The 288,358-nt window shown below is 38.7% G+C and overlaps 1 protein-coding gene and 1 non-coding gene across 2 annotated transcripts; both read left to right on the forward strand.

Annotated features, from left to right (window-relative positions):
• Nucleotides 1–30,747: 30,747 nt before the first annotated feature.
• Nucleotides 30,748–188,834, forward strand: LOC146003742 (uncharacterized). The gene is made up of 4 exons (XM_083142137.1): nt 30,748–31,179; nt 76,802–76,909; nt 132,197–132,284; nt 184,677–188,834. The coding sequence occupies exons 1-4, from the start codon at nt 31,117–31,119 to the stop codon at nt 184,946–184,948; spliced, it is 531 nt and encodes a 176-aa protein (XP_082998263.1). The 5' UTR covers nt 30,748–31,116; the 3' UTR covers nt 184,949–188,834.
• On the forward strand, nt 38,935–39,006 carry TRNAG-UCC (transfer RNA glycine (anticodon UCC)). Its single transcript has one exon. It is a non-coding gene; the product is annotated as a tRNA-Gly (tRNA).
• Nucleotides 188,835–288,358: the final 99,524 nt, after the last annotated feature.

The raw sequence follows: 288,358 nt of genomic DNA on the forward strand, positions 1-288,358 counted from the left end.
TCGACTCTTCCTTTAGAGGGATTTCCAAGGAATTCCTCAAATAATTCCATCTTAATGTTCCCCTTTTCATCAAAGAATATATGTGTAATATCGTAGACCTTTACTGAATCCCCATTTGGAACGAAAGAATATGTTTATTCACTTGTTCCCACCTCATTCTACCATACGTTGACTCAACTAGCATTGTCCGCGGTATAGCAGGTAAAGTGATCCAATGGATTTCTTTAGTTCTGGCCTTAAGTAAATTTAACGTCTCAGTAAGATCACGTTTAATTTTATCCACAGACATAAACTTCATGACATCGTTAGTGCCTATCATTACCACGACAGAGTCAGCTAACTTCGTACATGTTTTAAGTCGTTCATTTAGTTGCTCGCTCGTCTGTCCACTCACTGACAACCCTATCCTCCTCACACCACCATTTTCAAAATTCACATGATAGCCCCCAAATTTTTCTGCTAACCTGACCATCAAACTGTCCCCTAGTAACTGTTTACCTTCCAGAACCGGTCTAAAGGATTTTTCACTCTCACCGAGACTAGCCTTATCCGTCACAGAGACCTGGTTAACAGGAGGATCATTCCTAAACCAACTCATGTCACCCCCTACGGCATGAGTTGATCGCCATTTCCCGAACTTGTACCATCCGAAGAACGCCCTTTATTTCGCGATCGTCTGAAGCTTTTTGGACTAAAGCGTAACCTGTTATTGCTATCGTTTTTGTTCGATGTCCCCTTCGAGTCACTATTCTCGCTTGGAGGCGACTTCTCCAAACCTGGGACAGACACCGATACCTTATTTATCCCTCCTTTGAAGGTTTTTGGTTTTTGACCAAGAGTGAGCTCCCTCTTTGACCCTACTTCCTTCAATGATTCAAAATTTTCAATCACGTGGATTGCATCAGAAAACGTGCTCACATCTTGCATGACAAAATGCTCTCGCAATCGGTATGGTAACAAGGTACCCACTTGAGCAATAATATGGGATTCCTCAGCTTTTGGCTGTATTGATCTCAATAACTTAAAGTTTTTAGAGAAAAAATGCAGCACTGTATCATCCGAAGACCTAACATACGGCGAGTTCAATATTTTGGCTAGGCACGAACTCCGCCAACGAGAGCTCTCATAATGAGCTATGAACTCCGCTTTGAATGAGACGTAAGTGTCTAATTCTAACTTTCTATTATTATACCATAATTTAGCACTTTCCGTTAATAGTTTAGGTACATATTGGAGGTAAGCAGGTTCATCTATCCCATACAGTTCCAGAAGCTCTTCAACCTTCTCTATGAACTCGGTAGGTGTCACATCAGTGATTAACCCATCAAATTTAGGAAATTTCAAAAGATCCTGTGGCTTAACCGTTAACACCTTTGAATGGTGAGAGCTGACCTTTTGGTCCTCTTTCAAACCCACCTTATCTCCCTGACCTAGACTCTCCTTAGAATCTTGCTCTTTTGTATACCTACATTTATTTCTCTTGTGTCTTGTTTTAAGATAGCCCTTCTTTTTGCAACCCTCATCCCTTAAGGATATCTTTCCAATCTCGTCTGAAGAACCTGCACTAGATGTTCTAGAACGTACATTTTTTACTCTCTTATGTGAGCCCAGAAAACCATCCGACCATGAGCTTTCGGTAGAAGTGGCTTTATCTGCCCTACCCCTCTTATGACCCACAACATTTTCCTGAAACGATTCCCTATTATCACCAACTATTATTTCCTTCTTCTGACTACTGTTACCACCCACATTCGGCTTAACTTCCCATTTAGACATTGTATTTACTAAGGTAGACATTGTTGTCTCCAACGCTTTCAATGTTGACAAGATACTTGACGAGACTACTTCCCCCTCCAAATGAGATTGGCCCTCAAAATCAACAAAGCCAAGAGAAGAGTCTTCCTTTTTTATGGAATTCACCTCCCTAACACGAACATCTAGTGGTATCTGTCGATCCGAACCTTCTCGTACCAACCCACTCTTCTTCACATCTGTACACTCCTGCACTTTTATCTCCAATCGCTCCCCCCAATTCCTAATCTGTTCCACCTGATCTACTTTCAACTGTTCCACCACCTTATACACCCCTTGCACTTCAGATTCTAGCTTGTCCGACAAAACATCACATTTTCTCTCCACGGCTTCAGCTCTCATCATACATTCAACCCTATACTGAGACAGACTTAATCGTAGATCTTCCCCCCTTTGCCTAAGTTCTGCAACATTCTCATTTGTGCTTCTCTGAAGCTCAGCTATGTCCGCTTTTAATTCTCCATTGAGAATATTAAGCTCGGCCCTAACCGTCTCCGCAGTTTTGGTAAACCTGCTTGTCAACTCAGTTTTCAGCTGGTCATTATTTTCCTTTGACCTCTGCTCACTAAGTTTCATGAACGCCAAAAGTGACTCTAAAGTCACCGGACCTTCTTCCGTACCCATTTTAACAATGGAAGCAAGAATTTGTAGAATTCAAAATTCCCTCAAATTCCACCCTGAAATTAACTATCCCTCCAGCAAGCAAGACTATGAGAACTCAGCAAATTGAGTCTCATAATCTTATGATACGGTCCGCTTGAGCGGGGTTGCCTAAGCCTATCTATTCTGTGAGATTACTTATCACATCCACATCTACCACATCCAGGATTCTAACCACTTAACTTTCTCACTATCAATTCCCTCTCACATCATAGAATTACCGTACGGTCGCGCCGGCGACAATTGCTTGGTCTCAATAAGTCAATCCTTGCTAGAAAGAAATAGTACAACCAAGTTTCAAATTGACTCTGATTTAAAATGAAAAATAAGAAATTCAGAAATTAGCCAATCTGATGGAAAACATCCTGTATTAAGCAGTAACGCAAAGTAGTTACTAAAAATCCCTTACTTGGCACTCGCGCCCTTTCCCTGTGTTATGCTTGACAAATCTGAGAAATCAATTTGTGGCAAGACGTGAATATGTCAATTCACCAACACACCTTTGGTTTACGAATTATAACAAGTTCCATATCACGCTGGATACATGTCCCTAATGCCAAACAAACATTCTGACATCTCTCTCACCTGAAAGAGGTTTCATAGTTAGTAAACATTCATTACTTACAAACTAGACATCATTCATGTGTATCTGGGTGAAATCTAACTCACAGGAACGTTCAATACTTTATTCAAATTAGTGACGAATGCGAGTTTACACCAAATGTTGCAATTATTTTAAGTGACAAACTTTCGATACCGAATAAACAATTTGCGTGTAATTAATTCTCGACTTAACAACTATGACGTTAATTTTAACGTACTAATGACATCAAAAGAAAGAACACCTGAGGTACCTCTTTTTCATAAATAGACTGAAGTTATATTTAAATGTCAAACATATTTTTATGTTCTGACCGACCAGCTGGTGCACCAAGCTTAACTACACAATACACGCACAAACTGAAAATTACAAATGACCTCATATCACGTGAAAGTGGGTTTCAATATGTATCCAAAGTCAATTGTTCCTTTTAATAGCTATTTATATCTGAACTGTCCGTGCACTAGACATTACCCTAACCCAACAGCTTTGGTGCCAATTGTTCGTGCTCGAACAACGCGAAGAAATGCATGCGTGACGTCACTTTAACGTACGAACAAAATGATACTGATTTCTGTTCCGATTCTTCAGTTACTCGCTGCGGAACATTTTATACGTAGTTTAATTTCGATCTACTTGAAGTGAATTTCCTCAACGAAGGATATCCTTTCTCTGGTCAATATGGCGGCTTCCGTTGAGCCACATGCACGTCTGGATTTGAACTTAATAATGCATACCAGTATCGTGAATGACACGATTGACAGTTAGTACTATAATTAGTAATAGTACGTGGCGTTTATTTTATATTCTTTCGTCGCGACAAACATGAAAGTAATTTCACCCGACGTCGATTCCTCTTTTCGATCGTCGTTGCACTTGGAAAAACAAAGGCCTTACCTCGTGGGCGGACTCTCCTCTGTCACCTTTCACAGTCCTTGCAGTCGTTACTCACTGCTTAAATCACCACAATCCATCTGGATTCCCATTTTGATGGTCACGAGTACTTTTTCGATCTCCTTTTTCGATCATTACCGTGCCAAACCACTCAAGTCTGTTGCGCCGTTTTCTTGTCGACCAACAACTTTTACCTCCATTTTTTTGAGTGCGTTCATTGTTTCCTCCACGCCTGACGCAGTTTCCGAACACCTGATGACCAAACACTATCACACGTTCACACTTAAATCACTTTAACATCCACAGGTTTCTAACTACGACAGGAGTGCGTGCGTGTGTGTTAAGGCATAATTAACAAATACTTATATCCAATCTTTAAAACCTTATTATTAGAATATTAGATATTTGATGTCCCCTTTCCCTTTTTTTTTTATCACTTCCGCCTCCGAGTTTCCGAACACTACTGTTTCTAACTGATTAGTCAAAATGTCCCTCATCGAGCGACAATTAGATTAAAAAATATTCACGCGAATTTAATAATAAATATTTGATGGTAGTTAAGTTTCTAATGAATAAACTGAAATTTCTACACAAAGTTTAATAATGTTTAATACTAATTCAACTAGTATTTGTTCCCTTTTTAAATTAACACAAAGAGCGATCTCTAGCGGTTAAATTTGTAACTTTGGCTTCCAGCTCAATTTATCCCCGTAAGCAGCTGCCCTCTCTCGGGAATTTCTCCGAGTTACGTATGCAATCACAGCACGGACAAGCAATCTTTACAGGTTAGGTTAGTTTTCCAACCATCAGAATTTTACTGCAGCTGGCTCACGTTTCATCACCAAGGAAATTATGACTACAAACCGTCATAAATGGCGCTCAACATGGGCCAAACCCATGGCATACCTAATTTTATTTTCAAAGCAAACAAAGATGTTTTTGTACCATTGTTAACTAAAATTTACAACATGTCACTTACTTATGGAATATTTCCAGATATCTGGAAAAATGTGTTTATTGTACCTGTAACTAAAAACAAAGATGGAAAAGCCAATGATCTTAATAATTATTGACCAATTACTATATTAAATTCCATGGCAAAGGTTTTTGTACACATAATTGCTGACTATTTGTCTTTTTCGTTTAAACAATACATTGATGGAAATCAGCATGGATTTTTTAGAAAAAGGTCTACTATTACAAATTTATTGGTTTTAATAGACTGTCTTAAATCTAACATTAGGAAGCAATCCCAGACCGATATTTTATTTATTGACTTGGCTTAAGCCTTTGATAGTGTCAGCCATCAGCTATTAATTTACAAACTCGACCAAATGGGATTATCAGCACGATTTCTGAAATGGTTTTCCAACTTTTTAGTAAATAGAAGTTTATCTGTTAAGATTGGTGAAACAACTTCTTCTAAAAAGGAAATACTTTGTGGAGTACCTCAAGGGTCGCCACTTGGTCCAATTCTGTTCGCTGCTTTTATCAATGATGTTATATTATGTTTTAAATCTAGCACATGTTTACTATATGCAGATGATGTAAATTTTTTTAAGAGTATTTTAACAAATAATGATGTCGCTCAACTTCAGGCTGATCTCGATACCCAGTCAACAAGGTAATGTGACCACAACGTTGTGGCAACGTTAGCCCCTAACATACCTAACGTTGTTACAACGTTGAATGTATGTTGATAAAACGTTGCGAAAACGTTGTGTCAACGTTTAAGGGTCATTTATTTCAACGTTGCTGCAACGTTGGTTGACAACGTTGTCGCAACATATACTGAACATTATGTAGCAACGTTAGGTATGTAAGGGGTTAACGTTGCCACAATTTTTTTGCAATACCTTGCTGCCTGTGTAATTTACGAATATAACAATGCACATTTAAAATATGGTTATTTCACATGGTAAGCTATTAGCAATCTTGCCAAATTTTTGTATATACTACATATGTGTAACAGGAAAAACTCATATTATAGAAACTTTTCCTGCTCCACAAAATAGACAATTGTTAGTCTGGAGATTTTCATGAATTAACAAATTTCTAACTACACCTGGTAATAGGTTTCTTTTTGCAGCTTTTTTTCCCCCCGTTCATCCGTGTAGTGGGTTATGTCCCTCTCTTCGGTACGTGCTAGATACTTATTAAATATATAACAATAATAATGGATAGGCTAAGTGCACTTTATCTATTTTTGGGATTATGAAATGAGTCTAACCTAGTCTTGAAATGACCTTGGATTTTCATTGCTATATTATATAACACCCTACTTTCATTCTTATATTAGTAAATAAATATCCTTTCTTGTAGTTTGATTATTAGTTGCAATATGAAGGGTATAAATGTGGTCGTAATTGTGGTGGATGATGAATGGTGTATAGTTCATAATCAGGATGTCTGGGCCCGATGGTCAGAGTGTACAGAGTTAAGAGATATTGTAATGGAGTATACAATCTGTACGGGTAACAGTCGTGTATTGCATCTTCACGGATTGTGTGAACCAACGGTGGGTGTTCTTTGTTCATCCTGTTATTTATATATTCTTTTCGCAATGCCTCTAGGTGAAGTGTTATATGTGGAAAACTTATTCGTGTGTATAAGAGTCGAGTTGGACTTGGTAGTTTGATTCTGTATGCCAGTCGACATGCATGTCTCTCTATGATTTGTAGTCGTTCATAGAACGAGTCCTCTGCTGAAAGCCATGCTGTATGTCCATACGTAAGTACGGGCCGAAGAAAGGCCAGATAGGTATTTAGGAGGATGTTTGCTCGAAGTCCCCAATTCGTGCCGACAAGTCTCTTCATCAGCTGTAGTCTGTTTTTGGCTTTCTTTTTGATGTTCTGCAGGTGTGGTGTCCATGTTAGTTTTGTGTCAAATATGACACCAAGATATTTAACGCTGTTGGTAGGAATTATGCGTGTGCCACGGATCTTAAGATCTAACATACTTGGATTTCTTTGTATCCGTGAGCGACATCCGGTAGGAAGAAATATTATGGCTTGAGTTTTTGCGCTATTGATGGTGAGTCTCCAAGTGTCGCACCATCGTTGAAATACATTAATAGCTGGTTGCATAATGCGATTTATTGCTTGAATTGTAGAACCACAAGCCAGTAGAGCTGTATCATCAGCGTATTGGTATGTTGACACCTGAGAGAATGTTGGCATATCTGCGACATAAAGTAAGTAGAGCAATGGAGATAATACCGATCCTTGCGGTACTCCGGCGTTCAAGAAGATAGGGTGAGACAGATTGTTATTTATTGTTACATATGCCATTCGGTTGGTAAGAAATTTGAAAATTAATCGAATGTAACAGAAAGGAAGGCGAAACTTATGCAGTTTATATATGAGGCCGGTGTGCCACACTTTATCGAATGCCTTTTCAAGATCGAATAGTATTAAACAAGAGGGTTTAGATGTATTGTACTGGTTGTAGATTCGATTTGAGAGTCTTAGTAGGTTATCCAAGACGCTAAAGTGTGGCCTAAATCCGGCTTGGTGTATCGGGAGAAAATTATTTGACAATAAGTGAGAGTGTAATCGGCGGACTAAAATTTTTTCAAGGATTTTACTTAGTGTTGATGTTAGTTGTATAGGTCTATAGCATTTTAGATCTGTACGATCTTTATCAGGTTTCGGAAACATGAGTACCTTCGACACTTTCCATTCGACAGGGTAATATCCAGTGCGAAGGATTAAGTTGTATATCAAGGCGAGAAATGACAACATTGCTAGTGGAGCTTTCTTTATCAAAACATATGTGATGGAATCAAACCCTGGGGCGGTGTTTCTTTTGTTGCGGACTGCGTTTGTTATATCATCTGTGGTAATTAAAGTAGTAAGAGGGTGATTTGCGTTGATAGCATGATGAGAACTGGGTTGCTGTTGTCTATTTTCAGGATGTACCTTCCTTGTTATTTGAGCTTCTAATCTGCTATTAGGAGCAAGCGGAAGCGGAGGAGTAAATGTGTCTTGGAGAATCTGTGCAAATTCATTTGCCTTTTCGTAATCATTTGTAAGAGCTTGTTGTTGTGAGAGAAGAGGATACGTAGTACTTGTATGTTTTCCTGTAAGCATATGAAATCGTTTCCAGAATTTGCTAGGATGGCTTTCAGCATCAAGGTGATTGCAAGTGTCGATCCACTGACGTTGTTTGTGTGCCTTTATGTAGTTATGGACAGTTCTTATCCATTGACGGTGAACTCGCAAACATTCACGATTCCTTGTTTGTACGTATTCCCGATAGGCACGACGTGATGCAGTTACTAGATGAAGGTATTTAGGTGGTAGTTTAGGTTTAAAACTGTTCACAGTTATCTGTGGTATATGTGTACTTGCTGCTTGTTTGACTTCTGACGTGATGTTTTCTACAGCCTTATCTAATTCGTTAGAGTTCGTTGGAGGGGTGAGATTTTGAAAGACAGTGGAGAGATCTTCTTGATAACCTTCCCAATTTGCTCTGTTATAATCGTAGATCCGCTTTGGAGGAACCTGTTTGTGTTGAGTATAGTGATGCACTGGTAGAATTATTTTAATTGGTGCATGATCACTTCCTATCGGTGCAAGGACTTCTATATTAATTTTGTCAGCTAAGGAAGGTGACACAAAAACTACATCGGGGGTTGTGTTACTCTCTGGACGAGTTGCAGATGGTAAATCTTGAAATATACCTGTAGTATTATTATCGATGGTAGTGTGGAAAGCTGTTCGTTCTGCATTTGTTCGACTATGTATATTAATATCAGCTAGTATGAAGTAGTGACGGTATGTAGAAGCGATATAAAGAAAGAAGTCCGTAGGTAGAGGGCTAGTGGGTCGTATATATACAGTAGCCAATGTCACATTTATATTTTTGAGATAAAGTGTGGCAATAGAATATTCTTGGTATGGAAATTGAGGTGGTAATATATTTGTTCTATAGGGAAATTTTGGTTTGATCCCTAGGGCTACTCCACCACATAATCGTTGCGCCGTTGTAGGACCAGGTGTATGTAGCAAGGAATACCTGGGTATGTAAAGGGGTGTGGCTTTGGGGATACGGGTTTCATTCAGTGCAAAGAAATGAATGTCTTCTTCCAGGAGAAGTTCCTGGAATATAGCTTTATGTTTCGGTAGAGAACGGATGTTCATAAATAGGAAATTATATTGTATATAGCCCGCCATAATTATATAAATAACAGTTAGGTTTCTAAACTTCAGTTTCCAGTGGTACAATTTGAAAATGTACATGTGGACCAGAATATGTAGCGAACAGGTGGACACGAAAAAGAGTCTTAGCTGTCTGTACTATCTGTTCTAATATATGTTGGCGTAGAAGTGGGTGGATATTTTGCAGCTTTTTTTTTCTTTTCCTCGTTTTCCATTTAGAAGGCTACACCTTCTCTTTGGTAAGTGAATTGTTTTCATAAATGTTTTCCCTTCCAAGGTGATGGTCTAAGTGTTTTCAGTAATGAAGTGGTACATATTTACTTATTCTGAGGGTAGTTCACTTAGATGTTATTTATTCAGTAGTGGGAAAATTACTTGTTAGGAAAGTAATAATTGCTATGGTGCGGCATGTGTTGGATATATCACGTGCCGTAGTTCCGGAGGATGATGGATTATATACAGCTGATAAGCAGGATGCTGTGGATCTATCAGGAAGGTATACATGGTTAAGAGATGCTGTAATGGTGTGCAGTGGTAAGTGGGAAGGCAGTCGTGTAGAGCATCTTCGTACATTGTGCTGAGAAGTTGTGGATGGTGCGAGTTCATTCGACCAGTTATATATTTGTGACGGATGGCTTCGATGTGGGTTGTGATTTCCGGGAAGCTTATTCGCTCGTACAGTAGTCGTGTAGGACTTGGTAGGACTACTCTGAAGGCCAAACGAAGAGCATGTCTTTCCAGAACTTGTAGTTTGTGATAGAATGAGTCTGGCGCTGATATCCATGCAGTGTGGCCGTAAATTATTGCTGGTCGAAGGAAAGCCTTGTAGGTATGTAGGACAACCTGGGAGTTGAGTCCCCAGGATGTTCCAATTAGCCGTTTGAGCAAGCTCAGACGATTTGTAGCTTCTTGGACGATGTTGAGCAACTGTGGTTTCCATGTTAGCTTGGAGTCAAATATGACTCCTAGGTATTTTGCAGTGGTGGCAGGCAGAATTGGCGTTCCCCGTATTTTGATGTTTAATAATGTTGGGTTCCTTTGGATCTTCGAGCGACAGCCTGTCTGTAGAAACACCAATGCTTGTGTTTTGAGAGCGTTTATTGTGAGACGCCATGTGTCACACCATCTTTGGAAGGAGTTTATAGCTGGTTGGAGAGTTTTGTTTATAGCTTGATGGTTGAACAACAGGCGAGAAATGCGGTGTCGTCAGCGAATTGGTAGATAGAAACTTGTGGGGGTTTTGGCATATCGGCAACGTATAGTATGTAGAGTAATGGTGATAAAGCAGCACCCTGTGGAACGCCAGAGTAAGGGAAAATGGGGTATGACATCGCTCCATTTACAGTGACATAAGCGACCCTATTTGTTAGAAAGCTGTGTACTAATCTGACATAGCAAAGCGGTAGTTGGAGTTTATGAAGCTTGTAAATGAGTCCAGTATGCCATACTTTGTCAAATGCTTTCTCCAGGTCGAATAGTACTAGACAGGATGGTTTGGAAGTGTTGAAGTGATTTGTGATGCGAGTCGTTAATTTTAACAAATTATCAAGGACACTGTGTTGAGGTCTAAAGCCTGCTTGGTGCGACGGAAGTAAACTGTGTGCTTGTAAGTGCATGTGTATGCGTCGAACAATGATGCGTTCGAATATTTTGCTAAATGTTGATGTGAGCTGAATAGGTCGATAGTTTGTGGGGTTGGTACTATCTTTGTGTGGCTTTGGAAACATTAGAACTTTCGAAATCTTCCAGTCTGTCGGGTAGTGTCCTGTGCGGAGAATAAAATTGTAGATAATAGCCAGAAAGGACAGCAATGCAAGCGGGGCCTGTTTGATCAATACATATGTGATATTGTCCAAGCCGGGAGCGGTGTTTCTCTTCCTACGCACAGTATTGATAATATCGTCTGTTGTAATAGGAACAGATAGAGCATTATTAGGATCAATATCGTGCGTATTGCTGGGTTGCAGTTGCCTGTTATTGGGGTTGGTGACTCTGTCAATTTTGGTCTGGAGGCGGAGATTTGGAGCTAATTGTGGTGTTGGAGTGAAAGTGTCTTGCAAGACATTTGCGAAGGCATAAGCTTTTTCAGTGTCGGTGTTTAGGGCTGCTTCCTTGATTGTTATTGGATAAGGAGTACTACTGGATTGTCCAGTGAGCACCTTGAAACGTATTTGGTGGGATGGCTTTCATCACTCAATTGGTTGCACGTTTCAATCCATCGACGTTGTTTATAAGCTTTTATATAGTTTTGTACGGTACGCAGCCATAGACGGTGTAAGTTAAGGGATTCAGGATTTCTGGTCTGGAGGTAGTCTCTGTATGCTCGTCGTGATGCTGTGATTAGGTGAAGATATTGCGGAGGTAGCTTTGGTTTGTAACTATTCAGAGTGGTCGTAGGTATGTTAGTGGTTGCCGCACTGGTAATCTGAGCAGTAAGATGTTCCACCGCCGTATCGAGTTCCTCTGAATTGTTTGGTTCTGGATGCGGGTGAGAAAAAGCATTCTGTAGCTTTTCACTATATGCCTGCCAGTTCGCATTGTTGTAACACCAGATTTTTCGAGGTTGTATTGTACTGTTCGTATTGCGGTTTCCAAGATTTAAGGTAATTTTCACTGGGTCATGGTCACTGCCGATGGAATCCAGCACAGATATGTTCAAGCAGGCACTTAGAGATGTTGATGTTATAACAACGTCAGGGGTAGTGTTACTTATGGGACGTGTGGCTCTGGGCAGTACATGGAATTCTGCTGTAGTGTTTTGGTCCAGAAATTGTAAAAAGTTTGTTTTGTCTTGCATGCTACGACTATGATAATTGATGTCCGCTGCTATGATATAATGTTTGCTAAGGGTTTGGATATGTTGAAAGAATTGGTATGGAATAGACTCCCCTTGTCTTACATAGATGGTAGCAAAAGTAACGACCCGGGATGGAAAATAGATGGTACTAGCAGTATGTTCTGGCAAGTGGAAGTTTGGTGGGAAGGTAACTGTTCGATATGGTAATTTTCTATCTACTCCAATTGCTGTGCCGCCGTTTACTCTTAATCCCGGCGGACCATCGTGGCGTAAGATGTTGTATGGTGGAATATGACAGATCATTTTTGGAGCAAGATAGGTTTCGTTTAGCGCAAAGCAGTGAACAGATTCTTCCAAAAGCAGGTGTTGCAATAAAGCTTTTCGTTTAGAAACGGATCGGATATTTAAAAATAGAAAATTATACATATTCCGTACTGCCATATTCAAAACCTTAAACCGCAGTTTCCAAGTGGGATATGTGGAAATGCACATGAGGACCAGAGTATGTTGCATGGAGTTGCAAGTTGAAAATTGTTTTTGCAGATGCTGTTACTTGGGTTAATATGTGCGTTCTTAAAAATGGGTGCACATTTTGGAGAGTCAGGGTGAAGAAACGTATTAGATCTTCCACTGTTACTGGATGTCGTAGTGAATTGTCAGGTTCTGTAGCAGTGTCATTGGTGCGCAGGGGAACTGTTAGATCAGGGTGTTCAGGTATTGCATCTGGCTTGGCTTTGCATTTGTAACTGTATGTAGGATGGTTTTCCGTACATGTGACACATTTTGGTGCAGCAGTTTGGTTTTGACATTCTCTGGTTGAATGGGGTCCTGAACAGTATCCGCATTTATCTCGGTTTGGACATGCAGCAGTAGTGTGCTTGTTATACTGTTGGCATTTTTCGCACCGCAATGGAAGAGGTTGTTGAGAACGGGATGGTTCAACTTTGTACCTGCGTCTGTATATGTATGCTCCACTGTGTAGTAGGGTGTCTACAGCATTTTGTGAGTCTGTTAGGACCCGCACCATGTATGTGGGTCCGTTGTTATTGCGAATACGGATACATTTGCGGATTTGTACACCTTCGCATTCCAGTTCCTCAAAAATCTCTTCGTCTGTTAGACTAGGTTCTACACCCCTGATGACAACTGATAGTAGTGGGGATTTATGTGGTGGTGGTGGTTGTTTTTGAATGGAAGCATTTAGTGTTTGGATGTTTGCTTTGGCTCCATAGATTTCAAAAGAAGCTTTGTTTCTAATTAGTTTTGCAAAGTCTGGATCTGGTGATTTCAATATGATGCCATTACGGGTGAACAGCATTTGTGCAATTTGTGCCCTTGGTACATACTTAGATGTTTGTTGGAACACATGTTTTGCTGTATTGAATTTGGTGTCGTAATTGTTAAGCAGGAAGTTGTATAAGCTGTTATCCTGTTGTTTGGATTTTAGTTGGGTTGCATGAGCTGTATTTCCTGTATCTCGTTTAATTGGTGATCTAGATCGTTGACGTTGAGGTAGAGGTAATCCTTCGTAGGAATTGCGACGTCGGTGTTTTGTGGAATAGCTGGACGTTTGCATTGGATCATTGGTACTTCGTGAATCGAGCATCGTCTCGGAGTTTGGACCGTCCGTCCGTTTAGTACCTCCGGTGAAGGTTTTCACCCCTTCTCGCTGTCGTAGCAGCGTTGCAGGAAGACCATGATGCATATCAGAAGACCACAACCGTGAGTTGTTTATATGATCCAATAGAACAAACGCAAATCCTATGGGAAAAGAGGCACAAACTCAAACCAACTGACAACTCAATCCAAAGAAGCGAATCCAAATTCCAAACTAAGTGTAGAGCCCAAGACAAAAGAAGAGGAAGGATGAAGGTAGTAAGGGAAAACAGTTTCAAAAAATAGTGCAAGTCGTATGTCTGCTCCACTCAACGTGTTCAACCAAAAAGGTTCCTCGCAATCACCTAACCACCGTATAGGCACAATTGGTACCGTTTGTCCGTTCCAGACTTACGGCTTCCACCTGGAATAATTGGCCCACGATGCGTGACACAAGAGAGACCGACTTACGATTACCTATACCTGATGTTTTGCAGCTTTTTTTTTTTTTTTTTTTTTTTTTTGCCAGTGTTAACCCGTTGAGAGGGTTATGCCCTCACTTCGGTAAGTGATTTCATTGTAAGTTATGTGTCTTTCATCATTTTGGATGGTCTAAGTGCTTTTTTATATTGCAGAATATTTTTCTTATTAAGATTGGTGATTCGTATGTGTTATCTTACTTTTGGGCATGGTTGAGAAGATTGTAAATATGGATTTCGATATTTGGAGTCGGAGTATTGTTGGTACTGCTTAGGCTGTAGTGGTGGGATAAATATGGCATGATAACTGCGATGGATGATATATATCGTATTCGTGGTTCTGTGGGTCTAGATCATCTAGATAACATGAATACATGGTGAGCAGGTGTTGTAATGGCGTATAAATATGTGTAGGTGCTGCATCATGTCGGATATCAAGATGAATGGTATTCCAGAATACTGGGTTTTCGGATATCATGACTTTGTTTATGTATCGTTGGCGAAGGCTCTCGACGTGATACAGAATAGTCGGGAAGGAAATTCTGTCATACAGTAGTGCTGTGGGATAAGGTAATTTAATCCGGAAAGCCAATCTAAATGCGTGCCGTTCAAAGATTTCCAGTTGGTCGTAGAAGGAGGCAGAAGCGTCAATCCAAGCAATATGCCCGTGAGTGATGGCTGGGCGCAAGAACATTTTGTAGGTGGTTAGGACTGTTGTCGGGTGTAATCCCCAAGATGTACCCACCAGTTTCCATAATAGGTTTAGGCGGTTCTTTACCTTCTTCTTTATCCTTTCTAAGTGTGGGCGCCAGGTCAGTTTTTCATCTATGGTAACCCCAAGGTATCTTACGTGATTTGAAGGTAAGATGCGTCTCCCCTCTATTTTAATCTCCAAGAGTTTGGGGTTTCGGTGTACTTTAGAGCGACAGTGGGGAGGTAGGAAAACTACTGCCTGAGTTTTTGAAGAGTTTATTGATAGTTTCCATTGGTTGCACCAGCGAATAAAGGAGTCTACGGCCTTTTGGAGTGTTTTATTAATGGATTGAACTGTTTTCCCAAGAGTTAGGAAAGCAGTGTCATCTGCAAATTGGAATACGTGTGTGCTGGTATCCATGGTCGGCATATCTGTTACATACATTAAATATAACAGGGGTGACAAAACAGACCCCTGTGGGACTCCTGTGTGCAAGAAGATGGGATAGGATGTTGCCGAGTTCAGAGAGATGTATGCCATGCGGCCTGCCAGGAACGAATGGATAAGGCGAATGTAGCATTGAGGAAGTTGGAATTTGTGGAGTTTATATATTAATCCCGAATGCCATACTTTGTCAAACGCCTTTTCGAGATCGAATAAAAGAAGACACGATGGCAAGGACTTGTTATATTGGTTTGTTATAGTTGTTATCAGTCTCAGAAGTTGGTCGTTGAGGCTGATGGATGGTCGGAAGCCTGCTTGATGTGCAGGTAGGAGCTTCTTGGATGAAAGGTGTTGGTGCAATCTGCGTACAAGTACTTTTTCAAAGATTTTGCTGAGGGTCGATGTGAGCTGTATTGGTCTGTAAGAGGATACTTCGCAAACAGGTTTCCCGGGTTTGGCGAACAGCAGCATTTTGGAAACTTTCCATTCTGTCGGGAAGTAGCCTGTTCGTAGTATATGGGTATATATGGTGGCTAGGATGAGCAGAAAGGTTCTTGGAGCCTCTCTGACGAGTCGGTAGGTTACCGAGTCGAAGCCTGGAGCAGTGTTTCTTTTCCGAGATATGGCGCATGCTATGTCTTCTGGTGTTATAGGTGAGGTTAGAGGTTCATTTTCATCCATACTATGGTCATTGTTAGGTTTGAGAGCTCGGTTATGTGGGTTTGAGACACGTTGTACTGTACGTGATAGGGTTGTTTTGTGTAATGGTTCAGTTTGTGGTGTGAAGATACCTTGAAAGTGGTGTGCAAAGGCGTTTGCTTTCTCTTGGTCGTCGTCTACGGATTTCCCATCGACTATAATGGGATATGTAGTTCTTGACCTTTTCCCTGTGAGTTTGTTAAATTGCTGCCAGTATTTGGATGGATGTGATGTATCAGCCAGTGTGTTGCACGTTTTTATCCAATTCCTTCTTTTATATGCAATAATATAGTTTTGTACCGTGCGGAGGAGTTGTCTATGATGCCGTAACGCTTCAGGATTTCTTGTTACAACATACTCTCGGAAGGCAAACCTGGAGGCTGAAATCAGTTTTAGATAGTTCAGCGGTAATTTTGGTTTATATAGATTGATGGTTTGAAGTGGGATGGTACTTTTCGCAGCTTCAGTTAAGGCGGAAGTGAGTAATGGGACTACATCATCCAGATCCCTATCGTTTGTTGGCGTATCTGCGTTTTGCACGGCGTTTTCGATTGCATTACGATATTGTTCCCAGTCTGCTTGATCGTAGGAGTACCTTGTTATGAGAAAGGGTTTGTGAGGAGTTGGTGCAGGTGCGTCAACTGTAAAGATTATAGGTGCGTGATCGCTACCAATGGGTTCAAGTACATCCACGTTGCTATTTGTAAGGAGGGAAGTCGATGTAAGTACAACATCTGGAGAAGTACTGCTGATTGGTCTAGATGGTTTCGGAAGTTGGTGGAAATAGCAATTTTGGCAGCTGTCTATAGTTTGGTGAAATTGTCGCTTTTCGGCTTGAGGTCGACTATGGAGATTTATGTCGGCCATGATTATGTAATGCTTGTAGCTGTTTTCAATATAATTGATAAAGTTGTATGGTATAGGATGTCCAGGCCGGACATAGATGGTTGCTAGGGTAATGCTTCTGTGCCTCAGATATATTGTTGCTATGCTGTATTCCGGCAAGTTGAAATGCGGTGGTAATGTGTGTTCTCTATGCGGATATGATTTTCGAAAGCCAATTGCAGTCCCTCCTTTTGCACGTTGAGCTTCCGTTGGCCCATCATGTCGAATCATAGTATATCCGATGATCTTGGGTTTGAGTTTTGGCGTTAGGAATGTTTCGTTCAGGGCGAAAGCTGATATATTCTTTTCCTGCAAGACAGTCTCAAATAAGCTTTTGTGTTTTGTTAAAGAGCGAATATTTAAGAAGAGAAAATAATAGCCCATGATTGTTATGAAGAGTCTGAAAACTGTTTTAGGATGTACTTGTGTTTTCAAGAGGGTTGATATTGAAATGGACATGTGGTCCCGTATACGTAGCGTGTAACTGCAGTTTGAAAAGGGTTTTTGCAGCGAGTATGACTTGGTCCAGAATATGTGTGCGTAGAAATGGCTGGATGTTTTGAGTTGTAATAGTAAAGAATCGTAGCAGATCTTCCACAGTGATTGGGTCCATTAGTGAATTTGCCGGTTTGGTTGAGCTATCTATAGTTCGGATGGGAACAACAAGCTCAGGGTGATTTGGTTCTGGGTTAGGTTTGGCTTGGCATTTATAGCTGTAAGTAGGATGTCCTTCAGAGCATGTGTTGCACTTAGGCGGGTTCTGGATGTTTGTACAAGTGTTGGTAGAATGTGGCCCAGAACAGTATCCACAGATTGCTGAATTTGGACAGTTGGTTGTAGTGTGCTGATTGTATGTTTGACAACGTTCACAACGCACTGGTAGTGGTGTTGACGTCCTGGAAGGTTCGACTCTGTGCTTTCGACAATATATATAGGCTCCATTGTGCAATAGTTCGTCCACGGTATCTTTATCTACTGTCAGTATTCGAACCATATAGGTTGGTCCGTTGTCATTTCGGATTCTCATGCACTTGTGGATGGTGTGACCTTCTGCCTGTATTTCTTCAGCGATTTCTGTGTCGGTGTATTCAGGGGGAACACCCCGAATCACCACTGATAGCATTGGTGCTCGTTTAGGCGGAGAAGGTTGCTTTGGACGTGTAGAGGTTAGTGGCTTCATATTGGCATTTGTACCAAAAATTTGGTAGGAGGCCTTGTCTCTGATAATGGTGGAGAAATGTGGGTCAGTAGATTTTATAAGTATTCCGTTCCTGGTGAAGACTATTTCATTAACTGAAGCTCTTGGCACATATTTTAGGATTTGATTTAGGATATGTTTTGGCGTCTTGTATTTGGTGTCGTAGTTCGAAAGAAGGAAATTGTACAGCACTGGTGTCTGTGTCTTTACTTCGGTCTTGTTCTGTCTGGAGTCTGTTCCCTCTGGAAGTTTCTGCTTTTTGTTGGCAAGTGGTGACCTAGATCGATCGCGGGAATCCATGGAAGAGCTTCGGGAATTTGGGTTTTCTAGCTTGTCCGGCCTCTGGCTCTGACATCTCTAGGGACAGTACCCCCAACTTGTTGGGGGAGCCCTTTATGCATCGCTTCCCTTGCACTACTTTGCAATCTGCGAGTGAGTGTGGAAGCTGCACTTTGCACGTGATGGAGAGAGTCAGAGTCAAAGTCTCGGAACAGACACTTACCAAACAAGATTTTTAGAACCAAACAGCCAATGAGAAACGAGGACAGAAACCAGAGCCAACGAAAGAAAGAAAGGCCTGGTACTGTGACCAGAGCTCCACAGGTGAATGTTTGGGGCTACAACCTAGTTGCGGCCACCTGAAAAGTGTCGTTCGAGTCAGATATCCCTTCGCAGCAAGGCGTTCAACAAAGTACCTCGGGAACACCAAACCACTGTGTAGACTAAATTACCTCCAGTCGTCCGTTCCAAACGTACTGAAATTGCAGTCACAGAGAATGTTCCAAGGGGGTTTTCTCTCGACGCACTGACGTGTTTTGCAGCTTTCTTTTTTTTTCCTCGTTTTCCATTTAGAAGGGTACACCTTCTCTTTGGTAAGTGAATTGTTTTCATAAATGTTTTCCCTTCCAAGGTGATGGTCTAAGTGTTTTCAGTAATGAAGTGGTACATATTTACTTATTCTGAGGGTAGTTCACTTAGATCTTATTTATTCAGTAGTGGGAATATTACTTCAGTTAGGAAAGTAATAATTTGCTATGGTGCGGCATGTGTTGGATATATCACGTGCCGTAGTTCCGGAGGATGATGGATATTATACAGCTGGTAGTCAGGATGCTGTGGATCTATCAGGAAGGTGTACATGGTTAAGAGATGCTGTAATGGTGTGCAGTGGTATGTGGGAAGGCAGTCGTGTAGAGCATCTTCGTACATTGTGCTAAGAAGTTGTGGATGGTGCGAGTTCATTCGACCAGTTATATATTTGTAACGGATGGCTTCGATGTGGGTTGTGATTTCGGGAAAGGTTATTCGCTCGTACAGTAGTCGTGTAGGACTTGGTAGGACTACTCTGAAGGCCAAAACGAAGAGCATGTCTTTCCAGAACTTGTAGTTTGTGATAGAATGAGTCTGGCGCTGATATCCATGCAGTGTGGCCGTAAATTATTGCTGGTCGAAGGAAAGCCTTGTAGGTATGTAGGACAACCTGGGAGTTGAGTCCCCAGGATGTTTCAATTAGCCGTTTGAGCAAGCTCAGACGATTTGTAGCTTTTTGGACGATGTTGAGCAATTGAGGTTTCCAGGTTAGCTTGGAGTCAAATATGACTCCCAGGTATTTTGCAGTGGTGGCAGGCAGAATTGGAGTTCCCCGTATTTTGATATTTAATAATGTTGGGTTCCTTTGGATCTTCGAGCGACAGCCTGTCTGTAGAAACACCAATGCTTGTGTTTTGAGAGCATTAATTGTGAGACGCCATGTGTCACACCATCTTTGGAAGGAGTTTATAGCTGGTTGGAGAGTTTTGTTTATGGCTTGGATGGTTGAACAACAGGCGAGAAATGCGGTGTCGTCAGCAAATTGGTAGATAGAAACTTGTGGGGGTTTTGGCATATCGGCAACGTATAGTATGTAGAGTAATGGTGATAAAGCAGCACCCTGTGGAACGCCAGAGTAAGGGAAAATGGGGTATGACATTGCTCCATTTACAGTGACATAAGCGACCCTATTTGTTAGGAAGCTGTGTACTAATCTGACATAGGAAAGCGGTAGGTGGAATTTATGGAGCTTGTAGATGAGCCCAGTATGCCATACTTTGTCAAATGCTTTCTCCAGGTCGAATAGTACTAGACAGGATGGTTTGGATGTGTTGAAGTGATTTGTGATGCGAGTCGTTAGTTTCAGTAAATTGTCAAGGACACTGTGTTGAGGTCTAAAGCCTGCTTGGTGCGACGGAAGTAAACTGTGTGCTTGTAAGTGCATGTGTATGCGTCGAACAATGATGCGTTCGAATATTTTGCTAAATGTTGATGTGAGCTGAATAGGTCGATAGTTTGTTGGGTTGGTACTATCTTTGTTTGGCTTTGGGAACATTAGAACCTTTGAAATCTTCCAGTCTGTCGGGTAGTGTCCTGTGCGGAGGATAAAATTGTAGATAATGGCCAGAAAGGACAGCAATGCAAGCGGGGCCTGTTTAATCAATACGTATGTGATATTGTCCAATCCGGGAGCAGTGTTTCTCTTCCTACGCACAGTATTGATAATATCATCTGTTGTGATAGGAACAGTTAGAGCATTTGTAGGATCAATAGTGTGCGTATTACTGGGTTGCAGTTGCCTGTTATTGGGGTTGGTGACTCTGTCAATTTTGGTCTGGAGGCGGAGATTTGGAGCTAGTTGTGGTGTTGGAGTGAAAGTGTCTTGGAAGACATTTGCGAAGGCATAAGCTTTTTCAGTGTCGGTGTTTAGGGCTGCGTCCTTGATTGTTATTGGATAAGGAGTACTACTGGATTGTCCAGTGAGCACCTTGAAACGTTTCCAGTATTTGGAGGGATGGCTTTCATCACTCAATTGGTTGCACGTTTCAATCCATCGACGTTGCTTATAAGCTTTTATATAGTTTTGTACTGTACGCAGCCATTGACGGTGTAAGTTAAGGGATTCAGGATTTCTGGTCTGGAGGTACTCCCTGTATGCTCGTCGTGATGCTGTGATTAGGTGAAGATATTGCGGAGGTAGCTTTGGTTTGTAACTATTCAGAGTGGTCGTAGGTATGTTAGTGGTTGCCGCACTGGTAATCTGAGCAGTAAGATGTTCCACCGCCGTATCGAGTTCCTCTGAATTGTTTGGTTCTGGATGCGGGTGAGAAAAAGCATTCTGTAGCTTTTCACTATATGCCTGCCAGTTCGCATTGTTGTAACACCAGATTTTTCGAGGTTGTATTGTACTGTTCGTATTGCGGTTTCCAAGATTTAAGGTAATTTTCACTGGGTCATGGTCACTGCCGATGGAATCCAGCACAGATATGTTCAAGCAGGCACTTAGAGATGTTGATGTTATAACAACGTCAGGGGTAGTGTTACTTATGGGACGTGTGGCTCTGGGCAGTACATGGAATTCTGCTGTAGTGTTTTGGTCCAGAAATTGTAAAAAGTTTGTTTTGTCTTGCATGCTACGACTATGATAATTGATGTCCGCTGCTATGATATAATGTTTGCTAAGGGTTTGGATATGTTGAAAGAATTGGTATGGAATAGACTCCCCTTGTCTTACATAGATGGTAGCAAAAGTAACGACCCGGGATGGAAAATAGATGGTACTAGCAGTATGTTCTGGCAAGTGGAAGTTTGGTGGGAAGGTAACTGTTCGATATGGTAATTTTCTATCTACTCCAATTGCTGTGCCGCCGTTTACTCTTAATCCCGGCGGACCATCGTGGCGTAAGATGTTGTATGGTGGAATATGACAGATCATTTTTGGAGCAAGATAGGTTTCGTTTAGCGCAAAGCAGTGAACAGATTCTTCCAAAAGCAGGTGTTGCAATAAAGCTTTTCGTTTAGAAACGGATCGGATATTTAAAAATAGAAAATTATACATATTCCGTACTGCCATATTCAAAACCTTAAACCGCAGTTTCCAAGTGGGATATGTGGAAATGCACATGAGGACCAGAGTATGTTGCATGGAGTTGCAAGTTGAAAATTGTTTTTGCAGATGCTGTTACTTGGGTTAATATGTGCGTTCTTAAAAATGGGTGCACATTTTGGAGAGTCAGGGTGAAGAAACGTATTAGATCTTCCACTGTTACTGGATGTCGTAGTGAATTGTCAGGTTCTGTAGCAGTGTCATTGGTGCGCAGGGGAACTGTTAGATCAGGGTGTTCAGGTATTGCATCTGGCTTGGCTTTGCATTTGTAACTGTATGTAGGATGGTTTTCCGTACATGTGACACATTTTGGTGCAGCAGTTTGGTTTTGACATTCTCTGGTTGAATGGGGTCCTGAACAGTATCCGCATTTATCTCGGTTTGGACATGCAGCAGTAGTGTGCTTGTTATACTGTTGGCATTTTTCGCACCGCAATGGAAGAGGTTGTTGAGAACGGGATGGTTCAACTTTGTACCTGCGTCTGTATATGTATGCTCCACTGTGTAGTAGGGTGTCTACAGCATTTTGTGAGTCTGTTAGGACCCGCACCATGTATGTGGGTCCGTTGTTATTGCGAATACGGATACATTTGCGGATTTGTACACCTTCGCATTCCAGTTCCTCAAAAATCTCTTCGTCTGTTAGACTAGGTTCTACACCCCTGATGACAACTGATAGTAGTGGGGATTTATGTGGTGGTGGTGGTTGTTTTTGAATGGAAGCATTTAGTGTTTGGATGTTTGCTTTGGCTCCATAGATTTCAAAAGAAGCTTTGTTTCTAATTAGTTTTGCAAAGTCTGGATCTGGTGATTTCAATATGATGCCATTACGGGTGAACAGCATTTGTGCAATTTGTGCCCTTGGTACATACTTAGATGTTTGTTGGAACACATGTTTTGCTGTATTGAATTTGGTGTCGTAATTGTTAAGCAGGAAGTTGTATAAGCTGTTATCCTGTTGTTTGGATTTTAGTTGGGTTGCATGAGCTGTATTTCCTGTATCTCGTTTAATTGGTGATCTAGATCGTTGACGTTGAGGTAGAGGTAATCCTTCGTAGGAATTGCGACGTCGGTGTTTTGTGGAATAGCTGGACGTTTGCATTGGATCATTGGTACTTCGTGAATCGAGCATCGTCTCGGAGTTTGGACCGTCCGTCCGTTTAGTACCTCCGGTGAAGGTTTTCACCCCTTCTCGCTGTCGTAGCAGCGTTGCAGGAAGACCATGATGCATATCAGAAGACCACAACCGTGAGTTGTTTATATGATCCAATAGAACAAACGCAAATCCTATGGGAAAAGAGGCACAAACTCAAACCAACTGACAACTCAATCCAAAGAAGCGAATCCAAATTCCAAACTAAGTGTAGAGCCCAAGACAAAAGAAGAGGAAGGATGAAGGTAGTAAGGGAAAACAGTTTCAAAAAATAGTGCAAGTCGTATGTCTGCTCCACTCAACGCGTTCAACCAAAAAGGTTCCTCGCAATCACCTAACCACCGTATAGGCACAATTGGTAACGTTTGTCCGTTCCAGACTTACGGCTTCCACCTGGAATAATTGGCCCACGATGCGTGACACAAGAGAGACCGACTTACGATTACCTATACCTGATGTATTTTGCAGCTTTTTTTTTTTTTTTTGTCCTCGTTTTCCATTTAGAAGGGTACACCTTCTCTTTGGTAAGTGAATTGGTTCCATAAATGTTTTCCCTTGCAAGGTGATGGTCTAAGTGTTTTCAGTAATGAAGTGGTACATATTTACTTATTCTGAGGGTAGTTCACTTAGATCTTATTTATGCAGTAGTGGGAAAATTACTTCAGTTAGGAAAGTAATAATTTGCTATGGTGCGGCATGTGTTGGATATATCACGTGCCGTAGTACCGGAGGATGATGGATATTATACAGCTGGTAGTCAGGATGCTGTGGATCTATCAGGAAGGTGTACATGGTTAAGAGATGCTGTAATGGTGTGCAGTGGTATGTGGGAAGGCAGTCGTGTAGAGCATCTTCGTACATTGTGCTAAGAAGTTGTGGATGGTGCGAGTTCATTCGACCAGTTATATATTTGTGACGGATGGCTTCGATGTTGGTTGTGATTTCGGGAAAGGTTATTCGCTCGTACAGTAGTCGTGTAGGACTTGGTAGGACTACTCTGAAGGCCAAACGAAGAGCATGTCTTTCCAGAACTTGTAGTTTGTGATAGAATGAGTCTGGGGCTGATATCTATGCAGTGTGGCCGTAAGTAATTGCTGGTCGAAGGAAAGCCTTGTAGGTATGTAGGACAACCTGGGAGTTGAGTCCCCAGGATGTTCCAATTAGCCGTTTGAGCAAGCTCAGACGATTTGTAGCTTTTTGGACGATGTTGAGCAATTGAGGTTTCCAGGTTAGCTTGGAGTCAAATATGACTCCCAGGTATTTTGCAGTGGTGGCAGGCAGAATTGGAGTTCCCCGTATTTTGATATTTAATAATGTTGGGTTCCTTTGGATCTTCGAGCGACAGCCTGTCTGTAGAAACACCAATGCTTGTGTTTTGAGAGCATTAATTGTGAGACGCCATGTGTCACACCATCTTTGGAAGGAGTTTATAGCTGGTTGGAGAGTTTTGTTTATGGCTTGGATGGTTGAACAACAGGCGAGAAATGCGGTGTCGTCAGCAAATTGGTAGATAGAAACTTGTGGGGGTTTTGGCATATCGGCAACGTATAGTATGTAGAGTAATGGTGAGTAATGTTGATACTCACCATTACTCTACATACTATATTTTGCAGCACTTAGCTCCTGATTATATAGTCTGGGATAAAAATATTTATCATGGGAGTTTCACTTGTATTCAACATATTTCATTTTCTGATCTTTCTTACAACTTCAGTATTCACACATCTTTCGAAGGATAATAAAACACATATTTTCACTAATTACAATTGAAGATATCGTTATTTGTATTACTAAAAGTTATGTTTGTTTTGCATTTGAGTCGCACTGCCATCTAGTGTACGCTGTAGGAAACATAAGGTTTGGTGGTGAGTGCACATACAAATTCAGATTAAACAAAACACTCCGATCTGACGCTTATGGCGCTCATGGTGGTGACCATCCAAACTAAAGCGTATTCAGTGGAATGTTTTTTTTTCTAACGTTGATGCAACGTTATCACAACGTTGTTCCCCTACATACAACATTCATCTTAAATACAACATACAAAGAACGTTGTGGCAACGTTATCACAACGTTGTTCCCCTACATACAACATTCATCATAAATACAACATACATACAACGTTGTGGCAACGTTAGTGTGTTGACTGGGTAGAATGACATATTGGTGCAAGATTATTGAAATGGAAATTAACTTGAAAAAGTGTAAAGTTTTAAGATGTACTAAGAAAGTTCATTATATAGTCTCCAACTATTTTATTTATGAAAATAAAATCCAAGTGTGCGACAGTCATAAAGACTTAGGAATAGTAATAGACTCCTCTCTCATATTTGATGAGCACATTTCAGAAATTTGCAAAAGAGCAAAGAGAATGCTTGGTTATATATTTTTCTGATGGAAAGTTTTTAAAAAGGAAGATACTTTAATATTCCTGTATAAAACGATAGTTCGTCCTATTCTTGAATATGCAAATGAATTATGGTTTCTGACTGCAACCAGTCACCTTCAAAAAGTTGAATCAGTTCAAAAACTTTTTATCAGGTTATTATGCATAAAGTTTAAAAAAAAATTACTATGACCAACATTACTCTGAATGGTTATCACAGTTGAATGTTTTCCTTAGAAGAAAGAAGAAAAATGAAAAGGATAAATTTTGTAGAGAAGATATTAAATTTCCAAGTTGACAGTGAATACTTTTTGAATAATATAGCTTATAAAATTCCCAGATATTCCCATAGGTATATCTCAATTCTCACATGCCTAAACAAGGCAAGAGGTTTAGTAGCTGATCTTGTTGAAACCTACAATTTGAATTTATGTTGATGTATAAGATTGTAGGATCCACTGTTTTATTTTATAATAATGTATTCAATTTTTTAATTTTGTATAACATAGTGGTTGTTTAATCGTTATCACCACTTCAATAAATATGATTATTATTATTATTAGAACAATACACAGTTAATTGCACAATATTATATAACAATAAACAATTAGTAGTATCAGAGATATAATAGATCTCGTTGAAAACTTTAACTTGAAGTGTAAATATGCTAACTTGTTATGTTATGTTATGTTATTCTACAGCTTACGTATTTTATTCGTGTAACTTTGTACTTTTGTATTTGACTTAGTGCTGTATTAGGTTTCATACTGTGCTCAACACTTAAAAAATAAACTATTATTATTATTATTTTACAGTACCCTTCGGCAGGTAGAAACATGAAGCAGAGGTACCATGAAGGACAGTAGATTAAGTGGCCTCTGACTCTGATTGATATCTCTGCATTGTGAAAAAGTAAAAAAAGAAAAGAGAACTGTTCATCAACAAAGTGATAGGCTAGATGTTTATTGAAAGGAAGAAAGGCGAATCCAGTTTCTATCTAAATAGTAGACTTAAGTCTGAACTTGTATACAACGCCAAAGTATTTTCAATTCAATTTGAATTCTATGATTTGTAAAGTAGTAGTAACCAATAATAATAATAATAATAATAAACACGTTCTGAAATAATAATAGTAACACATACACGCACATCGTTCATGAAACTTATGACCGAAAGCTTCGTAAAGTAACACAACTATTAGTGTTAGTAAGTGAATGCAGAGTATTTTTAGCCCGGAAAATGATTCACGTTTCCGAAGGAATTTCTCATTACAGCTAAATTGGAAGCTTGTCGATGTCAGAACCTATCGATTGAGCCTCCACACGAGTGTCCTAGGGACCACTCGGGCTCACCACGCGTTGTTTTCTTATCATTAGAACATGGAAAGCCTTTCCGCTGTGCTCCCTCGAATCATGGAGTCCGAACCTTCGGCTCGTAAATCTCCTTCTTGCCGACAGAGGGTAGCACTGTCGACTTTGATTACTTTTGAGGTATCTGGCTTAATTTCCATTTTATTCAATGCTTAATTGAATTCCTAATGTAATCTCATAATCGCATTAGTGAAGGCAATTAATTCCGTAACTGAAATAGAATGAAGTTCGCTTTGATAATGTGCACACATTGAGAAACAACCGTGAGTTTATTGTTAGAGAGCTTTTTGGCCTTCCAGTACATGCGCAGCTTGGATGTAACAATTCTTTTTCTGTAGGTATAAATTGGTATAAATATCATCCTCATCTTCGCGATTAACCATAAGTTGAAGAAAAGCGAAGCAAAATTAACCAAATAAATAAAACGACTAAAATAGTAGACAAAACAAAAGAAAGCAGTGGTAAGATTAAGAAGGAGCTCAGTTGCATTTTGGACCGTAAAGAACCTTTTTATCTGTAAAGTATTTCAATTCGGTTCAGCAACCGATCAATTAAGATACGGTCCAGGAACCTTTTCTCAATGAAACAGTACGCCACTTGGACCGAATTTAAAATGTGCAAGAAAAAAAGTTCTGGACCTGAACGGACCGGTCCTTGCTCCGTGTTTCATGTCCAGACACTCTGAGGGGAAGTTCGTAGAGTGGGATGCTACAGCTTAACTTTCCATTATTCATCTTGTATGGTAATTTCATATCTTCAATGTATCTACGAGATAGTTTAATAGTCTTACGTAGCCATGAAACTATTGCTAATATCTAGACAGCACGTGCTAATGTCGTCAATGTTCTAGCGTCTAGAATGAATTCTAAGCATGTGTAATTTTTCATATTTTGGAATAAATAAGTTTTCCCAATAGAGGAAAATTCGAAAAAAGGCATGTCTGACAGAGGTCAAAGGTCTAGCTGAACCATAGGGGGCCCTTGCCCCCCACCCGCATTTTTTTTAGGTTACTAAATTTATAAATTAAGGATACTTTTCTTAACCTCCTAGGACCTGAGTAGCAAAGTATTGAAGAATATATTTTATGATTGCGCAAATGTAAGTTATTTATCAAAATAGTACTGGACTTTTTACGGGATGGAAAACTTGTCGATCCTACCTTCCAAAGTCCCAAGTTTGATTCTGCCCCCAAAAGTAAAGCCCCAAGTTTGATTCTGCCCCTAAAAGTTGTCCCAAGTTTGATTCTGCCCCCAAAAGTCAAGTCCCAAGTTTGACTGTCCCCAAAAGTCAAGTCCCATTTTTGATTCTGCCCCCAAAAGTCAAGTCCAAAGTTTGATTCTGCCCCCAAAAGTCAAGTCCAAAGTTTGACTCTGCCCCCAAAAGTCGTCACAAGTTTGATTTTGCCCCAAAAATTAAGTCCCAAGTTTGATTCTGCACCCAAAAGTTAAGTCCCAAGTTTGATTCCGCCTCCACTGCCCCCCACCAAATTATGTCCCAAGTTTGATCCCCCCCCCCCGAGTTGTCCCAATTTCGATTTTGCCTCTTCAAAGTAGGGCTCCAAGTTACGCCCATGAGCTGAGCAGTGGCGTGTCCAGGCAGAATCATAATCTCCCTTTGACCCAGTATTCCTAAAAAAAAAAAGAGAACGTCAAATGCAGGAAAAAATTACAAAATGCTGCCTACTAAAGTGGAGTCGGCGTTTTAGCCGGCGCGGGGACCGCCTTTATGGCAGGGACCCTCTGTTGCCGCGTTCTCCTACGAAGGAACTTGCGGTCAAACAACAAATTAGGCCTATTGCTTGGCAAAGAAGCGGCAACATTAAAATCCCTCCTCCCCAAAGCAGCCAGCAGGGAAATAGGATTTTGTCAAAATAACCGTTCTGCGCTGTGAATGGACACTGGTTCTAACGCCGACTCCACTGTAAAAAGGTGGAAAACCCTGAGCACGTCACTTCTAGAGGTGGAAAAGCGACATAAAATTACCAAAACCAAAAGGTTTCTGCCCACCCTTCTTTTGCTGTCTCTTGCACATCCAGAACAACCTCGGAGCATTCGGCGAAAAGTTTTTTGAACCTTGTGACGTCGCCAGTCGAGTGCGCTCGCCGGTCTGCTGCTTTCTTTGAACCTCCGCAGCTGCGCCCTGAAGGGGGCGTCCCTTGCAGGAAGCGTGTGCTTCGATTGCCACAAAAGGTGCGCTGCCCAACTCGTATCAGTTGGCACCCCTGGACGTTGCTTGGCGCTCGCGAGCGTGAAGAATTAATAGTTTGCATAAGGATTACGTAGCTTTCGACCTGTCAGCTACATCTTGCGGGCGGAGGGGAGGGGGAAGGGTTGCTAAATGATGGCACGCTTGGAAGACACTTGCAGGAAGTGGGGAAGATATCACGTGGCAGTGGCGTGCCCAACGGGGGTTTGGGTGAGGGTCGTAGCCCACGTTGAAAAAATGAAATTCAAGAAAAGATGGCAAAATATAGGACTGACTGGCCAAAACAGAAGGCATAGCCGTCTCCTTGCGGTCAAGCCTTCATCCCTTTCGAAAACCCTGGGCACGTCACTGATTACGTGGCTAATAGAGGCATGCTCATGATTTTCATAAACGGGGTGGAGGGGCATAACTTTTTCTTTAGAATGTCAGTGCTATATTTCCCATATCGCACATTTAAAGGGCTAACGTCGTTGCCTGATAATCAAGGGGTGCCGGGTTCGATACCCGGTGGAGACACATAGTAGGTTGGATCTTACTTTAAACTGTATGTCCAGTCTCGATTAGCTTATCTGTGGACTTAAAAATAAAAACCTCAAACCTTAAACATTTAAAGGGCCGTTAACACAAGAAAACGTATAAGAAGTATCCAGGCTACCTCGCGAACTGAAGTGGACAGTCATTTGTTTTGTCCTATCACTTCCCCTTCGCTGGGGCCCCTATTTTACCCTATTTTTATATTCTCTCCTTTGCCTCAAAGGTCAAAAACTTCAACAACGTATAATTCTACGTCTCTGCTTTCGCTGAGTATGAGTGATGATATGATGAAATTGATGAAGGGGCATTCATAAAGAACACCCATTCCCATGCCCTAATTCGAACCCGGGACCCCTCCCTGACACACTCATAAATGAAAACTCACTCCCAGGCCAGATCTTGTGGCGTAGCCTGTCTTTATTACTTTACATAACGTTTGTACCTCTGCTGTAGATTAATCGCAGCGCTGAAGATGAATTGATGAAAGCGATTAAAGAACAAGCGCAACTAACCGTCCAGGCTTTGTCCAGTTTTCGAACCTATGACCTCGCGATGTCACTGAGCCACAGGGTATGGCATGAACGCCATACACAGAAAAAATCCATGTGTTTGAATTGACAAATCACGCTTGGTTAATCTTTTTGGTAGCCTTAATCAAAGATTTTATAGATTTTGTTTAATTGGGTGACCTTGATCAGTCTTTGTTAACTCGCAACAAGTATGCACGATTACTGAAAGCAATTGTTACTGATTAACATTTATTTCATTGTCGCCTTTTTAAAGAAAGGTTTCGTTACCAGAAACTATGATTGGATAAACTTATTACAAACTGTCGGTTAATTTAGACACACATAGGTTATTCTTGGAATAAAGATCATTACACTACAGTAACAAACATTCAAACATAACTTGCACAGTAATTTCAAGACTTGCGAAGTTCCATTTTCTTGTGTAAACAACTTTTCAAACAATTGATTGTTGATTACGTAACACAATTCAAAACATTTTCCGCAATTAACACACAATTTCTGTCTCTGCGTTTTAAATAATAAACATATAAATATTTTTATTAATCATTTTCCCGTGCATTCGCTCTCGAGATTACTATGGGTATTTCTTTGAGTGTCTTTTAGCAATTGACTAACGTCGGTAATTTTTTAAAAAAAACTGAACTCCAGAAATCAGATATGTTGGTAGCCCTGCTCGTGGCGCACGACAGACACGCTTCACGTCTGTTCTGTTCCGGTTACGCGGTTCTTTCAAGCAAAGCTGCTCGTAGCCCACCATCTGTTCGAGTGTGCCTCCCCCTCCACACCCCTCCATTCTATATCCCCCCTTCCCCCATGGATTCTGCCGTGGCAGCCGGTATGATGTGTTTAAAACGATAAATGAATGCTTCTTTCGAGGTGAGGTAGTTCTCGGAACACAAACATTGCTGAAATTTGCCCGGTTCGAATGTTCCAGACTTGTTGGCGACGGTGCTTGGCTTATAAAATGGGATATGAAGTTGTTGTGGAATTAGCGAGTGTCTTCTGTGCTTCTGTGTCTTGGTAATTATTGTTCGAGTGGCAGTTCACGTGGTGTCGTGGTGTGAAAAGTTATATTTGACGTGAATTTTGTTGGTTAAAAGTATGGAAACTTCAGGCAGACCATGTTTCGAGCGAGATGTCAACAGATGGAAGCGATCCTTATCTGTAAGTACCTGCATTGTTTTGACATATCATATACTTTAGAAGTGAATTCAAAACATAATAACATTTATAACAAAGTGTACTATATAACGTAATCTGTAGACCATTTTTATTGTTTAGAGAAATACAATTTTGTATCGCATAACGTCCAGTTACGGAAACGTCTAGAAATTGCAAAATAAGTGAAAATAAGGTGTTAGTTTTCGGAATGTAAACCGTCGATTTTCGCGAAATTTTTTGTTTCACAAGGAAATATATGTATTCCTGATACTACCACGACACCAAATTTTAACTATGTTTGCCTAACCTAACCACACGTCAATGCATCGCAATTATTTTGCAATTTCTAGACGTTTCCGACAAATTTTAACTTCAGATTCGTGATTAGCAGGCCTCAGTGATTATGCCAAATATGAAGAAAATCGGAGAAGGGTCCGGTCATCTTCAGTCGTTCCTTGATTTCTTCCATACTTTTGTGAATTTTCGTCATATTCGAAGTATAAGTTGTTTTATTAAATGTTAAGTATTCCCGAAACGTCTAATATTCCTTTTTTTCACATTGGTACTTACGAATTCTGCATTCCTAAGGATTCTTGAAGGTGCCATTTCGTTTCTTTCACGGAAATAATCTATATTTTCGACGTATGATGTAAGTTTTGTTCGTTCCTTTTTCCCTTCAGTAACACGCTAAATGGCGGTCACAGTTTCACTACCGTACTCGGCATGCAGTGTTTCCACCCCACTCCACCCAAAAATACCTACGTAGCCCCACAAACCATTGACGCATAGCCCCACGAACCATTGACACATAGCCCCACAAACTATTTCCGGTAAGGTTAGTTTAGGTAGGGTCACGTATAGGTTACAATAGTTAAAAATTGGTTTCGAAAAAAAAATATGTGTAGCCTCACACACCATTCTCGCATAGCCCCACGAACCATTGACACATAGCCCCACAAACCATTTGCGGAAACGTACCTTCTTCAGTTTCAAAAACACGTGTTTGGAAACACAGACCGGGATTGACTGGGATTACGTCATCACACACAGGCTACATCCACCTGGAAGTAAATGGATGCAAGAGCTTTCGTGCATCGGTCACACATTTATATCGAAAAATAGATTATTTACCGGCAAAATTGAATGAACGATGCGAGAAAACACTTCCCCGAACTTCCACAATTCTAAAGAAACTGCATTCGGTAAGTAATTTCTCCTGTAAATTTGAAGAAATGCGTTTCGGGGATACTTGAATTTTACCTTTCCTGGAAATAAAGTAGACAAATAGCAACAGCCCCTCAGTGGCGTGCCCAAAAATGGGGGGGAGCAGTACCCCAAAACGAGAACGTCAAAGGCAGGAAAATATAGCAAAATAATAGCAGGCTACTAAAAAAAAAGTATACGCACCCCCTCTCTCTTTTTCGGAAATCCTGGGCTAAGCCCCTACTCCGATTTTTCAAGTCTTTTCACGTAACACTTTTTCTCTGGCTGGCTGTGAATCAAAACCAGGAGACATTTGCTATCAGTATACTTGAATTGTTTCAGGGGAAGTAGAGAGGAGTGGGAAAAGCCAATGCAATTTGTGATTTCAATAAATAAAATTAATCTTTGTAAATTCAATTTAAATTGCACATATTTACCAGTCCTGCAAGGAGTGTGTTTCTCACAGGAGGCATTTACCCCTTCCTGTGAGAGTTATAGCAAATTTAAACATTTTGTATAGTCATCTGTTTAATTGCTATCTAAAAATTAATCTTGCCTGTTAAACTAATATTCTTTCAAGTTAATGGTAATTTTTTAAAATCTCGGGTCCTTTTTTACTATTTTAGGGCATAAATGCAATTATTATCTGCTAATTTCTTTAGCAATTTTTAGATCATTAATATTCCTTGCCCTAATTATCAACTTTGCAAGTTTTTAAAATCAAGTTCGAAAACTGGCAATTATTCATGCATAAAGCTAGTGTAAAAAGTAATCCGTACACCCCGAATAATATTTTTGTTACTTTTCTCGTAGTAATTTCGCCCACTTTGCTAGTGAACTTCATAGAAACGATAGATGTCACTGCTGTGCTGTCTTCCTGTTAAATAAGTATTTCCTCTAATGGGAAACACATAGTATACGTATGTTAGAAACACAAAATTTGTATAAATTAGACACAAGAAATATTCACACAGCCTTTGGGTACTTATGAAGTGGAATATTTGCACCATTACTTAATTTGATACAATTGGCAATGGTAATAATTCTGGGACTTCTTAGTAAAGCGTATATATATAATATTTTTCTTGGAGTAGCTAAGTTGTTTCAAAAAAAATTTGTTATTGATCTACGTCACGGGTTATTATTATTCGATTTAACATCATACGTAGATGTCGTGTGTTGCGATAATTGCCGTTGACATCGAGATATGTGAAGAATTACAATTTCATAGTAGTTATCATGGCGATTTTCTTCTTCAGAGTATCAAAATACGGAAACGTTATTCCGCAGATGGGAAAATAATTTAGAAGCGTGCATCCTTAGAAAATCCAGAAAGTGTAATTCCTGCCCGCTCCCTCCCCTCTCCTCTCCAATGCTCCTCATCTTGAGTATGTCTAATCCTTCTCACCCAGGATTCGAGAGTATCCAGGATACATTTTTTAGCAATGTCTTTCCAAACTTTATAGGCCCACAAGTTCAGTTCCTGGGCATAATTCACATTAAGGGAGAATTCACACCGAAGAAACACGCGACATGAAACACGAAACACGTGTCGCTTGGAAGCCAACACTCAGTAACCAATGCAACCTTTCGATCCGAAGAGACCCGTCGCTTACGTGTCTCTCGGACTATGCCGTTTTCTCAATACCGTGCATGGTGTTGCTTCAGTTTGTTATTCGCGCATGCGCAGCGAATGCTTCATTCTAACGAGCTGTAATTAGACTCTAGAAGAGAGCCCAACCTGCAATATGTTTGATCCTCTAATTTGTTGATATAGTAAAGTATTGATGTGTACAATGTTTTAAGATTTAAACACAACGTTCACTTCGCTTTATCAAGTTTTTTGATGCAGTTATCTATCGGCTGTAATTTGCCTTCAACATCGTGAAAAGAGGCCGTGTTTTGGCCATTTACCTGACTGCTTTTATTTGAAAAAGTCAGCTTATGGAGGCACTTTAGTCCAAACTATATTAGTCAACATGGTAAAGTGCATTGTTTTTCAACCACCGGGCCGCGACCCGATACCGTGCCCTCGTATCAACTATACTGAGCTGTGAAATGTTCTGCTGAAACTGGTTGACAACTATCATAATCCCAGTATCATATTTGTGTTGTGAGTTTTCGTTTTCTAAGTCCATTTTATGCACAAATAGACTAATCAGAACTGGATCTGCCCGGTGCCTCCCCGGTTATCGAACCCGGGATCACTTAATTACAAGGAGACGACGTTACCACTTTGTCTTCCATATTTTTATATTTGTCAACAAATATACACACTTAATCAAACTATTACTCTTATGATTATGCTAGAATTTATTTATCAATATTTGATTTCATAGGTACATGTTAATTCATGATATAATCTTGAATACTGTAAAGATTTACGAGGAAAATTCTTCGGCTAAGGGCATTGACTTAAAAAGAATACCGTGACATGGTTTCAAGAAGGTTGAGAACCATTTCTCTAGTGTTTAAGTATTCGCTTTATTCAGGCTGAAAAGTCTAGCGTATACAGTTTGATTTCAGTGCGTATTATTTCTCAATTTTCTCGTGCACAACATGCCTCTCCCAAGTTTCAATAACTTGCAAACGCAGTTTACATTGTTACGTTATTTTCGGGTGACTAATAAACTTATTAATGCAATTATATCGGTACCATCATGCAAACTGAGCAAAGAAACCAGTGTCACTTGCCGCGTGCATCTTGTCTCTTCGGTGTGAAACACTCGTGTCGCGTGTTGCATGTTGCGTGTCGCGTGTTTCTTCGGTGTGAATTCTCCCTAAGAGACCAAACAAGTTAAGTCTCTTGTTCGATTTCCGGTTCAATCCCACTTTAAGCTATTGCCTATCAGAATATGAAGTAAAAGCTAAAAGGTTTTTTTTTTATTTAAAATCATACAGTACATCGAGAATGTTTCATTTTCACTGGAAGAATTATTAGTTTCATTAAAACACTCAAACATTTTCATAATAGATTCATATCTGCAATATCAGAAACAGAAAAATTAACTGCATTTACATATAAGTTATATTTGCTTTAATCACTGTTCAAATATTTTCCAGGCCCAGTTTACTAGAAAAGGCCTTTCTATAAAAATATATATATCTATATGTACAGTGGGATCCATGAGTATTACCGTGCAAATTGTCCATCACCATGTTCGTGCACTTTATTTGACCCAATAAGAGCTTCAAGATTTAAAACAAAACTCAAAACAAGCTGTTGACAACTTCTGCACCAGCATACATAAAAATCCATCGCTTAAAAACACATAGGATGTGAGAGAAAAATTAATGAAAATAGTCATGGACAATTTGCACGGTAATACTCATGGATCCCACTGTACCGTGCCAAGAGACATAGCCTACAAGCAATTTTAAAAGTGTTTTTTTAAAATTAGAAATCGCTTTAAATAAAAAAATCCGATTAGAAAAAAATATCAAAATTATTTTAGAAACCCCCTTTTTTAGATTAGGTAAGGATTTATACAAAGGTAAGGATTCATATACATTCAAGCGTACTAAATGGTCATATGTGCCGACGCATCTAAAAAAAAAATAATCATAATATCTGGGGTAATGGAGTGATTTTCCCTTCCTTTTTAAATTTCGTATACAGCCGTGTGTGGGTGGGAAGGGGTTTGTATCTGCTCGCGTTTCTAAAAAGAAACTGACGTCAAATCTCCTCTGCCAATGCTCCTTCACTACAAGTGATTACCTCACCTGTATGTAACCGCCTTGTTCAATCATCTAGACGTGGACAATTATCCTAATGTCGCGTTAATTGACTCTTGATGGCTGTTGCCTTCACGGGACGGCTGTTCGTCAGCTGACTGTTGATAGAGACGCTGCGGACTTGAAGCAATTGAAATGGAAAGAATTGACAAAGTTTCAACCACACCCTCTTGAGTATTATGCAAATGCAGTGGCGTGATCAGATAAACAATCGGTGGTTGAAGTGGTTGCACTCCGTCACGGTTTCTTGGTACGCGCTAAACCCTAACAGATACGCTTCGGTTCATGTCCTTTACTTCAAGTAGGTTTGGTCCCTTTAAACCCTTCTGTCTCGGGTTGAAAGCGTTGTGTGAAGGTAGCCATTAGTGCCAATAAGGTTCAGCCTGGCTTTGTAGTAAATATTAGGCCCGATTTAGACGGAAGCATTTCCTTTTAACATTTTTGTTAGCATAAATGCTTCCAAAAATCTCATATGTGATAGTTCTTTACACTGAAGCATTTCATGTAACTTTTCGATTAGCTTTTGCGATTACAATGGATAATATACACAGCCGAAAGGCACATCGAGTTACACCATCTATTGTGAGTGCACGGTGTTTACAATTGAAACAACTAAAATATTATTCCGTGCGTGTACTGTAAACGTTATAAAGTATGTATTTAAGCAGCGCCATTGCCTTGTACCTAAAAACTTGTTATAGGAAACATTATTCCTGTCAGTTGTATAGTTATCGGCTTTTAAAAATGTGAAGTGATACGTTGTTTACTTCTAACTCAGCCGCCATTACAACTACACCCGTGACCTAGAGGTTGCTTCTGATTGGTTATGCTTCGGATCGGTCCTATCCTTGAGATAGGCTATGCCATAGCTTCTGAAAGCCATATGATTTATCAATTTACACGGTAGCATTTTGGTCATGGCATAAATATTAAGAAAACTTCTTTCGTCCAGAGCGGGCGTTAAACTTTTTGCCATTATCCATCTTGGGAGATGATGACATTGTTTTAAGAAATGTTTTTAGCGTTTGGGAAGAGCAGGCCTCATACATTGCTTCTGAGGAAGTTTTAAGGGTTTTCTTGCCTGTTTAATGTGTTTTATTTTTCGCGTGTTCCTTTATAACCATGCACTTTTAACTTTTCTCAGGGGGCTCTTTACACACCTTACTGTAAGGCAAGGGATTTTGCTAAGAGTACTTTTCCTTGTGTACTTTCAATGGTGGGCCGACATCCGTGGCGGAGTGGTTAGCACATCGCGCTACAACAGCATGGGGTCCCGGGTTCGAATCCTGGCCTAGGCATGGATGTTTGTGAGTGTCCCTTCATTAGTTTCATATGATCACTCATCAATTTTGAAGAAAAGCGACACTAAACGGTAAAAACTAAATAAGTCGGTCCCTCTTCCTTTCTTAAGATCTTAAAGTGAATCTAGGACAATTGCGATTAAGCCAAAATTACAGCCAATTGGGATGATTTTGACGGTGAAGGTCATATTACAAATTAATGGTAGGACAATGGCGACGATCAGGAACTAACCAAAGGCGCCACAGAACTAAAAGTGCTGTAGAAGGTTGGAACAACAAAATAAATAGGTGGCTTGGAAAACCGCATCCAAAAATTCATGGTGTTCTGGCCTGTCTCAAGAGCCAAGCAGAAGGCACGAACATCAAGTACACGGGGATGGAACTTAATCTAGAAGGTCAGAAAAGGAAGAAGCGGAAATTAAATCGACGAGGGAGTTGGAAAGTGTATTCGCACATATGAGGAAACTTGTGACTTCAAAAAGTGTCTATTAGCTCTTGATTGAACCAAATTCTCAGCCGAAAATATCAATATTTCACATAATTCTGTTGTAAGAGGTATTGTAGGGGGTGTTAAGTCACCCTTCAATTTGATAGAATGTCATCGCAATTGTCCAGCCGACCTTTCACTTCTGTGTTCATCGCAATTGTCCGGCCACCCTTACAGTGTGGGTGTGTCCGCGCGCGTTTTGGATATTCTCACTGTAAACAATTAATAGTCATTACTTCAGAATAAATTATAAATAGACGCTTAAGAATCTCTTGAGAAGACAAAGATAGCGTGTAGCTCTAATTGCAAGTTACTTTTATCCTTGTAAATTGTGCAATTGCAACTTCAATAACAAAAAAAAAAACAAATGAAGCAACTTTTCCCTCCAGTCAATAGTTGATCGTTTCTCGATAGCTTTATCGCAATACGCTAGTGTGCAATAGGTATTGCTTTCTGTAGTTCATAAAGTAATCGATAAGTGTCGATTCTTTCGATCTTCCGACTCGAACAGGCGAATTGAGAGGCCGATTTGAAATATGGACTTCACATTAAGTTGGTGTTTTACAGAGTAACACATTTGTGAATTGCTCAAAGATAAATAAAGCGTTTATTGATGATTTTGTTCAAAGTTGTGAGAACTCTTCTATAGCTTTTTTATCGTAGTATTTCTGTAATTGAATTTTTTAAAGCGCTCAGGTCAAGGACGTAGACTTGAGGTCAGGGCAGAATCCCCTGAAGGATGTATCGAATAGACAATGAAATTAAATCAGCAAAATACCTGCTTTCCAGTTGTTGTATAAGCAAGTATCATTTATATCCGCCGAAGTTACATCAAGACAGGAGCATAGCTTGGGATTATACAGCTTCGTGTGAACAGCAATGAAAAACCAGATTTAGTGCTAGAACTGCTAAATTGGCAACACTGATAAGGAACATCATTCGTCCCGCTTCACACGAATGGAGCCGAAAGCAGGTATTTCTGAACCTTTCTCTTGGGCTCTTGTGATGCGATGGCACCAATTAAGGTACCCAGCGATGGTGGTGTAATGGTCAGCATAGTTGCCTTCCAAGCAGTTGATCCGGGTTCGATTCCCGGCCATCGCATCATTTTTTTTTTCTCTAAGCAGTCAGACAAATTGTGATTTTTGTAAGGTTTTTAATGTTTACGTATTTCCTTATACGACGACGGGAGCTGTAAAAGAAAACAATTGAAAGTAAATATGTACATGATTGATCCAAGTATAGGGAAACATGAATTTTTTGGTGTTCTATATTATTAAAGATCAGTGGCGGCGATTGGGTTCCAAAAGTGAGGGGGCCAAAGACCGTACATTTCCCTTCGTAGAGAAGATTTAGCATAGTGCGGGGGCAAAAGTGGCGAAAACTGGGGGGGGGGGGGGCAACTGCCCTCCTAATAATCATCTTCGATTGTTTGTAGACTAGTTGTAAAACAGAAAATTAGGATTACGTTAGTTGTCAACCACTGGATGTAATGAAATCTTGTTGTTTTCTAAGGCCAACATCTTTAAATTAATTTTCTACGTGCTGATTTTCAATATCATGTACAGTGGGATGCATGAGTATCACTGTGCAAATTGTCCATCACCATGTTCGTGCACTTTATATGATCCAATAAGAGCTTCAAGAATTAACAGCTTATTCTGAGTTTTCTTTTAACTACTTCTGCACCAGTATACATAAAAATGCATCGCTTAAAAGCACACAGGATGTAAAAGAAAAATATGGACAATTTGCACAGTACTATTCATGGATCCCACTGTACCTGCATAATTCCAAATAATCACCACAAAATATTTGTTAATGAAAATTGCTGTGCATAATGATATGATAAATTTCAGAACTCGTAGCCAGTATAATTGTTGCCACAGCTCGGTGGTTGAGAAATGCTCTAGTCTTTTCTCCGTACAAAATTGGGTCTCACTTATCGGACACCATATTGAACACCGTCGTCTACTGACGTCACGATAAATATTAGGTTAGGCACGTTAGGTTTAGAGCTCTTGGTATAAATAATATCATTAAATTACGATGCTTGCCCCTCCCTGGAAAAAATCCTGCGGACGTTCATGAACCTAACATTCCTTACCTAACAACGAAGGCATTCCGGGCTGACGTCAGCAGACGACGGTGTTCGATACGGCGTGCGATAAGTGGGACCCTCTAAAATTCGTCTCATTTTGAACTTTCCGTCAGATGGCAGGTTAGTAGATTACACGCGCGATTGGTAATATCAGTTTCTACAATGTGTTACAAAGTGTACTGTAGCTAACTTTTACACGAAATAGCATGGTTAAATAGAATAGGTAGCTTATCAACGAGGTTAAAAGCTGACTGGCGAGCGCAATAACAAATACATATGAGAATAGAGAACTTTGGAACGTTTCGGTAGATGGCTCTTCAAGTCAGAAATGTACTCGCAGGGTTCATGTACTGGATAGTGTGTGATATCCTTGTTTATTTGGGAACTCCACTTCTGTAGAAAAAGCATGGGAAGTGGAATTAGGACAAGCGCGTTCCTCTTCATCCTCTGCCCTACATTGCACTTGGTTTGGTAAAGAAATGAAAATCGAAAGTGGAGTAACAGATGGGGGAAGAAAGGAACACATATGGGGCAGTGGAACAGGGAACATTTGGCAAGCTGAGGGTCCTACAGGTAGATAAAAAGATCGTCCTCTATAGATGGGGATGGAATGAGGTCAAGCATCCCTTCCCATATGGCCAGATGCTGCTTCTAAGGGGGAGTTGCCACAGGGTGGAGGTGGCATGAAGTGTTCTCAACAGTAAGAAATGCTCTGACGTGTATAAGAGATCTTTCAGGTTTTTGTATTTTTCATTGTAAATACGGTAACAGTGTAAAAATTGAAGGATGTTAATCCCCTTGCTCATTTTACGTGTGCCGGCTTATCGATTGGGTTGTATTAACGCTAACGCTGTGTGCCGTGTGATGCATAAATATTACCAGGCAGGCGGCAGAGTATCCACGTGAATTTAGTAGCAACTTTGGCGACTCATGATTGTCAAATGATTAGTGGCCATTGACAGTCCAGTCAGATCAGTCGACCTCCCCCTACGATTTTAGAATACATAGTAAGAAAGCAATCTTGCGATCTTATTAAGTAGGAAATGTACCTGATTCTAATGGCCTTGCCCCAATGAAAGTTTCATAATAGAAAATATTATGTAAGAGGATTTCTAGGGTTTTTTTTTCATATTTTCGGTCGAAATGCGTCTACTTTATTATAAAAATCTTGGTGGACTACGGAGGGGGAGGGGGCTTCATCCTTCCCTGCTGGGAGGTCGAGTACGTCGAGAATTCGACTCTCCGAATCTCAGCATTGACGAATGCGTGTTAGAGTTCCAGTCTGGCCATGCTTGTTCTTTCCTGCCCGCGCTGGTCTTTTTTCCTCCACAAAGTTGTTTTCAAAAATTCCTCTCCTATCGAACAATCTCTACAATACTCCCAAGTTCTGAAAAATTATATTTGTTGGAATTCCTTGTAGTGCATTCAAGTGAATGTTTTACTTTCAGAAAGTAGGCTTACATGGTCACGAAAATAGGCTTACATCGCTGAAGAAAGTGGTTTTACAGGATTACGGAGTGTGGTTTTACAGGATTACAGGAAGTGGGCTTTACAGGGTTTCAGGAAGTGGCTTTACAGGGTTGCACAAAGTGGCTTTACAGGGATAAGGAAAGTGGGCTCACACAATTGGCTACGACAATTGGGCTCACACACATGGCTACGACAATTGGGCTCACACACAGAGCTACGAAAATTGGGCTCACACACAGAGCTACGGAAATTGGGCTCACACACAGAGCTACGGAAATTGGGCTCACACACAGAGCTACGGAAATTGGGCTCACAGGGCTACGAAAAGTGGGCCCATAGGACTATGGAAAGTGGCCTAACATGGTTACGGAAAGTGGGCACATGGGATTACAGAAAGTAGGCTCACAAGGTTACGGAAAGTGGACTAAGATGGTTACGGAAAGTGGGATCACAGGTTTACGGATAGTGGGCTCACAGGTTTACTAAAAGTGGACTCAGGTTTACTAAAAGTGGGCTCACATGGTTACGGAAAGTGGGCTCACATGGTTACGGAAAGTGGGCTCACATGGTTACGGAAAGTGGGCTCAAAGGACTACGGAAAGTGAGCTCACAGGTTTACAGATAGTGGGCTCACAGGTTTACGGAAAGTAGGCTCACAGGGTAACGGAAAGTGGGCTCACAGGGCTACAGAAAGTGGGCTCACAGTGTAACAGAAAGTGGGCTCACAGGGTAACTGAAAGTGGACTCACATGGTCGCAAAGAGTGGGTTTACAAAACTACAGAAAGAAGACTTACAGTGCTACGGATTATTAGAGATATGTAGACAACCGCGAAATCAAACGAGACAAATATTCACTTGAAATCTCTGGAAAGGATTCCAAACATGTACCATTGATCAAAATTTGGAATATCGTAGAGGTTTTTCGAAGAATGCTTTGCCTGCGGAAAGATCCAGCTCATTCCTTACCATCGTCACCATTAGCCCAAATAGAAAAAAAAAACTTGCAATAACAAAAGAAAGAAAGAAAATACATATCGAACTCCGAACTAGTTTCTGGAGGCGCGCACAGAGAAACAGATGGGTGCAGAGAGGAACTAGGTCCACAGCTGCAGAGACAAGAAACCAGACCACTCTCGCCGCGGTCAAAAATCAACATCCGAAATTTCTATTGAAGAGCGGAAACTGATTCAGCCGTGAACAGAAGCACGTGGTTTCAGCCGCACCACTTGGCTTCTTATTTCATCCCCTCCACACTTATTCTCCTTTCTTAATATGCTTCTCCCCTTCCCGCCCATCCTTTCATCGTGACATGATGGTCTTAAGACATTGCAGGCTGATTTCCGCTCTATTTCTAGGCCAAGTGAAGCGTGTGCGCGTTAGTAATAATTACCCCTCCCCGCGCACCAATTTTCTTCCCGTCATAAGCTCTCCAAACACCTGCCGTCTTCGCTGCCTGGTCTTGGCGCTAAAACAGTAGGTCGAGGGTTCGAATCATAGAAAGTAAATATTGCGAATATTTTCCTCATGACCAGGGCGGGATTCAAACCCGGGACCCTTAATCTTTGGTTTTGATGTTCTAACTGTATGTTCAGTACAAATTACCCGCTTAAGAACTACTGTTAGTTAACTTCCTTTCAGAAACAATATATTTTAAAGCAAATTATTGATTGATTTTACTTCGCTTTTCTGCCAATTTTTTCTAATCGCAAGGATAACGATGAGTGATGATAAGATTAAATTAATGAAGACACGCCCACAAATAAAAGCCATGACCAGGCCGGGATCCGAACCCGGGACCCCTGACGTCGTATGGCTGCTATTACTTATGAAATTATTCATATTATCCTTTGTTATTAATATATCGTTCCCTCGTTTCGCATTCAATATTATTCATTTTCTATTTATGGTTTTATTAACACGGCCCCCGTGGCGCTCCGACGCCAGGGGTACTGGGTTCGAATCCCAACTTGGGCATGGATGTTTGTGAGTGTCCATTCATCATATCAGGATAACACACAATTTATATTTTTGTTTTACGTCGCATTTTCCCCACCTTTGGCTAATCGCGACGATGAATGAACACGCCATGCTCGGGCGAGTTTCGAACACGGGAACTTCGGTGGTGAGTCCGAAAGTCGAACGGGTCTCCCCGATGGAGTAGTGGTAACGTCATCAACTTGTAATCAAGGGGTCCTGGGTTCGATACTGTTGCTGTTAGTTTTGTATTAGCAACTAAAACAAATATATTATTTGTTTTAAGAAAGAAAAATACTGAAATCTACTTACGAATTGGTATATTACACTATATCCCATTATACATAGTTAGAACAGTAACAGTGATAATGAAATGTCTTTCTTCTTATCAAAGATTTTTATATTACTTAATTGTGAATGTTATAAAAAGATGACAGTCACAATAACCTCCCCTCCTGGGGTGAAGAAAATATAGACATCATACTTTGGTGGCTTACAAAGATACAAGATCTTAAATATACACATCGAACAGTTACATAACTTTAAGATATTCAACATTCAAAACAACATTTAATACTATAACAAATCTTTCAAAGAATGACAATCAATTCGAAACTTGCGAACCTATTTGTTAACATTCAACAACAGCTCGTGTTTCTTCTCCAATGAACAGTGGAAGGGTTTGATATTTTGTAAATTGTGTCTACACTTTATCTGTTGTCCATCTAAAGACACCAAGTTCACGAAATTGTTCTTCACTTCCTCCACCAAAAATGGCCCCACATATAAGTCATAAAATTTATGGATAGTTTTGTTCAAGGCAGAACTTCTTGCATGATTCCTAACCATAACCAAATCACCTTGAACAATTGTAGGGGTTTCTGCGTTTGAATGAGTCTTCTTTCTTTTGGAACGTTTAGTTGTTTCAATTAACTGAATATATTTAGCTGTCCAAGACAATTCGTTCATCTCTTCTGGCCAGTCAATAACAGAAGTTATTTTATCTCGAACTTCCTCGTGTAGAAAAATTTCAGCCGGAGTGAAACCAACAACCTCGTTATATGAGTAATTTAATAATTTTATAACATTTGTTAAAACTTTGGACCAAGATCTGTGGTTGGTTTTACAAAAGAGTCTAAGCAAACGAATGATCTCTTTATTATATCTCTCAATTGGATTCGCATGAGGCGAATATGGTGAAGTGAGAATATGCTTTACACCAATTGACTTCAAAAATTTTCCCATTCACCGGATTTAAATTGTGATCCATTATCCGTTAATATAACTGTACACATAGGATAATGATGGAAATAACCTAAGTTAATTCTGTTGATAATTTCTCGAGTTGTTGCCTTCCTGAGAGGATAAGCCATAACATATTTGCTGGTTAATTCTACAATAGTCAGAATATGTTGATATCCTTGAGATAATGGCAATGGACCAATCAAGTCTAAAGATAAGAACTGATGAAATTTGTAAGAAATCACGTGAAGCTCCTCTTTGGTAATATGTTGTGTTTTCTGTTTCGTCCTTGCACATTCTACACAATCACTTAAATATGACTTGACACTTCCTCTCATCTTAGGCCAGAAATAGAATTTAGAACACTTCTTATAAAGCTTAGAAAACCCAAAATGGCCAGCCAAATCATGTTGTTCATACAAAACTTTCTTGACAGCTGCTTCAGGTACAAAAACTCTCCAATGGTTCGAGTTGATAGATCTATAAAACAGTATATTTTTATGTAGTTTAAATATTCCCTTAATTTCGAAATGGTCATCACCCTTGCCTAACATAGAAATTATACGTTGACATAATTCATCGTTTTGTTGCACTTTCATCCAATACAAAAAGTATTCTTCTTCAAGTAAACCAATATCTGTGCAGTTTACATGTAAAGTGGAAGGAAACAAATTGTTTTGTGACTTAATTGGATATCTACTTAACGCGTCCGCGGCCGTATTTGCAGAACCACTAACATGCTGAATTGTATAATCATAATTTTGCAATTTCAAAGCCCATCTGTTAAGTCTTGGATTTAACGATCTTGCTGAATTTAACCAAGAAAGTGATTGATGGTCACAGTGTATTACAAATGGTCTGCCCAATAGATATATTGAAAATTTTTCCACGGAAAAAAGGATGGCAAGACATTCTATTTCATGCACAGAATATGTTAATTCTGAACCTCGTAAAACTCTGCTCGCATACTGGATAATCAAAGTTTCACCATCGTCAGAATATTGCCATAAGACTCCACCGATTACTATTTTACTGCCATCAGTATTTACATGGAAAGTGTTGTTCAAGTTAGGTTGAGCTAACATCTCCGGAGACAAAGCCAATTCCTTCAGACGTTTAAATGCCTGGAGATGTGCTTCATTCCATTCCCATTTCTTATTCGTTCTAAGTAAATCGTATAAAGGAGCCGCAATCATTGCAAACTTATCCACAAATTTTCTCCTCCAATTTACCATTCCTAAAAATTTTCTTAAGGCTTTTCTATTTGTTGGAGTAGGATATTCAGTTATTGCTAGATTTCTTTCTGGATCTACAGCGATGGTTTCACCTGATACTATGTGACCAAGAAACTTCACTTCAGTTTTACAAAATGTGCACTTCGATAATTTGATGGACATATTTACTTCTCTCAAAGTTTTCAACACGTAGTCCAAATGTTTTAAATGACTTTCCAGTGATGATGAAAATATAAGAATATCATCCACATACACTATAAGAAATGAACTGGTATCATTGCCAAACACTTTATGCATTCTGTCGACAAAAACACTAACAGCACTCTTAATACCAAAGGGCAAAAAATGAAATTCCATTAAAATACCACGATATGAGAAAGATGTGAACTTATAAGATCTAGGTGTCAGTGGTATTTGAAAATATCCACAAGTTAGGTCAATCGTCGAAAAGAATTTTGCGCCTTTCAACCTAGGCAAAAGTTCAGATATAGGTTCAACCTGTGTCATGGGTGAAATTACATGTTCATTCAGCTTCCTAAAATCAACAACAGGACGGCACAATCCACCTGCCTTTGGAACTATGTGGAGAGGGTTCCGGTATGGAGAAGTACTTTCATGAATTACTCCCCACGTTTTCCATTTCTTTAATTCTTTCTCCATATCATCTCGCCTAGCGAATGGAATAGGATACGTAGATGCCACTATAGGTTCATTCGTATCTAGCTCTATGTCATAAGATTCCACCTTGGCTGCCTTTGGTTTGTCCGAAAACACATCTTGATACTTCAGTAATAAATTATATAAATTATCAGCAACTCCAGCTTCACAATATTCGTTGCCATAAACTTTCTTATGGATATCTTCTTCAGAAGCTAGATAAGCAGAATCATTAACATGAGAAGATTCAAATGTCAAAGTTTTACAAGATTCAATTACGGAATTTTGCGAGCAAGTATTATTTGTAGAACTCGGAACAAAAGGAGCTGATACTTCCTTACCACTTGAATGAATTAGTTCAACAGTAGACATACGATAATTAATTATAGCCTTGTACTGCCACAAAAATGGTGCTCCCAAGATCAAATCGGCATGTAATTGTTTAACTACATATAAACCCACATGGAAAAATTCATCTCCCAACTGCATAATGACATATTTAAAACCTACAACTTTTATACGTTGCTCACCAGCGAAACAAGCCAACTGAATTCCTTCTATTGGTTCCAGCTTTATACTTGGCAATAAAGAACTTAGAGTGATCCAAACCTTGTAATCCAACAAATTACATTGACTACCAGTGTCAATTAAACAATTAAGAAACAAGTCACAAATTCTTCCCTGTATTTCTGGTGCTTCAAGTAAAGGTGTAGGAGTTCCTTTATCTGTAACAGTCCACTCAGGCTCTGAATCAAACCACTCCAGCAAAAATGCAACAGGTAAAACATCTTCTTTATCAACGCCTAAATATTTAACTCTATTAAAGTCACCGAGACAAGACTTAACATGCAAAAGGTAAGGATCATAATTACAAGTAAGCTCCATGTGGTCATCCTTTGGCAGGGCGAATTGGAGCGCATTTCCCCGCCTTAGTTGTTTAATGTTTTCTGAGGGCTCCCACTAGTAGCATTAGTTACTGAGGAACATTCTTGATTTAAACTAATGTCATTGCAATTCATTCCATTTCGGAAATTTCCATTGTTCCTTGCTGAAATCTCTGAGTTAGTGTTAATGGAGCCACCTCGCAATTCTGTATTGGTCGGACTTTGAAATCTTCTATTCCTGTTGTATCTAGGTGCATCTGTATTATTGCCATTACTAGCGTTCCCTTGAGTGTTTGTTCTTCGATTGTTATTATGAAAGTACAAACTTCGATCGTTACCTTGTCGCCTATAGCTCTCTTGGTTAGCTCCAGATTGCCTATAGTTGTTTCTGGGATTCCTAGCAGCTGGTTGGCCCGTAAGTCTCTCTGAAGCTACTGTTTGGGTAGATGAATCACTGCATGACTTATTTTCCATAGACACTTGCCTTACAAAATGCCTAGATTTTTCGAACCTATTCGAGTTGTACTCCCCACTTATATAATCACCAGGTAGTGACAAAGATTTGGTTTTATCACTAGAATATAAGTCTATTGTCCTGAGTTTTTGTGTTAATTGTTTAAGGTTGGAAATTTCGTGACAACCCACATTCTTAGAAACTGTTTCTGGCAATTGCTTCAGAATTACTCTTATTATCTCAGCTTGTTTAGGCTTTTCTACAAGATTGCAATATGATGAATATACCTTCAATGCGTACGCTTCTAATGATAAACCAGAAGATGTGTTGTATTTACGAGAACGCAAAACTGCCAGTTGGCTTTCTAACAAATCATTCGAAGCAAATTGTTCAAGAAACTTGCACACAAAATCATCATATGATGAGAAATTCCGTCTTTCACTATTGAACCAATACGCTGCAGTATTGTAGAAACATTTGTAAATAACTTGCAGGCGATATTGAGAAGATACACCAATCAAATTTAACATTGTTGTCAGCTGGTCTATAAACTCCCTAGCTGATTGTTTCGAGACGTCACCTCCAAAACGTGGTAACTGGCTTAGCTCATTTACACGAATAACTTTACCCGGGCATTCTCCAAATGGGTTTCTTGCAGAAATATTTGTATTACATTCTGCACGCGCAGGTTTACAAAACTGGTTTGATTCAAAATTTGGAGACTCAGAATTCTTAGAAGCAATGTTAATTGGATTATTCAAAATGTCATTTCTGGGAATGTAATTTTGATTACAAAACATCGGACTCATTGAAGTTGTAGTATTTGTATTACCAGCTACAGTATATAATGGCTTCTCACATGAAGGTATATGCTGAAAATACATTTGTGAAATTGGATTATTTGAATAAGCTTTCGTTGTACAACACTGAGTTTCATTATGAAAACTGGCATTCGGAGGACTTCCATAACCATAATGGTTAGTAGAACAAGGTTCATTGTAATGCACTCTATATGCATTCTCCGAAAGTGCGAGGTCCCTATTGGCCAACGGATGTGTAGTGAAATGAGCAGGTGATTCGTTACGTGATGGAGGATCCCACAAATAAGATGTATTGGAAAGCCTATAGGTAAAATCAGTTCCAAAAGAAGTACCGTTCTGACCTGATTTACGTTTAGTAATTACAGGTACATCAATATCAGATGAATCATAACCCGAAGAACCAACACCACGTTTGTCACTAGCCCGAAATTTAACATTTCGTGATCTTCGATTTGAATTTGCATTATTTGTTTGACAAGCCACATGCTCAGTTTGTTTACTATTTCCATCCTCTTCGCTCAGTTCTCGTCCTCCATTGAAAGTTTCGTTAGCAACACTGTTGCTGATGGCATTGCCTTGCTCCAAAGAAATAACCCTATCTCTAAGGTCATTTACCAAGGTTTCAGAGCTACATGTAGCAGTCTGAACTACCTTCATTCTATCTAATTCCGCATTTAATGTTTCAAACCTAACCTCATGTTGAGTAAATTTCTCCATAATTTCATCATTGCAGACTTCCAACCTTGCCAACTTTCCGTCATGACTCTTCATTTGTTCTTGAATAACTGAAACTTCGACATGCATTGTACTAATACCTTCATCCAATTTACACCTCAACTCACTGCTAACATTTTGACAAGTTTGGGCAACATCTTGTAACGAATGTTCAATATGATCAAGCCGGCCGTTAAACCTAACATTATGCTGCTGTAATTCATTTCGAATGGCTTGAAACTTCTCTTCCAGATTTTTATTATTTTGTTGCAATTCACTTTGTAATAATTCATTATTTTGTTGCATATCCTTTTGCAACTCCTTTTGTAACATTTCATTATTTTGTTGCATATCCCTTTGCAACATTTCATTATTTTGTTGCAATTCCCTTTGTAATATTTCATTATTTTGTTGCAATTCACAGCGAATGTTCTGTTGCAACTTTTCTTGAAGATTTTCATTATTTTGCTGCAAACTTTGGGTAACCGTAACTTGAAATGCAGCAATAATCTTGTCCAAGTTGGGATTCACTGTACTTGTATAAGATTTTAACAAAAATGGATCAAAATCTGGTTTACAAGATTTACAAAAATAGCTTTCATTAGAAGAGCTAAATATTACCCAGTGCATTACAGTCAAACCTCTGCACTCCAAATGTTCCCATTTATTGCAGCTATTGCACTTCACAAGACGGGAATCTGCTTCAATGTTACTGCAACAAATAATATTCTTCATTGGGTCAGCATTTTCTTCAATAGTTTCATTTTCCCTGAAACTATCGACGACATCGGATCTTAAGAAAACTCCCGTTCTTAAGTTGTAAGAATGTTGCTTCCGATCCATTATTTAAAGTAATCAGAAGATAACTTCCATACTACATATTCACGAATCCTGGCTGAAGGTCGCCATAATTGTTGCTGTTAGTTTTGTATTAGCAACTAAAACAAATATATTATTTGTTTTAAGAAAGAAAAATACTGAAATCTACTTACGAATTGGTATATTACACTATATCCCATTATACATAGTTAGAACAGTAACAGTGATAATGAAATGTCTTTCTTCTTATCAAAGATTTTTATATTACTTAATTGTGAATGTTATAAAAAGATGACAGTCACAATACTCGGTGGAGGCACGTAGTGATTTTGATCCCACTTTAAACTGTAGGTCCAGTCCCGATTTTCCTTTCTGTGCATGGATTGGAGTTAAAAGAATTCAAGCAAACTCCGAAAGTCGAGCACTTAACGTTCGAATCGAGAAACCACAGGAATTTGTAACTCGAAACAAGATGGAGTACGAGAGTATTCCATGTTCACCAAACGAAACTGTGGCCAGGTTGGTTTCTATCTCTGAATATTTTAATTGTTTTAGTACGAAGGGACCAAATGTTTATATTATATATAATACAATGATTAATAGCTTAATGTTGTTATTATTAGGAATAGTATTTTTAATAAAGATATTACAATTTTATTGAATGGAGTACGCGTATTGTTAACATAAATAGTTCTCTTGTAAATCACCAACGAATTAATAATTCTAAAAACATCAATGGTCAGGTATACTTTTCTTTAGTAGCCGGTCCTCATTTTTCCATCTTTTTTAAAAAAATCTGACCGTAAGAAAAGGTTATAGTTCCCACCAACCCCGATTGGGCACTCCACTGTCCCTATATTCAAGCCTTCAGGAACAATAACCTCGTACATCATTGTATGATTGGGTTGTGTTCGGATATAATGGAGGTAGATGGAGAAAGTACCTTCGAGCAGCAAACACTCGTATGGAAACTACCACAGCGAGGTAACATGGAAGCCAAGGTGTCTGTGGCATTGGAGAGTGTCAACAGAGTACATCTGCCCTCGACGGCAGATGCAGGCCCTCATCTGCACCCGCACCCTGGAGCCCTTGCGGTGCACCTGATCCTCCGGGCAGCTGCTGTTGATACCGCCGGAAGGGGAGAGCGGTTGGATACGAATCTAGGACATGGAGTTATCTTCTTGTCACATATTTTATATATTATGATGATACCACAATGCATCCAATTTATCATTAGTTTTCGTTGATTGAAGTCGCACAAGTACATCTATCTAGTCATATTTTGTCGTATTTTGGGGCCCCAGGCAGGATTGTGTGTCCGCACTAGCAAGCACGAACATTTTATGTGTGTCCTTGGATATTTTCTTCTGATATTTACATCCTACAAATTTTGAAATGAGGAAACGAAGAGCAGCTCCTTAAAAATTAAAATAGCTTATACTTAAAGATTTGTAGTTTGCATTTCTGATTTTTAAAAAAAGTAGAATATTAAGAATATGTATTATTGTCTGAAGAACATCTTTGAAAACATACTTGTTAAGTGTGCATAATATCTGAATCGATATTCAATTGTTTGTAAAGTTATTGATTGATGAAATTATGTGTTCAGCCATCTTAGAAATGGTCTTGTAAGTTTAGTATTAAATCGTTGTTATTTTGTATCCTCGTGTTAATCTTTATATTATGAAGTACCTACGTGTGTGAATCATTTAACCTCTGCGTACATACACGACAGAGATTTATACATGGCGATGAGAATTTAGTTAGAAATCGAGAATAAGTACGGTGAGTCACATAATTATTCGGACAGATAAGATTTCTGAATATTTACTGACGTAGTCGTGATATAATACGATGATAAATGTTTAATATTTATTTATTTATTTATTTATTTATTTATTGAAATTTCCAGTACAGCAGAAGCCATTTTAAACCAGAAAGAAACAACAATAAAAACAATAGACTAAGATTAAAAACAAAAGAACGGATAACACAAAATAAACAAAAATAAAACAAGCCAAAAATGTACCAAGGTAAAAAGATCAGTTTCACAAAAGCATTACTTATGTACAATTTTTTCTATGTTGCTGATAAAAAATGAATATGAAGTGAATATATCTATTTGGTTTGAGATTATATTGAACTGATTCGGTAGCCTATGGAATAGTGATCGTTGTATGAGTGAGAGCCTGGGAGTTGTAGTGTGGAAAGTTTCCTTGCTCCGTGTTTTATGTCTAGGCACTCTGAGTGAGAGTTCGTGGAGTGGGATGCTGCATCTTAAGTTTCCATTTATAATCTTATATAGCAATTTCATATCTGCAATGTATCTACGAGTTTCTGGAGTATTAATATGCAGATTTACAAGAAGATCTCTCTTAGGCAGGTGTCTTAGGGCAGGCACTCTATATCGAACGATGGAGAGGAAAAAGCTGAGAACACTGTCGATCTTGGAGGTATGAGAATGGGCAGCCATGTTCCAGATTGGTGAACAATATTCTAGAATGGGGGACACAAATATCTTGAAGTAAATGGCAAGTGCTTTCGGGTTATTGATTTCGGTGAATCTGTAAAGTAGGCCTAGCATACGCATTGCCTTTTTTGTGATGGTTGATATGTGATTATCGAAATTTAGTTTTGAATCTATGAGGATACCTAGATCTCGGTGTTGTGCTTCTTTTGTTAGAGGGAGGTCGGTGAGTGTATAATTACCTTCAAGAATGTTTTGCTTCAATGAAATTGTTATGTATGAGCATTTAGAAGGGTTTGTGGACAATTTCCATCGCTTACACCATTCAGAGAATATGTTAATGTCATTTTGGAGAATTTGCATGTCTGATGGCTGTTTTATTTCTCTCATAATCTTACAATCATCGGCAAACATTAGAATTGTGCTTGAGATGGGGGAATTAAAGAGGTCTGTGAGATCATCCAGATATAATACAAATAATAGAGGGCCAAGAACGCTTCCTTGCGGCACACCAGATATAACAGGAAGCCAGTTAGAATGAGTTCCAGAAAGTAAAACGCGTTGTTGTCTATTTCTTAGATAGTCTTTCACTAATTTTCACAAACAAAACTCAATATGAGCACACTGTTAATTATCTTCAATTATATTTAATATAATATATTAGTAGAATATTTTCATTAAACAAAACAAACATTTTTTGTGGGTTAAACAAAATTATTCGGACACATGGAAGGAGAAACAGGAAAACACGCTTCAAAATCAACGAACAGAAATGTCAGTATCTGGTAGGCATCCCTTACATTTTTAACACCTCGGATAAACGATTTGGCATACTTTCTACTAATTTTCTGGTGTACACTGGCGATATGTTGGCCCATTCATGTTGAAGTCTCTCCTTGAGGTCTGCCTTCGAGGTTATAGGTGTTTTCCTCACTTCTTTTTCCAACTTACACCAGAGGTGCTCAATGACGTTCAAGTCTGGAGGCTGCGGTGGAGGATGGAGCACTTTTGGGCAGTTGTACAATAACCATTCTTGTACTACGCTGGAAGTGTGCTTCGGGTCATTATCTTGATAAAACATAAAGTTACAGAGAATGCCCATCATTTCAGCACTAGTCTTTAGATTCGACTTCAGAATGTCAAGGTAACGGTACCTGTCCATTGTCTGTTCGATGAAAGCCAATTTACCAACGCCTTGGGCCGACATGCAGCCCCAAACCATTACGTGACCACCCCCGTGCTTCACTGTTGCTTCCAAATTTTTCTCTCGGAGCTCCTCATTTGGTTTACGCCACACCGTTACCCTCCCATCTGACTCACAAATATTGAATTTACTCTCGTCAGTGAAAATTACCCGATTCCACCATGTCTGATCCTTTCCTAAGTGTTCCTTTGCGAACACCAGTCTTTTTGTCCTGTTTGGCTTACTTACAAATGGCTTTCTCCTAGCTACACGGCCATGATAGTTTGCCCTTCTGATCACTCTTCGTATAGTTTCAGGATGACTATGCTTTCCACACTCCTCAACTACCTCAGCACACACCATTGGAGCACTCATCTTTGTTTTTTTTTTAATTTTCCTCGCGATTACTGTCTCTTCTCTGGGGGAAAAAATTCTTGGTCTCCCTGTATGACCGTGGGACTCGATCCTGTCTTCATCTTTAAATCGTTTAATAATATCTGCAACTGTACTTTTTTTCATTTTCAACATTGAGGCAATTGCACGGTAAGTTTTACCCTTAGCGTGGTGCCATATCACTAACTGACGTTGTTCAAATGAACTTTCCTTTCCTCTTCGCCCCATTTCTACATAGAAAATGTTCTTATATCACAACTTTGTTAAACAAAACGCGATCGTAATTGCTATAGAAACCTACAGGAAACCAGAGTTAATATATATGAACAGAGTATCAATCAATCCGTAAATCGAAATTGTCACTGTATCGCAAACTTACGTTAACATTTACTATGTGTCCGAATAATTTTGTGGCACTATTTTTGCAACGGTAGGGATTAATCCTTCGTTATATTGTTGCAGATGTTCGTTTTTTAGCTTTTTATCGTCCAATTTTGTGCTAAACATGACATTTTTTAAACGAAAATGAACTTCAACGCTGTATACAGATTTCACTCCCTTCCCGCTCTTAAACGTTAGAAATTTACTGTGTGTCCGAATAATTATGTGACTCACTGTATGATCCCCAAGATGGATCGATAGTAGCGTATTTGGAGCGCTTTGATAATTATTGTCAAACACAAGCTATTCCAGAGGACAAGAAAGTTCCTAGATTAATATCTGTCATTGGAAACAAGCCATATGAAGTTCTGCGTGAATTATTTGCACCTACATTGCCTCATGATAAATCCTATCATGAAATTGCACAAAGATTAAAATCTTATTATAGTCCATCAAGCAACTATATTGTGCAAAGATTAAAGCTTAGAAAATGTGTACAAGAAGAAAATGTGTACAAGAAGAAGACGAACAAATAGAATATTTTGTAAGGAGATTAAGAAAGATCGGAGAGCAGTGTGGTTATGGTGAGTTTCTTTCCATTGCTTTATTTGATTCACTAATTAGCGGAATCAGATCTAACACTATTCGTAAGAAACTCATTGCTGACAATGTAATGGAATTTCACAAAGCTTTTGAGGTAGCTAAGCAGATGGAAGAATTAGAAGCAGATATGAAGGAGTATTACGTCCAGTCCAATGTAAATTTTGTGAACACTAACTGCGCAAAGGTAAATAAGTACATGGGCAAAACGCGTTTGAACTCCGGTGCCAATTCTAATCCAAAACAGGATAGCTGGAAATTCCAAAATTTGTGTGACAATATTGTTATTACTATTTTGGGAAAATGAATGAGTGTTTTACAACCCTACAACCAGGGTTGTTTAAAGCTCCAGGAATTTTAAATAAATACAATACCAGTCCAGGAGAGAAAATCAGGAAGCGTAAATGGGTTCTGGACCGTAAAGAACCTTTTTATCTGGAAAGTATTTCAATTCGGTCCAGGAACCTTTTTTCAGGATCAATTTAAATACGGGCCAGGAACCTTTTTCTGATCAATTTAAGTTCGGTCCAGGAACCTTTTTTCAATGAAACAATACACAATTTGGACCGAATTTAAATTGTGCGAGAAAAAAGGTTCCGGCCCTGTAGCGAAACTCAATTGAACCCATTAGAATTTATTGGTTCCTGGATCTTTAACAACCCTGCCTACAAGTAAACAAGAAAAAATTAAGAATAAAAACTAAAATAAAAAAAAGTAATTTAAAATTGTTCAACTCTGCTCGAAAAAATACATCGTTATTAACTATGTATTTATTACACATTATTCTAGGTGAAATTTACAAAATATTTATAAAAACCCCTAGTCTACACCTTGCTATGGGCCTGGCGATTGAAGTCCGGGTTGGCAAATTACGATACTGCAATGTTGAGTTTTATCATGTAGGGCCTATGTATGGCAGCTCCTCCTCATCAATTTCACCATATCGACAGTCATCCCCATCTTCACGATTAGCCAAGTGGCAGAAAGGCGAAGTAAGATGAACTAAATCAATCAATGAGCATATCTTTGCTCGCTTGTGGTACTTGTTGGTATCAAATTGCCCTGGAAACATTTTCATTGTTGCTAGCTTCATCTTAACAATTAAAAAGGGCAGGTGTCGGGGTAAGAGGTTAGCTTGATTGACGCAACAATGGAAAGCTTTAGACGCCAAAGGGTCAACAATGAAACGGACATATTTACGAAGCATTTCAGAGGTCAAGATGGTTAACAATCGAAACCCGAAGTAGCGGTCTTTGGTCGAAGTAATGCAGCAGGAACTCGAGAGGCCATTGACGTCGAACTTTGATCGTTACCACTGCTTTACACGAGGCAAGAATGTCTCGAGATAGCAGAAGACAAGGGAAAAGGCTTGAATTACCTTACACCTTCTCTGATAGAGCCTGCCATTGACTTATCGGAACCGTTCGAGTATCGATTTCACCGTTTTGGAGCCAACGGAAGGTCATCGAGATGTCGGTAGCAAGTCGTAAAGACATCACAAGGTTTCCTGTTAACTGCTTGCACAGGGATCCTCCGTTTCGCTTGGGAGGGCAAAATGTCCACATAAACATCACTGCGAAGACATTTTTACATGCGGTCAAGGTAAGAAGGGTCGGCGAAAAACGATCAGGTTGACGATGATGCTATCATGCCGTGCGCAAGCTTAACTATGGGAGATTCTCTTTCTACAGCAAGTTGGTCCCAGATTCCGAAGTTGGAAATCGAGGAATCAGGTTTCTAAATCCTCGGAACCAAAGTTGAACCTTCAAACACTGAAACACACGGTTATGTGGAAAAAGAGAGAGAATTAAATTATATTAATGTAATCTATGGTTTTGCTCGTCTGTACAAAATAGGATAACCGAGCTTCTAACTTCGTTTCGTTCATATCTATATTAAAAGCTTTTCCCCTTGCATCCGAACCAACGAGTTGGAATATGAATAGAGAGGCTGAAAGGCTAACATCAGCGCCGCTTGTGGAGAAAATTGGATTGCGAAGGCGTCGTCATATTAGGACCGTTATGCTCAAGTTGTTGTAAAAGCAAAAATATAACAAATCAGGACATGTAGGCATGTATATATAAAGTCTATACTAATGCTAAAGTTCCAGGTTCAACTAGCTATTCTTTACTGTGACATAAGACATAATAATGTTAATATGGGATTCCTTCAGCTGTTTCGTTGTTGGTGAAGTAATATAATTATTTATTATTCACTATTACGAAAGTAAATACCATTACTTAGTCCAAAATTCAAGCAATACAAGTAAATAAATTAAAAATGTATTTTAGTTGGATATCGTAAAATGATATATTTGCTGAAAGATACTAAACTTCGGAAATTATTTTAGCAAAGAGACGATATTTTCACCTAATAGTGCGGGTTTTTTTCACTCTGAATGTATGTTTCTCAGTCTTACGGTGTTGGTTTATTTTTATTATTTATTATTCTTTGCACTTCTACAGAGGATTGAAATCTCCATAGGCTGCGTGTTGTCAATACGATACAAATTATATGTTACTATACAAATACACACGGCGGTGATTACGGGGTGCGTAAGAGAGTGTGCAGTTGCCCTCCAACTTTTTGCCCCTGCATTATGGCCTCTTTAATGCTAATCCTTCTCTACCAAGAGAAAGTAAACTGTCCTTGCTCCCCAGTTTTGGCCCTTAATGGCCGACACACACAAAATCACATATAACACATGAGAGCATGCAGTTTATGATGTTCATACATTCAGGCAACAAGTTTGTAATTCATTCACATTATTGCACATTGTAAATGTATCATAAGAACACGTGTACTGACATTAATATTTAACAATCCACATATTCTATTAGTACTTGTATTATGTATTTGTGTATAGAGTATCGAGTCTATTATACTTTTTTTATCTGTCAATTGAAAAACCTAAAGATTGGGGTCAGATATTATAACTGTCACAGGTTCTGTTTATTGATGAGTTTTTGAAATGTTAGAACATTTCTGTTGCGCAGATTATTTTTCTTGCATCTTCAAATTGAATGTTTTTAAAGTCGAAGGGTGATTGATATTTTCAATTGATAAGTGAAATTCCTCTGTGGTAGAGGGAATTTTTAAAATTGCCGCCAGGAGAATTTCAGAGGGGAGCAACACTGATTTAAGAAGCTCTTTACGACAGAATCCATCAGACATATATTGTTAACAGCGTTGATCTGTAGAAAGGCAAGTCCAGCTGCTTATGGGAGAATCTTAAATTATTTCGATAACGACCCTCTTTATCGTATAAGTCCAGCAGTGGTATCAGAAGGATAAAATTAAGGGTTTTATGTCAAGAACTCGGATAATCTTTCAGGGATTTTTCACGTTATGTCTGGGTGGTCTGGACCTCTTTAAATGAAGGTTGGACGGTAATTGCGAGCGAAACTTCCGTTTTCGTTGAATTTCGTGTAATTTCGCTGTCGGAAGCGGGAGTTATTTTCACTTTTCGGGAGTCGCAAACGCCAGTTCTGTCCGGACCTCCCGTGAGCAGTTTGGGTCCTTCCTAACGAGTCTGGGAAGGCTGGAACTACTTTCGAAGGGGGAAGTGGTGTTTAGCAGCGGGTGATTTCGATGATCAACCTTGAGGTAATGAATGTTAACAAATACGGGAACGGACCTCTTGATGGCGTAATCACATTCTAATCAAGGAGCTGCGGGTTTGATCCACGGTGAAGGCACATTTAGTGTTGCCCACGTGACGAGACGGGACAGGCTTTTGAAAATTCGAGACGAGACGAGATTGATCATGTGTCCCGAGACAAACGAATAATTTCGAGACGAGACAGCATTTCACAGCATTTCCACGAGACGAGACAGGCCAAAGTCTCGTCTCGTGGGCAACACTAGGCACATTGCAACTATATACTGTAGCCCCAGTCCCGTATGGCCTGTACGAGCATAGATTGGACTTTAAAAACAATGTTTTCGATCATTAGATCTTATATTTGAGTTAGCATGAGCAGTTTTCTTTCCAGCAGTTTCAATGAAAATGTATTATAATACATATTTTAGAATACTTCTACATTGTGTATGCATTCTGAGAGTAACTATAATATTGATATTGTCTTCACATGGAAGGTTCCTGGTTAGAGTTTCAGCCTGGACATGGGTAGTCTTTGTATTTCCTCGTTAAATTCACCAAATCACTCATTCTCATTGTCGCGATTACCACTAAGTGGCAGAAAAGTGAAGTAGGCTACAAAAATACAAAAGATTGATTAATTTGGTTTATTTCCGCTTTTCTTCCCCTCCTGGCTAATCGCGAAGATGAGGATGAGTGATGATATAATGAAATTGTGAAGGGGCACTCACAAAAAACATGCCCATTTAGGGATTCGAACGAACCCCGGACACCTGGCGTCGTCGCGTAAAAATACAAATGAACCGTAAAACATCATTCTCGATTTCGTCTCAAGTTACAAATAACTTATCATCACAAGTCTCGAAACTTATTATTTAGAGATAGTACAAAAGCGAAACAAATGTTGTTCTCTTCTCGAAATCCGACACCAGACTGAGACTGAGTGTGGTATGGCATTTCCAAAATCCGAGAAGAAAACGAAATCAGTCCCTTTGAAAGTCGATGAGACTCAGTGTCCAATAGGAGGGCCTCCCCGATGGCACAGTGGTAGTGTCATCGCATTGTAATCAAGGGATCCCGGGTTCGATACCGGGTGGAGGCACATAGTGATTCGGATCCCACCTAAACTGTAGGTTCAGTTCCGATTAGCCTTACTGTGCATAAAGTGAACTTAAAACACCAACTCAATCAATCAGTGTCCAATACTTTTTTTACACTACTGTTTCTTTATTTAATTTTTTTCTCGACCAAATTGACTTTACTATGTGACTTATTTAGACATCCCAAGCAGACATCTACCTGCTCGCTTATATACTTATGGTAAATGTTTATCATAATTGCAAGGTCAAACCATTAGTGACAACTGAGAATTTATACATCTTGGTTTCATATACGATTCAGGATAAAATGCCCTTTCTCAAGTGTTCGTAGCATCGAAATGAAGCGCCAAACAGAAAGAGGAAAGTTGATCAAAATGGATTGCCTTAATAACGTCTACATGCTGTTAAAATTTGTTCGGTGACACGGCTCGTCTCTATACCAGCTAAGATGTACGACAAATTATCGAAAATAACTGTGGACAATTTGCACTGTAATCCCACTGTCCAAATCGGAAATGATGGGTTCATGTTTGAATAATAGTCAATCATTTCGTTTTGTGCATGAGGAGCGAAACCAAAATATATCAGTTTGATCATTCAATGTCTGTGTTTAAATCAAACAGCCGAACGAATGGCATGATGAAACGTTATTTTGCGATAGTAAAGAATTGTTGAACTGAAAATGTTCTTTTAAATATTAATGTAGGAAAATGTTGAGTATAATATAGACTTTTATACGTATATATGTCTTGATTTGTTATATTTTTTGCTCTTGCAATAACTTGAGCATAGATAACGGTCCCAATAATGGCAGTACTTCGTAATCAAATTTCTTCCACAGGCGGCGCTGATGTTACCCTTTCCGCCTTTCTCTCCATATTCTAACTCGTTATTTGCGGGTGCAAGGGGGAAAAGGTTACAATGTAGGTATGAAGGTAGAAGCACGTCGTGCATATACAAAAAAAAGTGGGTGTGCGGTATCCTAATTTGTACAGATGAGGAAAAGCATTTTGATCCCTTAATTGCTCCATTAAACTTCAGTTTTAGAAATATAACAAAATGGTTTGATTGTGGTAAAGGAGAATGGACAAAAAATGGGAACGTTGGAAAGGGTTGCCAGTGCTAAATTCTTTTCGGTCCCTTTCGTTTCTTCAGTTAATGGATCCAAAGGCATCTGGAAAAGAGTGCAAGGAAAGCGTAAATCAGTTTTTGACCCAGTAACCATTCCTAGTTATTTACTGTGAAATACTATTAGGCATATCGCTAACTTTAAAAAATCTTAAATCTTGATTTTCAGTTTTAAAATAACGGATTGGTCTTTCAGAGTTCTTTTAGAAACTCCATCCAATCAAGGGTTCCCGGGTTCGAGTCCAGGTTTAGACACACTGCATAGTGTGGTGCAATACATAAATCAGATCCAGTGGCGCAGGAACGTCTTTCTTTTGGGGGGTACAAAAATTCAGCCTCCCATATATATATATATATATATATATATATATATATATATATATATATATATACAGGGTGTTTCTAAAGGTCGTTTACAACGCTTGGGAGGTGATTCCTCACACGAAAACAAGCAAAAAGTCTAAGTTCCATTTTTACGACTGAGGCTTCGTTTCCGAGATAGGAGCCTCGCAAAAGGTGACAAAGTGAACGTCACACCTAACTGGGACGAATACTATCACAGATAGAGAGGCGGTTCCAAGGGAATCATAAAGGAATCGTATGTGCTCAGTCCGGAAGTCACTATGAAAAGTTCACTGCACGCATGCGCAATGGAGTCCTCAAAGGAATTGGGGATTTCCAGCAACAACAATGCATGGAAAAGGTATGTAACGCAGCAAGAAGGACCGTGACAATGAGAAATGCGTTCAAGACAACACATCCCGACCTCAAACATCAAAACATGACCACCGAACACAAAATCCGAAAAGTTGAGCACGGTTGCATACCCCAGTTACACGCGAGGAATGAACGAATCATGTCATGTGGCATACGAGAGACAGGAGGAGGGAAAGAAAAACACAATATCAGATGATTGCGACAACGTGTATTTTTACACGCGACAACTACGTAATATCCCCCCCCCCACACACACACACAACAAACAACAAATGCTACAATATCTTACGCACAGACAGTCCGTGTCACTGTACACCAACTGAAGATGTCACTTTCACCACACAAAGGGGGTGGGGAGCAATACCAAAAGTGTTCGCACGCGATCATTGTGACGTAAAAGAGACCAGTTTTGGAAGCGCTGCACAGGCAAGTCTGGCTCTCGTAGTCTACGTTTGACCTTCATGACTGCTGTTCCCGCGAGAGGAGCTCGAAGGGTTGGTTCTCTCCGGCAGTCGTCCCAATCGTGTTGCAGGTGCTGGGATATGATCAGCAGTTTGCTCTAGGTTGTCATACGCATTGAAGAGTACTAGTATGTTGCATTGAAAGAAGTTGACGTGGTGGAGTGGGCAAGTCAAGTATCGCAACAATTGGTCTGTGGTGTTCGTACGGTGATACGGCCAATTTGTGCAGTGTGCCAGTGTTAAACAAAAACAATACTTTGCAGTGCCAGCTCCCTATTACACAGATGGCTGCGTATACGACCCAGCAGCTAGCAGACATGCATCTCATGTATGGGGAGGCACGTGGTAATAGCCGTGAGGCAAGGCGTCTTTATGGAGAACGCTTTCCACATAGACGTTTACCGTCTCACACCTTCTTTCAGGTAGTGGACAGTCGACTGCGTGAAACAGGGTCAGTGTTACCACCGCGACAAGAAGTTGGAAGACCCCGAAGTGTACGCACACATCAGTTCGCAGAAGATGTGTTAACAGCGGTCGCAGAACATCCTGGCACCAGTACGCGAGTGCTCGCTCGGGCACGAAACACGTCTCATGTGAATGTTTGGCGAGTGTTGTCAGATGAAGGAATGCACCCTTTTAAACTGCAGAAAGTACAAGAACTGTTACCTCGTGACTTTCGCCCTCGTATGGAGTTTTGCCAATGGTTGTTGCATCAGCTGGACACAAACCCTCACTTCGGGGCAAACGTGTTGTGGACAGATGAAGCCATTTTCACCAGGATGGATGTCTTCAATAGTAGAAACAGTCATGTATGGGACTTTGACAACCCACATGCACTTTTTGTGGCCCATCACCAGCACAGGTTTTCAGTGAATGTGTGGTGCGGGATAGTACATGATCATTTAATTGGACCATACATTCTCCCTGTTCGCCTGAATGGTCGCACGTATCATGCATTTCTTAGTGAGGTTCTGCCTGAACTGTTGGAGACCGTACCTTTGGCACTGCGGCAAGAAATGTGGTACCAACACGATGGTGCACCAGCTCATTTCGATCGTAATGTACGACATTTCCTGCATGACGTGTTTCGCAATAGGTTCATTGGTAGGGATGAGCCTGTGCCTTGGCCACCGAGGTCGCCAGATCTCAACCCTCTCGATTTTTTCTTCTGGGGAGAAATTAAAACCCTCGTATACGACACACCTGTCACATCAGCTGAGGACCTCGTTGCTCGCATCAACGTCGCCGCCGCGACGGTAGCAGATACACCTGGCTTGTTTGCTCGTACTCGACAATCCTTGATTCGTCGCTGTCATCTCTGCGTAGAAGTAAACGGCAGACATTTTGAAAACCGTCTGTGATTATTGCCCTCGGCAAATACCAGTGAGAACACTTTTGGTATTGCTCCCCACCCCCTTTGTGTGGTGAAAGTGACATCTTCAGTTGGTGTACAGTGACACGGACTGTCTGTGCGTAAGATATTGTAGCATTTGTTGTTTGTTGTGTGTGTGTGTGGGGGGGGGGGGATATTACGCAGTTGTCGCGTGTAAAAATACACGTTGTCGCAATCATCTGATATTGTGTTTTTCTTTCCCTCCTCCTGTCTCTCGTATGCCACATGACATGATTCGTTCATTCCTCGCGTGTAACTGGGGTATGCAACCGTGCTCAACTTTTCGGATTTTGTGTTCGGTGGTCATGTTTTGATGTTTGAGGTCGGGATGTGTTGTCTTGAACGCATTTCTCATTGTCACGGTCCTTCTTGCTGCGTTACATACCTTTTCCATGCATTGTTGTTGCTGGAAATCCCCAATTCCTTTGAGGACTCCATTGCGCATGCGTGCAGTGAACTTTTCATAGTGACTTCCGGACTGAGCACATACGATTCCTTTATGATTCCCTTGGAACCGCCTCTCTATCTGTGATAGTATTCGTCCCAGTTAGGTGTGACGTTCACTTTGTCACCTTTTGCGAGGCTCCTATCTCGGAAACGAAGCCTCAGTCGTAAAAATGGAACTTAGACTTTTTGCTTGTTTTCGTGTGAGGAATCACCTCCCAAGCGTTGTAAACGACCTTTAGAAACACCCTGTATATACAGGGTTAGTCAAAAGTATCGGGACAGGCCAATAATAACGAGACCCGTGGAAGTAGGAAAATCACATGTTGCAAATGGGTATTGGTGAGGAAACTGCATTGAATGGGGGTGTGGCCATCATGGCAGCCATCTTGGATTTCGCCATATTGGATATCACACATTTTTTTCAAATGGAAAGGAATATGTATGACACATCAATTTAGGCTAGAATCGTCCCATAAATGACAATCCGAACTCATTTTGGATCTATCGCCATTCGTGGAAGAGATATAGTGTACTACGTTAGACTGCAAAAAATGAGATTTGTCTGAAATAATTGTTTACTGTATTCTTGTGGGTAACTGTACACTGCAAGTAAACAGGAAAACATGGCATTGACTTACAGAGAGCCTCAAAGCAAGTGCTCGCACTGCTTCCTGTCGACTGTCTGACAATACTATGTCAACCGATCGTAAAAACTGCAAAGTGCACGTTGTAGCATATCCCAAGAAAGTCCTCTTGTTTCGTCCACAATGCAATTCCGTAGATCATTCAGGAGTGTGGTTTGGTGCGATACACTTTGTCCTTTATGTGCCCCCATAAAGTAATCCAGGGGTGATAGATCAGGAGATCGGTTTTCCTCAGTTTCCTCAGGCGAATGCCGGGATGGTACCTTACACCGAGGCTGTGACTTCTACTTCTCTTCGTTTCTTCCTTTCCTGCCTCTAGTCCTTTCCCCGAGTTGCTTTGATAGTTTGTTGAAAACAACATAATATCTCTAATTACCGAATTAAAGAATGTCAGTCTAAAAAATCCTTCCTTACAACAGAGTAACATACTCTTTGTAGCTAACAATCCTATTCGACGAATTAAGAGCATCAGGTACGTATTTGTTTTACTTTCTCTTCCACGGACAGCAATAACAGTATTCGTCTGGATATATACTCTACCTGTACACATCCCTTGTAGATTGTGGTCAACTACCTCGAAGGTCAGTTGCATTTGTTATCGTTCTTGCGAACGTTCTGCATGTCGCTCATGTTGGTGAGTGTTGTGCCAAAGGAAGAAGATTTGTGTCCGTGTCAGTGGTCAAAATGGAGCTCAGTGAACGAGAACGTATTAAGTTAATAATAATGCGTGGATATGGATATCGCAAGCGATCGTATACCAAGGTGCGACAGTTATTTAATGCTACATTCCATGAACGTAACCTAATTTCGAAGTCAACCGTCGAAAGAAACATTCGACGTTTTGCAGCAAGTGGAAGTTTTAAAGACGGTGTGCGATCAGGAAGGCCGAAATCGTGTAGCGACCAGGCAGTTTCTTTGGATGTGTTACAACGATGGATTGGAAGACGACGTATGGTCGAATAGCCTGTAAGATCTCCCGATCTATCACCCTTGGATTACTTCCTATTGGGGCACATGAAGGACAAAGTGTATCGCACCAATCCACACTCCCTGAATGATCTACAGAATCAAATTGTGGACGAAACAAGAGGACTTTCTCGGGATATGCTACAACGTGCACTTTGCAGTTTTTACGATCGGTTGACATAGTATTGTCAGACAGTCGACGGGAAGCAGTGTGAGCACTTGCTTTGAGGCACTCTGTAAGTCAATGTCAAGTTTTCCTGTTCATGCTCTCTGTAATTTGCAGTGTACAGTTACCCACAAGAATACAGTAAACAATTCTTTCAGACAAATCTTATTTTTTGCAGTCTATCGTAGTACACCCTATCCCTTCCAAGAATGGCGATAGATCCAAAATGAGTTCGGATTGTCATTTGTGGGACGATTCTAGCCTAAATTGATGTGTCATACATACCCCTTTCCATTTGAAAATATTGTGTGATATCCAATATGGCGGAATGCAAGATGACTGCCATGATGGCCACACCCCCATTCAATGCAGTTTCCTCACCAATACCCATTTGCAACATGAGATTTTCCTCCGTCCACGGGTCTCGTTGTTACTGGCCTGTCCCGATACTTTTGACTAACCCTGTATATATACAGGGTGGTGCAAAATTCCTTTTACAACGTGGAGGAGGTGAATCGCCAAGTGAAATGAAGACGAAAATGTAAATGGAATTTTGTCGAATGACGCACCGTGTCAGAGCTAGAGGATGCCGAAATCGTGTGAAAATGGACTTCACACCTCCATATGCCGACAAATAGTACTCATAAAGAAGATGCGGCACGATATACCCAAAGAAAACACACCTGGGCTAGCGAATGATGCACAAATCGCGTGTCGAAAATGAATGCGGCAGGGGTTCCCCAAAAGAAGTGAGGGATTCCCGGGAATATGTCCGACATGGAACGCAGGTATCGAATAGGGGTACAAAGGGAAATGACGGAGGTCACAGCACATGAAGAACATTTCGCCCGGAAGTGTCCGAAAAGCAGGCTGCATAAGGGGATTCCCCATAGAAGAGGGGACACAGACAACATGTGAAAGAGGTGTACTATGATAACACACAAGTACACAAGTAGTATCCGAGGCTGTACGTAGAAATGAAATACGTACGTACACGTGAGAGAACGACCAGCACGCACTGATATCGGCTCCAAATACTACGACGGAAGACGTAGTAGTTCATAAAGCTCCGTTAGAGGCGCTCAGCGGGATGCTACCTGTCACGGCCCGCTATCGCTGGTATACGTACGTACGTACAAACAACGCGTCAGTGTAGAGTGCCACACACGTAAATTTGCCGTTGCGTAGAAACGAATTTTCGTTTCGTCTCCCTCTCTCTTAGCATCACGTGTTCTACCCTGCTCGAAAACCTTCGCTATTGTTGCCATATTGTCATTCCATTCCTGGACACACTCGCGCAAACTTCATTGAAAACAATTGAACAGCGCTCCAGCTCGCGGTTCCCACCGGTCAGCAGGGACGGCAATGTGGCAATATAGCACGGCGTAGTCGTTGCTTCTTTTATGCAGTGCATGTTCATTGGCTAGCTAGTAACTAGTGTTGCCAACTGTAATAATGAAGCACTATTTCTGTCACGGAAGGGGAAAGCAGGTAAAGTGGCGGTGAGTTTTGTTGGATTGGAAGCACCATATTTTTATTTTATACTAAGTATTTGACCGGTTTGACGTTGTGTGCGTGTATTGCGTGTGTGTATGTAAAAGTGTGTGTTTTGCTAATGAACGTTAAATTCCATAATGCCTCCAGTTCTGTCGAAGTTGAAATCAAAAACCTTGCATAGCCAAGCTCGGGAAATTCTAAGCAATTCAACTCTGGCTCCGGCAGGTGTTCTTGTAGAAATTGCATAGAGGAGGCTGTCATTTTTGCTGCTTAATGCGATACATATTGTTTTCTGTGTTAAAATTGCCATGCTTTGATGGGTGACCAAGTTCATAGCAGGGCCGGCGGAAGGGGAGGGCGAACCGAGCGGCAAAATTTGAAGAGAAGAAAAAAATAAGCCTATTGAAAACTGTGATCGAGCGAGATATTCTTTTGCGCTGAATAGTATTGAAATAGCATAAGAAGTCTCATTATTTATTTTATATTTGATGTTTTAGTTAGGAATATATTGATTTTCAATTTTCCGTTGCTGCGTAATGACCGGGGGGGGGGGTCGAAATAGAGCGGCATCTACTGCCACCTCCCAGGGAGGCAAAATGACTAGCGCCGGCCCTGGTTCATAACAAAAGAAAAAGCCGCGCAGCTTATCATCTAGTGGCAGTATATGTACTTGTTATTGTTGTCGAAGCCGGCATCCTTTGTAAATGTACAACAAAGGCAACCGACTGTCACAGATCTCAGAGAGGAAATAATAATACTGTTTGAGGAGGAGTGTTATGGTGCAATTGTAGCGGTTTAACACGTTGGCATGTTATTATCTGCCGTTGCAGTTCCATACCAGTGTATACAGGTTTTGGGAGTGAAAAGTTAGAACGCCACCAGTGCATTAATGCAATGAAAAATAATATATACGTATATATTTTTTTTATTTTGTTTGAAATCACTCAAATAAGGAATCGTATGAAGAAGTCTTCTTTGCAGAATTTTTGGTAATTGTACTTATGTGTTAGTTCATATTTTGCGAATTTTTAGTCCATATGTATGTAGCTACATACAAAGCCACTTGTTAGTACATATTAATCCTAGTCCTGGTATAATGCATGACGTTTAAAACTCAACGTTAGATAGACCTGAATTCTCTAATTTTATTGTTGTACGTAACAGCTGTGCATCGGCGCACCGCAGCGATTTTTCTATCTGCTCCATTAGCAACACTGCTTCTTTAGTTCTGTCGCGCATTGCACGGCAGAATTATCTGCGCTGGACTCTACGCGTCTAGCGATCTGCCTGACAGTTACGCGTGTTGTTGCAAGGTGTTCATCCTGAGGCGTGTGGTGAAATTGAGCACATTGCTAAAGTGACCGTTAGGAAGTACGTAGTGCGTACCATCTGTGTTGTCTGTACGGGGTGGACACTTGTGTGGAGTGTTCAGTGCTGTAGTCGTGAACGGTACATCACAAGTTAGTTTCGTACGTATTCGTGTGCTCCTTTGTGAGCCTGACAATGGCGACATACACCACCAACGAGCTTGCCGATATGCATCTCGTTTACGGAGAGACACGCCAAAACAGCCATCAGGCAAGGCGTGTGTATCGCGAACGATTTCAAAATCGGCGCCTACCATCACATGTCCTGTTTCAACAGGTGGATGCTCGTTTACGTGAAACTGGAACTGTACGACCTAGGGTGTGGGATCGTGGCAGACGGCGCAGTGTGCGCAGTGTCCAATTTGAGGAGGAAGTGTTGGACAGGATACGGGGGACGCCAGGCACGAGCACCCGTGCCATTGCCTATGTGCGACACACGCACCATACCGATGTGTTACGCGTGCTGCACGATGAGGGTATGCACTCATACAAAGTGTAGAGGGTGCAACACCTGCAGCCGACGGACTTTCCCCTACGCCTTGATTTTTGTCAGTGGTATTTGCAACAAACCCTTGCAAACCCCAATTTTCCAAATGCAGTGTTGTGGACCGACGAGGCACTATTCACCAGAGAAGGCGTCTTCAATACCCATAATAGTCACGTGTGGGATGTGCAAAACCCGCATGCAATCATTGAGCGTCATTTTCAGCGACGGTTCTCAGTGAATGTGTGGTGTGGCATTGTCGGGGACAACCTGATAGGTCCGTACGTGTTGCCCAATACTTTGTCCGGTGGGAACTATTGTGTGTTCCTACGGGAAGTTCTACTTCTGTTGAAAATGAACTGTTGGAAAATGTCCCCCTTGCAATTAGACAAGATGCATGGTATCAACATGACGGTGCGCCTGCACATTTTGACCGCCGAGCCAGAGCTGTACTCAACAATACATACGGTGATAGATGGATTGGTAGGCGTGGATCTGTTCTCTGGCCACCTCGGTCACCCGACCTCACAATGCTAGATTTCTTCTTGTGGGCGAATGAAGAGGCTGGTCTACGAAACCCCGGTGGAAAGTGTGGAGGACCTCGTTGCTCGAGTTACCGTCGCTGCTGGGATGATCACTGGCATGCCCAACGTATTTGAGAATACCAGAGCGTCCCTGCTACGCCGATGCCGTCTGTGTGTAGATGTGGCTGGCGGACATTATCAACAACGTCTGTGACATGTATCGTATGTCATTTCCGCAGCCAATAAAGAATACTACTTGTGTACGTGTGTGTCATCATACACCTCTTGCACATGTCTGTCTCCCTCTTCTCTGGGGGAACCCCTTCTGCAACCTGCTTTTCGGACACTTCCTGGCGAAATGTTCTTCATGTGCTGTGACCTCCGTCATTTCCCTATGTACCCCTATTCGATACCTGCGTTCCATGTCGGACATATTCCCGGGAATCCCTCACTTCTTTTGGGGAATCCCTGCCGCATTCATTTTCGACACGCGATTTGTGCATCATTCGCTAGCCCAGGTGTGTTTTCTTTGGGTATATCGTGCCGCATCTTCTTTATGAGTACTATTTGTCGGCATATGGAGGTGTGAAGTCCATTTTCACACGATTTCGGCATCCTCTAGCTCTGACACGGTGCGTCATTCGACAAAATTCCATTTACATTTTCGTCTTCATTTCACTTGGCGATTCACCTCCTCCGCGTTGTAAACGGAATTTTGCACCACCCTGTATACGCATATATATACTACGCATATACTACTTCAAAGGTAGTACCTAGGTATAATGTGAAGGCATGGGAAATAGTCCATTTTAGAACAGCACACAAATTTCCTGTTTTTTTAATTAAAAAATTTCATAAATAATTTTTTATTTCTTTGTTTTTCTTAGTATTTATAGTAATTTTAAAAACAGATTTTAACCAGATAACAATTCCGAAAAATATAAATCTCTGGACCTTGTTCTGGGCTCATTTTGAATTTAACGAAGCTGAATATCAGGAGTTCGAAATGTGAAAATTGCGAACAAAGATACATCTATTGATTTTTTAATGCAGGATGAGATTTAAGGGGGTGAAGCGGATTCCCCCTCTCCTCTATTTTCAGTCATCCCAACCAGGAATAATCATCTCTCCCCAACTCTCACCAATATAGACTCCACATCAGTTCAGTTCATTTTAATTTTAAAGTCCCATAGCTAAGCATAAAAGTATCTTTAAAAAAATTGTGGCAGATGTGTACCACATCCAATGTCTTTTAGAAGCCATGTATTCGGTATTTCCTCAGACATCTATAAGGTGTTGTATTTTTAAAAAAATACTGAGTTGAGATGGTTCCCGATCAACTCGTAAGAGGTCTAAGTTTGGAATATTTGTAAAACATTTGACAAAGCATTTATTTGTAACATGATTAGTTGTACCTAATGACGCTCTTCAAGCACTGAAAGTACTATCATTACTAGGAATAGGATTTTTATGACTTAGCATATTTTTTTGGTAAGGATGATGTAGTCCCTAAATATATAAAAATTCATATTGTGAAGAGACTAATTGAATTAAGCTGCTTCTTAAGGGCATATTTTGGCATATTTGGCCATTTCTACGTGATAAAGCATATTTTGATGGATTTTCGGTCATATTCAGCATATTTTTGCTTTTTCAAGAAATATACAATCATTTTCCAAGTGTATTCGCTCTTACTCCAATGTTCACTCCAGGGTTTTTTTTTTACTGCAGCAAAATCTTTATCATTTTTAATTGAAAATTTACAGAAAGTATTCATTGTGCATTTCAACTCATCAGGGCCCATAAAGTTAAAAATAGTATGTACGTATATGAAAATATTACAGCATAAGTTAGATATTGATGTTTGAAACAGTCTAGTTATAAGGGCATATTTTTTAAATTATAGTGCATATTTTGTAAAATTTTAGGTCATAAGAGCATATTTTATTTTGCATATTTTAGTGATTTTTAGGTCAGAGCAAACAAGGAAAGCCAAACGCTCGAAAGTTGTTTTATTTTTATTCTCAAGCTTCGGTGGACAATATGAAGAGCCGGTCAAGGTTTATTTTTGTATTTAGTGATGTTAAATGCATGTACATGCGTGCTTTAAGGTGACTGACTTGCCAATTCCTCGTTTACGTGAAAGGGTGGACTTTAATGTAAGCAAAAGCATGTGCGCGTTACAGTTAAAGATTTTCGCATCTACAAAGAAAATCCAAAACATATTCTCACTAGGGATGGCCCGATTAGCCTTACTGTGCATAAAGTGGACTTAAAACAGCAACTCAAACCAAACCAAACCAATTACAAAGTGTAAGACTAACAAGGGAAGTTATCTACGTATCCCCCTCCGATTTCCATGAAACTTGGCAGGTGTGTAGTGGGACCCAATGGAAGAAATACGTATTTGTTTTGTTTCAGCTAAAAAACCGTTTTACGGGGCAAAACCAACTCAAATGTCAAGATAAGAACTAATTGAAGTTTGAAGTGGGGATCTGACCCCTGTGTCCCCCTCCGATTTCCATGAAACTTGGCAGGTGTGTGAATAAACGGGCACAAATGAAGAAATACGTGTTTTTTTTTTGTTTCGGCTAAAAAACTGTTTCAGGGGGCAACCCCCTTCAAATGTCAAGATGAGGACAAATTTAAGTGGGCATTTGACCCCTGTGTCCCTCTCCGATGTCCCCCTCCGATTTCCATGAAACTTGGCAGATTTATAGAGGGGCCCAAAGGAAGAAATACGTGATTTTTTTTTTGTTTCGGCTAAAAATCTGTTCTAGGGGGCAACCTCCCCTCAAATGTCAAGATGAGGACATACACGATCCTCTATACACCTGCCAAGTTTCATGGAAATCGGAGGGGGAGACGTAGACCTCCCTTGTAAGTGTATTAATTAATTACAAATCGCGCACGCGCGCACACACACTATATATATATGTGTGTGTATGTATGTATATTATATATATATATATATATATATATATATATATATTATAGCAGGTAACAATATGTTATAAACACATTCTTACTTTCCAAAGAAGCGCGAGTGGGATGGGAAAACTGATCCGGATCCGAAAGTACCGGATCTGAAAATTCCGGATCCGGATCTGGCCATCCCTAATTCTCACCTCGCCAGCCCCCATGGCGGAGTGATTAGCATAGCGTTCTACGACGCAAGAGGTCCCCGGTTCGAATCCCGGCCTGGGCATGGGTGTTATTTGTGAGTGTCTCTTCATCAATTTCATCATATCATCACTCATCGTCATCTTCGCGATTAGCCAGAAGTGACAGAAATGCCAAGTAAAATAAACCAAATCACTCAATCAAACATTCCCATCTCGCTCAAACACCTTGTGAATTCAATCCAATATCTACCAGCCGAATGTGAAATGTCATAAACGTAACCTTAACTGATTAGAAAAATCATTTAGAAGTTTTAAACATACTTTTCCTTTCCTTATACCCCCAGTGCATTGCTTTCATGCAGAAAAATTTGCAAGAAATTGAATGAAGTCTAGATAACACAGTGCCCTTGACAAGCCAACTGGCAAACCATAGGACCTGCAGTGAGTCTTATTTATCTCGTGCATTCATTTGACTAATGTAATTTTTTTCTAGTTTGTCTTTAGGGTTTAACTTCCAATGACGTTGTGTTTGTGTTGCATTCGATATCAAAATTAGATTTTAAGCGATTAATGTCCAATTCTAAGTACTATATCAAATACTTAGGTAAAGTAAGTTGTCGTCCTCTGATAAAATCACAAATTGCACCCTGTTCTGTCTATGAAAGGGAAACCCTTCATTTCACCTAGGAATGATATTGAGATGAGACGAGTCGAGAATTGTCACAGCCTCATCTCGTCTCCTGTGTGGTCAGGACCTTCTCGTTCTTTTTTTTCTTCTTTTTTTTATGTCCACTCAGAAGTTGTTAAAACTTATTCTATGTATATTCACTTCATGGGCTAATCGGGACTGAATCTGCAGTTTAAAATGAATGGACCCTTCAATTACAAGGCGAGATATCTCGTCCTGACCCACGAAATGTTTAGTATAAGCGACACGTACATTGTGTCACCACTCAGTTTCACAACGTATATGTCATTAAAGCAAAACTTTTCTTAACGTTTTTCTGCTTTATATCTTGTTTCGATGCTGTGAACCGTCGAAATACGGAATTATATCCTAAATATATTAAACCGAACAGCACAGGCTCGCAATTGTCACTAATGGATTAACTTTGCAATTACAGTAAACAAAATACACGACATTTTGAAAAAAAAAGTCAATAAATTATACGCTTGGTATGTCTCGATAAGACACACAGTAATTTAAATTTAGTTTTACCAATTTCTTCAAATATGATACCAGAGTTTCGAACGAGATCGTCTCGGACATCAAGTATCGCCTCGCTTTGATTTTGCAGTGATTTATTTCAGTCTCGTTTCAAAATTTGAGAGGAAACACAGACTTTTCTTGTCTCAGTATCATCTCTATGTTCAAAAATCTCTTAATATATAGGTTTAAGTATTTTCCCTCTTACAAAGTTATGAAAATTATGGGTGAAGCACACGAGTACATTGTACCCTCAAGTTGGTCTATCGTGTCTCGTCTCGTTTGTGTAGGTATTTCGTTTCGGAAAATTTCATTTGAAAAATTCAAAAGAAAATGTCAGTCATATACTCTTCTGATGAAGATTTATACATTATCGTTGAATCGATGCGACCACTTCTTTAGAAAATTGTACCCCCTTACGCAAAGGAGCATTCATCTGGAGCACGATTTTCTGAGAGTAAACTTTATCTGATTCCATCGTTTCACAGAAATGTTACACAATTTTCATCTCCTTAAAGAGGTTTCCAAGAACAAAGGTCAGTGAACTAACTAGTGTTGTAGAATAAGTTTACAATGGTTTGAATTTCTGTGGTAAGTAAGATAATGCTTGTAAGTTATAAACAATATACCTAAACCTTTTTTATTGAGTGAATTGAAAATATGTTCTTTTAACAGTAGCACCTTGCGTCTGTCAAATTATCTAAGGGAGTACAACGGGATTTACAGATTTAGGGGGTACAGTACCCCCTTCAAAAATGTGAGGGGGTACAATGTACCCCTGTACCCCCCGTTCCTGCGCCACTGATCAGATCAGTAATTCATGCTTTTATATTTTACCACTTAATCCAACGAATGAATGGTTTTATGAGTTTTGAAAGTCCCAAAAATGAGATTTTTATTTGAGAGGTCCCATTACGTATATTTTAAGTTTTCCCTTGACTTGCAAAGATTTTTCTTGAACGAGGTACGTAAAGTTAATAAGAAAATTAAATAATTTAGTTAGTAGTCTACGATAGTATTAGTTTTAGTAATTAATTTACGAAGTTTTTAGTAGATATATATATATTTTTTTAAATTTAAGAGCCCTGTCTTCCATTTTCTTTTTAGTTAAGAAGATTTTATCCCCGTATTGCGTAACGGGATTAGATTTATCAGTTTTCTATTTTTATTATTTTCAATTTTATATTTACTAACCACAGATGCTTCTTGCGGTTCGGACCAGAGCTTAAACCATTTCCCATTAGTCTTTCTGTAGACTTAAAACAAACTTGACTTTTTTTTACCGTCCGTAAAGAAAATATCGTACACTGGCAACCCTGATCTATTAACAAAATTTTTGAAGATAACGTAAAAGCTACGTGGCCAAGGTCAGTTAAAACAGACAGCCCTGTTTCACCCCTTTTTGTGTAATTTTCCCTCTGATGGACTCGGAGGGGAGCATTTAAAGGAGAAAGGGCCCCGTTTGGATGCCTAATTAACGTCACACCGCTGTAATGGCGGCATAAAATAGCTGTGGCTTTTTTCCAGAAGCCTCCAAGTAGCGCGGTCCCTGAGATACGCATATATCTACGCAGATAATATTATTAGGCTGCCCGCAAGGGAGCAGGGATTCTATTTTATCTAATGGCGTTCCGCTTAAACGAGCCGAAAGAGGAAATTTATTTTCAAGGATTTTCAGGCTTTCTCTGGAATTTTAGGGGTTGAATAAATCTTGAGAGCAGTGTCTCTCTACAACGTTGGCCTCTTTTTAGTTTAGCTGAGTGAGATTACTACAAAAGACGTTGGAAGCTCGACCAATACCTTCTTATAACAAGGCCTGTGTGCTCTCTCTGTGTTTACATACGTCATCATTGGTAGGCCGTGGCTCGGAACACGATTTCAGCATCATTACGATTTTTACACTTTATCCACGCACACATTAGTAATACTACGTTAAAGCAATGCCAATGGCCTACCAGTGATGACGTTAACAAAGAGTGCCTGCGCCGGTGCTTTTATGAAAAAGGCATTGGCTCGACTCGCGAGATATCGCCACCGAAAGTTTTGGATTCGTTTTCCAACGTGTAAGTCATGCGTTAGTGTTTATTATTTAATCTATTCATCATCATCGCCGCGATAAATCTACAAAAAGCAGGCAGCAAAAGCACGTTAAACAACGAAATAGAAATACAAAATATGTTTCCAGAAGCTTGAATGTATTTTTCTTCTTGTTGTTGTTTGCATTTTGGATATTTTACGTTGCTTCTCTGGTTTTGTAGATTAAACACATGAATCAAGATGAATAGATAAATTGGAAAGAGGTGAAACTACAAAAGTAATGAAATATAGATGTAGATTAGAAGAATTCGAACGTTTACCTTTTTCTTTGTATCAGGTTACATTAACCACTCAACCACGCAGACCAGTTTTACTTTGACATTATTACTTAATGACTGCATTAATAGTAATAGCAGGCCTCCGCGATGGCCTAGTGTTAACGTCCCAGTCTTGTAATCAAGAAGTCTCGAGTTCGATACCCGGTTTAGTTACAAAGTGTTCGGATCTTTAAACTATAGGTTCAGTGTGTACTGATGGGGTGAAGCTCATAGGAAAGGAAATGTAATTAATATTAATGTGATCGCTTGCGTATAGAGTATGATCATGAGATTACTAATGAGTGTAATTATCAAATTTCAGGACACATGTCTCAACGAATCAGATGGTAAGAGACGCCATTTTGAGGACAGGACAAGCCGAAGTTTCGAAGATGTTAGGAAGTGCCTCGTTCCTTGTCGGTTGCCCATGGTGAGTACTGTAGTCTGATTTTTATATTATAAAATTTCTACAACACAGTGAGAATAACTGAAGTCCAGCAGTTTTGATTTGAACTATAAAAGTACGAATACAACGTAACATTTTACTCACAATTTCAATGATTATGAACTCGCCAATTCTTCAGACGAACATTTGGTTTAATATACTGCAATTAACTATTAATTTCGTTAATAGTTACTTAATAGAAATAAGCTGAATGACTGTTACCAATTTCAAAATAACTATCAAGTTACAGTTAGTAAATCGTTGTTTCCAAACGCTGGTTTTCACTTGCTATGAATTTTGTTCTAATGAAACTTTTGGTGTAAAAGTTGTGCACATGTTACTGTTCGTTAAGTAAATGATCAGTTAGCTTAGTGAGCAAAAACCTCGCTTGGTAAGCATCTCTCGAATACTTGCGCTTTTAGGCAAGTCAAGCCAAGCCAAGCATCACTAAATGTATGACCAAAATGAACAGGCAAATTGTCCATCAGTATATTTTCATTAATTTTCTCTTGCATACATGTTTCTAAGGAATAAATGTTTACGTATGCAGGTGCAGAGGTTGTCAGAAGATTGTTTGGCGTTTTGTTTCAATTTTTAAGGTCTCATTGCGTAAAACGAACCGAATAGAACATGGTGATGGACAATTTGTTTGACAATAGCCTATACGGACCTCCCTCAACTCGTGCACCTTTAATTTCAAAGGAACGCCCGAGAATTGAGTATGAACACTTACGGCAATTGACAAGTCAGCATTCTAATATAGATCTTCTTGAAAACATTTAAATATTGTTTTTTTTTTGTTTTTTTTCTTACTCCAAGATGGCTTCAGTTAATTTGAAACGAGGTAGAAGAAAGTGCACACGAGTATATTCACTTAACATCACATGCTTGATAAAAAGGACAAGGTGAGTTCGTGGTCATTCGCGCGTGTTTGAGACAAGATTTTTATTGCATTGAGTTCAGTGCTGTACAAGAGAAGGGGTCAATCGACACTCAGGGTTGCCAACTGTAGATGGAAGTTACCGAGAACCCCACTAATTATGTAATTAAGTCAATACCACGAGGTTAACAAACTTGTGGGCGGACATCTCGATGTCGTATTGGTGACGTCGATGTCTTGTAATCACAGGGTCCTAGGTTCGATATGCGATGCAGTGATTCCGATCCCACTTTAGTAGATTAATTAAATTGGGGAAATTCTTGCTACTTACTTTGAAAAGTCTATTGTAAAAATAGTACCACATAACTATGGTGTAGACATTTTATGAATGCAAAAATTCACTTTGACAAAATAATTTCCTAGAATTAGTACACATCAAAATATAAGAGAAGACAATGTCATCCTTTTGTTATTTTACGTCGCTCTTCTACCTTTGTAGGTAATCGCAACGATGAAGATGGGTGGTGATTTGATAAAATAGATGAAGACGTACTGTACACAGTGCATTAGAATTAGATTGGATCCATGGGACCTAACTTTGGAGGGGCATAATCGAACTTGTGGCTTAATTTTTGGGGGACAGAATCTATCCCATAATAATAGCGTCCAGGATTATTTGCTAAATAACTGTTACATTTGCAATATCACAAATATTACTATTTATTAGTTTGCTCCTCAGGACTCAATATTTTTATAAAGTCCTCTTGTACATTTTAATAAATCTTACATTTTGGGTAGGGGCAAGCCCCCCCCCCACCCCACCCATGAACCTAGCATGCCGCGCTAGGCTAACCACCCCTTCATGAACTCTCTGGCAGTTTTATAACGTCTGTCAGATATTTGCAGTTGTGAAAATTACATTATGTACGACTCTCAATAATCTTTACAAAAAATTACAAATATAAGTTGTGAAATGTTGATAAATCATAGGGAAGTTGTGAGAAATGGACATTTTTCATATTTTTCTCACTGTTTCTCTCTTATCCTGTTTGTTTCTACATCGTCATATCTTTTTATGGCCTCTTCCTCTCTCCCTTTCTCTCGGTTTGGACCTTTCCGATGGCGTGTCGTCTTGTCTTGCCCAGGGTTCAATCATCGGTGGCATCATATTGTACTGTGGCTCGGATCCCACTTTAAATTGTAGGTCCAATCCCGATTAGCCTATATGAGTATAACGTGTACTTCGAAACAAACATTTCACTGCCTCTTATTTCTCCTTTCTCTAATTCACATTTTTTCTTATTTTAGCACAAAAAAGTGAGAGTTGTAAAATTTAGAACCCTTCCTAAAATGCTTAACCAATGAATAACATATCCACACCCCTTTTTATGAAAGACTTGACAATTCTCGTATTGTAGCACACAGAGTTGCTGAATCGTGACGGTAGAACTTCTCGTGGCAGCAGAAGAGCACGGGCTGGCAACAGTGACTAGAGGTGATCGAAACTCGACCCAAAGACATTCCGAAGCACCATTTTCACACTCTGCTCCAATTTACATCACCTCGCGAGGCAACGAAAGCAAAAAGACTTATCGATAGCCATCTTGCAGTGGAGGGCCTAACCCCCGGAGGGGGAGGGGGCTTTTGCTTCCACCACCAGTCTCTGAATGTTTGATTTTTGGTCTTAGCCAATACTAATGGCGGGAGCTCTGATGTTAAGGGTTCCTGTACCATTAATTACAACCATACGCGTGTCTATTGGAAGGTCGGAGCAACCTGTAATCCTGTGGTGGACCGTCATGAAATATACATACAGAGGGAATACTTATGTTCACGCAGTGTTGCAACCTTTGGTTGTAAAATTCACTAAATATGTATGAAAATACATTTTCGCTTAAGAGTATATTTTCATCATAAGAATTTCATTCTCAAGCAGTGATGCTTCGTAACTATAATTTGTAACTTCGTTTTCAAGTTGTTCAAATACAAGAATTGTATTCGGGGGTCATTTAAGGCGAGTTTCCATTTACCATTTTGGATTTGAGTTTTTGAAGTCCACTTTATACACACTAACCGGGACTCACCCAACAGTTAAAAGTTGGATCAAGACTACGATGTGCCTCCACTAGATACCGAATCAGGAATCCTTTGATTACAGGGCGACATCGTCACTTTCGGCATCGGGGAAGCCGTATTTACCACTTTGGTTTTCACAAGTTATTTTCTACTTTCATTTGAAAATTTTCATTTTTGCTCAAAAATTCGAGAGGGAGGGTGAGCCCCATTAGCTTCCTCTGCGTACGCCAGAGGCCTCACACACTTATTCTCTTGTTTCTGCATCTCTCTCTCTCTCCCTTGGCGTTAGTTTTTTTACATTTCTTCCTCTCTGTTCCTCTTTGTTATACTCTTGTCCCTTGTCTATCTCCACACCTCTGTTTCCTTCCCTTTCTCTGTCTTCGTGTGTGCGTGTGGCCTACGTCTAGAGAAATTTTCCTCCTTTAGCAACACTGAGTACGCTACCGCGCAGGTGGATGTATTCGGGCAGGTCCGATCTACGATAACATGCTCAGTTTGGGTGCTTCCGTTGACAAGATTTCCCTCCGGCTACTTTCAGGATTCGCCGCCAGGAGGCGAAAGTTACAGATTGGGCGCCATCTATCAAGAGAGGGGTCTAGCTGCGTGCCTATTAAGAGAAATTTGTGGCGTATTTTAAATTAGCCTAATGCTTGCAGACCCTTATACATCATTGATGATAATACTTGCATGATATTCGTGATAAAACATTTGTTTTCTGCGCTGAGTGTGGAGATGGATGAGTTATGGGCCTGAATTCAGTCGGTTAGGTTGGCATTAGGTTGACCACACACTTCAGTGACTTTAACGATGAGGAACTGTTTATGAAAGTTGGCATGTGCTACCTTTCTAGCGAATTACAAATGTCATAGAGTGTCTGCCAGTCAAGAATGTCACGAAAAAGTAAAGAAATTATCCTTGTGGTGAAGAATTTTTGCTATTTTTTAGCGAATTTACATTGCATTTGATAAAATTAAATGTTTGGAATCTAAAACTGTATTGAGTTGTTAACATTTTTTCAACTTTGTTTCTTATGAATTACATTCTTGTATGCTTGAAGTTATGTAAATGTATTAAAGTAATGTGGCCATTCCCCATCGAGGATGAAGTCTGAATCATTAATTTTTACATGCAATTAATAATTAAAGCAAGACAAAATCTCTTCTTAAAGTACAGCTCCAGGCTCTATCTTAACAGGCCTTGAGGTAGGGTTTTTCCATTAAATAAAAATATCTATTTTCTTAATTTCCAAATAGGGGGCAATTAAATACATGTTAAGAAAAAGGGAAAACAAACCTCAAGAAAAAAGAAAAGGTAATGAAAAAGTCAAGAATCTTGGATTTGTTATTTTGGTAGACACCCTGCATAGGTACACCGTTCCCCCATATTACTCCATTTTAGTGATACCTTTTGCACCTTTTTTGAAGATATTTACCCATTTTCATAGTTTATCAATCGCTTTAGATTCTTATTAGTGATTATTCCCTCTTTTAGCTTCAGATTCTCGTCTCACTACAAATTTATTTGAGCCTGTGTCTATTTTTTTCCTTTGTTTTGAGGTCGTATACCATTGTCAGCATCTGTTTTCCAACATTTTCTACTTGTTTATCTCTCTCAGTGCCTATTTTATCTATATTCTTTTTCTGTTGATTACTATTTCTATCGGATCATATTTTTCTATCTATTTCTACATATCCACATATTTTATTGCCGGTTTCATTTTCTAATGCCAATTTCCCCTCATTTCGATGTTCTGCTTATTTAAAAGATTTGTTCGTTTTAACCAATTCTCTCGTTAAACATTCAAGTAAGTACTACTTAAGTTACAGCTGTATATCCCGGAAACAACTACAAAACACATAACGAAGCATCACATTGACAATGCCGTTCACATTGGCAAGGAGCGTACTTCTCGAAAAACAGCTTGAATTTGATATTCTGTCATTTCTCTAACAAGCCGTAACCTTCTTATCAGTGTCTTATAATTACTGCAATGTATTGTTACTGAAATGAAATTACTTCTAAGAAATATTTCACTTAGGCCTAACATTCGTTCTTGAGTGAGAGGGCATGGCCCCTTTGCCCCCTCTTCCTCACGCCCATGATTATGAAGTCGATAAGAAAGCAAGATTAATGGGAACATGTAATATGAGCCCTCTGCGAGCTTTGCACGTCTAAGAAACGTGAAAAATTGACGATATTTCTCCTTTCGGATGAAAATATTTGTCATTGCCTCTAACAGCGGTTGGAGGCTTGACAACTGCCCATTATGTTGGACTCGGCGTTGACGTTTCATAAGAATGGCGGTCGGGTTAAAAGGATTGACACCAAGAAACAACTTCCATTGAAGACGGAACGAATTCGTTCCAGAGCACATGATCCGAACCTGCATCTAGAGACACCATCTCTATGGCCAGAGAATAATCAACGTTTAGGACTAAAGGGAAGATACAAAGACGAAGAAGCTTTGCTAGACTCACTACAAGATTAACCTTTATTTCTGTTTAAAAAATGGTGTCTTCTGTTGGTAAGAAGTTGCAGTTAAAGGAATTCAGTCTACGTTTTTCCAAAGTAGCTGAAAGAAGTGGGCGTGATTTTTACCACAAAAGGGGACCTGGAGAAGAATGTTATTATGTATGTTTGTCGGGGGTTTTCGCAATGGGAAGAGAACGGCGGTAAAGCAGTGTTGCCACCCTCTATATATTTACTCCGTCAGAACAATTTTAGCCGAGCTTCCTCTAAGTTTACTTTATGCACCGAGAGGGCAATCAAGAAATCACTTAAAACCGAACACAGTACACCTTCATTGTAAGACTTGTTAACTACTATGCTATCGTGGATTCCCTTTCATATTCCAGCACATACATTTGTGAAGTTGTGGGTTGGAAATTTCAATGGGTGTGCCAGCTGTTAGATAGCACTCCTTACTTAGAATAAAAAACAAGTTTTAAAACAACTAGATTTTACACTTGTTTAATAAAACCTCTAGTGACTTACACACATCACCCGAAAATTTCCTGTTGCTTCTCAACTTTTACACAAAGGCCTAATTTAAAAAATCGTTGTTTAAATTTATCGCTACAAAAACTAAAAATGTTTTTCCCCTCCAAGAGTAAAAATTAAGGCTAAATGTCTATCTTGTGGAAAGCATGAAAATGTTAAGAATAGAAATAGCAACAAAACGTTTCAGTAGGCAAAATATAAGTTGATGAAAAATAGCAAACTATATTTAAAACTGAAAAAGTACGAGATAATTCCTGTGTGTGAATAAACGATGTTATTCAAACAAATTAGTAAACATTTTTATGTAAACTTAATTGCAGTCTTTGCTCCACTCAGAAATTTTAAAAGTTCTGAACGTGCGATTTATAAATTCATAATTGTGCGTTTAACGTGTGTTCGATATTCTACATTCTCCTAATAAGTGAATGGAAGTCTTCTTGTCGTGTCTACTTCGCATTGGCATTCAAATCACGTATTATTTTCTTCTCGCACTTTCTCCTTACCACCTATCTTCGTTGACAATGTGTGAATCGCTCTAAAAGCTCTACCAGATCAAGGTTAGGTCATACGGTTCGGAATAAGAACGGATCACATGCGATAAAACTCGCTCGTTGGACGAAACTAACGCTTGCAATGCCCTCTGGCGGTTGGCTCGAACGTGAGCTTGTTTTAAACACGGTTAAATTGAGCGTACAGTCGTATGCAGTGAACACGATAGTAGTCGTGGGGATAGCAAAAGATTAAAAGTTTCTTCACTACGACTTACTACTATTGCCTTCAGTGATTTTTCGCACGAGATTGTATTGATAACATTGGATTTCACACCAGTAACTTGCTTAAAGCATAATCTGGATAAAACCAAGAGCTTTAACACTGGAGTGGTCCTAATGCAGCATTCACGGTGCCTCTAGTGCCACCAAGCGGCGACTCTTTCAAACACAAGCAGTCGAAATTATAAAAGTATGGCTCCTTTACATGATATCCAAGGCGAATTAGAGCAGATATGTACACAAACAGGAATGATAAAGACAAAAGAACATCGTACTTTTGCAGCGTTGTACACATAAACGCTTTTCAAACTAAAGTTCGAAATAATTAATTAAGGTTTAATAAAATATTTAAATTCAACTACAAGGCTCTCCCTTTTACAGCGGTCTCTTTTCTGCAGACTTCCTCTCTCATGTACCTAACTAGACCTTGGATTTTAGGTTTTTAACCTATTTTTTCCTTTACAGGTATGTAAGAAATAATTAAGTTATGTCAGCGTTTCGTTAAAAAACGCAACTCGTGAAGGTTTATAGTGCCTAAAAAACCTATTTTGCTTGTTAGAACCTATTTTACGTTTTATTTTTAAAAAAATCATGCCTCCTTTTAGGTTTTTATATATATTTAAAGGTTTTACAGGATTTTTTATTTCACACAGAGGCATTTGCTTTGTTAGTCACGAAAAAAATTCAACGACGAACATGTTTGAAACGTAGTACTCTCTGTCGATTTCACTTCTTACAAGTCCCTGGAGACTTTTCAAAGTTCTAAAGATAATGTCTGCTACAGCGTTGGGCGACAGAACACTGCCCTCCACGCTTATCAGGGTGTGTTCTGCGTTTATGTGATACGTATGCATGGGCGTCGGGAGGAGGGGGCCGACTCCCCCCCCCCTTCCGCACAATGCATTCTTCTTTATTGACCTTTCTCGCAAGGAAGCTCCATTCATTCCAAGTTACAAAGAAGCAGAAAACTTATTTTTTATTGTTAATAACATAAATAGAATTCATTTATTTAGTATTCTAACAAAATAACCCAAGTGAAAACTGCATTAGATCGTAAGAATTAAGTGTAAAATACAGGAACCAGGATATATTTTCTCCTCCTACCATGGAATCCAAATTGAATGGTTCCACACTTCACAAAATTCCAAAAATTATGTGAGCGATCACCCAATATAAACTTTATGAATAAAATTCCCCATAATTTTTAGAGGCTTTTCTTGAATGAATTGTGTAAAATTTAATACAATACAATAACTATACTGCACGAAATGTAAAAAATAATGGAAACAGTTGTGATAGATATTCACTCATGTGGCGGATCGAGTAGCAGTCTCCCCATTTATAAAATAATAAAAATTTAGCATAAAATTAGTTTATAATAGTTATTGTAAAATAACAATTATAACCGCCCTAATAGTAATATGTATTATTATTTCTGCGAATTAAGTTTTATCAATGGCATGACCCCCTCCCCCCGCAATGATTTCTGGCGACGCCCACGGATGTAAATGGGGAATGTCACAGCTCACGATTAACCTAGATCGGTTCAGAAGTGGTGTATAATAACTTAAATAAGACAAGGTCTAGAGCAGAGGTTGGAAACGATGTCGGAAAACGTTCCGGCAAAGATTCCTTGGCGAGTGAATAAGTAAAAGGAAGGGGGAAGAAAGTACTTGGAAAAATAATTTTGTCCGCCCGACTGGTTCCTGAAGAGGGCTTCCTTACAATAATGCAAAGAAAGTAGGCGGGAGGCAGCGAACGAATAGGCCTTTAAATGTCGCCCTTTCAATGCTTCCTGACTCCCAGCCTCCGGAGAGCCCCAAAAGACAAGACCCGAGTCTTTTGGTTCCGTCTTTTCGGATCCAGCCTCGATCACGCCTGGCTGGCTCTGCATTCTGGCGAAAATGGCGTCACAAATGTCGCCGCAGAGGCAGCCCGAGTCGCAGCTCCCGGGACTTTGTTCCGTCGCGACAGGGGTCGCCCGTGTCACGCTGTTTTTACCTGAATGCTGGTGCGAGTGAAATATCAACCGTGCCGTGAACTTGCGGACGTGCCAAGGTCAGGGTTTCGTGCCAACCTACCTTGCTAGTGTATTTCTTAAACAAAAAAGAACGTCAAATGCAGGAAAAGATGTTCAGAACTATATTTCAGGAGGGGCTTGATATCTAAGTGTCTCCCATATATTAACAGCATCACTGATAAGGGGCGAATCTCCGTGGCTAAGTGGTTAGCACATCGAGCTACGACGCCAGGGTCCCGGGTTCGAATCTCGGCCTGGACATGGATGTTTGTGAGTGTCCATCAATTTCATCATATCATCACTCATCCGCATCTTCGCAATTAGCCAAACGTGGCACAAAAGCGAAGTAAAATAAAGCAAGTCAACCAGTCAGCATTTATAATGAATACGTTAATAAGATCAATGTGCCTATTATTATTAATGTTAGTCAATTAATAATTATTACATGAACAGATAAAAAGATTATACAAAGATCATCAACATTTGGGGGCCGTTTACCCACTGTACCCCCTCGAGAATTACGTCGATTTTTTTTAATCGACAGATTTGAATTTTTTACGTAATGTAAAAGTGATTTAGTACATGAACAGATAAAAAGATTATACAAAGATCATTAAAATTTTGGGGGCCGTTTACCCACTGTACCCCCTCGAGAATTACGTCGTTTTTTTTTAATCAACAGATTTGAAATTTTTACGTAATGTAAAAGTGATTTCAGCGTTAGGAAAGCACAAATAACTGAGATAATTGATGCAAAATAATGGCCGACGTAAGTTAAAACCTGCAATTTCGGAGTACTTTCGCCGCTTTTTGTTAGTAAAACTGTTTGTATGTACACTAATATAGCGAAAGAACACGCCGAAAATAACTATCAGTACTAAACCTAACAATACTAACCTACGTAAAATTATAGCTGCTGTTGTGGAAAGTAATTTTGGGTGCTATATTCACTTCTGTGAAGCCTACGGGCCGTTCTGCTGCTAAGGTAACAGACGTACTTTACTTCCAAATAACACATTTCCGAGAGGTAAAATGAACTGAAAACGTTCAGAAATAACAAAATCTTCATAAATCATGAAAAATATTTCACTTTCTCTAGGGGGGTAGGTACAGCGGATCAAGGGTACCACAATTTGTACGAAAATATATTACCTACTAAAGCTGCTAAAAAGTAAAGTCACTGGTCATAATTACTAGTGGTAAATGGTACGCATGAATTTTTCAACGCCATGCATATAATCGCAATCTACTCCTACTCTTTATGTTAGTTCTGCGGAAATGAACCATCTTCATATTATTTTGTTGATTTAATTTTGAATTTGGTTAGTCCTTCTGTGGAGAGGGGGGGGGGGGGGTCTGGATCTCCCGGACTACATTAAATATGTCCTTGAGCTCAATGCTATTATGATAGTCACATTCCTTAAGTAATATTTCAAGGCAACTGTTAATAACAATATGCACCGACTTTCCTTCTTTACGCTTAAATCCAGGAATGGGTGGACATTTTAATTTGCACGGTGCATGCGATGTCTTCCATCCGTTTGGCGGCGCTAGTGAGCCCTGCATTCCCATTTCAGATGGAAGAGTCGTATCCTTTCTGCTGTGGATCATTCTTGGTATAGCAGTGGCAAAGAATTACCCCACGAATTGCCCCGTATTAATGAAGCCAAACGAACCTGATGGAGAGAAGATATGGCTGCTATTGTCGGTGGACTCCTAATAAACCTGCTTCCCTCCAAGCTAAGTTTTTACACGTGGGCAGGTAGCTAATTCGGTAGCTGAGCCCGTGACAATTACCGGCTTAGAGAAGAGCAAATTTAATTCGTCTTCTCACAATGCTTCCATTTCAAGAAAGGTTCGGTCATTTTTAACATTGTTACATCCCCTGATCAAAAACTTGCATTATTTTGTTATTAGTCTTATGCACGTGATGTTTTTGTTTAGCTAATGACAAAGCGCTGAGTGATTATATGTTGCTATATCGTACAAAATATTACTAATTGGTTATTTGGCGTCATTTTGTATAGACAGAATTTCTGCGGTACACCCAGTTTTAGCTTCATTTTTATGCTCTTTGTTGAGTACCATATTCTAGAAAATCGATATATTTACTGAAATTATTGATTTACGAAATGTGTTACTGTAAATGTACACTAAACACTTAATAATACGTAATCAAATCAAGGTTGACACACTCCGTTAAACGTGTAATTTTGATTTATTTAATATGATCGTGCATTTCAGTAAATCACGCGGAGCAGTAGCTGATAATATTGTCCTTTAATGCACTTCTGCGTGTGTTTTGAAGCACTCTGGTGCATCATCATGAACGTCCGCAGGAATTTTACCAGGGAGGGTCAAGAAAGGTATTTTTTTCAGGGGGTGGGGGCAAATGAGTTGTATGTAGGGAACGGAAGTTGATGAAATGTCGTCTTTTTTCTGACATCTCTGACACGATGCCCATTAAATATACACAATATTACACTTCGTCTCTCTAAAACCCCAAAAATTAATTTTAAAGTGCAATTTTTTTTGCTTTTTTTTGCCAATTTTCAGGTTTTAGGTAATTTTCCCCGATTTTCGGCATTTTCGCAATATTTGGTGTATTGTTTATCATATTTTGTCACTTCTTTCATTTTGGTAATATTCTTCAGTCTTTTCACCAAGATGAACATAGTCTTATATACGTATATCTCGCAGGATTTATTTATCTTTACAGTGCCACAGAAACACACCACACTACATCACCAAGCAAGGATGCGGGACATTAATGCACTTTACACCAATTCATTCAGTGTATACGACTTTTTCATTAAATTGTTTTAAAATTATCCGGTTGTTTACATTGGAAATCCTCGTTGCATATTTTAGCTGAATGTGCATGTGGTATCATTTGGTGCCTTTTTTTAAAAGCAAGATTGCATTTTGTTTAATTTCCTTTTCATTTCAATTTTTAGCCTGAAACTAAAGGTCATTTTTTGCATATTTTACGTCATTTTCTCCCATTTTTTAGGACATTCTATAGGTCATATACCTATATTTTTTAGGTCATCAACTTCCGCTCCCTAGTCATATGTTTCTCCATAATAGTGATGCCTCCTCAAAAAACACTATTTCAGTCCGAAATTATCATGTTCTTAAACGCATTTATAATAATTAACATAAATTACTGTGACTGAAATGAAATTGTGTGAAATATATAATTTTAGGTGGACATTCATTTTCCAGTGGGGGGGGGGGTGGTGCGTTGCCTCTTCTTGCACACCTTCCGGACGTCCATGTGCATCATTAGCAGCGTATGCACTTTAATGTGTTAGTAGAGTCAACATGTATGTGTCAATGTATGATATTCAACTTGACTTCAACAAAGGAACGGATTTTGATATCCATGCTATGTTTTTTTGCTACGACATAGACGCATTCTATTTCGAGATATTTGCGTTTCATGTGCACAGCACCCCTCTACTGAAATTCTAAATGACTGAATGAACTATAAATTCCTTCCTATAAATGCCTAAAAACCCTATTTTGATCTACACTTACATGTGTGTGTATAGTCTGTTTTAATAATGTCGAAAACTCTGCGTCCAGTGTTGCATCTTATTATTTACTTACAGCATATTTTGCACACCCCATCTCGCAACATTTTTGATCTGCCCTGGCTGAGAGTGCGACAACTCTTGATGATGTTACAATAGTCACCACTAACCTGTGCATTTGGCAGACGTAGTTTCGATTTACCTCAGCAGATGGCAGCATGCATATTTTACACAAATGTGATTGAAATTGAGCAACTTGTCTTCAAGTTATTTTTCTTAGAGGAAATTTTAATCGTATAAAATATATTTTCCATTAGAATTTTATATTTTTATGTTTCGAAACAGTTTCTCTCATATTTTACATCTTGCAGACATATCTCTCTTTCATATCAGGTTGATAGGCTAATTCTATATTAATAACATATTCATGTGAATATTCACTTTGTAGTTCAGTAATTTTACATCAATTTTGGAGAGAGCTGAAAATGGTTATATATAAGCTGTAGGTCCAGTCCTGATTAGCCTTACTGTGCATAAAGTGGACTTAAAACACCAAATCAATCAAACTATAACATGCAGACGAACTACCCGACACTCTGGTATTCCTAAACCCTCTCGGAATCGAACTCTGTCTCTCGGAATGATAAGTTATTTTTATTTTCTAAAACTTTTATTTTTGTATGCATTTGCCTAGCGAAGAAATTTATTATTGCAAACTAAAGGATTAAACTTCACAATATTGTTTTGAAGATCACGAAAAATGAGGCATTGTTTAAGTGAATGGAAGGAGGAAGAGATTATGCAGTAGCCTACATTGTTGTAGTAAAGCGTCTAGACAAGGGCTGCAGTAAACGAAACCAAAGGCATTGTTGCGTCAAAGTCTCGAGACTTATTTCCATTAACCCAGTTTTGCTTCATTTGATAGAATTAGTTCGTAGTATGTTAGTGTGATTATGTGCATTTCAGTGTGTTCAGTGTGTTTTGAATCCAAATTTTTAGACTTAGAATTAGAATTTTTTGGTATAAATGAGGGCGAAATTGGAAGGCGCCAGAAATCCACCTCATCCGGGCGATAATTTTATCTTGAGCCACCTTTGCATATAGGTACAGTCACAATTAGCCCATCCATTCAAACTGTGAACTCAAACTTTGGATATTAAAAGTGTTCTGCCGAAATCCAAAAAGAGTTACGTTTAGAGTTTTACCACAGGTTGCGAATGAATTTCACGAGTTTAATATTTCAGAAATAATCAGGAAGAAAAGTAGATATTTAAGGTATCTGAACGCAATATGGCCTACCTATGGTTTGCGATTGTTCTAATGGAGTACAAAGCCAGAAAGGTAAAACTAATGGTAAGATTCAAAAGAGGGAACATTTCTGGACGTTTACTGAAAATTGAAGTCAGTTCCAAATAATGGGTGCAGAGAAGATCTTATTAAAAAGTAACATTTAGGCCATATTTGGTAGTCTACATATGTACCAGAAGACCATGGATCACACATCACAGTCTGGGCAAAGGAAAGATCCTTCATCATCCTTAGTGACTCTTACACATACACTCCGTGAATATAAGAGTAACAAATGTATCATTTACACATGTTCTTTACGACATATTCCAATGTAGGCCATATTGAGTCTACCTTACATAGTGTTATTTTTTCCTTCGTTATAAACAGGACTTTAGATTATGTCCATTCAATATCCAAAGTATGTACCAAAAACATCCTTTTTACATCCCAATTACATCCAGAAAATGTTTAAAACTGGTCCAAAAAATGTTCTTTTCACATCTAAATTACATCCATATAAGATCCAAATGTAGTCCAAAATATGTCCATACAATATCCAAAGTATGTACAAAAAATGTCTAAATCAAAAGCATAATGTCCAGATTACGTCCCACTTGATATCCAAAACATGTCCAAAAGTGATCCGAAAATGTCCAAAACATATCCATTTCTGGATATCCACTGGATCACACATGCGGACAAATGGATATCCAATGGATGTCTATTGGATACCTATTGGATATCCAGAACTTCTGACACAAATATCCAAAAGTGTGCTGTGTGGGATACATTGATGTAAAGTACAAATCATGAGTTATGTACTAGAGATATAAACACGTATCACTTAGAAGATGTAGTAAGTAATAACTTAACTATGCAATATCAGATTATGTCAAACACAATCACGAGGCAGCTATTTTGCTTCCATGTCCTCAAGTTACTGTGCTATTGGTACAGCCAACAGGTTCAATCATGTCATTTGGACAGGCTAAATGACATACTAAAGTCATGTGTTGAAGTAACCATGTAGCTGCTTGGAAACAGCAAATAGGCCATATTGGGTTCAGGTACTAGGTATAATATGAATCTGCCCGACATAGACTTTTAATATAAGAGGCACGGCTATCCTCAGACAGAAATCTGGGACAACTGGAAGAAACACTTATGTACACCTCAGAAACTTCAAGAGGGAGGAAGAACCTCGACCAACCCGAAAAGGCAACTATCGGTAAATGACTCCCGCCACCAGGTGGCTCTGCACACACAAAAAGAGGGCATTCTTCATAACAGACCACTAAAAGGCGTGAAACAACACCACTCCAATATGCAACCAAGCAGAAAAATATCTCAAATGGGACATTTCTGGTATTCGCCCGTGATTGTAACTCCACAATACGAGGGCAGGGACCTCGTTTCTGTACCCATACGCATGTTCTGTGCTCATTGTGTGCTCCTGGTCTTTCAGAGCAAAAGAGTTTCAGCGGCTTTTGTGCAAGTTGTTACTGTTCTTCCCCCCCTCTTTTCCTTTAGGTTCGCCGCAGATTGTCACAATTTTGGCAGCCGCCACCCAGAAAGAACACGAACCCCCAACGTAGGGAGGTGTCACTTTAGACTAAACTGTCTCTTCTGCAGAATCTACGCCCTCTGTAAGCGTTCGAGATAATGACTCGCTCCCCCTTCTGAAGTTTCAAATGAATCGTCGGTTAGCAATTGTGCTGGAAGTGGCAGGATTAGATTTGTGGCTTGGAAAAAGAGTGCGAATGTTCTGTGTGTGTGTGTGGTCATGGTATGCTGATCGCCTTTCCATTGTGCCATTTAAGGTTTAGTGTTGGTTCCGAAATTTTCAGGAACACCACTATCCAGTTTTCTGTTTTGGAATCCCGAAATAGTTATCCGGGATCGATGGATATCCCAGTTGGCAATGAAAATTGATAAATGTTAAGAAAACACAAATTGAGAAGGTGATAAATTTGATAAGTTGCAAAACGTTTAGATGGTTGCACTTTCATTTTAAGAGGGGGAATTATTTTTAGGTCATTTTATAGTAATTTTAAGATGATTCTGTATGTCATTTTTAAAGAATTTTTGGGTTATCTTCCGAACGTTATTTATAAGACTTCTCATACGCTTTCCTTAACACACACGAATCTGTTTGCCCGATTTTTTCCACTGCATGATGACGTCAGGTTGAATACCGTCCATTAAAATTAATTGTCATCAAATTGTAACAAACCTCGTGTATTTAAATAGGCGAATTTACAAATCAGAAAATACAACGTAACCGCTTATACTTGAAATTATAGAAATAATTCTGTGCCTTAAAACAGTTTCAATTGTCGTTGCATACAACTGCATTTCTTACAAACACCATTTTCTACATCATGAACTCTAAAAACGAACCACTTCTAGTGTGCTTCCCAGGTGCCAATGCAGTGACGTTCTTGTTAGGAGCGTTAGAACTGGTATAACGAGAATAAGTGGTTCCCTTGCACAAAAATCTTCACGTGCTAACTAGATTGCACCTGCTGAGTAGGACCAGCATCGGAAGGAGTTTTACTCAAGGCATCCCTTTCGCTGCACACGCAGTGATGAATTGCCCTTGCACTGCAATTTCTGCCTCACCCCAGAGCGACGACACGCCCTCATGTCAAACTGGTTTTGGATTTTTAGGAAAAAAGGTTTATGTGGATCCTTTCGAATTGAATATGCTAATTGTCGTGTCCTTAGATTCTTAAAAGCTTCTGCGACCACCACTGAAGATCTTAAAAGTATAATACTGTGCAAGGGCAGAGTTAACGCATTTAAGCAAGACTTTGCTTTCATTTGTTGCTGTTACTCCCTTGACCATTCGTTGTCCAAAGAACATTAATGAATCTCTATCATCGTCTTCAAGCTATCTTATTCGATATTGTTACTCCAAAGCAGAGGCGTCTCGTGATCGCATGCTGCGCATGCGTCAATTGTTGGAAAAAGGACAGCTTGCTCTGCGACGATATTAATGAGCATTTCTACATTCTAATTTCTTCATATAGGAGAAGTATTTATTTTACACGAGAGCGCTCAACTAAGCTTATATTACATTTCTTGGGTCTGAAGTGACGCATGCGTTAATTGTGGGAAAATAATTATTACTTTCTTTCACTTCAGATCCAATAAATGTAATATAAGATTAATTGAGCGCTCTCGTGTAAAATAAATACTTCTCCTATATGAAGAAATTAGAATGCAGAAATGCTCATTAATGTCGTCGCAGAGCAAGCTGTCCTTTTTCCCACAATTGACGCATGCGCAGCATGCACCGCATGCATTCACGACACGTCTCTGCTCCAAAGTGATTTTAAGTTGATCAAATACAAATAAATATCTCGAATATTGTAAATTTGTAGCTACGTATTCTTCAAGTCATCTTATTTTTGTTTAGGCAAAATTTTGTAATTGTACATTATTATTCTTTTACTATTTGGAGTATCTCTTTAGATTTAATTTGTTTAGCGTAGTTTTTCTACAACTTTTGGCTAATCCCGACGATGAGGATGCGTGATGATATGATGAAATTTATGAAGGGACACTCGCAAAGTTCATCCATGCCCAGACCGGGATTCGAACCCGGAACACGTGGCGTCGTAGCGCACTGTGCTAACCACTTCGCCACGGAGGTTGGCTAAATGTCTCTTTAGAGCACATGGCGTTGTTTAAAGTACTTCAAGTTGTCTTCCTCATTAATTGCTTCATTTCTCTTATTCAAGATTATTATATTTTCTATCTTTCAGTTCATGGTTTAATAAAAACAAAAATGCTTGTGAAGTAGCAAAACAAAGTAAAGCTATTTTATAAAAAACTTATAAACTGTGAAATTCCTCTTCCTCAGTGTTTGGAATCTTCGATATGTGAACCTTACCTTACAGTTGGATATATATTGTTATCTTTTTTTAGAAAATGTGGCTTAACTATTTAATAGAAAAAAAATTATTGATAGTGTCTTTTAATAATAATGTACTAAAAAATGTAAGCTAATGTACAGTACATATATATATATGGGAAAAACTGCTTAGCGGTAATCCCAAGTAAAATGTAAATAAATAAATAAATACATTTATTGATGTCTGTCTTTCTTGTGTGTATCTATTACACTAAAATATGATATGGTGTATATCTTCCTTGTTGCCACATGTAAAGTTTGGGTTTTGTACAATCCGGATCATTTGTAAATGACTTTAGTAGTTGTATGTCCTGACCTAATACGATTTAGTAATACTATCACATTCCATGTACCTTGAACTATTGTAAACCAAGCCTGATTCTATTTAAATTATCGATCCTCTGATAAGAGCTGCCTGCATTTTGAAATTTACCTTTGCACCATTCCTTCCAGTAGAAGGTCTCTGTACCAGGTTCTCAGCTCCAGTACAGGTTGAATTACTCTAGCGTCTTTTGCATACAAATCTGCCATATAATTTCCTAAATTTTGACAATGTGCTTTAACCCAGGATAAATGAATTATATTTCGACTGCTCCTTAAATTTTGTAAAGTTTTTACACAGTCTATAATGTATGGGGAGCATTTAAATAATAAATCGTAATTTGACTGAATTTAATGTAATACACTTTTGGAATCCGTTAATATTAATATATTTTTTCTTGCAATATATACGTATGAATTAGTGCTTGGTAAATTGCATAAGCTTCAGCTGTAAAAATGGAAAAATCTTCCGGTAAATGTATCATCATTGATTTCCTTCTTTTGTACATCATAAACAGCATACATTTTGACAACTTTTTGAACCGTCTGTGTATATATAAAGTAATAATCTTCCCATCTTTCCATGTAATCATATTTTGTATATTGCTCAGGAAAATAAATATATCTATATTCAAAAACAGGAAAATCTAGAGTATAAATGGACTTACTCCTTACTTTCAATAATTTTTGATGATCCTCATAGTACTAATTATATAATTGCACCCATCCTATATCTTCGCAGTTGTTAATTTTGCCTGTATCATATAATTCAACCAAGTCGAATAGAATGTCGTTAAACGGATGATTAACTTCTGACATTGTTTTTAACATATATTTAATAGACATTTCTCTTTTCCTGTAACTTAAGTTCCATTCGCATGCTTCCATGTATACTGCAACATTGGGAGTACTCTTCATCAGTCCTAGACACTTTCGAAGAACTTTCCTCTGCATTACTTCCAAAGGTCGAAATGCACGTTCCGTAACTATTAAAGACTATAATCCCGTATTCTATTATTGGTTTGTAATAGTTTTTGTAAAAATTCATCATGGTACTTGGATGACTTCCCCATTTTGTTGTAGCCAAAGAACGAAATACATTGTAAATTACTTCTGCCTTTTCCACTAACATTTTTACATGAGGTTTCCATGTTAATTTATTATCAAATATAACGCCTAAATACTTTACTGTATTTTCTATGGGAATGTGTACCTTTTTGTGTATTGATTCACATTTTCTGGCGCTCCTTTTGTACTAAATACAATCAGCTTTGATTTTTCTGACCTATTTCATAGACCTATTCTCAAGAAATTTCTTCATCTCTAATATTTTTGCTTCCATGTTAGCGACTCCTTTATCTACTTCCTTGACACTCTCATATATACATAAACCATCTGCATATTGTATAAATCCAAATGGCTCAGGACATATTCTTTGAACATAACTAACTAACTAACTCTCTAGCCTTCTTAAACCCGAAGGTTCATGGCTGCAACAATACAGCCCTTCCATCTGTCCCTATCTTGAGCAAAATCTATATACTCTTTTCCATCCCTACCGATTTCCTTTAGGTCCATCTCAACGTTATCCCTCCATCTTCCTCTTGGCTTTCTTACAGGTCTCTTACCATCAGGTTTCCCAACAAGAACCCTGTAAAATCTTCTTTCTTTTCCCATTCGTGCCATATGGCCTGCCACCTAAGTCTTCTTGATTTAGTTATTCTAATAATATCTGGACATGAATACAAATTATGTAGTTCTAAATTTTGTAACCTTCTCCACTCACCTGTCTCCTCATCCCTTTTAGGTCCAAAGATTTTCCTAAGGATCTTATTTTCAAATACTCTCAATTTATGTTCATCTTTCAAGTTTCACACTCATATAATACTAGAGGCAAAATTACTGTTTTGTATATTTTAACTTTTAGTTTCTTAGATATTAAACGAGAAGACAAACGTTTATGAAGAGAGAAGTAACATGCATTTCCTGAATTAAGCCTACTTTTTATTTCCTCTTTAATATAATTTTCACTTGTTAATATTACTCAAAAGTATTTGAATTTGGAAACTGGTTCAAACGAGTTGTTATCAATAATTAAATTTTGATTATTACTTAACACTTGGTTTCGGGGCTGTAACCATATATTTAGTTTTCTCTTGTTAACTTCCAAACCTATCTCTCTACCAGTTTTGAAAAATATTTTAGCATTATTCTTAATTGTATTTATATCATCCCCTAATAAGTCTACATCATCTGCATATGCTAACAACTGAGTCACACAGTTTAATTTTAGTTCTTCTTTAGTTTCTTTTACCTTCCTAACAGCATATTCTAAGGCAAAATCAAAGAGCAATGGAGATAATGCATGTAATGAATTGTAAATTTGTCAGACACATTAATACCCACACGAATTTTACTTTATTTTCTGTTTCACTGGTGCATACTTTTATCATACTAACAAGCTTCTTAGGTATTCCAAACTCGACTAATATACAAGTTATATAATTTATCTCTTTTGACCGAATCATATGCTTTTTTTAAAATCAATTAATAGCTGATGGACATTTTGATTATATTCCCACTTTTTTTTCAAGTGTCTGTTTGATGTGAAAAATTTGATCTGTAGTTGATCTGTTACGTTTAAATCCACACTGATAATCACCTATAATTTCATTAGCATATGGGGTTAGTATTGTTAAAAGAATGTTAGACAATATTTTGTATGTTGTTGAGAGTAGAGAAATTCCACGGTAATTACTGCAGTTCATTTTATCACCTTTTTTAAACACAGGAACAATTATGGGTTCTTTCCACTGTTGAGGGATTTCTTCTTTATTCCATATTAAACAAATTAATTTATGAATTTGACATATTAACGAATTTCCACCATATTTAATTAACTCAGCTGGTATTAAATCAATGCCAGGTGCTTTGTTATTATTTAGCCTTTTAATAGCATATTTAACTTCAATCAAGTTAGGTTCTGGAACTAAAGGTTCTGCTGTGTGTACTTCATTTACTTCTGATTTATCTCATACATGAACATTTAAAAGGTCATTAAAGTAGTTCTTCCATCTATTTAGAATATAGCTTGGGTCAGCTAGAAAATCACCGTCTTTATCTTTTATCAAGTTTACTTTAGGTTGCCACCCCTTTCTAAATTCATTTACACCTTTATATAAATCTCTGATATTTTTGTTTTTGCTGTTTGTTTCAATTTCGTTAAATTTGCTTTTCAAGTAATCTCTTTTTTTTTACTTCTAAACGTGCGGTTAACTTCTTGCTTTATTCTATTATAATTGCTTAGATTTGTATCATCAGAGTTATTTAACCATCTAAGTCTAGCCTGATTTCTTATTTCTATTAGATTATGACATTCATTATCAAACCATGGCTTACTTTTTCTCGGTTTATGGTATCCTATACTTTCTTTAACTGCTGATTCTATTGCATTACGTATGTGCTCCCAATTCTTATTTACGTCTGTTTCATTTATATTTTCATCATCATTTAAATCCTGCAAAACATCAAATCTATTTGTCAGTTTAATTTGGTAATCTTTCTTAATTCTTTGAACATCCAATAAATATATATTAAAAAGTAAAGGGCTTAAAGGACTTTTCTGTGGAAGTCCCCTTGTTATCCGTCTAGAACCCTCAACTTTATTGTGAAAGTAAAAATATAAACAACTATTTTTTAATAGATTCCAAATTATTTTTAGATGCATATAAGGTATTTTCAGATTTTGTAGAATGTTTAATAATTTATTTATATTTACATTATCATATGCCCCTTTAATATCTAAGAAAGCAGCAATAAGACAACTTTTCCTTTTATTGTATCTTAAATTTTTGATGATAACATTGCTGACTCATCTGTACACACCATGCCCTTCCTAAATCCAACTTGAAGCCTTAAAAATATACCCTGTCCATCTATATGCCAACTTATTCTCTTTAGAATTAATTTTTCAAAAATTTTCCCCTATCTGTCTATAAGATTCTCCTTTATGTGGCCTTTTGCCAGGTTTCAATATTGGTAAAATCATTTCAGTGTACCACGATTGCGGTACATTTCCTGAATTCATTATATAGTTGTAGATGTTACAAAGATATATTATACCACATTCCGGCAAATTTTGAATCATCGAGTATGATATTCCATATTTTCCTGGAGTTGTGTCCTTTGCTCTAATTATTATGTCTCTTATTTCATCGATCATGATATTGGTGTATAATCCTTGTGAACACAATACTACATAAATTTAATACAAATATACTTTATAATGTACATCCCTTGAATTTATACGATCTTTTTATGAGTTAGCCTCTGATCATGGACTAATGGCACCATCAGTTTAGGGCTGTAATTTTCGTCCAAGCGGTTAGATGACTCTAGCAACTCCCGTCTCCAACGGAAATGTCGTATAGCAACTTCCGTATCCTCTAAGTGATCTCCGCGTTCCCCATGTCTTATGGAGCTGGGTTATCCTCATATACATCTGTGTCAGGGTTGATTTTTACGCCTCCATAAACAAATCAACTCCCAATATTTAACAAATATTCTCAAAATGTAAAATTGTTCGCGAAGCAAGAAAGTTTCGTTCAAGAGTATAATCTCTGAAAACACATCTAGGTATTGTGAAACTGATGATATATACAACTTACCATCAATAACTTCTCAACACTGATGCGACAAGAACAACGAGTTAGAAGTCTCTATAGAGTGGCATAACACCTGAAATCGATCGTCTTTTGTTAAGTTGCATTAATATACGATGCAGATATCGAGATGATGCAAATAAAGTGTGTTCAATCAAATAGACACTATCGGTGTTCTAGTCCAGAAGATTTCATGAAATGCATGTCTGCTGCTTGCAACGTTCGTTTGATAGTTAGCATGTACACCAAACAGTAAAATAAACAGTAGACGAATTGTCCATCATCATTTTCATTCGGTCTATGTTACACAAAGTGATGATAATAAATTAAAATAATGACATCAATAAGCAGAGGACAATGGTCGCTTCAAGGTAACGTAGTTTCATTCCTTAAAACAACACAGGATATACTGTAGAATAAAAAAGTAATGCAAATAGCGATGGGTAATTTGCCGACCATTATCTTTGCCGTTGACTGTACGTGATCATTAGACCTCGGATTTCAGGTTTTTAACCTATTTTTTTCCTTTACAGGTATGTAAGAAATAAGTCATGTCAGCTTAGCGTTAAAAAACGCAACAACTGATGAAGATTTATAGTGCCTAAAATAACCTATTTTGCTTGTTAGAACCTATTTTAGGTTTATGAGCCTAAACAAAGCTTTTTTTTTAGGTTTTTATATACTTTAAAGGCTTTACAGGATTTTTATGTCACACAGAGGCATTTGCTTTGATTGGTCACGAAAAAATTCAATGACGAACGTGATTGAAACATACTCTCTGTCGATTTCCCTTCCTCCAAGTCCATTGTGATTTTTCAAAGCTCTAAACAAAGCGAAATGCCTGGTACCACTGTTACCTGTACAATCCAAAGTGGTCTGATTGATCTGTGTGGTCTTGCTCAGTGGCGAACTGACATTTCAGCACTGAAGTTTACACCACTGACTATGTTTTTGTTGAAAGATTATTTTTAGCATATAATATGATCCACACAGACACAATTGCGGAGTTTGACTGCGTATAACATGAAAACAGATTGTTGTCTAACTAAATATGTATACGGCGAAGAGTCGATATTAGCTAATAGCAAATTTCCAGTGATAAGTTCTGCCATCGCCGTAGGGTTAGGTAACACACATAACGTTATGCAAGATAGTGCGTATTTCAGGATATAGGAGTCCCATTTTCATTGCCGGTGACTATACCTAATAAGCATTTTTCAGGAATTTTGAACTATTTTAAGTTTTTTTAACCTATTTCAGGATTTTTCGAGCCTAAATTAAGATTTTTAGGACCTATTTTAGGATTTTTAGAACCTATTTTAGGGTTTTTCGTACCTATTTTAGGATATTTAGAGCCTATTTTAGCAACCTAATAGCACACTTTTTAGAACCTAAAAATCCGAAGTCTGGTGATCATACACCACACTGGACGCCCTTCGAAACGTAGTGCAGACACCAAATACAGATCAACCAAGTACACGACGCAGTGTTGCATTTTGTAAGTGCAAACAGAGTTTACGAAGTGCAGCGAACTAGAATAGCTAATGTATTCGAGGACCACACAGAAGCCCGGAAAAAAATATAATTATATGTCCTTTCATTTGTGCATGATTAGCAGAAATGACCGACCTTATTAATAAGCGAAATTGACGATTCTAAAAAGTAGCATTGTTGCGCAACACTTAAAGGATGGCCATTATTTTCTCATCACGCTAAAAAAAAACCTCACACGGAGCTACAATCGAATGTAACACGGCGATTACGAATTAAGACCTAATGGAAAATTGCTTCTTTGTGGGGTTTCTGAAATGCTTTTCTTTTTTGCACTGGTCTAGGTATAATTGGCGTCATTCCTTTGGGTTTTTTGTGGTTGTTGGATCTGCAACTCTGATTTCAATCCTGCCGTGTCTAATCGGATTTCGTACGCATTCTGTCGGACAAACAACGCTGGAAACATGCAACGAAATAGCAATGATGCGGCAAGAACGAAGAGTTAGAAGTCTCTACAGAGTGGCATAACACCAGAAATCGATCGTCTTTTGTTAAATCAAATTGAACTGGAAGTTTCGCCCCAACCAGCAAGAGATGGGGCTAATGAGTTTCGTGAAGCAGCACTAGCGTCATCTACTCAAGTTTGGTAGCCAATGAGAAAGGCAACTTGCAGTTGTGTACGCAAAACAAATAGTTAGGCAAAGCTTGGCATTCAATTTGCTTCACCCGGGAGAACGCTTCAGCCACTCTAATTCTTTTACTCTCAGTGGACAGAAAGGTACTTCAAATGGCCTTTTTGTCCCAGCGAATAAATCTTCAAGGCTGTTCTTCTGTCTTGTTATAAAAAGAGAAATAAAGTAGTTTTTATTAGAGCTAAATTAACTGCTACAAATAGTGAATTGTAATCTGTGTTTCGAGACTGTGTGGGATACTATCCTTACCAAATGAGCAAATATAATGATTTAAGGTTAACAGAGGCAAATTATTGTGGTTGATGAGATTAAAATATACATAATGAAATATACATAAGCTAGATTAATAGATGTTTAGAAAATATTTTCGAAGGTTACAGGATTTCAACCACCCTTTGTGTACAAGAAAGTGACAAAGAGAGTAACGAAAATACATGAAGAATGATAATACATAGAAAATCACATAATTAATAAAAGAGTGATAATGATATAAACACAAAGAAAGTTGCATATAGCATAATACTAATAGTGACATTATTTAATGACCAAATATAAATACAATGTGAATTAGTAGGTAACATAATAATTATAATAATAATGATAATAGTAAAGAGAGAAAAATAATAAAAATCACCGATAGAAATAAAAGTTTTGCTTGAGTGGTTCCTTGACTATACTTTTGATCCCGTTGCTGCTCAAACTGGTATTGCTTGAGTTTTCTTTTGAACGTGGTGTGGAGTAAGATAATAAATACATAGGTAGTGTAATACCAAGAAAGAAAATTGTTTGTGGAATAATGAAAAAGTAGGTACAAGAGAGCAAATATTTGTTTAAATAAACAATAAACAAACGATTGTTCACTAACATAAACTTTTTATTAATAATAATGGCCAAATCTGTATCATTTGCTTAGAATTATCAAATAACTGTCAGACTGATTACATTTAGTAAGGACTCCATGTGTTTTTGTTCACAGCAAAAAGACCAACCAACTGCTTTTATATAATTTAAATAACTTAGATTTTCTGTGTAGTAGAGATATTTCATTCGTTTTTGTATTTTTGGTAGCTATTATATTATTTTAAATTCCGTAATCAGTTAAATATCAAAAATGAGATATGTGAATTACATACGCATTTCATTGGAAGAAACCGATAAAAAAAATACAAAATGGGTTAACGAAGAGTGGCTTAAATAAATATTTTAACTGTACAAATTATACTTCTATTTAGGACAACTTGTGGATTTTACGACAACTGACGATTGTGCAAACGAAATAAGAATAGACATAGGTATTTTCTTAACGTTTTAGATGAATCGATATAAAAAGGAAACAAAGCATCCGATGAAAACTCTTGTCAGAGAGAGAGGAAAAGGGTAGACACCTTTCCAAACTTAACTTCATTCGAAATCTCAAAACCGACAAAAAAGAGAACTAAAGAAAAAGTTCAACCCTCATTCTTGGAGCACTTTTGACAGAAATTGGATAATCATTAACTTTTTTTTAGTCGGAGGGTCGACAAGCGGATAAAAGCGGGAAAGTAAAGAAAAAGGAAAGAAGGAAGAAGCTGTATTTGTTTTACAAATTGGGTTTCTCGGCGAGATAAGGCAAATTCCAATACTTTCTGTCAGAAATCTTCCGACACATCGTGTCTAATGGAGCGTGATTGCTGCGACGCCTAGCGGCTAAAGCAAGAAGCTCAGCACATCCCTCTCTTGATCTCCAACAACCCTTTTCCTTTATTTTTTTACTTATTTTGGAGGGTGATTGGTTGGGTCACGTAGTGCCGTTGAGAAAATTTAAGAAATAGCAAAGGTGGGTGCATAACAGGTTAGGCAATCAACCATTTCACGTGAACTGAATTCATCGTTGATATAAATTATTACAGGCACCTTACTAATTATCAAGAGGTTTCTGCAGTACTTACTTGTAAAATTAATATTTCGAAATATATTGAGTGTAAAATTAGTGCATATTTTTAGTAGCAAAATAAACAATAGGCAAATTACTTCACAAGGACATGTATTGATTTTTATACTTCCTTATTAAATACATTTACAAGAATTGGCCGGATTTGTTTGTCTATTTACAATTTTTTCTTTAGTTTATTAGTTCCTTGATATAGTAAAATAATGTAAAACTTCCTCCATTCAATCAGCGAACCAGAAAATTATATTTTCCAGAAAGTTAAAGAGAGAGTAGTACTTAGTGGCGGCGATTAGAGGGGGGCGAGGGGGGCACTTGCCCCCCCTTTCGCCACATTTGTTCCCGCACTATGCTAAATCTATCTACAAAGGGAAATATGCTGTCTTTGCCTCCCCCCAGTTTTGGCACCTTGCTTCCTCCGGTTTTGGAGCCCAATCGCCGCCACCTACTACAAAATACATTTTAAGAAAAAGTCATTGAATCACTCATACAAAAAAATTAAGCCACAACAAGACAGCCTGTCAGAGAAGAGCTACGAGGGTCACTATTTATATTTTGAGCCTTGGCAACACTGATTGAAGTTAGGCGCGATTTGACGTTTGCACGGAATCGTCTGGCATTATTGACCATAACGTACTTCAAATGTTTTGTCAATAGCTTCATTTGTGTTGTTTATGTTGCCTTGGAGATTGCGCGACAACAATAAAATGGAATTAACTCGTGAACATTTTCGTGCGATGATTTTTTACGATTTTCGACGTGGATTATCAAGACAAGAGTGCATCGATCACCTTACTTCCACATTTGGCGATGAAGCCCCATCCTTTGCCACTGTGAAACGCTGATATAACGAATTTAATCGTGGCCGCCATTCGCTCACCGACGAGATTCGCGAAGGTCGTCCAAAATCAGTTGTTGTTCAAGAAAATATTGATGCTGTGCAAAACCTAATACTGCAAGATCGTCATGTGACATACTGTGAGATTGAGGCAACCATAGGCATTAGTTCCACCAGCATATATAAAATATTACATGATCATTTAGCTGTGAGAAAGGTATGTTCTCGTTGGATCTCACACAATTTGTCAAAAACTCCAAAAGACGCTCGCGTCAATTGGTGCAAACAAATGCTCAATAAATACAATCATGGTGCTTCAAAAGACGTTATATAAGATTGTAACAGGTGATGAATCATGGATATATGCATATGAGCCGGAACGTAAACAGCAGTCGACTGTATGGGTGTTTCAAGATGAACCCAATACAACAAAAGTTGTTCGCGCTCCAAGCACATAGAAACAAATGGTCGCCTGTTTTTTCGGGAAAACTGGTCATGTGGCAACTGTGCCTTTAGAGGAACGTAGAACGGTCAACTCTGAATGGTACACAACAATTTGTTTGCAGAGGTCTTCGGTCAAATACGGAAAACAAACAAACACCGTCGGATCATTCTTCATCAAGACAATGCCAGCTGTCACACATCTCGTCTAACAACCGACTTTATGAACAGTCAAAAAATCGAATTGATGGGTCATCCGCCGTACAATCCTGATTTGGCAACCAATGACTTCTTCTTGTTCCCGAATGTCAAGAATAAATTGCGTGGACAACGATTTTCGTCGGCGGAAGACGCCGTTGATGCGTTCAAATTTTATTTATTATTATTATTATTATTAAAGTAGGGTTACAATTAAGCTTACATTTTTTTTACATTGATTCCGAACAACAAAAACAGCTTTTTGCCCTACATGGATTAATATACAGTTATGCTATTTGTTTATAAGTATACATACAATGGAATATTATAAATTTATATAATTGAAAAATATAAGAAATATACTAAAATAAACATTTTTTGCAGCTACGTTTTATGAAGGAAGAAATGAGGTAGAATAGGCACAGTGTCAGTATTCATAAATTAATGTCCTAATCTGTTGTTTAAATGTGGCCAAATTTCTCTCCTTTCTGCAATTTACAGGCAGTTGATTCCACGCTTTACTTGCCAGTGATCACAGGGATTTTGATCCGTATCTTGCCTTGTTACATTTTGGTACTCGGATACTGTTGGTGTTGTTGGATCGCAGATTGGGATAATTTCTATTACTAGATATCATTACTTTGTCCTTTAATAAGTGGTGGTGCTTGTTAATTGCCTGGTGAATTTTTAGTAGAAATGCATATTTTCGTCTGGATTCCAGCGTGGGTAATTGGAGTTCTTCTCTGCTTGCACGTGAGGTCGTGTGCGCTGTATTTCTTATGCTACGAATAGCCCAAATTTGCATTTTCTCTAGTTTCGTGGTGTTATTTCTATTAATCCCATAAAGTACAGAGGAACAGTATTCAAGTAACGGCCTAATAAATGCTTTGTAGAACGCTAATTTGTGGGCAAGGTGTACATATTTGCAGACAAATTGAAACTGCTTGATTTTAGGTGCTGCGCGTGAACACATTCTTTTTACATGTTGTGAAAAGGATAAACTTTTATCTAGGTGCATACCGAGATATTTTAGAGATTCACATGGTTTTATATTGAAATTTCCTATTTTAATGTTGTCAATTAGCGTATTGTTATTATTTTCACTGGATAGTATTAATACTTGCGTCTTAGACTCGTTCACTTTCAACATGTTAGATTGATACCACTCAAGAACTTCGGGCATATTTTCCTCAATATTTGCAATTACTTTTTCTAATTTGCTTGACGCGCAGTACAGGAGGCAGTCATCTGCGTACAAATATAATTCAAACCCAAATTCCCTGTCTGCGATGTCATTCACAAACATGTTAAACAGTTTAGGACCTAGAATAGATCCCTGTGGTACACCGAAAGATACATTTACACGGTTTGAAATCGAGTTGCCTACTTTTGTGTCGATACTCCTATTCCATAAATAACTTTCGATCCAGTTGCATGCAAGGGCAGAGAAATTAAATTGCTGATGTAATTTCTGTATTAATAAATTTGGTTGAACACTGTCGAATGCTTTACTGATATCTAGAGAAATAATGCCAATGTATTGCTTCCCTTTACGATCTAATATATTTCTCCAGTTATGTATCAGTTCGTGCACGAGTAATTCTGTCGAGCGATTTTTTCTAAAAGCAAACTGTCTATCTGTCAGTAGATTGTTAGAATGTAAGTATTGTTCTAATTGATTGTCTATTACCTTTTCAAGAATCCTGCTTAATGAGGAAGTAATTGATATGGGGCGATAATTATTAACTTGCGTCGGGGATCCCCCTTTAAATATAGGTGTGACCCTTGCGTGTTTCCAAGTGTTAGGAAAGATTCCGCTTTTTAAGGATGAATTAATTATATCTGTGAGAGGTTCGACAATCCATGGGGCGAGTAGATATATTATGCGATTATTTATTTCATTGAAATCTGGACCTTTTCTGACGTTAAGTTTTTGAAGAATTTTCATAACGTCATCACTTGAGACGGGCTTAAAACTGAAGCTGGTTTCTTGATATTTAGCGTCTTTTTCATTTTGTTTGCTACTTTCATTTTTCTTCGCCCTTAAATTGTTAGTGAATGTGTTGGATATTGACTTACCGACGTTAGCAAAGTGGTCATTGAGGACGTTCGACACCCTCGCATCTTCCGTAATTGTTTCATTGTTATGTTCAATAGATGCGATGGATTGGCTTTTGCTATCATTTCCAGTTAAGAACCTGAAAATCTTGAATTTGTTATTGCCTGAATATTTATCGGAATAGATCTGCGTAAGGATATAATTTATTTTCGCATCTTTTACTGTTTTTGTTACGTAGTTCCTTATGGTCTTATATTGTTCCCACGTGTAATTATTATTATTTGGACTACGTGCGCGCTTAAACATCCGGTTCTTGAGTGATATCAATCTAAGAAGACCGCCAGTGATCCAGGGACGCTTGTTGCCCCTAACACGAAACGTTTTTATTGGCGCATAGACATCCAGAGCTTCGGTTATTAATGACTGCAAATATGTCACCTTATCGTTTATACCCGACATCATTGTTGTTTTGTGAAAGGGTAGATAAGAACAATGATCAACGAACTGTTGTTCAGGGAAATTTTTAAAAGAACGCTTAGTTACGAGTATTCTTGGAGATCTTTGTGGCCTTAGGTTAATTGAGGTGTATATCAGAAAATGATCGCTTAAATCATGCATTACTACGGCGGATTTATCATGCAATTCTTTCTTGTTGGTAAAAATGTGATCTATGAGACTCTCACTCGTCTCGGTGACGCGTGTCGGCAGGCGAACGAGCTGCTTGTACTAGGGATGGCCAGATCCGGATCCTAGCGGATCCGAAATCCGGATCCGGTTGGTTCCGGATCCTAAGGATCCGGATCCTAAAATTTTTCGGATCCGGAATTTTCAGATCCGGATCCGGTACTTTCGGATCCGGATCCAGAACTTTCGGATCGGGATCCAGAATTTTCGGATCCGGATCCGTTTTGCCATCCCACATGCGCTTCTTTGGAAAGTAAGAATGTGCTTATAACATATTCTTACCTGCTAATATACATATATATATATAATATACATACATAATTTGTAATTAATTAATTCACTTACAAGGGAGGTCTAAGTCTCCCCCTCTGATTTCCATGAAACTTGCAGGGCCCAAATGAAGAAATACGTGTTTTCTTGTTTCGACAAAAAAATTGTTCTAGGGGGCAACCACCTCTCAAATGTCAAGATGAGGACAAATTGAAGTGGAGATCTGACCGCTGTGTTCCCCTCCGATTTCCATGAAACGTGGCAGGTGTATAGTAGGGATGGCCAGATCCGGATCCTAGCCGATCCGAAATCCAGATCCAGAACTCTTTTATTTTAATTTGTAGAACTGTAACTGTAGAACAATTGTATATTTTTTGTATAACATTTCTATCTCGTTATATGTGTTAAAGGTTTCATCCTGGAATGGAATGTCTCACATTTATGTGTGTTTTCATTCCACCCCCCCCCCTCAAATGTCAAGGTGGGGAGAAATTGAAGTGGGAATCTGACACCGAAACCACGTAAATATGGCATAGAAAGAAACAGGGGACATACGGCCTCTCTATACACCTATCAAATTTCATGAGAATCGGAGGGGGACACAGGGGTCAGATGATCCTCACGTCAATTTGTCCTCATCGTGACATTTGAGGCGGGTTTTGCCCCCTAAAACAGTTTTTTTAGCCGAAACAAAAAAACACGTATTTCTTGCTTTGGGCCCCTCTATACACCTGCCAAGTTTCATGAAAATCGGAGGGGGACACAGGGGTCAGATCCTCGCTTCAATTTGTCCTCATCTTGACATTTGAGGGAATTTTGCCCCCTAAAACAGTTTTTAGCTGAAACAAAAAAACACGTAATTCTTCCTTTGGGCCCCTCTATACACCTGCCACGTTTCATGGAAATCGGAGGGGAACACAGGGGTCAGATCCCCACTTCAATTTGTCCTCATCCTGACAATTGAGTGGGTTTCGCCCGGTAAAACCGTTTTTAGCTGAAACAAAAAAAACACGTATGGCTTCCTTTGGGCCCCACTATACACCTACCAAGTTTAATGTAAATCGGAGGGGGACACAGGGGTCCGATCCTCACTTCAATTTGTCCTCATCTTGACATTTGAGGGGGGTTTTGCCCCCTAAACCCGTTTTTTAGCTGAAACAAAAAAACACGTATTTCTTTCATTGGGCCCTACTATACACCTGTCAAGTTTTATGGAAATCGGAGGGACACAGGGGTCAGATCCTCACTTCAATTTGTCCTCATCTTGACATTTGAGGGAGTTTTGCCCCCTAAAACAGTTTTTTTAGTTGAAACATAAAAAACACGTATTTCTTCATTTGGGCCCGTTTATACACACACCTGCCAAGTATCATGGAAATCGGAGGTGGACACAGGGGTCAGATCCTTACTTCAATTTGTCCTCATCTTGACATTTGAGGGGGTTTTGCCCCCTAAAACTGTTTTTTAGCTGAAACAAAAAAACACGTATTTCTTCCATTGGGCCCCACTATACACCTGCCAAGTATCATGGAAATCGGAGGGGGACACAGGGGTCAGATCCTCACTTCAATTTGTCTTCATCTTGACATTTGAGGGGGTTTTGCCCCCTAAAACTGTTTTTTAGCTGAAACAAAAAAACACGCAATTCTTCCTTTGGGCCCCACTATACTGCCATGTTTCATGGAAATCGGAGGGGGATACTTAGATAACCTCCCTTGTTAGTCTTACACTTCGTAATTATTTAACACTGCATATATTAAAATGTTTTATTTTAATTTGTAGAACTGCAACTGTAGAACAATTGTATAATTTTTGTATAACAATTCTCTCTTGTTATATGTGTTAAAGGTTTCATCCTGGAATGGAATGTCTCACATTTATGTGTCTTTTCATTTCCAATACATTCGAATGATAATGAATACATATTCGTTTCAAAGGCATTTACAAAACCACCTCTTCTAACATTTTATGTTAAACAAGTAAGATTATTTTTGTGCACGAGTATGTTAGCCGATGCGTAGCAAAGTATTTTAGGAACAACACTTGAAAAAAAATTCTTGTAGGACTAACGAAAAATTTCTTTGTAATCGAAGATCATAATACCTTTTAAGGTGTGGTAATATTATAATGGGATTGAGATACGAAACTCTCGGATCCGGATCCAGATCCGAAACTTTCAGACCCAGATCCGGAACTCTCGGATCCGGAACTTTCGGATCCGGATCCAGATCCGAAACTTTCAGACCCGGATCCGGATCCGAATGGATCCGGATTTTTCGAATCCGGATCCGTTTGGCCATCCCTAGCTTGTACCCCGCTGACTCCATCGTATCGAAAAATGCATTGTCCGCTGCAGTTGGTTTCATGACGTCATGATTTGTATCCCCAACGAGAACCGAAGCGTGGCAAGCCGGAAATGACTGCAAAATATTTTCTAGTTTTTCATTAAAAGTGACGGGGGCCTTGGGATGTCTATATACGCATCCTAGAATTAAAGGTTTGTCATTCTGTTTGAGTTTTAAAGACACCCACAATCCTTCAATGTCTACATCTGACACAGAATATATAAGTTCCGATATTACAGCTGTTTTTACGTAAACAATAATACAAAACCATATTATGGAGGTGTCTCAAGAAGATTGGAAAAACTGCTTTGACAAATGGTTCGAACGAATGCAAAAGTGTATTGACCATAAAGGAGAATACTTCGAAAAACAATAAAGCAGTTTTCAATGCCAAATTCCTGTTTTTTCATTGTTAGGCTCAAAATATAAATAGTGACCCTCGTATAAATGAAATCGGTGGGAGAGAGAGAGAGAGAGAGAGAGAGAGAGAGAGAGAGATATGCTTAGGTATGGTAGCCTTATCTGAATGCAACCTAGTACAGAAAATTGATTATCAAGGGTATGGTGTAGGATACTAAAATCTCCAAGCAGTGGAAAGTATTTCCCCAAGTCAATTTTTACAGTCACGGACATTTCTGGCTGAGTTGTAACGATCTCATTCAAAGTCAAGGGCGCCGTTACAACCCAGATGTGTCTGTGACTGTACATTATTTTGTGCCACACGAATAATAGAAAATAACTTTTCCCAGAAGCCAGAAAACGTTATTAGCCTTCAATAAAATATCAAAAAGGAACGAAATCGAAGATGATTTTGGGATTCAAATTTGAAGTTTGAATTTCTGGGTTGTGGACTTTTGGAATATACGCCTTATCCAAGAATACCGATTTCTTATTTCCCCCTTTAAAAAGTATAAAAGTCAAAATTTTCAGAAACTGTCAAACGGGGATTTGTATTGGCGCAAATAAATAATTTTACCAAATTCTGCAAATGAGTAAGGGCAAACAGCATCTACGATTTGACGTGCAGTGGCCCATATTTATTGGTACAGGAACGGCCCAAATTTATTCGTGAATCAACGATCTTTCTGGTGAAGATTTTGACTCCATTTAGTCCATTTCTTGATCATTCTTATCGCACTTACTACATCGCAATTGCTTTCCCGTGCTGAATTTTTTCTTTGCAATTATTATTTTCATGCTTTTTCAGCAATATAGTGGTAATTCTGTTCGCTGTTTTTCCGTTTTACTATTTTTCATATGTGCTCATTACTGTTTGGTTTTAAGACTTAACTGAAATTCAGAGATGACAAACGGTGCATTGTCTTGATTGATTACTGGTATATATCGAAGTACTGAAATTACACAGACGTTGTAAGTATTTCCAGTTTTACAAAGGCAATTAAGCTCGTAATTTCACAATAAATGTACAAATGTGCAGTCGTTACATTTTCCTAGCCTACCGGGACGGCAAAATTAACCCAACCTTCTTCAGGCTATAGACAGATCTCTATCACATTTTCTTAGTGCCATTTCGTTTATTAACAAAAGACGAGCGATCGAAGCGCCACTGCGGACATAGCTTTTGTGGCCTTCAAGCGCAACGTAATCATCGTCTTTGTCCGATGCGGCAGAATGGTGTGGGCACAATTATAAAAGAATCTGGACCCGCAAAATTACAGAAGAGACCGGAGGGCACATCGGGAACTAAGAGGTTAGAAAGAAGAAGAGGGGTATTTAAGTAGCATCCTAGGCCATCTTGTATTATTACGTGACCCTTGCTGTGGCGATAAGAACTTCTTGCAATGGCATCTCTTATATTCGTGTCATCTTCAAACCTCTTTTGTCGTCCTGAGAGGAATGCCTAAAGGGAAGTTCTGTCGTAAGTAGTGAAAAAAATCTCATTCGAGACTTAATGATAATGAAATGCTTTGTTCCATCCAGATTTAAATCTTGAACTGCAAATCCAATTCTCGTTGATTGCTCTGGTATTAATTCTCTGCATATTCTATTGTACAGTCAGCCTCAAAGATATACGTAGACAATTTGTTTATCTCAATCTTATTCGTTGTTACTCATTGTTGAAAAATTGAAGCAAAAAGCAGCAATGATCATTACACCGCAACATTAGTAAACTATCAATGTTCAAGAAACATTGTTCCACTTAATATATTCATACATTTAAACATATTATTTTCATATTTCAAAACTCTTAGTATTCTTAACCCTTTCTTTTAAATCTCTACTTGAGCGTATGTTCATAAATTGTCGAGTTCGCAAGCGTGCAAGTAACCAAAGAACAAAGAAATTCAAGACTCCCAGAAATATTAATTTGAATAGTGAATATTAATGAGTAGAGCCCGGAAGTTCAGGCATTTATTTTCGTTAAAATAGGCAGGCAAAAAGGCATTTATAATGTGGAAAATAGGCACTAAAAATGAAAAAAAGGCAAAATAAACCGAAAAAAGGCACATTTGGAAGTCGCTTACTTTTATCTATAATTTCTGGCAACATGTTAAAATCTACATTGTGAAGAGCATTTCAATTTTCTCTGTCTTGATTGCACATAACTACAAGGTGTTTTTTTAATTACTCAACATTCATTGATAGTAGTCTGTCAGAGAGAATGTTTTTCATAATAGAAAATGATATTTCTACTTCGACAGAAGTTATTGGAGCATACATAAAACAAGCTAATGTAGCTGGACGCATTTCGGTAACAGCATTTTCACCTTTTAGAATATCACAAATTGTTTTCAATTGTTTCAAGTCCTCATTTGCACTCACTACCCGCTTGCACTTTTCCGCAACAGCTGACCCCTTTTCTCCTGGCACTTCCATCATTTGCTGCATAGATTCCCCGTACATTTTCATGGATGTTACAAGGTGTTTTTTTTAAGTTCTGTAATTGTAATTGTCTCTGGCAATGCACCATAATGTGCAAAAATAAACTTGAAAAGCACAGGAGTTTTTTCACTTCACGAATTGAAGCCGCTTCATTTTCTGGAAGAGCATCTATCACCTCACTGATTTTTTCAAGGTTGTTAGCATAATATATAGCTGCTGATATCCAGGTTCCCCATCTGGTCAAGACTGGTTGCGGAGGTAAACTAAGCTCAGATTCAACTTCCTTAAATTTTCGGGTTCGAGAGGGAGATTTCAGAAATATCTTCTTTGTGTTCGAAATCAACCTGTCCACTTCAGCAGTCAATCATGCACAAGGAAATGTTAACCGAATGGCAATATCCTAACTGAGCATGAAATACATTTTTCTCACACTTTTCTCCTTCAGCAATGTTGAAACATGCATGAGTTCAATATTACTTAAATAAGGCGAAAATTATTCACATAATAAACGAAAGAAAAATAAATGCCAACAACGTTTTTTGGGAGAAAAATAATTTATATACACATTTTTTTAAAAAAATTGTCAAATTTAATTGAAAAAGGCAAAAAAAAGGCATTATAATTAAAAATAGGCAGTGAGGCCCCAAATAGGCAAAATAGGCAAAATGAAAAGGCTTCTAAAACATTCGGAACAACATGAGAAACGTATATCCGGAAAAATTTTATCAATATATGAAGTAGATAAAAAGAGGCATTTTGTCAAACTTCCGGGCTCTGTTAATGAGCCAGTATAACTTATTTTTACTTAAGTGGTCGACTTTCGCTCTCGCCATTGAAGTTCCTGGATTCGAGTCCCGGCTAAGCATGGATGCTCTTTGTGATTGTCCCTTCATCAATATCATGAAATCATCACTCATCCTCGTCGTCGCGATTAGCCAAAATGTGACAGAAGAGCGACGCTAAATAACAAAACTACAAATACAACTGTATTTATACAGAAGGACCTTTAATGCATGACAAAACAATTTGAAAAAGAAATGGAACTGTTTTGTTCCCAACGTATGATGCATTCTCTGACTTTGTTGGTAAAGGCTAGATTATGCCATTTTAGACCTGTGAACTTAATCTCTGCTAGCAGGAATTATGAAGCAAATTAGCCACTACCAGTGGCGTCTCGTCCCTTGGGGCTTCCGGGGCTTAGCCCCTAAAGAAAAACGGACGTATTGACGTAATTTTCAATCACCATAATACATAACTATCACACAATCTTTTAAAAGGCGATTTTTACCCACGTAAGTTCATCGTCTGCTGCAGGATACGAGCGCTCCTAGCGGCATTGATGTCAGTTATCGGTCTCGGGGCTCGTCGCAGAGGAAGGCTTGGTCTACGCTACACGCTACAGTGAAGGTCACGTGCTAGCAGAGAGAGCGAAGGGGGAGTGCAATGGTTTTGGGTGTTGATTCGGAGCTAGTTCCGTCGCGTCGCGTTTCTTCGATCCCGCGTGTTGTAGTGTAGCGTTGTGGTGGCTTTTATTCGCTATGAACAAAGTGGATTTCTTGTTGGCAACACCATTTCAGACATTGAGTGACCAAGAAAAACTTGTTAAACAATTAGGTCCTGACCATCCGAGTGTTACATTAATACAAAAACACAAATCACAATCACGCTCTTTCAATCCAGACTGGTACAACAGAAAACTGTGGTTGACAGCTAGCGAGATCAAGATCAAAAGATCAAGATCTTTTGTTTTAATTGCCTTTTGTTTGGTTGTGATGCTTCATGGACAGTTCATGGTATAAGTGATCTCAAACATCTTTCTGAAAGAATTAAGTCACATGAAACTAGTTCTTCGCACATTGGAAACTCGTTAAAATTGAGTTTGTTTGGAAAGGTTGATGTTCGAACACAAATCGATGAAGGATATAGACTGTCAATTACAAGGCACAATGAATTAGTCCTGAAAAATAGGCATATGTTAAATAGAATTATCGATTGCTTAAAATTCTGTGGTCGACATGAACTTGCTCTACGAGGACATAACGAAAGAGAACAACCTTTAAACAGAGGCATCTTCCTAGATTTAGTAAATGAGATTGCTAAGCTAAATTCTTTAAATAAAATAAGTCCAATTTTGTAGTTCAGAGAAAGATAAATACCTGTTTCTTTGTAATTCATATGAATTGTTATTACCTTTTAAATACTTTTTTTAAAAAATAAGTCCAGTTTTGTAGTCTAGAAGAAGAAAAATACCTATTTTTTTGTAATTCATGTAAATTGTCATTATATTTTAAATTCTTTAAAAAATAAGCCCCGGCCAAATTTGAGGCCACGAGACGCCACTGTCCACTACCGTGTTTATTCTCTCTATTTTACGCAATGAGAGCTTCAAGAATTCAAATTAAACTCCAAACAAGCTGCTGATATCTTCTACACTCTACACTGTTATACTAAAAAAAATATACTTTCAAAACATATCGGATACAAAAAAAGAAAAAAATAGTGAAAGTCACGTACAATTTGTTGAGCAATACATCTGCATCCCACTGTGCTTCCTGTTCCGTGAATCAGGTTACAAGATAGATTTTATGCTCACTTCCCACGAAATCAATCCAAAAATTCCACGCTACTGTAAACAAGCAAATTAGCACATTTATCGTTAAGTCTTCGCATGCTAATACAAATAGCCATTATCGGATGCCTTACACGATAGTCTAGATCTTGAGCAACAGCTCTATGGCGTTGTTAGCGGCTACGTAATAATTAAAATTTCAGCACACTTTACGATCCCAACTACTAGTAGCACAGCAATCGAGCTACCGAGAAACGTGCCTTTAGCTTCCACACTTGATGATCTTCGGATCACGATTTTTCGACAATTCAGTGCGGCACCCTGTGATTATTTCCCCCGTTCAGGTCCGTTTTATAGCTAACGACTAGCATGCGAAGACTGGTTTTAGGAGAATGGAAGCATCCAGGTTGCGCTATTTAGTATCTGGGCTGGTGCGAGGCTTCCTGACGTAAATGCAGCTACTGATACAGACATTTCCTTTGCAGCAACGGTTGTTTTTTTTTGCGCTTGCACACTTTTCTTCTCGCGAGCACGGATGTTTGAGCTTAGTGTTACCAACTTACTGGAAACCGAATTACCTTATTCATCGCTAGAATGTTTTACTAACGCTCAAGAATTGTAGCCGTTCATGTTTTATACTAGTTGTATTATCTATTCTCCTTCGAGATTATGCAGAACCGTACTACCGTAAATAGAGGAGGTGGGCCTGCGGTTGATATAAATCTAGAGTTTATTAATTGTAATATTGTTAATGACTTGAGATTTCGGATTTTCTAAATGTCTTAAATAGGGATGGAACCGAGAGAGGAGACCGAGTTCGTGTCGAGACTTCGATATTTAAACAATTTATCTACATGAAATTTACTATATTAAGCTGCTTCTACGGACTTGCTAAGCGGAAACCTATTTGTTTATTTATACATGTAACATAGTTTGTTTGTATTACAATGTCAATCCATGTCAGGGGCGAGTATGTGCCGTGAGGTTTCATATGCTATATTCAGGATTATATTAAATTCTTCGACGATTCGTGGCGTCGAAACGAAGCTTCAAGCAGAAAAAACTTATGAAGAAAAGTTGTTTGCGTTAATAGCATCTATGCGCTGTGAAAGTTTGCGGGACGACAAGCTGTATCTTGCGAGAATATCGGACTTTAAACCTGAAAGTTTGAATGTTGAACCTTGAGTCAATTTGAGAAGAGTTTGTGGAAGAAAGTTCAGGACAATATTTTATCTGCCCATGAGTGATCTCCAGTCAAAAATCTAATTGAACTTTTCTACGACAACGTGAATGTGGCTAGAAAATCAGCGGGTGCATGATTAAATCATGAAACTAAACCTTTGGGAGTTTTTGGCGTGGATAACTCGACTCTCTTCTCTCTTGGGAGTTTGGTCTTGCAGACCTTGTGCAGTTGTGTGACTTTTTCACAGTATTGTCAAAATTTATACGTTGCCATTGGCGTGCTCCCCTTCTCATATGTTAAAAATAGATAATATTTTCTATGTGTAAACCCGAAATCGTAATGTGGTTCGTAATCTTATGACTATTCGCCACTTGAACCCTTCCCAATCAGGATGACGTTCGTGTATACCGGTATATATATTATAGTGTGTATGAACGCGTCCCATCAACTCCTCCCTGGAAAGTAATCCCTATGGAACATGTTTGTAGTACATGACATGCTTATGTTATATCTTTGTTGGCTCCAAGATAGACTGATAGTAACTTAATTTGGTGATTTATCTCATATTCATAAATAGGGTAAGCTTCAGAATGAACAGCTATTTCTACATAGGAACAGTTTCCTGCGGTTGGTTTCACTGCTATGGTGTCCACTTAACTTCTAACCTCTGATCTTAACGAGTATTTAACTAGCGCTTAAGGATTCTCGAGAATTCGGAATTAACCGAAGGTTTATATTTCGTCTCATCCTTTTTCTCTGTACAGGCCGCTTCTTGTTTTCTGTTGGCGAAATTTTGCTTTCAGTACATAACGGCAGAAAGAAGGAAAGATTTTTTTTTCCGTTTTATGTGTTGCCAAAAACTAGGCACCGAGAGTAACTAACACAGATTATTTCCAACAAGGATACAGGTACTGATTTCTTTAACGCAGATAAATTGTGTCAAATCCTGCGATCCTTACCTTGTAAAGCGTCTATTTAGATAGACACCAAAGCAATTTGGACATATGATTGAGAGAGCGCAGAATAACACGTCTACTTAACGCAGCAGACTTCCAAAGACTGACGTAGGGTACATGAAAGTGACAGTTTGTATAACAATATGACTGACAAATTAAATTTCACTGGAGTCTGTCGGACCCCAAGTTATCTTTTAAGGGTTAAGTTTTGGAGTTTTAAGAGCTTAAAATAGGTGTTGAAGCACTCTGGCGTATACTCCTACCCCCAAAAAATGGTTATATACCGGGTGGCCAGAATTAAAGTTAACCCAACTCAGTGCCCTCTGTAGCCTGTTTGAGGCATCGTAGAACTCTGAAATTTGGTGAATCCGCTATGCAGACCATGGGGAAGAGGATGGCGATTAAAAAAGCTCAATTTTCCGCCACCAGGTTAAAATGTGGCGCTGTACTTCCATGATGGGTTGTAATAATGACGTAAACTGCTCCAATTGGTTATGGATTTGCCGAGTTGGGTAACTATTTCTGGCCACCCGGTACATCAAAGCACTTTAGTTAATATTAGAATATTTATTGATAAAAATAACTGCAAGAACCATGTCAAATTATGTTACTGTTTTGTTCGGTTTTGCTCATTCATAAAAATGGCTGCTTTCTGATGTTGAAATTTTTGATAGTGCATAATCTTAATTACCAACTCTGCATCTAGTGCTGCCTTCACTTGTGACGTCACTTTTGATATGCTGGTACAGCGGGATGGATAAAGTATAACTCGGGGAAATTGTCCATGACTATTTCCATTAATTTTTCTCTTGCATCCTACGCGATCTTAAGGACTGGATTTTTAAGTACGCTGGTGTAGAGATCGTCAGCTCAATTGTTGAAACTCCCGTTGCGTAAAACAAACAGAATAAGCATGGTGATGGACTATTTGCTTCGTAATACTTACACATCGCACTGTACTGCTTTATTCGGTTTTGCTCATTCAAGTAAAATTACTATTATAACGTTTCCTGACGTTGATTTTTTTTTATGATAAGTTTACTTGATCAAACCAGGGAGTCGTAACGTAACGAAATGGAACGGTATTTTCAATTACGGTTTCCGTTACGTTACAACCAGAAACTGAATAACTTTTTTCGTGAACAGAAACGTTACCTCAGGTATATGAACATTACGTTACAGGTGTGCATAACGGTACCGAACCATAACTGATCTGTAAATCAGTAGGTCGTTAGGTGACGCTTTAACGTTCCATCCATTGCCGGCAACCAGTAACGTTACAGGGTAAGAAACAAGTTCGTCACGATTGACTAGTAACTTTAGTGTGTGTGGAAAGTGATAGTAACGTTACAATTAACCAGTAACTTAATTGAGGTCACGACTGTAAAAACGTTACACTCTTTGCTTCAAAGCAACAACGTTATTTATAGCTGGTATCATACAGACGTTCCGATGTGCAATAACGTGTCCGATGCCGTGTTCCGGAGAGAATAACATAGGTCTCTCGTATAATTGTGCTCGTTACTTTTGTAACGTTACAGTTCTTTCCCTTCACAAAAGTCTGTTTCAAAAAAGTGATACACATATCCGTTACGAATAGTAAATACCGTTATCGAAGGCGTTTTCGAAGAAGCCTCACAATTATGATCGGCAGCATACTAACATTACAGCATTTGACATTTTGAAAGTCATTAAATTATAATACGTATTTTCGTTTTGGATGTCAGTGAAAAAATGAAATTGTAAAACAAAACGTTTGAAAACATCCGTAAACAAGATTCAGCGTGACAGAAGTTCTGGTTATTGGAATTTACTGATTAACTATGTATTTATCACAAATATATTTATTTTCTGCATACTAAATCACTTTACGTGGATTTGTTCTAATTTGATTATGTATGCAAGATGAATTTTAACATGTGCGTTCACTTTATACGATAGAAAACAAACGTTTGTTGTAAGAAAACGTTTATGTATATCTTTCTCTCTCTCTCTCTCTCTCTCTCTCTCTCTCTGTCTCTCTCTTTCAGTTTACATGTGTTACATCAATTAAAAAATACAGTATGTTTGGCGATGAGAATGATTCATGCTTAGATTAAATTGCTGAAGGACGAAACATAAAGGACCAACCAAGGAATCATCTGTGCTACGCGTTCATCCACGTAAGCGAGAGGCAAGCTTTTTCCTATCGGAAGACGAAAAATAATTATTTGCTGCACGACCTTGATAAGACGAACTGAACCACAAGGAAAGAAACCTGTGCAGACCCGCAACTCCTGTGCACTGTACTACCACGTGGAGGGGAGGGGGAGAGTTGACCGTTCTTCCTTATGGGCCGAGCTGAAGAGTAGAAGAGCTGTGCGCGGACTTTTCGTCCAAGGTTTTTTCACTTGTGTTCGCTCGTAGCAGCAGCAGCACCACGCAAAATCGGAAAATGTGAATCCTCAAACTTTGTACACGTGACCTTCGGTCACGAAGCAGCCGAGTAGACAACGCCCTGGGGCGATATGAAAGGCACTTTTAGCAAGTAGAAACTACGTAGAAACGAAACGTTAGATGGAATTGTTGTACGAAACAAACGAAACCGCGTTTGTGCAACTGGTTTGTGGCTAGACAGGGCCATTGGACTCTCAAGAAGGCAAGAATTGTATGGGAAGTGATTCTCAAAACTAAGCGAATAAAAGGACAGTATATTTTATCATTTACAAGGGCCCTCATCCGCTTACAATTTTGAAAATTACTTTCAGTAATTCTTGTCTTCTTGGACAGGAGGTTCATTAAACTTTTTTGGTGTAGAAACAGACAGAGCGCCCACCTACCACGTTTGAAAGAAGAGCATAGGCAGACATGAAAGTAATTTTCAAGTACGTAAGGACGACAGTCGACGTGAACATTGAGCAACGTGTGACTGAGAAATACAATCGTAACAAAGGACAGGATTCTTCAAGAAACAGTAATTTCATAAAACTTCCTATCATTAACTCAGTTCATCCTTTTATCCTCTTTTGTTTGTTATACTTTTGTATTATTCTTGTTTTATATCGCTTTTCTGCCACTTGTAGATAATCGCGACGATGAAGATGAATGATGATCATATTAAATCTATGAAGGGATGCTTACAAAAAAAAAACAGCCATGCCCAGGTGTCTACTCGAACTTGGAATGTTTGGTACCGAGTGTATGAGTGGACCACTCAACGACTTCGGTCTTCGAGGCTACGGTTTCAGTTGCAACATGCAGTATAATTAAGTTTCTACTACTACTACTTATAAAGCCCCCTTGACACATGAGATACTACAAATAATTTCAGGCATACCCTCGAATTTTGATTGCCTGGCACTTTTTTAAACTAAGTAATGAAGTCACGTTTATATTCATATTAGGCCTACGACTAGCTCGAACTAAAAACGCTTGTGAAATACTGTGTATATGTTATCCATCTGAAGTGAGAAACTTCATATTCTGCTAAGAAAATATGCATGAAAAATTATATTTGTAGCTACTACTTGAAGAATTCAAATTATTATGATGGAATTTCAACTTACGTATACTCTGCATATAATGTGTTATCGGAGAGGAGTTTTTGTCTCGCAGTCAATTTATTTTTAGTTGAGGAACTCGAGAGTAAGTTGGAAATATTTAATGACCCACGTTGTGGTGTGCTGTTCGATTAATCAGAATTGGAGTGAGAGAAATCTGTAGTTAAGGTCATTCAACACGTCAATTTGTAACTGTGAATGCAAGTTTTCTTTGATTTAGCGGGAAATCAGTTTGCTATTGTTGTAAGTAATAAATTGAAACATATATATTTTCTGCTCGAGTAGGAATCCACAGCCCTTATCCAATCAATCACTTTCTGTGTTTGAAACTTCTGTCTAGGAAAGCTACACACAATTTGCTTTTAATAACAGAAGCTTCAAAATAACCTATCCATTCTTGTCTTGCAAGTAATGTTTGATTTGATTTGTTATATTTAACTTTGGTTTTCTGCCACTTTTGGCTAATCGCGAAGACGAGGATGGGTGATGCAATGACAAAATTGATGAAAGGACATCACGAAGAAAATAATGAAAACAATACACAGGCTGGGATCTGAACTCGGGACCTGTGGTGTCGCATTGTTCATGAAATAAAAACATAACATGTATAGTGGCTCAAATTAGTAATCGAATATGTAGCATTTTGCTGCATTTCTTCACAATATTTCGAAATTAACAACATGTACATAAATATAAACGATAGTGAAATATTTATAGGCATTTATTAAAGCTATATTCCCTGTTACATTTTTTTCTTTTTTAATTTTGGGTGCGTCAGCACTTAGGCTATTTTGCAACCGCCACGTTATACGGGGTCCAGCCCCTTACCATAACAAATAACGTAACTGTAATATCGAATAACTGAAATATTAAAATATTCTGACTTAGGTAAAAAGCTGAGGCTCTAAAGGGGCACTCAGCACACATGACAAAAAACAGAACACACAGAATTATACTGGCCATAGGGTCAGTCGCCAGAGCCTCGTTAGTCTGCAAAGAGCAGTCCAGGGTGTACTACGTGGAATGAAGTTGACGATTGGGTGTAATACGTGGAAGGTCACCCCTTACACCCCTGTTACGTTTTCAAATCTGAGAATAGTTATTTATGTTTTGGTGTGAAAGAAGAGATCACTTTAATATTCAGACAAATCGTGAAAGCCTTCTGTTTCTGTTAAGCTACGTTTCCATTCAGACAAGTTCCAGACTCATGACGTGCAACATGTGCCGGCGCATGTTGCGCGTCATTTAGTGTACTCGTACTGCTTCCAATTCAAAACTACTTCTTCAAAATACGTCCGCAACAACACTGGAGTGCAGGATCGCAGTGTAGCGTTGTGCAGTGCTTTAGAGTAGTCAGTGTTCCTTCTCTTGTATTGTAATAATTTGGTGGTGATTTAACTTGGGTAAAGATGAACAATAAAGCGGGGTGTAAGGGGTGCTGCTTCCACGTAGTGCACCCAAAAGTCCACCTCACTTCCACGTAGTGCACCCTGGACAAGAGACTAACGAGGCTCTGGCGACTGGCGCTATGGCCAGTATAATTTTGTGTGTGTTGTCCTGTTTTATGTCCATGTGTGTGCTGAGTGCGCGTGTACAGCCTCAGCTTTTAACAAGTCAGAACATTTTAAGGTTTTAAAGTTTTTAGTTATGCAACGTTTGAGTTGTAATTTGTAATGGTAAGGGGCTGGACCCCGTATAATGTGACGGGAGCAAATTAGCCTAAGTGCTGACGCTCCCAAAATTTTATATTCAAATTCAAATTCAAATTCAATGAACAATAAAGCTATGGCGGGTTTTGTGGTTATGGCAGGCGCGTATCATGAATTTCTAAAAAAAGAGGCGAAAACAACCTAGATGGTGGATTAGAAGTTTTCTAGCAAAAAATTAACTCGTTGATGAGAGACTTACGTCTTCAAAGTGGATACGAAAACTTTGTAAGAATGACTGCAAGTGATTTTGCATTGTTATTAAATTTTGTTGGACCACAGATTGTAGTCGCGTCGTCTGTTCCTACTCTAGTTCGTATGCCCCAGGAACTTGCTGCAGGCTGTTTCCATTGTCCGCCGCGCACGTTGTGCGTCTTAATCGTTTGGGGCAATTTTGTCCCCGGCACTTGCGCCGCGGCATGTTGCAGACAGTTTCCATTTCAACAAATGCTTGGCACATGCAGCGTCGCATGCCGCGTGTCATGTTGCGCGGTAAAATTTGTGGTAATAGAAACGAGACTTTACATAGTTCTTTTATCGGTCAACTACAGTGCGGGGAAGAAACAATTCATGCTATTTCCTAACTACGTCTGTTACCAGTAGCTCCATTGCCCCTGACTGAAGTACGAGAAAAATGGGTAACAAAAACAAAAATACAACATTTGACGAACTGCAGCTATTTATTTTTACCTAACCAAAGGGTGCAGGTACAGGGAAATTAAAAATGTTAAGTACATGTAAGAGTACCGTGGGTGACGCAATAAAACAAAATGAAAAGGAAAATGAGGTAGATTCCGTATCTCAGAAAATTCAACCAAGAGAAATAGGAGAACGAAATGAACGAGCTTCAGTATGAAAAATAAAGACCCTTTCCTCACCCCCATCCCCTTCCAAAACCAAGGGCTCCGAAAGCAGCTGTGCAACTTGGAGCAGGCACTGGGACTGCTGTACGTTCAGTAGCGTTTGGTCCGAAAGCGAAATTCCTAGAAAAATGCCACAGTTCGTCCGCGACGGTTTAATGAGTTGCATTTCGCCCGAGCCTGGCTGATGATGAGTCATACCTTGACTAACCGGTGGCAGCGGTGGAATTAGTGACTAGGATACCTCAGTTAACAACTTTTAAAACTACATTGCATAGACAGCGGAGTGTAGCGCAGGAGTGCAGACTCAGTCAAATCGTCGAGAGAGGGGTCCCGGGTTCGATACCCGGTGGAGGCACAAGTGGTTCGGATCCCACTTTAAATTGTAGGTCCAGTCCCGATTAGCCTTACTGTGCATAAAGGGGACTTAAAACAACAAATAAAATCGTTGAGAGGAAGTGAACTTGGATCCAGAAATTTTAGTCATGGCAGTCAACACTACTACTTCTAAGCAGCTCCCATAAGTGACTGAGGTTAGAATGAAAGTTTGTCTTGTTTTAAGTTCACTTGTATGCACAGATAGGCTAATTGGGAGTGGGCCTACAGTTTAAAGTGGAATTCGAATCACAGGAATCGAACCCGGCTAGAATGCAAGTGTTTTCTCATACTCACATGGGAAGTTGTTTATGTTATTGTTTCACATAATTTGTAGGTAGTCACACGTGGTCTGAGAAACAGAAAAGTCACACATAGCCTACGCATAATTCTCTCGAGGCAGTTTGTTGCAAGAACTTTGCTTGCAGGCCACGGACAATAACTTTCATGGGTAAAAAAGTGTCCCATCATAAGGTAGAGAGCATCCTGCTTAGAGCAATGTATGCGCTCCAAACGTTGGACGCTGACGCCGATATAACCTGGCTCGCAAGCCGAGAACACTGTTCGAATCTCCACAGGCATATAACAAAAATGCATCATACCCAATGACACATCTGGCGTAATACCTAACGTGCCAAATTTTGGAAAATAGGGGCTGATAGCGTGTGTGAGAACCAGAGCGACTTAACTCTAATTTATCAAATTAATAGGAGAGGAAATAATGTATTCTTAGGAATATGACTCTTAAACGTGACTCCGCCTTACAGATAAGAATTAGAAGTGGAAAATGTCGATTTTCTCCAAATACTCTTCAGAGGATTTTTTTTTTAACGAAACTGAAGACAGAATTTTTGTAGTTACGTTCCTCTGATTCCCGTAGGACGATAGGTGAAATACATTTCATGAGCGATGTTTCAAAGAAGTTGTGTTAAGATGTCAAACATGTAGCCGACAGCCATGTTGTATGAAGAGAGCATATAGGATAAGCTCCAATCACACTTAATCTAGGCTCACAACAAAGATAGCGGCTGAGTGACCTAGCGTAATGAAAGGCAAAGAAAACAGTCAATCATTGGAAAAAACAATTAGTTTCATGTTTAAGATCATTCTATCAATTAATGCAGTTGCTTATAAAAATAAAAAATGGTCCAAAATGCTTCAAAGTAATTGAAAATATGAGGCATTGCGGATACGAAGGGCGAACTCAACAAAGTGCATTGTGATGGAAATGCGTTTCAAGTTGCCAGGCACAGTGCAAACTCCATAAAATCTTTGAAAATCACGCATGAAACATTCCGATCTACAGTTACCAAGTTTTTGTGGAGCTCGAATTGTGCCTGACAACTTGAAACGCATTTCCCTCACAATGCACTTTGTTGAGTTCGCCCTTCGTATCCGCAGTGCTTCATATCGTCTCTAGGAAAAACCCAGAAAATTAATACGCCCATTCAAATTTAAAACCTTTATTTGCATACTAAATAGAAAGAATTTTCACCAGATACTTGAAATTAGTTTGAGAAAATCTAAAATAAGAGGAATTCCTATCCCTGTTCTCGTGTTGATATTTCCTGGCAAATACTCTGTAAGAGGCTGTCGCGGTATATTGCCGCTCTATACATTGAAGAATCAATGCTTTATAGTCCGAAGTCGATACTAAAGGTTCATGAACGTCTGCAGGATTTTTTCCAAAGAGGCGCAAGCAAGGTAGTTTTTCCGGGGGGAGGGAGGCAAACAAGGTGCATAACAGTGTTGTCTCCTCAAAAAACATTGCTTTAATTTGAAGTTATCATATTCATCTTATTTGAAAATAAGATCCTTAGGAAAATATTTGGACCTAAAAGGGATGAGGAGATAATTAGAATAATTAAATCAAGAAGACTTAGGTGGGTAGGCCATGTGGCACGAATGGGAGAGGAAAGAGGAGTTTATAGGATTCTTGTTGGGAAACCTGATGGTAAGAGACCTTTAGGAAGGTTAAGACGAAGATGGAGGGACAACGTTGAGATAGACCTAAAGGAAATCGGTAGGGATGGAAAAGAGTATATAGATCTTGCTCAGGATAGGGACAGATGGAAGGCCTGTGTTCTGCAGCCATGAACCTTCGGGTTTAAGAAGGCTAGAGAGTTAGTTAGTTAGCTAGTTATGTTCATGCAATAATTAACATATATTATTGCAGCTGAAATGGAATTGTGTGAGATATATATATAATTTTTGGTTGACTTTCATTTTCCAGGTGGGTCGTGCACCCCCCCCCCCCTTGCCTCTCTTTCGGACTTCCATGCAAAGGTTCTATTTTTATTTCGCGTCTACCACTTTCGGTTAATCGCGATGATAAAGGATGTGATAGGTGATGAAAGTGGTATAAAGACAATGACCCAACCCATCCATATTTTCTAGTCCAGGCTCTAATCCGACATCTCCCGGGTTCGAATCCCGGTCGGGCTTGGTTGTTTGTGAATGTCCATTCATCAATTTCATCATTTCATCACTCATCCCCATCTTCGCAAATTAGCCTAGAGGCACAAAACGCGAAGTAAAATAAACTAAATCAATCAATCTAATCCGACATTAGACTTCGCAGTTTATTACGCTAACCAATTTGCCACGGGATCGGCTTCTTCGTGTTTGTCTGCTTATGAAATGATTAATTAGTTATTCAAACTATATAGGTAGGAAAGCTATATAAAATAACGAAACAGAAAAATAAATCCACTTGACGTCTTGTAGTACTATCATTAACCTACAATTTCATGCTCACAAATCCACACAGAAAACTTCTTGTGGCATTAGTTTTACAGAATGGCCTTGGGGAATAAACATCGCCCATTTCCTGGTTCAGCTCGAAACAATTCAGGTGCCTTATCGAAGCTGCTCTTGAGCACGCAGGGTTTCTAACCTACTTCGCCGTAATTCAGTTGTTGTATCTTGATTAATATGCTGTATTGTAGAGTCAACCGCAGATTAAATAGGAGAAAAAAGATTTTCCCGACGGAAAATAAGTTGGTAATGCTGCAAACACCGAGGCATTCTTGATAAGACGCTTGAGGAGCGTCGAGCAAACTTTCCTGAAAAAGCACAACCCCAGTATCGAAGGTCATGCCACACGTGGATTGGCAACTTTCGGGAGCATGCTGTCTGTCTACACAATTCTACCCAAATACCTGTTTGAAAATGAATCTTCTGTCCGCATTTTATTTTTCAAACGTACTTCTGACATTGTAATCATTTTGCAATTATTTTTATTTGTTCTTATTTTGCTTCGCTTTTATGTGACTTTTATAATTAATCGAAACTATGAAGATGGATGATAATTAGATTAAATTAATGAAGAGACACCTAAAAAAGATATTTACAGACCAGGACTCGAACCCGGAACCTAAAGCGGATAGGTTGTGGGGAAAACCGTCAATAACTCCCGCCACGAACTTACTTATAATTTTTGTAATTTCTCACGAGTATATTTTGTTCTGTCCATGCATAATACCTGCTTTCGGAAACTTAATTTATAAGTGACACACTTATAGGGACAAGCCACGTATTGTTTGAATGGAGGGACACATCTCGTTCATATACTACTAGATACAATCATGGACTATACTTGAAATGGCCTCCCCGATGGCGCAAGGTAGCGTCATCGCCTTGTAATGAAGGGGTCCCGGGTTCGATACCCGGTGGAGGCACAAGTGATTGGGATTTCACTTTAAACTGTAGGTCCAGTCCTGATTAGCCTAACTGTGCATAAAGTGGACTCAAATCAATCAATCATATATGATGGAAGTTAAGAAAAAGATAAAAATTTTAGAAGAGATACTGTGAACAAGTCGAATTGGAGAGAGATTGTATTTTGTCTTTTGTCTTTGTTAAATGTATTTCATGTAGTTTATATAACATGAAGTTATAAGTTAAATAAATGTTGTTTTGTTCGTTAACGTTTGGCCTAATTGAAGATTATTACAATATACTTGAAATGTGACGTGCTAAACACTACTTTCGGAGATCAGTTGGACATGGCAATTTTGATATACAAGTTGCATTTTCTCTACTTAGATTCATTATGTCCAAATTTTATCCTAATAGATAATCTCCCAACAACGCAAAATGTTTTAATTGACTCGAATTCACAATGACTCATATACAGTGTGTTTATAAATGAACGGTGGGGTTTCAAAAATTAATAATACATCTATATATTACCTTGCACGGGCAAAACGTACACCGTAAGCAGCAGCAACTGTCCAAGTTTATATAACTTTATTTATATGTGTATAAAGATAGAAATCAAGAGGGGGCCAATTGCTCCTCTGTGCCTCCTTGCAGGTGCTCTTGACCGTCTGGAAGAAATAGTGCACGACAGACGTGAAAACTAAATCCATCTTCAGTATCCTTTTGTCTTGCTACTCTTAGATTCTGCAACCTTTCTTTCTATAGTTCAATGTTTGCCCCCTAACCCCCTAGAATTGATTTCCATACAAGTTTGAGAGCTAATCTCCCCTGCACCCTGTGGTTGCGCCACTGCACCTTCTTCCGCCGTTGTTGCTTTGTGAACTTTCATCTGCTTGAAAATACTTAATTTTCTTCAAGAGCATAATATCGTTTAATAACCGGCGATAAGATTCCTCAACCCTAAATTTCTGGATTAAAGTATAATAATATAGGAGCATGGAAATCTGAAAGGGGGCGAGGATGGCCACATCTCCCCTTTAGAAAACGAATGTCAGCTAAAAGTATATATTTCACGCGTATAATTTGATCCCAGTCATAGTAATGTACATTAATTATTATAATGGGAATGCAGGAATGCGATAATTTCGAATTCAAGTGGTGTTTCTTGAGGGGGCAACACTATTATCTGGTTAATATGCCCCATGGAAAAATACCTTGCTTGTCCCTGCGTCGAAAATATCGGCAGACGTCAATGATTAGGGGGTGGGGCATGTGCCCCCCCCCCCTTTGCACCCCGTGCGCACGTCTATGACTACTCATTTCTACACTAGTTGGAAGCTGTATTCAATTTCGAGCCAAAAATGTAATTTTCAAATCAGGATTGTTAAACGTCCACGAACCCAGTGGCGTGCCCAAGGGGGGGTTGGTGGGGGTTATAACCCCCCCCTTTAACCCAGCATTCCTAAAAAAAATAACATCAAAGGTAGGAAAAGATGGTAAAATGAGAGCAGACTACCAGGAAAAGTGTACATAACCCCTTCCTTTCAAAAATCCTGGGCACGCCACTGCACGAACCCATAAATTCTAATGGGTTCTATTGGGTCCCGCAACAAGACCGGAACCTTCTTTATCGCACAGTTTTAATTCGGTCCAAGTTGCGTATTCTTTCATTTCAATATGGAACTTAGACAGTCTTTAAATTGATCCGGAAAGAAGGTTCCTGTGCAGTATTTCAATTGATCCGGAGAAAAGGTTCCTGGAACGAATTGAAATATTTTAAACATAAAAAGGCTCTTTACGGTCCAGATCCATTTATGCTTGCTAATATTCCCTGCTGAACCGGAATTGAATTGATTTAAAATTCCTGACCCTTTATCAACCCTGGTTGAAATTCATTTTTTTACAAACAACCATATTTTTAACGGCTATTACACATTAATCCCATACGATATACTGAAAAGTAAGAGACTTGGGCTATTCCTTTTTCTTCCTTGATGTTAAATAGATTATATTCGTCACGCGCCTATAACGTTACTACCTAACATTTGTGAATTGTTCTTTCCTTGTAACGTTAACATCTACCATACTGAATTTATTTACGTTCCTTATGCAGATGGTATGTACCCAACTGCATTTTGTTCCGTTCCGCTACAGTGGTTTACATTTTGTTACATTCCTATGTAACGTTAATTAACCATATTGCCTTTCACTTCGTTCCGTTACGGAGGATTGCATTCATTACGTTCCTATGTACCGTTATTTACTACCATGTTGCATTTCGTTACGTTTTTTTGTAACGCTAGTATATACCACAATGCATTTCGTTACTACGTTCCTTGTATCCTTGTAACGGTAGTATATACCATATTGCATATTACGTTATGTTCCAATGTGCTCATTTCGTTCCGTTCCTTTATAACGTTAATATCTACCATAATACATTTTGTTACGTTCCTTGTAACGTCACTCTATAAGATATTGCATTTCGTTACGTTACATGGGTACCAGCAGTTGAACCATACTCTTCCTCCTACAAAATGGAACGTACCGTGTAACGCAAATTGGGTACGTTACGACTCCCTGGATCAAACTATGTAGAGTGAAAGGAATATCCCGTAAGACTGTCTGCATTGTCGAATTCAGAGTTGGCAAGTATACTTCCAATGCTGGCTTCAGTTGTGACGTCACTCTTGATAGGCTGGTACCCGCAATCTTTTAATATCTCCCGCCAACTCAGTGATCTATGCAACTGGTCAAGTGCATAAATCAGAATGCAGACAGTGTCATGAAAGATAATTGCGAAAGATTGAGAATGCTTCGTGGAAAATCCGTTTCCCCCAGTCAGAATATAGGATAATCAGATAGCCTTTCCTACCCTTCTTCATTTTACGCTTTTTTACGAAAGTGAAAAGGAGTTAATTATAAAGAGGCCTACCTCTCTGTTGCAAGGATAGTATTTCCAAACCAGTTTTTTTTTTTTTTTTACCCCAGTGTCCGTCTCACCCATTTTTCTCCTTTTTCCATTTTTCTTTAGGTAGTTTCCACGAAGTGCACCTGCCACATTGTTTTTAAATCATGATGATATCACACGTTTCGACATTTTCGATCTGGTTCGGAATTTTATCGATATGGTAGTGACATTGGGATACTGAAATTAAGCGATGGATTTGTATTTATGCTAGTGAAGAAGTTGTCAACAGCTTGTTTTGAGTTTTCTTTTAATTCTTGAAGCTCTTATTGGGTCACTAAAGTGCACGGACGTGGTGATGGACAATTTGCACGGTAATACTCATGGATAACACTGTACTTAAACAAGTTTCGGAGTGAATTGTAACGTTTAGTTAAATTTGTCAATTATGTTTCATGATGCAGTAACATATTTTAAAGCGCAAGTTTGATTCCTTCGTTTAAAGATCCGATGTAGAATTTAAAAGTTGAGCATTATTATGAATTGTGAAATTTTATATTTGGTATATTTTTTATTGTTAAACCAAAGGATTGTGTACAGTGGGATGCACAATTATTGCTTAGCAATTTGTCGATTAGTCTCGTTAATTTTTTCCTTGCATCTTGCTTGTTTTATGGACTCTTAAGTCGTCTGTAGATGTCAGCTGTTGTTTGGCTTTTTGTTCCAATTCTTGAAGCTCTCATTGGCTAAAACAAAGAGAAAGAATATGGTGATGGACAATTTGCTTGAGAGAGAATATGGTGATGGACAATTTGCTTGATCGGTGCAACATCTTTCTTCAACTCTTGGAACAGCTCACTTCAGGTGCAGATAGGTTACGTGATACAAGCAACTCTAAAACGTTTAGGAAACTAGAATCACAGGTTGCTGTTACATTTTTCCTCTTTGAAGCCAAGTCTGTGTGTAATAATTTCGCTCCAGGGCAACAGGTGGCTCTGACGATCGAACAAAATAATAGACCCACCCTTGTGCCCGGTCTTTTTCTTGTTGTGCGTGCAAATTCTAATCCCTTGCTATTCGTTGGAATTTTATTAGATAGATTTATTGACTAGGCGGGTCCTAGTTCTTATGATCACCATATTGTTAACCCAACCCTGAAATTGCATCATTATAAATCTATTTTATGGTACGTTAAGAAGAATTGGGTGGAAAAGAAGAGGTTAAATGATTTTTCTTTTGTCATTTCAGATCGAACCAGATGATCAGACTCTATTGCAGATTGCGTTGGACAAAATTTCGGACTTACAAAGGCAATTGGGAGCCAGCGATTCGGAAGGTAAGTGTTACTAACTTTGAAATGTAGCCTACACTCCTTTTCAGGTAAAGAGACACACATTTCAACTGTCCAACCTTATAAAATGTACCACATTTTGTGAACAGGAGTGTACAATTGTGACATGCACGATTACTTTCTTTTACCACAAGCCTTTCTGGAAAGAAAAATGGGTTAGATTATGCAAACGGCTATATAAGCTGGCAAATATATACTACATGTTCTTAAAAATTCAAAACAGAACTTTTCAGAAGCGACACGTTCTAATTGAAGTAAAAAAGAAAATAAATAATAGTTTAGTGATATAGTGGTGTTATCGTTTTTTCTGATTTAGGGATCGAATCTGGTCACAAAAACACTGTCGTTTCTTTGATATCATCATCCTGCTAGAAAAGCGACATTTGTTTAGTTGCAACATTCATTTTCGCAAGTCACTTGAAGGAAAATTACACTTTTAGATAGGTATGCGACGATTTTCTCCAACAATGGTAAATTTTAGTAGTGTTTAATAATCGTGCACAGTCGTACACACTTTCCCACGAGGAATACTAAAGAATAATTGCAGGCTGTCTGGTTTTGTAAACATAATTAGTTCACAACAAAGAAAAATGGCAAACCTAGCACGATTCGTGAATTCAGACAGCTTCGGCTACTGTCGTATATACAGGGTGAGGCAAAAGTCCAGCACCACCCTTTTAATTTAAAAACGACTTGACGGAGAGCGATGAAATTTCGGATATGGGTAATTGGGAGTGGGGGCGCACCAGATGGGGCTAGTGTGTATCATGGCGGCCATCTTGAAAGCCGCCATCTTGGAATTACTTGGACTCTTGCTCCACCCTGTATTTTTATATTAACTTCACTTTCAATGTCCCTTGTTTATAATCTTTTCGCTTTCCTAAAAAGTAATTTTTTAAATTTTCACTTTTGCATGTGACGTGCGTGATATTTCATTAAACTTGTATTTGTTACTCCTCGATTTATCATTCTAGTAGTTGTTTGAGAGATACTTGATGCTAAATGATAACATGTATCTTAATATGGAAAGCTGGTGCTTGTTTGATATATAGTAGCTGCAGATGTCTCAATCAGTGATATACAGAAGTCATATTTATTATTTCCAAAATGGCACCTGTGAAGATATATTTCTATTTTTTTTCCCCTCGAAGATAATTCATAGGATTTTTTTCTTCATTGCCCATACGTGATATGGAAAGCAAGTGAAAGTCTTGTCCTGTTAAGAAGAACACAACGTTTGTAAATTCTGACATTCCATGAAGTATTCAAGTATGGCCAACGTGAGAGTATCAAGTCTCATTGCTTGTAATAAATACACGACAAAAAATAATAGCATGGTTCAATGAAACTGCAGGTGTTAACATCTGTACGTGCTTAAGATTTTTTAAACGTCGACTGCCGTCAAAATAAACCCTTCAAACGAAACTTGCTGAGCGACTTCTGGTTTAGAAATGCAATAATAAAGACGCCGGTTTTGTTTTGCGTGTTTTGAATAATTTTTCAATTCACGACACGTTCTGCACCAATCGTAAAAGAAGCTGATGTGCAAATGCGAAACTGGATGAAGGGATATTAAATTGATCTGCGTACGTATGTATACGTGAGATTCCCCTGCTTTGTACATTGGAGGATTCACCGTTAATGTTTAAATAATATGAATAGTTTAGTCCGGTCACGTATCTGAGCTATGTGGTTGAGTTATAGTATGCTTTCGTTGCTTGCTTGTCGCATTCAATTCGATCTTAGATTCTGAAAATAAAGAGATGCATTTGTTTTGTCCAAGTAGCAGGCAAAACCATGACAAAATTTATTCTTATTGTTATTATTATGTTCGCTGCATGTAATTGAATGGTAGCTATATCGCGTAATTGTATCGAATTGTCTGATGATAAGTTTTTTGTTATGGTGCTTGATGTTTTTATTTGGTAGTATTTGCAGACATTGCCGCTAGATTAGCTGGCTACACAAGTAACAGGTTCACCAAGATAAGAAAATCCGTGTGGCGCTGTCGTTGAATTTTGAACCGTAAGCCAGCGGAGGTAGCGTGAGCAATGCAATCAGATGCTTCCATTGTTCCGTGTTCCTGCGTTGCCAAATTGTGCAGCACTGTCAAAAAGTATGAGAGAAAATGAAGCTAGTGGAGAAAACAAATTATTTTCCATTTTAGTTCGCGAGTTTCCATGGGTTCTTCTCATTTTGGTTGATTGATTGAATTGGTGTCTTAAGTCCTCTTTACGCACAGTAAGGCTACTCGGGACTGGACCTACAGTTTCAAGTTGGATCCGAACCACTATGTGCCTCCAGCGGGAATCAAACCCGGGACCCCCTTGATTACAAGGTGACGATGCTACAACTGCGCCATCGGGGAGGCCCCCTCATTTTGGTTGACCTGTACGAACACCAAAGTTGCTGACAAAACAGTTCTCTCTGTGTGGTTTAAATGATAGAAACCTAAAGGGTGGAACACCCTAATGGTTCGGTTGGTACGCTGTCTGTCAGCAGTCCCTGATGCGAAATGTGGGTTGAGAGATTCCAGATGGGAATTTTTCCGTTAAAGAGCTCATATGCTCACTCAGCCTCTGGATATCTGAGGCTACCGGAGCGTGTTGCTGATCATATCACTTCCACTATGACTGGATTGAGAATGAGTTGAGATCTACCATCACACCTCCATGCACCTTCATGGACACGGTGCAATACCCAGTGACCGAATTCATATAGTGTTCGACTCATGGTCTTACATCGAACGCTCGAGTCCATACATGACCATGAATGTTCCTTTATAAGTATACATTCATCAATTTCATGTAATTACCAGTCCTCATCGCCACTCACTTACCACAATAACTTCATACACATTTAAATTGATGCTGATACAAAGTTTTTCTACGTACCTACGGTTGTGTTTTGTTAAGAATTGCTTAAAATCTTAATTTCAAGGTGTTAGGAATCCTACTAAAGTGTGTTGAATGATTCAGTGAAAAGTTCAAGTTTGGACTACAACCAGATTTCGAAAACGAATAAGCAGATGTTCAGAGATTCCTGAAGATAGACTTTTACGCATAACAACGGTAAATCTTTTTCACCTCTTGAATTGATTCTCCCCATTTTTTACCACAACAAGGAGGTTCATTATAGATTCACGACCCTTCCTTTTAAGGTTATGCGGCCATATTTTGTTTGCTGTTGTGTCTACATTCGGATTTACTCTTATGAAGAACATCATAATCTAAAAAGGAAGAGGAAGAAATTTGGGCTCTATTCTGTGAATGGAGAACCAAGGAAATTCTTTCCATATTATGCAGGGAAAGATTGGACCCTGCACATAAAATAACAATTTTATTTTCCCGCTATTTGCATTCTCTGATATTTTATCCGATCATGCTACCCCCTGTTATAAGCTATTTGTTTTCACTTGTCATATTTTGTCTGTGGAAGTTCCGACTAGAAGGAACCGCTTATGAAGTGAATAGGTCTTTTGTCGTTTTGTGTTGAAAACATCAGGTATCCTCTGAAGAAGCTAAAATACTATAGAAATCTTTTTAAAACGAAATATAGTATGCTCTTTTTCACTCAAAATTAATCAAACCACAGGCAACCGTCACTTAAGATGTGGAAGATAAACCTTGAAAAGGGTGCTTCAAGAGTGTTTCAAAAAATTCCCGTCAGGTGTCTGTAGTGTGCCCGTATCTCGATCATCGCGATAGCTTGTGTTTATGCTTTCTGACGGAACGTTCATAATGGAAAGTGGCAGTATTTTTTCATAACACGGTTATTTTGGACCTGCTGAGTTCATTCCTTATCTACGGAAGGATCTGATATGTCTATTAGGCAGACTAGTCCACACGGCATAATAGTTTTCTGGGAGAGAAACTTGTAACAACAATATAACTTTCAACCCATAAATTTTAGGTTTAACAAAGCAAAGTAACACCTATTTTAAATAGGGAAGAAGATCCAAACCATTCCACGGTTTCGTAATAAAAGAAATGTCACGTTATTACAAACGCTTCACAATACAATATCTTTGGCTATCAGAATCTTTAGAAATTAATAAAATATCGCAATTGTTGTAAGTCAAACCTTGATTTTCTTTAAAGTCAAATACTGCTTGCCGCCTCAGTGGCCTAGTACGGTGAGTGCCCTAGCCACAATTCCGCTCTGACCTACCGAGTTCGAGTCCCGAAAGAACATGGACGTTTCTTCGCTTCGATTCATTTTCATCTAATCTCCATTCATCTTCACGGTTGCGATTAACCAAAAGTGTCAGAAAAAACTTGGATACGATCACTAGTCCCATGCACAGGCATATAGTATAGCAGAACGGATGATGCTATCTGTTCGCCATTGTTTCACAGGCGATGAAGTTAGGCAATACCTGTATTTTTCTTCTACAGTGTCGTTTTGGGAAAACAGTTGTATTACGGAATTCAAAACTGTAACTTTATTCCCTGGCATTTGGTACGTACAGTGATATCCATGAGTATTACCGTGCAAATTGTCCATCACCATGTTCGTGCACTTTATTTGACCCAATAAGAGCTTCAAGAATTAAAAGAAAACTCAAAACAAGCTGTTGACAACTTCTGCACCAGCATACATAAAATCCATCGCTTAAAAACACATAGGATATAAGCGAGATATCAATGACAATAGTCATGGACAATTTGCCGAGCAATACTAGTGGATCCCATTGTACAACTTATTCTAATTTACTGCAAGCAGACTAAAATAAGTTTAACAGAATACTGCTACTGACGAGTATGTAAAGTTCACCTGGTCAAGTACTTGTATGGTTTCCTTTTTTTTCATACGTTCGTTTCTGGATTCTTTCGTAATGTATTTCAAATTGATTACTGATTAGTTCTAATGTGTGGTTTTATTCGTTCTCAATATCCCTTCTAAAAAAATTTAACAATGTAGGGCTGAAATACCTTGTCAGGGGAAGGAGAGTAAACGCAATTTAGAACAGTGACAGCAGTGTGAATTTCTGCTGCAATGAGAATTGAGTAATGTTTCTAAAGAGCTCAGAAGTTTTTGATGTTTTTGATTTCTTAATCGTGTCGCTTTCCTGTTTTATTGTCAACTGATCTAGACATTCAGCTTTAGTTATATTCTGAATTACTCCTCTATTTTTTTCTTGAAGGTTTCAACATACTACCTAGATACCTTACTTGTTACAGTAAAAGCTCGTGAATCCGGACCCCGATAAGCCGGACTTTGCTTCATCCGGACAGGCAACCCCCCCCCCAAAAAAAAAGCAGAATGCAAGGTTTTAAATGTGGCTAGAAGTCAACAAGAGAACTTCCCAAAGAAAAAGCTGTCAACCACTGATGAAATTATGTTTCCCGCAGACTTTGTACTGTACTGTACGGTATAGTGTATTTAGGCTTATGCCCTATAAATACACCATAATAAACGTGTTTGGTTGCTGTAAACGGAGTTTCAATACACTTTCTACTGTTCTTTTAGGTTATTTCAGTTAATCCGGACTTTCGTTAAACCGGTTAACTTATACTCCCCCATTAACGAGGTTTTACTGTACTTCAAAGTTTAGAGGGAAATTAAGTCACTCGAATATTTGTTGATTTTTAAAAACTATATTATTAATATATTAAAAACTTTTAAAGTATTTATAAGTCCGCAGTTGTAATGAAATGACTATTTTTTTATGTTTAATGGATTAGCTTTTCACATTATTTTCAAAAGTTTCAACCACACTAGAATAATTTTTTACACAATTTAATTTTGTTTATTACAACATTAAACTTTGTAATATTATTGTTGTAAAATTGCACGTGCAGATTTGTGTTGGTTTAAACATTGTGTTTGCCAACTTCCGTATCGGAGTGGTTAGCACAGCGCGCTACGTTGTCAGTGGTCCCGGGTTCGAATCCAGGCATGGGTATTGGTGTTCTGTGTAAGTGTCCCTTCATCAATTTCATCCCAGCATCGCTCATTCTCATTGTCACGATTAGGCAAAAGAGACGGGAACGTGACGCTAAATAAAAATATATCGAAACACGGTAGTTTCTATTTTTAATCTTGTGTTCGTAGAGAAGTTTTGTGGCAGATTGTTCCTGTCCCGTTTATCACAATGCAACTAACTGTAGCATGTTGAAGGCTGGACTATTTCTTCTCTCTTGCTCTATCAATCGTCTGTTTTTTACCTGACTAACTTCAAAGATCGTCAACAAATGTAACACCTGCCCCGTTCATTGAACTCCTTCCGTCGTCCAGGAACTAGCAGCAGCAGAAGTCTCAGTTGATTTCACAGCACCTGCATCTGCTGGATAATAGGTCAACCGCAGAGGGTTGTGTCTCTGGATGGCGTCTGTTTCGAACGTCACCTTTCGTTGCATCCGAACATTGTAACGACGTGCGAAAAGAAAGAACATTTATCTCGCTTTGAACAGAGGAATATGTATTGTTTTCTAAAGAATCCCTAAATAAATTGAGCGTTGAGTTGTTCTTTCTTATTTGTGCACTGGAATGCATAAGTATTTCTCGGTAAATTGTTCATTACTATTTAAATTTATTTTTTCTTTCATCCTATTTGTTTTTTATGGAATGGATCTGTACGTATGTTAATGTAGAGGTTGTCGGCAGTTTGTTTGGCGTTTTGATGTTCGTTTGCGTAAAGATGCGAAAAAGGGGACGAAAAATAAGAATATATAAATAACAAATTAAGTACAAAGATAGCAACTGCATAAATCTTGTAACCACTACATTTGGTGTAGTGATGCCCTACTTTCGAACAGTCCTAATTGCGAACACTAGAAGCTGAACAGGAATATCACTACATTACATCGTAGAGATGTGTCCTAATTTGGTTTGGGAAACAGAAAATTGTGCAGAATTTTTAACTGGAAAGAACTTCGTCAATTAATAATGCAATTATTAACTTTATGTAAATTCAAATTTCAAAACGAATGAAACTGTTCTTTAAAATTTAAGAATAACCAGTCTCCTTATACTTGGTGATGACGGTCTCTGTGGCGGAGTTGTTAGCACAGAGGTTTCAGGGTTCGAATCCCGAACTGGCATGGGATTCTTTTCTTGAATAGGTATTCTTTGTGTATCCCTTCATCCATTTTTAATCACTCTCCCTCATTTTCGTTAGCCAAAAGTGAAAGAATGCGAAGACAACGAATGAACGTCAGATTACGTCGACAGACTGAAAGTGTCAAATGACGTTGGGACAGATCTACAGAGCAGAAGACCGTGATTAGTCAATCAGTTTGACTGTTGCTGCTAGTCAAGTCAGATGTCTCTCTGAATCACTGCCCTCATTGTTTTTTTGAAAGCAGGTTTTTCATTTGCATGTGTTCACAATTAGGACAATTTTGGTATTGTTCGCAATTATGACACAACCGGCCCAGTATCCCTACGAATGTTAATTAAGAGACACATGTCTTTTAGTATGAAATGTACTATAGATTAAATATTTGCTCTTATACTCCGATCGACAAAAGGAAACTGCAAGGCAACTCCTTGCAAATTCCCTCCAAAATTAATGGACATAAAACCTTACATTATATTTCGATCAGGACAAATGTTGATAACGTATTTTGGGTACAAATCAATGGGTCGAGTCTATGGGCTGGATCTACCGGTGTATTATTTTCTCATTACTGGGAAGAACAAATGAATGGCTTTTGGGCAGTGTCATTGAGAGGCAGTACCCCGAAAAAGTTTTTCCAGACTTAAGTTCCGAGAAGTTAACTTCAACTAGGCTAAGCTTCAGATACCACAAAGATTATAAGTTTTGCAACCATTATTTTTTCAACGCTGCTATTGAGCAAAGCAGTGCACATTTTTCTTGCCCCTTTTAATCATCACATAACAAAACACTGCACTGAAGGTCAACGTAGTAATGTCTTTGTGATGAAAAATGGCCTGGTTGAAAGACACGAACTGGCAGCGAAGGGGGAGAGAATTCTATAATTTACCTGGTTTCTTCTTTCCCTGGCATGTAATCCTGTGCTTTAGAATCTTAGATCTTTTTATTCTTACTGTGCGAATGCCATTTAGACCAGCCGCACACCAGATCCAACACGACACGTCATTCTTGTCGCAAACCGTCTCAGGAAAAGTTTAACACGAGGCTCTTATGGGAGGCCGCACACCGGACGAAACATTTGACTCGAGTCACCTTGCGACAGGTTGCGACGGTTTGCGACAAAACGATTTTGCGCATGCGCCAATCCATTCTCAGGCACAGATAATGTTATCACAGACCCGAAACGGACCCAACTTGAAGTCATCAATTAAATGTAGTCATTGAATCAATTAAAAATGGTTAATATCGTATTTTGTAACCAATAAATTCCTAGAAATATATTCAATTCGCATCATATAAACTGATACAGCAATTCTACATACACATTGATTCATTGATTCTACTGTAAACTGTAATACTAAAGCCGTTTTTACACCGAATGTTACCAACATATGCTATCAACATTTTGTTAGCAACAACTGGGCTTCAGTCTCAAAAGTTTCAATTTTAATTCACTGCAGTTTAGAAAGTGAATAACTTCTATCCCTGATTTTTACTGTTTATTTTATTTCCATATTTTATGTAATTTATAATGTATTATATTAGTATCTCCTTATATATTGTTTTTTGTACATGGTGGTAAAGATCTGAAATACTAAGTATAAAGATAAATACGTTGTGCATAGTAATAATTGAAATATTGTATAGCTAGCCTACATGTAGGCTATTTTTGTACATAATAGTCAGATATTTTATTCCACTATCTTCAATTAACATGTATTGTCATTATAATTTGCTTTGTTAACTATTGTATACACATTTAATTTAGCGTTGACATGTTTTATGTTTATTTACATTTCTGAACAATAATATTTCTTATCAAGCTGTAAATTTACAAACTTAAAGCAGAAAATGTAGAACACTGTAATTGGGCATTCGCCTGTTGTGTTTAATAAATAAATAAACACAGTTAACAACAGATGTTGTCAACAAATGTTGGGAACCAGAACACTTGTTTGACTTAATTTTTGTTAATAACTTTTGTTATCATTTTGGCTGCATAACCTCAGTTGGTTGCAAGATGCCGACTATGGAGGATGTTGTCCTCTCTGTGGCAGCATGTGTCATTTCGGCGCACAAGAAGATTCTGGGTGACACCTTCACTGCGGCCAAGAGCTAATTATAGCGGAAGTGACCTGTTGGTTTTTGTCTTTTAAATTGTGGATAAGTTTGGTCCCAAAGGACAGGCTTCTCGCGGAACAATTCAACTGAGTTCAGCACTTGATCATTTTAACCACTCCATCTCACTCAAAAGATTTTCTATGATAAATAAATTACAAAACAAAACACACCTCGCACTCGCTGGCTGACTGTCACTGACGTGATGGGGGGCGGGAAGGGAAGCGCGGAGGAAATGTTGCTAGCATCGAAAAGGCTCTGTTGATATGTGTTGGTAACAAATGTTGCTAATGTTACCGACTTCTTGCGGATAACAAAATTTCTGATGCCAACAAGAGGAAATCTGTTGCTAACATGAGATGTTGATAACAAATTCACAAGCGTTTTTATGTGTTAGCAACCCCGGTGTAATTGCGGCTTTATAATTCATCGTTACCTGCTTCGAAAATTACGAAAACTGCTTTCAGATTTTAGCCAATAAATTGACTCCTCTTGCCGCGTTGCGTTGTGACTCGTCGTGTCACGTTTGCAGCTGGCCTTGGGAAATCATAATTCCAATTTCCCTGCATTTCTCTTTAATCCAAGATTTAGCAGTAAGGTTGAGTCACAACATGCAGAAGCGTATACATTGGTCACCACAAAGACGTCATTGTGTTGATTCATTTCTTGCAACCAGACGGCAAATATGTCTAGCTGTGTCACCTAAATTCACATACTTAAACTGAATTTCCAGTAAGTTTTAATTTAATGTTGAATCATAGTCTAAGTGTTATTACACAAAATGTTTTTGAAATATAAGAATATTGAAAAGGGCAGCGTTATACTCTTCGCGCAGAAGTGTCAATTTTGAATTTTGTGCAATCGTTAATGTGATATCGGTACTTCTAGCAACGATATCTAGGTATTTTAATTTAGTTAATTTCAAATTGTTATTAATAATTTATTTATGGAGAATTCGTATTCGAAACAGATCATGGAGCAATTTAATTTCTTCACTCGAAAATCTTAATCAATGACCAGAATGTATCGTGGTGTTGAAGGAGTTGAATAAGAACAAATCAACGCTAATAAGCATCATGAAGATATTGCTTCAAGGACAAGCATATTATGACCAACACTACCATTAAAAAGTAGCAACTAAAGAAAAAAGTACTTAGGACTAACTGCCGAACAGATTACAAACTCAACCAGGCGATTTTTCACAACGCAATATAGCTCAGAGCAGTGCAGCTTGTATATCATCACAAAACTCCAATTTAATTCCTGCACATGTCTCGTGTTATGGTACGTGAACTAATTTTGCAAAATGAGCCCGGCTTTCCATGCAGTCATTTTTTTTATTTTTTTTGTATGATCTAATCACTCTTTTATTAAGTCTAGCTGTTCCAGAGGCGTCTCGAACAAATAAATGTGTTGTTTTATTGCCAGATATCTTTATTTGCAACTGAATCCCATTCAACACGCACAGCAAGTTAAATGGAGAGTCACGTAGTCGAGGAAAACATGCCTGCGATTCGTCTTTGAGATATACATTTCATAATTACTTTAAATATTAAGATTGTTGTGTCCATTCTTATTGCAGCGACTCAATATTAAGAAAATAAAAGTATCAATAACGTTCTTTATTCCGGCAAATTTAAATCTAAGTATACACTACTTTCGTATTACCTTCATCTTACAACTTCTGTAATGAACAGTTTCGATAACAAAGCACAATCTGTAACATCACAGTTTATATTCACATTTACTTCTTCTTTCTTTCAATACTTCTGTCACTTTCCTGTACATTAATGAGGTTACGGTACTCAATGTCTTGAATGTATTATCACAGTGAACTATGACGTTTTCTGTGAATATACACACCAGGAAAGTGAAATGTGAAGTGATTTGCAGTCAATATAACTACAGAGAATTCAGAAGCATATTAGAAAACATGCTTCTACAGGGTGTCTCAAAAGTAATAGCGCAAACTGACAGGTGAAAAAGCACGATAATAGAAGCAAAAAAGTCTCAGTAAACATGGGTCTACAAACGAGCCGTTTTCGAGATAATCGCGAATGTGTTATTACAAGCCACCACTGACTTCATTGTCTGTAAACGTTGTCCCAGTTGGTAAAATGCTAATTACTTGTGCGAATGTGTGGTTAGAAGCCGCCACTGACTTCATTGTCTGTAAACGTTGTCCCAGTTGGTAAAATGCTAATAACGTGTGCGAATGTGTGTTTAGAAGCCGTCACTGATTGCATTTTGTAAACACAGAGTGCTTTACTCCTTGCGCGTTCCGAGGTTTGCTCTTTGTTTACAAAACAGAACATTTCCGAGAGGTGGCGTTGGAATCAAATAGGATGGATACAATCAGTACACCGTCTAGCAATGAGATCTCCAATGACTTTTCTTACTGTATTATTAGCATTTTACCAACTAGGACGACGTTTGCAAACAATGAAGTCAGTGGCGGCTTATAACCACACATTCGCGATTATCTCGAAAACGGCTCGTTTGCGGACCAATGTTTACTGAGACTTTTGCTTCTGCAGAGCATTCCCTGGCATTCGTTACGAGACTCGGCGGCAAGCGGCCCGGCGTCAGCGCTTGTCTTTCCCGGTAAACAGGGTCCACAACAGTCGCTACAGTCGGCTATTAAAATTACAGTTTTCATATTGTGTACTAACCTTGACTACAGAAGGTGTTGAAAATGATGTCCCTCTGCTGCAACACAATTTCGAAGGAAATTGGCATTTATACGTGCAACTTCGTATACTGTAATTCTCCCGATTTCTCGTATAATACTCTCTTTTTAACTCACGGATGGTGTGCGGATTGTCTTTGTATACTTGGTTTTTCTTTCCACTTTTATTCAGAACTGACCCTGTTACTCTAAACTTTTTTACGCGGTTTAATATAGTGGTCCTATGTGAGACGCGAACACCAGGAAATTTCTTTGCAAAACGTCGTCGCACTTCTCCACAATTCCTCTTTCCGAAGTAACACTCGACAAGATAAATCTTTTTTTTGTAATTTAAACTTTCTTCAACACACGGACACGACACAGCACAACTTCCGAGGGAGGATTATACTGGCGTCAGTCTGCAACGTCAACAGAAAGGGAAAGAGAGAGAAGGCAGAAAGAGCGAAGAAGAGAGACTGTAGTGTGTTACTGTCGCCGTTCACCGGGAAAGACAAGCCCTGACGCCGGGGCGCGTTGCCGCCGAGTCTCGTAGCGAATATCAGGGAATGCTCTGTGTTATCGTGTACTTTCACCTGTGTCAGTTTGCGCTATTACTTATGAGACACCCTGTATATGTGTTTGTTGTATCTGCATCTACCTTTACATACTCTCGCTGCTGAAAAACATAATTCCTGTGATTATCTTAACAGACCTAGTTGCACTAATTAGTAAATATATTGAAGGAAATCCCGTGGAAGTGTAGCCAGTTCGTGTAAACTTTGGTTATCAGAGGATATACTAGAAATAGAAATTATTTTAACCTCACGAATATTATGCAAGATCAATACAATATGTCGATTTTGCTGAATTGCATTAATATTGGCACCACGACCATCTAACTGTATCATAATTATAATAGCTACAGAGCTCTATGGTAATGTGTTTGAGATATATCTATGTAATGGCCTTTAGATATGTCAAGACCCATAACAATTAAGCGCTAAGATGCGTATGAAAATTCTGACTAGTAGCTCCAATTTGTACATCACGTTCGTCAATAATAACTTGCCAGATAAGTAATACTATGGCTACCTAGTCCACGATTACACTAATCTCTCGCTTCCCTTGTACCTTTGTAATCTTCCAGCTGACCTATTACAACATTAATTTATGGAAGAAGTGGGTCACGAGATGTGCCGATATATGTATGTATGATCATAGGTGCTTCGGTAGACAGTAACACAAGACGATTCTTTCAACATGAACATTTGTCGCAACTGGAAAGCAACTTGTTTACTGCATTGAATTTGGTACTGAACACAGTGTATACGATTATCTTGAATGTAGTATTGTAATGTAGCCAGGTGCTTCTCTCCAGAAAGCATATTTTTCCTTTTTAATATTCCTAACATTTCCGGTCTGTGCAGCCACCTTTCATGACGTGTGAAGGGGAATTATTATAATTAGACGAGATTCGGTTATCATCATTGCTAACGAAGAACAACCACAGAATAATAAAAAGAAAAAAGAACATATGCTAAGCAGCAGAGTACGGCCCAATCAGAAGTTTCGGCGCGAAGGACAGAGGTCGCTAGTTGTTGTTTCAAGCCAACAGGCAACATTTTATGCGTTGGTAAAGGAGGGATTAAGGAAGAAGAGGAAGATAGCCACAAAAGCGAGAGATAGAAGAAAAAGAAGAGCATTTGAGAAAGATCTGATAGCTGTCCGGTTTAAAGAATTAAGGCTGGAAGAAATGTGAAGGCGGTATATAAAAAAGAAGCGCTGCTGTAACAACAGAAGACACGTCAGGTTTTCTTGCTTCTTTTCGGAAGCTGAACTTTGACCGTGCGGAATAAATAAATAAAAATGCAATTATAATGGAAAGAAAGGACCGAGGTGCAAGAAAAAAAAGAGCGTATGCATAGTGTGCTTTAAGGTATCAAGACAGGATAATGTGGTCTTTGTTTTCATCGTACATGCTTTAGCAAGATGCCTGGGGTACCTGCAGGGGGTGCTCCTTAACGCTGTTGTTGCATGAGTTTCAGTTACACGGGTAGTGATTGTCAGGCTTCTTCTAACAAGAGTAAAAAAGAACGCATATTAAGCCTCATTGTAATGCGAATGTTAGTTTTTCGTTGAACTGAGGCGGCAGGTTTATTAGACTGTGACGCGGGGCTAGAATATATTTGTGGACATTGTTGCTTCTAGCCACTCCATTCAGTCTTTCTGAATTTGATAAGTTACACTTAACAGTTACAGTGAGCGTAAGTGCAGTGAACGTCAACATTTCATAACAAGTGCACTGCATTAAACACTGTTCACGATTGAGTTTCTTCCAGGCTGAATATTTCATGAATACGCGAATATGAACTTCTGTGGGTTAATTTTATTCCTCAATTAAATTATATTTATAATGAGGAATCATTAAGGATGACAATACAATACAACACATCAAGTCTTGATAAATCCACTTTATCAGCCATAACCATAACTGTTATACGTATATATTTTTTTATCATATCTACGTCAATATTGCCAAATACATAAGTGCCATAAACTTACTATAGATAAAAAAAAAACATTTTCGAAAATTGTAGTGTACACGATTTGTAAGATAATTTGTGGATGATACACATTAAGTTTGAAAGGAAATAACAATAAAATATTTATATTAATTTGTTCTATCGCGGAGAAAAGTTACAACAGACATTGCGAAATTTTATGATTCCTGAGATATTATTAAATCACGTGATGGACAAAGAGAGATGAAAAAAGTGCAGGGTAAATTCACCAACTATATCCCAGGAAAAGTTGTCATAATTTGTAAAAGTAAATGTACACTTCTGCTTGCATATTTCTGAACGAGAGGTATGTAGAAAAATATCGAAGTCTGGTACAATGACGATTGATTCCTGATAAGCAATTACTAAATATAGTTTGTTCTGCTACAATAAAATGTGCTTGTTAAGCCGGATATATACAGGTAGGTTCTTCTATGATATTGGTTGACGAGACGTCAACGGTAGATTTTTGAGAAACTTGAGTAGGCTATATAAATAAACTTTTGATTATCTTTTTTCTACACATGGAGTAATTTATCACTAGCCAATGCTCATTCACCACTTTGATTGACTAACCTGCTAACCGAGAACTTGATAGAATAAACAAGGAGTGAGATAATGAATTATGAAGTAGTATCTAGCTAGTCTCGTAATCTTTTAAAAATGTTTTAGGGATAGTCAGATTTTAGCAGCTTGTCTTGAACGATTCTAGTGATTGAATTTTGGTATTCAAGAACGGCCCATCTGTTTCAGCTTGAGACTTGAAAACGCCGAGAGGAATTTTTTGTGTATTTCACCGTTTCTGTGAAGCTTAGCTCTCTTCAGAGCGCAAAGGAAGGGGAAGACGATATTTGTCAAATCTTTCAGTTCCATAAATAGATTCCACCGAGTGGGCGCTTTAACACGAAGGGTAGAGGGCGGGGTGCATCCAGAGAATCCAAAGGGGTCGATTTCGACCTTGTTTACACTTCAACACCTTTCCTTCACAGAAGGATGGAAATTTTCAAGGCAGAAAAGAAGAAAAGAGATCAAGAATTTTTGACAAATACGTTTCATTCTGGTTCTCTTGCTCTCTCTTTCACGTGCAAAGCCTCTTTGGAAGGAGTTCACAAAGGATGGAATCCATTTTCCTTTCTGAGCAGTTTACATTCGATCGAGTCCCAAGTCAAGCGTAGAGTATCGCGAAGCGGGAGTTCAAAGTGAAATGCTTCACTTTCCGCCGAAATGCTGGCTGTAAATTTTAAGTCGTCAATGCCTGTCAAGTCTCATAACTCAAGGCGTATCTATTTCACTGTCTGATGAAGTATGGAGGTGGTACAGTCTTGAGCATTGTGACAAAAGGGATTTTAGTAGAGAATGCTAGAATGTTTTAATTCTAAATAACTTTTTTTAATTGTAGAGATGTTACCGAGGCGAGAGTCTTGTCTCATCTCGTTTGCAGGCTTCTTCTCGAGTTGAAAATATGTCTTGTGTCCCGCCTCGATATATTGATTTCAGTCTCGAAATAATAAATAATAATACACACCATTTATGTAGTATTATCACATTTATTGACTCCTAAGATGAGTTTAATATGTCATCGAGTGATTATTTAAATTATTATTTATGTTATCTGCATAAGATTCTTCTTTTCGGTTAATGAAATGCCTCTTAATTTGTGAAACATTGAAACATTCGAACACGGATAGTGATTTACCATTAAGGTGCATATGGGTACAGTGGGATACATGAGTAGGGGAGACCGGGGCACATTGTCACAAGGGGCACGTTGTCACAGTAGTAATTCTGAGAAAAGTCTAAACGTCAGCCAGCTGATGCTGCTTTCTCTTTTACCTACTAGATATCACTTCCAACTGTACTCGTTTAGAGGTGTGCGGGAAACACGTGGTTGAGTCAGTTGAGCTTTGTCTGTTTTCAGTGCTTCAGTGTAAATTTTTTGAGTCCTGGAATTGTAGTGTGTTCGTGAAAGTGTGAGCGAAAAGTATTTTCGTGTGTGCTATGTAGGTTAGAAATAGAGCTTCATAATGTAGTACTCTGAATGCGCTTAATCTTATTGCTTGGTATAGATATTTTTAAAAAGAAACTAAAGAAGGACTAAAATTAAATGGTGTGACTCAGTTGTTAGCATATGCAGATGATGTAGACTTACTGGGGGATGATGTGAATACAATTAAGAATAATGCTAAAATATTTTTCAAAACTGCTAAAGAGATAGGTTTGGAAGTTAACAAAGAGAAAACTAAATATATGCTTACAGGCCGAAACCAAGTGTTAGGTAATAATCAAAATCTAATTATTGATAACAACTCGTTTGAACCAGTTTCCAAATTCAAATACTTAGGAGTAATATTAACAAATGAAAATTATATTAAAGAGGAAATAAAAAGTAGGCTTAATTCAGGAAATGCATGTTACTTCTCTCTTCATAAACTTTTGTCTTCTCGTTTAATATCTAAGAAACTGAAAGTTAAAATATACAAAACAGTAATTTTGCCTGTAGTATTATATGCATGTGAAACTTGGTCCCTTACATTGAAAGAGGAACATAAATTGAGAGTATTTGAAAATAAGATCCTTAGGAAAATATTTGGACCTAAAAGGGATGAGGAGACAGGTGAGTGGAGAAGGTTACATAATTTAGAACTACATAATTTGTATTCATGTCCAGATATTATTAGAATAATTAAATCAAGAAGACTTAGGTGGGCAGGCCATGTGGCACGAATGGGAGAGGAACGAGGAGTTTACAGGATTCTTGTTGGGAAACCTGATGGTAAGAGACCTGTAGGAAGGCCAAGACGAAGATGGAGGGACAACGTTGAGATGGACCTAAGGGAAATCGGTAGGGATGGAAAAGAGTATATAGAACTTGCTCAAAATAGGGAAACATGGAAGGCCTGTGTTGCTGCAGCCATGAATCTTCGGGTTTAAGAAGGCTAGAGAGTTAGTTAGTTAGTTAGTTTAGGAACTACGACGCGTGGGGCAAGTTGTCACAAATAAGACGGGGCATGTTGTCACTGTATCAATACGTAAAGCTGCCAAAGAATTTCATGTCCACTACAGAACATTGGCGAGATTTTGTGCACGTGTTACAGATAGTGAACTACAGTCCGGACAATGCTCATTCACATTGGGTTCCTCAACATGTAACAGAGTATTTGCGGAACATGAGGAAGATTTACTAGTATCATACCTAAAACAAGCTTTGGACATATATATAGGAATATTTTTGCAATTTATTAACTCTAAAATCACAAGAAAGTTGAATGCCACTGGCAAATTTCGTGTGTTGGAAGTGTAGGCCCTATCTTTTGCAAATGTTCTTACTGAAACAGCTTTCTGTAACCTTTAAGTTTGTAGTTTTGATTCATTAGCTACTCTGTAAGCTAGTGTTGTTTTCATGAAAGTTCTGGTTTACCTACAAAGATTGATGTAACAATATATGTATCTTTTGGGATGAAGAAAATATACAGGCCCACCTACTTTATTTCCTGTTTAACTAGCATAATTTACCTTTTAATTTAATTAGCTTTTAAGTCTCTTTTACATGCTAAGTATTTAGTGCTAGTAACATTGCCAGTCTTTTTCTAGGAGTTGCATTAATAATATATACCTATTTAATGAAACTGCCACTAAAATAGCATGTGACAACTTGCCCCAGATATTGTGTCAACTTACCCCGCATATGGGGTAAATTGTCACAACTGTATTGATCATAAAGAAGAGTTAATAAGTCCAGTTCAGGATGAGTTACATTGTACAGAGGAACATATGTTGTGCACAAGATAACTAAGTATTTGCATGTAAAAAATTATAATTTTCGGCCTTACGTGAGAGCCACAAAAAAATAAAGTGTGAAAATTGTGACAAAGTGCCCCGGTCTCCCCTATTACCGTGCAAATTGTCCATGAATATTTTTATGTATGCTGGTGCAGAAGTTGTCAACAGCTCGTTTTGAGTTTTCTTTTAATTCTTGAAGCTCTTATTTGGTTAAATAAAGTGCACGAACATGGTGATGGACAATTTGCACGGTAATACTCATGGATCCCACTGTAAACCAGATTGCGCATAAATAGTGTGATTGAGGACCTCTCAAATATTAATTTCATTTCTTTGGTTTAATTATGACTTATATTTTAGTACAAATGCTTGCAGCTGTGAAATATTAATTACCTCATGATTACTCGAGTCAAGAAATCTGAAAACTGTTATGTACTGTAATTGATCAATCATCAAAGATAATTCTTAGTGAGCAACTTGCACCTATACACCCATTATAGATTTATTTTATTGATAATCTTGCTAAGATCCATTGTTAGAATCTTTGTTAGCCATTATCAGATGGGCGGGCCTTCCACAATTTAGTGTTTAACGCCTCACCTTTATAGCTGCCGAGTATTTTGTGGGCAAAGGCACTGATGTACAAACACATAATTTATTCACACATTATTTCTTGTGTGGGCCTTCCTTGGTCTCCCACATGCACTGTGGAGCCTACCTGAGGGGATACAACCAAGGTGGAGGAAACGCTGTGTCAAGCAGGTTGCCCGAGAGAGATATGGGGCAACCAGGGTGGCGGGAGAGCGGCTATAATACAGATTCTATGCAGATTGGCAATTATGGCACAGCTTTCGAAGATCTGGTACATGGAAAAGCCATGATAACATCTTTTGCTTGAGGCCGTTTGAAGGTGTCCCTCAAGACACTGGGAAGGGTGGATCCTGTGTCATTCCCAACCTGCGAGAGAAGAGAGAGAACTTGATCAATTTTATTGCGGCTAAGATAATAGGATAACTTAGCTTCCTCGTTGAACAAGGTGAATACATACAGGTGGATCAATTACTGACAGTTAATGGGCATTGGCTGTCGAGGTATGATGTCAATTTTACTTGTTTCAGATGAAAATACATGCGCCGTGCTTCCAGAAATCGCGTAACACGATACATTAATGGAGATTTCATACTGAAGTGGCACGTGACAAGTGTCGCTTTGAAGCGAACCCTCGGTAATCAATACAACCTTTCGAACCGAAGAGAGACAACAAGCTGCACGTGTCGCTTGTCGCTCGGACTGGGCCGTTTTCTCAATACCATGCCTGCATCGTATCACTTCGGTCTGTTATTCGGGAATGTTATCCTTCGGACTGAATGGGCTCGTGTCACTTGTCTCTTCGGTGTGAATAATCTGGGAGATTTCAGACCGAAGCGACACATGCCGCTCGGAATGAGCCAATCAACATCAACGTTTCACACCGTAGTGGCATGGCAGGCCGCGGAAGCCTGGGTTCGATTGGGGTTATCCTCAAGCGACACGTGTCGCCTGTCGCTTCGATGTGAAAGCTCGCTAAGAGGATGACATCCATTTTCTAACACTTGACGAATTAAGTGTAACATATAACACACTGCAGTCGTGCTCATTACATAACTTTATACTTTGAAATGAGTCAAAATTATGATCTTAATACTCTTATAAAACTACCATACTTTCTATTATTCCATGAAACTGGTAATTGAAGATACTCTAGTACTTTTGTTTCACTAAATCGAAAAAATACCTTTACGTCTACGTCAAAAAGACAAATTGAAAGTTGCCACCTACATGGTTCCAGTCGGCTTGGACGTCAGCAATTCTAATTTCTGTAAAGTGGGGGCTTGGTAAATTACTTAACTGTTACTATTCGATTAAGCACATTTTCTATGCATCCGGAGAGGCCCGTACTTGCAATTTTTTTGCTAGTGTATATCGGCAGCTGAAAGTGAAAACAATGTTAGCCACAGATAACACGACGCTATTAATTTAATTTCAGCACTCGTCGCCAGGAGGCGTGCATGAATGCGCATTGGGTGAAGTGAATGGGAAGAGCCGAGTGCCTCATCTTCGCAGCGAGAACAAAAAACTGCCACACCGAAGTACGTTCATGAAATCACCAGCTAAATTGCAAGAAGCGCTTTTCGCAGCGGGGTAACAGCTACCAATCAGAAAGCTATCAGAAATGCGCTCGGGTGTCATTGCTGGCCGACAATGTGCAAGAAATAGAGACATACACATAACACGCAGCAGTACGAATGTCGAGACAAGCATTTCCTGGAAGATGAGTTCTTACGGCGTCGTAACAAAAGAACCATTGTCGTTGAAGAAATTGCATTCAACGACAGAGGTGGGTTGGAAACTTACAATTGTTGAGGCTACCATTGCCTTTGAGCAAGAGATCATAGGAATCTTCTAGTTGTTATTACCTCGGTTGGCCTCGAGGAAAAACACTTTTCATAACAGGTATATTAACTCATTCTGTGACTCGCAGAGAGCAAAAACGAAATAGTGGACTGAACAATTATTCTCTCTGGCGGAGGGAATGAAACACAGCAGCATTCTTACCATAATATTCTCTTCTTGTTTCTTCTTTGCTCTTCAGGAACGCAATGAAAGATTTATTTGTAGTCATCATCACGCAACTGCAATCTCTTTGTAAATCTCTCATTGCAACCAAATTGTCCGTTTGCTTAAGCAAAGTTGAACCAAATTCCAATGGTCTATTTTACAAGATGCATAAACCGAAACAACTATCGTGTGTGAAGAGGGTAAGCGATTTCTCATATGATTTGTTAGATAACTGACTTTTGAGTCTTTTTATACTGCACGAACTAAGCGAATTACAAGTATTAACACTATTTTTTTTAAAAAAATAAGAATAATAGCAACGCTGGAGATAATTAGAAGAAATCATAGACGTGCGCAAATAGGCCTAACTTTGGGAGGAAGGGGGGCAGAATCGAACTTCTTATAAATCTCCCATTACAATCGAATTATCCAAAATTACTCTTTATTCCTATTATTTGTAAATTTTAATAGGTAAACCTGAAAATTTTGGAGTTAATTGCCCCCCTTTGGCCCCCGCCAAGTTTTCCCAATGCGAATACGCTCTGATTAGGGACAAAAGTCTCGATGAAAGTTCAGTTGGGGAAAGAAAAATACATTCCATCTCACTGTTATGCAAACTTGGTATTGATGCGCACAAAACAGGGGCGGATCTAGAATTGCTCCTGGCCCTCGAAAATCCATTCTTGTGTACATTTAGTGTAATTTTAGACGTAGTTATATATAATATGTCATACCTATGATTCAGAAATGGAACACGTTTACTCCATGTAAATGAAAGCCGAATCGAAACAAAATCCACGGCTCGCATTTGCCTGATAATATGCACATCCGGGAGGGAGACAAGAGAGGGGGGCGACCTCCGGAAAGTGATTGTCAGCCTTGTCACGTGCCAGTTTCGATGACACAATGAAGGTTGCAAGGAGGAATGGTTTCTCGGAATCGACGAGAGATGGCAGCACGCTATATAAAGAGGAGCAAAGGAAATTATAAAAACTTAGAGCGGAGAAGAGGGATTATATATATTATAGTAAATTGAGAAATATATAAAAGAAGAGTTCAAATACTATAAAAGAAATAAATAGAATGTTGTATATAGTAAATTAAAATAATTAAGAATATAGCCGCATATGAAACGTTTAGGAAAGTTATTAAGTAAGCGAACGAATTCAGAAATGTATCTCAATCTCTTTTTATTTTCCTGACGAGGAGAACATCGTCAGTGTTTTGGTTGTTTGTCCCCGGTGGCGCTGTGTCAAATTAGACGCCCCGAAGCACTTTTCGGTTGCGCTCTTTATTAGTCGCACTGGGCCATTGGTAGCGCTTGTTATTAGCGATCCTGGTTATTACGACCCTACTCTTTCTACAAGTATAGCTTGTATTGTTTGACAAAGAAGCGGGGGGAAAGCGAGCACATAAATAAGATTACGCTTTAAAGGAAGATAATAAATTAAACGAAGAAAAGAAGAAGAAGCCTTTTCGATTATCAAAGAAGAAGAAGCCTTTTCCATATTAAAAGAAGAAGAAGCCTTTTCCATATTAAAAGAAGAAGAAGCCGTTTCCATATTAAAAGAAGAAGAAGCCGTTTCCATAATAAAAGAAGAAGAAGCCGTTTCCATAATAAAAGAAGAAGAAGCTTTTCCATATTAAAAGAAGAAGCCTTTTAGAAGAAGAAGAAGCCGTTTCCATAATAAAAGAAGAAGCTTTTTCCATATTAAAAGAAGAAGAAGCCTTTTAAAAGAAGAAGCCATTTAAAAGAAGAAGAAGCCTTTTTTATAATAAAAGAAGAAGAAGCCTTTTTGATTATACATATATATATATATTTTCTATGTATTTTGTCAAGTTCTCAGAATATAGATCCGCATTTTACTATATCCTCTTTGCTATAAAACGCTTTCGTATTTGGAATTCTCAAACAAAGAACCTATCCCCCTGAGATTAAGATATCTGTAGCCGTGGTAAATAACATGTAAGTACGTACCCACAAGGGGCGTAGCAGCCTAAAATTATATATTTCACACATACGATTCATTTAAGTCTTGGTAATTTGTTTTCAGAAGGGTTTTGCAGGAACAAAATATCTTCAAACTGAAACAGTGTTTTCTGAGGGGCCTAAGCGATTATGGGGCAAAATATAGGATACCTCCTTTGACACCCTCCCTGGAATAACCCTGGCACGTCCATGCCTGATAATATTTATGAAAGGTCTGTCCGGAAAGTTTGCGAACTTTGCAGATATCGGTCAGAATCTCATGACGGTTTTTGAGATGTTAAGCTATTGAGTTACTTGAACTGTCAGGCGACGGTTGGAACGTATCACTTCATTAATTTTCTCCAAGTGAATAAGTTTTTTGACTTTGATGGACGTTCCTGAACGGGCATCATCTTCAACGGAAGTATGGCCTTCTTTAAAACTTTTCCATCATTTGTGCGTTGCACTCTTCCCTAAAAGTTAATCCCCAAATACTGTTTTTAACATATGACGTGCCTCCGTAAAATATTTTTTCAGTTTCACACAGAATTTCACCCAAATCCGATGCTCCTCATTTCGGTCTAAAAATTAATCGCAAAACGCAATCAACACGTTTTTACACAAACGAAGGTAATACAACAAATGAAGGTAGATCAAACTGTTTTCACCCGATAGTACACAAAACTTTGCATTATAGAGTTGTCCAGAATACATTCAGATTTATTTATAGGTTGTTGCGTAATTTTAAAGTTCGCGAACTTTCCGGACAGGCCTCGTACATCCCATCCCACTCTGCACCGGTTCGGATCCAACGATCCCACTTCAGTCTATCTTAGCACAAATGGGGACTGGGACCTTTTTGCTGAAGAATCCCGTTTCTTTTTGTCCCAGCAACCTGCCGCTATAGAGCGTTGCAGTCGGGAAGTCGTAACTCACTGTGGATTGTCAAACTCATCTTGACACAGCGGAAAGAAAATCGGGAGGCGGTTTAATTGCGAACACTAAATCAACGTGTTAAAAGTTGTCTGTCAAGATTGAGCTGGTTCCAGAACCACATTAAATCCGCATCCAGATACTAGTTTTGGAATTTCCCCTAATATTACACTCAATATCACCGACAAGTCTTCAGCTTATTACCCGGATTTCTCGACACCCCGTAATTTGCAAATCAGTCACTCTTAATTAACTTTCGAACTGAGGTTCACTAAACTCTGAAAGTCTTGAAACTGAATAGGTGCATTTGTTCGCTTAATTACCTCAAATCTTTTTCATAATATAACACGAAAAATAGCGGAAATAGTGAAACTAAATTTGTAATAACTGGCTTACTAATCTCTCAGTTTCACATAATCATTACGCATGTTTTTAATTTCTCAGTGTTTCCACTTTACATTGCAGGTAGATACGTAAAACTACACAGCCTAAAGCATATGTGTAAAATGCGAATGTGACTGAAATCATTTGTGCATTCCCTCTCCCCAACACATGTGCATTCTTAAAGTGAAGCCAAACATTTAATATTGCCTTTCATTTTTAAGATACGGTATATATTAATTATTTATTTCGCTTTCCGACTTCTCTCATTTAGCTTTACTCATAATAATCGTTACTTTTGAACAATTTTGGGTGGCATGCTGTAAAGTACGCCACTATCTTACATAATACGTTGACATTTTCCCAGATTATTGAAGGGAATGCGTCCCTCATGTCCCCCTGTTCATGACGCCCGTGACTTGAACGATGAGAATGGGCATTGATTTGATCGAGTGATTTGGTTTATTATTTCACTCAGCATTTCTGCCACTTGTGGCTAATCGCGAGTGAGTGATGATAGGATGAAATTGATGAAGGGACACTAACAGAGAATGCCCATGCCATTGCCAGGATTCGTAAGAGACCATACGAAAAGTGTAGATACACAAGTTCTTAGTGAATTTGACTCCTTAATCCTGGAATCGCAGATTCTATTCTTCCTGGTGATTCGCCGACAGTATTTTAACGTGTTTTCTATGTGCCGTATGTTACAATAAGATTTGCATTTTACCACTGGTTTCGGTAAAGGCTGTTTCACCTTTTCTTCGCACTAAATTGTGGGGAAAAGATGAACATGATACCTACCTCCTGTCTAAGCGAGGAAATTAAAATGTATCCACGTGTAAATAATTATGAGACTTCTGCCAGAATGGCTTTTAAACACCCGCTGTGCGAGTTTAAAAAAACATCAAAGATTAATATTTATTTTTTTCGTTCTTGAATTATTACAAATACTAAGAAATGAATTCATCTTTTCTACCCTAAGGTAACGAAATATCTTCATGTCACTTTTGTGTAAGATTCCGTTCCGACTTGTTTGGAATAGCTTTCCAAGAATCGTAATACAAGACTCGCTGTGTGAAATCGCCACCTACTGGGATTGTGGTTAAACAAGCTGTGTATTTCCCCCACACCAATGCACTGATGAGAGGAGGGTGTGATTAGCTGAGGCCGCTACCACTTTAATTTACTATTCCGTTATTTTTGGTCGTCTTGTCTACTTCCATCAGCCACGGATCCACTTCTCAATTTATTTCCCTCCCCTCCCCTTAACACACGAAATACGTATTACGAATGAAACTTTTTGAACTTGATTTGTAAACCTCAGATTTATGGTTGGATATTGGTAATGGAAATCCATAGAAGTACGCAACTGAATTTCCAATATGGTTTAGAGGACCGGTTTAATTGACCATTGCAATGTGCCGCTTACGAGATCAGTGAATTTAGCCGGCTACTTGTGCACAAAATTAACAACAATTTTTCCATCTGCAGTGCTGCTTTTCTTGCTGAGTATAATATTTGAAGCCACTGTTTCTTCTAATGCTTATTTTTCGTGTCAAACTCTTCTTGGACATTAGATCTCAATTCTTGAGCATTGTATTGTGTAAAAACAAAGTGAATGAAAGTTGCAATGGACAATTTGCATGATGTAGCCTATTTATGAACCTTACTTGCAAAGATTGGTAGTTGAAATAGGAAGACAGAACGATTTGAAATAATGCCAACTAGACTTTAGGCAATGCCAGTTTATACCATCCGGTTGAACGGTACGTATAATCACATTTGTCTGTGGTATAATATAGATAATTTAATAATCCAGTGGTGCCAGCTCGTTGATCGAGCCGTCTTTCGATCTTGCCACCAAAGTTCCCAAGGTCGGGTCCTGACCTGGCCTTGAGTTTCTCGTGAGTGTCCTTTCATCAATTCCATCCAATTATCACTCATTTTAATCGTCAAAATTAGCCAAAAAGTTGCGGAAGAGCGACGCTAAATAACAAAAATACTATGCAAAACATTAATCCAGTGGTGCGTCTCAATGATATTAACTGATTTCGTGCCAACGCGACGTCACCATGAATCGCAGAAATGAATAACAAGATCGGTAAATTATATTTTTTAATGGTCATCTTGAAGCTTCAAATTACAGATAAGATGACCTTCGTAAGGTGGTGAGTTTACCATTCTAGATAATAATGTAATAAGTAGGCTCCGGAAGTTGATGACCTTATAATTATTAAAAAATGACCTAAATAATTTCAGACTTTAAAATGAAAGCTTGATCTTTTTCTTAAATTACAAGAGACTAGTTGAATAATTTGATGAAATCTCTTCTTTGCTGGTTTAAACTATCGAAGCAAAGGGAAAGAAGCAATTAAGTGCTAATCTAGATTTCTTTATTTTTACTTCAACGTTTTTCTGTGTATGTAATTCACCTACTTTCAGAGAGCCTTGCACAATACGGCAGTCAGTCAGCATCTGATAATACATTTGTTTCGTGTGCATCAGATGATATATTTTTAATGTTGTGACTAATTTTACTTTAGAATCACAGATTAAAGCGATGGTAGTTGCCAACAAGGGAAACTCAAAGTAGACTTCACACAAAGTATTTTAAGTTTGCGTTGCTGGAATAAAAGTAAATTTACGACAACTAATTTCACAAAATCCCTTGCCAAAGATTTAAGTTCAAAATAATATTGTGCTTTTCCGTTGATCATATTGCTTCTGGGAATTTAAATATGTAAGTTATGCTAGCAAGTGCATTTAAAATTTATGAATTAACTGGGAAGGAGAAAAAAGAAACTTCAAAAATGATTTTAATAATGCAATAAAAACGACAAACAATACTGAAAAATTACCTAAAAACAAAAGGTCGGAAAATGAAAAGAAATGCAAAGTACAGTAAAAACAATGTTTTCTTAACTGAGGTGAATCATCTTTTAACTGGTTCAACGTAGGCATTGCTAACTAGTACAGAAATCCTGAACACCCTCCTCAGTTTGAAGAAATGTAATTTTTTTGGGCCATTTTTACCATTTTTTTATTTTTCGGTCATTTTTTAAAATTGTGCGTCATTTTAGGTCATTTTTTTTAAAAAAAATTGTGTCATTGTATGCTGAAACATAAGAAGTTGAACAATTTCTGTTTTGTCTGAATGTTATCTTGCGGTACTTGCTCTGTGTTTAACTACCAGCGCAACAAAGCCTGTCTGAAAATCGCGAAATGCAACATTGTCGAGTTTATTATTCACAGTCTGTACAACACACCAAGGTGAAGAAGCAATTGTTAAATTGTTTGTCTTGGAATATACATATATACTATTTTCAATAAGCAGATTTGGTTTTGTACGAATTTTTGGGTCATTTTTCAAAGATTTTAGGTCATTTTACAGGATTTTTGTTGTCATTTTAAGATCATTTTTCAAATATTTTTAGGTCATCAAAATCCGGGCCCTGCTGATTACTGTCAGGTTTAGCATTGTTTTCAAAGCCCATCAACTACCTAGCACTGGTAATAAGCGTTTCAGTACCTCCTCTAATTAAATAAATATGCTCGTTTCCGGGTTGCCAATACAGCTAATGAAAGTCCCACCACGTTCTTGAGAAATGCATAAAAAATGAGCCACCTGTTTGAACAACTTTTCCCCTTGCACATTTAGCTCGTATCGTAAACGAAGTAGATGTCGCCCCGCTGATAAGATGGAAATTTACCAAGCATACATTTGAATAGATTTCACTCCTTTGGTGTCTGTGGTTAAGATGCACCCTTCCCCACAGATTAGTTGGTAGCCCAAGCATTTAGCGTGCATTGGTATTTTTGACAAAACGCGACCGGAATAAAACATCACGGGGCAGGTGGTGATCTGTTGAGAGGCCCATAGGGCTGTTGGCCGCCGCTTGATGTATTGCCGTGGTGATATTAAGCCGGCTGGGAGGGGATGTTTAGGATGTCAGCGGGTTCTTGTCTCCCACGCAGTGATTTGTGGGACTCTTTTAGCCTTGCCAAGCCGTGAATTTTCCTTGGATGATTTCTTGTGCGAGGATTATCATGAGCTGTGTCTCGGTTGTCTGTCTTTGTGAACTGAAACTTCCACATTTTTTTCAAGACGTTACATGGGAAACTAAGGTTTATACAGGTGAATCCGTCTGGCATATTTAACGAGCATGAATATGTGACGTCACGTGGAGGACCTCGATTTCTTGAAGGAAAACAATATGACTATAATGTTAACTGATTTATCCAATTAACACCTTAACATACTTTGAATTAACTTTGGAAAGGCTAATTGGAATAAAGGCACTCCAGAAGCAGAACTCTCCTTTTGTGCAAATTTCAATCCTACGTCAGACGAAAATTCCAGAACACAATAGAAGTAGACCCTCTCTGATAGGCTTTCCTGCGTGTACTACTCTTGTGAAAAACTTCCAGCTTTTTTCTACCAATATTCTACCAATGTATTGGCCTATGGCATAATTATTACCGTATATAATATTGTGTATTGACTTCTGAGAATTTTGTGTATTCCCATCTAACAATTCTGCCCAATTATTTCTTTTCTGGAATCGATACTGCAACCATGAGATATATTTTGTTGATTGGTGACTTAAACGTGAACGTAAAGCAGGTTTGGCAACGGAGCGCTCTTTTTTTCGTTTACGCATTTCGCATAGTGATGAGGTATGCCTCAACGTCTTCATCAAGAGAGCTAAATAACGAAGCCAAGAGACAGGGAGTGCCAGTTTGACGACAATTACGTTGCGAGGCAGCACCTCTCGCTATAAAACCACTCGCAGACCTTAGAGCGTTCGTTCATTTGGTGGTTGCGTGAGAGTCCGCCAGGCATACAAGTGCGTCAGTCGTTAATGCCCAAAGTGGAAGAGGCATACATTTTTGTCCCTTTGGTAAGGGTGTTATCATGTCCCCAAACGAGCATCTACCCTGAAGCGATAAATGATTTCGAACCTTGGCGGATTCTTGTACCGAGCGTACTGGATTTAGAATGCGGGTAGCGAGTTCTAGTTTGGGAATAGACATTTCACTAAATTTTACCTATAACAATTTGTAAAACTACACCCTATAGAAAAATTACCCCTGCAAGTTCTCTCGTTTCTCTGCGTTCAATTTAAGGCAAAAACGAGACTTACAAAGTTGCAAGTCAAGCTTTACGCTCAAAACACGATCCACCATGTTGATACGTCATCTATTCGTAGCTGGTTTGTCGTCTGCTCTTCGAGCGTTCAGTTTGCTGTGTGGCGTACTGAGAGAGAACGTGTGCGGCAGTCTGACGATCAGTACAGATTAAATAATGAGCAATAGTGGATCTGCTACCCACGTGCAAGATAAATGAATGAGGTCTGCCAAGTCATGCGAGAAATATTGCTTCTAAAATTGGTTAAAATAGTTTTTAAACTTATATTATTCTTCACTTTAAGCATAAGCATATTTTACTTTGTTTTCCCTTTCTTTGTGCGCAATCATTATAATTAGTGATAAAATATTTTTTGTGCAGATAAAAAATACAATGTAGAAGATTACATCAGTTGCACAGAAAATTTCAATACTTAGTTTATGTATAATGATTACAAGGAGATAATGTGTGTAACGTTACATCACATACTGAAATGGTACGATATATTTTCAATTTGATCTGCGAAATAGCTGCCCCATCCCAGCTGTTCGTTGGTCAGCTCACAACTTCTCCAGTAGGTGAGGTATCGAGACAAGACGAGACATAGCAGTCTCGTTCTCGTTGATGTTTTAAGTCCACGCTGTGCACAGTAAGGCTAATCGGGACGGGACCTACAGTTTAAAGTGGGATCCGAACCACTATGTGCGGGTATCGAACCCGGGACTCCTTGATTACAAGGCGACGACGCTACCACTACGCCATCGGGGAGGCCTTCGTTGAGAGTTGTAAATGCCTGTCTCGTTCTTGGTCTCGCGTTCATTTGTAAATGTCTCATTGACGATGTGGTCTCGACTTCGAAGGGCAATTCTCGTTCTCGTCTCAAGTCTCGAAACATACAGAGTAAACAACATATGCAAAGGTTCACCGTACAAACTTTCACAGTGCATAGAGTTTATTTATTCCAGGATTTGGGAATCGAGTGGTTGGATTGACAGATCTGGTAGATACTCCTTGAAAGAGATGTAGTAATTACTCCTGGACAGAAAGGTGTTGTTCCCTTCGCAGAGATGCCTAGCGGCTCCCACCCCCCTTTAACAGTGAGGGATAACTGCTGCTGCTTAATGGATAATTGCAATGGCCATAGGATGGATAATCCGTACACTAATTCGAGCCTGAAGAATTTGGTTCAGTGACATTTCTTGAAATGTGCCATCGATCACATTCAGTATGTATGATGAGCACCTAAATTCCAACCCCCTCCCCCCTGCTTTCATCGTATAAATCTTGGATCTATAGTATATGGTTCTTTTGTTATCTCCCATTAGTGCTTTGGTGCAGTAGTGAAATTTAGGCACCAAATCGTGAACTGCTGGCACCAGTTTGGTTCAAATAGCTTCATTATTGCCCTTCGGTGATGAACGTTCCCGAATTAGAAAACTTGATCGTGAAACAGGTATTTATTCAAGGAAAAACATTTTTTCCCTCTTAGCATCTAGCCCAATTGAGACAGCCCGCCTACCACATACGTGGCGATGTTATCTTGTCCAGATGCAAATTAACACAGGAGTAATTTTCGTACCCACTATCTCGCTTTTTGTGCCACAAGTCGTGCCAGAAAAAAAAGAATAACGCGTTAGGGCACCATTCGAAATTTTTCTATAGGTAAAAGGCGCGATATCACTGTTCGATTTCAGGGTTGCAAACTAGGGTTTCTTGCTGTCATTGGGTACAAAAAATCTCTTCGGTGATTTTCTGTAGACAAAATAACCATGGATTATAATGTAGTTGGAAAGGAAATGAAATTTGCCTACAGAGTCTTTCATTTAGAACTCTCCACCAGGTGCCAGGACAATCGATTAAACGAATCGTGAAAATGACGCAACTGTGATATTGAGTAGACGTATCGAATTTGAAAGCTACACGGCTTTCCGATATGAATTATCAATTAGACTGAACGTGATTCGCTGGAGGATTCACATTAGAACGTAATGTAAGAACATAGTAGTTTTGAATAATCCGGTAGATGGCTCTAATAAAAATCTCATACCCTGGGTAGGCAGTTTTGAATTCTAGTAGTTTATTCTTTGAATAACTAACTGCCTGTGCTAACTTATTCTGTTCACATTTTTAGAAATGAAGCACATCTGTTATCTTGTAATAAGTGTGTAGTAGCAGATTTTCTCTGTTCAGACTTTACTTTGTCACAATCATTTTTATCAAATGAATATTTTCTAGCTGGTTAGGTCTATCATAAATGTGCAACGTGTAGCAAGAGTTCTGTATTGAATGAAACAACGTACCTACATTTTACGTCTTGAAAATCATGCCTCAAAATAACAAAATATATTATCGAAACGCAGTTTTCTTTCAAGTAATAGTTGGATACCATGCTCGCTTTTCTCAACTCTTTGTCCTGAGAACTAGTTTTGCATAGATTATAATGTACAAAATTTGAATTGGCCTCGAAAGAACAGATACGCAAGGGTTATTACAAATACTGAGTTATATTTCACTGTCACTGGAAGTGTATTTCATCGTTTTTCTTCCACTTGACAACTAGCTCAAGTCCCCAAGCATTTTTTTTTACCTCGAAATTATTGTTATTTGCATTGATTATTCGACTGGCTCCTTGAGTACGTGCCTACCGTTTAGTCACGGTCATAATAATTGCAAGCATCTGAAACATTTTGATTTAGTTGTTTCTTGCCCAGGGCGGATGGGGTTATTACTGTCAAGAGTTAGTGGCTTATTTTATAATGATTTCCTCACCTCGGGTCAAAACAATGTTAAAATCCCTTCTTTTCTTGTCTTGGGAGATTGTCAGTGGAGCATAAATTGTTTCAAATTATGGTTCGTTGAAGGATGGTGTTCATTTTGTATACACGTGCGATCGTTTCAATCAGGCTTCCTTTCTTTTCATATTTTCAGTTAGTGGTTTTTGTGAATGCATCCAAACGTTGTAGCCTGTTGATAAGAAGCAGCATGTGTTACGTCAAGAGGCATGCATATTTCGATTTTAACGAAAGCATGATATATGAAATAGCACACTGTTAATTTGACACGTTCTTTTAGTCAAAAGAACATGATTTTACTAAAATACCAAATAATAAGTTCACTTGAAAGACTCGAAAACATTCACGTGATGCCTCTCAGGGTATTGGGTAATATCTCTCTGTTAGTTCGTCAAATAAAAATCAAAGTTGAGTTATCACTATGAAAAGAAAGTATATTTTACTTTCTTTGCAAACTAGAAATCCATTTCACTCCAAGATATTAAACTTCTTATAATTCAACTTGATCACTCTATTCAAACTCCAAGCACCAACTTCGAAAACAAGACAAAACACAATCGTAATTTCCGTGGTAACAGCACAGATTAATAAGATCGCTTACTTCCTATCTCTCCTTTGTAATCTGTGCGTATACCAAACCGGACATGTGGAGCCACCCTACGGCTGTTTCGAAACGTAAAGCGTTGTCATAGCAACCTCTCCGCCAATCATATCTTACTCTTGGCAGTGACAGTTGAATGCGTCTCAGCGCAATGATCCGCTCACCCCTCCCATCCATTCCTGCTTTTATTTTCTGCTAATAATTCGGGACATATCTCGTAAGGTCGAATTAATTATTTTATATAAGTGCATACTACGACCTTACGAAATATGTCCGAATTATTAGCAGAAAATAAAAGCAGGAATGGATGGGTGGGGTGAGCGGATCATTGCGCTACCCAAAGTGTTCTAAAGGGCGCTCGAGCCATGTTGCAACATTTCCCAAATTGTCTCTTTCTCTTCATAACAATTGCTGCACAGTTTAACGTGGGTGGCAATGTGCAGGATACAGCATACTTAATACCAGCAACTGTTTCTGGTGCCGTCACTGTAATTTTCTCCCTTGTGTAGGCCTACCATATTCAATCGCAAGATGTAGACACTTCTGATTTACCAACGTAGAAAATTCCATTCATCTGTCTATGGCCTCATAAAACGAAAGACAAATGCATCCACTTTCTCTGCAATTGATATCAGTGGAGTACCCTGAGAGGGGGGGGGGGGAAATTCGATGCTGAAAATGCCAGGGAAACAAAAGACAGGATTCGAAGGTTTTGTCTCAGGAAATTAGAATAAATCATAAAACGTATATTAAAAACTACTGATGGAACATTAACGCTATTCATCTAACGAAATCATTACAAATCGGCTGGCGGCTTGTAGGTATGAAATATACTGGAATAAAAGATATATACATATAGTCAGTCAGTACTTGTTTTCCAAACTTAACCACCATCCTAAGAAAATTGGGGACCTACAAGTGAGTAGCGTAACCCAGTCTGGGAAATCTCCTATAACAGCTGAGGGTTCGATGTGCTGACCCTACGTCACCCCATTACTGGTTGAAGATCTCCACACCTCTAGGTAGGGTTGTGGGAGGCAGACTGGCAGTCAGTTGATAGGCCAAGGACCTTCCAGGGCTGTAGAGCAGTGGATCTCAACCTTTTTCAGTCGGGGACCCACCTTGAAGGATATTACACTTCATGGGACCCATAAGATGGGAACAAGCGAAATTACTTTGTAGGGGTGTGCACCTAGTCTATAATCATATATTTACTCTTTTACAACAACACGGCCTGAATTTAAATTGTTAAAACAATATATCTAAGTAATTTAAGGTAATAGGTTTTTAAGACCCAGTTAACAAAGTTTCGAACCCAACTTCCCGACCCATCAAATGTCCCCTCAGGACCCAGGAGTTGGTCGCACCCTATAGGTTGAGAAACTATTCTGTAGAACCATGGGTTATGTTATGCTGTAGATGAAAGTAAATATTTTACACTACAGTTATTTTCTATCACAACTTACATTCAGTGTTCTGTAGATGAAATAGTATTTTGGACAATACGACATAGAAACTAGTTCAGTGCCATCTGCCATGAGAGAATAGAATAAAATAATAGTTATGAGTGACACAGCTCATTGGGGAAGTTATCAAACAGAATAATTTCTGGAATAAAATTGTAATTGTTTTAATTCTATCAGTCTATTTCTCTGTAAAAATTACTATGATGGTGATAATGAATAGTTATAGGAAAATAGAGTAAGAAAAGGTCACACCTTACACAAGTTAACCTAGAATGCCTATATAGCAACCACCTCATCTAGAAGTTGTACCTATATGGAGACGCATAGTGGTTCGGATCCCACTTTAAACTGTAGGTCCAGTCCCGATTGGCCTTACTGTGAATAAAGTTGACTTAAAACACCAAATCAATCAATCAATCGAAGTTGTATGAAATTTCACTTTTCTGGTTTGCATGAGAGTAATTTCAACCATTTCTAAAAACGTGTGAATGTTTGTAAGATATATTATTAACTAATCACTGCATGCTTATTCATTTTAGTATTTGTCAAAAATCCCTAATTTTTAATCTAGCATGGGGGTAGGAGTATGTCATACAAGCGAGTTTTGTTCGAAGTTACTTACTGGAACCACTCTACATATTGACTACAATTTCATCATATGGCATTACATATTTCATAGTTACACAAAAATCTGGACTCGAAATATGAATGTCTTAGAATAAAAAACAAAGCAGTCATTGAGTATGTAGGATCCAGCTAGATAAGCACACTCCCAGCCCCCCACTCGTAAACACACACACACAATAGAATTAAAAATACACCACTGAAAGATCTTATCCTGCACAGATATGTATTTTATATATTCATATACTTAATACAGTACTGAAGATGATACAATCCATGCATTCAGAATAAATATTGCACATGAATTTTTTAAAGCTAATTAAAAAACAAAAGAAATGTGCAAACTTCCAGCTGATGACAAAGAAACCAACAGTATTTTTTGCAATTTAGAGAGATTTCACACCAAAGTGACATGTGACATATGCCACTTGGAAATGAACCAATGAACAGCAACATTTCACTCATAGTGGATGCCATATTGACAAAATCCCTACTACTTTTAAATAATGTCTCACATATTTCTAGTCAGTCTAAAAGAAAGTGAACATAAAGAGTTAATAAATAATCATTCTTTCAAGCTTCACACTATCAGGTCGATCATTGGTGCATGTTTCTCATATCATCCCTTCCATCAAGAAGTAAATTTAACTTGGCCTCGTATTGAACATAGGTGTCTCACTCATGATGATTTGCTGCAAGGGCTAGACCATCCAATGTGTCATGTCTAAATGTTAAGTGATTGGCTTATTCCTACCTAATGTGTAGATTATACTTTCCTCAAACTTTTGATTTTACCAATTATTGACCAGGTTGGGAGATAATGAAAGCACTTTAAGAAATGTCATTACCTTTTTGAGAAGAGCTGGGCTCTTATACTGTCTCTGAGGAAGTTCGTAGTTTTGTGTATATCCTTTGCAAGTCTCTATAACATTTCACTTTCAACCTTTCTCAAGGGGCTCTTCACACCCATTTTTTAACTCAGGTATGGGTTCGATACCCGGTGGAGACCCATAGTGTTTCGGATCCCACTTAAAACGGTAGGTTCAACCCAATTAGCCTTTCTGTGCATAAAGTAGATCTAAAAGAACAGTTCAAACTCAAGTAAGGATATTAGATAAGAGGATTCCTCCTCACATACATTGAATGGCCCAATATGGTCATTATGCCTACAAGTCACAAAATTTATTTCAAGCATCTTACTTCCAATTATACATATAAATTATATTGTTAGCATTAAACATATGGAATATAAAGTAAAATACTATAAGAAATCCTTAAAACCCTACATCAAATAATTTCCACTGTATTGAATATTATCATAATATTGTTAATGAAATTCCATTAGACAAACCATTGTGTCATACTGATAGGTTTCTTGGTCGGACACTCACTATGGTGACATGTTATACTTCACCAAGAATGAATTTACATGTTGAAATACTCCAGAAGAAGAGAACAGTTTCAGAGTAAGTGCATTACTCTTAATGATTTAATACTCATACTGTGGAAATGTAAAACATTATATTCTATTGCTAATAACAAATGTAAGGGAAAATAAACAAACACGTTGTTATTCAGGTATATATATATTTATTGAATCACTAGTAATTAATATATTTTGCATAAGGTATGATAATCTCTTTGAGGTCCTACAGACTTTCACTGGAATAAAAGTTACTGAAATTATTAAAGCATCATTAACACACTCAACAAACATTTCCATAGTAGGTTCACATATGTACATCTCAAACAGAAAAATATGTGCATTTTATTTCCTTTAATCAAACTTTTCAAATATTTTACAGGACTGTTTAGCTGAAAATCATATCTTTTTCATCCATCCTGCTTGGAATATTTAGTGAAACATTAAATACATTTGTTTCTAACATCCTCAAGCAATGTATCATGTTGTTAGGTGTTATGTACTTTAAGCAAAATTTATCTCTAAAGCATATATTTTTTTAATGCAGAAAAGGGAAAATACAATTTCTTATGCATGAGCCACATAACTGATGACAATGTTATTCCATAAGAAATGCAATATACTTACTTGGTTCTACATCTGGGTATGCATGATGCACTAACTTATTTCTATTAGAACTCATAAACATTTTCTCTGAAAAATTGTCTCCACAAACTCTGTAACTTTTGTATGTTTTGTGGCTCAAGTCCTTTCGCCATATTTTCTCCAACTATATCTCAGCTCTACGAGAAAAATAAAAGACGAAAAAATATTTTAGAAACATATAACTATGCAAGACAAAGCATTCTGCATTTTATGTCACTCAAAAAAGATAAATTCCAAGATGCAAGAGTTGTTAGTGAGCTAAGGTCAAAGCGTGTCAACACAAAGAAAAGTTACTGAAAATGAATATGCATTAGATCACTATCTGTATCTGTTGAATAAAGTAGTGTCAAATGTATAAGGGTCCATTCTATGATAGCTCCTTCAACAATTGCGCAAAATCTTATGAGCTTGTCACCATTCAATTGATTTATTTTTACTCAATTTTCACATTATTTCTCATCGTAACTACTTCTTATGGCACCATACAGTGTGTGGTAATGCAAATAAAAAATATTATAGATATTGCACTAAACTTCCTAACATATGAAGCAAAGTTTTACCACATTATCTTTTAGAAAGAGTCCCTGAAGCTTACTGCCTAACCTACAACTGGCTCACAATGCAATTTTTGTCATTAAATGGATCATGGAATCTATTCCCGGGAGTGCTTTCAAGAAAAATGTTATGACACAACATATTTCTGAAGAAGATACCAGGACAGGAAATATGTCAACAAATCAAAATCACCCATACCATCTAGTAGATCAAAGCCCATGACCAACAACAAGAGCTATTACAGCAATAATATTAACTACAGGTATAATTAGATGATTCCATCAACAAAATATATTATTAATAATAATAGGAATAACATCCATAATTCTGTAGGGTTGGATTAAAGCACATAGATTAAAATGCGATTTGAAACACAAAATCTTCCTCCCGTGGCACCAGCGAGAAAGGATTGTTTTTACAGTAACACATGTGTAAATGTTTGTAAAATATTTTGCATATATTGCACATGTAGGTTAGTTACTCATTTCGTTTCCAAAACTAGTGATTACTTATGATTTGGTTCAATGTATGCTTTCGTAGTTAGGTTAGGCAGGCCAGGTTTGGTTCTCTTAGCATTATAAATAAATTCCCTAAATTCATTTTACTAAGGTTCCGATTTACTTCTACATTAATTCCCACTAGTCTACGATACTTACAGTCCCTTGTCAATGGAAAACACATTGTCCTTGGGAAGCGTGCAAGCTTGCGTAAGGTAATTTTTAAGTTGTTTTTTCAACATAAATATTTTTAAAAAAATCCAAAGAGTGCTAATTACTTTAAGAAAGGTTCAAATTTCGTGTGACAATGATTGCTAAAATTCTACGATAATTAGTGTTCCTGCTAAGAGAATTTTTAAAAAAATCATAGAACGATAGGAACCGTTACCTTAGGTTTCATTGCTTTAATATTTACACGCTTTTTTCCATCTCCTGTACATGTTGACAAAGTTTTAAATGCTAGAAGAAATAAACTTCATGCAGAAGCGAATAGGAGCGCGATAACTTGCAACTTTCTGCATTATAACATGCACAAATGAGCTTTTCTGAACCTCAAACAAACTTCAAGTCATTCCTACTATTCTCGTTGGATTCCTATCCTCCCGTGTAACTTATAAATAACATTAAGTTTGAAAATCGAACCTTTAATCTTTCAGACTTTTTTTTAACACATGTCCTTTTACTTAAATGAAGCAAAATACAGAATACGAAGGCATGCTAGGAATTATTCTCCGTGGAAACTAACTTTATGGAAATTATTTTTACATAAAGAGCGAACAGAATTCATAAATAACTAACCTTTCAGGATATGACAGAACACGAACACAGCTCTGGATTCCTCTTCTGACAGTTTTTACAATAAAAATCTGCACAATAAGCCATTGTTTTTATTTTTTGTTCTTCTACATCCTTATTAAAATAGTTAGTGTACGTCCATGACAGATCATATGGAACGATGTTACGTCATGTAGAAGTATTGACTTTAAAAATACGATGTTTCTTATACATGTTTAAGAAGGGAAAGGCATTTAATAAAATACAAAATCACGTTCAAGTGATCATCATTGATTAATAGATACACAAACTAAATTTTTAATGAGAAAATTAGGATTTAGCATCGATGGTGGTGCCGACTGGTAGCTGGTTAATTCATGCACGAACAAATGAATTCCGAAATTAACCTTATTCGGATTTTTGCACCAGTGCGGGAGGCCTGGTAACAGCTCTTAACAAGATAAGTATATACAGGTCAGTCACTATCCTGACATTATCAGTGATAGGTAAATTACAGAAATTAAGATTAAAGAACAATAAACATTTGTACAAGAGAAAAGGTAATTAATAACAATAAATATGAGTGCAATGGGAAAGGACGTGTCAATTTTTTTTTTTTTTTTAAAGGTGAGAGGTACATTTTTATAATATGTGTTGTTACGAAATGATGCGAAATAAACTTTTAAACATGGAATTTAGAGTTTATTAAACTTTGCTATACTTGCTGAAGTCTGACATATCCTGTGAGATGCAAATCGTGGAAAAGTTGATTAATTCTGCTGTAAATATTTGAGGAGCATAAATTGATTCCTTTACACAGGAATAAACTTATTACTGTGTTAACTGCATAAATGCACTATAGAAGATAAATGTTTATTTCGTGTAATAACTAATAAGTGTAGCTTTTAAATCAAATTAGGGTTTTATTCACCATTTTAACACCGGAATGCTATTTATTAAATTCCAATTGTGATCCCGAAATGTTCCCAGTTTTTGTACCGAAATCTGGATGTTATATTCACCATAAATACGTCCCTCAAACTTGTGCATGCGAAATTTGTAGCTTACATTAGGACTTCTATTAAGAACGTAAGTCCCGTTTTGAAATTCTAGACGAGAACGAGACGATCTTTTAAAAATAGACCAGAACGAGACTTGTCTAGGCGAGACAGACCTCTGTTAAATCTGGACGAGACTTCCTGTCCGAAACGGTCATTTCATTCGAGACTTTGATGAGCAATTCAAAAATTTCGCATAACCGACCTCCGTCGCGGAGTAGTTATCACAGGTGTCCCGGGTTCGAATCCCGGCCTGAGCATGGGTGGTGTTTGTGATGTTTCATCTTCGCGATTAGCCAAAAGAAGCAGAAAAGTGAAGTAAAACAAGCCAAATCATTCTCCTTCCTATTACACTCAGGAAGTACTTAATTTATATATATTTATTGGTTGTGGACAAAATCCATGCACCAGTTAACAATTTATCAATTGGTAATATATACATGTATGCACATAATATTTACTCACAATTATTCCTTATGTAATAAATAGTTACCACATTTCATTACACTTTTACAGATTTATATTCGACTTATTAAGATATTTTGTAAGAATATAGATTACCGAGGATGAAGGTGAAGTCAGTAAACAAGGTAGTGTCAGTGGCGCTTGATGTCCACTCCTGTACAATTCCTGTAAAAATGGTTCTCTCTGTAAGTTTCATAAAGTTTGCATTGAAATATAATGTGGTTCGGAGTTGCAGTATATTCATTGCATAAACAAACTGGGTAAAGTCACTAAATTCTTCTTGTAAAGGTGAGCTGCGGCGATAGTGTGATTTAACCTGCAGCGCATTATAGTTGTGAGGGAACTCCGGGAGAGTTGAATCTGTTTAAACCAACATTCCTTTGGAATTCTTTCTTGTATAGAATAGTAGGCCTTACCGCATTGAGTGCCAGTATTTGTCCACAAGCTTTGCCAGTCAGTAAATAGTATTTTCTTTGTGTGTGATTTCAAAACTACGGACGAAAACTTCATTGAAAGCGGCCGTTGGATTGTTTGATTCGCTACATATTTTGCCAAAGTATCTGCTATATTGTTCCCTTCTATTAAAGAATGTCCAGGTGTCCAAAGAAAGTTGATGTCATATCCCAATCTCGTTAATTTCAGTGTGAGTATTCTTATGTTAACAATGTACCATTCCGTATGACATGACCATGATGCAAACTGTAAAGAATTTAGCACAGAGGCTGAATCGGTTGCAATTATAATTGCTTAAAATTCACTCTACCTACTAACGAAAATGTGATATATTTATACCTGAGGTTTCACTCTCCACCTCCTCTTGGTTACATAATTTCCATATCATAATAAAGTTACATTCATTGAGGTTTTTTATACATACGTTCATTAATCATTATAAATTTTAAAGTTGAGTTATTATAGATTTCTTTCTTTTATCTTGTTTATCAGAAAAATACATTTTAATTTACAAATTGCAGCTACTAATTAATTAAATCAGATTATATTCAGGTTAGTCGCTTTTCTATTTAAAGTGCTGATTTGCGGAACAATACGTAATATACCAAAGCTACTCGTACATTTCTCAACTTCTTATTTAAAAATAAAGCCGTAACATGGTCTCCTCCTGGGAAACAAGGCCTAAATCTAGCCCTGAACATTATGCATTTTAGTAGGCCATTAAAAAGTATCACTTTTCAGTTTAAATATATATATATATATATATATATATATATATATATATATATATATATATATATAACCCGCAATCTCAAATTAATTCTTCCGACAGTATCTTGTGACTTGGGTCCAAGTCTTTAAAAGATAGCCAAGGTCACTCTTAGAGCGTGAAATTGTTAGCCATCGAGGGAGCGTGACAGAATCACGGAGTTGAACAAAATTTGTGAACGCAAAGAAGAAAGCAAAAACACTTCCACCGAATTCCAGCTGCATTGTTCTGCTCGACTTGCTGAAGCAAAGGATCAGTGTTTCTCAATTGGGGAAAATAGATGGCGTTGCGGTAGACTGGAGCGCTAAGAGAGTCTTACGTTACCAAATCAGTCCAGTCTGTTTGGCTTCGAAGTATTTGGCCATATATTGTTTTTTGCCTTCGTGTTTAGCTTACAAGGCGTTCTTTTTCTGCTTAGTTTTGATAATGGGCGACGTTGATAATGATGATTGCATGAAAAAGATGAATTGAAGAACGCAATAAAATAAACACTCACGGCTTGTGCAACGATCACTCCATAACATTGTGCGAGTTGACGAGGGGGAGGGGTGCCAGGGATTCACCCCCTCACACTTTTTTTCTTATCCCTGGCAGAAGAAATACAGTGATAAGTAAAATTTATTGAGAACGGAAAAATTATGTGGTTGGCAACATTGTAATATCTAACAATCTGTTGTTACTCCGAATTCGGTCTATATTTCTACAGCTTAGTCCAGAAAGATGATAGTGTGTTGTCAATCTTCTTTACGAATCGCGTTGGAAGCTTAATGGTCCCTGTGCTTTGTAGTACCAGAAGGAAACGGCCTACCGTTGCACATAGTCCATAAATCCTCATGTCCCCCATGGAGTAGACCTGTGAATGACGAAAACCAGATTTGGGTCATAAAGAAACAGTCCTGTGGTGTGTCTCGTTGGATTATTGCCTACTACATTCTACTTGGGAAACGGTAATAAAAATGTCCTTAGCGCCATTATCGATTGTGTTCTGTGAATTATATTCCTGTGCCTAAACAAGTAATGCTTTTAAGCAGGACTTATCTGTAATCTCATACTTTTTCTTGTGGTGTGAAAATGTTTACTTCCCATCTCATCGTATGTCTTGTCTTTTTCAATTTTCTGGTCCTGATTTATTTCACGATATATTTCAATGTTTCATGTGAGCAAAGTTCATGTGCTTTGAAATTTATGCGCACAATAGAAGCTACAAATTGAATTCAGGTAGAATTCCCTAGTATTGAAGTGAGTTGAAGCTAAAATGGGATGTTGAATGCTTCCTAAAACATTGAAAGCTTTTGCGATCACGCCTTTTCTTCTTTCTTTTCTTTCCTCGTGAATCAAGATAAAGGAAACATCCACGTGAAACCTGCTTTCTTTTCTAATTAAGAGAGCAACCTCTTCACCGTTTCGTGTTACCGTAATCTTTCTCACTTCTGTTTTTTTCTTGTCTGAAGAAGAAATCTTTCATTTTGTAATTGCAAATCAAGAAGATTTCCAGCAGCGGGCCTGGCGTTACAGTGAGTTTGAATTTCAGTTTATGTTTATCACATGGAAGAACTCGTTTCTAAGCCCAAATTCGACCGTGGACATCGAAAAGGGTTGTGCATAAACTTAAGAAGGGTTACAAGCATTGTTGCAAACTCTCAGTATAAATCTCTGTCACCGAATTTGTCTTCTTATGTTCGAATTCTCAGCTTATACATATTTTTCTTGTTTAAAATAATACAGAAAAAGAAAGTTATGTGATTGTACTCCAGTCGATGGAACAGTTTCATTCGTATTTATTATTTTTAATATAAAATTATTTATTTTTTAATCGGTTCAAAGTTTAAAATGGCCTTTGTACAGTGTAGAAGAAAATTACTAAAAGTAGCTCGAAATTCCTATAATCTATATACCTTCTTGGCAGATAAGCCAGTTGATGGTAAAAATGTTTCAGGATAGAGCGTAAGATGTTGCAATTTCATAGTACAAGTATTTTTAAATAAGTACCTACGAACGGTAATTTTATCCTGACCGTATTTAAATAATTTTTTCAACCCACATAAAACTAGTGTCATACGTAATGATGGGTTATAGTTAATCAAAGATCGCACATAAGATTTAGAAATACGTATTGGCAATGGAAAGATGAAGCAATAACTAAGACATAATTAAAAACGTGGAATAATCTCATTGAATAAAAAATATCAATGCTCTGCTTCAGAGTTTCTCCACAGTGTCGCCACTTAGAGTACCTACTCATAACTTGGAAAAAAAATGTCATGCCAAGACCAACTAGCTTCATATATTTAAAGTATTATTGATACAAATGTCACCGAAAGATAAGGCTAACTGAAATGCACTTTTATTCTATACAAGACATAAATCTTGCTTCCATGCAAAGCGTAGAAAGTATTTCGTCAATCTTTACATAAGTGAGAAATTCATTACTGAAAAGGAAGAGAAGAATTTACATATGTACTCGTACATTCGATTTGCAAAACAAAAACACATTTGTTTTGTCTGTAATGAGTTGATAAAATGGTATGTTTCTAGATAACTAACATTTCAGAAAATGAGACTGCAACACTGAATATAATTCGAAGACCTTCCGTTTTCCTGGCGATAGGTGCTAACTTAACAGAAGCGGATGTACGAAACCCATTTTCGCTTCTAATGAATGTAGGTCTATGGCTGAGTCTAAATGCAAATGAGGTTTTAAAAAAGAAACAATAAAAAACAAAGAAGAATCAAGCTGGAGGGTGCGTCAGGGTTGTGATTGATGCCAGGGAAGGTTGTGTGACGATTTACCTCTGAAAAAGGGGAGTCGGGATGTATAAGACGTGCGCCCCTGCATTGTAATTAAAGTATAATTAAATTAGAAAGGAGAATGCCTGCATTCACGTTTGCGTGCTTGTTGAGGGGGTTCGTGGAAAGGGGGTGGGTTAGAACGAGGGGATGATTGTTGCTGATAAACAGGTAGGATAAGCTTCGTTTGGAATCTTGTCTGATGCATGTTGAGGAAAATAATCCGAGTGCCAGAACAAAGCATTCAATCTAATTAACACGACAGAAGACGATAGTCATGTATCGGGGCATGGCTGTAGCCTTATCGTTTTCTCTCGATCTGTCCACAGCGACAAGACATCACGTCTATGGACATGAGCATAAATTGACCTCTCATTTTGGGAGGGTTCTTCTGAGACTGATTACTGCATTTCTATGCCCATGGCTTTATATGTACAACAATAATGGATGCAGTCCTAGGATAGTCCAATTTTAACAGTTATAATTTAATTGTTAGGTTACTATTTATAATTTCAATAAATAATTTAAATTATAACAATGACACTTTCTCACGAAACAATTTCGATGTAAATATTAGCATGATATACATTAATTTTCATTGACCACAACAATATTGTCTTTACATTTAACGTTTTTTAGAGTTACGCGTTCATTTTAAAAAAGAAGTACATTTGTGTGTATATGTGTGATATTAATATAAGTTTCAAAACCTTTTCAACCATTACAGTGTTACGATCAATATTGAAATGTTGTTTATTTGATGATTACACAATTAGTGCAAATTTACTGAATCAATGGGGGAAGGGTTAGGGAGAATTCACACCAAAGAAACACGCGACACGCAACACGAAACACGTGTCGCTTCGAAGCCAACACTCAGTAATCAATGCAACCTTTCGAACCGAAGACACACGGCAAGATGCACGTGTCGCGTGTCGCTTACGTGCCTCTCGGACTGTGCCGTTTTCTCAATACCGTGCATCGTGTTGCTTCAGTTTCTTGTTCGCGCATGCGCAGCGAATGCTTCATTCCAACGAGCTGTAATTAGACTCTAGAAGAGAGCCCAACCGGCATTATGTTTGAACCTCTAATTTGTTGATACTATAATAAAGTATCGATATGTACAATGTTTTAAGTTTTAAACACAACGTTCATTTTGCTTTATCAAGTTTGTTGATGCAGTTATCGGCTGTAATTTGCCTTCAACATCGTGAAAAGAGACCGTGGTTTGGCCATTTACCTGACTGCTTTTATTTGAAAAAGTCAGCTTATGGAGGCACTTTAGTCCAAACTATATTAGTCAACGTGGTAAAGTACTCTAGTGCATTGTTTTTCAACCACCGGGCCGCGACCCGATACCGTGCCCTCGTATCAACTATACTGAGCTGTGAAATGTTCTATTGAAACTGGTTGACAACTATCATAATCCCAAAATCATATTTGAGTTGTGAGTTTTCGTTTTCTAAGTCCATTTTATGCACAAATAGACTAATCAGAACTGGATCTGCCCGGTGCCTCCCCGGTTATCGAACCCGGGATCACTTAATTACAAGGAGACGACGTTACCACTTTGTCTTCCATATTTTTATATTTGTCAACAATCCTACACACGTAATCAAACTATTATTACTCTTATGATTATGCTAGAATTTATTTATCAATATTTAATTTCATAGGTACATGTTAATTCATGCATAAAATCTTAAATACTGTAAAGATTTAAGAGGAAAATTCTTCGGCTAAGGGCATTGACTTAAAAAGAATACCGTGACATGGTTTCAAGAAGGTTGAGAACCATTTCTCTAGTGTTTAGGTATTCGCTTTATTCAGGCTAAAAAGTCTAGCGTATACAGTTTGATTTCAGTGCATATTATTTCTCAGTTTTCTCGTGCACAACATGCCTCTGCCAAGTTTCAATAACTTGCACAAATTTTACAACGCAGTTAACATGTAACAGTGTATCTTGTTACGTTATTTTCGGGTGACTAATAAACTCATTAATGTAATTATATCGGTACCATCATGCAAACTGAAACCAAGTGTCGCTTGCCGCGTGCATCTTGTCTCTTCGGTGTGAAACACTCGTGTCGCGTGTTGCATGTTGCGTGTTTCTTCGGTGTGAATTCTCCCTTAGACGTTAAGTGTTTTTCCAAATTAAGAGGCAAGACGGCAATCTATTTAGTTGAAGAAATTGTACAATGGGATGTATAAGCAAATTGGCCATTACCGTCTATATTCTTTTTGTACCACACAATGAGGGCTTCTAGAATTTAAACAGAAACCATAGAAACTGCTGTCTACATCCGCACAAACATAACGTAAACGTGTATTTCTTAAAAACACATAGGATGCTGGAGAAAAATTAATGAAAATACTCATGGGCAATTTGCCGAGCAATACTTGTGCATCATACTGTCTCAGTATAGTTGCTTAATGATGTGCGGAAAAAGTTTGTAGTACAGATTACATTTGTCAGTTAATCAAACTTAATATTCGATGATACCGAGACGAGACTTCCCAAACAGAATACTATGACTTCTAAAGAGCAATCCACGACAGAAAAAGCACTACATATTATGCTGACCAAAGAAGCCTATATTTTAATAAAGTAAAGGTGCATTTTAGTTTGGTTGCAAGTTTGAGGAAGACCCTAATAGACGGTTGAAACACAACGTTTTTAAGTGTATTTTTATTGAAATATAGACTGCCTTGGTCAACAGTGGCGGCGATTAGGGGCAGTTACCCCCACTTTTTGCCACTTTTGCCCCCATACTATGCTAAACCTTACGTATGTACCAAAGGAAAGTAAACTGTCCTTGCCCCCCTCCCCCCGGTTTTGGCACCTTGCCCCCTCCCCCCGTTTTGAAACCCAAACGTCGCCACTGTTGGTCAGCATATGTAGTGTTTTTTTCTCAGAGGCGTAGTAATGTTGCATCTTGCAGTATTAATAAATATTTCCGAAAGTAATGTAGTTTGTAAACAGAATTTGTGTGAAATATAGAGGAAATAGGTAAATGATTATAAATCTAAACCCAATCGCACAACACTGTCCGGTGCTGGTCTCCATAATACAATTGATTCTATTCGAAGTTTCATATTGTACAATTTATCAGTGATGCCTTGGATTGCTTCGCTTTACGTTGCACACAATGCAACAACAGTTTGTGCGTGGAATGTCTGTTAAATGACAGGTCAAATCATGCTCATTGTACTTCATAAAGGAATAAGAAGCTGTCTTGTTGACATGTATTCTCTTCCCCGCTGGGCGAGTCAAGTGGTCGGTCACTGTAGCAGTTATAGTACCGGCTTTTCTTATTGAGAATGTTTTCTTCTTTCGTGTTCCTGGCTGGACAGTAACAAGCTCATAACAAGAAGGTTATGGTCTTCAATTAACTCCCCCTTCACTAAACCTGACATAAAAGTTGCGGGGAGATTAGTCTCAAATGGAAGAACTGCTGCTGATCAAGTAAGTCTTTCACAGCAAGCTCCAAGTGGCACGTATCTGCTGCAATGTGATTGCTGAACGTAGAATCTCGCGAATCAGACACGGTGAATTGATTCGCTAATTGGAACCGGTCAGAGATTGGTTCAACTCCTGATTCAGTGCTGGGAAGAAATATCTGGCGGGAACATCATTAGTTCATGTCCACTTAAACATCTTTGTTTGTTTCCTTATTACGTTTCTTGTATGTTTTTCTCCCCCCACGCAAATTACTTTGGTTTCTTTCGAAACACTTGCAAGGCTTTGGTTATTTTCCAGAAACCACAATAAAAGAGTGTAATTGGTTGTGAGTGTTCCTTCATCAATTTAATCTAATCCCAATTCATCTTCCTCGTCGCATTACCCTAGAGAGACAGAAAAGGAGGCGTAAAATACAAAGTAACGAATTCTGTAACTTCTCGTTCAGGGAGTTCAGGTTGATCACTAACCAATTACTATAAACTATGCACCTTGTGTTGTACAGAAATATACAAAAATCGACTCCGTGTCCTTCTTCTGGTAACAAATGAATAAATTATACCAGGGTATTTATTACCGTGCTCTGAAAAGTTTCACTTTCTGGAGCTAACTTCACTCTTGTCTTCGTGGACTGTAGTGTTGCTAAAAGCGCGGACTGCACAGAAGCTTCCGCAAGCGCCTGGCCCGCCATCTACACTCGGCTTTCGTCTGTTGAATTTAGTCTTGAAAATGGATGACGTAATCTCTCGAAACCTTGCAAACTTTTCCAGAACTCATCTTGTCGATATCCCGAAAGAATTCGTTGATCAGGTTGGAGAGATTTCAATAAATTTATTGCACTTGGCTGCTTCAAGATAAAATCTACATTTCTTAATTGTACGAACGCTTATTTTCGTAAAGGGTCATAAATTACATCCATCCGAATATTTACTCAATCAATTTCATTCTTGAGAGAGTTAAGACCTGACAGCACACGCTACATATGCTAGAACTCCATATTTGTTCTCCTTTCTGTTAAAAATACTCCAGAGAAACAATATCTAATCGGTTGATAAAGATCTGGCTCTGAGGCAAATGTCATAATATCTCTACAAAGCCTCAAGTTCATGACGTAATCAACGGGCCACCATATTTAGTCCCAAGGCTGTACCGGTAGAACAGCAAGCCATTTCGGATATAGGCCTAGGTCTAACGCAGTGATTAAGTCATTTGCTGTATTGTGGTTGGGTCTCATGCGTATTCAGAAGCGCGTATATATCATATTCTCTGACAAACGTAATCACAGACATTTGAAACCCCTTTAGCGAAACGGCAATTAGGTCTTCCTGGCTTGAGCCGTTGTTCTTGTAGTCTCAGTAGAGTTTTCTGACAGTTTAGAATATCATGCATACATACCAAATTCGAATTTGTATTTTATACGTTGCTTTTGTGCCACTTCAGCTTAGGTTAATCGCAACGGTGAGGATGGAAGGAAAATTAAGGGAATGGCTGAAGGAATTAACACTGTGAGAAACTGTTCATACCTTACGAAGACTATGAACCTAGGTACTCTAATTTTGTAACGTCTTATGTTAATCACTACATGCTAGAATAATTGTTTGTGTAGTTTGATAACTGGTTTAAATAAAATTGTTGGAGTGGAAGAATGCATTAATGAGGCAAGTTTTGGAGATAGTATTGTGTATTTTAGATACATTATTTGGGGGAACATAAATATATGATTTCTTTACTGTGCTTTTTATTACTTTAGTATTTACTAATTCGTTGTGTAAAATTTAAAATTTTAACAAGAAACAAAAACTCGATACAAATTAGCATATATATTTATTTTATATTTTATGTTAATAAATTCATTTTAAATCTTACTATGCTCTTCTGCCAGTTTAGGCTAATCGCGAAAATGAGGATGAGTGATTACGTATATGATAAAATTGATGGTGGGACTCACAAAGAATACCCATGGCCAGGCCTGAATTCGAACCCGGGATCCCTAGCGTCGTAGAGCGCTATGCTAACTTCTCTGTCACAGATGTCTGCTTTATTTCGCTGTGCACATCACATTTTCACTATTCATTTTTTTCATCTGGTAAGAATTCTACGATATGTAGCACCATTGAAATTCAATCTACTTCTCGAATCGTGGGTGAAGAATAGTTGTTTCCTCTATGTCTTTGTTTGTTAGTTACCTGCAACTATACTCTATATCTTTGTGGATGATATAACTGTAGAAAGAGAAAAGAAAGCTACATTTAAAAAGTAAATACAATCCAACTGAGAAAAATTACCCACTTTAAAAAGGCTTGTACGTAAGCACATAATACATATAATGAATGAATACATAGTTTATGCAGTTATTACAATAAATTGTAAATTTATATGTCATATCTTCGATAGAATATTTCTAAAACATTATCTTAAATGTAGTATAATGGGTAATTTATAAGTTTATTGGAAATGTACATCGTGTGCCAAAAGGTACTTTACATCTTTGATGTCATACAGCACAACTTGTGATTGACATAGAGGAATATACTTTGTTGTAGGTGATTCGCCAACGCCTGAAGTTGTTCTCTTTTGTCAGGAATTGAATAGCATGGTGCACCACCACACTGGGCCTGAGTTGTCCTGGACAGGACATTTCCAGCACATTGGATTGAAAGATATGGTCAATTGCCTGGCCTTCTAGACCCCCCGACATTACACCCCGGGCTTCTTTTGTTGAATTGGACTAATACACAATAAAACTTCATGCGTTGGTAAATCAAATGGGGCATGGTATGTTTCTTTGTCAATTGTAAGTTGTGCTGTGTGACATCAAAGTTGTTAAGTACCTTTATGGACACCCTGTATCATAAACCATTTCCTTATGTTATTCTTACCGCTATTCATGCTGTGAAGCACTAGCTCTAATGTTTTTTTTTTGTTTTTTTAATTCTTTAACATATATTATTCATGCAGTTAACGATTAACATTTTATCAACAGTGGCCATTGTTATAAATGACTCCCTCTTCTTTCTAGAAAGATTAGAATAGATACACACAAACAAGTATCTGCTATCAGTTACCCAGGAATGAAAGATAACTTGTCGCTTTCCTTTAAACAAGCTTAACGCTGCATTCATTACCTTCATTCCAATGCAAAATGGCATTCGGAGACTTCTTCTTCTTTCTACAATACCTTATTTTCTTAGCTGAGTAGCCTGCGACAGCGCGCTGGAAAATAACGCAGGCAAAGAAAGGAAGGAGAGATGCCTTAGATCGTGAAGTTAGCCCTTGCACAAAAATGTCAGGTATGAATTCTTTAAAAAGTTCCGCACAAGCTTCACAGAAAGGGATTCCAACTTTAACAAGGAATTCTTGGTCCCTTTTTTTTTTTACCTAATAGTGAGCGTTCTTTAACTAAGTGCATAAGAATGCTACTCTTTTTTTACGTGCATTCTGGATGCTGATAGTACCTCACAAGCAGGGCACAAAACATCTGTCAGTTTGTGTGCATAGTCATAAATCTTGCTACTTTTGTTCATTTCTTTTGTGGCATGTTGAGTTCCCTTTGCTCTTTTATTGAGTTTACTCTTAAGTTTCCTACACGTTCAAATTTTCATTGATAATGCCGGAACCTCGTAAATACGGCATAAATTCGACGAATAAATGTCCCGGGCTGAAAATAATACGAAGACAAATTAAGAACATGAAAAATTTAACTTTAAAGGTCAAAGTGACAAGGTAATCAATTTGAAGTGTTCAGTGCAATTCACTTTCTAAAACGAAGAAGATACATTGCCCAAAATGAATTCAGTTTCCGATATTTTGTGGGGAAAAAGAATGTGGACGTGTCGAGTTAGACTATTTCTCTCTCTCTCTCTCTCTATTTCTATATTTCTATTAATTCTTATCGTCCCTATATCTATTCTTAATGTATCTCAATTTCTGTTTCTCTCCCAATTCTATCTCTGTATTTTTATCTCGCTCGTATGTTTGCCTCTCCAGGTGAATCGCGACGATGAGGATGAAATAGCTGAAGGAACCCATTGAAACTACCACGATCTTACCAGGATTCGAATGCAAAGCCTCCGAGTCAATATTGTATCTTTCTATTTGTTCTGCCCCTTCCCTTTGTTCTTCTTTTATGGAGTCAACGTAACTGTTGAATGTTTCATTTCACTCTTAAATTCATTGGGTAGTGATTGCTGCTACAACCTTTTCAAGCATTCCCATTGCCTGGTAGTATGTTGGGGTGGTAAATAATCTGTGGTGGTTAGGTTAAGCTAGTTGGGTTTCGTTCCATTAGAAGAAGACGAAAATGGTTATAGCAGCAATACCGACCAATTCATTGTAAGCGAGGCAGAATCCAATACCGCTAGGGACATATTATGGTAATATGTAACGAATCCTGGACTTCAGACCTATCCAGTTGATCCTGGACTTGAAATTGCAATTCGTACAGTGGGATCCGCAAGTATTGCTCAGAAAATTGTACATGACTACTTTCATTAATTTCTCTCTTTTATCCTGTTAGTTTTGAAGGAATGAATTTTTACTTATGCTGATAAAGAGGTTTCCAGCAGCCTATTTGGCATTTTGTTCGAATTCTTGAAGCTCTCATCTCGTAAAGAGAGTTATCTTGGTGATAGACAATTTGCTTGGTAATACTCATGAATCCCACTGTACGTAATGCAGACAGTTTCGTTCTGTTTCTTGACTGTCATTTCCTTAGTATGTATGCATTATATGTGTGTGTGTGTGTGTTTTAAATTGTATTCGTTTTATATGTCAATCTAACAATAATTCCTGTTGTTTTCTTTGTAGATGAAGAAGACGATAGTGGACTGGCACTCTCACCAGACACATCAACTGAAGATGCTGAGGTGGTAATGGCTGGCTATGATTACTGCTCCAAGGAGGCCCTGAAGTTCCTCGTTCAAGAAGAGAAGCTTCCAGTAGATCATCCGGTCGTCAGAGAACTCAGTCGCCATCTTGCGAGGCAGAAGATGACTCTAGACTGCTCCAGAGTTCTTGCAACGTACAATGCTGACGACGAATCATATCTCGGGTCTGATGACCTGGATCACGACTTGTGAGGTTCTTCTCATGTTCAGCACACCAGCCCTCAGCTTCGTAAGCCGCTGAAGAAATAAGTCGCTTCTCTTCCTGTTCATGTCTTCAAAACACGGAAGCACTAATGGTAACACTTTTACCACTAGAAAAATTAACCAATTCTTGTAAAACTAACAATAGTTCTCTTTACTGTCACAATAATCTCATAGTTTGCTCGGTCACTCTAATTCCGTATGTATACAGCCTAACTATTCTGACATTACAGCACCTAAAACCTCCCCTACCCTGAACAAAAAGTTCTAAAGGTCTTATGAATTTGTGAAAATGTACGTTTAGAGAGAGATTAGTAAGTAAATGATTCATAGTGATTTCTCGTCACTAGTTCAATGCCATCACTGTACATTTAAATGGATAATTCATGAAAATCCTCTTGTTTCAATCTGATATCTCATGTCAGTCTTCATGTTCGCTTGACGTTCGGTATACTTAAATCTCATCTTCAATAGCAATGAATACAGAATATTTCACTCGTCACAAGACTTAAACAAGATTTCAACTTTAGCAAAATTTAGTTTTATCGAAAAAAGATTGAACTGTGTTCTACGGATTGTGCTCTGATATTACTATCCCACTACCCAAGGAAACCTAGCTTTAATATATACAGGTTATACACAAATGAATGATGCGGTTATAAATGTCAATAAAAATTTATTCTTCAATTTACGTGGTTGCATCAAACACTGTTAGAGGCGGAAACTGTCCTAGTTTTTTATATGTTAGTAAAAATTACAATCCTTCGATGTGGGCTCCCCTGGTCACACGACACACATCAAAGCGGTAATCAAATTCGTTCCAGACACGGTGTAAGATGTCCACTGTAATGTCCTGCACTGCATACATTATCCGATCACGAAGTTGTTGGATGGAAGTTGGCATTGGTTGTGCATAAACCTTGTCTTTAATAAACCCCCATAGAAAGAAATCGCACGGCGTAAGATCCGGGAAACGAGGGGGCCAAGGGAGAATGTGGTTTCTTTGTGGAAAATCCTTACGTGATGGAGGCCATATTTGGAATCAGCGTTTCAAAAAGATTGTAATTTTAACTCACATATCAAAAACTGGGATAGTTTCCGCCTCTAACAGTTTTTGCTGCAACCACGTAAGTTGAAAAATGTAATTTTTATTGATAGGCTATTTATAACCACACCATTCATTTGTGTATACCCTAAACGCTTGAATAATCTTTCAAAACAGCTTAAAGTTAGTTTTTCAGGAAACGGAATATATGTTAGGCTTTCACAAAACAAAATTGGCTTAACTCTTCAAAAGTTAGTCTTTCCTTATTAGTTATTATTTGGTTCAGAAAGCGAATTTTCAGTCTTGCTTTTTCGCAATTGCCTTTGTAAAATGGACTTCAATACAAGTATTCTTGCATCTAATGTGTACATTCATCATGGTCTATATCTTTGAAAAAATAGTAGACCAGTTTATACTCTTCACATCTCATCTTCTGCAGACAATGTGGCTGTGTTTTGTTTAATAGTTTCATTTTCGATTTCTTTTCTGTTCGTTTCAAAGTTGCTTGTGGACACATTACAAATCTCGTAGAACAACTTTTGATTATTTATTCCTGAAAATGAACGACTTGTCATCCTCTGATCAGGCCAGAATCAACAGAAACCAAGTCTTCATTGTACATTTATCTTCCTTGACATAAACAGCACATTCATTGTCTGTGAATCAATTCTCTCGTTCCATTCGTTACATATCTTTGATATGGTTGTTTCTTTGCTTCAAGACGAAAGCAAGTTTTAAATGAACCTTTGATGTCTCTTTTTTTATTCGTCCTTGGAAAGAGTTATTACTCACCAAATCAAGTGCTATATTTATTAAAAGAGTTGGGGATTTTAAGAATGTGTTCCGTTTTTGTTGCTCTTTTATACACACACGAACTATATTTCATTTAGTAACTATAATAGCGATTGTAATTAGCTTCTGTTACGCAATATTTGGATTTTTTGTGGCACCCAGTGCTACTGTTCTAGTAATTTGTGTGATGAATGAACTACGCAACATTATAAATCACGATGTTCTTTTTCATCCTGTTCGATTTCCGATCAGTGGGTAAGTTATTATAGGGAATTACATTCGCTCATTAATCGTAAATACTTGGCACGAACTGGCATCACTGGTTACATTTGCTTCCGAAAAGAAATGAGAACTTCCTATCACTAAAAAGATTTCAATTGGGAAAAAAAGGAAAGTTTCTCTTCTTGCTTTGTCAGTCTTGTAATTCGAATATGAAGGGAGGAATGCAAAACAGTAGGCCATAATATAATTGCGTTAATTAGCAGTTAGTTTCGGCTCGAGTCATTTCGTACGTTAAGCGCTAAATGGGATATAAATAGTGGGCACGCAGATACCCTTGGTCAAACCATCTTGCTGGCAGTTATTACGTTCATTAACATTAATTACGGTTAACAAACGTCGACTTAGAGTTATCACCACTCTTTTTTCATTGTAAAAGAACACGTAGGGTATACCTTCTTTCTTTAGAGACAGCAATTTCGTGATAATTAGCTTCATTTCTTAGCTTTGCATGCATGTTTTAATTAGGAAAGCCCGATTCCTGCTAATTAATGTAGGTGTATAAAAATCTGAACTACGTCTGCAGTTGATAGAATAATTATGGAGGTTTCAGAAAGAAGCTACCAAGAAAGAAACTCGATAGGATATTGCCCTCTTAGCAACTGAAGCGAGAAACAAATTTGTAAATCGCACATTGAAAAAAACATGTTAGGGGTCCTTCCATGATATTTTTGGGTATAAGCAGGATATTTCTTTACACTAACAGTGTGCTTTTCCAAGTTGCCTTTGTGATTACAGCGTTTCAGACATTAAGTAGTAAATGGTTCAGTTAGTGGTCCTCCTGATGGTACTTGTATTACTTACACAGGTTGGTATTTTGGCACTGGATTTCTTTATGGAAAATTTGTTGCCTTACTTCGGCAATTTGTTTTCTCAGCAATTCTATTCCCGCTTTTTATTTCTGTAGTCTTGCCTTCTCATCCTTCAGTTGCTTCTGTTTGATTTTATCATGAAACAAGTGTTTGGTTACCAGAAACTATTCCCTAGATATTCCAAACTAACATTTTTCTCTGTTTATGTCAAGGAGAGAAGTAGATAATCCTAGAAAAGTGTCTTATCAAGATAAGGGTAACTTCAGGGTGTAACAACTGACTCAGAACAATGTTTTCTATTTTTATTCTAAATGTAATGGATATTGATGCAGAAAATTGATTCCTTTTCGATAGACTGAAAAATGTTATTTCATAAAATTTATCGTCTACTACATGGTCATGTAATTTTTAATTAGTAAGTAAAATTTAAGAGGTTAACTCAAAACAAATAAGATTAGAGTTTATAAACATTTGTTTCGTGATATCTAGGGAGTGCATAAAGTAGAAATTATGGGATATCTGGAAGATAATTTACTTATATATTTCACTGGTATTCAGTATTCAATTCAGTGACTGTGACATGACAAACATTTCAGCAAGTGGTATGGCAACTGCCTCAAACATGTATACATACATTTATTTATTGTATGTAAAATAAATAACCTTTCCAAAGTGCCTTACGTAGGGTAGGATTTTCAAATACATTGTAATCCAATATTGTATGATTGGAGTGGCGCTCTTATGACTGAGAAAAAGTATTATTATTTTTAAGGTACAGTTACCAAGAAATATTGATTTTATGGATGGAGATTTACATATAATTATAATATAGGTTTAAACCCTATATGCTTTGAATCTAGTCATTTTTTTTCTAAATATTACCAATTATTTTAGCACAGTTTATGTAGTATTTTAGTACACACAAATTTATAGAAATTAGTATTTTATATAGATGATAGAATTATGAAATAAATATATGTGATGAAATACCAGTTGTTGTCATTATCATGTCCTCTTTTTTTGCATGTCACTTGTCATTAAGATTAATTGTAACATTTATCTGCTGACATACTTTAACGACAAAAAATTTGTCAATATACTGAAAAATTACTATCTGAAGGTTGGTAGCATATGTGAATGTGCAATCACTTTGTAATAACGTAATATATGTACACAATGTAACAGTGTATTTAAAATCATGTTTTAACATGAACATTTATATTAGGGAGGCTGCATAAAACAAGTATACGAATTAAAAGAGAGAATTTCTGAGTAAGAATGAAGAGATAATAATGTCGGCAAGTAGAAGCACAGAAAGGTAGTAGATAGATTAAGGATGAGAGGGTGATTTGCATATTTAGGTGTGAAAGTAAACGTGTAGACAGACTCCAGTGACAAAGGATAGACTGACAGAACGGGGGACTGCCAAGAAAGTTGTTTTAAAAATGTTTACCCACAAGTAACGACTGTTAAAAATGCTTACCCACAAGTAACGACAACAATGATGTAACATAAGGAACCATAATTTTAAAGTTTATATGAGTGTGTAAATGAAGTTTAGACATTCGACGTACACTAGAACATTTATATTTACAATAGCATTTTCTGTTGGATACCTGTTTTCTACTTTGTAACCAGACCCAAACTCCCACGCATTTATAAAGTAGAATATGTTTTGAGAAAACTGTATACAGAGAAAAATAACAATAACAAACATTGAATTAAATAACTATATTTGTAGAAATGTACATATATATAAATAATCAAGTATAAATATGAATGACATAAGTGCATATAAATTAATAATTATAATTTTCTCAGTAACATTAAAAGACTAGAGTGATTACACAACTTTATATATGTAGCATCATAGTAGTGCTCTTCAATTCATTGGATAACTTGCAATACCAAAAATAACGGAAATAACATTCGTCGATGTGATTAGTATAGAGCTACTAAGACCTGCACTACAAGAAACAGTTCATGATAATTTATGTAACATAGCTTTGTTATTATGCATTCCCTTGTCATTTCACCATGTTATATCTTTATAAAATCATGTTATTAAAAGTAATAAAGAAGTATGTGCCAGAAGCATGATAAACTACAATCTGAAGATATTGGAACTTCGTATGAAGAATTCATAGCAAGCAGTAAACGATTTCATCCTGACTGATACACTGTAATAAATTATTTCATCCTACACTTAATTGGTCTGATGTTCATTTATTGAAATGTATGCAGCAAAATACATTCAATACAGAACACATTAATCTTCCAAAGTAGGAAATAACCAATAAAGATGGAAATACCATTCGTACCATCACAGTTCAGTCTTGGTGATGTCAAATATACTACTCAGTGGATTTCTATCATGACTAGAGAAATATGCATTACTTTGATACATTAATAAGAATAAATAAACATAAAATTTCTGATTCGCACCTTAAATACCAAACTTGTTGATCAACTGAAACTTGTTGATTTGTCCCATGCATTCACGCTCATATGTAGTTAGTTCTTCTATTATTCATACTTTCAATAAATACATTCATAATTTCACAATCTATAGATAATATCTTGTATAAATAATATACGTATATAAAGATCAATTCTTACATAATGAAACTTCAAAACTGTATTTTGGTCTTTAAAAAGAATATATATTTCTTGCACATTAATTGTAGATTAAGCAAAGATTGCGTGTGCATTGTCAAGACACGGTAGGCCTAATCTTATAATCCTTATTGCAATAAAAAAAGATTTGATATTATAAGTTGATAGTTCTAATAAGAGTCTGCAAAGAATGAACCATTGCAATCTTGGTGGTGAGTGAATGCTCACTCAAAAGAACTTTCCTTTATTTTCAGGTTAAATTCTGGTCTTTCACCTATACCACCATTTAGTATCTTCTAGTCCTCTTATCATCTTGGCCTTGCGCTTCTCTCAACTTGATACCTTCTTCTTTCTTTCTGTGAATACTGGTTTCTTCCCAGGTAAGCTTTCATGACAAATATCTTGATTCATTCTTAGTAAGTTAAGGGAGAAATTAATACTTGAATCTTTGCAAGATTTAATTATAATTAAACTATATACTTCCTAGATTTTCAATATTGATACAGAGCATTTACTCAAATGATTGTTCAAGGAAAATCTTTAAATAGGTATTGACATACATAAATGTTGTTATAACACCACCTTATAATTCTCCTTTCTATCTAAACAAAGAATTACTGAAACTTAGGATTTCACGGCAATAAAATGTCAAATATAATCAGGAACATTAAGTAAATTTTGAATTCTGGTGCCCTGTAGCTTACACTTCAAATATTCGTGTGAAAATTATCAAAATGTAATTAAAACTTGAAACAATTCCCATTTTAAATTAAGAAGAAGAAAGTATTAATTCCAAGTACTAATGTAACAAAACTAGGAGCACTCATCTTTTATCTATTTGTTAGTCAATGAGATGATTTTCTGCGATTATAAAATTAATAGATCAGTTTACTTACAAGTAGGCCTACTGTACCAAACCAGGTACTTTCTATTGACTTTCCTGCATCACTGAACCAATGCAAGAAACTTTCCATCCATACTTTTACGTCTTGGCATTTGCTACTACAAGAATCTATAGTGGATTTTATACTTTGTCTTCTCAAGATTAACATTGCATAACTATTCACTTATAAAATTTATTCAATGATAAAACATATTGATAACATTATATCCAACACCATAATAATTCAACGGTCATGTTTCAAACATGACTTCAATTATGAATGCAAAATACCTCAAACGGAAAATTGACGTTAATTTGTAGCAATAATAATGTTACTGAATTCAGAGCAACTTCTGTAGAACTATTATACGCAAAAAAATGTTTAAATTATTGATATTTATTTACTAAGAATAGTTCAACACGTAATTCTTCATAAACATAAAACTGATGCAAGTCTTTTCTTGAATTCAATACTTCTTGATTACAACTAAGTAGGTGAAGTGTATAAATATGCTATAAATTAACTATAAAAATAGGTCATGTAAGTGCATATTAACATATAACTTCTTCGTATTCAAATGGGATTCACAAGTACAATATTTCAAGAAACCACAATGTCTTTATATTAAAATGTAACAATTTTGTAAAAAGTGTTTGACTAAATCAAGACATAGCCTTTTGCAGTTTCCAACTTAGAAGATTTCGTGCTTGTGGATCGTGGTTTGAATACGAAGTAACTATAGATTATAAAAATGGCGCATTATACGCATCTGCAAATGTGACTGGCGATGCTATCAAATCACAACCTCTGTAGCTCGCGACGAGTAAATTCCTTTTCGCTGCTTCCACTTCGTGTTTGCTAATCTTCTCTGCTTTGTGGTGTTTTGCAAAGTCGTGCATCGCTCTGTCGAATTCGATGTAGGCTTGACGTTTTGTGAGGTGTGCAAGGAGCCCTTGCACCAACGGATGAGACATTGATAATCCTTCGACGTCTAGAAGATACCTCACGGCTTCTCTTGTACATTCTCTGTACCCAGCCAACACTACATCGTCCTCCATTGTCGCTTGTGCTTGTTGTGTGATCATCGTTCTCGAATCTTCTAACATTGGAATTGATGAATTCTATTTTTAGAAAAGAAGAAGATGAGAGCTTTTAGTGTGCAATTGTGATTTCACATTATAAAAGCAACAAAGCGCTGCATAATAAGGCTATTGTAGTATAATTTAAGCAACTAAAAACATAGGCCTACCCATAAGTTCATTGTAGGGGCATTCCAGCGTTACGTGTGTGACAACCGATATTCATATATAAAATGTAAAGTTCTAGACATGCGATTGAATGGATTAAAACATTCATAATGAACTGATTCTGCCAACAACAAAAAAGAAGAAAAAACTTGAATATGTTGGCATAGTCTGAATGTATGAAAAGCATTAACATAAACATATTATGTGTGTGACGCTTTAAAACTAGCAAAGTTTGATGTCGTTTGTCTGTGAAGAATATAGGCTCCAGATGCTAATATTTATGTTGGTGAAAAGTGCCAATTATATGGATTTACAAGCATTTAAACCATTAATGCAATTAAAAGCAATAATCATTTAGAGATTGGTTCATTTGGCATTTACATGGAGTAGGACCACTTTTCGTGAAATGCCCCTATTGTATGTGCTGGAATGTAGGCCTACTTTATATTTTGAAATTAACTTCGGTCAGCCAGATTCATATTAAAAGTGCCAACCCCATACATAAATAATCATAAATGCTTTTTAAGTTGCAATAATCATTGGATTGAGATTTGATACATTTCATGTTTAGTAATTCTCTGAGTGTTAGTGCCAATGTTTCTGCATTAGCATGAATTGATAATTGGATATTATCCATTGTCTAGTGCTTTAAACAATACTTATTCTAACACTATGTTTCGAGAGAGAACCTCTTCTATCGTCTTCAGGCGAAAAAAAAATATTTTGATGGCAGTGAAATCGAACCCACGACAGACCTCTGATTTTACTACAATTCCGGTGAGGTAACCACCGTGGAGTAGTTGGTTAGCGCACCGGATTTTTAGTAAAATCACAGCAAAAAGAAGGAGGGAAAAGGTGCTCTCTCGAAACATGTTGTTAGGATAAGTGTAGTTAAAAGTATTTGGCAATGCAAAATATCCAATTAACATTGCTTGCAAATTTCGTGAATAGACTTAAAATATATCTATTGTGTAATCAGTTACGTAGTCAGAGTGTTGTTGATAAGGATTAGTATATTCTCTCTGCTGACCTAACTCTTCAAAAACTAAAATAAAGCATGTTTGATAGTGAAAATGTGGTAAAATAGACAATCAACTACTAAGAACTGAACGTACTGAACTGAAATATTCGAACACAATAAGACTATACCCGATTTAATTATCCCTGCATGCCGGCCCCCGTGGCGGAGTGGTTAGCACATCGCGCCACGACGCCAGGTGTACCGGGTTCCAATCCTGGCCTGGGCATGGATGTTTATGAGTGTTCCTTTATCAATTTCATCATATCATCACTCATCTTCTTCGCAAATTAGCCAAAAGTGGCACAAAAGGCGAAGTAAAATAAATCCAATCAATCATGCAGGGATAATTTCTATTTCTGCTATTTTTGGCTAATTGCGAAGATGAGGATGATAAGATCAGATGGGTGAAGGGACAATCACAAACACAGGAACGCCACAACACGATCCCCACCAGAGGATTATACTGGCCGTGAGTCTACACGCCAGAGCCTCGCTAGTCTCACTTCTATCGCCAATATCAATTATTTGTGAAAAAATCATCAAAAACAGGTTACTTCAGTTTACGTCACCATATATAAACGCAGCACAACATGGTTTTCTTCCAGGCAGCTCTTGCCTAACAAATCTTTCCGTCTTACTTTCGCATGCTGCCAGAGCTATTGATAATAACTCCCAACTTGGCACTATATATTTGGACATTTCGAAAGCCTTTGACAAAATTAATCATAAATTTCTTCTTCATAAATTATCATCCAGATTTAACATCCATGGCAAATTTATCTCTTTACTCCAGGACTACCTCCATGAGCGTGAACAACGTGTTGTTCTTTCAAGTACCTCTTCTAACTTTTTTCCCGTTTTCTCTGGAGTTCCCCAGGGGGGTGTCTTAGGGCCGCTCCTATTCCTTCTGTACGTGGATGACCTCCCTGAAAAACTGTCCTCCCTCCCTATCAATATACTTTTGTTTGCGGATGATTGTAAACTCTTTAAGGAGATCTCATCGCATCATGACATGATGATTCTTCAAAATGCTCTCACAGAACTTGTTAAGTGGTGTTGTCAGTGGAATTTAGAACTAAACCCTCAGAAATGCTCTTTCCTTACTTATTCCCTAAAAAAGAACAAAGTGGTGTCTACTTATACTATTGAAAACAAACCAATCCAAAACGTTTCCACCCAAAAGGACCTAGGTATTATCATGGATGAAAAACTCACTTTTAATTATCATATTATAGCTACCACTAAAAAAGCCATGCGCCTTCTCGGTCTTCTATACAGATTTAGCGAAATTCGAAACCCATCATCTCTTGCTTTATTCTTTAAATCTTTCATCTCGCCCATCCTTGAATACTGTTCCCCAATTTGGGCAATGGACTCAAAAACCAATCTCACCAGAATAGATTCTGTTCTCAGTTTCTTCCTTGCAATTGTTCGCCACCTTCCTTTCGACATGTATCCAAATCAGACACCATGGCTGCTCTGAATATTCACACTCCATCCTTTCGTCGTGATCTAGCTGACATGAAATTTTTATACAAGATAATAAATGGCAAAATCAGAACAGATCTCCTAATCAGTGAATTCACACTTAGGGTACCCCAAAAGCAAACGCGCAACCTGCAACTCTTCCACAACCCAACCACTAGGCTATCCCTTCTACAACTCTCCTTGTTTTACAGGGTCCCAGAAATCTACAACAAACTTCCCCTGAATGTAGATATTTTCCTTCCAGAAAAGAGATTTTTGTATCTTACTGACCAACAACATGTAAATCTATCCCATCTTGTTATTGTTTTTATCTTTTGTTATTTTTTGTTACTACTTTATGTTGTTTCAGTATAAAATGGCCAAATAGACTGTATCTGAAACTCTTGAGTAAATAAATAAATAAAAATGCAGTCCAGGGTGTACTACGTGGAAGGGACATTTGGCTGTCTTCGGAAAGGGTCACCCCTATCAATGGATGATATGTGAACAACAATGAGAGGATTAATCTGTTATAAATTTTTAAAAAATAAATAATTGTAAACACAAGCTAAAACTGAGTGAAGAATGGAGGCGAAGAAAGCAGGTATTTGATTCCCAGGAAGAGTTTCTCATAGCGACGAAGTTCGGAAAGAGGCCCCTGATAAATTATCACCCGATCATTGATAGTTCAAGGTGTTAACGAGGCAGAAGAGAGGCCGGGAAAGGTCAGATCCAAAATATTCCTCTTGACTCTTGTCGTGTATTCACACGCAGAGGTTGATTGATTCGCACACGTAGGTACTTCACATTATAAAGATAAAAACGAGGATACAAAATAACGATTTAATATTGAACTTACAATAACCATTTCTAAGATGGCTGAACTCTCTATTTTTATCAATAACAACTTTACAAACAATTGAATATCGATTCAGATATTATGCACACTTAACATTCCCCCTCTTCCTTATTTGAATCAGTTATATTTCAGTCTATCAGGCGGTTTTCTCTGTCGAGAGGACCTCCTACACTGATGCTGCTGTTGTCGCTGATGTTGGCTGCAGGAATCATCCAAGTACGATGTAGATGGTTTGTCATTTGGTGTAGAAGGTTCCGGCGCCACAGAACCACTGCCATTACTTTCACTTTTGCCTGTAATGAATAAGTCTTCATCGCAGAAAACTGATTCGCCGTCTTGGCCTGTATCTGGTCCATGAATTCGTTCATCATTATCCTCCTCCTTCTTCTGACTTCCAAAATGATATCTATCTTTCTTGTCTTGCATCCATTTTAACTGATCTTCATGCACGACCCGGTTTCTACCTTCAACATTCACCAGCCATGTAACTTTGCTTTTCCGTGCTATAATTTTTCCCTTGACATACCTCATAGCATTCCTCTTGTCTTTAAATGGTAACATAACCCATACAAAATCGCCTCTTTGGTTCACCTTTTCATCTGCTTCTGCTTTATCCCTTTCGCAGTTTTGACCTATTATTTCTTCCATTTGGGCATCAAATTTATTCCTGAGAATGTAGGAAAATATCATTTGCTGTGGTGTTTTGTCACCTGATGCGTTATATTCGCTTCTCAAAGCTACCAATACTCTCTGCAACAATTCTTCAACGTTGACATGCGTATTCTTGTTCAATTGCTCCCGTACAGCACAGTCTAGCTTTGTCTTCACTGTCTGCACGTAGCGCTCGACCTGACCATTGCTTTCAGGATGGTACGCAGGAGAATGGTACAAATTGACGTGACGTTCATCACAGAATGTTTTAAATTCTGAAGATGAGAATGGGGGACCATTATCTACCACAATACACTTTGGTAGCCCAAAAATAGCAAAATGTTTAATTAGATAACGCTTTACTTCTTTAAATGAAGTAGACGAAACTCTATCACAATCTACCCATTTGCTGTAGGCATCTACTATTATAATATAAGTAATACTTCTATACACAAAAAAATCCATATGCATCCTTTCCCATGGATGTCTGCATTCAGTCCATGCACTATAGTTCTTAGCACTTGTATTTGGTTTGACTGCTGCACAAACTTCACATTTATTTACATATTCTTCAATAGCCTTATCTATTCCTGGCCACCAATATCTCTCTCTGAGCATTACTTTCATTTTTACAATACCACAATGATCTTCATGGGCTCGCTGAATAATGTAATTTCGCACTCCTTTGGGAACAACCAGTCTCCGACCCCAATACAGTAACTCATCCGTAATGCTTAATTCTGCCTGCCTTCTCTTGTACGCCAACAGTTCCTTCAATTCATCTCCTTTGAACCCTTTCACATCTTGTGGCCATCCATTCTTGCAATAAGATTTCGTTAACTTAAGAATTTCATCTCGTTTCAAATACGTCAAAATCGCCTGCTTTGCATTCGGTGTAAGCGTAACCTGGTACACAAATTCTTCTTGCCTAGGATCATTATCATGTACGTCAGGAAGTGGCAACCTTGATAACATGTCTGCAAGTTCAACCTTTTTAGTACATATTAGTTTGTATGTGAAAGAAGCCAAAAATAAGCACCACCTTTGAATGCGTGGCGACGCCATAATAGGAATTGGTTTTTCCATAGCTAACAATTGCTTAGCTGGCATTGAATCTGTCCATATTTCAAACGATCTACCTTGTACGTATTTTTGGAATTTCCTCACTGCATATACGATACATAAAGCTTCCTTTTCATGCATAGGGTACTTAACCTCATGCTTATTTAACGTACACGAAATACATTCAATCGTACGCAATTCCCCTTGTACTTTATGGCATAATTGCGAACCTAATCCATTTTGAGATGCATCACACTGTATAATAACTTCTTTATTCTGGTCGTATGGAACAAGGACCTTGGTATTTTGCAAAGCCAGTTTAGCTGCCTCAAATTGCCGCTGACAATCATTTGTCCATTGCCACCGCACATTTTTCTTCAATAAATTGTAAAGATCCGACAAGATAACTGACAGATTAGGCACACATCTTCTGTAAAAATTAATACCTCCAAGGAAAGCCTTTAGTTGTTTGGTGTTGCAAGGCTTTGGACATTGTATCAATGCATGCAGCTTCTTTTCAGAAGGATGTATTCCTTCTTTACTTAAAGTATATCCTAAATAATCAATTTTGTTTTTGAAGAATGAACACTTGCTCCAATTAACCTTAACATTGTACTCATTCAAACGGTTTAAAACTTCAAGTGTTCTGGATACTGCTTGTTCTAATCCCTTGCTAACAATGAGTAAGTCATCTTGGTATGGAATGACAAAATCTAATCCCTGTAGTATGCCTTCAATAGTTCTTTGAAATATTTGTGATGCAATCCGTACACCAAATGGCAATCTAGTATGTTGTACCAACCCCCATGGGGTATTCATTACTAGTAACTGTTTAGCTTGATCATCAAGTTTTATTTGAAGGTAAGCACTTCTGAGATCCAAGGTAACAAATACATCACATCCATTAACTTTGGGAAACACTTCGTCTATCCTGGGCAATGGATAAGTTACGTTTTCTACATATTTATTCACGGTGTTCTTGAAATCGCAGCAAAGCCTCAAATTGCCATCATTCTTACACACAACGACCATAGGACTCGCCCAGTCACTTGAGTCAATCTTTTCTATAATGTATTGCTCAATCAATTTGTCTAATTCAGACTTAACTTTGTCACGTAAACCATACGGAACATTATAAAATTTCTTAAAAATTGGTGTAATGCCTTGTTTCATTGGAATCGTGGCGGTAAAATGTTTAATTGGCTGCGACAAATCATTATCGAATAACTCTTTATATTCGTGCCTAATAAATTTTATTAATCCTTGCACATCACAAGATGCAATCAGATTTTCACACTTAACCATCTGTGATTTAATCAATGCTTGCCCATGTACAATTTTCAACTTGTCAGCTGTTAACACAGACGAAGCATTAGTCGTATCCTTCGACTTAACCAAAGTTTGCCCTTGAACAAATTTCAACTTGTCAGATGTTAACATAGACGAAACACGAGTCTTGTCTTCATACACTTCCAACGATGGCCTAAGTTGAGATAGATTAATGTGACAATCAGGCAATAAATGCTTAATCCATTGTCTTCCCATGAGTGGATATTTTAAATCACATGCGACTACATACAAGTCTAGTGTTTTATCTACATGTTCATAACGAACTCTTACAGCAACCTTTCCTACTAACGGCAAAGTCATATTGTTAGCACATCGTAAAACACAGTCAGCTTCCAGATATTGCAAACCATGCAGTTGACTGTCACAAAATGTTTTACTTGCAATCGAAACTTGTGAACCTGTATCTATTTCAAAGTTCAACATAGAATCATTAATATTGAGAGCAATTATATATTCGGACGAAGAAACAAACTTACTAGTAGCTTTATCACAATGAGCTATTTTCATAGGCAATGAAGAATGGTCAGATTTAAGATATGGTTGCGACGAAACTGAACTTTCATTACAGTGGGACAAACTATACTCAATCGATCTTTCTTGCATAAATTTACTTTCTCCATTTACTTCCATAGTAATCATTCCAACCCTTAATTCATTTACATCTAACACTTCACTGTCCATATCATCCGAAGAAACAGGTTCAACAGCCTGTACAGCGTTAGCCTTGTACTTGCTATAAGGTTTAGTACTATTAGTTTCTTTATTGCGCTGTAACTTGAAACACTGGGAAACATCGTGACCGAATTTCTTACAGTATCTGCAACGCTTGAAATATTGTTGCTTTCTTTCCCGTTCATTTTCACTTCCCTCATTATCCGATTGATTTTGTCTGAACCTAAGATTGGATCCACTTGACACAGTATTTTGGAATTTCCAGCTATCCTGTTTTGGATTAGAATTGGCACCTGAGTTCAAACGCGTATCGCCCTTGTACTTATTTACCTTTGCGCGGTTAGTGTTCACAAAATTTACATTGGACTGGACGTAATACTCCTTCATATCTGCTTCTAATTTTTCCATCTGCTTAGCTACCTCAAAAGCTTTCTGAAATTCCATTACATTGTCAGCAATGAGTTTCTTACGAATAGTGTTAGATCTGATTCCGCTAATTAGTGAATCAAATAAAGCAATGGAAAGAAACTCACCATAACCACACTGCTCTCCGATCTTTCGTAATCTCCTTACAAAATCTTCTATTTGTTCGTCTTCTTCTTGTACACATTTTCTAAGCTTTAACCTTTGCACAATATAGTTGCTTGATGGACTATAATAAGATTTTAATCTTTGTGCAATTTCCTGATAGGATTTATCATGAGGCAATGTAGGTGCAAATAATTCACGCAGAACTTCATATGGCTTGTTTCCAATGACAGATATTAATCTAGGAACTTTCTTGTCCTCTGGAATAGCTTGTGTTTGACAATAATTATCAAAGCGCTCCAAATACGCTACTATCGATCCATCTTGGGGATCATATTTATCAAAACCAGCTACTAAAGCCATTATACATTTACGCTATAACACAAAGCTTAGAAGTGAAATATACTTATCCTCGATTTCTAACTAAATTCTCGTCGCCATGTATAAATCTCTGTCGTGTATTCACACGCAGAGGTTGATTGATTCGCACACGTAGGTACTTCACATTATAAAGATAAAAACGAGGATACAAAATAACGATTTAATATTGAACTTACAATAACCATTTCTAAGATGGCTGAACTCTCTATTTTTATCAATAACAACTTTACAAACAATTGAATATCGATTCAGATATTATGCACACTTAACAACTCTCTACACCCTTTGTAATCAATCTTGTGATTTCCGTTCACTTTCTTTTTTCAATCTTTTCTTCATCCCTTGTCTTTCCAGCCATCTTATTCTCTCTCTATCGCTCTTTCGGTGTCCTCGCCGAAACCTTTGATTATGATTTATTGGCGGGGGATCAAAGGAAAACAATTAACCTAAATTCCCACATCATCCCCTCTCACAGGCTTCTTTTGTTTTTTCAGCTTTCTGTTGCATTCTCTTAAAACCAATCGTTTTTTGATGCGAACTAATAATAGATATGTGGGCGGTGGTGCAGCACTGTTCCTCATTGGAAGGTACACTCCTGTTCACATAAAGTGACACATTTTATATGGTTGGGCAGTTGAAATATGTGCCACTATCTGTAAACAAGAATGTACAAAGTTAATATCTCTATGGTTAGCCCATCGCGCTACGACGCCAGGGGTCCCGGGCTCGAATTCTGGCCTGGGCATGGATGTTTATGAGTGCCCCTTCATCAATTTCATCATATCATCACTCATCCCAATCTTCGCAAATTAGTCAAAAGTGGCACAAGGAGCGAATTAAAATAAAGCAAATCAATCAATTTTTCTCACAATCTTTGTATTTCTCTCAAAACGCCACAAATGTTTTTTTTTTTTCAAATTTTATAGGCATTTCGTAAGTCTTTGGATAAGAAGTTTAAAATAGAAATTTGATAAAATTTCGAAACTGGTAAAGCTGGAGACTACATTCATGTCCCATTTAACATCAAATCAAACAGTACAATTAAAGTTCACCCCAAACTTATAATTGTTCATTTTAATGTTGAAATTTGTACATCTACATTCCTGATCCCTCCCAACGAAATCTCCACACGTGGGCAGTACATTTCTAGAAAAGTAAACTCTATTTTGTTAATGAACTTGGAGGCTCACTGACACATTATGAATCTTAGTGAAGAGGGTAACATGCTGAGGCTCTCAACCGATATTTTCATTATTCGAAGTTAAGAATAGAATTGGTTGTGTAGGAGAGTAGAAATTATATGACACTACCAATAAACTTATGGATGACGAAAATATGCTGAATTCTGCTCATAATAGGAGAACAGGAAAACTTGTAATTTGGAAATGGGAGATTTAAAATGCAGACCTAGAGTGACTTGAAAAGTGAATTATAAAGTAAAGTAAAAAGTGTTCCCCTGTGCATAGCACCACGCCATGAAGGCGTATAGGGGGTGTGGGGGTAACGCCCCACACTTTCTTGATCCGGTCGTGAGTGGGGGTGATGTGATCAGCATCACGCCCCTAACCACCTTTACCCCCCAGGTACCCATGTTATTCGACGCTGGGTGGGCGCCGGGGCCGCTTCCACCGTTAGAAAAGTTCCCGGATTTGAACCGTAGCTTCATTAATTTGCTAGTTCTTGCCATTTTATTGAGAATATGTCCTCTCTTAGCACAGGATGCTACGACGCAAGGAATTCAGTTTTTTAATAGTAGCCTGGGCATGGGTGTTCTTTGTGAATGTCCCTTCATCACATCATGACTCATCCTAATCGACGTGATTAACCAAAAGTGGAAGAAAAGCGACGCTAAATAACAAGAATCAAATGTCGTCTCCAGTGTCGGCGATTGGGTTCCAAAACTGGAAGGGGGGCTAGATACGGTTTAGCATAGCGCGGGGACAAAAGTGGCAAGAACTTGGGCTAGTTTGGGAGCAACTGCCCCAGGCCCCCTAATCGCCGACACTGGTCTTCTCGTAGCCGTTCTTGGTGTTTGTGATGTGTCACGTAATCTTGGAATACGAGACGTGACAATCAGTGATCACTGCACCTATACATATGTTGGCCATAGCCGTATTGAAAGGGGGGATTGGCATGTTGGAATAATGCAAGTTCAGAAACAAAAGGGCCTCTCCGATGGCGCAGTAGTATAGTCTGGCTGCCTTAGCCGAGACCATGGACACAAGTGCGCATGCGCCAACCGGACGCGTTCAATGACTAAATAGGGGTGACGGAGCTTTGGACAGGAAGCGGGTTCCTTGAAAATAGTCTGCTGTAGAAACAGCAATGAAGTTTCAACGTAGTAACATCGCCGCCAAAATACATACAGAGATGTTTACGAATTATGTAAGGGTTAGGTAAGCGAGTCATATACTATATCAGCAAACAGAACATATCACGAAAGTATTCATATCGTCACATTAGTAGATAAACTTGTTCGTAAACCAGTAGCTTTATTTTAGATCATTCAATTAAATTGATCTTCTTAGTAAATATTATGATTAGCACAAATGTACACAACATTAATCAGGATAGTATACAATAATAATAATATTGTTGTATATAGTATTATAAATATAAATGTAGTAACTGAAAGGCTTGTGACATTTTCTGGCATAACGAGGGTGTTTTGTAGAATGTGCAACACGGGCCAATACGTCCCAATTTTCCTCATTCCACTTCGAAACGGTTTGTTGCGAATTGTAAGAGCCATCACAAACACAACACAGAAAGCGGTAATAAACACAACAAGCGAACCCACGCAAGCGAAATGCCACAGGGTAGTTTGGCGAGTGCTTCTCCCTGCTTCCCCTCTCGCGTTTGGAATCGTCCTTTCCAGGTAGTTTCGTCTTCCTTCGCCGGACTGTAGCGTCGTTGCCTTGTAATCAAGGGGTCCATGGTTCGATACCCGGTGGAGGCACATAGTGGTTCGGATCCCACTTTAAACTGTAGGTCCAGTCCCGATTAGACTTACTGTGCATAAAGTGAACATAAAACACAAAAGCAATCAATCAGAAACAAAAATCAGCTGCTCATTTTCAAATATTTATTCAAAGCTTTACAAAAATACAACTGAGTGACAGTGCTTAGAGAACTTTTTCTTTAGGCAATCGAAACAGAATTTTAAAACGTTTGGAAATCCTGAAACTTGCGAGAAATAGGTTTAATTCTTGAAATGACAGCTCGCCTGCAACCCCTACATTTACACTTCCAATGTTGCTCCTGGTTCAGATTGAAAATTCCCTTCTGATCGCCTTAAAATTCCGTGCGTTGTTGAATCAAGGTTTAAATCTTCCTTGACAATAGTTCAAATCTGGCACGTTACGCTCATTCCCCCCTCTTATTGTGGATAAAGTTCATTAATTTAAAACGCAAGCATTTCCTATTTACGTACAGTTGAATCTTTGCTTTCAAGCCGTATTAGAAATTCGTGTTTTGGCGACTGTTCTTTTAACTGGTTTTCAGCTACAGCACAGTTTTTCAATCTACTTTAAAAAAATTTAAAAACCGCGATAACAGGCTTTATCATGCACCCACACACACACGAATTAGCGGCATAATAGAAAGGCCTGTCTCTCCCACGGCGCCATAGCACGCTTTAATCGCGAACAATAGGCATCGATTATCATGCAAGGACTACTATAGCTGTCCCTAAATGGTTTTATCTCTCCCCACAGCATTCAGCTGTTGCATGCTTTTATTTTCCTCCTTTGTTGCTAACAAACCTCGACCAGTGTTTACATAAGCCTTAGAAATTAATCAGAATCCCTTCTTTTTTTTCTTCATAGGCCCAAGTCGAGCAACTTTTTCGATCTGTTTTTTGTGCATTTTATTTATCGATCATTTCTTATTCGGCTCTCTGCTTCGATTGTCCCCATCAAAACTTCATTAATTTATAATGCTGAGGTTTATAAGCGTGGAATAACACATCCACGTACAGATATAGGCCTACATCCTCGCAACGTTCTGCATTAGTTTCGGATTGGTTACACCGTCGTTCGAGGACACTTTCTTCTTCTTCTTTTCTGATCGTGACCGTGCTGAATGAGTAGCCTGTGCCTGTGTCAAAGTCTCATTTCGATTCAAGAGATGTATCCTGCGTAATCGCGTACGTATATACATTTAAGTTTTCAATCTAAAGCCAAATGGCTTGTCACATTCAATAACCAATTTGATTATGTTTCTTATTTTCTGTTCCAATCAAGCAGAAAACCACCTGACATAATCGGATTGTGAAAAAAGGACCTCCAGTGGAGCTCATGTACATTTTTTCGAGGCTTAAGCATTATGATACCAAAGGTTATTGGGGAGGGGGAAAAACTTCCATCGTTTGTAACTTATTTTCCTCTGTTGCTATTTGTGTAACACTCCTTCATTTTAATGATAGCCACCAGAATATTGCATTTAATTTTAAGTATGATGACGTCAGAGATTGTAGGTTTGTTTTGTATAAGATTTACATATGTTCTTTATTCATTTCGTGATCTATTTCTTAAAGTCGTCACTTACCTATATACTTTAGTTGCGAGTAAGTTATGAAATAAATCGACATGAAATAATCGAAATAAAAATATAGAAGTTTGATCAATTCCGTGGAAAATAAACAAAATATATGTTGCTAATAATATAACAATCTCAAACTGTACAGTGGTAACAAACTGTCCTTACGTTAGTAAGATGTCTCAGCTTTTCTCTTCATCTGGACGAAGAGAACTGAATTTTCCAACTTCATTACCACCACCGCTAGTTTTCCCAAGACTCGACGTTTTTTCATTCCGTACGTGAAGGACGAAATTTGAGACAGCGATACGAATCGCCTTGCAAATCACTTCATGGTACATTTTTATACAAAGGGCGCGTTCAAAGTGCCTCTTCTCAGTTTCATTTTCTCCACAATGCAAGCGAAACGAAACGATTCCTGATTCCTTCGCTGTTAAGATCGACGACCTAAATGATACGTTGACACTTCAGCACTGTAATCTTTGGGCTGAAACACATCAAGATAAGGTAGTAAAAGATGGCCCAGCGCTCGGGAACTTGAAGTCGTAGTGTTTTGAGTCTATAGCAAAGAGAAAGGATGAGAAGGAGAAAATCAATAGAAAATAATGTATGAAAATCGAAGAATAAATTAAAAGAATGGAAGGTCAGCGAAAACTGGAAGCAAGGGAAGAAGAAAAGAATGGAAAAATGGAAAAAGAAACAAAGAGAAGTGAAAATTGAAGAAGAAAAAGAAATCCAAGAGAAGAGAACAAGGAGAAAATGGTAAATTGAAGGAGGAGAGAAGAAGAAAATCGTAGAGGGAGAATGAAAAAGATTGAAAAAGAATAGAAAGAAATGTGAGAAAGAAAATGGAAGATGTAAAGAAGGTGATAGGAGGAAAAGAAAGAAAAAGGAAAGCATGGAAGAAAATAATCAAAGAAGGAAAATTTAAGAAAAGTGTCAGAATAGCACACGAAAGGAGAGACAGGTGTACAAAGAAAGATAGGGAGTAAGATAGAAAAGAAAACATGGATATAGTAGCAGAATAGAAAGGGAAGGACACAATGGAAAAAAGAAGAGTTGCGGTTAGATTTTTTCGTAAAGTTTGGTGTTCTTTATCTAGACAGTGGTATCTACAATCGCCGAGTCTAAATCTTTCTTTTTGAGTGGAAAATATGATCGGAATTCTTAAAGAACAAGCTACAAAACTAGGTTTTAAGCTAAGTACTAGAACCTTGATCAAAACATACTAGTCAAGAACTATCGTTTTCCCCACATAAATTCTGCAACTGGAATGGGACATATTCTCTGTGTTTTCTTTCCGTTGATGAACAAATTTTTAAAATACTGAGAATGCCATATACTATATCGTACCGAGAGGAAATTTAAGACACACTAGTCTCGCCTCGTGGATGACGATGCTTTTTTTTTCCATTTTCGGTCTCGTGTCGATATATATTTTTAAAATGCTTATTAAAATAAACTAGCATATGCTCTGCATACGAATTAAACAATTCGTACAACTTACCTAAAAGTACGAGCCAGCCAGAGATTACCTGGTATCAGTGGTGCCTACTTTGCACGATTTTGGGGGGGGGGCAAGATTATTACATATATACACAAATGTATGTGACAAAAATATTAATGAAAACATTACTGTGGTTTCAGACACTGGTATACTAATAATACATATAAACTGCTGCAAAAATCCGTCTGGGAGGGGCTTCTCTTTGTCTCTTCGTTTCTTTAGGTTGGTATCACTGTTTCTCCTGAACTATATTATTGTAATAAATATTTTGTATGAGTAGTCTCACTGGAATTACCTGTTAAACAAATATTTTAAAATACAAATTCTTGAGAGTGAATATTGGGAGGGAGGCAAAAATACTAACTCTGCCCCCCTCAATATGTAAATTATTATTTTTTTATTTAGATTAAATTTTTAGTTTTCATTCTAGTAATTAATTATAGCAAAGTCTCGAACAAGAATGGTTGATTTGATAGTCTGTCTGTATAATCCACTTTAGTTTTACACAGTGTGTATGAAGGAGTGTACATGCGAGGTTGTTACTGAGGTTAAAGCGAAGTTACGAGGAACCCATTGCCTCCTCTGAAAGATAGGAATGCACGTTTTGGTAAACACGCGGAGTTCAGATACGAGCACAGACTACTAAATAACTGTAAACGTCAATATGATTCTGCTTGGAATTTTCGATCCTTTTCTTATATTTTTTAAGGAACATAATCTTTTCCTCCACGGTTTAGTAAAAACCCTTTCACGGTCACTGAACTTCACGTAAGGAGTAAGAAGAAAGAGCCTTTCCCTTCAGAAAAACCTTCTTTTGAAAGTGAAACAATTTCATATTCTTCCTTTTCAACAATCTTCGACTCCAACACCTCTGTGCAAGGGCAAAATAGGTGAAAGAACTCGTGTTCCTTTTAGATAAAGAGTAGATAAAAGGTCCTTTTTTGACAGACAAGTCTACACGGGGACAAAGATGGTGCAAAAAATTAACTGTACTTTTTCAGGGACCTGACATGGTCTGGGAAACGATTTTATCAATAAAGATGGCCGCGTTGCTCTTTTTTGCGGCATTTCTGTTGTGGCCCATCGAACTTGCTTGTGATCTCTTGTTCGTGCCAGTGTCTGCTATGTCCGGTCTGTTGGAAATGAAAAACTACATTCACGCGGCGCTTGTGGTGTTCGGAGTGGCGTATGTAACGAGGCCGGACACATGCTATTCGTGGGTGGCTCTGAAGAAGAAGAAAGTTCCGAGCGTTGTAACGGTTAAAAATTCCACGTTTTAGAGTTTCTTTACTTCATTGATATTTCGGCCTTGTATTGTTCGTTCATCCTGTGTATCTTGCTTACTGGGATGTGGTCATATAGTCCTACAAAAATTTTTACAATTTGAAACAATTGAAGCGTGAAATCGAACGCTAGCGCCACAGTAATACTTGGAATTATTTGTTACTCTATGGATTTTGCTACATACTTATAAATTAATTTTTGTGAAAATGCGTAATATCAATGCGTTTAAATTACTTTAGACGGTCAAATTTATTTGGAACAAAATAAAATTGTATATCTAAGGGAGAATTCACACCGAAGAAACACGCAACACGAAACACGTGTCGCTTGGAAGCCAACTCTCAGTAATCAATGCAACCTTTCGAACCGAAGACACACGGCAAGATGCAGGTGTTGCGTGTCGCTTACGTGCTTCTCGGACTGTGCCGTTTTCTCAATACCGTGCATCGTGTTGCTTCAGTTTGTTGTTCGCGCATGCGCAGCGAATGCTTCATTCTAACGAGCTGTATTTAGACTCTAAGAGAGAGCCCAACTTGCATTATGTTTGATCCTCTAATTTGTTGATATAATAAAGTATCGATATGTACAATGTTTTAACAATGTTTTAAGTTTTAAACACAACCTTCATTTCGCTTTATCAAGTTTTTTGATGCAATTATCTATCGGCTGTAATTTGCCTTCAACATCGTGAAAAGAGGCAGTGTTTTGGCTATTTACCTGACTGCTTTTATTTGAAAAAGTCAGCTTATGGAGGCACTTTAGTCCAAACTATTAGTGTTGCCCACGAGACGAGACTTTGGCCTGTCTCGTCCCGTGGAGCCTCGTGGAAATGCTGTCTCGTCTCGAAAATATTCGTTTGTCTTATGACACATGGTCAATCTCGTCTCGTCTCGAATTTTTAAAAGCCTGTCCCGTCTCGTCCCGTGGGCAACACTACAAACTATATTAGTCAACATGATAAAGTACTCTAGTGCATTGTTTTTCAACCACCGGGCCGCGACCCGATACCGTGCCCTCTTATCAACTATACTGAGCACCGAAATGTTCTGCTGAAACTGGTTGACAACTATCATAATCCCAATATCACATTTGAGTTTTATGCACAAATAGACTAATCAGAACTGGATCTGCCCGGTGCCTCCCCGGTTATCGAACCCGGGATCACTTAATTACAAGGAGACGACGTTACCACTTTGTCTTTCATATTTTTATATTTGTCAACAATCCTACACACGTAATCAAACTATTATTACTCTTATGATTATGCTAGAATTTATTTATCAATATTTAATTTCATAGGTACATGTTAATTCATGCATAAAATCTTCAATGCTGTAAAGATTTAAGAGGAAAATTCTTCGGCTAAGGGCATTGACTTAAAAAGAATACCGTGACATGGTTTCAAGAAGGTTGAGAACCATTTCTCTAGTGTTTAAGTATTCGCTTTATTCAGGCTGAAAAGTCTAGCGTATACAGTTTGATTTCAGTGCATATTATTTCTCAGTTTTCTCGTGCACAACATGCCTCTCCCAAGTTTCAATAACTTGCACAAATTTTACAACGCAGTTTACATGTCTCTTGTTACGCTATTTTCGGGTGACTAATGTACTGATTAATGCAATTATATCGGTACCATCATGCAAACTGAGCAAAGAAACCAAGTGTCGCTTTCCGCGTGCATCATGTCTCTTCGGTGTGAAACACTCGTGTCGCGTGTTGCATGTTGCGTGTCGCGTGTTTCTTCGGTGTGAATTCTCCCTTAATCAGTGAGGAAGCTACGTTTTCTGTCTCGTCTAAAGTCGCAGACATGGGCGTCGCGAGAGGGAGGGGGTGGCCTACCGGTACAGTAGACTCCTCTGGAAATTAGAATCTTTAATTTCAAATTAGAAAAAAATGATTGTGTTCAAGAACAGAAGCTATATTAAGTTAATTAGTATTTTAAGAGAATAACTAAAGGAATTAGGTCAGAACATGTTTTCTTAATCTGCAACTTAATCTAAGGGATAAATTGGTTCCACATTTCTTTTCGAAATTCCAAAAATGAAGCTTTTGTGTAAGATGACACATTATGTCTTCTTAAAGTGTGCAACAGTTTAGCCTGCTATTTACTCAACTGGTGTATCGAGTAGATATCCCCCCTGGATGAATTAACAATAATATGTAAATATACAATAAAATAGGTCTATTTTAATTGGCTTGATAAAACACAAGAAACCACTTGAAATCCGTGCTTTTCTTTGTTCCTGGTCCGAACCCAGAACAGCATGAACAACAGTGAATGCTGGAAATTAAACAGATAGATGGCGCTTTCTTGTTGCAAAAGAATTCACTGTGGAAAACGTGTTGTACACGATACATTTTATGTTCGAATCACGGTCCTGTTAAAAAAAGTTTCCTTGAACTTTGGTCTTGTAAAAAAGAATGGAACATCTCTTTTGTGTTAAAAAATAGACAAAGCACTATTTACTTTAAGTTTCTGACAAAAGAAGAAGAAGAGGAAAGGAAGAAAAGCCATTACATTGTCGAGTTGAGACACAAAACAGGGCTGAAAGACTTGCCCCAAGAAATGCTAGAGGAAGAAGGGTAAGACAAGTGAAAGAGGGAAACGTCATGCTCGGAATAGTTCTTTTTTGGGGTTCTGTGTAGGATTTCCCACCCCACGTTCCTTCTACGACGCTGTAGGCAAAGGATGAAGCCGGACGCAAAGTGATCTCTCGGGTCGTACGTAATTGCACACGACCAGAGGCATGGATTGGATATGGCATTGGACTCTGGCAAAGCGTATCGGCGCCTGAAGCCTCACCGTGCGTATTGACATTGTCGCATGATTTGGTTCTCTCTTTATGTTGGCATTGTGCGGAAACTGAGTGACATACGTAAAAGGTGGATCCATCCGGAATATTCAACCGAAAGTGACGTCACGTGGAAGAGTGGAATCTTTCTCTTCCTTTCAGGCGAATGAGTAAACTGTGTTTTTTCGAAAGCACTGATTAAGCCCTTGGTCTGTTTCCATGCCATTCTTGAGATCTACCTGTCCACAATTGTACAGTCACCGGCAATAATAATGGGACACGTAGATCCTGAAATGCTCGCTTCCCTGCGTTACGTATCCCTCATTTTCATTTTCGAGTTACGTTTAGCTAGGCAGCCTGGCAGGAAGTATAGGAAAGTGTTAACTTCAGCACCAGCTCAGCGAAAAGCATTCGCCAATATTTGCAAAGGAAAATTGATGAGAGAGAAAAAGGGGAGGAGTTTTGATTAGGAGGAATGCAAGTTGGATCTGGCTCGAGAGAGACAGGAGAGTTGGTCTTGGGGTTTGAAGAGAACAGGAGAGTGGTTCAGGAGTAAGAAAAGGGGGTTTTGAGTTTTGGAGAGAGGAGAGTGAGTTGGATTTGGAAGGAGATTCAGGCTGGATGCAGACTTTCAGAAACTTGATTGGAAGTGGAGTGCAGCGAAGCTGAGTGACAATTTAAGAGGCGAACTTCAGCAAGCGAGTGAGAGTTACTTTAGAAACTCTTCGGTCCACGCTTCTAAAGAGAGAGACAGGTAATATACTTTTCTAATGCCATCCTTTGCCAATGCAGACTTAAGGTCATAGTAACCCAAATCTAGAGAGTTGCCATTTTATAAAGGATTCTGTAAATTTAAGTTTATTCAGGTACCTCCTGCACTTAGCAGATGCAGCGAAGCGAGAGCTTACGGGCTACCGCTAACCCCCGATTGAAGAATAATTACTTTCATCTAAAGGGCTCCAGGTTCGATCCCCGAACCTTTCGAGGTTCACACGCTTAGTAAAAGTGTGTGCGGAATTTCATCAATTTCTATACGAAATGTGATGAAAATTAGCGTCATTTACCCCCCTCCCTAACCCAACGATTTGGCTTTTCTTTTGACACAAAGGGATGTGATGAAAATGTGTGAAATAACAGTCAACAGCGAACCCCTTTAACAACAGGAGATTCAACCTTTCTTCCAAATTACAGTAATTAGTGCACTATCAACGATAACTATGTTATTTCAAATTGCATGTATTGGAGCTATCTAAATTTACATTGGTGAACGTGAAAGTCTTATATAGAAATTGGCAGCGACGATACGATTGTTAATTATGTAAGATGTTGAAATTTGAGTCACTTCCCACCCTGATAGGCTAATCACCGCTGCAGTCACGCGCAATACGATGCGGAGGACAAGAAAATAGAATGTTTTCTTCCATAGCCGCGGGCGATCTGGGTACAGCCCAGCGCCCTAGCTTCGTCGCGGTTGTCCGCGTCGGGCTGGCACTATTGTATCGGGAGCGTCCGTCATTCCGCGTCGCGGAAGGTGTTGTCGGACTTTAGGGAAGCCCATTTTGCCAAAAATGCGACCGGCCCAGCGACGTCCTTGGACGTTTCCCTATCGCTTTGCTCCTGGTAGACCTGTGGTTCGCTCGCGAACCCGGTACCTCGACTATAACAGATCCCCCATCTGGAAACTTTTCATCATTTCCAGGATTTAATCTACTTTTGAAAAGTGCAAATTCAAATTTGATGATCCTTTGACGCAAAATTTAGAATGAATTTTTTACATTACTTTTGTACGTGATTTATGTGATAAATTATGTGAACGATTTTTTTACATTTTATGTTCGTGATAATTTTGCTCAGATCATGTTTCAGTTTTACCTTTCACGTATTTAAATTAATTATTTCCTTAACTAAAAGTGAATAGTACGATTATCGCCAATGATGAAAATAATTTAGTCTTGACTCCGACTCATTTGCTCATCGAGTCCAGCAGCGAGTATACCGAGTCATTTTTCTTGTTGTTTATTAATTAAAGTTCTTTAAAGTTTAAATTTATTTTCGTTCAAAAATTACAGTAAATTGTCAATAATCTAATATGCATGAGCTATGAACTGTTCAGATTATTGCCAAGAGGATATTAATTTTAAAGAAATGTAGTTTTGGGAACGAACAAGGTCCTGCGGTCGACTCATTTATATTCGTAATGACACAATGCTCCTAGCTCCTCAAAGAAGGATGCTTAGCTTCAGGAGATAGTCGAGGAATTCACGAGTCAGTCGTTTTACCTTACGTTACCTTAATTAAGGACTAAATTGTTTTTATCTAAGTGTTGACATGTGAAGAAATGAAACGCTTATTATACTTCTGGCAATGAAGCAGCAATTATATCCGCTACTGTACGCCGGTCGTACGTAGTTAGAGTGACGCTACCATTAGTTCAGAGTATAACCACTCGATTAATTAGTGGATTCTGGTTTAGAAATACAAGGTGCTTTAGTTATATGCATAAATAGGCCGAGAAATGAACAAGGCGATATGTGTGTTGCTAACTCAACGCCGATAAGTGGATTTTAATAGCAATTTTTCAGTGGCAACTTCTACCAACACACGTAACGCCTTGCAGAGAAGCTAGTACATATTTCAGGATCTGTATGTTCCATATTTATTGCTGGTGACTGTACGCAGTCATCCATATTCTGTGTCCATTTTCCAAATTTTAGTACCTTTTTGCCTGCCATAGGCGTGCCCACGGGGGGTAAAGGGGGGGATCAATTGCCCACGTAATCATGGACGTCCGCAGATTCTTTTCCACGGAGGGACAAGAAAGGTACTTTCCATGGGGCATATTACCCCGATAATAGTGTTGCCGCCTTCTCAAAAAAACAACACTTGAATTTGAAATTATGACATTAATGTAAATTACTATGACTGAAATCAAATTATACACGTGTGAAATACATACTTTTAGGTTGACATTCGATTTATAAGGAGGAGGTGTAGCCATCCTTGCCCCCTCCCCCTTCCAGACGCTATGTCACTACATTATAATACTTTCACCTAGAAATTTAGTGTAGAGGAATCTTATCGCCGTTATTAAACGATATTATACTCTCATTGCCCCTCCCCAACCTTGGAAGGAAATCAGTTCTAGGCGGACAAGGGGGGCAAACATTGAGGTAAAAGAAAGCAAGACTAGTAGAATCTGAGAGCAGCAGGACAAAAATATACTCAAGATGGAAATTGTTTTCACGCCTTTCGTGCATAATTTCTTCCAGACGGCCAGGAGCACCTGCAGGGGGCACATAGGGGCAATTGCCCCCTTGATATCAAATTTTGTACAAATAAAAATACATTTCGTAAAATTTCTGCTTTTCTTAGTCTTGTCAAGTTCAATCCCGAAGCTAGGGGGTGGCGGGCGTTGGCCCTGGGGCCGAAATGAAAAAAAATTACAAAAGAATGACACGGCGGCACGTGAATTTTTTTGTGCCATATTAAATTAATATTGTTTTTGGTTTTCAAAAGATTGGATCTAAAAATTTTACTTCGTTGATTCGCTAGCAATTTTATTGTTTTCTGTAATGCATTGAAAATTACCAGAGAGAGAGAGAGAGAGAGAAAAGTTATAACTACCAAGTACTTCAGATTCTTGTTACTACACAGTTTTGTCTTAAATGCATGAACACAATTGAGGATTAAAAGTGGTAAACGTTGTAAGTGCCAAAAGCGAAAGTGTTGGGAAATCGCATCGTTCAGCACATCAGCCCATAAGAACGTTCACACTAGTGTCTTTTTACACGCCCTTTGAACTACTTACAGGGCTACAAGCCATATTTCACGTTTACCACATTATAAAGCATGGCACATTTCAGAGGCAATTTATTTATTCATTTGTGATGGACTTTTCCCAGCGTCCACCCCAAGGTTTATTTTTTTTTTGTTTATTTTTTTTTCTTATTTTCGAAAGTTAGCGTGGGTCGTGGGAACTCTCATGGACGTCACCCCTATTTTTGACCACCTCCTTCGCACAGCATGGTGCTGTCACAGTATGTGAATTTACCACCATGCGACTTTCACGGCCGAGGGACAGAATGCAGCAGCCAGTCTAGAAAGCTGAAAAAAATGTAACAATAGAGCTAGGTATCCCCAACGAAATGCGCGCCTGGACGTCAGTGTTGCCAGGCATGTCAAAATTTCACCGGCATAGGTATGTAAAGGTATCACTTTGTCTTTTCCTCTTTCAACTTTCTAAATCTAGTGATTTTCTTCCATGCTAGATGGCTCCACACCCTCCATTCTAGGGGGGTCTCTTCCGATTCGAGTCGCCATATTTTCAGACATTCTCACGTCAAGCCTTTCCTCTGTCCATCTGTGCGACCATATATTTGTCTCTCGAATATTTACAAGCCTGTCACCATTTCGAAAGCATCCCTTGCGTGTAAATTTCAGAATTAAGCTCAAAGGAGAACTATTTACCTTCATAAATTTCGAATCTAGGCATGTTTCTGTCCACTTTAGTAAAAGGGTGAGATATATATAACGCTGTAAACTTGCGAGGTCACACGCCCTCCATGTTCATTGTCAGTAGTGCATAATGGAGAAGAAAGTGCAAGCTCCTGATTGGTCAGGGGAGCACAATAGTGCAAAATAGTGTTTCCAGGAGTGGAGAGTCCTGGGACAGACAGTCTAAGTTTTAACGGTGAAGAAGTAAGGAGGTGAAGTGGTCGCTCTCGAAAAGTTCTTTGATTCTTTGCCTTGTACGCATATGAGAGCAGTGCGGATCTGTTGACGCTCGGGCGTGTGAAAGTTCAAGTGTTAAAGCAGCGCCAAGTACGAACTATGTGTGCAGTGCTGATTTGTTGACGCTCGGACGCGTGAACGGGAAAGTGTTGAAGCACCGTCAAGTACGGCGAGTCCAACGTTAAGATGCCCGCAGAACAGCTTATACAGTAATCACGCGTGCTGAAATGGACTGAACCGGAGACGACCAAGGAACCCACTAGTGGTTCTGGCTGCCATACGGAAGGACTGCTATCATTTCATCTATTACCCCCCCCCATCCATATCTTTTCAAACGTCCCATCGGGACCATATCGGAAGACTGGGCCCCAACGATGAACTCAGTGCGCGCTTATATATATTTTTCTTTCTAATGTGCATCGGCAGACAAGGTAATGTGCAAACTGTAGTGTAGTACGCGTACTGCATGCATTATGTAATTGGCCAAATAATTTCAACTCTTTATTGCTAATTTAGTTTGTGACAGTGTGTGTAAATTTTATCAATATGTTTATAGATCTTGATTCTTGGATCAGTTTTGGTCACCTTGCATAGTTAGCCAAACTAATAGAAATTAAAATTTTGGAAATAATAATGATTGTGTTTGCATCTCGATTTACCTGCTCATGTTAAGTTTCACGTACATATGTGTGTGTTGCAAGGAGCCAGTTGAGGTTGTATGCATAGCTAGCCGTGGATTTAATTTTTGATTTGTTTTGTTTTGTTGCCCAACTGGTTCCCGGAGGCACTGTTGCCTTCATGATGTGGTGGCTCCCTATTTCTACCGGTAGGCAGTCATTACAGCGTGGCCCCCAACTAATGGGCAATATCTGTTAAATCAGCTAAGAAACCCTGTTTATTGAATTTGGATATCTGTCATATATTAGTAATTGTAATCATTGATTCATTTTCTCAACTAATTATTTAAATTATCATGGAAGTAATATCAGCAATAAAAGGAAATCGAGATGCAAAGGTTTGAAACATGCCCGTAGAATATCTTTTTGAAAACGGAAATTATTGCGCAAGTGAGATTGGTTTTGAGATGGTGACAGGGTTGGCCGCTAGCAGCGTTTTTTTTTTTCGTTTCTCTGTCATTTCTTTTCTCTTCCTGCCCATTAAGCTGTTATCTGCTAGCGTCGATTTTATTCTTTTGCATTATCTTTTATGCTTCATGCAGTAACTTTTCTACATCTTTTTGATACGCCACTCTCCTCCCCTCTCCCTCTCAAAGTGTTATATCTTGATATACTTGTGCCGTTCACTTTTTTTTTCTCTCGTTCTCTTTCACATATTGGCCTCCCATATTTAGTAGTAGTAGTGTTTGTTTTGTTGTTGCAATTGAGCGTTTTTGTCATAACCGACCATGAATTCGAGGTATAATTTTCGCGAGCACACTAGGCTGGCTAGCTTCATTGGTTCTGTTGAAGAGTCGGGCGATCGAGAAGGTGAAAGGCGAGAGCTCGCCGATCGTGGGGACGTCACTGAGACTCCAGAGATGCAGGGAAGAAGCGAATCTAATATGACAACCATCGCGAGTGAGATGACAACGGTCGGCAACGCTCAGATGTTTGCGATGCTACAATCCATCATGGGGAAGCTGGATGTACTTCAGACGGATATTCGAGACCTGGAAAGAAGACAGGATGAAAAAATGGACCGAAGATTCGAAGAACTTGAACGCAAGATGCAGAGGTCGAACGAGGATCTAAAACGAGAGATGCAGAGGGACCTCAAAAGGGTGAACACCGTACTAGGGAAGGCGATCGATGAAGTGGGTGACAGAACCGAATCATTAGAGCAGCGGACGGAAACTGTTGAAGAGAACCTGCATAACATCAGGGCTGAATTTGCGGAATCCATGGATCATGTCCAGGAGACCCGGATGCAAGAAATATCCGAGAACTTGCGAGACACCCTGTCTCAACATCTTGAAGCCACAATCGAACGAAGAGATAGCAGAGTGCGGGAGACCATCAATGAGGAGATTCAAGCTCTCAGGGCGCAGATCTCAAGCACAGCCTCGTCAGAGACACGCAGAGTTGATACGCTGGAAAGCAACGGCGACAGACGCGCGGCGAGTGCCAACACTTCCCCCGCTTCAGTGTGTGGTACTGGGATAGCAGCGGCAAATGTGTATCTGCAGAGGGACCTGTTGCTACCCAAGTTCGACGCCAAAAATCAGGATGAATTAAAAGCTTGCACCTACATCCAAGAGATGGAAACTTATATGGATCTCGCGCAGATTCCGGAGAACCAGAAGATCAAGGTCGTCGGGTTGTCCCTTCGAGGAAGTGCGCTAGCATGGTTCAACATCGATAAGCGCAATTTCACGGATTTTCAGGTTTTCAAAGAGCGGTTTATGGCACAGTTTTTGGGTGAAGAGAAACTCATAAAAATGAAGGCCGAACTTTACACAAGCAGGTACGCGCCGGGAGACGGGAAGACCCTTGCAGAATATTTCATGGACCTGGTGCAGCGAAATGCGGTGTTGCCAGATCCTCTCTCTGAACAAACATTGGTGCAAGTTGCTCTGAAGCAGTACCCAGCATATGTTAGGAGAGCAGTTATAGGACTCAAAATCACAACGAGTAACGAGCTACTTAACGTGCTTAGGGAGGTGCAAGAAACATCTTACACGCCGACACAAAACTTGGCTTCTGTGCAGAACCGCAACCGCAGGCAAGTGAATACTTTTGAGACTCGCGGTCGGTCCTCTCGCGCCGGTGCAAGCAGCAGGGGATTCAGATCGGATGACAATCCTTCGCGGTCACTCAGGTTCGACCCTCAACCACACCGCCGACAGCCACCTCGAGGCAACGCCCCCCGTCGGGACAGAGGCGACAGACGGCAACAAGGTTATAATGACTCTTACAATAATGGACCGACCAGGGATGATGCGGAAGAAAGGCAACAAATGAACGTCAATTCTATAATGGAAGCAAGGCAAGACGACGTGGATCGAAGGCGAAGCAGCGATTGACAGCCAGAACGGGAAAGGGGAGAAAGGAGTGAAAGTATGACGTCATCTCCCCGGCCCCGGGAAAACGACATAGGCAACGAAAACATGAATTTTGATTACCAAGGTGACCACAGTGACGAAGGAGAGTGTGAAACACATGTGAAGAGTCTCGTGGAAGAAAATGCACACGTAAATACGTTATTTGATAAGGTGTTTGATGAGAATAATCAAGATGCTCTTAACAAGCCCCGCCCCTTGCCCCTTGTAAATGTCCTCGTAGAGAGAAAAATGTGTGAAGCGCTATTAGATTCCGGGGCTAGCCACAGCTGCCTGAGCGAGGAGATATGGCTATCCCTATTGGAGGAAAACGCCAATCTGCCACAATTAAGCGTTGGATGCTTGAAAATCATTTCAGCGTTCGGTTCCAGGGCCTCAAAGATAGTCACGCAGACTTATCTGCCTGTATCGTTTGGAGGTGTGACGATAGACGTCAATTTTCTTGTTGTTAGGAACCTGGTTAAACCTGTAATTTTTGGGAACGACTTTTTAGAGGACAACCACGCCCACCTGAACTTCCACAAGAAGACGATGAGATTGAGATGCAGCGGCCTATACACAGAAATAAAATTTGTCTCCGCCGAGTGCGAAAGTATTGAACAAGAAGCGAACCACATTACTGTTGGCTACGAGTGCGAAGGACCCATATGTCGGTGCGATGGTGATGTAATGGCACCGCTCCTTCCATTGAAACAATTGGAACCATGTGGAGAGGAGTGTCGCGAGCCGGAATGCAGTTTTCGCATCCAGGTAGCGAATCCGTTTGTTGTGACGGGGGACAGCTGTCAACCAACCCCCCCGGCTGCGATGGTCGCAGCTGCACAAGTTGTAGAAGCCAGAGAAAAGAATCGCAGTGTTGCCAGAGCCTACGAGAAGAAAGCAAAAGGGCAGGAGACAAGATCGTCGATGCAGGACCTTTCGAAGCTGCAACGAGAAGACGAAGTGCTAGGGCCAATAGTTCGATCCTTAGAGGGACACCAAGAAGAGGAGAGAGAAGAAAATTCTCGTTATGTGATAAAAGACAACATCTTGTGCAAAAAGGAAAACGGAGTGTTCAAGATTTGCATTCCGAAGTGCCTAACGGATGGCATTATGGATTTTTATCACAAGAGAGGCCACTACGGACAACAGAAAACTCACGTTGCAATCTCCGAATTCTTCACTTGGAAGAAGATGAGAGCAAGCGTCAAGAAGCACGTGAATGCATGTGATCTCTGCCTGCGGACGAAATATTCTAACCAGGAAATGAAAGGACCGATGCACCCAGTGGTGGCAAGTAACGTTGGCGAAATTATATCAGCTGATCTCTACGGTCCACTACCGAAGGCGAGATACGGTCTCCAGTACTGCCTGGTACTTCTGTGCGTCTTCTCCAAGTCTGTGATGGTTTATCCGTTGAAGAAAGCCACAACAAACGCAGTCCTAAATAAGATTGTGAATGACTTTTTAGTACTTTGTCCGAATGCAAAGACGTTCCTCACAGACAAAGGGACTCAGTTTACGGGGAAGAGATGGAAGCAGGAATTGAATGAGAGGGGAATCGAAGTGCGATTCATTAGTGCCAAGAATCCTAGAGCTAACCCTGTGGAGAGAACCATGAGGGAGATAGGGAGGCTTTTTCGCATTTGCTTAAAGGACAAACATCGTGAGTGGCCGCAACACATTCCGGACGTCACAAAGTGCATGAATCTGGCCGTGCACAGTTCGACGGGATATGCTCCCTACGAGTTATTTCTCAACAGAAACCCGGAGGAGGAAATAAGGAGAATATTCAATATCCCTCGACTAAACGACGATTCCAGTCGCGAGGTAAAGCTAATGAGAGCCAGGGAAAATCTAGAAAAAGCTGCGGCTACTAGAAAGAAACAGCACGATAAAGGACACTTGACAACATTCAACGAAGGAGACTATGTTCTAAAAAGGTCCTTTGCGACCTCAAATGTAGACAAAGGGATCTACAGAAAATTTGTGCATCTCTTTGAAGGCCCATTCGTGGTGGTGAAGGAAGTAGGGCCCAATGCATACCTCTTGTCCAACCCACGAAGCAACAAGGAGATTGGTGTTTACAACACTAACAACCTACGCCGGTACACTGCAACACTGGAATAGTACAGTGAGGCTGATGATGGAATTTAAGTGTAATTTAGTGATTTTAGTGTTTTGTCTATTGTATTATTAGTATTATTATTATTGTCGTTATTATTATTAACAGTAATTGTTATTATTATTATTATTATTATTATTATTATTATTTTTATCATCATTAGTGTTTTTGTAATTGTAATGTGCATCATGTTTAAAGTGCCAATTGTAAATAATAATGAAAAAGTTTCGCCAGCAATTGCTGAAAAGAAAGGGGAAGAGGATAAGAAGATTATAAATGTATATATTTTTTCGGAATATTGGAAAAAGGAAGAAGTGTCAAGTATTTATGACTGTGCGGCGAACAAGAGGGGTCCTTTTGTAGTAAAGCTACCCGACCACTCCTCAAGCGCAAAGAAAACGGTTGACCAGCTGTTGGAAGGAAACCTTGCCTGAAGGTCGCCGGCGAATGAATGAGTGACCACAGGTCGTTTGCGACCCTTTCAGGGACAGTTTGAAAGGAAAGAAAGTTGACAGACCTCTTCCGGATTCAGAAGGGAATCTTTATTTTTTTTATGTACTTTGTATTTGTGAATATTTAAACTTTTTGTACTTCTATTTTTATGGTTATATGTATATTTTTTTTTTGTTTCTGTATATTATCTATTCATAAGGATATTATATCTTGTAAGTTCATCCCAGTAAATTTTTTTTTTTTTTTTTTTGACGTACTGTGAGGGGGTGAACAGGCATATGCCCCAAAATAATTTATTGTGTAGAATATTCAGATTATTCAGATTTTCATCGTGATTAATCCGAAGGGGGGGTTCTGTGATGGACTTTTCCCAGCGTCCACCCCAAGGTTTATTTTTTTTTTGTTTATTTTTTTTTCTTATTTTCGAAAGTTAGCGTGGGTCGTGGGAACTCTCATGGACGTCACCCCTATTTTTGACCACCTCCTTCGCACAGCATGGTGCTGTCACAGTATGTGAATTTACCACCATGCGACTTTCACGGCCGAGGGACAGAATGCAGCAGCCAGTCTAGAAAGCTGAAAAAAATGTAACAATAGAGCTAGGTATCCCCAACGAAATGCGCGCCTGGACGTCAGTGTTGCCAGGCATGTCAAAATTTCACCGGCATAGGTATGTAAAGGTATCACTTTGTCTTTTCCTCTTTCAACTTTCTAAATCTAGTGATTTTCTTCCATGCTAGATGGCTCCACACCCTCCATTCTAGGGGGGTCTCTTCCGATTCGAGTCGCCATATTTTCAGACATTCTCACGTCAAGCCTTTCCTCTGTCCATCTGTGCGACCATATATTTGTCTCTCGAATATTTACAAGCCTGTCACCATTTCGAAAGCATCCCTTGCGTGTAAATTTCAGAATTAAGCTCAAAGGAGAACTATTTACCTTCATAAATTTCGAATCTAGGCATGTTTCTGTCCACTTTAGTAAAAGGGTGAGATATATATAACGCTGTAAACTTGCGAGGTCACACGCCCTCCATGTTCATTGTCAGTAGTGCATAATGGAGAAGAAAGTGCAAGCTCCTGATTGGTCAGGGGAGCACAATAGTGCAAAATAGTGTTTCCAGGAGTGGAGAGTCCTGGGACAGACAGTCTAAGTTTTAACGGTGAAGAAGTAAGGAGGTGAAGTGGTCGCTCTCGAAAAGTTCTTTGATTCTTTGCCTTGTACGCATATGAGAGCAGTGCGGATCTGTTGACGCTCGGGCGTGTGAAAGTTCAAGTGTTAAAGCAGCGCCAAGTACGAACTATGTGTGCAGTGCTGATTTGTTGACGCTCGGACGCGTGAACGGGAAAGTGTTGAAGCACCGTCAAGTACGGCGAGTCCAACGTTAAGATGCCCGCAGAACAGCTTATACAGTAATCACGCGTGCTGAAATGGACTGAACCGGAGACGACCAAGGAACCCACTAGTGGTTCTGGCTGCCATACGGAAGGACTGCTATCATTTCATCTATTACCCCCCCCCATCCATATCTTTTCAAACGTCCCATCGGGACCATATCGGAAGACTGGGCCCCAACGATGAACTCAGTGCGCGCTTATATATATTTTTCTTTCTAATGTGCATCGGCAGACAAGGTAATGTGCAAACTGTAGTGTAGTACGCGTACTGCATGCATTATGTAATTGGCCAAATAATTTCAACTCTTTATTGCTAATTTAGTTTGTGACAGTGTGTGTAAATTTTATCAATATGTTTATAGATCTTGATTCTTGGATCAGTTTTGGTCACCTTGCATAGTTAGCCAAACTAATAGAAATTAAAATTTTGGAAATAATAATGATTGTGTTTGCATCTCGATTTACCTGCTCATGTTAAGTTTCACGTACATATGTGTGTGTTGCAAGGAGCCAGTTGAGGTTGTATGCATAGCTAGCCGTGGATTTAATTTTTGATTTGTTTTGTTTTGTTGCCCAACTGGTTCCCGGAGGCACTGTTGCCTTCATGATGTGGTGGCTCCCTATTTCTACCGGTAGGCAGTCATTACACATTATATATATATATATATATATATATATATATAATAAATACACACACACACACACACACACACACACACAGTGAGATAAAATGAGATTTTTATTCCCCACCTCAACTTTCATCAAGGCTTTGCTCCCCTCCCCCTAATCAGAGGGTCTGCGCACGCCTATCTTGCCTGCCTATTAGAATTTTTGCTTTAAGTCCACTTTATGCTCATATAGGCTAATCGGAACTAAACATACAGTTTAAAGTGGGATCCGAACCACTGTGCAATGTGCCTCCACCCTTGATGGCTGGATTACAAGGAGACGACGTTACCACTGCGTCATCGGGGAGGCAAAGCCTGCTTATTAGTACACACCAATAATTAATCCAGAGAGATTAGTATAAGTTTGTCAATGCCAGAAAATGTTCTGAGTACAGGACAATCAGTTTGATATCTCACTCGGCAAAAATTCTTCTAAGAATTCTGAACAGACGCCTATACTCGAAGGTCAGTGGCGAGTTAGAGGAAGAACAGTTTGGTTTCAGGAAAGGAAGAGGTACAAGGGATGCAATTGGTTTACTGAGGACCATTGGGGAAAGATATTTAGAGAAAGGAAAGGAGGTGTTTGTAGTATTTGTAGACCTGGAGAAAGCCTTTGATAGAGTGAATTGGGTTAAACTTTTAGAAATTCTGAAGAAAATTGGTGTAGATTGGAAAGAGAGAAGACTTCTAAGCAACTTATACATGAATCAACGAGTTAAAGTGAGAACAGGAGACGAAATGACAGAAGGCTGTGAAATTGGAAGAGGAGTACGACAAGGATGCTGCCTATCGCCTACTTTGTTTAATATTTATTTAGAAGATATAGTGAAAACTTGTTTCCAGGGCACAGGAGGTGTCAAATTAGGAGGAAGAAGAATAAACTGCATAAGATTTGTTGATGACATGGCATTATTCGCTGAGGATGAAATAACCATAAATAGTATGTTAGAAGAGTTAAACAGCAGCTGTGAGCAGTATGGGATGAAGATTAATGTAAAGAAGACAAAGGCAATGGTTATAGGACGGAAACCAAGGAATATTAATGTGAGAGCAAACAGTGAAAGAATCCAGCAAGTGGATAGCTTCAAGTACCTCGGATGCACTATAAGCAGTGACATGAGCTGCAACCAAGAAGTGAAAATGAGAATCGCAATAGCAAAAGAAGCTTTCAATAGAAGAAAAAATGTTTTTTGTGGACCCATGGACATAGGTCTAAGGAAGAGATTAGTGAAATGTTTTGTGTGGAGTGTAGCACTATATGGTGCAGAAACCTGGACGTTGAGAAGAAATGAAGAGAAACGACTCGAAGCTTTTGAAATGTGGACATGGCGAAAAATGGAGCGTGTAAAATGGACGGACAAGGTAAGAAACGAAGCCGTACTGAAAAGAGTTGGTGAAAAAAGATCTATACTGGAGACCATCAAGAAGAGGAAAATAAACTGGTTAGGACATTGTCTAAGAAGAAACTGCCTGCTAAGAGATGCCTTGGAGGGAATGGTTGAAGGAAGAAAAGTCCGTGGAAGAAAGAGATATCAGCTTATGGATGATATTAAATTAACTGGGTCGTATGCTATTACGAAGCGTAAGGCAGAGAACAGGGAAAGCTGGAGATTGCAGTGAAAAACCTGCCAATTAGGCAGAAAACAATGAATGAATGAATGTTAACCTGGAAACATTTATTTTTATGTGAATATTAAAGAGAATGTAACTGAGGAACATTTTAAAGTTTATCGGGAAAAAAATTGAAGATGAAAGTGTAAAGGGAAATATTACGAATTATCGCCTTTAGCAAATGATTATATTTGAAGTTAACACTCGTTCTTTTGTTTTGGTAAGAAGCGTAGGTCTAAAATAAGCTTCTTTGAATTGATAGAGTTTTTCTATTTTTTATTTTGCATTTACATTTTTCAATTTACGTCATATGTGTAGCCTAATCGGTCTGCACTACAAAGGCATGTTATGAGGCTTAAACTAGCAAATAAAAAAGAGAGCAGGAATCCTGTTTCTTATGTACCGACAGGATGAGAAATTCGAGATGCAATAGTTTTGTTCTTATTTTTCATTTCTTGCTCCATCGGCGAAACAAAGGGGAAACAAAGAACTAATTAAGTCTCTTGACTGTCTTGCGTAACAATGTTGAAGTGTACAAGGGCAAAAAGACAGCCATAGGAGTACGAACCTGCGTAAACATATCCACATGAGAAGCTACAAAACTATTGCACGAAAGTGAAGCATTTTTCTCCCCAAACCGGTCTCTCAAATGTTTGCTTCATTAGCGACCAGGACGGTGTATGCAGCTGCCCGGATTTTCATAGTCAATCCCCTCTCTCATTTGAATCAATCTTTTTTTTGCTTCCATTCGACAAAAAAAGTGAGTAACCTTCTTTTTCCTCCTTCTTTTCGGAAGAAAGAAATCGCTGCAGAATAACCTGTTGCACCTAAGACTCGGCACTTGGAAGCACAGGCTATTCCGTGCAACATAATCCTTATCCTCGCTTAGTTTTTTTTTTTTGAAGCCATCTTTGAGTTTTTCATGACAGAGTAAGCCCTTTTACAAATTAGATACTTTGTTAAATGCTCTTGTGGGCTGAATTAGCCGTCTTGTTACATTTTTTTGGCGAGGTGAAATAAAAAAATACACTGGCGCCTCACTTTGATTTGGAAAGCTTTTTTTCTTCCGATAATGATGTAAGTTTTATAAACTCTTCCCTAGAAACAAGCTTGTGTTTGTGAATGGAAACCACATTGAGCGATGTAAGTTCAAGGATAAATAGCAATCTCCTTACGGTTTTGAAAATGTGGTGTATAACTAAATAATTTTACACTGGACTACGTACTATGCGTCAAAATCTTTACCAACGAATTAGACACTGTCGTAAGCGGGCGGAAACTGATTAGGCTAGAGCCCCCCCCCCCCGAAATTTTATAAAATCAACATTTTTCAAAGGAAAACAGTAAATAATTTGGGAAAAATGGAAGCGGAAAATTCATTTCTCACTAAAAAAAGACCTGACATTTTTCAAAACGAGGGTTAAAAATCATAATTACGAAATATTTCATTGTGTATATTATCCCCTTTACCCAAGAAAGAAGCTAAATGTCCATATTTTCAATTCAGCCCCCTCAGACAAATAATAATAATGATCCTGCGCACACTAGTGGAATTAGAAGTTGGTTCGGAAATTAAACCAACTTCTGCACACACAACATGCCACGTCCTCTCACGTGAGCATCTACCAGCTTAGCACAGGGTAGAAACGATGAGATACCTCTGGGTACAGATCAGGGTGACTAACACTACGAATATGTGAAAGAAACAATAGATTTAACCCACTACGGAGGGTACAATTCGTAACAAATATTAATATCTTTGTGAATCCTTTTATACAATATTATTCTTTTATTGTAGCTAATCTTCTTTATGCTTCTTCTTCTTATAATCAATATGGCCTCTTCTTCTTATGGCATCTTCTTCTTATGGCCTCTTAATAAATATGGCATCTTCTTCTTATAATTGATGTGGCATCTTCTTCTTATAATTAATATGGCATCTTCTTCTCATAAATAATATGGCATCTTCTTCTTATAATTAATTAATATGGCATAATATATCATCTTCTTCTTATAATCAATATAGCATCTTCTTCTTAAGGTGCCTTCTTCATGCAGTTAATAAGGCTTCTTCTCCTTATAATCGCTAAGGCTTCTCCTTCTTGTAATCAATAATATTTCTTCTTCCTTTTCTTTGTCGATCCAAATAAAATCAATCCCCCGACAAACAAAGAAAAAGGGGTTAGTTAAAGATCGCCGCCTAGCCGGCGCTAACCTTAACTTGGAGCTACAGTGTATGCGCTTCCAAATGTGCTTGGGTGCTGCCGTGAAATGGCGCTACACCTGGGGAAAAACAACCCAAAAGCCACACGAAACTCTCAGTTCGTGGGAACCGTAATAGACACAAAATCGAAATTGCAATTCGACTTCGTTACTTTTGTATATTAATCTCTTATGCCATTACTGAATGATAATTCCCCTTTTCTCCTTATTTATATCCTGTTATTATGTTAAACTTATTTATTTCCTTATAATTATTATTAATATATACAATCATTATTTCATCACGTCTGCTCTTTACGTTGTTTCTATTTACAATCGTATAAGTTCTCCTGGGTTGTGCCATCTCTTACCCACTTTTCAAACTAATTTATGCCGCATCTTTTATAACCATCGTTCCTCTTGCCTGCTGCCATCTATGGTCCTTTATTTCAAAGAATAGCAACGCAGTTTGTGTACGTGACAAACACAAATGGATATTTCTTCAATCCAATACAGTCATTTGAATTAGGAAACCTGTTACGCGCTAAAAAAAATAACTCAACTGAACTTAGCAACGCAACAACGCAGAATCGCTCCACATAACACCTGTCACGCGAATTAAACATTACATGAATTATAATACGGTCAGGATAAGTGCCTACAGTCGGAATTACCGAGAATAAACCTAGGAGGATTTGATTTTAATTACCTGAAATGACGTTACATAATACTACGGTGGTTCTGAATATACACATATATTAAAGCACAGATAAATACACAGTACATCTTGCCCTCATTCACTCGATCTCTCATTCATACACTCATTCCATGGCATATTGCGACAATATGACAATTACAAGGGTTAGATTAATTAATACTTTGACCATACTCTTGCTATTTCTTGGCTACATTGCCTTTTACAATTTACCGTTTAGGATTTTAAGTACAATGTGAATAATTGTTCTTTGTGCGAACCCTTTTATCTTTTCTGAAAGTATAAATATATTTCAATGAACTATTGTTCAGCTGTAAACATAAACTCTGATCTATAACGTGATTGTCCGCCGGAATAACGATGTCTAGTTATGCCCTAGCACTGATTTAAGTTATGCATTGATTTGATTTACGCAGATTCGCGGTAGATTGGCGTCATCTCTCTCACACACGCACATGGTTGGATCTTACCTTCGCTGCATTCCCTCTGACCTGGGTAGGGTGAAAGTGATCCTACAGTATTGGAAGACGTCTGCACTCCATTGTTGCACTTCGCGGTTATCCTGGTTGGCGAAAATGGATCTCCCGGCAGTTCCGTCTGGCATCATCGGATCCTGGCTTCACTCGTTCACTTCTCGCGGTTTCCCATGGACACACATGGATATTAAATGCTATTAACTTCTGCTAACTTAGGACGTTGTTTCGGACGATTGACACAGGTGGACGTGTCTAGCGTTATTCTCACCTACCACATGTATGTGCACGAATGCGTTGACGGCGAGGGGGAAACGACCCTCCTGGGTCTACTCTGTTCTACTCCATGGCTCTAAAACACTCACTCGAGGAAAAACAAATCCAGACCACGGGTCTGATCGCGACTCGCAGCTAGGTCGCGCGTAGCTCACACTCCGGTGGCGATTCTAGGCAAACTGTGTTCTCGCTATTCCGAATCATCCCTTTTATTCAAGATTTGAACGTGGTAACGCTCTAGCCTCTGTGTTTAGGTGTCAATTTATTGTTTCTGGTGCTTTGACCGTTGTCCTCCTATCCTGGTCAACGCTCACTCCGGTCCTTAACCTCTGGTAGCAGCCCCTCGTGCAGAGATTAGGCTAAATCCTCCTCTATTGTGTCAGTCACGGACAGCAAGGGCCAACTCACCAGGACACCGTCTCCCATTGAATCCAGCGATGGATCTTTAATAATTCATAACTCCCGTAGTTCTGTTCTGATTAGGCTCAAATCCTGGAATCAGTACTTTCAAGATGTGGTCTTCCGCTGGTTAAAATCTCATCCAATTCGGTCCATTGGTTTAGAAGTTGCTCTTTTCCTGCTATTCCCCATAAGAATGCATGTAAATCCGAATTCGGGCGAAAAACGGTGGTTGAGCAAGTTAGTGTTGGCAAAGACAGTCGCTAGACACCTTATTCGCGACGGATTTTAATATTACCAATTGTAATTAATTCTTAATAACGGGCAATTAGATTAATTACCTGTTACTCAATATTTGACCGTTATAAACCAGTACCCCATTTCATTACATATCACCGAAATTTTGCATTAGGATATTGATTTTTATTTGTTTTTGTGACAAACGTATCAGTGGCGTGCCTAGGATTTTCGAAAGGAGGGGGTTTGGGTGTACTTTTTTAGCAGTCAGTTCTCATTTTGCCATCTTTTTCTGCCATTGATTTTTTTAAAGAATGCTGGGCCAAAGTGGGGGGTTATGATCTCCATCAACCCTCCCTTGGGCACGCCACTAAACATATTGTCATTCTCCATCCATATTTAATTATGTCTGTCTCACCCGCGCAACAAATCTTCAAAAGCTTGGTCTAGATTTTTCAATGGTTGTCCCCGTCATGCTACAGTGATATGCATCAATATTCCCAGCCTAATTACCCATAGCTATTTTGTTAATAGGAGGTTGTTAATCGCTCCTTTTGTCTTTATGTTTCAATTTTTGATCATCACATTGCGGATAACAGAGTAAACGAACCTAATGAGCGACAATTTGCTAATTCAGTGCTGTGCCTGAAAATTTGAAAGTGGAGGCATGAACACAATGGAGGATTATCGATTTTTAGCTGCCCTTTTTTCTTCATCGGGCGTTCCTTTTATACGAAAGTTGACCCAAATATGGGTATGTCCACCCCCCCCCTTACAATAGCACCCGTCCCTGGGCTGCCGAAATCCTCTGATTATGATGCAGGGAACAGAGCTCAGGACTTAAAAATTTGAACCAGAAGGAAATACTTGCACATAAATCAAAAGTGAAAGTTCTGATGTTACAGATGTTCTCCCCCAACTTGTCACTTTTCCAGATGTTACATCTCCTCCCCCATTTTTCACTTTCCAGAAATAATAGTCCAATTATCAGTGGACTATCTGATGCCATTAACGACCCTCCTCCACCTTGAATAGAAAGTGAAGAAGTTTCAAAGAAGGCTTAGCAATCTGTCCCGATGCACCGGCCAATCAGTGTTGCCCCAATCTTAGAGCATAATTTCCCTTTGCAAGAAGCGAATTTCCCTTATCTAACGAAATAGTAATAATAATGGTTGCAGCAGAAGTCTTGAGTAGTAGTAGTATTTTCGGTGGCTCATGTTCGTATAGAAGATGAAAAATGTTAATTATTTAATCATATCGGGCCAGATGTTCCAGGTTCGAATTCTGGTCAAGCAAGAATGTACATTTGGGTTTGTCCCATCACCTTTTTCATAACTTTATCATTCATTCTCATAAGTAGACCTCGGATTTTAGATTTTTAACCTATTTCTTCCTTTACAGGTATGCAAGAAATAATAAGTTATGTCAGCGTTTCGTTAAAACACGCAACAACTGATGAAGGTTTATAGTGCCTAAGAAACCTATTGAGCTTGTTAGAACTTATTTTAGGTTTACGCGCCTAAATCAAGCCTTTTTTAGGTTTTTAAAGGTTTTATAGGATTTTTATGTCACACAGAGGCATTTGCTTTGTTTGGTGACGAAAAAATTCAATGACGAATGTGTCTGAAATGTACTCTCTGTTGATTTCCCTTCCTCCAAGTAGATGGTGATTTTTCAAAGCTCAAATGTCTGGTGCCGCTGTTACCTGTACAGTACAAAGTGCAAACTTCTGATCTGTGTGGTCTTGCTCACTTTCGCGTCATTTCGGTGTTTTGTGGCATTCACGCCTTGCAAATTAACATTTCAGCATTGAAGTTTGCACCACTGACTATGTTTTTGTTGAAAGATTATTTTCAGCATATAAGATGGTCCTCAGACAAAATTGCAGATAACATGAAAAACAAAATGTTGCCTAACTATACGGTGGTGTGGATTTTAATAGCAAATTTCCAATGGTAAGTTCTTCCATCGCCGTAGGGTTAGGCAACCCACATAACGTTACGCAATATAGTGCGTATTTCAGGATATAGTGTCCCATTTTCATTGCCGGTGACTATACCTAATCAGAATTTTTCAGGAATTTTGAACTACAGGGTGGCTCAATAAGTCATTTAACACCCCCAGTACAAGGCCACTGCAGCGCGCAACATGGAAATGGTGATGACCAATCGTTATCAGGCCAAGGGGGAACCACATTGACGCCACCCACATGGTCGGCGGCCATCTTGATGTCCGCCATCTTGAATTCTACTTCAGAATTTTCAATGGGAAGGGGGTCGTGCGACATATCAAAATGGGCTAGAATTTTACGAGAAATGCAACGGTGAAGGTTTTTTCGACGTATCTTTAACCAGTAAAACGTTATGTCGAAAATGGGTTATCAGATAAAAATCATCAAATATTCTGTTTATGAACTTCCTTATGAACATAAACATTAGCCTTGTCACTGTGAAGGACTTTTAATTCAATGGAAGCGTCACACTGTAAATTGTTCGCGACAACCATTCATAATGCACAGATCTTCATGGATGTATCTCCATAGACGTCACTTTGATCTCGATGCATTACCGATGCGCTAAACAAATTTTAAGGCATTTTTCTAACACCTCGAAAAGGAGCAAATTGGTACAAGAATTCAGTCATAACTTTTTACTGGTTAAAGATACGTCGAAAAAACCTTCACCATTGCATTTCTCGTAAAATTCTAGCCCATTTTGATATGTCGCACGACCCCCTTCCCATTGAAAATTCTGAAGTTGAATTCAAGATGGCGGACATCAAGATGGCCGCCGACCGTGTGGGTGGCGTCAATGTGGTTCCCCCTTGGCCAGATAACGATTGGTCATCGCCAATTTCAAATTCCATGCCGCAGTGGCCTTGTACTGAGGGTGTTAAGTGACTTTTTGAGCCACCCTGTATTTTAAGTTTTTTCGAACCTACTTCAGGATTTTTCGATTCTGACTTAAGATTTTTAGAACCTATTTTAGGGTTTTTAGAGCCTATTTTAGGAACCTAAAAGCACACTTTTTAGAGCCTAAAAATCCGAGGTCTAGTCATAAGATAAACAAAATATAAATAGACATTAATGCTTATATTCAAAGACGGTGGCGTGCGCAAGGGGGAATTGAGGGGCATAACTCCCCCTTTTGGCTCCGTATTAACAAACAAAGAAGACGGTCAAAGGCAGGAAAATATGTCAAAATTAGGGATGCCTTCTAAAAAAAAAAACGCAATCTCTCACTTTCAAAAATTCTAGGCACGCCACTGTAAAAAGAAGTGGAAATAAGAGGTAACAGCAAAAAAAATTATGGATATGAAACTGGAACGCAATAGAGCCATTTGCCGACTTCGTGGCGGAGAGGTTAGCATAGCTCGCTACAACGCCAAGGTCCCGTATTCGAACCTCGGTCTGAGTGTGGGTGTTCTTTGTGGAGGACCCTTCATGAATTTCATTATATCATTATCTTTGCGATTAGTCAAAAGTGGAAGAAAAGCAAAGTAATATAAATCAAATCAAATAAAATAAAGCAATTTTATCTCTTATTTAACCTGTATCAATATTGAGACTGCTGTCTTCAATTTTCATGGATTGTTGGTATATTCTATCAAATTTCCCTTTTCGCGTAAAATTGGGTCCAAATTTCCCTCCAAGAGGGAAATTTCCCATGTGGCAACACTGGTACCAGTGTGTTACTTAGATACAAAGCCCACCCCGCGTCGAAACAGACTTTCCCAGCAGGGGTCATCGTAATGAACATGATTTAGCCCGGTAGGTCCACGCCTCGAGAGCGGTAGATGATGCTGTCTGCAATGAGTGGACTGCCTCAAACAAGGCGGCTTCGAGGGAGTTCCGAGGTTCGGACCCCCTGCCGAGTCGACACGCTGTGATTACCCCTTCTTGGTCCATCAGCATCCAAAATGGTCCATCATTTATCTCTCTTTTAAACATGGTCAAGAGTGACTACATCGGAAGTCGTGTTCGTGTCTCTGACCAGCTGTCGTTGCTATAGAACCTTATCCAGGCGTGGTTGCCTTGTAATCAAAGGGTCCCGGGTTCGATACCCGGTGGAGGCACAAGTGGTTCGGATCCCACTTTAAACTGTAGGTCCAGTCCCGATTAGCCTTACTGTGCATAAAGTGGACTTAAAACAGCAACTCAAACCAAACTTATCCAGGCGTGGAGCTGAGGTCGAGATCAACGTTTGTAAATCGAAGCGAGAACAAAACGAAACGAGACCGAGAATCTCTGGAATCAAGATGAGAGCGAGACTAATTGTCTCATGGTCTCTTTTGCGGAGTGGTAAGCGCAGCGCGCTAAGAAACCAGGGGTCCCGGGTTCAAATCCCGTATAAGACATGGTCCCGATGAATAAATAGAGAAATAAGAAAATGGAAACACATGAAAAACAGAGAAAGAGTACCGCTTAGGGGTTTCCTTTTAATTAAACAAGAAGTGCTTAATACACGATGCCAGGGTTTGCAGGTTCGTTTCCCGGCGTGGTCCTTTCATCAGTTGCATCATGTCATCACTCATCATCATCATCTTCGCGACTAGTCAAAAGTGGCAGAAAAACGAAGCAAAATAAACCAAATCGAACAACCAATCATGGTATTGTCTCGTTCGAGATTTCAGAAAATAGAATGTGAAGTATATGAAAATGTTACCTAAATAAAAATTATTTTACTACGAGACTTATATCAACGTTCAGTGGGATGCATAAGAATTAACTAACAATTTGTCCATCACCATGTTTATTCCGTTTTAAGCCATGAACTGTGGCGTGCATGGGGTTTTCCAAAGGGGGAGGTTACGCGTACGTTTTCTGGAACCAAGTAAGTCCAAATTTTGTCATTTCTTTCTACCTTTCATATTCTTTTTTCTTTTAGGAATACTGGGCCAAAGAGGGGGGTATGATCCCCACTAACCCCTCCTCTGGCACGCCACTGGGAATGGGATTATCAGGAATTGAAACAAAACGACAAAGAAGCTTCTCTGCAATAGGATACGTGTAGGATCCATCTTCGCGATTAGTCGTAAAAGTGGCAGAAAAGCCAAGTAAAATACACCAAATCAGTCGATCGTTTCTGGGTTCGTGTCCCAACCAAGAAATTGGCGTTGTGGAAGTTCATTCCTCAATTTCACCTACTCATTCTTCATCGCATTTGACCCAAAAGAGGCACAAAGGCGGTATTTGTAACCAAAAACAAACAGAAAAGGAACATTGCAATTGGCCAGAATCTTCAATGGACTGTGGCGCCGCTGGTCTAGCAGCCTGGTGCTGTTTACGTCATTCGGAAATCCTTAGTCATTGTCGAACAACTTCTCGGTCCATTCGTCTTTTGTGTCTGGAAACCTTGACCTTAAACGCTCAGCTCATGTGGCGCTCAACATGTGTGGAAGGCAGAGTGGGTGCCTCTCATAAGAGGAAGGGGGAGCTAAGAAAACACGTGTTGCTGAGAGGTCAACAACTCGTGACTCGCAAGAGCATAAAAAAAATTGAAGAGCTGGAATCCATCGTGATTCGTTTAACAACATATGGCATGAATTTCCTTCCTCAAATGAAGTTTATGAACCTTAATCTAGATGGTGGCATTAGTCTGTGCCTGATACAACACTATAGGAAATAAAGTCTGTGGTATATAAAGGTACAATATTTCGGGGCTGATCTCTTATGAACAACCCCATGTAAAGGGGAAAGAGTGGGGGGTAGAAGCCTTGAAGATGAATTTTTCAGTATATTACAACTTATTATGTTATACTGTACAAGCTGTTTAATCCTGCCAATGAAGTAACATTAATTATCACTATGCACGATTTAAATTTGATATTTGTAAGATATCTTTGGAGGCTTCAGTCCCGCGAGCCCTCCTCGCACATATCCACCACTAAAAACTGCTAAAAAAGAATTATCATGAATGAACACAAACGACTACAGTTGTAGAGTGGAGCGTGCTTACCCGTGGCCCGAGCCGAACGGATGGAGGGGAAGATGCGCGAAGGCTTCTGGTCGAAGGTTCTCTGTTTGTGGCCTGTCTCCATGGCGGAATGGCTCTTTTAAGAGCCAGGGCCTGCCAGAGCGGCTTTATCATTGGGTTACGCGTGGTCAGCGCATCGAGTCCCTCCGTCGCTGTTTTCTGACTTTCCTGACCAAAACCCGCTACTTCTTCTTTTCAATTAGCTACCCAATTATACTCACAAAGCCGTGTCAACGCTGAAATTTTGGAGCTCTGACTTTGAATCGAACCCAGGTGAAAGCGCTAACCATTTGACTACTTCTACAGCTACCGAAACAAATAATATTTCCCTCTTAAATGAACTCAGCAAGGCCTACGTTTACATTTGGCACTGGTTTTGATGTGCGACGCGGGGGAGGGGGTGGCAGGTGTTTAGAGCGAAGCTGTGCTAGGGGCAGAAAAGAATAAAACAGCTGCTGCAGATGTTGATTTACGATTGCGTACTTTGACACGCGCGTGACGTAAGAAATGCACTTGAAGATGAATCCTGTAACAGCAGTGTACGAGAGTCAGGTCTTAATGCGATGTGGCATTCTGGGAGAAAATAAACCTCTGCTCCTTCGATAACTGGGATACGTCACTCGCATTCAACGTTAAAATGATCAAGGGCCATCAGCGCCACCTGGTGATCGGATTTTTTCCAATGTTGAATGTAGCCGTTAGGGGGTAGGGGATTTGCCTTACTATTATTATTATCAACATCATTTAAATATTTTTATCTCTTGACGAATACAATTCACATTTATTGTTAGAAAAACGGGCAATTGGGTGATATATTTGAAATCCCCGCCCTCACTTTGTGGATGCCAGTGTCCCTTGCCTTCTACGCTTCGCACTGATGAAAGCATATGCTTTATCCAGTCTGTTATTAGATATCTATGACTAGAAGTGTTATGAGATCGGTCTGATATTTCTTTCTCGGTATTACGGTCACTATCTGTCTTATCATTCAGAGATTACAGTATTGGGTGATTAGTATATTGACCGAAAGTGTCTTTACCTGCTTGTTTACATTTCCTGTTACATTGGATTTAACTCGAATGAAATAAACAGAAAAACAAAAGGTTAACGTTGACAAATTACTATCAGCGACTAGGCGTGTTCAAAACTTCGTTATCGACAAAGTCATTAGGAACGATAACTTGCTTTCAAGAACACTTAGAATGCTAATTTGGTGGAAGCACAAGTCAGTCACGTTCTGATTGTGATCGATTCACCTCCAAGGTGCATGGAAAATGAGTAAATGAACGTTGCGCCGTTCCTATTGGGCGTTGTCTTCCAGCCCACCGATTTCGAACACGCTCAGTGAACTGTTGACAGATCGTTCTGTCTGATTTGAAATCGATACGGTGCAGAACGGGCAGGGAAAAACAAGTCTTGATTTGTGGTGTATCAGACAAAACGATTGTCATGATACACATCATCATGCGATGAGTCTGTTAGCTTTTTTATCGTTGTTTGTTGTACGTAGAGAAAGGTCGTTTAAGATAACAGAATAGCCTGTAAAATAAGGACATAGCATTAATCTCGAGGTAAATTGATGTATTGTAAAGGATATTTTATTTACGGATTTCTTATATGGAGACGAGGCAAGTAGAATATGATTCTACTTGGATCGTACCCAGCCTAAAAGGCTACGGACAACGTTCCGACTGCCAGTGTCATGTTTATGTTTTAAATTTTATTTTCGTTGTTAAGCTCAAGCTAGTTAATTATACTATACGTAAAATCTGGCTATAGTGAAGATGTTTTTCTTTCTTTAATTGCATCCATCGGATAGCTTTACTTGATAATTCTGTTTTTTCATGCGAATTAAAAAGTTTGTTACTACAACCCAGTAAGATACATATCTGAAGTATGATGTTGTTCAATTCTGAGCTGCTTTGATTTCTATATCGGTAGAATATCATTAAGTAAATACTGTATGTAAATGTAAAGCTGCAATTTCACTACGGACGTATGTCGAGTATTCATTAATGAAATATGTGATTAATATTGATATTTAAATTTCATTTTTATACAGTCTTTAGCTAGTTCCATCTATCAAGCGTATTTTAAAAATCAGTTGTAGTGCTTGATAACGCATACATTAACAGATATTGTTGTTGAAATGAATTCACTTATTAATCATGTGCAAAGAAAGGGGAAAAAATGGCGAGGGGTCGACTGAAAGGCCGTTAAGCATGGTATTGATCACATCATCTTCATTTTGGCCGAGGTAGAGAAGACACGTTCCTTCATGACATAGCGCCTTATGCTAGCTTGCATTTCTAGGTACAGTGTGCGCATTAACCGGGGGGGGGGGGGGGGGTTGCGAGGATCCTCGCACAATATTATATCCCGGCGAAATAAATTATTTTTATCCCTGCAGGGAAAAGTTTTCCATTCTGCAACTGAACAACCTCACGAAGCCGAGACAACAGCACTTTTTCCACTTAAGTTTTCATGGTACCTATAGGTATAGTTCTGATATTTTAAATGTACTAAAGTCTTCACAAGAAACTTGTACGTAGGTTAGATAAACGGACATTAAGTTTGAACTTGGCAATATAAATTTGGTTAAGTTCTTTTGTGTTACTAGGTCGATAGCTTTTTCTGTACGAGTTTGGGTTTTCTTAGAATGTAAATATACTAAGTATTTCTAAATTACCTGTAAGTGATACCATCCATAAGATTTAACGACGTATAACCAATGTTCTAAGGTACCGGTGCTTTGAACCGCACAGCAATAGTTTAGAATACTGACTACAAACATATACAAATCTGCATGCCCAAAAAGACTAACCCCCAAAATGAAATCACAAACACGCCACTGAGTGGGCACCCCCTCTCTCCAAAGCAAAAAGCAAAATTCACACAGTGCCTACTTATATTATACACCGTGGATGAAAGTAAATAAAATTAGGTCATAGCCCTTCTTTGCCTTTCAACCACTTTTCTTTATTCGACAATACTCTGTTCCAACTTTCAAACACTATGGAAACGTTCGCAAGACAAGCGCACGCTGACATCACCTCCAGCACCCAAACTCAACTTAGCTTTCTTCTTGTTTGTGTGACGCGTCAAGCCAAAAGCCATAAGAAGCATTAAAGTGTGAAAGCATGAATATGGCGCTGTTAGCTGCCGCTGGAATATTCACACTTGACTGTATAAATCAAAAGCTTGTCACCTCCCAACAGAACGCTGTTTGTATTATTTGAATAACGCATTCTTCCTCTACGTCTTCCATTATTTATACCTTGGCGCTGGCAGTCATGTCTTGGCTTCTTGTATCCTTTCCTTCTCCACCCTTTCTGCTTTTCTCTTAATTTTATCCTCCAGACACTTTATCTTTCTTCGTCTTTGATTTATCCGCTTTTTCCTGTCCTCTCGTACGTTCACTATAATCCGCAAGATCATGATTCACTCTTGGTCCTTTTTCTTCGTGTTTTCCTGTGAATGGTGCACATACGTGTCCTTGAGTATGTATGAGTAGTTTCCAGAATATAACTTGAGATTTACAGTGACGTAGTTATCGTTGGGTCTAATCGGACTGAATATTTTGTTCTTTATTTTGACACAGTACTGCCCTTCCAGATGTAGTTGTATATTGTGTATGTAAGGTAATAATGTCATCATATTTGGTTATTTTGAATGCCTTTTTACGATTACATAAACTTTGTTTCAATCTTTTTCGACTTGTTGCGTTTTGGAATTGTCTACAAGTACTAATTTCTACATATTAGCCTATTTAAAAAGTGAATATTTGCAAATGCTTTTGTAAGTTCCTTTTTACACATTTATTAATTGATGGATGGTAATACAACCCTCATAAAGCAACCTGTTGGTTCTGCTGTTGGTTTGTCCCTTGTTCTGATTTTCGTACATCGAATGAAGATTCTCATTCTTGTCTCATTAAGGTTAGATTGTTCTTGCAATTTTTATTTGGAAACTGGATCCTTTTTATCTGGTGCTACTTGAGTTAATACTTTCTCAATCACCTAATAATCCACTTTGCGCAAGTGGATTTATGAATATTCTACAGACTGGATGGGGCTCGTGTTGCTTCGGTCTGAAAGCTCCATAAAATTCTATGTATAGCACTGGGGTACGCAGAGGGGGGCTGAAGGGGCTACATCCCCCTTCCGAAATTTTGAGAATTTCAACATCTTCAAGTAAAAGCAGTGAAAAAATCGGGAAACCCCAGAAAGGCAAATGCAAACTCGCCTTAAAATGACCCTCAATTGTCATTTTTGAGAGTGGAAAGTTTTTAATATACGAAATATCTTACTGTGGATGCCGCCCACCTAGAAAGCAGCTATGCACTATTACAGCCCCTCCCGAAAAAAAATCCTGAGTACGCCAGTGATGTATAGGTATGGGTAGATCTGGAATAAAACTCATTAAGGCTCCGGTACCCTTTTCTACACCCTCGATTTTTCGCACATTTCAAATTATCTCGTTACAAAAATTAGTTCTTCATAATAAACGATGTTTCTAAATAGCGCGGAAAGTATTTTTTTACATCTACGTGCTACGAAACTTACGTTTTTTATTAAATTAAAATTCCTTGCGTAACGTCAAAAAGGTTTTTCAGAACTTTATGATGGCGAATGATGCATTCATGTCACAGGCGCAAGTCTGAAGATTTCGGATGATCGATTGATGTCACAGGCGCACGTCTGATTTTCTTCTTTTTCTTCTTATGTTGACTTGTGCAATAGGAACATTTGCGATTGCGATATGATATTTGTGTGATATATTGGCGGATTGGACATTTCAGACATTGGATTTCATTTATGCGAGTTCAGAAATTGGAAATAATATTTTTTTTTTTTTTTGCAACTGCATGCCGTAAAGGGGAGGGTTGTTTTTTCTAAATGACTTGTGGGACGGGATAATTTGCGAATTCTAATTTTTATGATGGGAAGGGAGTGGAGGTTGGTATTCTGTGGAAAAGGACAACAAGGACTTTCAACGTAGGAGTTACTTCATTTTTGGAATTACAAATTGAACTTCGACCCACAATTCAATACCTGGCCTTGGTAAAAAGAGGTAAGTTACCTTCTTTGGTTTAATTTTAGCCTTCATTTTTTGTATCTTCATGTGTCAATGCGGAAAACAGTGAGAATTAGTGTTGGGGGCAGGTGACTTCGGCCAATTTCTAACATGCCTTTAAAAGGGACTCTATAGATACAGGCGGGGCCGCGGTAGCGGTAGGGGGCGGTAAGTCAATTACCCCAGGGGCGTAGCCCGGAACCGGTGGGAAATTTGGACTCAACAATTTCAAACGACAAAATCGCAACTTTAAACGGCTGTACAGTCGTAAATACTTCTTTCCGCGCTCCAATTTTTTTATAATTCACAAATAGGATCACATAATCTTCATAATGAAAAAAAAAATCAAAATTCGAGGGTGTAGAATAGGGTACCCGACCCCTTGAGGATACAAAATAAGGACTCGAGGAAAACTCAAGTGAACGTTGTGCCTAATAGGTTTATCCAGATGTCCCCTTACGTTTATAACAATTACCGGCTACTTAATGAACCCCGTTCACTGTTGTACAAAAACAAGACATTGTGCACTAACTGGATCCAATGTTCGAACAGTGTGTCGTTTGTCAAGTTTCACTCCAGAACCGCTCATGTGATCCAAATTCGGTAACATATGCCGTGTCCTGCTCATGCTATACTGCAACGTTCTTTCTACGATTATTGCGTCTTTTTTCTCTCTTTTTATTTTAATCTTCCGAATTATGTGCACGTCATGTTCACCATTGGAGATGCTTCGTTTAAAACCACTCGCTAGCACCTGCTTCCTGTGCAAGTTCCAATTCAACTCGCATCGCGACTGTGGATCGTTCGTAAGACACTTTACTCGAATGTACGCGCCAACTAACGTCTGGCTTATCTCATACTTTTACGAGCATTAGGCAGTTATATTGTTGCTGAGCAACACAACAATACATCACTCGAACCCTTGTACACAATGCAATCCGGTGGTTCATGAATTATTAATTATTTCACCTTGCTTGATAGAAGAGTTTCCACTTCAAGTTTGTAACGATGCTGCGATCTTACCTTCGGGTGTTTTTTCTTCTTCTTTCCAACATATTTTGTAGCCTGTGCCTGTGAGATTGGTTGTGTCGCAGATATTTAGTGCCAGATTGGAAAGTGCTATCCTATTACAACTTCAAGCAACAAAATACTATACTAACTTCTTTTTTTGTAATTTCATCTTTCTTGATAAGTTTCCATAAAGCAGCGATCTTACCTTCGGATGCTTCTTCTTCTTTCCAAGACATTTTGTAGCCTGTGCCTGTAAGATTGGTTGTCACAGATATTTAGTGCCAGATCGGAAAATACTACGGTTTCACCGTTGTTCGAACCACAGAATACTTGTTGTTGGTTTTTTTTTTTTTTTTTTTTTTTTAAGTGGAAGGAATCACCCGTAACCTTCGTGAAATACACTATTCCAGCATTACTCTGAAATGACTGACGAACTCCGGGAAAATACGTCAGGGTGGCCTGTCGCTTATTTTGAACCCATTTCGTTCTCTCACTGGGTTAATCCTGAAATTGAGGATGAAATCGATAATGCGGAAAACACAATGATACATCCATGACCTATCCAGGATTCGAACCTGGGATCTCTGGCTTCGTGGCTTGTTACCCAGACCACTCAGCCACAATCACCGGCAATTAGAACCCATGACCTCCTTAAGCACTCGTTCACACGAATCGTTATCAATTTCTGCATAGATAAGGGAAGAAAGGTGGAAGGGGTTAAGGTAAGTTAGTTTATATTCGGTTTAAAGTAATTTGAAACAGTATTAAGAGTACCATTAAAAAAAGAATATTAAATTGAAGAATTGACCTATCTCATGCCCGTAACAACAGACAGGTCGCTCCTCTAACAATTTTGCTGAACTCTTTTGTTAAAGCCCCATAGTCCTTCATTGAATGAAATATAACCACTGATATAGATATATAAATCATATTGTTGAAATATTTATTCTTTAAATTCGCAACAATCTGTTATTTACCGGCGTAAATTCTTGTTCAAGGGCTCGAAACTGATGTGACCAAGAATGGGGAAGGTAGCATGTATACAGCATATATTCTTCATAGGCCTCATCAATATATCAGTCCCCAGGGCTAGCCAATTAACAACATATATTACTCTCACATCCTACACTTCGTGAGTCGTATGCAAATCGGAAGACTTGTTAATAGTTTTCACTGACATTGTAATTTATGGCGCCGGTAGATAAAGGCACAATGATTAAGAGGTTTGAAGTGCACGGTTCAATATGTGGCTTAGTTCCACAGTCCCCCAATCGCGGCGCTCATCGACGTGCTAACTTGTACGCCTGCGCGGTAAGATTTATGTCTTTGTGGCCGCTACCTTGGAAGTCTTGGGGGTGGGGGAAACGATTTGTCGTACAGGTTCGACTCTTCTGAATCGATTTTGTAAAATGGTTCGTTCGATTGGATAGAAATCTTGACAATTCGTGAATCTTTCGTTTCATTTAATCGATTTACTTGATGGCACTTTCTCTCTGTTGAATGATTTATTCACCTGATTCTAAATAATTCGTTCGAATTATCTGATAACCTTTTAACATTAATTGTATAACTCATACAACCTTTTGATTATCACGAACAGTTAATATCACTAGTTAATTAAGAAACTTAGGCATGTATTAACCGTAATTACTTTTAATCTATGGTATCTCGACATGTTAAGCAGTTCCTATATTACTCAAAGAATAATCCAATTTTTAATATCAGGGACTTTCCAAGACGAAAGTGTCACTTTTACATTTATAACATTTCTGGAGATGACATCTCCTTGTCCCTGTTCTTGACACATTATCTTGTTGATCATAGTAGTCATAAGAGTAGTTTAGAATTTTAAATTGGGTCAATTTCTATACTTTGCCATTCTTCTGCACCTTTAGGCTACCAGCAACGATGAGAGTGAATGATGATTAGTTAAACTTTATGAAAGAAACTAACACTCATGGCCGCGTACAAAGGGAGAAATTAACGTGTCCATACATCTCCCATTGAGTTAGTAAACATTTTACACTAATTGCATGATCATGTAAACAAGGTCTAAAGGCCAGGTGACCGTGACTGTATGTAAAAAACATTACAATGTTTGAAAGGATTGCAAAAGTTAATTTGTGACTCAACCTGCAAGCTACTTGATCTAATTTCTCCAGTTTCATCAAATAATACAAGTTCTTCAGTATTCTAACTCTAAATGCTTCGTTGATTGATTTTGTTTATTTTTGCTTCGCATTTTCTGCTACTTTTGGCTAATCGCGAAGGTGAAGTTGAGTGATGATATGATGAAATTGATGAAGGGGACACAGGCCGGGATCGAAGCCAGGACCCCTGGTGTCGTAGTGCGGTGTGCTAGCCACTAAGCCACGGAGGTCGGCTATAATTGCTTCATGAATCATTATGGATCTATAAATGTGAAATATCCGAGCAAGGATTAAAGTTTTTGAAATTGGAATTTTTTATAGAAAATTCAAACAATAATAATGTGCATATTTGAACATTAACACGTAACCGTGGAATCGAGTTGAATGCAAAATCAATATTTGGGAGGGGGTCAGTGGAAATAGGTATTAAAATTCGAAGCATGAAAAGCAAGTGTTATTTAACTTTGTTTTATTACTAATAACAAATAAAAAAATATCTTTGGACTCTTGAAATTGCAATCTCTTGCCTATGCCAGGGCCGGAATTTGAACCTGGTAACTTTAGTGACAAAGGTAATTTTCAAATTTACTGTCTTTCAGCAACGCCATGACGATATAATTAGTTGCGTTCCCAGAATATTCGAAATGGGGGTTACATATTTACATATACTTTTTTTCAGTAGTCAGCCCTCATTTTGCCATCATTTCCTGCCTTTGACTTTTTTTTTTTTTTTAGAAATACTGTACCAAAGGGAAAGGGGATTGCATGCACGTAGCCAGGGGCAGGGCTCGAGAGGCTGAAGCCCCTCCCTCCGAAATCCTACAAATATCTAATTTAAATTGTGGTAATTAATTTTACTTCCTTGGCAAGCTTAAACATCTTGTATATGAAGTTGTATTATATAGTAACCCCCGAGTTACGCAAGTAATACGTTCCGTAAACCTTTACGTAACTTCAATTTTACGTAAGTCGATTTGTAAGTTGCTTAAGTGTAACTTCGTAAGAAACTGCAATATCTTTTATAATTTTATATATATATATATATGTGTGTGTGTCTGTATATATATATATATATATATATATATATATATATTATTTACACAGTACTATTTTATAAATGAAACATCATGCAGCAGTATTTACTCGGATATAAACTATAGAAGTATGAAAAATATATAAAAGAATATAAAAAAACTGAAATCACACTTTTCAAATAAAAAATGTCTTGTGACAATTACGTACAGTTATTAATTAACTGCGAATTTACGTAAGTGGCGGGGTTATTGTACTGAGAAATTCATCTTCGGGATTTCTACCTCCCCCCCCCCCCACACATTTCACATTTCACCTTTAGATGGCGGTTTCTGATAAGGGATGAATCGCCCCGAAATAAAATTCTGGACGGGCCTGGGGGATTCTGACACTCAACAACCCCCCTTGGCACGCCACTGGTGATAATAATATCATGCAACAAGCATCCATTTTGTGTACCTACTTCATACACACAAACACATAGAAAAATGCTAAACTTTTCAACCACGATAAAAACAACCCTACAACAAAAGAATTAGAAAGATGGTTGTCAAACTTACGTCATGTTTCTGTTCATCTCAAACGTGAATTTTAACCACAATGTTTGCTCCGGGTTGGGCGTCTTGTTTGGTTTCAATCTCGGTAGCACTAGCGTTGCACCAAATGTCGAGTGTACGGAACTTGCGGATCGCAGAGCACCAAAAATTGCATTAAATCGGTTTGAAATTTGTGCTCACTTTCCAACGCACGCGCCGATGAAGTTTCGAACAGCTGTTGATTCAGCGTTGCCAGGTATAAAATTTTCATTATCTGCCTCACTCCACTTTATACAGTTTGTGATCTTTAATAGCCAGGGTTGGACAAAAATTGTGTTTGTGAAGGAATATCCATCACAAGACGTAAAAATACCATTTTCTCACTATTAGTATTGATACAATTCTCATAATGGAGTTACGTGCCTCTAAAAGATTAAAACATAGTGATTTGGTGATTTTAATCTTATATTTGTTTTAAACTTTTTTTTGTTTAGATTACGGAAGCAATTATTTTACAGCACTTGTAAAATATTGAAAATAAAATGAGTTCTTGTTCAGTGACATGCTCGAATATGGTTAGTGGGGCTGGGGATCATAACCCCCTTCCCACATTTGGCCAAGTTCCTAAGAAAAAGCACCAAAGGTAGGAAAAGATGGCAAAACGAGGACTGAATACTAATGAAGTATACGTAACCCCCTCCCCCTCCTTTTCGAAAATCTTAGGCACGGCACTGCTTTCATATAGGCCATTAATGAATCTAATTTGTATGTAATTGCATATTTTCTCTTTGTATGTAGCCAAACAAAAATGGAACATGTCTGCGTATTGCAATGTTAGGAATAATTATATTACCTATTTTGACATATTTTGAGGTATTTTACATATTTTCCGTTTATAGTTCATATTGGTAGTATAATATATGGAGGGTTCACCAGCGAATGAGGCAGAGAAAAGAGAAATATAAGGAGAACGAGGGACTGAATGAGAAGAAGTTAAATATATGAAAAGAATTGGAGAGTAAATGAAGAGAGGAAAAGGGTAGAATGAGAATGGGAGCGAGAAAAGAGAAAGATAAGATAAAAGGAGAAAAGAGAGATGGTGTAGGAAGAACAAAAGGGAAAGAAACTGATAAGGGAAGAGAAGAAATGAGAGAGAAAATGGGAGAATCCTGTAACGCAGGGGTCCCCAAACTTTTTCGTTTCACGGCGCCCTAAGTGTTTCGAGATTTTTCCGCAGCGCCCAAGTCAGAATGTATAGGCCTATCTAACACTTGAAACCAGCGTTGTTAAAGGTCCAGGAATTTTAAATAAATTCAATTCCGGTCCAGGAGAGAAAATCAGTATGTGTAAATCGTTCTAGACTGTAAGGAACCTTTTTATGTGTGAAGTATTTCAATTCGGTCCAGAAACTTTTCTTCTGGATCAATTTAAATACGGTCCAGGAACCTTTTTTTCAATGTAATAATACGCAATTTGGACCGAATTTAAATTGTGCGAGAAGAAAGGTTTCGGTCCTGCAGCGGAACCCAATAGAATTTCTGGATTCTTTAAGAACCATGCTCGAAACCCTCAGTTAGTGTAATTAGGTTGTTGTTTAACAGAAACATTTTATGTCAAAAGTACTAAATAAGCACATATTTGGAATAAGTATCATTTCAGTGAAAATATTGGAACACTTTGGGAACCACTGCTGTAGAGTGAGATTACTTTCGTAACATCTCTGGGTGTTCTGCATTTGCAGCTTGGGAGCGAGTCAAAAGGTTCGAAGCCTCCAATCAAGAAGCGAGCCGCTGACGTCATCTCAACCCAGCACCTATCGCTAACTCTCCCGCTCACGCTCTACACTGTTGGTAGGCTCGCTTGCTGGACTCACACAGGAAGCTGGAGATGTTTTGAAAGTAATCGGACTATAACTACCAATTCACAGGCCACCTGAATATCTTGTCTCCTCTTGAGTCCATACCAGGGGTGTCCACAGAGCAATTCTATAGCTATATCTACACACAAAAATAGGGGGGTTAGTTTCGTTTGACTTGTTATTATTGATTTTTTTAGATATGGTCATCGTGTACAGTTGTTCAACCTACCTGTGGGTGATCGCTGTGATGGGATTGACATAAGACACCACGTCTTATGCCTTTAGAATCGGTTTGGAAGGTGTGGGGGAGGGGGAAGCGTGCCTGTTCGCACTAATATCAGAGCAGACAAACTGTTAAGATTAAGGTTCAGTACACTAACAATGACAGTGAGCCTGAGCAGATTTGTACGTTTTATGTTAGAACATGAAAGTGAGCCGTGCTTTTTCTTTCTTTAGTTATTTAATTTCAACTGCGATGAAATGTTTCGAATGTCATACACCTTTCTATTGTTGGCATCTGGCCAGTGGTAAACATTGTCTGGTGATTTATTTATGGTAGCGGAACTTCCGACATGCGGACTTCAGTTTTAGTGTTGGATGATTTCAGGAACGATTAGTTTCGCTTGTATGTGTTTCTGTGCTACGACTGACTGGATAATTGTAAAATACTGTCAGTTTTCGTTGTCTATAGCTTACATATTTCGAAAATGTATTTTTAAGAAATTAAATCAAATTATTGACATTCAAACAAAAATCAATTACTGAGTGTTTATCCAAACTATATTTCTGTGTGTGGGGGGAGGTATGATGAACAATTCTTTTGGGGGGGATTTTGATGAACGACTTTGGGGAGGATGCGTCCACGGCTTGGGGGATGGACACCCCCCTGGTCCATACAAACAAAATACTCAGGGCACGTGATAGCTTCACACGTTACTTTTTTGTTTCATTCTCTACATATAAACGTTAGTAATTTATTCACCTAATTTTTTTCACAAAAGTTCGATTTATTGTCATTTTGTCTCTAAATTTACCCTCACATCCTTCTAAATAAAACACACTTCCCCTTCCGATGGAAAATTCTGAATAAAATCCTGTTCGTAATGTGATATTAAACAGTTTGAAAAGCTGAATTAAGTTTCATGAATCATAAGAGTGCGTCCGGAGGCAAAGGGGGGAGTTGCCCCCGTAATATATTTACTTAGAAATTTAGTGTAGAGTGATTTTATTGCTGTTAATAAACAGTATTATGCTCTTTTAAAAGATGAGGCATTTTGAAGCCAATGAAAGTTGTGAGTTATTATTTCTTACCTATCTAATTGGTTGTGGCAGTGACAAAGTGGAGGTGTTTTAAACTCTTGTACCAACTGATTGAATACTAACATTCTACAATATGATATTTTCGTAAGACTACAGAAGTCCATCCTAACGTTAAACAACAGTGTTTTGTATGTTATCTAATATTTGAACATAATTATACTAATTATACGTATGTGTAGTGCAAATTTTAGTGGGAATATTTTTAGATCCGGCTTCCCTTTGCATGGAGTAAATATGAGTTCCATTTCCGCATCACAAGTACGACACGATATGTACGTATGCACGAGGTTTACGGCAACGTGTGAGGTTCTTAGGGAAATGAGAAAGTAGGGAGGAAGTAGAAGCGAAAATGAGAGGTTTCAAATGTTGGGGAAGACTGCTAAATATGGGGGATGGAAATCTAAAAAAAAGCTTGCGATACAAGCGCAGAGCAATGACCCAAAGGAACGCCAATGGGTAACAATGATAAAGAAGGAACTATACACCATAGGGCTGAGGTGGATATGGGAGGAAGGAGTCGATGGGGGGGCATGCAGGAAATGGGGATCATAAGGGACAGATTGGTGGACATCAGCAAACAAAACATTTTGGAAGAATGTGCTGGGAAAGTATCTGTAACTGCGGCACAAATCCTGGATGCGGATAGGCAATAAGGAATGCGAAAATACGTAGACGTGTGTGGAGCGAGTGACAGGACGGGTTTGGCATGGTTCAGGCTAGGGGGGTGGGCACAATTCAAGCGCGTTAGAGAGGACTGGAGTGCAGAATGTCCAATGTGTGGGGAAGACGAGACGAAATTCCACAGTCCCCTCCAGTGCAAAGTAACAGCAGAGGCTCTAGGCCTCTCCGATGGCGCAGTGGTATAGCGTCGTCGCATTGTAATCAAGGGGTCCCGGGTTCGATACCCGGTGGAGGCACATAAGTGTTTCGGATCCCACCTTAAACTGTAGGTCCAGTCCCGATTAGCCTTACTGTGCATAAAGTGGACTTAAAACACCAAATCAATTAATGAAACAGCGGGGGCTAGATGGAAGTACATAAGGAATATGAACGAACCTAAAATGGAGGGGCTAATGAGGGCCATTACGGGGAGGGAAATGGCGCGAAGGGAGGAAACTGAAATAAGGGACCTGGGAACCTTCCTATGGACAAAGAGGGCGAATAAGATGAGGAGCGGGAGTGAAAGTGCCTGAGAGCGGTGTGCAGAAAGCTTCTTGCTGACAATATAATAACTAGTGCTATCAGTATAAAATTATGCAAGAAAAGAAATGCAGGTTGATAGATTACAGTGAGGGTAGAACCCACAATTAATATGGAAGGAAAAGACGAACATGTGAATACATAAGGAGAGGGGATATGCAAAAAGGAAAAAGTTCATTGATGTATGGAAATGTGTGTTCAGACGCAAAGGCTGATACTGAAATAAACCTCTATTCTATTCTATATTTAACTTTATAATGTATATAATTACGCCTAAAATTACACAGGAATGTACCTTTCGGGGGCCTCCCAGATGGCGTAGTGGTAACGTCCTCGCATTTTAATCATGGGGGGCCCCGGCTTCGAAACTCGGTGGAGGCACATAATTCTTCAGATCCTACATTAAACTGTAGCTCCAGTCCCGATTAGCCTTTCTGTACATAAAGTGAACTTAATGCGCACGCCTCTGTCATGAACATTCTTGTCCAAAAGATCACTAAAAAAGTATTGGGCGTGATGATGATCACGCCTCCCGAGAATTGTAAAACCGTTTGACAGTTGAGGAAAAGGACACGCTACTGCCAACCCTGTTCGTAGTTTCGGCGACACATGCCCGTGACAACCCGTTTTCGCAGACGCCGCGGAGGGGAGCGCCATCTGGCCCGCCTCGAAAGTGCAGCAGACAGCGGAAGCAGCTGTTGGTCTCGAGATTATTGAGCGACAGTTGGAGGGAATGAACTCGCTCGCTGCGATAAGCATTCCGAGCAACCCTGGAGGCAGGGATATGTTTTTTGGCGTTCCCTTCTTGCACCAACCCTCAAGTCTACCTCTCTACGATTACAATACGTGTAAAATCAGGCTGGTGGGAGGGAGGAGGAATATCTTAATTTAGATATATTAATATATATATAAATTACTAGGTATTTAAAACACACACACAGACATATAGACTATATGCATATACGCACACACACACACAGTGGAGGTCTCTTTAATTCGAAATTTGAATAATTCAAACATTTTTCGTATCCCCTTGGAGTTTGAATTAAAAAGGGTCCATGAGTGTGTGTGGGAGAGGGGGGGAGTGTAATGGAATTCATTTGTTACTTCTGAATATATAAGATATTTATAAAGTAGCAAACGAATTTATTTACCAACTGGTGTAGCTAGGCGACTTAAGATAGTTAAAATAATTTGATGAATTTTTTTTAAAAAATTCTAAGCTTTTTATTAATATGAATCAATTAGATTTCTTACATATATTTAAGTTGCTACTTTTTTGTGCATATGTTGTTATTGATGCAGATCTGGTCTCTTGACGATTCATCCTGCAGGCCGGGATACGAACCCGAGACCTCTGGCGTCGTAGCGCTGTGTAATTGTCTTTATGTATGCATGTATGTCAACAGTGCTCGAAGTTAGCAAAGCATCCCCCAGCTGTTTCATTGCCACCATGTTAAATCACAGGAGCATCCCCTTGCTAACCACAAAGCTCGACCCCGAAGTGATTATCACATCGCGCTACGACGCTAGGGGTCCCGGGTTCGAATCCAGGACTGGGTATGGGTGTTTGTGAGTGTCCATTCATCAATTTCATCATATCATCACTCATCCCCATCTTCGCAAATTAGCCAAAAGGCACAAAGAGCGAAGTAAAATAAATTAAATCAATCAACAAAAGTCGACCAAACATGTGCTGTGTGGAGGTTTAATTTGTAGAAATATCTACACATATTTGCATACACAATACACTTAAAACATATTGGATCCAGTTGTGCTCGTGTGCACACTTGTTTCTCAAATAGAAAAGAAAAATAGTATTTATTATTTAGAGATCGTATATTCCTAAATATTTATTTGAATTTGTAAGGAAACGTTCCAGCAAGATTAATAATTTCCTTGTGCAATTTTAGGTTTGAGCAGACCGCAAACAATTAAGTAACTGACAATCGTGCGACTTTAGACAACAGTCAGTATTCGGCTTCAGTTTTCCCCTTAAACGAATTCCATCTTGAATAGCCCTTTTCGTTAGACCACTATTAGATTCGGTTATCCTGGCTTTTTTCTTCAATATTTATCCCTCTTGCTCCCCATAGCTCCCGTATTGTTGATTTCCGTCCAAAAGTTGGGAGCAATGCCTATTACTTCGCGATTAGCCAGAAAAGTGAAGTAAAATAAACCAAATCAATCAATAAAAGTATTTTATTTAGCTGGGCGAGCCACTTGCTAAATGAAAATTACAATATTCCGCAATTGTAAGTACATATTCAATTCCATATTTTCATTAAAATAACTAAATATATATTTACATATCTAACACTTTTTTCTACATATAAATCCGTTTCCTGCTAATAAACTACCGAATACAGCGTGCTGTAGAAAATAACTAGTATATCTAAGTATGGCATTTCTGTAAGGGAGTTACATTTCAGGCGAAATAATCTGCTCAGATATTTACTTACGCGTGTAACGGACTTGCTGAACATTGTTCTATTGTGAGTTCTCAAATGATAAAAGTGATGGTTTGTTAGATCTGCCTCCTAAATTTCACCAGATCTTTTCATCTTCAGCCATCTTAACTCTTTTTTTGCTTTGACAATCATTCAGGTCAAGTGAACCTTTTTCGTTCCAATGAAAGGCTTCCACAGTAGCGGTTTCCCAAATTTGTACAAACCTAAAAGGGAAAAAAGAAGATGCCAAGCCGAAACAGCCATTGTACCGTGGGAAGTGCTAATCTCGACGTCTTTTAACCCCAAAATCCCTTTTTTTTGCCTTTTATCCTTTCCCCGTTTCTGAAAAACCCGTTTCATCGCCCCTCTATTCATCGCTATTAACTTGTGAGAATCGAGGGAAAATGTAACATTTCAGGAAGGGTGAGAGGGGTAAAAATACTGGCTTTCTTAACCCTGTAATTCCTTACCTTTCGCACAGAATTGTAAGATTTTTTTGTACGTCTTTTATCGGTGTCCATATATCAGTAAGGGGATACTGGTTTCAAAGTTTTCCCGACATAGATAAGTTCCAGATAGTGAGAGAAAACCGGAATCGACTTTTCACAGAATATATCCTTTCTGCACAATTTTCTTCCTCACTCCATGCCTTTTCTCCTCTTTCTTTACGGATTTTCGGAACTTGGAAACTCTATGTGAATGGGTTGAATTAAGGAGGTTAGGTTCTTTTTAACGCTTATCGAAGACGTGGTATTATTTTCGTTATTTGAGGAAGAGCTTTTAATCCCCCCTCCCTTCCCTAGTTTTGACAGAAAAAGGGCAATACCGTACATAAGTTAGAAGACTTGCCAATAAAAGTGGTGAAAACCATGAGAAAATTCCCAGGTTCAGTGAAACAGTTGAACAATAACGTGTGACTGGCCAAATATCAATTCGAAGCGAAGCCGTTCAGTAAATTGCACCGCACGGTGTATAATATCTATCAACGATAAAACTTGGAATGAATCTGTGACAATAAGGATCAACCTCGCTACTTTCCGACGTTCAACTTGAGCTCTTTTGTCATAAAGATCTACCACTTTCTGTACCTGCTTGATGTTATACACCTGTAAGTTCACATCAAAAAAGAGTAAGAAGACTTCTTAATCTATCTTGGCAGGTTATGACTAGCAACTTTTGCGTCATTTAACCGAATCTAAAAATCATTAATCAAACCACAATAAATTGATACAGGACGGGAAAAAAATCAAATAGTGTTGCACGAAATTTGTGCGTGTGATGGCATATGACATATCGATTGAAAATGGTTAGATATTATCTCACTAAAGCGATGAGCTGTGTCCATCTCTACCTCTTTTTTATAGACGTTACATCTTAATTAGAAGTTTCCCCCCTCCCCCTTTCACTTCTTCTGTAGCTACCTTATGTAGAGCGAACGCCGAATGGAACATCCACTTGTATCTTGATCAGAATATCGTTAAAGTTCAGCGTGTCCATTTAAGCAACTAGAAAAAGTCATCTAAGTTTACAAGCTGTTTATTTTAGTCTGTGGATAGAAGAACAACAACAAAGAAACGCATTGAATTTTGTACCGAAACAGATTACCTTATGCATACATGCATAATTGACCCAACCACTAAACAGATTCTTCTTCCTTTTCTTTTTTAACTGTGAAATCTAAGATCCTCGACCTATAAAAGGAAAGAAATTAATGGCCTTATCCTGGACAATGCGGGGTTAAAAAGGGTTCGCAGATACTGTGAGGCTTAAGTAGAAGCTGTTACGAAGGTTGACTTAAGGTTGGATCGGTTTACAGCCCTAAAGAGCGCCGTCTAAGGCTTCATGTAACAAAATCCAGATTCATCTTGGCATATTTAGATTATAGATGCCAATTATTTGATTAGCGCTCGATCAGAAACAATGCCCGACGTTAGTGATTGATGATGCTTAAGAAGATAGGTAACAGAGCAGATGATGGTCAGTCTGTGAAGATTGTTCTGAACAGCTATGCACACGGGAAAGAACAGAAGACTGTTATAAATAAGTCTATTTCATTTAAATACATTTCTCTTTGCACGTTCATAATTGTGTGCTTGGTTTTTGGCCAGTTTTTCGTTGTATATTGATTAATACTGTTAAAAGTGACGTTGTAAGTGGAAGGGTTCCAGTGACGTGCGGTGACGTCGACACTTGGGGTAGCAATGAGTGGCGTGCCCAAGGGGTCATAACGACCCCCCCCCCCCCTTTAGGGCCCAGTATTCCTAAAAGAAGAACGTCAAATACAGGAAAAATTGCAAAGTTAGGAATGACTACAAAAAATTGTATACATAACTTTCACCCACTTTCGAAAAAACTATTTGATTTGACTACTGAGCCAGAGATGCCGGGTTTGAATCTCGGCTTGGCACTGGGTGATCTTTGTGTGTCCCTTCATCAATATTATCATATCGTCTTCGCGATTATCCAAAAATGGCGGAAAGCGAAGTAAAATAAACCAAATCAAACAATCAATCAATGAATGATTTTATTTGATTCGCTTTTTTATACATTTGGTTAATCGCGAAAATGATACGACAAAATTGATGAACGGACAAACACAAAGAACAATCATGTCCAGATAGGGGTTCGAACCAGGAACTCCTGGTGTTGTAGCGCGCTGTGGTAACCACTCCCCCACAGTTGGTTGATTTGATGTTTTAAGTCCACTTTATACACAGAAAGGCTAATCGGGACTAGACCTATAGTTTAATGTGGGATCCGAACCACTATATACCTCCATCAGGTACAGATCCGGGACCACTTGCACTCCCCCACGGAGGTCGGCCGACAACAAACATGTGAGGAAGGCGCTAACCATTCGGATACGTGGGTATCGGTAAAGCAAGCTGCATTTCTCCTGAGTAGTAATTTTCAATTGAATTTTTGAAATACCATTTTTATATATGATTAACGTTTTTTTCAAAAATTTTGCATTGCTTGATTTCCATAATTTCCCCATCTCACGATCTCGTTACTGAAGGATCCGGGCTCGAGGCCTGGCCTTTGCATGAGTGTTTCTTTGCAACCACTCTTCACCCGTTTAATTTATTCAACGTTCATTGTCAGAAATTAGGTAAAGCGATGAAAGAGAGAAGAAAATACAAATAATTTCCTCCCAGTGCATCTGCAGGGCACTGTGAAATCAGGAGCCTAGAATTCTCTGTTTATAATTGTCCCTCACGACTTTCCAAGCTCTTAGCTACTTATTGCGATTAAATCTATACAGCTAGAAAAAGCGATGGGTAACAAAACACAACTTTAAACAAACCATTTTTCTACTTTCTTCAATGATATTCATTTGGCTTTTTGAGTTCTGGGATACATTTTTCATTTCTAATTTTCTCATTATTCACTGCAGGCAGAGTATAACATATAAGAACAAGAATGCACGCTCGTCACGAATCCCGGCCTGAATTGTTCATTGTGAGGTCCCTTCATCAGTTTCATCATATCATCACTCATCCTCATTTTCGTGATAACCAAATGTGGCAGAAAAGCGAAGTAAAATAAACCAAACCAACAACAAGAATTAGAACACGCGTTCTCTTGCTCAAATAATCCGTATTTATGATTGTTTAGCTTATTCATTTTTTTATTGGGGGCCAAGAGATTAGTATATTTAAATAAAACACTACTAAAACTAGAGCAAGAGAGAGCGTGAGCAAATATTTGTTATTTAATCATTATAGGTATATTCCATATATTTTTTAAAAAAGCATAAAATTTTTGTCTGCACATAAGACGTTCCAATTGTATAAATAATAAAAGTACATCCCATATTATACATACATATTGTACAACTTGTAAAAAATAGTGTAAATACAGAGGACAGAAGTACTGCAGAAAAATTTCCCCTTAGTTCTTTAGAGCATTTACAAAGGAATCGAAGTGAAACCTATCTGTCCTATAGGAGATAGACTGGAGGACCTGAAAGCACGGGCTTCCAACCATGGGAACGGGGGAACGAGTGGGCAAGGGAAGTACAAGCAGAAATCTTCCCTTTCCCTTCGAAAACCCGTTTCTACCTGGAACTGTGAGGCGGAGAAAGAGCGAGCTAGGCCGCTGAACGCACCGAGGGACGAGAAGCGCGTGAAAAAAAATGTTGCATATGAACTGTGGCTTCAACAAAACAATAAATATTGTGATTTGAAAATAATTAGATATTTGAGATTGATTGATCTATCTCTGCTAGACTAGCTACTCCTCAGTGCACGTCACTGAAAGGTTCTGTCTTACTTAAGGTACGTGTACAAAAAGTAACATTGATGAATGGAAACATTTTGTCAATATTTTTGTCAACCACGATATTTTCTGAGTCACTACGAAGCTGAGTGCTGAGTTCGAATCCCCGGTAAGATGTAGATGTGTCCGTCCTGTCATTGTTTTCATCAATTCCTCATTTATCCTGCCGACCTCTGAGCCGGAGTGGTTATCACAGCGTGCTACGACGCTAGAGGTCCCGAGTTCGAATCTCGGACTGAGCCTGTTAATGCCCCTTCACGAATTTCATCATGTCATCGTTCATCCTTATCGTCGCGGTTAGCTAAAAGTGGCAGAAAAGCGACATAAAATAGCCCAACCAATCAAACAAAATCAATGAAATCTTCATTCATCCTAATCTTCGCGATTAATCGAAGCCAAGTGGCAAAAAAGCGGCTGAAGTAACTCATTCTGAGTTGGGTACACAGAATCAGTTCTGTACCCATTATGTAGAACTCCCTACAGATGAATGGCGTTCACTCTCGAAGGATTAGAATCTATTCATTACTCGTCGTCAAAAAGGTTCGAGATTCTACTGAATTATCCTTGCTGCCTGTAGAATAGGTGAATCCAATCCAGATTAGGAAACATTATTTGTAAACCAAAAAATGTTGTTCTTGCGTTTCAACTGAAACATTGAAACAAAAGCAAACTTATCAGTGTTGTGAGTGCACCTTTTCGTTACCTGCAAGTGATTGGTATAACTATAAGGAGCTTAACAAGTTCGATATTGGTTTTCTTGAAGTTCGATATCTAATGCATTGAGATATGGCAGAATTCCGTTATCAGTGAGAGACAAAACAGGGTTAAAGGGCAAATAAATACAGATTAGACGCGAAACATTTTTTTTTTCTTTCGAAAATGAATTCTGAATTCACAGTGACTAAAACTCCCCCACCGATACATTTAAATCAAACTGTAGCCTGAACGCTAAACTTGGTTTGGAATCTCGTGACTCGTTCCAAGAACTGGATTCTTGTCTGCCTTAATCCACTCCCAAAGATCTTAAAAATGACAGCGTTAGGAAGATGACACTTGGTAAGTTGGACTACCCTCAAAGATTAGCAAAATACAACACACATAATGTATTCTCGAGATATATCGCCATTTCCCAATTAATATAGTAATCTTACCATCTTGTTTGTTCGTGAAAGATTTAGATTGTTACTTTGTAGATATCTCGCCCTGCAAACAGAGACATTTTATGGTAAGCCAGGTAGTAGACTAGGTGGGTGTTCCACAGACTACAAACCACAAAGAAACACAGACCTTTATGTGCAAATAAAAATAAGATAACTGCTTTTGGTAAAAAGAAACGCTCGCAAGTCGACGCAACACTATAATTTCTTGATTTACGATTCGTGCGGCTTAAACGAAAACATTGCTTGGTGTTTGGAATGGCCAATACCTGCCAGACAAGAAAAGAAGTGCAATTTTGCGTTTCTGAAATTCTTCTTCTCGTGTTTCTTGCTGCTGCGCCACACAACCGAACATTGTAATCACAGAAGATAAAAATATGCTAAATGTACGTCATGCTTTTGTACAACTCGTGCCGATGAGGCAAATGTTTCAATCTTATGCTCATTACTTCGTATATGCTCTTCAGCTGTGCCCATTTAGGTTAAAAATGTATCTTCTCTTACGCTAAAGTCCATTTTCACGTGTATCAGCAGACAACATTGAAAAGAAATCATTATGTAATGCAGTACAATACTTTTTTTTCAGCAGCCATAATTTTCGTAATCTTGTTTATGCAAAAGCAGTCATCCACAGTTCATGCAAGTATACATTAAAATGCAATAGTGCAACTCACAGACATACATTATCAGAACGGAATTGTTAGCTTCATAGTAGTGGCCCACATCCTGTTTTGTGATTCAAAGATGGCGGTGGTGCGCATTAATTACGACGCAATAGACATTATTGTTGGAAGTCAATGCCGGAAACTTAAGATCTATGTGATGGAATCTTTTAGAAGCCATAGTAGGGTCATCCTCACTCACATTTTAGCTTCACCTTGACTAAAGGCGAAGGATATTCATTTCCGGCCTGGAGTTGCAGTTTACTTGTTCTGTCGGCAAGCTTTAACAGAAAGAAAAGAGAGCTCTTGTAGAGCACACTTCATATGTTCGGTGCATATTGAATAGCCCATATCAAGTCAGTGAACTGCAGGCCCTCCCGTAGCGAGGAGTAGGTTAGGAAATCTGAAGCCTAAAGGTGCCATGAAAGTAGTGGTAGTATGATTTTAAAGGTGTTCATCAGACACGAAGACATAACGGAAATATTCTTAAATAGCCTAAACTTTTTAAATCAGAAATGCAAACTACGAATCTAAATATGTTATTATTTTTTAATGGCTTTCTCCTTGTTTGCTAATTTCAAAATTTGTAGGATGTAAATAAATATAACAAACCATGACAAAAGAAGAAAATGTCGAAGAATGCACAAAAAAGTTGTCCTTGTTAGTACGGGGGTGGTCAAAACGCAGTTCTGCTTTGGGCGCCAAAATATCTAGTTACGGGTTTCGCCAACGGTATTTAACCAAGGGAACTTTCATATTCGCGGGAAATTTAGAAAAACATGTTATGTATTATATTAAAATTTGAAACACCAAATAATTTTAATTTTGAAATTACAGTTTACTTGAACTGCTTTTCATTTCGTATGTTTCACCTTTCCTTCTTCGATCATTTTTGCTTCTGTCAACAGATGGCACATTGTATACTCCTCTTTCTTTATATGCTGGCAAATGTAACAGATATAGTGTAACGAATTTATGACAGTTGTTCTGTTATGTTGAAGCCTTGAACGTTTCCCAAATTTTACCGCCAACGTGAAGCTATTACTGAGGGCACAGACCTATCCAGTAGTGGAAAAAAATTATTCTCGCTTTGCAGCCGATTCTTTCTATCATATCTTTTTATCTAATCGGGGCAACCTTTTTGGCACCCTGAGGAACATCCTTTTCCTGCAGGGGATTTCAATTCAACCGCGGTGGGCTAAAACTGTGAACCTGAAAGAAGGCGTTTTCTAGCATTATTGTGAATCGCGCAAGCCTTCCCCCTTTCTGTTTACGGTGGATTTTAATTAAGCCTTTGAAAAAATGGCTGCCGGCATAGTTGTTCACGAGACCTCCCAGACAGAACATGAACATCTGTTGCTCAAGTCTTTGGCCACCCTGACAATGTCGGGATATTTTGCCAAAGATTGATTTCTTTCCGAACATTTTCACGTTAAATGCTGCTGGCAAACCGTCTAAAATTTTTTTTAGCAGTGCAATCATACACAGTACGCAAAGCGTCTAGTAACAGATGCACATGGCATAATTGATAAAATGTCAATTCTTGTGCCACGAAATAAGGTTGTCAAAATGGCGTGTTCAACCACCTACCATTTCCCTCCTTTTTCTGTGTTCTTAATTTGATTCGTTCTCGTCCTGTCTCGTGAAGTTCATTCTTTTTGTCTTTATCGCTGCATAATCTTTTGGCCACCATAGTAGCTCCGACGCTACTAGACACGCTACAAAGTGCCCTCGGTCTAGATAGAATTCCCATATTCGCTTCGGTTCTTGTTAACCACTTCAGCTCGAGGCAGTTTTATTTGTTTCAATGTTTTCAAACGCGAGACTCTTCCATGACAATTTGATTTGCGTGTGTCGTATGTAGTTCATGCTTAAGATTTAAAGTTGTGGTTGCTGGCAGCTATATTAGGGGCGCTGCAGTCGCGAAAAATTCTAAACGTAATTGTAACTGTACATTCTGTGGCTTCAATATTCTAAATTACATCTTTTATACTTAAATGAACAATAGACAAGTACAGGGAAGACTAATGGGAAAAATACTATTCAATTCAACCACTTATACCTAAATAATCTTGGTATCAAGATATTAATCTTTCAATATTTTTTTTAATAAGCCTTCTTAGATGTCGGCTTAATTACACCCTAGCCCCTGAAGACTTGTACACTAGGAAGATTGTGCAATCCCCAATCTGTCAGTGTGGTGCAACTGATGGAACACCTGATCATATTATATTTGAATGTCGTCTTAATGGAACTACGCGTGGGTATTTCTTAAGAGATCTAAAAGATAATGCGGCATACGCCTTGGCATGGGCCGCGGTGGCTCAGTCGGTAACGCGTCTGACTACCATGCTAAAGGTCCCGGGTTCGATCCCCGGCCGGTTCAAATGCGGGAACTTTTCTAACGTTGGAAGCGGCCCCGACGCCCACCCAGCGTCGAATAACCTAGGGAAACCTGGGGGGTAAAGGCGGTCAGGGGTGTGGTGCTGATCACATCACCCCCACTCACGACCGGATCAAGAAAGTGTGGGGCGTTACCCTCCACATCCCCTATACGCCTTCATGGCGTAGTGCTAAGCACAGTGGAACACTTTACTTTTACTTTTTTTTATACGCCTTGTCAACACTTTTGAGGAACCTGACTAAGAAAATAATATACGTGTCCTCAAAGTCCTGCTACCGTTACTCCTCTCGTATATGAGATAAATACATGCAGTTTCTTGCAACGTGTTCTACAGCTCTCAAAGTTTTATTTACAATTACAACATTTCCACATGCGCCCCGTTAATTGCCCTCAGGATGTCGAGACGATATTCGATCTCCATCCATACACGCTGCAGCATAACAGCATCAACCTGTTCGAGAACTTCTGCAATCCGTGTACGAAGTGTGACAAGATCTGGAACAGGGGTTTCATAGACACGATCCTTGATGTACCCACAAAGGGAAGAAAATCCAAGGGGTGATATCAGGGGAGCGCGGTGGCCAGGAGATTGGTCCATCGCGGCCAATCCATCTCCCAGGGAAATGTCTATCCAAAAGGTCCTTCACATCTAGAGACCAATGAGGAGGCGCTCCATCTTGCTGGAAGATTATGTTTGGCTGCAGTTCCAACACCTGAGGTAGTAGGTATTCATGAATCATGTCGTAGTAATTAGCCCCTGTAACCGTGTCCTCAGCAAAGATAAATGGACCGATTACTCTATCATGCATAAGAGCACACCAAACGTTCAGTTTTGGGCTAGCTCGAACATGTTCACGAATGACGTGAGGATTTTCAGAACCCCATATCCGAACGTTATGGCGGTTAACATGTCCAGACACATGGAAAGTGGCTTCATCAGAGAACATGACCCTGTGCAGGTACTGATCGTCCTGTTCGATTGAGGCTAGCATGGAAGAAGCAAAGTTAGCACGCTGAGGAAGGTCAGTTGGCTCCAAACCTTGCGTAAGTTGCACTTTGTAGGGCTGCAGATGTAACCGCTTGTGGAGGACCTTATGAATTACCACCACACACATTGGACCTTCTCTTGTGCTGTCGTCATTGTCGCTCACAACATAATCTTGTAACGACCCTGCGTGGTCGTCACATTTAAGGACCCTGCGAGGTCGCAATATTATATTTTGTTAAGAAGGTATGGATGAAGAATGCATGCTAAATGTTTAAATGTGTTAACGGATCCACCTCTACGTTTCGCTTATTATTATTAGACCCTGCGTGGTCGTTGTATTGGGTAAATGTTATCATTTATTGTCATTTACACTGTTCAACTCGATGTTTAGGATTGCGGAGTCCTGCGAGGCTCATTATTAATTGTATTGTCTGAATGCACACAGTTTTAGTTTATATTGACACGTGCATCTAGTGATTTTCCCACTAGTGTTTTCTTAATGTTACTTCTTGGATGTTTCTCAGTACGAAGTTTGCTATATGTAAAAAAATGAGTTAGCAACGCGTACTTGTAGTTACTATTTTCACCACCCATGCGCCACCGCGAGTATAAAGCCAGCGCAGCGAGGCCCGGAGCAAAGAGAATGGGATTATATGAGAGGGGAAAGTCCGCCCAAATGTGGAAATCGCACGTCGTCTGCTAGGAGGGGAAGTGAGGGGAAGTGGGGATCTCAGCGACACTAGCGGCATCTCGTTCATCTCCCCCAACTAACGTAGCGCTCCACTGTTGACAACTGAAGGTGGCGTTGCGCTGTGCTCAGGTTTGAATTTGAAATTGGTGGGTAACCGTCTATGTTCGTTCGCGTCGGTCGGACGCTGATTTTTGTTCGTGTTCCGTGTTTGGCGTGTTGTTTTGATGCTATCTGGCTGTTTTCTTTAGCCCACTAGCAACAGTTGAAGTGCATTTTAAAGCCCACTGTGCCTCGTACGATCGAATTACGAGTTCGTCTGATTTGCGGGAGAAATCAACACCATGTGAAGCTTTCGTTTCTCAGAATTCCGAAGAATCCAGACAGGTATGTACAATAAATCTTAACTCACATTAAGAAAATGTAGTTGGAAAATTATTAGTTTGTTAATAGTATGATTGCCAAAAATAAATATATATTATTACGTATGGGTGTGCGTATATGATTGTAGACATTCATAACTCGGATGCATGATACTTTGGTCCACCCTCTATTTTCACTTAATTTCACACTTTTGACCTGCGAGACGTGTTGGCTGAAGCTCGACGTAGGCAAAAAGAACGGATATCCGGTGATTTGATTTGGAGTCACCGTTCAATTTATGGTTTTTTTCTCCAATGTTAAGGAGACGTCTAGGAGTACTTTCAAGATACCAACCACCTTTGGAGGCAAAATTGTGAGTTCAATACTCTAGAAGCTCAGTCTGTAAAACTCGAATATAGGTTTTTCTGCTTCATAAGTAAATGCTTCAACGATACAATATGTTTGTAAAGCAGTACTGAAAAGCAATTTCTCAATGAAGAAATGAAGAAAATACATTGAAAGAAAGAGTGTGTGTACACACACACCTATGTCACAATGAAGCTAGCTTTTGAGCTATTTTCACCAGGGTTTGAACTGTGCATGCACATTATCTATGACGTGGCCTGTTACACTGATGCATACACTCTTTAGTTGTTGATACGTATCAATATTACATCGGAATGCATTTTCTCTCGTGCGAGCAACCATTTTTGGTACTAATTTCCTGTAGTTCAAACAGATTTCTTCATTTTTACACAAGAAACTACTTACCGTAATAAGTTCCTGTAGCATTGTCTAACATATGGAAGATGTTTTCTGTCATGCCTGAATGTATCATAGCGGAAAATATTTTTTTTAACTATGTTTGCCTAACCTAACCTTACATAATGTTTCTTGGGGATGGAACAAATTTTAACTATGTTTGCCTAACCTAACGTTACGTAATGTTTCTTGGTAATATTCATTCCATCCTCAAGAAACACTACATAAGGTTAGGTTAGGTTTAGTTAGGTTAGGCAAACATAGTTAAAAAAAATAATTTCCGCTATGATACATTCAGGCATGACAGAAAACACCTTCCATATGTTAGACAATGCTACAGGAACTTATTACGGTAAGTAGTTTCTTGTGTAAAAATGAAGAAATCTGTTTGAAGTAGGCTATAGTAAATTAGTACCTTCTCACCACCTGATGAAAGTAGTGGCAGCCAAGGCACACACTCATAGGGTAATTAGGGTACATAACAAATAAAATTTAAAATTCTGATTTAGTACTCCAACATAAAGAATAAGCATCATGTGAACAAACTTTAAATTTTACAAATTCCGATTTCTTCAGATCTTGAATTTAATATGCACATGTGTGTGTGTGTGTTTAGATCACCTAGTTAGGGTGCATATGTGATTTTCATTGCTTGTATGTACAACTATCAATTAAGAGTGAAAGTAATCTTAACTTTTCTTCTTTGTTTTACAGATGTTCCCATTGGTTGGATGCTGTTGTAAGACCAGTCCTGGAAGTGCGCAATGCGGAGAAATACTGTGCAGTGTCTATACATAATGTGAAAGTGGTTTCAACTCAGATTAAGTGACAAGTGTGAAATGAAGTAAAAACTCATAAGATATTAATTTTACTGCCCCACTGTGCAAAGATGTCCTGTTGTGGAATATATTCTAATAGCTCAACCATAAACGCGTAAATATGTGTTTCCATGCTCCAAAATCTTCTGATCTTGAAATATTTTCTTGTTATATAGTTTATGTCAAGATAAAAGTAATTGGTGAGTGCTTTGATTCTTCAAAAGTTCAATTCTTGTTGTGGACATTTGCTCATTTGTGTGTGTATGTGTATGTATGCAAGAAAGTGATATACTGTGAGGAATTGCATATTTTGCAGGTGCCTTTTTACCCTTTCCTTTATTAGATTTAAACACCATTAAGCCTTGTTTCCATGATTATGAAAAACTAAATATGCTGACCAAGGCAGTAATTTATTTTATTAAAAACATAAACTAAACGTAACGTTTCAACCTTCTAGAGTAGTTTTCACGTTCAGAAGACACAACGGCGCTTATGGAGAAACCGCACAGTGTTGCCAATACAGCGCTAGCTCATGTCGCCGGGAAATGATGACCTTCCTTCACAATGAAGGTGTTACATATTTTGTATATATAATGATAATTATATGTAATTATTAATATTAATATTATACTGTGAACGTTACAGTTACCCTTTTTACTATGATCCATTGCGATCACTACACACGCGAGTGTAATGCACGAATAGGACACTTCAGAAATCCCTTAAAAAAGTAAAAATCACTGAGCGCTCACACAACTGAAAACACCTTTTCGGGAGAGGGAAAAAGTCTAAACAGACCAAAGCAAATCTCTCACTCAAACAAACAAATGAGTTATGGCCCACGTGAACTGATAAGACGTGAATGACTCAAGCAAGGCATGTCATATTTCTATCTTGAAGCCCCATATTTTGTCACGTGTTGGAAAGCCTTTCAAAGGTTAATATGGTGTCTATGAATTAATGTGTACGTTGGAAACTGAAAGGTGATCTTCATTTCAGTATTAATGTCGACAGTAATGTAAACGAAAACAACGTGTATTTGCGACAGCACTAATGTTGCTCACAACAGCAGCATTGGAAATAATTGTTAATTATTAAATTTAAGTAATTTCAATTCTATTATAACAAACTGCACGAAGTTCATATTTTTACTGAATGGAAATAAAATAACTCGAAAACTTGGTGGTGATTTGCCGGAATGCTGCGGTGAGCTAGCTCAAGATGGCCAGACAACGTCTCCTTACTTCGCGCGCAGTTCGGGTTAAAAAGAAACTCCAAATGCATGGAAGTAACATTTCTGGGAACCTTTGAGTGGTTATAAAAAATAATTTCATTATTTTCTCCACAATTTTATCGCTGGAAGTTTTTACTTGGAATTACAGAACAAGAAATGGCCAGCGACGACATTTTCTACTGCACGAATATAAAAAATCTCCACATACTTTATTTGAATATTTTTTAATGCAAATATGCTTTAAAGTATTGATAAATTCTGAGTACCACCGTCACCTATGACAATTAAAAAACAGTGTCAATTTTTTTCATAATGAAAGCTTCAATTTTACGGCATGTTTCAACGTTAGGAATGAAAACAATGTAAAAATTGTGTTTTCACGGAAAATTTGCGTTTTTTATTTATCTAAAATTATCTAAGCAAGTTACCAGTTTTTTGTGTTCACCATCGTATTCTCTACAAAATTTTCTGCAAAACTGCAGGTACCGATTTTACTTAAGCTAAATTTGTAAATCGATAAATTTCACAACAGCGCGCTCGTATTTTCCCATAAGAAAAGCATTGCCCATAAGAGCCCATTGTGTCTTCTGAACGTGAAAACGACTCTAGCAAGGTCTTCTTCAGACTCTGTATCAAGTACAAAAGCCTTTGTACTTGATACAGAGTCTGAAGAAGACCTTGCTAGAAGGTTGAAACGTTACGTTTAGTTTATGTTTTTAATAAAATAAATTACTGCCTTGGTCAGCATATTTAGTTTTTCATTAGATTTAATGTATCTTTATTGAATAAGGGGAGATAAGAAGAGTATTTCAGATTGGTACTTGAAAAACAAGGTATATGTACTCTACAATGAATAGTGTCAGCGTTATGAAGGAAATTTCATGAAAATTAAAATAAAGTTCTTGTTTTGACAACCTGTTCTCATACTTTGACGGAGCTTGGGGTATAGATTCCCTACCTGATGGTAAGTTGCAAGACAACTATAGAAATGTTTGCTCTGTTGTCTAGTCCCTAAAGTTTTCAGGGAATTCTTGCTTCTTTTTAATTTAATAACCAAGACATATTCACTGCAATTCAGTCTTTTTAGAAGCGTACATTGTGAAATAAACCCATGTGTTATTTTTTTGCATTAAAAATATAGTGACAATGATCTGCATGAGTCTACAAGTCAACTATTACATTATTATTATTAAAGTATTTCCAGTTTTCCGTGGCACATTTGTTTGTGTGCAAGACCCAGTATTTTTTGCTTTTGGGCACGTAATAAAGAAAATGCTGCAACACAGTGTAGATACAACACATGTTAGTAAGGGTTTCACTGAACAATCATTTTTTTTTAGAATATTATTAGTCCTATCTCTGTGTCCAAACACATGGAATGATCTCATAACCAAAGGTTCTGGGTCAGGGCATGGGTGTTTCCTTGCATATCCATTCATGTCAAAGAAGTTGCCCAAAATAGAAGGGACAGATTATTGATAGTTTATTGGTTTCAGCTGATATAGAAATGAACAATGTTTATCAATCCAATATAAGTATAGGTTCATATATCATAACAATCATAGGCTATAGGTTAAAATGTCATATCAATCTTCATTTGATCACAAATTACAAAATTAGGTGAGGTTTTGTTTCTGGTACTTTTGTTATCTTTACAAAGAGAAACAATTACTCATATGTAATTTATATATTTTTATTACATATTTCTGTACTGTTATGATGAATTAGACAATAATGAAATTTTGAGTATCCGTCTTTGTTTATATTATCCTTTTGTTTGCTTGCCTATTGTTACTGCATTTCTCCACAAAAAACTTGCAGTGGTTGTAAGAAAAAGCAATAGTATTGTTAGTTTGCCTGTCAAGGGTCTTCTGCTATTTCTTAGATGTTGAATATTCTGCAGAAGTGGGCCAAATCAATGAAAAATGCTACTCTTTAATGTAGCAATGGTTATGTGATCAATTTATCATCAGATAATATATATATACCTGGGTTCAGTTTCATTCAAATTTTGATGAAAATAATTTCTTCCACATGTTCAACACTTCTTAACATGTACATCATGGACACTGCCGGCTTGTAACGATTCCATTGAAAGTCAGTGTATTCATTACAAGCCGGCAGTGTCCGTGACGTACATCCACATAAACGATAATGAAAATTTGATTATTACATTTACTTCTTGCTGGAAAATAATTTATCATAAGAAGGATCTGATGAAATTAACTGATCACATAGTGTGGGTGAAGAGAATTGAATTCTTGCATTTTTTACTTTCTTAAGTGAAGATGTGAACATGCAAGTTGTGATGAATGGGATTTCTTTTTAATTGAATTGAATTTTGATTTTTTCTGTGGATGATGATGACTGATGCTTTTCCCCCCTTTCATTGAGTTTACATCAGTGGTGTATTCATCCATGTTATCTGGTTTACGCTGCTAATCCATCTTTTTTTCACATATGTGGAAATTGTCGTAATTCAATATTTGTTTTACTTGAATGCCTGCATTGATGTTTTATTTCTATTATATCTAATTAAATAATAAACGTATACAATAAGTAAAAATTATTGCAGTAAACCAGGTCAAATTTTCAGAATACACCACTGGTTTAGATTTCCTCCTGCTATATGTCACAGGAAAAAGCATGTTACATTGGAATATTTACATGCTATGTGTGCTAAATCCAGGCAGTGCTTTTTTCTGGTGGTATGTAACGGTACGCCATACCAGTGTCTTTATGTAGGTGAATACATTATTTTGTATTCTGGAAAGTTCTTATGATGAACACAATAAGAAATTTACTTTGAGAGTACTGGAGCCTTTCTTCCCAGAAAAAAGCACTGGTCCTAAGTAAGACCAGATTATTTTTTGTCAAAATTCGAGGTTTATGAGGCCAATTTTGACAACCTAGAGTTTAAAGTTTAAACCACTGCATTGACTCACCCATGACTCACTCATCACCCATGACTCATCATTACAATTATTACCACTACATCATTGGGGCAGCCCAGATTATCCTATTAAATGTAATTCTGGCACAATTTATTTGGGAAAGATGAAATTATTCATTGGTTGAGCTATTTACACATTTCCAGTAAGTAATGTGTCAGGTAAGGGTTTGAATTTTCTTAATGTGTAGTTTTTAATGCATTCATATTTTGTTTGGCAAAAAACTTTCCCTCATATTTGAACAAAACAAGTACACAAGGTTTTTAGAAATGATCAAATCATCATGGAGTTAAATATGTGCATGGTCATCAGGAAGGGGGGGGCACCCCCTACAAATTGAATGTCAACCTAAAATATATTCTATATATATATTGCACATTTTCATTAAGTAACAGTAATTTATGTTAATTTTTATAAGGTTTAATTGATTTGTTGTTTTAAGTCCACTTTATGCACAAGAAGGCTAATCGGGACTGGACCTACAGTTTAAAGTGGGATCCGAACCGCTATGTGCCTCCACCGGGTATTGAACCCGGGACCCCTTGATTGCAAGACGACTATGCAACCACTGCGGCATCGAGGAGGACCTAATTATTATAAGGATAAGGGCATTGCAGGAACATAACTGAAACTGAAGGACTGGTTTGTGTGAGGGTAACACTATTATGAGGGTGATATAGTTTTTTTGCTCCCTCCTGGGGAAAAAAATAAAGCTGTGGCTGTATTATCACTGATATGACATCGGGTTTTCATTCTTGTTGTTTTTTGTGTTTCTTTCATCGCACCTGCATGACGTATGAGTTTTTGGTACAATATTTCTCCCGTTCAACACAAGATACACATTCAAAGTTCGTGAATGACAAACGCATTTCAGTAAATGCTGTATACCGAAATAAGTAAGTTTTCCTTTCTTTTTTTTTTCGTGTACTTTTCAAGATAAATTCTAATTTACGTCTATATTTCCGCACTTTTAAAATTGCAATAGCCTGTACAATGAAACCTGAATTCCTAAGTACATTTGCTTAAATTATACATATTTTTTTCCTTCGAAAGCTTATTAATTCGCTAATAGTGTTTAGCAGCCACGCAGCTTAATTTAAAGTGCGTAATTCGCCATCGAATTTTTCGAAATAGAAATGCGCGTTTCAGCGTAAAAGTTGAATAGGTTCTACCTGTACGCAGCCGCGTTGCGTTGCTTCCGGCGTTGCTATGGTAACCGCAGTAGTTCGGGGGAGATGCCGGTGGCGGCAGCACAGACTCTATACTTCTTCCTGATTGGCCAATCTCATTTAAATTTCTCATTCTGGATTGGCCGTCGGCTGCTGAAAAGTTTCCATTGTGAGTATCGGAACTTTCGTCTCTCTTGTAATCCCATTCTCTTTGGCCCGGAGTTCAGTTGGCTTTCAGGTCGGCTCACGATAGGATCTCTCTTACCAACGGACCTGGAAGAAGGATAACTCCGCTCTTGCGAGAGTCCAAGCATCCTAAGGAAGGAAGTTGCACTCCGCTCTTGCGAGAGGCCAAGCACCCAAGAGAAGCCGCACTCCGCTTTCCAGCGAGAGAGGTTGAACTCTGCCTTTGGCAAGAGAACCCACTCCGCTTATTGGCGAGAGAGAACAACTCCACTTTAGAGTGAGAGGACCCGCTCCGCTTGCTGCGAGAGGTTTCCTTCCCCTATCAACCTGCGGCACCCCGCCAGGGTAGTGTGGCGTTGGGTTTCCAGACAACCTACTCTCTCTTTCAAGGGAACCCGTGACGACTGCGACGACCAGGCCCTAAATAAAATTAGGTCCCCATTGGCGCCTCACTGCGAGGAAGGAATTGGATGTTCCCTCTCTTTTTTTTTTCTTTGAGTCTAAAGGTGGTACAGGTAAAAGCACGTAAGGAGTACAGGTAAAGACTCGTGTGCTAACGGACATCTTTGTGTTCAGATTATAATAAACTTTATAGATATCTATATATAAACCTGGTTTAGTCTTTCTTTACACCCAGCAAGCCCTGAGATATTTCTGAGTCTTTGTACTACGACTGAATCAGTTAGCACATATGGGTAAACTTTTGCCGACCACCCAACCGCAGTGTTTAGCGTGTTGAACGCAGCCAGTACCAGTACTCCTGCGCCGTGGTGCTGAGCACAGCGTGGGTGGACGTTGTAATCTGAAGAAGAAAAAAAAAATAATATAATAAAATACCACACTTATTAAAACTTTGAGAGCTGTAGAACACGTTGCAAAAAACCGCATGTCTTTATCTCATATAGTTTAGGAGCTATGTTTCATTGTAATGGTAGCAGGACTTTGTGGACACGCTGTATGTATTTACCAACTATATTGTGAGAGAAAATATTGCATTATAAAATTATGAAATGTAAAACAAATGTAACTGGTGCATAGCTGAAAAGCTACAACCAAATATACATTTATATATATATATATATATATTATATATATAATATATACTTAAATGGTCCTAATGAAAACCCCGAAACGGGGAGAGTTTGAAGAAAAACCACTGACAATAACAACCAATCTCACTAGACAAGTCTCTATGATTGAACGGCAACTTACAATTCTGTTACAAGCATCGGATGAGCATTATATTGAAGAATAGTTTTGCTTAGACCTGTCAACCAATCAAGAATAAATCGATTGTTGCACAATAACAAATTTTGCTTTCAGTTTCTTCTATTATACTGCTTAAATTCAGGAAAGTCCCAAATATAACTGACAAAAGTTATGTTTATCTTTCCACACGTGCAAGGGGGGAAATATTTGGAATTACTGTCTACGTGACCCACTCTCTTGTGAAGGGCTAAAGTGCATTGGCCTGAGATTAGTTACCACTTCCAGTAAGTACTAACAAATATTTCTTTCTATCTCGTTATGTATTTGTATTTTGAATATTCGTTATTGGCAACTGGTCCCATCATATGAAAGAGGTTAATGACGATATAACTATAAGAAACTAACTATAAATCAGTAATGAAAAGTACTCGACCACTTTTCGTTTGATTTTCGGCACTCTACCCTTTTTACGTAAAACTTCATGCATTTGTTTGTATTCCTTGTGTTTTCAAGTAGTCACGCACGCATGCATGCATACACACAAACAAGAAATATAATAATGACATATCAATGAACGATAACACTAGAGAACAGTCATTTTGTATCCTGTTAGCGAATAGGTGTTCTTAACTAATTTCAGCATGTTAATTCGGATTTGCTACTTTTTTTTCTCCATAAACTATGTCGACTGAAAGAACCCTTTAGCTGTGTATATCACCCTAACATATTATGTTACATTTCTGACCAATGCACTCCAAAATTGCAATGTAAGAACATCACAGATTATGTAAAGATAGTGTACCGACTGTACTTTGGTTGTTTCTGGGAGATCAAGACCGCCCATCTGCCTCATGGTACATTTCATAGTTGTGCTGTAACACTAAGAGAATGGTTGCATGGTATTCATTCAATGCCTTTTGATGTATCTATGATATGTCCTGAACCAAGGGACTACGTGACAGATTGTTATTCTTGTCGCACTGTAATACGTGGCTATTTCTCGAACAATAAAAGCATGTGTATATGCCGATGTGCTCTTCGCATTGAAGTCGGTACCACTTAGTGAGGGATTCCCAATTCCTAAATCACTATCCACCACAGTGGAATTGAACATTTCTCGTGACCAGAACTTTCAAATATAGAAGACAGTGTTAGATAGAGAAATATAGGTAGGTTACTTTTTTCCACTATAAATTTCAAATATTTTATTTCATCTGGAAATTAATTGATTAACATCTCCAGATGTCGGCGAACCTGGTACTGGACTCTGACATGACCAATGTTGCCAGCACATTTCGTATTTTTTTAAGAAACATATTTCTTTAATGAATATGGCATAATTAACCCCACAAATCGTCTGCAATGTACAGAATTACTCCCACAGCCCTTAATATGCTTTCATTGCACGGTAGCGTACTACATGCACGGGGAACTTTACCTTTTTTTTTACTTTCTATGCATAGAATGCATAAAAATGTATCGTTCTTTTTTCAATTCGATAAATACCCATTGAGACCATCGACACACGTCAAAAGTTATTGCAAGCGACTCCATATCTGACTTTTATCCATGTTTTCGTATCCTTCGTGCAATATTTTTTCTTACATCTTACAAGCTTTTATTCCATACTGAACGTTCATGCAGATAACTATTTTCGTGTTTAATGTTTATAGACTATCCACATAGATAAAGTTAATAACTAATACAGGGTTCATGTCTCTATCGTTTTTTGTACAAAAGTTAAAAACATCCAAAATCTCGGTTCCGTGTCTTTTGGGACACCCTGTATTTCTCGGAAATGTGACGTAATACACAAATTTTGAGGCTCTCTCTGAATTCCTTGCACCGAAATTAGTAAAGGAACACGTTATTTCATCCAGGATACAGAAAAAAGTTGAAATTTGTTCCCTAGAGTAATCGTTTACTTTATTTTGATTTTGTGACAGGAGAATTAAATTAATTAATATTGATATTTTCCATAACTTTCTAAAACTACTCTAAGTTCCCTCCTCCCCTCTGCTACGTTTTTCAGTTTAACAAAGCTAAATACATGTAATAGATGAGGAAATAAGCTGTAGAACCATGAATGGTAGTCAAAATACTAGTTAGCACATATGATAACTGCCACACAATAGAGCATGCGAAAGCAGTCGGAACTGTGAAAACAAGCTCCCCCCCCCAAAAAAAATAATGCATTTATATGTGCTTGTTTGCTATCTTTCTATTAATGTTAGCCTTTCAGTTCATTTATTGCACATTACCTTCTACAGAGTGATCACAAAGTCCCATTACCCCCATCGTGTGTCCACATCGTCATAGATGGTCGCATTGTATTAATATGAGATCATGGCAGAGGGCAACTCGGAAGTAGTGTGACTATTCGTTATGATTTAATCCAGAGTGTCTGGATTTTCATAACAGAGTATGATTCTCCGCCATTTACGATGGGAAATTCTCAACATTGCTAGCGCGATAGCAGTAAATGCACGCCGAACAATATCCTTAAGTTTGTGAAAGTGTCGCCCCCCCTATCCCTCGTTTCTATCCGGCCCTCTGGATTACTTCCTACTTTCATCCCTCAATCTCTCCTTTCACCTCACCCTGGGTGCCAAGCGAGCAGATTATATTTGCGCCGGAATTACAAAAAGGGGGGGTTTCACATAACAATTTATATTTTATGTCCCTGGTTCGTTTACACATATACAGCAAGTGAATATTCAACTGGTTAAATGGACAGTACCGTAGTTCTTGAAATTATAACATTCTCGTAGGATATATTGGTTTATTATACGTAGTTATATATATACATATTTTACAGAGCGTTTCCATGAGTGTCTTGCATAGACCAAATTACCAAATCTCTAAATCAATATATATGCGCACCAATGGCATAACCATCGGCACTTCCCTTACCACCGAGTTAGCATAACTAGCTCGGTGGGCCTATCCTCAGCTTAAATGATATTCCGTTACAAATGCGTTTCCTTACGTCTTCACTCCTTCTTTTGGGCATCAATTAATCAAACACGGAAATATCCACATAATCAAAGCTTTTTCTAAAAGGGGACTTGGGACAGCAACAGGGGCTGGCATAACCAGATGCTACATTACGATATCCAGTTTAGCCACCATAAGTGGACTAAACTTGAGGAGACGTTCCTCTTTCGTCGATCAATGGGGAAACACTGTTTTTTCGCTAAAGCCCACTGGCTCTTTTTATAGTCGGGGTAAACGTCCGTGGACGTGGACCCCGTAGCGTTGGAAAATTCCACTGCCAACGGTCCTTTGTAAGACAGCTAGCTCCCCCAACCGGGGAGATAAAAAACAGGGGAATCTAACATCCAGCAAAGCACAATCCAATAATATACACTTACATGCAATAATAACATAAAAGTACACTCATGGAAGCATATTACTTAACCCTACACCTTGTAGCTGGCCAGCAATTAATTATTACAATATACCAAAACCAGTAATGGTCAATCCGACCGTTACATAGTTCCCCCCTTCAAGAGGAACAAGAAAAAACAATACACTCAAAACAAGATTACCATATTTACAAAATCATCCAACACAATTACACAATACCCACTAAAGTATTCAACTGTTCTCAGAGTATCTGAAAAATGAAATAGTCACTAGTTCATTCACTTTATCACATTGTCCACAATGTTCACAGATGCACCAAGCTTCCTCCTCCTTGTGAAGTCCGCCACTGAAGTATCCTCTCTAGGATGAAGTCTTCCTGACAGCAACTTCCTTGAAGTTGGTTTCTCTGGTTCCTGGTTCGACTCCCGACTGAGTCCCTGGTTCGACTCCCGACTGAGTCCTTGCTTCGACTCCCGACTGAGTCCTTGCTTCGACTCCCGACTGAGTCCTTGCTTCGACTCTCAACCGAGTCCTTGGCTTCGACTCTCAACCGAGTACTTGGCTTCGACTCCTGACCGAGTCTTTGGCTTCGACTCCTGACCGAGTCCTTGGCTTCGACTCCTGACCGAGTCCTTGGCTTCGACTCTCAACCGAGTCCTTGGTTCGACTCTCGAACCTAAATTCGCAATGTGTCTTTCTGTTTACAACTTGGAGACACGCAAATAAATAAACAGTGTTGTGAAAATGAAGAAAATGGGGGTAAGTTATATACAAATGAAAACTAAAATTAAAAAAAAAATCAAGGAAAAGAAGATCCGCGGTCGGCTATTATGACAGCTGGGATTGCTGTCTAGGCGGCCAGACGGTAGTCTTCCTAACCCTCATTAGGAGCTTGTCGCGTGGCTCCGCTCAACCGTTTGCTGTCCCTCCACCTCACAGCAAAAGCTGGTGGTTTATGGCTGGACAACTGGCCTGGTTCACAATCCACAATCGGACAATCCTTCCCATTCTTTGCTCTGAAGGTACCTTTCCCAAACCTTTCAGACGCTAAATAAGGATCTGAATATTTCGGTGCAAGTTCACCATTAACGCCACGCAATCTGCCAGATATAGTGTGCTCTTTCAGCCACACCTTGCCTCCAATGCGAAATTTACATGGCCTACGTTTGATCTCGTTCTCTTCATCCAGGAACACTTTATGTAAAGCTGGGCTCGTTTTCTTGTATTTCAGTCTCACTTCTTCTGTCTTCCCTTTGCTGGAAACAGTACAGGGAACGCAACTTCTGACGTAGAGAGCGATATCTCGTGTCATTCCAAGCCACGAATATTTCTCCTTGATTTTCGACAAAGTTTTCTGCTTCCCATTGTGTCCTGCAAATTCAGAATTGTGATGTGACGTCAATATTTGAGATTTCAAACTCAACGGGACCCATATCTTGGCTGTTGCCTTAGAATCTTGCTTGCAGTCTATCCTCCTGCACAAAACTCCCTCCTCATCCAAAAACGACTGATTGGCCAACTTAGCAACTTTCTCCTTATACTTCCTACTTCCAAAGAAATGCTTCCCCTTCAGTTGTTTCATTATATGAGATAACAAACTGTCTCTCATTTGCTCTGAAACAAGCGATGAAGTTTTTTGTAGCCTCTCAGAAACCAGTAATTCACCCTTTTCATTGTCCTCTAAAACAAAAGGCAACAATGATAATGAATGGTTCTTCTCGTTCGTAGAAATGGAATTTTTTCGAGGAAATGTATTTTCCCTTACTATTCCCTTCCACTGTTTCCTCTTTACCTCATTAGAGATTTTCAAGGAGCATAATGCACCAGCGTTTGCAGTCTTCTGAACTTCGAGTCCTTGGGAATCCACTAATTGGCCCGTATCCTCATTCGTAGACTTCCCGCTATTCTCTTGTGCATGTGTGTTGCATCCATCCAGGCGTGAGTGATCTGACGAGTTATTCCTTTCCTGTACCACGTTATTTCTCTGCATAACTGTAACAGCGAATTCTCGTTTACATGCACGCTTCGAGAACGTGTAAATCACGTCGCTATTTTTGAACGACCATCCGTTCTCCTCAATGTGCAAAATTACCCCACTCTGCCTCAAAAAATCCCTTCCAACGATTATGTCACGGAAACAATTCTCAAGGATGATAAATTTATGCCTAAATTTCATGTTATTAATACAAACAGTAGCATACATCTCGCCCTTCGACGTAACGCTGCCCACAGCTAATGAAATGTTCCATTTTCTCGTCTTCATGAATTTATTTCCATCCCTCTCTAACAACTTGGCTGTTTCCAAACTTAGCGTAGAAGCTGAAGCTCCCGTATCTGCAAATAATACAAAGCGTTTCTTGTTAATCTTACATTGAATGAGAGGTTCGAGGTCTTGCTGAAAACAGCCTTCTCCATTCAAAAAACGGCCTTTGTTTCTGCGTTTTCTCCCGGTGGGTGACAGAATGTTTATTTGGGGACGCTGCTGACCTCCCTTTCCAGCGGGTTGGTTCCTTTTATTGGCCTGTTGACATTCCTGACGTTTATGGCCCTCACAACGGCAGCCCCAACAAATTAACTTTGCAGAATTTTTATTGGCCCCCGCTTGCCCAAAAGTTGCATCAAAAGATGGTCTCTTGTGCCCTACGGTCGCATCACCGCCAATGCCCCTTCTTAGAAACGCGGTTGTTTCACAGCCCTTGATCCTTTTTCCTAAACCTGGATTGAGAGAGCATAACGGTAGCTGGTCACTCTCGGTTCCCCCCTCGCTTGTCCTCGCGGACAAAGCCAAATGTTTTACTCCTGTTCTTCGCGAGGTGTCCTCTTCAGTGTTGCAAACTTCAGAAAAAGATAATTCCGTCTCACCGGCGAGCGGTGAATAATAAAGCCTTTCTGAATACAACCTCCTCTGAACAATGGCTGCTTCAGATTCCAATTCCTTCAAAGTATGAAATTGCATCCCATACAAATGCCTTCGGAAACTAGGGTGTGCATGAGATAGAATATGTTCTATTACTTCACATTCCTCTGTCTCTTTTTGCCTCATAGAAAACAGTTTTCTCATTCGACGAATAAACAAAACCAGAGATTCTTCGCTCATTTGGAAGCGATTCAGAATCAAACGGTCGATCTCATTCTTATAATCTACAGAATAATATTCTTCTAAAAAAGCATTTTCAAAGCTCTTGAAATCTTCAAACGGGCGTGAAAATCTAAACCAATCCCCTGCAGCCCTCCTTAGCGAAAACGGAAGAATCTTGTCAAACAATGACTTCTCCGAAATGCTCATGACATCTTTATAATTCCGCAACTCCTGCAAATAATCATGCGGCGAAATCTTGTCATCGCTCCCTGTGAAGACTGGAATCGGTAAATTTGACTTATCTAGAATTTTCTGAACTTTTTTCTCCTCTTCCTTAGCACTCTGCTGTTCAGTGCGCGATAAAGCAAGATTATTTAATTCCCTAATAATTTCCTCCTGAGATTTATCGCTTATATCCTGATTACCCAATAGCTGTCCAAGCAAATCTCTATCAATATGTACTGCCATTTTTTCTACTTTACTTTTCCCACTTCGTAATAACATTCACTTCTGTACGATCTTCGTTGTAAAAATTAAAAAATCTATCCGTCCGTCAGTCCGTCTATCTTTCAAACTTATAGACCTGACGACAATTTATACAACAAGATATATCCCGGACGAGCCCCCATATGTGAAAGTGTCGCCCCCCCTATCCCTCGTTTCTATCCGGCCCTCTGGATTACTTCCTACTTTCATCCCTCAATCTCTCCTTTCACCTCACCCTGGGTGCCAAGCGAGTAGGTGAAACCCAACGTTCTGGAGCGGTCCTTTGACCTACTTTTCGCCTTACGACATTTTACTATAAGGCCGGTCCTTTGACCTACTTTTCGTAGTAGGTGGAACCCAACGTTCTAGGCCCACCTTTTGACCTACTTTTCGCGCGCAGTGTTGCCAGCTCCTCACTCGAAAAAATCACCAAGGTTTTTGTTTTTGGGTATAACCTAACCTAAAGCAAGGAGGTGGCAACCTTGCTTGAGGTATTTTCTCGCAGTGTTGCCAACTCCTCACTCGAAAAAATCACCAAGGTTTTTTTCTTGGTCTAACGTAACCTAAAGCAAGGAGGTGGCAACCTTGCTTGAGGCTTGCCTTACAGTGCATAAAGCAAGGTTGCCAACCCACTGGTACTTTTGCCATAGCCTTTTACAAGAAAAAAAAAGAGAGAGGGAAGAGTTAAACAACCGACAGCTTACCTACAGTCTTTTTTGGTCTAACCTAACCTAAAGCAAGGAGCTGGCAACTTTGCTTGTGCAATCAACCTGGTTGACCGCCCTCAAGTAAAAATCAGCGTTGCCAACTCCTCACTCGAAAAAAAAATCACCAAGGTTTTTTTTGGTCTAACCTAACCTAAAGCAAGGAGCTGGCAACTTTGCTTGTGCAATCAACCCGGTTGACCGCCCTCAAGTAAAAATCAGCGTTGCCAACTTCTCACTCGAAAAAAAAATCACCAAGGTTTTTTTGGTCTAACCTAACCTAAAGCAAGGAGGTGGCAACTTTGCTTGAGGCTTGCCTTACAGCGCATAAAGCAATTTTTGCCAACCTACATATACTAAATAAGGAGAGGCGGCACTGCTGTAAAAGAGAGAGAGAGAGATGGGTGGATGGTAATATAGTATGTGTGTGCGTGTGTGTGTGTATAATATGTAGTATTATTAACTAGAGTGTGTTGGCAATTTACTTACAACTAAAAAAAAAAATAGAGATGCCAACGTTGGTGTAAGATGAAGAGAGAGAGAGAGAGAGAGAGAGAGAATTATGGCTGGCAACAGTAACGAGCGAATGCGCCATATCGTAATTTTCCAACTCCGTATATCGTGACCTTTGTAAACCTCTCTCGGGGGAACGATGTGCCACACACACACGCGCGCGCGCGCCTGTATTGTGACGCAAGCAAACAAATAATAATTGTTGTTTTTTTTAGGATACCTGGCCCCTATAACCTCGCGAGGGTGCGTGGTGCCCAACACAGTTCTAATGGCCACGGCTAACAAAGCCATGCCTTTGTAGAGTTTCATGGGTTTTTTTTTTAAACCCCCCCCCATAACTCCCTACAGAGGACCTCCGTGTGTAATGTGTGTGTTTTATGATTGAAGAGAAGAAAAATTTTTTGGTTAAGAATAGAAAGTGTAAGAACTAAAAAAGTTTCCGTAGGGTGCTGCATCTGAAAGAAAAAAAATATCCTCAAAATAGTGTACATAATATGATAGAAAAATATTAAAAAAATGTGAATGCAAAAAATTAGTGTGAATGATTGTTTTTCTTTAAAAAAAATGATAGAAAAATATAAAAAAAAAGTGTGAATGATTGTTTTTTTTTAAAAAAAAAAGTGGTGCAAGAAATAATACATATTTTTTTGATTGAGAAGTCTAATGGTGCGAGCAGGTTTCTTCCTCGTCATGGCATCCCCATTCTCGGGTGTGGATGTTGCAGTCCAGCAACCTTAATTTGGTGTCGTGGGGATCAAGCGCCACTTTGTTGATCGCTGATGTATGCAACTGGTCGATGGTGCTCGTGATCCGATGTTCGGTCATGCGTTTGATTTCTTTGTCGAACAAGCACGACTTGTAATCTTCTATGGTTAGTTTGTTTGTGCTCGAACGCCCCACCCCCTTTGCCTTTTTTATTTCGGTCTCATCCTGAATTTTGATGGCGTACATTTTCGCTCGAAGACCAGCAAACTCTGCGATGATGCGGCCGTTGACTTCATCCTTCATCTTCCCGATCGTCATTTTCTGGCTGTCGTCGAAGAGAGCGTGATCTTTGGGATAGTTCGAGAAGTCGAAATGCTGGCTCATGCTTTTTAGATCTTCGTATAGATCATCGGTGCGGATGTTGTACACGAAGCTGTCCGTGTCGGTGTACGCCACCTCGATCGCCTCTCCATAGCGTGGTTTCATGACGTCGTAGTGAAACTTGTACATGGCCAGCTTCGACAACTCGAGGATTGCGACTCCCACGGCGATTGGTTTGTCGAATGTTATGTGGCGGAGAGCACGTTCGATCAATACCAACGTGTCGCTCAGTATCGTGAAGTTCTTGTACGTGGGCTGAGCGACGAGCTTGTTTATTTTCTTCGGGTCGGAGACCAAGTTGATATTTCTTCTTTTCCTCGCATCTTCCATGCTCTTGCCGTAGATGCTGTTGTTCATTAATTTGTATAGGTCTTTGTCTGCGGAAGAAGAAGCTGATGCTCGACGTTGAGTGTTGCCGTCGATATAGGGTGCTAGCCACCTGGTCTGTCTAAACTTCAACCCCGAGTGCACGCGCTTCAAAACCAATCCATGCTGGAGGTAGAATTGTAGGAGACGATAATGCACCACGTAATTCTCCTTGCTCTTGAAGGTGAGCATCAGCTTCTTCTCCGGAGCCGATTCCATCACAGGTGCCATCGCAAATCCGTGGTGTTCTCGATGAAGCGATGCGGGATATTCCAAATCTACTTTCAGGAAACATCCATTTTCATGATCTTCGCTCCATTCCAAACAATCTTGAAGTTCCTGCTCGCTCATCCATTCGTATTCTCCGATGGGCAGAGGCTCGGACATGTCATAACCATACAGATTGTTCATGTCCCAGTATGTCAAGAAGTTTGTCGGTTTCCCTGCATCGAAATCGGCAACATATGGATTGTTGGCCTTGACGTATCGAAGGGGACACTGGACGATTCCACCACGTTTTGCCTCTTCGACAAACAAAAGTTGATTGACGTTCTTGATGAGTTCTATCTTCACCTTCGTGGATTTTAACATCGCCTGCCAAGAATAACCCGGTGTGGTGTAGCTGAAAGCGGGGTCCAAACCATATGCTGCTATTCCTCTCGAGCGATGGAGATGAAAACGGTCGCTCAATAGCGTAACATCCAGCTTCAGATACAGATCGTGATAGTCACCCATGGTTTGACAAGAGAATGTAGACCAGACGAGCTGAGCATGACGGTAGTCCTCTTCGGTGCAACAGGTGTCGCTAAGACGACTGTAGAATGCTTCTCTCGGTGGTAACGATGTTTCTGAGAATTTGGAAGCATCCGTCATGTATTCGTACGGGTAAACACCCTTGCGTCTCAACAGTGCTAAATGTTGGTCGCCGAAACATTTCCTGGTGGCGACCAAATCATCGTCGGTGAGTTGAGACGCGAGTGTCGCCAAACTCGAAGACAGAAAGTTGTAGGAGTCCAAGAAGCGAATTTCTACGTGATTGCCATTTCCAACGTCCACCTTCTTGCTGAATGAAATGAATTTCTCACTGGTGCGAGCTATGACGCTAATGGGTTGAGCGTCGCATCCCATCTCCTTTATGAAGATTTTGGCGTCGTAGCCCTCCAAATTGTGAATGAATACTGGAATAAAATTTGGTTTCTTGATTTGTAGATTACACTTGTTACACAGGGGGGCCACATATTTTCCCGTGTGATGATTATGGTGGCGAACTTTGACATTTTCGAGGGTGAAGTTACTTTCGCACACACCACACTGAGAGGCAAGGTCGTATGCTTCCTTCTCTTCCTCGGTAAGAGGCTCCATTGCTTTGTCTTCTCTTAGTACAGGAGCGAATTGTATGACCATCCGTTTCAAGGTTTGAACGAATATTTGTGGAGCATCATTGCCACGATGTAAAATAAAATTGTCCGTGTTGTTGACTATCAATCCAAAAGCGCAGGCTTCGTGATGTAGAATTTTGGTGGTGCTCGATATGCTGGGATTCGGTTCGCATGTGGCGAGTGGAAGTTGGAAACTTTCAAAGTCGGCGCATATCACCACGGGATGCCAGAGTAATGCCTTGTAGTTGGAAAATGTCATGTCTTGAGAAGGCATTTTGATAGCCGTAGCCGGATGTTTACTACACATTTCATGATGATCTCGGAGTTCTTCATCGGCATTTTTTTCCCTTGACCGTAGAATATACTCAGGCATCTGTCGCATACTTGAATTTTATGGTGATCTGTGGTAATTTGACTTCTTGTTAATTTTGGAAGATTCTGGATTAGACAATAATGATAATTATCATCATTTTTGATCAGAAGTAATCTGATGACACGATTACTTTTAATGTTGCTATGTCTGAGAACGTAGATGGTGTTGTTTTTGTTTAATCCGAAGATGTGTACTGCTATACTTTCGTTTTTATCTGTCTTGTACTGTGTCTCAAATTTACTAATGTCTCGTAGATTTACGGGGTAATTAATGCCAGCCATAGGTTTTTCAAATTCTGAGAGATATTCTGGCTTGTTGTAGTGGTATAAACGATGTTTGTGATCATTAACTGGGTGATGATCGGCAATGATGCACCACAAAAAGCATCTGTTATCTTCATTTTGAATGTTGATGATGGCTTTCTTACTGGCTATTTCCGGAGGCAAATTGATGTAGCTGGATGCTCCCATCGGGTTGTATCGTGCCACCTTCAAAGTTAAAGTGTGAGGCGAACCGCAAAGTGTCCAACCCGATCCACGTTGTTCGAAAGTCTCGTGCTTGTTCAACAAAGCGTCAAACATCTGGTTGCAAATGGCATCCACCTCATCGACGTCGGCGGCGTGGAGACTCTTTACACCAGTGTAATGATGGAAAGTTTCTCGCTCTTTTTTTACGTTTTCATACATGACGGAAACGATGAGGTGGATTTTCAACGAGCATTGCAACAAAGCTTCGGTGATAGACGAAATTAACTTGGTTTTGACCGAGCGAAAAAAGTTGTTTAGATCAGATGTTTCTTCAGATCGGAAAGTCTCCTCGGTTAAAATATTTCTAATATTTTCGCCGGCACTCTTCTGCTTTTTTCGCGGCGCTTGATCGTCAACATCGAGCTCTCTCTTACTTGATCCTTCCCCATGCACATCCTTCCGATGTCTACTCAAGTGAGAGATGGATATATATTTCCCACATTGGTCGCATGCACGTTTCGCTTGCTTCTTCTCCATTTTTTTGCTAAGAAAAAAAATGAAGTTACTAAATTGCACATATTTTTTTTGTGGTGTTATTTATATTAGACCCCGAAACCCATAAATGATCTACCATAGATAAAGTTACTATTTGTAGTAATTATTTATATTAGACCCCCAAGCATAAATAATCTACCATGGATGAAGTTACTATTTGTGGTGTTATTTATATTAGACCCCAAAACCATAAATGATCTACCATAGATGAAGTTACTATTTGTGGTGTTGTTTATATTAGATATGTTCTCAACTTTTTTCTTAAATAACCAGCATGAATCTCTTTGGTTTTCGAAAACAAACCAACATGGAGGCTGTACACCGCGCGACGACAGATCTACCTTCCATGTTAACTAAACTCAATGGTCTGTTGATCATTCACCTCAACAGCATTTGGACGAAACTGAATGATGATGTGGGCAAGATGTTTTATGTTTTTAATAACAATTTACATTTCTACGAAATTCCGATCGACGGGAAACTTCAAATCACCGTGAATCCGGAAAACGCAGGCGAAATCAAAATTTCTACCGGCAAGAATATTTTTCGAATCAAGCACGACAAGATGCTTTCTAACATTACGTACGATGTGTCTGCAGGAGATTATCTTTACATGGAACTCCTCGGAGATTACGACAAACTTATTCCTCTCTTCGTAGAATTACGAATCGTCTATCCTATTATAAATAACCGTTAACCAAAAATGCCTAACGACATTTTCGGCAACACCAAGCGTGTAGACCACGCAGAAGAGATTCTCATGTTGGACATTCGAGTTAAGAAGTTGAGGACCGATTTGATTGCTTTGCAGGAGACCTTAAACAAAAGTTTAGAGTCGGAAATCGCTACGCTCCAAACGCAATGTCTCGACCCCATTCTGAAAATCGATTCCGAACTGAAAACGCTCATAAAAAATTATGTCGACGTACCTTCTTACGACAGCGTTCAAAATATACAGTTGAGCGTGGATTCGCTTCAAAATGATTTGGCCAAATTACAGCAATTTCAATCGAAAAATGAAGATTTGGAAAAACTGAAACTCGAAATCGAAGAACGAACTTCCGCAATAGAAAAGAATTTCTCCGAACTTCAAACCGTGGTGAACGATATAGACGCAGAACGCTTGCACGTCGTCGTTTCCAAATTACAAGAAGAATTCACCGGCACGTTGGAAGAAATTAAATCCAAGTTGCAGACTTTGGAAGATACCATGACGAACCTACCATCGTCGGACGAACTGCAGGTCATCGGTAAAAGCGTTGCGAACATAAAAATTCAATTGGAGGCGTATCGAGATTTCGAACACATTCAAACCACCATCGCTACGCTTCAGGCGTCCTTGGAATTGATCAACGAAGAAATTAAAAATATTCATGCTGAAGCGGGAGCGTTGACGAGCATTCAAGACACGTTGAGCACGGTTCAGCAGAAGATCGAATATTTAGAAAATTTGAACGTCGAAACGAATCTCGCTCATTTTCATCACGTACTCGACAACATACAGGGTGACTTGGAATCGTTACGGACGAGCGTGCCTTCGAGCGAAGATTTGGAAAAATTGAAAACGGCGGTGACGGCACTATCCGATTCGAACGACATCAAAAGTTCATTGAGCGATCTCGAGAGTAAAGTGGCCAATCTCCCCACCTCCAAAGAATTGCACGCTTTGAAAAGGAACATATCTCGAATGCTGAAACGACTAGAAACGGAAACGGCGAACGTGGAACAGATTCGAGACGAAATTAGTTCGCTGGTGTCGACGCTGCCCACTTCGCAGAGCGTCGCCGATCTTCACACGCAGTTTACAGAGATGCGAAGCATCGTGAACGATCTTACCGAGAAGAGCTCGAAATTGAATCAAGTCGAGAACCTTCAGAACATCGTCGTCAACATCAGAGATCAAGTTGGAGTGCTGGAATCCACGCAGGAATCGACGCTGGCCTCTTTCGGTGCCAAGCTGCAAGAACTCAACGAAAACTACAAGCAGTTGAACGTGGAAGTGAAAATCAAACCGTCATTTTCTACAGTAACGGATACCATAGTCGAATATTTGTTGCCCGTACAAAATACGCTGGGACAGCTTCACAGCAACCTCGTTAGCGTCGACACTAAATTCGCTAAACTGCATTCTCTGCAAGCCATCGAAATCAACAGCGTTCCCAATCAACAGAGAATCTCCACGTTCGTCGAAGGTAACAAACTGTACATGTTACATCCTTATCATCCGTACTACAAGTTTCTCCTCGATGGCACGATTCAGATAAACGAATTTTCGTACTGGTCTCACGGTAGAAAAGCTAGCGTTCCCACCATGACTTTGATATCGAATCGTGGTGTCCAGAAAGCAGGAAACATTCCTCTGGCACGTTGGAACGAAACGCGCAACATATATGAAATACACGAAGACGAAGATCTCACCGTTTTCGACGTGAGTGCCGGCGATAAGCTGATCATTCAAAACACGAGCGAAGTGCCACCCTCTTTGAATCCCATCACGCTTGTGCTTCTCTTGAAACGTAATCTCTAAAAAAATGTCTAGGCAAGCCATCGTCGAAGAATTGCATAAACCTGCACGCCGTAACTACGAACGTTTGGCTGTGGTAACCAAGGGCATCGACGACCTCTGGCAAAGTGACCTCGTGGAGATGAGTAGCGGCAATTTGAAAAACGTGCATAAATTGAACAAGGGCAACAAGTACCTTCTCACCGTCATAGACACGTTTTCGAAATTCGCATGGGCTCTGCCTTTGAAGGCGAAAACGGGAACGTGCGTCACGGAAGCATTCAAATTAATTTTTCGCGAAAGCGGCGGCAGACGACCACGGTTTCTGCAAACAGACAAGGGGAAGGAATTTTACAACGCCGTATTCCAAAAGTTTATTCAAAAACATGGCATTCGACATTATTCGACCTTCAGTCACATCAAAGCCAGCATCGTGGAAAGATTCAATCGAACCTTGAAAACACACATGTGGAAACGATTCACGCTTCGGGGAAATTACAAATGGGTCGACATCCTGCCGGAACTCGTCGACACCTATAATGATACGGTACACAGAACAATAGGCATGAAGCCAGTTGACGTTACCAAGTCTGACGAGCAGCGTTTAATTTCTACAGTTTACTGTCCAAAGTACACACCCACGACAAAAAAAGCTAAATACAAAATTGGAGACCAGGTGAGGATCAGCAAATTCAAACGTACCTTCGAGAAGGGGTTCACAAAAAATTGGAGCACGGAACTTTTTACGGTGGTTCGAGTTTTACCTGGAAACCAACACACGTATATAATAAAAGATAGTAGCGGCGAGATTTTGAAAGGAAGATTTTACGAAGAGGAACTCTCTAAAACAAAACACCCCGACACGTACCTCATCGAGAAAGTATTGCGTAGGAAAGGTGACAAACTGTTTGTCAAATGGCTGGGACTTCCAGAAAAGAGTTGGATCGATGCGAACGAAGTGATCTTGTGAGTACGTGGAACGTGGTGAAGCGTCTACCGGATCCTGAAAGTCAAAAGAAGAAAAGGAACGGCGAGTTGCTTCCCGACAGCATCCGCTGTCTGATCGTAGGTCCTTCGGGGTGTGGGAAAACAACACTGCTCGTGGACAATTTTCTCCTCGCACCGAATTGGTTAAATTGGAAGAACAGGCACCTGTACGTGTTCTCGAAAAGTTTGGAGCAATCCAAATACCAGCAACTGATGAAACTGTACGATGGTCTGGACATTGCAACGTTCGCCTCGGAAATAAAACCACTCGACGATTGTCGTGAAAATTCAGTCGTTGTGTTCGACGACGCCATCCTGGAAAATCAAAATGAAATTCGCAACTTTTTCACGCAAGGTCGTCACAAAGGAATGGATTGTTTCTACCTAGCTCAAACGTTTTCCAAAATTCCAAAACAGTTAGTGCGCGACAACGCTAATTTCATATGTTTGTTTCGTCAAGATCACACCAACCTCAAGCACGCGTACGATGACTACGTCGGCGGAGACATGAACTACAATCAATTTTCGGAAGGCTGCTGCTCTACTTGCTGGAACGGTGACGATTTCGGATTTGTGACGATCGACATGACGAGGAAACCCAACGATGGAAAATACAGAAACAAAATCAACGACTTTCTAAACGTTGCAACGTTGTGAGAAACGACGTATATAAATAACGTCATGACGAAACGAAAAATCGAAGACGAAAATCTCTAGCTTCGCGATTACCTCGCGAAACGCTTCAAAGGTTGGAAATCCGAGAATCGCGGATTCTACGAAGAGAAGAAACGTCAGGATCAACCCGTGATCGATGCCATCAGCGGTCTAGGTAAAGAAATTAAAAGTGTCACGGAACAAAATAAAAATTTGATTAATGAACTCGTACCGCTCGCAGCTAAAAGTTACGCCGTACCCACACCCATTTCGAGCATTCCTTCGACGCCCTTCGAACTGAAGGATGCACCGACACGACGTCGAGCCATAGGCAGCACGTCTTCGGATAAAATCGAGTTGGGACCTTTGGCACGAGACTACCTGAGCACGGGGAAATTCGACAAGGATGAAGTGTTCGGATTGTATCCCAGCATGGAAACCAGCGAAGGCGGCGGTGTGGTGTGGAAGATTGGGAAATCGAAGGTGACCTTCGAAGGCAACGACATTAAAGTCAATTTAGGCGACAAGGATAGTTGGACCAGGTATCCGGGTACGGTGGGACTGTGGGAACTCGTCGCCAAAAAGCAGCCGAAAGATTACACCGACGAAGATTACCAAAGTTACAAGGAAATTCTGATCATGTCGGATGCCTTGTACCAGAACAACGACGCCTCGCAGAATAGGGTGAAATCGAGCAGTGGTGAGAAGTACAGGAATCTCATCAAACCGATTTGGAACCAGGTCAAAACAGGCAGCGGCGTCAAACGCTACAACACGTTACCCAAAGAATTCGTTTGGGTGGACGACGTGAGGAAGCTCGTGGACCGATTGTTGGTGATAGCCGGCGAAGAGAATGCAGGCAACCGTAATTTCTACAACGAGAAGGTTGGCATCGTGGACATGATCAGCACGAAACTTTCCAACTTCATCGTGAACGACGACAAGGGCATAGGTTACCTGATCAAAATCATCAACACGCTGCCTCCGAAATTTTGGAACGTGGCCGAAGGAAAGGGACTCGTGAACGACATCATCAACAAGTTACCTTTCGAGATGCATCTACCTGGCTACCAGTACTGCGGACCGGGTACCAAACTCGAGAAAAGATTGGAGAGAGGAGACAAGGGTGTGAATCCGTTGGACGCCGCATGCAAAGATCACGACATCGCCTACAACACCACGCAGACGGATCTGGACGCACGTCACGAAGCAGACAGAAAGTTAGAGCACGCAGCTTTCGAAAGGTTCGTGAGCAGAGACGCATCGCTGGGTGAACGGGTCGCCGCAC

Source organism: Lepisma saccharinum, chromosome 20 (genome assembly GCF_977018435.1).
Source record: "Lepisma saccharinum chromosome 20, izLepSacc3.1, whole genome shotgun sequence".
Taxonomy (NCBI): Eukaryota; Metazoa; Arthropoda; class Insecta; order Zygentoma; family Lepismatidae; genus Lepisma; species Lepisma saccharinum.

Excerpts from the sequence above, each read along its gene's own strand:
- LOC146003742 (XM_083142137.1), top strand. The coding sequence starts at position 31,117 with ATGGAAACTTCAGGCAGACCATGTTTCGAGCGAGATGTCAACAGATGG. Across the intron at positions 76,910-132,196 it reads TTCCTTGTCGGTTGCCCATG|ATCGAACCAGATGATCAGAC; the intron begins GTGAGTACTGTA and ends TTGTCATTTCAG. Across the intron at positions 132,285-184,676 it reads GGGAGCCAGCGATTCGGAAG|ATGAAGAAGACGATAGTGGA; the intron begins GTAAGTGTTACT and ends TTTTCTTTGTAG.